The sequence below is a fragment of the Cetorhinus maximus genome, chromosome 12, assembly GCF_964194155.1.
Source record: "Cetorhinus maximus chromosome 12, sCetMax3.hap1.1, whole genome shotgun sequence".
Classification (NCBI taxonomy): domain Eukaryota; kingdom Metazoa; phylum Chordata; class Chondrichthyes; order Lamniformes; family Cetorhinidae; genus Cetorhinus; species Cetorhinus maximus.
The window spans coordinates 53,498,814-53,787,171 of NC_135890.1; the positions used below are offsets into that span (position 1 = coordinate 53,498,814).

Genomic DNA, 288,358 nt, shown 5'->3' on the forward strand with positions numbered 1-288,358 from the left:
CCTTACAGCCCATTCTGTGACTCGCTGATTCCTGATTCCAGTAAATGAGGGAGCTGACGCATTGTGCTGCAATCTTCGCTCATGAAGACGACTATTGTAGTTTAATAGTTGGAAAATGAAATTACCATAGTCATTATTACATCAACGATTTAATTGCGCGCAAAAAATGCTTACACTTTGCAAAAACAATGTAATTTAGGAATCATTGGTGATCTAAAAGTCACTCCTTTTCGATCTGTCCTTAATAAAGGTGCAAAATGCTGGATTCCCGAACAAGCAACTCCCGCGACTAGACCGGCACAATCAGGCTCACTTCTCTCCTCAGTCGCTGCAAGATGCGGAATATATTGACTAAACGGATTAAACAACCTCGCTTTAATTTTAATTTGCTCAAGCAATCCACGGACATCAAATCTCTGTCTGATCAGTAATTGGAATTATTTTGGTTTATGGATCAATGATGGATTTTGGACAGGATATCTGGGATAACTCACTGCTCTTCTTCAGATGGTGCCAGGGAATGTTTTAGATTGCCTGAGAGCAGACCTGGCCTTGGTTTAATGTCCCCTTTAAAAGATAACAGAATCGCAGGATTGTTACGGTGTAGAAGGAGGCCATTCGGCCCATCGTATCTCCAACGGCTCTGAGCATTTTAACTTAGTACCAATCTCCTGCCTTTTCCCCATAACCCTGCACGTTGTTTCTATCTAAATAATCACCCAATGCCCTCTTGAATGCCTCAATTGAACCTGCCTCCACCACACTTCCGGGCAGTGCATTAAAACCCTAACTACTCGCTCTGTGAAAAAGTTTTTTCTCACCGTGCATTTGCTTCTTTTGCAAAACACTTTAAAACTGTGCCATCTGGTTCTCGATCTGTTTAAAAGCCGGAACACTTTCTCCATATCTACGCTATCCAGACCCCTCATGATTTTGAAAACTTCTGTCAAGTCTCCTCTCAGCCTTCTCCTCTCCAAGGAAATCAGTCCCAACTTCTCCAATCTTTCCTCATAACTGAAATGTCTCATCCCTGGAACCATCCTCATAAACCTCTTCTGCACTGTCTCCAATGCGTTCACATCCTTCCTATAGTGTGGCACCCAAAACTGTACACAATACTCCAGCTGAGGTCCAACCAGTGTCTTATATAAGTTCATCATAACCTCCCTGCTCTTGTACTCTATACCCCCATTAATGAAGCCTAGAATACTGTACACTTTAGAAACAGCTCTCTCTATCCTGCCACCTTTAATGTATATATACACCCAGGTCTCTCTGCTCCTGCACTTCCTTTAGAATAGTATCCTTTATTTTATACTGTCCCTCCATGTTCTTTGTACCAATGTGCATCACCTCACACTTCTCTGCATTGAACTTCATCTGCCACCTATCTGCTCACTCCACCAATTTGTCACCTATCTGCTCACTCCACCAATTTGTCAATGTCCTTTTGAAGTTCTACACTGTCCTCCTCACAGTTTACAATTCTCCCAAGTTTTGTGTCATCTGCAAACTTTGAAATTGTCCCCTGCACACCAAGATCTAGATCATTTATATATATCAGGAAAAGCAAGGGTCCCAATGCTGACCCCTGGGGAACTCCACTACAAACCTTCTTCCAGCCCGAAAAACGCCAATTTTCCATTACTCTCTTTTCCTATCCCTTAGCCAATTTTGCATTGACGTTGCTACTGCCCCTTTTATTCCATGACATTTAACTTTCCTCACAAGTCTGTTGTGTGGCACTGTATCGAATGCATTTTGGAAGTCCATGTACAACACATCAACAGCCTTGCCCTCATCAACCATCTCTGTCACCTTATCAAGAACTCCAGCAAATTAGTTAGACACGATTTTCCTTTAACAAATCCATGCTGGCTCTTCCAAATTAATCCACATTTTTCCATGGGACTATTAATTCTATCCCAAATAATCGCTTCTAGAAGCTTCCCCACCACCGAAGTTAAACTGACTGGTCTGTAATTGCACGGCAGATCTTTACAACCATTTATGAACAAGGGCGTAATGTTTGCAATTCTCCAGTCGTCCAGCACCTCCCCCAAACCCATTGAAAGATTATTACCAGTGCCTCTGCAATTTCCACTCTCACTTCCTTCAAAATTCTTGGATCTCATCCGGTCCTGGTGCTTTATCAACTTTAAGTGCCTACAGCTTATCCAATACCTCCTCCTCATCAATTTTAAACCCTTCTAGTGACTGAGTTTCCTCCTCTGTCACCAAGGCCTGGGCAGCATCTACCTCAAAGGTAAAGACAGATGCAAAGTATTCATTTAACACCTCAGCAATGCCTCTTGCCTCTATGTGTAAATCCCCTTTTTGGTCCCTAATTGGCCCCACTCCTCCTTTTACCACCCTTTTACCATTGATGTGCTTATAGAATACTTTGGGATTTCCTTTTATATTAGCTGCAAGTCTTTTTTCATAATCCCTCTCTGGTTCTCGTAGTTGCTTCTTCACATCTCTTTTGAACCCTCTGTATTCAGCTTAGTTCTCAATTGTATTTGCTACCTGACACCTGTTGTAAGCACACCTTTACTTCTCTAACTTAATTTCTATCTCCTTTGTCATCCAGGGAGCTCTAGGTTTGTTTGTTCTACCCTTCCCTTTTGAGGGAACATACCTTGACCATGCCCAAACCATCTCATCTTTGAAGGAAGCCCATTGTTCAGCTACAGTTTTTCCCGCCAACCTTTGGTTCCAGTCTATACGGCCCACCTCCGTTCTTGCCCTATCGAAGTCCTCTCTCTGCCAGTTGATTATTCATACTCTGGATTAACCAGTATCTTTTTCCACTGTCATCCTAAACCTTATGATTTACTGTCCGCTAAATGTTCCCCCACAGTCACTTGATCTACTTGGCCCACCTCATTACCAAGAACCAGGTTTAGCAGTGCCTCCTTTCTTGTTGGACTGGACACACTGCTGTCGGAAATTCTTCTGAACACAATCTAGGAATACTTGCCCCTCACTGCCCCTTACACTACCACCATCCCAATCTATATGCAGGTAAATTGAAGTCCCCCATTATAACTACTCTATGATGTTTACACCTCTCTGTAATTTCCTTGCAGATTTATTCCTCTATATCCTTCCCACTAGCTGGTGGTCTATATATTATACTGAGCAATATAATTGCATACTTCTTATTCCTTAGCTCTAGCCAAATTAATTTTGTCCTTGAATCCTCTGACATATCCTTGTTCTCCAGTACTGCAATACTCTCCTTAGCCAAAATTGCCACCCCCTTCTTTTTTCCCTTTCCTATCTTTTCTGAACACTTTGTAACCAGGAATATTTAGCACCCAGATCTCCCCTTCCTTAAGCCAGGTCCCCATTATCGCCACAACATCATAATCCCACAAAGCAACCTGTGCCTGTAGCTCCCCAGTTTTATTACCTATACTCCGTGCATTCACATACATGCAGTGTAATCCTTACTTAGACTTAATTACTTGCTCCCTTACTCCTACTCCACCTATTAACTTACTAATCCCTTTTTTTAGATCTACCTGCCTTTCCCAGCATTCTGTGCATCCTGGTAACACTTTCTAATATTCTCTCCTGGTTTCCATACCCCTGCTGAGTTAGTTTAAACCCTCCCCAATAACACTGGCAAAACAACTCACAAGGAACTGAGCCTCGGCTCTGTTCAGATGCAACCCATCTGGCTTGTGCAGGTGCCATCCCCCCAGAGCCAAGTCCTACTGCCTGCACCATCTTTCCAGCCACACAGTCATCTGTCTTATCTTCCTATTTCTGTATTCACTTGCACGTGGCACTGGCAGTAATTCAGAGATTACTACCTTAGAGGTCCTGCTTGCTAATTTTCTACCTAGTTCCCTAAATTTCGATTGCAGGACCACATCCCCCTACCTACCTATGTCATTAGTACCAATGTGGACCACGACCTCTGGTCGTTCACATTTCCCCACAAGAATGCCCTGCAGCCTTTCTGTGAAATCCTTGACCCAAGCGCCAAGGAGGCAACAAACCATCTTGGAGTCATGTTGATGGCCGCAGAAACTCCTGTCTGCTCCCCTAACTAAAGAATCCCCTATCAGTACTGCCCTTCTGCTCTTCTTGCTCCACTCCTGTACAGTTGAGCCACCTGTGGTGCCACAGGCTTGGCTCGTGCTGCAATCCTCCAAGGATCCTTTGCCCTCACCGATACCCAGAATGGAAAACCGGTTAGTGAGCAGGGTCTCTGGGGACTCCTGCATTACCTGCCTGTTTCTCTTGGACTGCCCGGCGGCCATGCATTCCCTATCTGCCTATTTGCCCCTAACTTGCGGTCTGACCACCTCTCTGAACGTGCTATCCACATAGTTCTCTGCCTCATGAATGCACCTCAGTGTCTCCAGCTGCTGCTCAAGCTCTGAGATGCGGAGCTCAAACTTGTACAGCCGGTGACACTGCCTGCACATGGGCTCATCTGGGTCATGAGAAGTGGCCACGACTCCCCACATGCCGCAGGATGGGCATTCCGCTTGGCTGAGCTCTCCTGCCTTGCCTCAACCTTAAACTTTTAAATCACTTTTTTTGCTTAAACTTTAGTTACTTTAACTTACTTTAATCTTACTCATGTACTATTAACTATAAATTGGAGATTAGCAGAAAGTAGAAATTCTTCACCCTTACTGAAAAATCAGTTCCCTCTCCTGTGCCTATAAATTCTTACTTTCAGTGTGCTTGTTTAGAAATTTACGTTTCTGTATTTGCGCTGTTTTCAATTCTCAACTGTCTTGCCAATTGCTTGTTTTATCTCCCGAACTCACGCTTTTTTATCTCCTGAACTCTCGCTGTTTTACCTCCTGAACTCTGTTTTATCTCCTGAACTGCCGCTGTTTTACCTCCTAAACTCTCGCTGTTTTATCCCCTGAACTCTCGCTGGTTTTATCTCCTGAACTCTCACTGTTTTATCTCCTGAACTGCCGCTATTTTATCTCCTGAACTCACGCTGTTTTATCTCCTGAACTCTCACTGTTTTATCGCCTGAACTGCCGCTATTTTATCTCCTGAACTCACACTGTTTTATCTCCTGAACTCCCGCTGTTTTATCCCCTGAACTCTCGCTGTTTTATCCCCTGAACTCTCGCTGTTTTATCCCCTGAACTCTCGCAGTTTTATCCCCTGAACTCTCGCTGTTTTATCCCCTGAACTCTCACTGTTTTAGCTCCTGAACTCTCACTGTTTTATCTCCTGAACTGCCGCTATTTTATCTCCTGAACTCACGCTGTTTTATCTCCTGAACTCTCACTGTTTTATCGCCTGAACTGCCGCTATTTTATCTCCTGAACTCACGCTGTTTTATCTCCTGAACTCTCACTGTTTTATCACCTGAACTGCCGCTGTTTTATCTCCCGAACTCTCGCTGTTTTATCTCCTGAACTCACGCTGTTTTATCCCCTGAACTCTCACTGTTTTATCCCCTGAACTCTCGCTGTTTTATCCCCTGAACTCTCGCTATTTTATCCCCTGAACTCTCGCAGTTTTATCCCCTGAACTCTCGCTGTTTTATCCCCTGAACTCTCGCAGTTTTATCCCCTGAACTCTCGCAGTTTTATCCCCTGAACTCTCGCTGTTTTATTTCCTGACCTCTCACTGTTTCATCCCCTGAACTGTTGTATCCAAGTAGAAAATTATTTTAGTTGGCCCTACTTAATAAACCTTACCAAAAAGTACAGTTCCCACTTTATTCTAAACCTTATGAACAGAATAAACCTTAAACACTTGCTAGATACTCATCAAACAACTAGTTTCTTCTCCAACCAATCAAATTGCTTCTTTCTTGTGATGTCACAATGTGTTTTCTTTTCACATTCCTTTCGAACTCAGCGCGGGCCAGTTCCGAGCAGCTGACAGGTCCACCTCTCCGGCTGCTTTTCCCAGAGGTGAGTGATTTAGGTCATGCTACCCAGGCTGCATTTTTTCTCTCCCTGCTCCATGTATCTCCTGCAGTTCCACCTCTCCGACTGCTCTTCCCGAAGGTGAGTGATGACGAGCGAAGTGTGAACCAAGATTATGCGTGCAAGTGTCTGAAGAAAGGCTTGAACTCATGAACTTCTGGCTCAGAGCAATTGAGAAAAGGACCCTTTTGATCAGCAAATGGGCCTGCACTAACATAACTGAGGAACTGCCACCGCTTTTGACGGGGAATTTCTGCACAGTTGCTCCTGTTGTAACTCCACTGGTAGTGTGTGGGGGAACTGGGTAGGAACAGTTCTGAGGAAACTTCTGGCCAATGAAATGGATTCCATTGCAAATACAGCATTGTTGTGTAATAAAACTTCATTTCAAATTGGACATATTTATTGTCTTGCTTGAATACTTTTGCCCATGGGGGGAAATCATTCATGAGGTCATCAGCATGTAATTTTATGAAGAAACATCCAAAGCAAATCATGAGCCACTAAAAGCTAACATGCAAGTGCAGCAAGCAATTAAGAAGACAAATGGTATGTTGGCCTTCATCGTAAGAGGATTGGAGTACAGGACTAAAGATGTCTTGCGCCTTGGTGAGGCCATATCTGGAGCATAGTGTAGTTTTGGTCTCCTTATCTAAGGAAAGATATACTTACGAATGAGGGAGTGCCATGGAGGCTTACTACACTAATCCCTGGGATGGTGGGATTGTCTGACGAGGAGAGATTGAGGAAACTGGGCCTGTATTCACCTCTTAGAAGAACAAGAGGTGATCTCATTGAAAATTACAAAGTTCTTACAGGGTGTGACAGGGTAAATGTGGATAGGATGTTTCCCCTGGCTGGGGAGTCTAGAACCAGGGGATACAGTCTCAGAATAGGGGGCAGGCCATTTAAGACTGAGACAAGGAGGAATTTATTCACTCAGAGGGTGGCAAATCTCTGGAATTCTCTACCCCAGAGGGGTGTAGAAGCTCACTCACTGAGCGTGTTCAAGACAGAAATCGATAGATTTCTGGGTACTAATGATTTCAAGTGATATAGGGATAGTGCGGGAAAGTGGTGTTGAGGCAGATGATCAGACATGATCTAACTGAATGGCAGAGCAGGCTCAACAGGCCAAGTGGCCTACTCCTGCTCCTATGTTCCTATGTCCTTTAAATTACTGCAAGATTTCTAGGTTGCACAGCCTGGAGAATTTATCCAAAAGGAATGGTAAATGTGCAATGGAGCATAGAGCAAATCACAATCATGCTGGAAGTCACCAGATCTGTCCAGTCATCAGGATTGCTTGGGGGCTGTGGTTGATCCAGGGATTTGCTGAGTATGAATTTCTGAGAGGAGTCATGAGCAAAATGTGCAGGGGGTAGGTGTACCCGTTCAGTCAATCTCTCACTTTCTTTGCAGGCAAAGAGTGAGGTGATGAAGGCTGGATGCAATAGAAATGTGGCATGTTAACCACCAGGAAAGTGTAGACTTTAAAGATGCATGGCTAGTGCCAGTTGCACACAGTGGATTGGAATGTTGGTAGGCATTGGGGTGGTGTGAAGGAGCCCATTGGTGACAGTCAGTGAACCCTTTGACTTTGGGGGAGTTCTGTAACATGTGTGAAGCCCAAAACCTATATTACTGCTTCTAGCTGTGTATGGGTGAAGTGACGTGTTTTTGCTTCAGCAAGCAGAATATCAATCACCTGCTTAATGCAAGCATGAACTGTACATTGACTGATGTTATTCATATTCTCCATTGCAACCTGGAAGGAGCCAGGGGTAAAGGACTAAAGGACAGCAGTGATTTTGACTGCAACAGGAAAAATTCTGATAGCTGGGGCACTCATTACAGGTTTATTGTAGGAGGTGACACAACCTCTGTACCAGCCCCTACAAAGGAGCAAAGCCTTTGTGCAAAGTCTGTTATTCCTCTGTGGACTGCAGCCACATTGTTCTGGCCTTACGAACTTTTTTGGGAGGCTGAGGGTTCCTGTAAGCACTATCTAATACAAGCTACAACTTCACCCTAGAGCAGTTGAGGGATGCGAGGCAAATGGGCACCTCCTCACTTGTGCCACCCATGGTTTGTGGGCAGAAAGAGGAACTGGTGGCAGCAGCGGAGACATAAATGGTGTTGGGATTTGTAATGATCTCATTTTTCCCCTGATTACCACAGTTAACGAGGCTCCCACTTGTTCCTGATGGGAGTTCTGGCCACTTAAATTGAGGCCCAAAATCCAGAAGCTGGCAGTATGTTAACAGTTGTTTCACACACTACTTCGCTCTCACCATTACATTTTTTATTAATAGCAACATGAAAATAGCATCCCCCCTCCCCCACCCACCCCCACCGTTGAGCTATAATAATTGAGTGCAGATCTTTACTAGACTATAGGCCCTAGCACACTGAACTGACAGGCCAACTTAGTCAACTCTGCTTAAATGAGGGGCTCTTTCTCGCAGCCCAACACAACCTCACAGCACATGAGGACCAAGTGTGATTGTCAACCCAGCCAGAATCAGGACTCCTGCACATTTTATTCTATAATTATACACACAATAATTTGAAAAGTGTACAGTTCTTTGGCCAGGAGTACCTTTTGTCCAGCTATTAACCATTAAGTTGAACAGACCACACAGCAAAATTAAGCAAAGTTTGCATTTTATTGAGTAGAAAATGTAAAAGTGGCCGTGGCATACATTTTGGTGTTCTGTATTCAAAACTGATACAGAATCTTGAGATACATATTTACAGTAATGCAAAAGTGGCTAGTGTTGCTCCATATTAAAGCGGTCAATGCTACTTCATTATGACATTGTACATCAATGGATTGATAGAATGTGCATCATGCAGTCCTATTTGCAATTAATGGAAACAATATCAGTATTACTGGAATAACACATGCTCATTCTGTTATACTATTTCAACCAAGTTAAAAGTGATACAAAAACAAAAATAGCGGGAAAAACTCAGCAGGTCTGACAGCATCTGCAGAAAGGAATACAGTTAACATTTCGAGTCCGTATGACTCTTCATCTGATGAAGAGTCATACGGACTCGAAACGTTAACTTTATTCCTATCCGCAGATGCTATCGGACCTGCTGAGTTTTTCCAGTTATTTTTGTTTTTGTTTCAGATTTCCAGCATCCGCAGTATTTTGCTTTTAAAAGTGATACAATTCTTTCCGAGATAACTTCAACTAAATTGTACAATATCTTTCTTACCATATATGGATCACTCTGCATTTCAAAAACTCCTTTTAACCTTCATAGATTTGATTTTACTTTTAAGTATTTGCCATTTTTCAAAATAAAAACAATCGAAACATGAAATGTAAATTTATCAGCATTTCAAAATAACTTAAATGTAAAGAAAAGGCAAGTTAGCCAGTTTTATGTGACAGATTTATCAGGATTTAACATTGCATGTGATGGGTCTGAGGGTTCCTGCAAACTTACTCTACAGAATAATTAAAAATTTTAACAAAAAGTGATGCTGTCTTGCAGTAAATACTGATCTTGTGTAATTTCTTAATTGTTTGTAATGAAGGAAAGTGCTGTATGCGTGGTTAAATATTTAATTTAAATCAATTTTTTATACCTGGTCACATCTCATTTTAATAAACCTTGAAAAAGTATTTTCCAATTGTGTGCTAGGGCATCAAGTGAGAGGGGCTGTAATCCAAGCAAGAGAGAACTAGCATTTATATAACACCTGATCTGACACTCAAGAAGTCTCAAAGCATTTTTCTAATTGTTGGTAGCCTTTGGCAAAAAAGCCATCCTTGTTTTTTGCCAAATGCAGCAGCCAATTTGCACAGAGCGAGGTCACACATAAAAGGAATGGCTATATAAGTTCAGGTACTGAATTATTAAAATCCATTGGCATAGTTGGTTGGAATATTACAGTTGAACACAAATTATTGCTTAACTATGTTGCATGCAGCAAATTTGAATGCATCGGTGAGAATGTGCATATTTTGCCCCTACTATTCATTTTAAAGTAACAAACTTCTCACCTGCAAGGCTTATTTTAATGCTGTTGTCCTGTGACTTATTACTTTAGTTTAAGATCCATGCTGCAATACCATTGATTTTGTAACTTTCAACAGTGATTCAAAACTATTTTCCACAGTTTAGATAATAAATATTAGCAAACACTTTCAGAAATCCTGCCTTGAGATATCTTAGCTAACTTTTCAATTTTGTTCCTACAGAATTGATCCTGCACCTTGTCTTTTATAATTTCAGAACATGGGCTTGGTAAATGAGGTGTTCAATTGCTAGGGGTGCATATACCATCATTGCTTTGAAAGTGTGAGAACACTAGAGATACCAAGGATCTAAACAAAGTTTTCAAATTGTGAAGTGAGGGGTCTACTCAGTTGGGGCATGGTAGCGGGTGAGAAAAAAAAAAATGATATGGAGTGAGGCAGGGGAGCTGAAAGTGATGGGGCTCAAGGTGAATATCAAGCAGCCACTGCTAGTCAACAAAATGACAATGTTGATAGAATAAGATGTTGTAGCGGTGTTCTGACGGTAGGTCATCAACCTGAAACATTAGCGCCGGTTTTCCTTTCACGGATGCTGCCTAACCTGCTGAGTATTTCCAGAATTTTTTGCTTTTCAAATGTCCAACATACAGTGTTATGCTTTTGTAAGATGTTGCAGCTGTTGGACACTGTGCCAAAGCTACTCGTCTCCTCACTGTGTAAAAACGTTGGACATCCTGTGATGAGGGATGCATTACCATCTAAGTCATCATCAGGTGATTTGTCAGGTGATTCCTTTGTCCTCTTTCCTCTCTATGCATCCGTGTGCATGTGTGTGTATGCATGTATGTGTGTGTCTGTCTGTGTATGCATGCATGTGTGCGCGCCTGTGTGCGGATGTATGTGTGTACACGTATGTGTGTGTCTATGTGTATGTCTGTGTTTGTGTGTGCATGTGTGTGTGTCTGTGTGTGTGTGTCTGCGCGTGTGTGTGTGTCTGTGCATGTGTGTTTGTATGTGTTGGTCCAGTAAAGCAGCAGAGTTAGGCAGCTCCTAAAATTACTGGAAGTTAACTTGTTATTTGACATGCTTAAAAAAACATTGACAAGGAGCAATTTGTTCGTGGTGTGACCAGATTAGGTGAATTCTCCGGGGGCAGGCAGTGCCACAGGACCTTACCTGTGCAGCCCATGCGAGTTTCTTCAATGAAGCCACTGAGGAAATCCATGCGGGTTGTGTAGGTAGTGGCCCGGGGCACTGCTTGTCCTTGGAGGATCAACTTAATTCTCCATGGCACTGCTTGAAGCTGCACCACGTGAATGAATTTCTCCCCCAATATTCTTTCTAACAACGCATGGCTGCGCTTACTGTTTAACAGGACATCAGCACATGGTGGTGACAGTGTTAGTGATTGCTGAGAACGATTTTCAATATTTTGATGGACATTTGGGTAGCTGGCACAGTTTTTAAAAGTAGGGCAAAAGCTTAAGTGTGTACACAAGCTCTATCACCACCTCTGGCTCTCAAAATCCATGATGCAAATCCTGCTGCGGAAAAGTGGAAGAGATTCTCAAGAGCCTGGGAAAACCATGCGTTTGCAACAAAACTTGACCAGGAGTTGAAAGGCCTGCAAGTGCTCACATTTGGGAAAGAAACACAATGTCTATGGCATGTAGATCCACTGGGCTGCAGATGGAGACAGGAATAAGATAAAGCTGCTGCTGAGTCATTTCTCTCAGTGCTGCCAACCATGCAGGAATGTTCCTTTTGAAAGATATTTGTTCTACAGGAGAATGCAAGAAATTGGTAAAACATATGACCAGTTTTGTGCAGCACTGCAAAAACTCACCAAAGGATGAGAGTTCAAAGCTGTAAATTCAGAAGAGATACTCAGAGATCACCTTGTGCTGGGAATTGCAGATTCAAGGGTGAGAGAGGAATTGTATTGAAAAACTAATCTAACCTTGATGAAGATAGTTACATTAGTCGAGCAGCTGAAAGCCCGGTGGTGCAACTCAAATTCACCAGGGATCTGAGGGGTCAAACTTTGAGCACAGCATGTAAAGTCATGGAAGCGCAATGGTGTGACAGAGGCAAGCTTCAGTACAATGTGGGAGAATCCCCAAAGACTCGTGAGTGCTGGGACTGCAGGTCGAAACATGGGTTCCACAAGAGAGAGCTATGTCCAACTTTTGGAAAGATTTGCAACAATTGTAGAAAAGGCAAATATTTCACAGTGAAATGCCATGGAAAAGGATCAAGGGATAAGCTTCAGGAAACTCTGAATTTGTCCGGTCAGACAGGACAACATCGTTCCTGTAGTGACACCAACCTCGTGGATCATCGTGTCTGAGAACTGCACACTCCACATCTGCTTAGATCCAAAAGGCTTAAGCAGGGCTATAAAGCAATAGCATTATCCTCTGCTAACTATTGAAAATGTAAATACAAGCCTACATGGTGCTAAAGCCTTCACAATTGTCAGCACAGTTCCCCAAGTAAGCAACTATTACTACAGCATGAGTTTGGGTAGGACTTTGTCAAAGGTGGGGCTTGACCTTTGTGAGTTATGTGACCGTACATTGCTTATTGTGTGTACAGCAACTCTCTTGATGTAGTCAGCCTCACTTTTGTTAATATGCACAATGTTGTGAGAGAACTCCAAAAGATGTTTTTGAGATTTGGGATATGAGACATCCTAGTGACAGATAATGATCCACAATTTGCATCTGCGGAACTTACAGTGTTTGGCAAGGCATGAGAATTTGAAAGTGTGATGTAATCACAACAATCCAATAGCCAAACTGAGAATGCCATCAGGACTATGAGACAAATCCTCTCAAAATGCAACGAGTTTGGTTAATCAGAGTTTATAATTCTATTAGGTTGGTGCACAGCAGGTGTGAAGGTGCAGTTAGAAGCACAGAGATTTATGGGTCCTGGATGCAAAGCCCTACTTCCTGTAGCAGGAACACTCCTACACTCTCAACATTCAACTGAAGAAGATACGTGCTTGTCAGCATGGAGCAATGTTAGCAGTATTATCATGACAGGAGCGCTAAGCCACAATACAGCCTGCAGACAAAGTGCAGATGAGGCTACTCGGCCAGAGTACTTGGAGTGCTGGATCATGCTTGAGTGTGGTGCATCCTAAGTCTTAAGTTGTGCAAGTTGGAGATGCACCATACCACAGGAATTGGCATCAGCTGATTTATGCTGATGAGCTACCTGTGAGCAAACTCCGGAGATTGTGTGGACTTTTGTGAAACACAGTCCCCTGTGGTCTGAACAGTCTACAGTCTCCAAAGCAGGTAACAACACCAACCAAAACATCAGGTAGTCAAACACTGATATGAAAATATTGCAAATATGCAAAACAGCACCAGCCTCTATCGTGATTAAAGGACAATTTGTTTTTATAGTGGCTGCTTATGCATGGGGAGAATTTTCTCCCTGTCGGAGGGGTTGGGTGGGGGCGGGTGCGCAGCCGATCGGTGCCCCCCCATCGGCTGGGCGCCGTAATTTTACGTGGGCGGGCCAATTAAGGACCACCCAGTATGATGCGCGCCCGGAAACACTGAGTGCTCCCTGTGCGGGTGGCCGGGGGGGGGTGGGTTGCCCAAGTCGGGGAGTGTTGCTTTTTCACACATGCGGGTGAAAGGGCACAGAAATCTCCCTGAGGCACAGAGCTGCCTCAGGGAGATTCTTTGAAGTCCTGAAAATTTTAATAAAGAAGAAATAAAAATTTAAGACATGTCCCCTCATGTGAAAGTGTTACATGAGCTGGGACATGTCTATGAATGTTATTAAAAATTTTAATAAAATACTTTAAATACCTTCATGAAACCTCATCCTGCCTGTGGATGAGGCTCCATGATAAATGTGAAGGCCGCCTGGGCTATTCGCCTGCCCATCAACCTTAAGGTTGGGCGGGCAGCTCCAGCAGGTGTTTTAATTGATATTTAAATGGCCTTAATAGGCTTTTGACAGTTCAGCGGGTGCGCGCCCGCTGAACTGAAAATCTGAATGACGCGTGGCGACGTCGGGACGCACGCCTGACATCACCGCGCGTCATTTTACACGTCGGTGGGCGGGACGCCCACTCACCATCCCAAAAATTCAGGCCCATGTGTGTTTTGATTTAATAAAATTTCAGAGTTCCTCTATGTGTTTTTTTAACCCTTAGATACTCTATCTTTTTTTTCCTTTTTGAGGGAAACATGTGATTGGAGACTCATGTTGCTGTATGTGTGATGTCTGATTCATTGTATTATGATTCATCAGGTGATTCATTTGTTCTCTCTCTTTTGTGTGTGTGTCTGTGTGTGTGTTGGGGGGGGTTCTGATAAAGCAGCAGACTTGTGGAGTTGCTGCAGCTCCTGAAATACTGCAATTTAACTTATTATTTTATATGATTAATAAAACCCTGATACTCTTTCTAACAGTGCACAGCTATGCCAACTACTTAAAGAGATATTGATGCACAATCCCATTACATTAAAGTGGAATGGTCACTGTGGCTGTTTGAATGTGGTCGTTTCCAAATACTGAGAAGTGGATGATGAAGGGTTTGTATCTGGAGTAACATTTCTTCCTTTCCCACTCCTGATCGTCACCTTTTATATTTCTTAAAACAAGGATAGAATGTGGCTGCCTAAGGTTATTGTCGTGGACTTGTGTTTAATATATTTTTTTAACCAGGATTGAGTCTGGTTCCATGCTGCAGCTACTGTCCAGATTGAATCTGGTATTTTTGATTTCTAAACCTATTTAAACATAGAGAATTTCCCCTTCTAATATGTATCTGCAATGTGTAAGCCTTTCCAAAATTTCAGTAACTTTATATTTTTAACAGAATAAATGAGTGTTTGAAATAATGTGATCTGCAATAGTTATCGAGGCACAAATTCAAACTCACACCAACACCTCAGTTATGTTAAGATAAAAGCAAAATACTGCGGATGCTGGAAATCTAGAACAAAAATAAAAATACCTGGAAAAACTCAGCAGGTCTGACAGCATCTGCGGAGAGGGATACATTTAACGTTTCGAGTCCGTATGACCCTTCATCAGAACTAAAAAATATAGAAATGAGATGAAATATAAACTGGTAGAGAGGGGTGGGGGTCTCTTAGTCTCTTCTTGGCCTCCACCTATCACTGGCCCCCTATTGAGCTCTACCTGTCCCACCCCCCTCTACCAGTTTATATTTCATCTCATTTCTATATTTTTTAGTTCTGATGAAGGGTCATACGGACTCGAAACGTCAACTGTATCCCTCTCCGCAGATGCTGTCAGACCTGCTGAGTTTTTCCAGGTATTTTTGTTTCTGTCCTCTGCATTTCAAAACATATGCATTTCTGAAAAGTTTGAATAATTAGTTCAGGAACAGTGGTTATTTCCCTGCAATATTGCTTTGAATCCTGTTGTCCATTAAGAATGTGAAAGGTCACTTGTTTAAAGGTTAATGCTTGTGTGTGTAGGCTCAAGGGTTAAAGGACTCTTCCATCAGGCAAGGTGTGATATGTGATGGGAAATGTTATGACATGGGTCACTGAGCTTAAGCAAGACAGCAGCGACTTTGCTGTTCTTAGAGACAGTGTATAAAAACGTGTTCTGTTTTAAGGAAGACTGTTGTAAAGTTAATATAAAAAAAAAACTGTAGTTGCAGAGGGAGAGAAAAATATCAACTCACAAAGTGAGACCTCAGGAATGTTTACATATCAGCCTTAACAAAAGATGCAAAGATGCCACCCTCGTGAGCCAGGAGGCTTTCAGGTTTATCATATTCGAGAATGTTCCCCCGTTTCATCACGATAACCAGGTCTGCAGTTAGTATGGTGTGTACACGGTGCTGCAGGGAGATAAAGAAGACAAAGAGCAGTTTAGGATGTAGCCCAAGTCTAGTGAACTTGTCAAAATTCAACCATAATGGTCCAGACCTTACAGTCAGTGGCAAAGTGACCACACTCGCTGCTGACCTAGAAGAAAGCTGCCCGCAAAGATTTAGTAATCTCTGTGGTGTGGACTTCCACTTTCCCAACATCAGTTTGAATCTGATGCCAAGCAAAGGGGGTCTACAGTTGTCCAGCAGCAGTGATGTCATGAAGCATGGTAAGCAGCCAATCAGATTGAAGTATTCTTACAAACTGCAAAGAAGTAAAATACACTGAATTTTTCACTTTTAATTAAAATTTTATAAAGAGTGAAATAAATAAACAGGATATATTCATGGGATTAAGGAGGTTGTTGAAATATAAGCATGTTAAAAAATATTACTTTAAAAGTGAATTTTTTGAATCATTTTAGAGAAATTTTACATTCCACAAATATAAAATTAGTTTTTCAGGGCCAGTGAGGCTGTTCATCAATAACTACGAAGTTAGTACACTACTAAAAACTCAGTTACACCTCATCGAACAAGGTGTATCTTTTTCAAAGCATTTTTACAGCAAGGCTAATAGTATAAAGGGGCGAGTTTTCATCAGTTCAGTGATTTCTACTTCATTGCAGTCTGCGGGTACTTCAGCAGTGTGCCCAATAGTGAAGCATAGAATCACTGACAGCAACTTTTGGATTTCCATGTTTAATTGTGCATATGGAGACTTCAGAAGTTGCTGTCAGTTTCACAGTCATAATGACACTGAACACTGACAGTTTCGCCATCATTACTACCCCATATCGTAGACCATTATTTACAGTGCCCATTGTGGATCACCAGTTTTAAGTCTGTTACTCATTTTGAAAATGGAACATCTAGGAATAGGATTGGGTCATTCAGCCCATTAGGCCAGTTCTGCAATTCAAGTACATTATTGCTGATTTGTACTTCAACCCTACTTACCCAGGGCTTAAATGCATTGGAACACTTAAAACAAGATTGTGGCAAATGCCTGGATTGTTCAACCAAATTGTGGCTGTGAGCTAAAGGGAGAAAAAACAGCTCAGGTGTCGAGAGTTCACAACAATCACAGATTTTTAAAAAAAATTAAACTTAAAAAGTGCAGCAAGCCCACACTAGCACTTATAAATAGAGCAGCTGAATTTAATGTGCCTGAATTGCTTCCAAGTCACACAGAAAATCTACCTTATGGCAATGCGAGGGCCGACTTTCTCAATGTGCTCTTCTGGCGAAGAACCTTACTCAGTGGGAGCACACATTGGGGGAACCATGGGCATGTTCCCTGTGCGTTGAGTGTGGAAAATTTAAGGGAAGTACACCTGCAATTTGCTGATAAGCACTCCTGTGGGGTGAGGCTGGGAGCCAGGAGCAGCATTGGGAAAATTGACCTCTTGTGTAATCTTATGTTTGTTAGTTTCACACCAGGTTAGTGCTGTAATATCTTGGCCCATATACACAAACGTAAGAAGAAATGATAAAATGCTAAGTGACGACACTTTATCTTCCTTGTTTGAATGACCAGGTGGAGCCAGTTTGCCAGGAAATCGCAGGGACTCTGCCTCCATTTTCAGACCTTTAGTATTAAAGGAAGCCTCTGTGATTTCCAACATGTATGTTTAGCTGCGGGCCACACTTACCCTCAACTAGCAAACGGGGTCCTTTAGCCTTGATAACTCATATTTTCCTCTTTTGCCTAAAGAAAATTTAATTTGCCACAGGCCATGTTTAACGCCTGCCAACTGGAATGGTGAGTGCTCCTCATATTACTTTAGCCAGTTTTGTCCAAGGCAGCATTTATTGTGGACCCCTGGGGGTATTAAGAATCAGACACATAGCATGTGACTGGGACCATGTGTGGGTAGATCAGGTAGAGTCCTTTTCCCTTCCCTTAGTGAAGCAGTTGTGTTTTTAACGACCATCCAGCAGCCTTTGCATTTAGTTTCTGCTTCCAAACCACAAATGACCATATTTATTGGATTCAGTTTCACAGCTTGCTATGATGCAATTATTATCCTAGTCCCAAGTCTAGTTACCAAAACCACTAGGGTGACCGTTCCTAAAGTTTGTCTGTAATGCTGACATTTTACACTTTTCATGCATCTAAATTGGCACGGAACTGCATTAACCAGTCAATACTTCACCCAACAAGCCAGGCATGCAGACCTTAATTGAAATGGGCCAAGAAAGCAGTTACAAAGTCCATATTATATAATAAGTTGTAGAGATTGTTTCTGATAGTTTGTTTATTTTTTATTCATTCACAGGACGTGGGCTTCGCTGGCTGGGTCAGCATTTATTGCCCATCTCTAGTTGCCCTTGAGAAGGTGGTAGTGAGCTGCCTTTTTGAACCGCTGCAGTCCATGTGGTGTAGGTACGCTCAGTGCTATTAGGAAGGGAGTTCCAGGATTTTGACCCAGTGATAGTGAAGGAGCGGTGACAGATTTCCAGGTCAGGATGGTGAGTGACTTGGAAGGGAGCTTCCAGGTGGTGGTGTTCCCATCTATCTGCTGCCCTTGTCCTTTTGGGTGGTAGTGGTCGTGGGTTTGGAAGGTGCTGTCTAGGGAGCCTTGGTGCATTCCTGCAGTGCATCTTGTAGCTGGTACACACTGCTGCTACTGTGTGTCGGTGGTGGAGGGAGTGAATGTTTGTGGATGTGGTGCCAATCAAGCGGGCTGCTTTGTCCTGGACGGTGCCAAGCTTCTTGAGTGTTGTGGGCGCTGCAGTCATCCAGGCATGTGGGGAGTATTCCATCACACTCCTGACTTGTGCCTTGCAGATGGTGGACAGGCTTTGGGAAGTCAGGAGGTGAGTTACACGTCACATGATTCCTAGCCTCTGACCTGCTCTTGTAGCCACAGTGTTTATATGGCTAGTCCAGTTCAGTTTCTGGTCAATGGTAACCCTCAGGATGTTGATAGTGGGGATTCAGTGATGGTAATGCCATTGAACATCAAGGGGCGATGGTTGGGTTTTCTCTTGTTGGAGATGGTCATTGCCTGGCACTTGCATGGCGCAAATGTTACTTGCCACTTGTTAGCCCAAGCCTGGATATTGTCCAGGTCTTGCCGCATTTTGACATGGACTGCTTCAGTATCTGAGGAGTTGCAGATGGTGCTGAACATTGTGCAATCATCAGCAAACATCCCCACTTCTGACCTTATGATGGAAGGAAGGTCATTGATGAAGCAGCTGAAGATGGTTGGGCTGAGGACACTACCCTGAGAAACACCTGCAGTGATGCCCTGGAGTTGAGATGACTGACCTCCAACAACCACAACCATCTTCCTTTGTGCTAGGTATGACTCCAGCCAGTGGAGGTTTCCCCCTGATTCCCATTGACTCCAGTTTTGCTACGGCTCCTTGATGCCACACTCGATCAAATGCTGCCTTGATGTCGAGGGCAGTCACTCTCACCTCATCTCGGGAGTTCAGCTTTTTTGTCCATGTTTAAACCAAGGCTGTAATGAGGTCAGCAGTCACCCTGGTGGAACCCAAACTGGGCATCAGTGAGCAGGCTATTGCTAAGCAAGTGCCACTTGATAGCACTGTTGATGCCCCCTTCCAATAATTTACTGATGATTGAGAGTAGACTGATGGGGTGATAATTGGCCGGGTTGGGTTTGTCCTGCTTTTTGTGTACAGGACATACCTGGGCAATTTTCCACATAGCTGGATAGATGTCAGTGTTGTAGCTGTATGGAACAGCTTGGCTAGGGGTGTGGCAAATTCTGGAGCACTAGTCTTCAGTACTTTTGCCAGAATATTGTCAGGACCCACAGCCTTTGCAGTATCCAATGCCTTCAGCTGTGTCTTGATATCACATGGAGTGAATCGAATTGGCTGAAGACTGGCATCTGTGATGCTGGGGACCCTCAGAGAAGGCTGAGATGGATCATCCACTTGACACTCCTGGCTGGAAATTGTAGCAAATGCTTCAGCCTTGTCTTTTGCACTGCTGTGCTGGGCTCCTCCATCATTGAAGATGGGGATATTTTGGAGCCTCCTCCTGCAATGAGTTGTTTAATTGTCCAACACCATTCATGATGTGACAGGACTGTAGAGCTTAGATCTGATCCATTGGTTGTGGGTTCGTTTATCTCTGTCTATCATTTGCTGCTTATGCTGTTTGGCATGCAATTCGTCCTGTGTTGTAGCTTCACCAGGTTGACACCTCATTTTTAGATATGCATGGTTGGACCTTAATTGCCTGCTGTAAGTTCATTCATTGGTGTATGAGTTTTTAATTATTTTATTTATATAGCATTGAACAAAACTAGCAATCATAGCATCATTAGCCATGTAGGACCATCTTCTCCATTTTAAACATGGCTGATTTTCAGCTGCAAGTTCATTCGAGCATTTGGGATGTCAGTGAGAGGTGAGTCATATCAAGGCTGGGTATCGAAATTGGTTCTGATTGGGTTTGCTAACAGAAATCATATTAAATTAGAACTGCTAGCAGGAGTTGGTCTGCCTCAGGGCTACCTCAATCTGCAGAAGATGATTTTTGTAATTGTAAGGTCTTCTTGAAATAGTGAATCTTCATTCTAAATGGAGTTCAGAACTCAATTTTCATTTCCTCTACGTGGGAGTTACACAATGTTATTTAAAACTAAACTCTTGTAAAAATGTTCTCGGTCTTTGACAATACTTCCTAAGTTGATAGGGTAGCGTGAGAAACAACATTTTAGTTCATTTCCATTTATTACTTATTTTGTTTACTGACATCTATTTTCTCATTACACTTAGCACCCAGAGGAAAATACTCCCCTGTATGTTCCGGGGGATAAAACCTTTGTGAATGTGGGCTCTGCCATGTGAATACATCAAATTAGTGTGAAAGCAGTTTAATTAGTTAAATGGTTTTCGCTTACGTAAATTACATTTTACAATCAGTAAGCACAGATGGAAGATAACAATCAATTGAAGAGCTGTCAATCTTATGAAGTTAAGAGCAGGTTAACTGAGGAATCAAAAAAATTCCAATCAGCACAGTTTGTGCCTGTGACGAGCTACTATTTACCTTGCAACATGGATTTTTAATAAAAATGGAAGCTGATTTATTATGGTTAACAATATCTCAATTGTCAAATACCAAATGCAGACACTTCTTTTCAATGGCAGTAAATGACTGAAATAATATTTGAAGACTCTTCAAGTTTAGGGGTTAGCAGCTCGCTTCTTCATGATCAGGTTAGGTTTTGCTGAGCAAATGAAAGTCAAAGCACATTTTTTGTAAATAAGGTATTAACCAAGATCTTGAACTACAAAAAGCTGCTCAGACCTCAAAGTACAAAAGCTACACAACAGCAGCACGTCAACTTTGGTACTCAAGACGCAGTTAGCTTGCGTGTTTACATGAAGATTCCAGCAGAAAAACAATTAAAGAAGCTCAAAATTGCCATGGCCGATGCCAGTATCCAACCCAAGAGCCAAAAGAGTGCACTGGACTCCTCTACCTGCTGGACTTCACCAGAGAGACAAAGGTGCTCTCCTCCTGGGAGAGCAATTTTGAAGAAGCACCACACTCCACTAAAATACCCTCGCAAAAGACTAACACTAGGTCTGTATCCAGAACCGAAGTCTCACGATGCTGGAGGAAGAAACAGCAGAGAAAACAAAAAGTGAATGGTGGAGATAGTGAAGGAGAGGGAGGCGAACAATCATGTGAATAGAACTATAAAAGTAAGATTGTCAAAACATGGTAGATACTTAAAGCAGAAATAAACACAAATGAAAAATCAGTAACGAAAAATCACAGGAAACTATCTGCTTCAGGTGAGTACTCCTTCACAGCTATGACAATTGAGCTAATCCAACTTGCTACTTAATTGTGGCTACCACACAGAGAGTGCAGTTTTCTGATTCATTCCGGGCTTTAAAAGTCTGCCTCTATTCTGTTGATCCTATGATATTGGCTGACGATGTTTACTCAAGTCATTTATTTAATTACATTATTGAATTTTTTGTGTTTTTTTTCTCTGACTAGGGTAGATCTTGGCTTTGTGAGATAGCGTAAAATGGGTGATAGTGGATTGGCAGCCTGTTTTAAATCCCTCCTGAATTTTATTTCCTTTAAAGCCAACGGGAGACATGTAAAATGGGCTGCCGACTCACTGTCACCCATTTTATACTCTTGTACACAGTCAAAATCTACCCCATTGTGTTTTCTCTGACTCTGCCTTATTTTAACAGCCAGGGTTAGGGTACTTTTCATTTGCAGTGATGCTGATGCAGAGCTCCTTGTACTTGAAGTGCAGGCTGTGAATTCTTCAGTTTGAAAGGACAGGAATTCCTGATATGCCCTACCTGTGGGTGAAGCTAAAGATGAAAATTACACTTTTTAGCCTGATGTGCTGAGATGACACCTTTCTTGCTAAGTCTGATGTCACTGATGCTTCTTGTGGAACATTCCCCTTGATTTAATCTTTATTTGTGCAATTATTGTAAAAAAAAATACAGTAATACAATATGAGGCAGACATTTCACAGTTTATAGTCAGCATCATTTTTATACCCTGGTGGGTTAAGCGAGATTTTAAAAAAGTGCTGTGATAACCTGGGTCATTAATTGTTACTTAAAGGTGCTGTCTTCATTTCGATATAGATCATCTTTAAATAAAATAATTCAAAAAATGAAAAAGACAAACCAAAGTAATATAATGCTAAAAAATAAAACTGTAAGCTTCAAGCATCCATAACTATTCAAAACATAGCAACAGTCAATCCTTCATAAATGAGAAAAAACACAAATGAAGATTGAATATAGACTATAATAGCACAAATACTCAACATCTTCTCTTGTACTTACTGCGATTGTCACCACGGTACAGTTGGCAAAGGCGGTCATTACTACTTTCTGCAAAATGCTCTCCTAGAAAAGAAGAGCAGAAGCAAAAGTTTCAATGAATTAGTTTAGAACTGCCCCAGCTTAACGACAAAATTTCACAGCGGATTTTTTTTAAGAAACATTAATTTTCTGGGGACACTTCAGTAGGGTCTTGATCACCGTTAGGTTTTTCTTGCGATTGCAGTTCCAGAGAGTGCTCTGGAATAGGCCCATTGCAAAAAGAATGATAAGCATCTTCAAAACACATCGGAGCCAGTAGACCCCAGTAAACCTTGCTGTTGGCTGGCTTCCACAATGCAAGCTATCCAACCTTGGTATGGTTTCCTGGTACAGGGCAGTTCTTATACTGATTTGGAGCTGTGGTGCCCTTTGTTTGCAGGTTGCACAGGAATGTTCCCAATAGTTGATACATGCAATAAGACATTTAAAAGGAAAGACAAATCTAAGAAAAGTGGAGTACTCTAAACAATTGCACTCTCCTACATTTTTCTTCTCCTTTAAATATGTGGAAAGCAAAAGAAAATAATTTGTAGACGTTTGAGACTTCACGCAGAAGTTTTGTCTTGTGTTATGTGATAGTAAAATGCTGGCCTATCCTAACTTACAGTGGCCATGTCTATGGAAGCTGTAGCCTCATCCATGATCAGAATGCTGCTCTTCCGTACAAAGGCTCTGGCTAAACTGAAGAGTTGTCTCTGTCCCACGCTGAAGTTCTCTCCACCTTCGGTTACCATGGCATCTTCAAAAAGAACAAAGAGGCTGCATTTACATATTCAAACTATATCAACTGTTGGCCTCTCATTGGTTGTTAGTACTCCAATGATAGACAATGTCAGTAATTTACTGTGTTTTGAAGGGTTTCTTAGGGTAAGAAAGAGCTTGTGTTTACACAGCAGACTCTATGTCCTCCAGGTGTCCAAAATGAATTACTTTTGAAGTGTGCTCATTGGCATGTGGGCAAATGCATTGGGCAACCATAGAATGAGATAAATGCACAGTTGGATAAATGTTGGCCAGGACATGAGAGAATTCCATTGTTGTGGCAATGGGATCTTCTATGTTCACTTAAACAGGCAGATGGGACCTCATTTAATAAGTCATCTGGAAGGCACAACATCTGGCAGTGCAGCACTCACTCAGTACTTCACTGAAGTGTCCGCCTAGATTTTGTGCTCAAGTCTATGCAGTAGATAAAGTTGCTTGTTTTTGTATTCAGGGACAAGTCAATGCGTTATTGTCCTCACTGAATAATATAGAATCATAGATACAAAGAACGATACAGCACAGAAGTGGGCCAATCAGCCCATTGTGCCTATGTCAGCTCTTTGATAGAGCTACTCAATTGATCCCACTCCTCTGCTCTTACCCCATAGCCCCATTTATCCAATTCTCTTGCTAATGTCAGAATTGAATCTGCTTTCACTGTCCTTTCTTATTATTGCCAAATGGAATCTTATTTTCTCACATAAACTGGATCAACAAATATAACATTTATTTTTCATTTAATATTCATCCAGGAGTTTAAAATGTCAAAGTAAGGAATGGTGTAATGGGCCTACTTAATGATATGGAAAATCAGACATGGTGCAACAGATTGCTGGTTCTATGTGAGCACAATTTCACATAACTGGTAGAGGCCAATTTCACCCCAAAACTGTTTAAGATTCGCACATAAGAAAGGTCACTTAGGTGAGATACCAGAGTTTATAGCATGTAGTAACGTCTAACATAGCACATAGGATAGCAGAATGAGTTGCCATTTCTTGTTTTAAAAATAAGATGTTAATGTTGGAAAATAGAACATAATCCACATCAAGTGCTCAATGTCAGAATCAAGCACTTTCAGGTCAACTATAACACTGCAATATGCAGAGTAAAACTCCTAGCACGTAGGCCTAACAGCATTTCAGCCCCCAACACAGAACAATGCCCTCTACTGCACAATTGTAGTATTTTTTCCAATTTCTACCCAAGCCATATGAAGTCTGAGGGCTGACATTTTGAGCCCCTGCAAGGTCAGGAACAGAGGCTGGGAGGGGAGGAGGGTCTGAAAATACCATGGGGCGGATGAGCAGGAGGCACAGCTACCAATCAAATTGTGTGACCATCTGTCCAAAAGGAAGACTCTGGTTAGCCATGGGGGTCCGACTGTCAGCTTTTCAGCCCAGTGACGATGAGGGGCAACACCCTCTGCAGAAAGGGCAGAGCCCCACGCAGCAGACGGCATCAGAGAGGAAGGAGGGCCAGGAAGGCAATGGAGGCCAAACCCTCAACACAAGATCCAACACCAAAGATGGAGCTACCTGCAGATGGCTGAGGCCCAGTGCCAGAGGAGACTGTGACTCCCCAGGCAGATGGTTACAGATACCTGTGGCCTCATGGTTGAAGGCTGCAAGGTCTTTGCACCTCCACAGCACTGGTCGCTATGCCCTGCCAGTAGGTGTCAAAGTCACTGTGAGCTTGAACTCCTTCATTCTTAGCTCATTCCAAGGTCAGCTGTGGACCTTTGTGGCACCTTGCAAGTAGTTGCACAACACTGAATCTTGTTGGGTCACTGTTATCCTCTTTTCTATGGTTGGACAGTACATTCATTTCACAAATGACATGGCCTCATTTGGACAGAGGGCATTGGGTTTCACTGCCATTGCTGGACTCCCCCAGCTGCAGGGCATTATCGATTGCACTCAAGTGGTCATGAAGACACCGAGTGACAGGCCAGTGAGATCCATCAACAGGAAGGGCTTCCCACTTCCTCAACATCAAACTTGGGCTGCATCCACAACAAAGCTTTCTCCATGTGTGATCCCGCTTTCCTGGCAGTTGCTATGGCTCCTTCATCTTCCACCAGTCCAGGCTACCTCAGGACTTCACACTAATCCCCAGGCATGGATCCTAGGGGACAAGGGAAATCCCTTGAAGAGACGTTCTCAGCCCTCCATGAGAACCCCAGACAGGGACACAATGGCAATACAACCAATGCCATCTGCTCACCAGGACTACCGTTGGGCAGGCATTAGGCTTCTGAAGATGCAACTCCGGTGCCTGAATCAGGCAGATGGCGCCATCCAGAACCTTCCTGCAAGGATCTCGGTCACTGTGGTGCTCTGCTGTGCTCTGCATAACATGGTCCTCCAGAGAGGTGTGGATCTTGAGGAAATTGAGGCCCTTGAAGAAGACAGCGCATTGGGGGAGGAGCAAGCGGTGAGAGAGGGAGAGGAGGTGGAGGCAGAGGGAGATGGTGCTGAACAGAGAGGTACCAATGCTGCAAAACAAGGTGGCCAGGCATGGCTCGTTGCAAGAGGGAACATGAGGAGGCCGTGAATGTCAAGGATCTCCTGATCCAGGAATGTTTCAACTGAGCCCCTCTGACCCAGGTTTGAGGGACATGGCATGGAAGGGAATCTGAGATACCTGTGCTAAACATGTATGGAAGATGCAGCCTGGAACATCTTATTTACTAATGAAATGAAGGATGCACATCTGCCCAGAGGCTTTGCACTCACTGTAGAGGATCCTGTTACCTCTTTCACCACCTCATACCACATTTCCTGTCATGGCAGCTATAAAAGGAGTCCAAGACTTCTGGCTTAAAGTGTCATTACTTAAACAGTCCAAATTGAGGAAATAGTAGACAGACAGTAAGAAGGCACCCAGTGACCCATTTAGTGCCTTGCATGATGTAGTGGCCTCCTCCTGCCAGGAAGGGTACAGCCCTCCTCTTCCTCACAGCCTCCAAAATTAGATCTAGGTTGACATTGATGTTTGGGGGCAGGGGCAGCCCTGATCCAAGTGCCAGGCCTCCAGCTCTCCTGTAGCATCTCGTTTCCCTCTGGTGCTGGGGGTGGCTTTGACACAATCAGCTGATTTCTTCCTTAGGACTACTAGCAGCCTTAGCGATGGCTGCTGTGGGGAGTGTAAGTCACTCCTACACTTCATCCCCATGAAGATCTTAACTTTAATCTGTTTTCCCCCAGAGCTGTGCTCCTGACCCGAAAACAATCTCAACTCCCTTTTCCCGACTGTGTGGTGAAAATTCAGCCCTGTGAGTGTGACGCCAACAATTAGTGCCAAATTAAGAGCAGCTCTGTGTTGTTGGCCAATATTTATTAAGAACTTGAGGCTCAGATTTTTTTCTACTTTGCATGTGGAGTTTTATTAGCTTAATAAGGTCTGGAATTCTCTCCCCAAATCTCTGCTTCTCCACGTGCCTGTACCCTTAAAATGTTGTTTAAAACTTACCTCCTCAACTCTCCTAATGCTCCTTCTTTGGCTGGGCGACAATTTTCATCTGGCAGTGTTCCAGTGAAGCACCTTGGGATGTTTTACTACGCTAAAGGTGCTATATAAATGCAACTTGTTGTTGTTGTTGCAAATAGACCTTCACTTTTTATGTGTGAATGAAAATAATAATAATGTCAGTATAATAATAATTATTATATAATAAGTTTGTTATTCATTTTGACCTTTCACTATGGAGGAATGTGAGAGCGAATGGGAAAAAAAGAGAAGCACTCCTTGCTAAAATTCCTAAATATCATCCATATTATTTGTTGGTATCTTTGAACATTAAGCCTTTCCCTTGGCTCCATGATAAAAAAGGGTTAAAATGAAACACCAAAGTCAGTGAAGGAGCAATCTGTGGTCTCCGCAACCTATACTTACAACTGAAAGAATTTCTGTGCTATGAAAATAAAGGAAAAGTCAAGCAAAAACCTAATTCACCAGGATATTTTTGGGATCACATTTAGTTACACATGTACAGTTTGCTCTCCAATGGCAAGAGGAGTTAACGATCCCCTGAGCAGTAGGGTTTTTGCAGGCCAGTTTATGAGATACCCATTGAAACAAACTGAACAATGCCAGGGCTCTGTACTGTGAGAATCAGCATTTAAACATCAAACCTCATCCTTGACATTTTTAATTCCGGCATCTTACGAAGAGTTTTATGGAGTTGCACAAACATACTTAATCCTCCTGGCAGCGATTTGACCATATTCTTTAGTTGAGCGATTTCTAATGCCTCCCAGAGTCTGTCATCAGTGCACTTGCACTCTGGGTCCAAGTTAAAGCTGAAAAAAAAGAGGTTGCATAATGTCACTGTAATCATATTTTAACTTTTTATGTAGTTTTGTTGACTTTTTGTGTGGTAAAGGGGAGGTTCTCAGTATTGCAGCCCACTTTTGACACCGAGGGCAGAATATTACGCCCGACGTGCAGCCGCGTGCCCAACACACCCGAGCATAAAATGACGCGCGATATTTCATTCGGCGGGCATGTGCCGGAGTCAGCTTGCACTCGGTGACAATTGAAAGGCCCTATTAAGGCCATTAAGAAGCTAATTAAATTGGAATTTACGCTGCCTGACCAACCTAACGGTCGGCAGACAGGCGAAAAGGCCAAGCGGCCTTTACATTTTTTTAGGAAACCTCATCCACGGGCAGGGTGAGGTTTCCTAAAGCTAATAAACATCAAATAAAAATGTTATTTTTGAATTAAAAACATGTCCCAGCTCATGTGACAGAGTCACATGAGGGGGCATGTTTTTTGACAATTTTATTTCCTTTTTTTAAACAGCGTTTCATCACCCTGAGTCAGCTCCGTGCCTCAGGGTGATTGAAGCGCTCTTTCAGGTGTATGCGCGAAGATCCCGGTAGGCACCCTCACCCTCCTCCCCCCCCGCCCGCACAGGCAGTGCTGAGCACTTCCGCTCACATTCCACGCTGGGTGGGCCTTAATTGGCCCGCTCATGTAAAATTGCGGTGCGGAGCTGATCGTGGGCGGCAGTTGGCTTCCCGACCGCCCCCGTCCGCCCCCTCCAAGCACCCCCGCCAAGGGCAAAATCCTGCCCCAAGTATCAAAATCAAACAGGGCAGAGATTTAAAGCAAGTCTCTCCTCTTTGCATCCTCAAGATGATTTAACTCGAATTCCAGAGGGACACCATCAAATCTATGAGGGGTAATTTTCGTATGTTTTTGCACAAATGACCGTTGAGTGGGAATGTCAAGTTAGTATTATTTTGTCCCAGGTCCCTCATATTTACTTCAACTGGAGAATCCAAATATATGGTTAACAGTGAGGTTGAGTGTCTTGGGCTACAGGAAGATATAGATGGGATGGCCAAATGGACAGTTAAGTGGCAGATGGAATTTAACCCTGAAAAGTGTGAGGTGATACACTTTGGAAGAAGTAATTTGACAAGGAAGTATTCAATGAACGGCATGACACTAAGAAGTTCTGAGGAACAAAGGGACCTTGGCGTGTGTGTCCATAGATCTCTGAAGGTGGAGGGGCATGTTCGTGGGTGGTGAAAAAGGCATATGGGACACTTGCCTTTATCAATCGAGGCATAGATTACAAAAGTAGGGAGGTCATGTTGGAGTTGTATAGAACCTTGGTGAGGCCACAGCTGGAGTTCTGTGTGCAGTTCTGGTCACCACATTATAGGAAGGATGTGATTGCACTGGAGGGGGTGCAGAGGAGGTTCACCAGGATGTTGCCTGGGATGAAACATTTAAGTTGTGAAGAGAGGTTGGATGGACTTGGGTTGTTTTCGTTGGAGCAGAGAAGACTGAGGGGCGACCTGATCGATGTCTACAAGATTATGAGGGGCATGGACAGGGTGGACAGGGAGCAGCTGTTCCCCTTAGTTGAAGGGCCAGTCACAAGGGGACATAAGTTCAAGGTGAGGGGCAGGAGGTTTAGGGGGGATGTGAGGAAAAACCTTTTAACCCAGAGGGTGGTGACGGTCTGGAATGCACTGCCTGGGAGGGTGGTGGAGGCTGGTTGCCTCACATCCTTTAAAAAGTACCTGGATGAGCACTTGGCATGTCATAACATTCAAGGCTATGGGCCAAGTGCTGGAAAATGGGGTTAGGTAGGTAGGTCAGGTGTTTCTCACGTGTCGGTGCAGACTCGATGGGCCAAAGGGCCTCTTCTGCACTGTGTGATTCTGTGATATACAGTCCAGTGTTCCTTCTGGCTGATCATTCACAAATCCAGTTTGAGTTTACATATGTTGGATTTACAGTGGGTAAGAGCCAACTTTCATTGACCCCATCTTTAATGTAATACTTTGAATAAGTAAAAATTAAGAAGTCAGTCCAGCACCAGTGGAACATGTTTTCCCACGCTAAAGGCGCTATATAAATGCAACTTCTTGTTATTGTTGCTAATAGACCTGAACTTCTTGTGTGAATGAAATGCAATTTCCATTATAATTTTGTTATTCATTTTAACCTCTCGCTATGAAAGAGCATAAAAGTGAATGTTGAAAAGAGGGAAACATCCCTCATTAAAAACCCCCAAGAAAAAATATCCATATTATTTGTCAGTATTTTTGAACGTTAAGCCTTTACCTTGGCTCTGTGGTAGCAAAGGGTTAAAATGAAGCACTGAAGTCAGTGAAGGTGTAATCAAAATCCCAGCTGGATGTGTGCAAAATGAGCCTGATTGCAACTCTCAAGCAGCGTCAGAGACGAGAGACCCAGTGTTAACCTGGAGCAGCATTTTCCCCCCGTTGGGGGGGTTGTGCGTGAGCGGGTGGATTCCTGATCAGCGCCCCAACTGGGGGTGCACCGCCAGTTTACGTAGGCTGGCCAATTAAGGCCCGCCCTGTGTGACGTCCGCCCGAAAGTGTTGTGCGCTCCCTGTGCGGGTGGTGGGGGGGGGATTCCCTGAGCAGGTCTGTGCGCTCTTTCACGCATGCGCATAGAAGAGCGCACAGATCTCCCAGGCAAAGTGCTGCCTCAGGGAGATCGGTTGAAGTTTTAAAAATTTATTAAAGGTAAGAAGAATTTTTCCTGACATGTCCCTTCATAGGACATGTCCATTACTTTTATTTTAAAAGTTTCCGAACATTTTAAATCCCTCATGAAACCTCATCCCACCCGTGGATGAGGTTTCATGTTTTTTCTGAAGGCCGCCTGGGCTCTTCGTCTGCCCGGCAACTTTAAGGTGGGACGGGCAGGTCCGTTAATCATTTTAATTACTTTTACAATGGCCTTAATAGGCTGTTGACAGGTCGGTGGGTGCGCAGCTGAATCAGCTGCGTGCCCGCCGAACTGAACATCTAAATGACGCGGGGTGATGTCGGGATGCACGCCCAAAGTAACCCCGCGTCATTTTATGCGTCGGTGAGCTGAGGCGGGACCCACCCCCACTCACCAACCGGAAAATGCTGCCCCTGATTTCCGCCCACCACAAGACCATTCACAAGTCGGTCAAGGTCTTAAGTGATGTCTGCTTCTCAAATCGTTCCTTTAACTTGAACAAAGTTTTGTAATAGGGGTTAAAAAAACATTATAAACCTGCCTTTCAGTTGATTATCATCAAAAAGTGCTGGGCTTTAGCTTCATGAGGCACTTGTGCTTTAGAAATTCAAGGCTCAATGATCACATCTCAAGGTAGACAATCTTTAATAATATGGGCCGGGAAAATCTATGGGGGGGATGGTGGTGGGGCGGGCTGTGGGGGAAGTCGGAAGTCTCCCCACCTCCTGCCATAGCAAAACACAGCAGGTGCTTCCAAGGAAATGGCACAGACAGCTAAAATTAGGTGTTGAGGCTCACTCTATGGGGGGTGGGGGGCAGTGGGGGGTGGAGGGTCATGCAATCTCTTGCTGAAGCATTGGCAGGGGAGATGGGGAGAATACCAATAAAATTTCAGGGTCATACAGGAGACAGTGGGCAGCATTCAAAGGGTACGACAGGGGTATTTCCCACTGGCTGGAGAGCAGCGAGACCTCTGTGCCACCTCTTTTAGGGAAGTCGAGTGGCTTCAAGTGTCACTCATATACTTAACTGTACAGTGGTGGGCCTTCTCTGGCATCTGGGACCCTGGGGGCAGAAATCCCGCTGGCTGAGACCTGCTGGTTAATCAGAGGCTGGCGGCTCTGTTGAGTGGCAGTGACATGTGAGAGGTGGTGGCTGCTGCTGGTACGACACCCACAAGGCCTAAGATCATGGACAGATCCTAGCTGCAGGTGAGTGATGGTAGGTGGGATGTCACAGGGTGGGGGTGATGAAGGAGGGGATCGAGGTTAACATCAAGGGTAAGGGGGTAGTTCTCAGTGGGCCCCCACTTCCTGATGCCCAGCCCCCAGATCAGGCACAATATCTTTGAATGATGGATGCCCCCCACAGCTGGAGCTAACATGCAACCCCACATGGGTTTGCTTGTCATGATCCCTGCATGGCGGGTCTGCCTGCCTGCTGCTGGTGGGATGAGGCCCTTAAGTGGGTATTAAATGCCCACTTAAGGGCTTCAATTGGCAGTGGGGCAGGAAGGCCATGCACAGACCTTCCCACCATGGATTTAATTGGGGTAGAGGTGGGAAGGTGACGGGGTCCCCACCTGCCACCATCCCACCTGATTAAATGCCCTCCCCACCACTAAACTCCCCATGGAGTGAGGGCATTACATTCCACACAGTGGAACTGACCTTCGACAGAAGTGCAAAACAGGCAACAGCAAAGGAGCAGCTTGTTGGACCCCATCATTTTCTTTTATATTGAAGTCAACCAGATGGGTGTGAAATGGCTATTAGGTGTTATGCCCCACCATAAAAGGCCAAATTCACCCCAAGATCTCACAGTTACGACATTTAAAAAGGAAACATTAGGCAAATTTTTACTGTTTTGAGTGTTTACTTGTTGTTCGACAGTGATCATTTCTCCCTCAGGTATTTGTCTAGCTTCCTCTTAAATGCACCCATGCCAGTTGCCTCAATTAATCTTTGTGGCAACACATTCCACATTCCAGCCACTCTCTGGGTAATGAAATTTTTCTTGGATTAATTAGTGACTATCTTATAATTATGGCCCCTAGTTCTGGCCTCCCCTGTAAGTGGAAACAGTTTGTCTACGTCTACCCTATAAAATTCATTCATAATCCTAAAGATCAGCTCTATCAGGTCACCCATTGGTCCTCTTTGAGAGAAAGGAGCCCTAGACTGGAATGCGACTGGATGTTTGCAGAAAGAATGCAATTTTCTGCAGAACTCAAGTCAGTTTGAGACTATTGTACATCAGTTAGTGATAGCCCTTAATGGTGAGACATGCCATTTAAAACAGGGTAGTTGAGAAACTTTAGGTAAATTTCAGGACAGCCATTTACTATTATAGCAAAGAATGCCTCAGGACAACTAGGTAGCTCACTGGGATTGTGACGTATGAACACTTAATGGCTCCTCTGATAGTTTAGTTAGACATAGAGAAGATGTTTCCATTTCTAGCAGAGAATCCTAAGCTTGGGGCCATGAATATAACAGTCACTAATAAAACTAATATTGAATTCAATGGAAACCTCTTCACTCAAAGTGATTTGACTGTGGAGCTCACTACCACGGAGTGGTTAAGACGAATAGCATGGATGCATTTCAAAGGAAACTACAGAAATACATAAGGGAGAAAGGAATAGAAGGAAATGCTAATTGAGTTAGATAAGAGATGTGGAGGAGGCTTGTGTGGAACATAAAATGGTTGGCTTGAACGTGGCCTTTTCCTGTGCTGTAAATTCTATGGAACATTTTTTACGGGGGTTCTTAGCATTACTTAAATACTTAAGTGTCACAGATGATTATAATCTTTACTTACTAGGCAATTTCTTGTGGCACTGCACACAGTCAAAACCAAATGTAATTTTTGGATGAAGGATGGGTTAGAGAGCAGAGAATAATTAGATCAGGGTGCTCAGATGTAAATCAGTCCTCATCATAAAGTAATACATTCTGTCATAAAAGCAAAGTACTGGGGATACTGGAAATCAAATTAAAACAGAAAGTGCTGGAAAAACTCAGCAGGTCTGGCAGCATCTGTGGAGAGAGAAACAGAGTTAAAAGGCGGGGTTTTACACTCCTGCCCGCTGCCGGGAGTGTCCGGTCCCACCAAAAGTCGATGGACTCTTGGCTGGGCCACTCAATCTCCCATGGCGGGTCCCACCAAGACAGGGCTGGAAAATCCCGGCCAAAGTTTCAAATCCAATATGACTCTGCTTCAGGATCCCAGTTCAGAACTTCAGACCTGCTGAGTGTCTTCAGTATCTTCTGTTTTTATTATATAATACAATCTGTCTTTATCTTGTACGATTATTCAGTTTTCGATTACAGTTTATAATTAAATAACCGCATAAAAGCAGGTGACCTGGTCATTATAACATTGCAGTTTGTGGGACCTTGCTGTGGAAAAATGGGCTGGTACATTTCTTACGTTACAACAGTGACTACACTTCAAAGTACTTCAATTGGCTACAAAGCGCTTTGGTGCATCCCCTGGTCATGAATGGTGCTTTGTAAATGTAAGCGTTTCTTTCTTTTTGAGCTACTTATGTGATTCATCTTATTAAAGCCTCTGGCTGTAAAATTATTTTTTGGGATAAAACAGTTTGAATGTTTGCCTGAACTTCCTCTCTCCATTATTTTAGCTGCGGTGTCAACCCATTTATTACAGCTAGATTAACACCGCCGCTATAATAATGGAGTTATTTCAGAGAAAAACATTAAGCATCTGTACAGCATCATCTCATAACGTAATTTAAGGGCCTGTGAGTCTATTTCCTGTTTAAGGCATCTTTTCATTAGGCTAATTAGTTGCTTACTTATCAGCCCTAAATTTCCTCAGAGTTTCGGCCACCACGACCTACTCGTAAATCAACAGAAAGACTGCTTTACACATGTGAAAGGGCCTTATATCGCACTCACAACACTGTTAAGCTTGTGACAGAAAGTTTGCGGAAGTTCAGGCTGATTGTATTCAGAGTGATTGAGGTAATTACTGGTTAACTGCTTAATGTTGCTATCACAGGCTAGAAGGTAAGCCCATAGCAATTACCGGGTGATGAAAAGAACAAGGTCCATTCAGTTCACTTTCTTGATAATCGTATGGTACAAGTTATTACAAAGTTGTGTCACAAAAGTATAACAATTCTCATAATATTATTGTGATTTATTGTAAAAGTAGGTTTCTATGTGTGCGTGTGGAATTTAATTGAATTGGAGACAGCTGGTCTGGAGGCTTTGACTCTTGAATATAAGCTAGGTTTGAAATGCTAAATATGCAAACATGGGCTGAAGTTGCAGAATGTGAGGTGAGGAGAATTTGCATTTTTAGATAAATCAAGGTAGTTTGAATCTCAAAGAGATGGTAATATGTTACACCTAGCCAGAGAAGCTAGACCAAGCAATGTGTTTATTATTCCCAAAGGTTACTGATAATATTAGCACTATGAAATGATTTATATTATGAGAAAGGTAAAGTTCCAAAGACATATGGGAACAATGGAATTTGCATTAAAAGGGAGAAACATGTATAAAGGAGATTGAGGCTATGTGTAAGGAAAGGCATTGTAAGATCTACCAGAAGTGTGAAAAGCCTCCAAAAACTGAAGCTGGGAAAAGCCACTTTGAATTCTACTGCCCAGGGTATTGTGTTAACTGGCTTGAATCTATTTAAAATCTTTTTTTTTTGTTTACTGTTGCCTTAATGGGGGTGTAACCGGAAGCCAGATTAATTAGGGGTTTAGGAGTTATTATAGCAGTAATTTGTAGACCTATGTATGTGCTTGAAATCTTTTCTTTTGTTAATAAATGTTTAATTTAGTTTTCTAAAAAATCTCTGAAGTCGTGGTAGTCTTATTACTTCTTAATTCAGGGCATGCATTTCAAAATCAAATACAAATTACAAAACCGTTGTGACTGCGTGATCAAGTTTCCCTCATGGATTTGATCTGCCTGGCACACATCATCTGCTGCATCATAACAAATTGGGGGCTCTTTGTGAGATACTTGAAATTCCTTGATTGGGTTGGGTTGGTGAATCTTAAGGTTACAAGTACGAGAAGTACGTTGAATTCAGGAGTTGGTGTGAGGGATTTTTAAAGTGGTAAGACTGAAAAAATGGCTGTATCCAGAGCTATAGCTATTTTGGAAGTAGAGGATATAACTCTGATTGGGTTACACAAAAGTATCTAAGGGTAAGTTAACAGAATTGGCGGATAAGTTGCAGTTGAGGCTACCTGTAGGGGCAAAGAAAGCAGACATAGTTGAAGTGACAGCACAGCATTTGAAGTTGGAGGCGATACCTGACACTAGTGAGTCACAGCTGGAGGCAGTGAGACTTCAGTTAGAAATGAAGAAGCTTGAACTTGAACAAGCAAAGGAAATGAAAAAACAAACTGGAACTAGAGGCAGCAGAAAAAGAAAGGGGAAAAAGGGGTTTTTTCAAAAAGAAATGGAAATGCGAAAACTTGATCTCCAGAGGGAAAATTTAGCAATGGAGGAAAGAGAGAAGGAAAGGGACAGAGAGTACCGACTTAAAAAGCAGGACTTTAAAAAAGAGACATCAGATGCTGAGGAAAGTTCTGATGATGAAAAAGCTGTTAACTTAAAACCCAGTGGGGAGATATTTAAATTTGGGTAAGCTCTTCCGAAGTTTGAAGAAAGAGTTGTGGAGGTGTTCTTTATTTCATTTGAGAAGATAGCTAAACAGATGGTATGGCCACAAGAAAACTGGACATTGCTGTTACAATCCAGGTTGGTGGGTAGAGCTCATGAGGTTTATGCTTGACTGTCAGAAGAAATGTCAGCATGTTATGAAGAGGTAAAAAAGGCTATTTTGAGTTGGTTCCTGAGACATACAGGCAGAAATTTAGGAATAAAAGAAAACACGCTGGGAAAACTTATATTGAGTTTGAGAGAGTAAAACAAAGTAATTTTGGCCAGTGGATATGGGCATTACGGATAGAGACAACATATGCAGCTCTTAGAGAAGTAATTCTTTTGTAAGAATTTAAAGATTCAATTCCTTCGGTAGTGAGAACTCATGTGGAGGAACAGAGGGTTAAAATGGTAAGACAAGCAGCAGAGATAGCTGATGATTATGAGTTGGTTCATAGATCTAAACCTTTCTTTTGTCACCCTTTTAAATCAGAGATGGATAGAAAGTGGGAAGGTGAAAGGAAGGCAGGTAGTCAGGGATGAGAAGGAGTAGGTGGAAATTCCCAGGAAGTTTTTTCTCAGATTAAAATGGAAGATGCCGAGGGTAGAAGAGACACTCAAAAATTGAGGTGTTTCACCATAATAAAGTTGAGCACACAAAGTCAGTGTGTTGAAAATTACAGGGAAAATCTGTTGGAATTACTGGGATGCCGAAAATTTCTGGAAGTAAATGTACTGTGGGTTTAAGGTTCAGGCACAGAAAAAAACAGTGGTTTGTGTATAGGTAAACAAGAAGAATCAGTGATAGGTAAAGATATGAGAATGTGTTCACAATTTACCCAAGGGAGTTCTGAGGAGCAGGTTGCAGAAATGTTTAAAGGTTTTATATGTGAAGGGTGGAGTAGGTAAAGATATCAAAATTTTAAGAGACACAGGGGCTAGTCAATCCTTAATATTGTGCGATAGTGATATTTGTTGTTCAGAGGGAATATTGCAGAAACTGGTGATAATAAGTGGGGTTCATGGAGATGCTAAACCTATTCCATTGTGGAAGGTAAATTTAATGAGTAAATGGAAAACAAGTGAGGTAATTGTTGGGGTAGTCGAAAAATTGCCCATTGCAGGAGATCAATTTATTTTAGATAATGATTTAGCTGGGTCACAGATATGGGTGATGCCTATGGTAGTTGAGAAGCCTGTAGCAGTGTTTTTCAAAAGAAATGTTGCAGAAGGAGCATCCTGGATTGTTTCCAGATTGTGTGGTAACAAGATCACAAGCTCACAGGTTGAAACAGGGAGGAGAGGAAGTTAAAAGGTAGGAAGTAGGTGTTGAAACTCAATTAGCTGACACTATTTTTGATAAGATTGTTCAGGAAGAACGAATGGAGGATACTGCAGCTGAGGTATTTAGTTCAAGGCAGTTGGTAAAGTTACAGAAAAAGGATCCACAAATAAAACAGTTATATCAGACAACTTACTCAGAAACAGAGGCAGAATATATTCCAGAATGTTATGACCTTAAGGGTAATGTTTTAATGAGAAAGTGGCGGCCGTATCAAGTTTCATCAGCTGAAAACAGGAGAGAAATGTGCCAGATTGTTATACCATTGGATATAGAAATGAGATACTAAGAATAGAGTCATTAAGAATTAGAAAGACACACACGAAAGTACAAAAACATTTTTATTAGCCTGGATTGCATAGAGATGCGGCATAGTGGTATTGTCACTAGACTAGTAACCCTGAGACCCAGGATAATGCTCTGGGGACCTGGGTTCGAATCCACCATGGCAGCTGGTGAAATTTGAATTTATTAAAAATCTGGAATTAAAAGTTTGATGATGACCATGAAACCATCTGGTTTACTAATGTCCTTTAGGGAAGAAAATCTGCTGTCCTAACCTGGTCTAGCCTACATGTGACTCCAGATCCACAGCAATGCGGTTGACTCTTAACTGCTCTCTGAAAAGGGCAGTTAGGGATGAGCAATAAATGCTGGCAATAAATGTGATGCCCACGTCCATGAATGAAAAAAAAATAAATAAAAATGAGGTAAATTCTGTAGAACATGTCAGGTAGCAGGGAAACCACAGGCATTGATTAAGCCGGCACCTTCAATTCCAATTCAAGCATTTGAAGAACCTTTTACTAGGGTCATGATTGATTGTGTAGGGCCCTTCCCTCAGACTAAACGTGGAAATCAGTGCTTACTGACAATAATGGATGTGTCTACCAGGTTTCCTGAAGTAATACCTTTGAGGAAATATTACAACAAAGAGAACTGTGGAAGAGCTGATTGAATTTTTTTACAAGATATGGTTTACCAAAAGAAATACAATCAGATCAGGGTTCAAATTTCATGCCACAGCTGTTTAAGGAAGTAATGAACAATTTGGGGATAAAACAATTTAAGTCAACAGCTTTAAATCACAAGGGGCATTGTAAAGATGGCATGAAACATTAAAAACTATGATGAGGGTACATAGTTAGGACTATCCACAAGATTGGAATGGGGAATTCCATTCTTGTTATTTGCCATTAGGGTTGGTCCTAATGCATCGACAGGATATAGTTCTTTTGAATTAGTCTATGATCATGAGGTAAGGGGACCACTGAAATTGATTCGTGAGAAATTGGGGGGTCAAAATTCAGAAACTACTAGTTTTGTTGCTGGGGGAAAAGCATCAGTCCTGTTACCAGTATTGGGTGACTCATTAAAGGCAAGGTTTAGTGGACCTTACAGGATTGAAAAGAAACTGACTGAAGTAAATTATTAATAGATACTCCAGATGGAAGAAAGAAGCAGGTGTGTCATGTATATATGCTTTAAAAGTACCTTGACAGGGAAGAGGACCAAAAGGAGGTATTATGGTGGTAGATAAGGAGATTGAGGCTGTGTGTCAGAAAAGGCATTGCAAGATCCAGCAGAAGTGTGAAAAGCCTCCAGTAATTGTGTATTAAACTGCTGTCTACAGAAACCAAAGCTGGGAAAAGCCACTTTGAATTTTACTGTCCAGGGTATTGTGTTAACTGGCTGGAATCTATTTAAAATCTTTTTTTTTTGTTTACTGTTGCCTTAATGGGGGTGCAACTGGGAGCCAGATTAATTAGGGGGTTTAGGAGTTATTATAGCAGTAATTTGTAGACCTATGTATGTGCTTGAAATCTTTTCTTTTGTTAATAAATGTTTAATCTAGTTTTCTAAACATCTCTGAAGTTGTGTTAGACTTATTACTTCTTAATTCAGGGCATGCATCTCAAAATCAAATACAAATTACAAAACCGTTGTGACTGCGTGATCAAGTTTCCCTCACGGATTTGATCTGCCTGACACACATCATCTGCCGCGTCATAACAGTTGTTGATTAATTAGAGCACTCAATCTTTATCAATTAGATTCACCGATGAGGCAAGAAAAACACCTGCGGTGGAGAGCTTTGTAAACATAGCTCCAAATTCACCTGTTCCCCCTCCTCCAATAAGCATACTGCACTTTATACGTGTCATATTCTGCATCACATCATAGAGATTAAGCTCCACAATTTATCTGCTGCAAGAAGCGCATTCTTTAAAATGGGATAAAGGTGTAGAAATTTCACTGAGAATTACAGGAAATAGATGCATGGCCTGTTGGTCAAGTAGCTCAGCAGTCAATTGCTATAACTTAACACAGGCCCAGACTTTTCATTGCTTGGGCGGGCACGGTGGGAGCGGTTGCAGAGCCGACCACTGCCTGCGATCGGCTCCACACCGCGATTTGACACGGGCAGGCCAATTAAGACCTGCCCGGCGTGGAATGCGAGCAGTTAGCAGAGCCCTGCCTGTGCGGGCGGGGGGAGGACGGAGAGTCAGGTCCAGCGCTCTTTCCCACGCATGCACGGAGCTGCCTCAGGAAGATTGAAGCGAATGTTAAAAAAATAAATAAATGCAGTAAAAATTTAATAAAACATGTCCCATCTCACGTGACTGTGTCACATGAGATGGGACATGTTTTCATTTCTCAAAGAACGTTTTTATTTAAGTTATAATAGCTTCAGGGAACCTTATTCTGCTCGTGGATGAGGTTTTCTAAAAAACGTTAGGTTGGATGGGCAGCGTAAATTTGAAATTAATTAGTTAGTTAATGGCCTTAATAGGCCTTGCAATTATCGGCAGGCATGCAGCCGACTCCGGCGCACACCCGCCAAAAGAAATATCGCGATGAGGTCGGGACACACGCCCGACATTATCGCGCATCATTTTACATTCCGGCATGTCGAGCCCGCCCCCTCAGACGCCAAATGTAAAATTCTGCCCATAGATTTTTTTCATACTGTCATCCATACCTATTCTATTCAAAATGATTTGATAAGCTTTTGACCTAAGAAGAGAGCATTTTTTATCAACTATTAATACTTAAGGAAATTTCTAGAAGAGTAGTTCAAAGTTTTTTTTCTGCTGTGTCGTGCCACTGAGAGGATGACTTTATTTCCACTGGCAAATCCCCATCAATGTTTAGACTTGTACTTAATTAATGTTCTTAGCTGGAGAACATGGTCAGGGTGATAGAGATTTTAAGACCAATGATAGAAAGGCTCTGGAAAGATTACTTTGATTCGGTGGAGGATCCTAGCCTTGTGATACACTAGGAAACAGTTAAGGAATTAAAAGTGCACTCAGTTCTGCATCCAGCTTTCTTCTTTCTCCTCAACTCCTTAGGCATTTAACACTTCCAGACTCTCATCACAATGAGATTCTGTGCTTAATGTCAACTGCAGTGTTCAATTTGACATATAGCAGGCGAGCAGACATACCATTACTATATACGGCACAATCTGGGCTGCTGTTCAAGACCAAACAAAGAATGCTAATGGTTGTGGAGCCAGCATTGGCTCTAAGAAGTACTTGCTTACCGAATAGATCCACTAAAAAGTACAGGGTCTTGCAAAATAATGGAAAGTCTGGAGCGAAGAGTGTGAAGAGGAAGCTTGCAGATATCTATTCCATCAATGATGATTTTACCTATAATATAAATACAAAACATTCTAAGTAAAAGTACAATAGATTATTATGTTCTTCACAAAGAGCCTAGCCCTCTTCTAAAATTCACTGTTACTCAAGCCATTTAAAAAAAATTCCCAGTTAGATAAACCATGTTTACAGAGTAATTTGACAAGGATGTATTCAATGAACGGTATGGCACTAGGAAGTTCTGAGGAACAAAGGGACCTTGGCGTGTGTGTCCATAGATCTTTGAAGGCAGAGGGGCATGTTAGTGGGGTGATGAAAAAGGCATATGGGACATTTGCCTTTATCAATCGAGGCATAGATTACAAAAGTAGGGAGGTCATGTTGGAGTTGTATAGAACCTTGGTGAGGCCACAGCTGGAGTACTGTGTGCAGTTCTGGTCACCACATTATAGGAAGGATGTGATTGCACTGGAGGGGGTGCAGAGGAGATTCACCAGGATGTTGCCTGGGACGAAACATTTAAGTTATGAAGAGAGGTTGGATAGACTTGGGTTGTTTTCGTTGGAGCAGAGAAGACTGAGGGGCGACCTAATTGAGGTCTACAAGATTATGAGGGGCACGGACAGGGATAGGGAGCAGCTGTTCCCCTTAGTTGAAGGGTCAGTCACAAGGAGGGATAAGTTCAAGGTGAGGGGCAGGAGGTTTAGGAGGGATGTGAGGTAAAACATTTTTACCGAGAGGGTGGTGACGGTCTGGAATGCACTGCCTGGGAGGGTGGTGGAGGCGGGTTGCCTCACATCCTTTAAAAAGTACCTGGATGAGTACTTGGCACGTCATAACATTCAAGGCTATGGGCCAAGTGCTGGTAAGTGGGATTAGGTAGGTAGGTCAGGTGTTTCTCATGTGTCGGTGCAGACTTGATGGGCAGAAGGGCCTCTTCTGCACTGTGAGATTCTCTGTGATTCTGTGATTAATGAAATACTTACGTCCTTCAATTGGGAACTTAAACAGGTCAATCAGAGGCAAAAAGAAATTGTTTTACCATAAATTATAACAACCAAATGATTCCTGCCTGTGGAAAATAAGCTATAAATCAATGCCTGAGATGATTTCCTGCTTTCTTGCAGTAATGCAATAAGGTGTTTACCGTACATTTTACTGACAGACTGCGTGATCTATGGCAAGACTGACCTTCAAATATATCCACCATCCTGAAAAAAGCCAGAGACAGGGAAGATTTTCCACTGCCAGTGCGCCCACATATCCCAACCTGGAAAAAGAATACAACACACATGAAAACATTGATCATTTTTTGTTCATGTCAAAAAGGCTTTACTGCATGGACTATTAACCGGAAATAATATTTTACTCTCACACAGCTGGGATAAAACAAATATGTCACATGAGCTTGGATATGGCAATTTCTTTTATTTAGACATTTAATACAAATTTTAAAACCCTCATGAAACCTCATCCCGCCCGTGGATGAGGTTTCATGTTTTTTCTGAAGGCTGCCTGGGCTCTTTGCCTGCCCGCCAACCTTTAAGGTTGGACGGGCAGCTCAGTTGATTGTTTTAATTGCTTGTTAACTGGCTTTAATAGGCCTTTGACAGTTCAGCACTGCGCGCCCGCTGAACTGAAAATCTAAATGACGCGGGATGACATTGGGACGCCCGGCCGATGTCACCGTGCGTCATTTTACATGTCGGCGAGCAGGGGCAGGGCCTGCTCGCCGAAGGGAGAATTCTGCCCTATGTTTTGGACTGTATCTTTAAATTAAGGTTAAATGAAAGCGGTCATGTGACCTGTTCTGCAGTCTGTCTGACAGTAAGCCTGGATGGTTTAATCGTTAGAGACCAAAGGAAGGCTTAGATTGTTTTACTGAGAAGAAGGCACAAGGTATTTACACTTAAGAGATGAGTTTATGTTGAGTAGGTTCTGAGTCTCCCAAAGTCCCAGAAAGGTGTTGAATGTACCAGTTTGTAAACAGTTGTGCTGTAAATTGTTCATTTACTTCTAAGGTGAAAGAGAATTGGGTTCAAGTAGAGCTAATTAGCATTTCTAACTGAATGCAAGGCTAATTGTTTCATGTTACCATGGGGAAGAGGGCAGAGGAAGTCTTCTTTGAGATCAGGTTACAGTCTTCTCTACGAATCTTTGGATCTCAGATAGGTAGCAGTTCTTTGTAGTCAACAGAGAAGAGAGGCTCTTTTGGCTTTGAGAACTATCACAGCCGGATGCGCGAAGCAGGCAGCCCCTAGTAGAAAAGACGCACCCTAAAGCCATCTAATAATTCCAGGAGATTCATTCTGGCATGGCAATTGGGAAGAAGAATCATTGGAACAGGCTTTACTGCTTGTGGTGGACTTAAAAAACCCTTTAAAAACAGAGGAAGCATCTGGAGACGGTCATTCAAAGTTACTACTCAGTGATGTGGGGGTACAGGAACTCATTGGATGCTAGGAACAACTGTGGACTGTTTGCTATAAGGATTGTAATTCTGTGGAAAGTGCAATGTGTGATAAGTATAAAAGGGGAATATTCCTTTCTGTAATTGGAAAATAATGGATGCATTGTTTATAATCTTTGAAAATTCCCTAGATTCCAGAAAGGTCCCAATGGATTGGAAAAATTAAACACCACTATTCAAGAAAGGATGGAACAGAAAACAGGAAACTATAGGCCAATTAGTCTAACATCTGTCCTTGGGAAAATGCTAGAATACATTATTCAGGAAGTAGTAACAGGACATTTAGAAAATCATAATTCATAAAATCATGTTGACTCTATTTTATTGTCAGGGAAATCATGTTGACAAATTTATTAGAGTTCTTTGAGGGTGTAACAAGTAGCATGGATAAAGGGGAACCAGTAGATGTGGTGTATTTGGATTTTCAGAAGGCATTTGATGAGATGCCACATAAAAGATTATTGCATGCGATAAGAACTCATGGTTTTGGGGTTGGTGTATTGGCAAGGATAGAGGACTGGCTAACTAACAGGAAACAGAGTCAGGATAAATGGGTCATTTTCAAGTTGGCAAACTATAACTAGTGGAACACCGTAGGGATCAGTTGGGACCTCAATTATTTACAATTGGTGTTAATGACTTGGAGGAAGGAACTGACTGTATTGTAACCAAATTTGCTGATGATATAAAGTTAGGTAGGAAAGCAAGTTGTGAGGAGGATACAAAGAGTCCTGAATGGGATACAGATAAGGTAAGTGAGTGGGCAAAAAATTAGCAGATGGAGTGTAATGTGGAAGTATATGAGGTTGTCCACTTTGGCAGGAAGAATAGAAAAGCAGAATATTATTTAAATGGAGAGAGGTTACAGAATGCTGCAGTACAGAGGAATCTGTCCATTTATATGAATCACAAGAAGTTAGCATGAAGGTACAGCAAGTAATTAGGAAGACAAATGGAGTGTTGGCCTTTAATGTAAGGGAGATGGAGTATAAAAGTAGGGAAGTCTTGCCAAAACTGTACAGGACATTGATGAGACCGCACCTGGAATACTGTGTATGGTTCTGGTCTCCTTACTTATGAAGGGATACACTTGTATTGGAAGCAGTTCAGAGAAGGTTCACTAGGCTGATTCCTGGGATAAAGGGGTCATTTTTTGAGAAAAAATTCAACAGACTGGCCCTATACTCATTAGTGTTTAGAAGAGTGAAATGTAACCTTATTGAAACAAATGAGATTCTGAGGGGGCTAGGCAGGGGAGATGCTGAGAGGATGTTTCCTCTCGTAGGGGAATCTAGAACTAGGAGTTACTGTTTAAAAATAAGGGATCTTTAAGACTGAGATGAGGAGGAATTTGTTCTCTCAGAGGGTCGTGAGTCTTTGGAATTCTCTTCCACAGAGAACAACGGAGGCTAGGTCATTGAATATATTCAAGACCGAGTTAGATTTTTGATCAACAAGGGAATTAAGGGTTATGGGGGAGCAGGCCAGAAAGAGGAGTTAAGGCCAAAATTAGATCAACCATGATCATATTGAATGATGGGGCAGGCTTGATAGGCTGAATAGCTGATTCCTGCTCCTATTTCTTATAATCTTACGATTTTTTAATGGCCCAGAATTTGCAGGTCTTGCCCAGTTAGTTAAACCCTTTCCCACTTCCTCCATGTGTAACCGTTTTTGCGCTACAAATTACTGGACGTGTGAGTTGATAATGACTAGGTGAGGGCAATGGGGCATTTGGGACCTTGCAGAATGATGGGGTTAGCAGTGTATCTCTCATAGCCAATAAGCTAAAAGGATTGAGAAAGAAATAGAGGAACAATAGAGGAGGAAGTAATGTGAATTAGAGTCAAATTTGGTGCAGAGAGGGAAATAAAAAGAGGGGAAGAGAGAATTGATTAAGAGGGAGAGAGCGCGAGAGTCAGAAAGAAGAAATGAGAAAAAATATTAAATTTAAAATTTTATGTTTTAATGATCTCGAAGAACAATTGGCTATATGCAAGGGTGGGATGTCACAGTTTAATTTGTTTTCTTTTTTAGCCAGAGAAGTTGAGTTCCATTGCAGGACCATAAACTTCATCATTAAAAAGGTCCTGTTGAATACCGGTCCCACAGTATTCTGTGATGGGTTTAATTAGCATTAATATACAAATATAGCAATTTCTTAAAACTCACAGGGAGGTTGATGGCAGGCTGTCATTTTGGTAAGGCTAACAATGGGGTGGAGCAAATTGTCCAACAACTTCCAACAATTTGCAACTCACCAGGTATCTCTTCCTCATCACAAACTTCTGGATGATTTACACGTTAATAATAGCGAACTCATTAAACATGGTGTTATGTTGCTAGCAACTTCTGCCCAATGTTTATTTTTTTGTCTTGCTAATAACTTGTTAAGCACCAATTAAAGGTCATAATAACACATAAATGGTACATTACAGCATTGGATTTCAGAATAACTTCACTGGCTTTAAAGTGCTTTGCAATGTCCTGAGGCCATGAATGGCACTATATAAATCTCTTTTCTTTCTTTTCACTAAAGAAGTGGAGTCAATGGGGAGAGGGGGGGGTTGATTTTAACCCCCCACAAAGTTGGTTGGTTTGGGCCAGATGGGAAGTAAGAATGTAAAGGAAAGTCTCAAACCTGAACCCAACCCACCTTGAATCTGCCCATTTCCAGATTAATGGAGCAGGGCTCGACTAATCCATTCCCAGGTACTGGGTTGCTTATTTAAATATTTTAATGAAGCTGCACGCCATACATTTTTTTCTCTTTTCCAGTGTTAATGCTTGTCAGCCAGATTTCTAGAGTTCCAGAGTAACCCTGCATCTTATGGGAGGCGATGACTGTTACATGGAACAGGGAAGTGCTTTTCCAGCATTGCTTGTGGCGCAAGAAAGGAGCAGGAGAGTTTCCCTGCAACCACCACCCAGGCAAACTTGTTAATGCTCCCAGTGATCGGACCACGCCCATCCTCCATCACAATCTGATGGCCTCACAATGTCCTTCATGGCATGTGATCTCTTCCTGGCATCCCCCTCCTACTGCATGTACTCCAAAGGTCTCCCCTGCTGCTCCCTTCCTGCTTCACTATAAAAATTAGAACGCATGTAACAAAAACAGTCAACAGAGATCCGTTATAGAGCATAGCACATTTCCTCAAAAGGAACAACTCAGCTGTTTCATTTCTCATAGCAACATGGGTACTTTAGAAATCTCACTTTATTGTACTCGTTGGAGTAGGAGGAGGAGCACAGGGCTGAAGTTCAAAGCTGTAGAAACACCAATAGGATCCATTACTGGCCCAGATGTGTATTAGCAGCAACACAGCAATCTTTATTCATTGAGAAGAAATATATGATAAGGCTATGTCGGAACAAGGAAGGCATAGAAGGAAGAACCTGCATTTAGATGGCATTTATGTCAGATGCTCAGATATCCCAAAGCACTTTACAGCCAATGAACTACATATGAAATGCAGCCACTATAGTAATGGAAGGAATGCAAAAATGTGCACACAGCAAGGTCCCACATACTGTAATGTGATAATGATCAGATTACTTGGTTTTTTTTTTAAAGAGATGTTGGTTGAGATATAAATGTTGGCCAGGACACCAGGAATAAATCCTCTACAAATTCTTCAGGAATTGCATAATAGCACATTCTCTTTTCTATATCCTAATGGGTTAGTTCTCTACCATACTTATTACTTCCATTTGTGTGGTATTTCTTATAGGTTACTGCATAACTACACATTAAGAGAACACAGGTGCTCAGCAAAGCCTGTCTGTAATTTATTCAGATTGACATCATGACTGCCTTTAAGCTAGATTTATTAATGCCCATTGTCTTACCTTTGCGCTTTTTTAATTTTGAAAACTTTCTTTTGATAACTATCCTCTCAGGCTTTTTTGGAATATCAGCCAAATTGAGTTCTTGTTTGATGACCTTCCCTCCTGCTTCACCCTCTGGGTTTTCATAAGAATATATGAAATAGGAGCAGGAGTAGATAGTAACACTCCCTCGAGCTTGCCCCACCATTCAATACAATCAGGCTGATCATTGGCTTCAACTCCACTTTCCCACCTGCTCCCCATGTACTTTGATGCCCTGAGGGCCAAAAATCCGTCTATCACAGCCTTAAATGTATTCAATGATGGCGTGTCCACCACATTCTGCGGTGGAGAATTCCAAAAATTCATAACTCTTTGAGTGAAGAAATTTCTCCTGAGCTCAGTCCTACATATTATTGTTCCCTTATACTGAGACTGTGCCCCCATGTACTAGATTCTCCAGTCAGGGGAAACAACCTCTCAGTATCTACCCTGTCAAGCCCCTTCAGAATCTTGTAGGTTTCAATGAGATCATCTCTCATTCTTCTAAACTCGAGGGAATTATAGACCTAATTTACTCAGCCTCTCATCAGGATGACCCTTTCATCCCAGAAACCAATCTAGCGAATCTTCGCTGCACTGCCTCACACACAAGTATATATTTCATGGCTTGACATTTCACCCAGTAAACACCACTTCATTTTCCCAAATGCTAAAAACTATAACCTGCAGATCTTGATGCATTCGCAACTTCTACACTTTCTTTCATTATGCACACTGGACTGAATTGAACCACTGAAATATTTATTTTGGTTAAGTGGTTGTTTAACTCATCCAGCAGTCTTTTTGCAGGTACATTTTAACTTGACAATTTCTTTTGTAATTTTTCCTTTACCTTAACTGTACTTGAGCTTTAGCTAAATATCATGAAATATGGGTAACAATTTAAGCCGCTTTTTTATTTATTCTATCATGAAATGTCGGCATCATTGGCAAGGCTATTATTTGGTTCCCATCACTAATTGCCCTTGAACTGAGTGACTATTTCAGAGGGCAGTTAAGAGTCAAGCACATTGCTGTAGATCTGGAGACACATGTAGGCCAGACCGTGTAAGGACGGCAGATTTCCTTCCCTGAAGGACATTTGTGAACCAGCTGGGGTTTTACCACAACCTGTGATAGTTTGATGTCCACCATCAATGAGGTTAGCTTTTCAATTCCAGATTTTATCAACTGGATTTAAATTCCACCAGGTGTTGCGAACCTTGGATTACTTGTCCCGTGACATTACCACAACATTATGGTCTCCCCTAATTAATTCACTGTCTGCACAATGTGAGTAACTTTACTCCACAGCGCGTGGAGTGGGTGGGGGGATGGGTGGTGGAGGGGAAATTTTAAAATCAAAAATGTGATATTATGAATTGAATGCAACATTTGCACACATTGTTGCACACACAGTTGCTCCTAATAGGAAAACATTTACAAATATAATTAGTACAGATGTAACCTTGCTATTATCCTTATTATTATTTCTTTCAATCTTCTGAGCTAATTAAGAAGCATATCAAAGGTTTAATGAAGAAAGAGATAATGCTCTATTGGCCCTTCAAAATAGCCAGAAATTAGTTCTGTTTGACTGTGGCTCCAGTGTAGCACAATACACAAATCAATGAAAATGGCAGAACAAGTAAAATATTGTACTTGTAAGATTTGAGAATTAAAACATGCCCTGTAGCATAATAAACATTTGAGAACCAGTGAGATTTAAGCCAAATCTGAGTTTTGAATTTCATATTTCTTAAAATGGGTTTGTTAGCTGTGGGGTTACCTGGTTGATGTAATCAATTCTTTATCACTCTCATTTCTTCATGATAGGGCAACACCTGCCCCCTTGCCAAGATAAGTTTGCAAATTCTCTCCAAATTCTTCAGAGGACCGTTAAAGAACAAGCTTTGCAAAACTCTTTCTAATTACCTTTTGTCCGGGTGTGATGTAGGCTTTGACATGTTTAAGGACGGGTTTGAGAGTTGGGTCATATCGAACACAGAGATCCTGAATTTTTATCTCTCCTTGCTGTGGCCAGTCTTCGGGGACCTGGGATGGATCTGCATAGAATATGAAGATCTAGAATGGATGCATGATCTCAAACAGATATTGTTTATTCAGGCCTTTTTCAAGGTCTTCAGAATTTGCTTTCGTCGACCGCTCCTTATTCTAAATCAACCCACATATAAGCAGCTCAAAACAACGCATCTACTGACATTCTCTCACTTCCTATAGGGGAGTGGACACACACTGGATTCTGGAACTTGACATATGGGGAATCGCAGGTGATAACCAGCACCCACAGACTCAGTGGCATAATTCGTGGATGTTCCAACTCACAGCACTACTCTTAATTGCCTTTAGATCTGGAGAAATTCCAGCAAAAGCCTCTGGTACATCACTTCCCAGGGGAAACTCATGGATTTGGATCAAATGTAGGCTTTACACGCCACTTGATTTTACTCTCTATTGACCTCGTAACATGGGAACAGGAGAAGGCCATTCAGCCCTTCAAGCCTGTACTGCCATTCAATTAGATCATGGTGGTAGTTTTAAATTAACCACACCCTCCCCCCCATTATCATCTAGCATACATGGCAATAGAAAATTTAAATATATTTTAACTGGCACATTGATACACAATACATGTAGCTAAGGGCTAGAATTGGCACATGAGCATTTCTGGCACAGAGTGACAGGCAAAGGGAACAAAGATTGCAGAACACATAGAAATAGAAGTGTAGAGATCAGCACATCCAAATGCCTGATATCTGCACACACCACATAAAGCTCTGGACATGACACGCTCATTTATAAATCCATTTATAAAATTACCTAACAAAAATTTATCAACCTCCCCCCACTCCCCATCCCCTGCCTCAACAGCATTTTGGGGACAGGCTTTCAGATTTCCACTAACCTTGGCAACACCCTGAATGACCCATCTCTAATTTTAAGGTTACACTCCTTTGTTCTGGATTCCCGCAACAAACGGAATATTTTCTCTATATCTACCCTATAAATTCATAAATCATAGAACAATACAGCACAGCAGAAGGTCATTTGACCCATTGAGTCAGCAGTCCAGTAAATCCCACTCCCTGACTCTTTCCTCATATCCCTGCAATCTTTTCTGTTTCATGTATTTATTCAATTCCCGTTGGAAAGCTATTATTGAATCTATATCCACCCACGAGACAATCCTAACTGCTTGTTACATTAAAAAAGGTTTCCCTCATGTCACCTCTGATTCTGTTGCCAATTATCTTAAATCTGTGCTCTCTGGTCATTGACCCTCTAGCCATTGGAAACAGTTTCGCTTTATTTACTGTGTCTAAACTGTTCATGATTTTAATCACCTCTAGCAAATCTGCCCTTAGCCTTCTCTGCTAAAAGGAAAACAACCCCAGCTTCTCCAGTCTATCCACATAACTGTAATTCCTCATCTCTGGAAATATTCCAGTAAATCTCTTCTGCACACTCTCCAAAGCCTTCATGTCCTTCCTAAGGTGTGGTGCCAAGTATTTGGTATAATACTATAGCTGAGGGCAAACTAGTGTATTATATAGGTTTAGCGTAACCTTATGGCATTTGACCTCTATGTGCCAGATTTACCTTTAAAAATGATGGGCATGACCCAAATTCACAAGACCCAACCCTATTTCCAGCTAGAACTATTTTTGCCAGTAGGTGAAGGTGGGGGGGAGGGGAGTGTGCGGATGTGTGATCTGCACAGAAGTGAATCATGAATCTGGTGGTCCATTTAAAATTAGTTGAGAGTTGAAACATACACCATTTTGACTATTGCAAGAGCCTTAACCCACAGTGTGGGAGTCACGAATTAATGGAAGAGATGGAAATGCTCTAAAAGGGTGGATAAGGTCTGTATAACTGATATGACCTGAAGTATTTTAATTTGTCCACTCTTTAAACTTTAAAAAAGAAACAGGCTGCAGCTGTCACTAAGAGTAAAAAGAACACCCTCTGCTGGACTGTCTTGATTGACAGGTGTAGGTTAAGAAAAAAGTAGCATCTGGTTGTGCAGTTTCAATGGAGCACTTGGTTGACATTTACCCAAGGGCTAGCATTACATCATTATGAATGCTTGGCTGAGTTTTAAATGTTACAACTATCTTAGCAGGAGGGTCTGAGTTCAGTTTGATTGACAGCTCAATAGACTATTAAGGGATTAGTTGTTTTTTATGTAGTTACTGAAATAGATACTTGTTTTTTTTATAAGGGATTAACCATTTGAAAGATTTAAATGGCTTTCATGAATAGGAGATTTTTTCACTATAACGTGTGTAGGAGTGAGAATTATATTAGATTGTCCACCCATTCCACCAGCCGCTCTATGTCCTCTTGAAGACTATTTCTATCCTCCTTATGGGTTACTACATGCTCAAAGTTTAAGTCACTTGCAAATTTTGAAAGTCTGCCCTTACCTCCAAATCTAAGTAATGAATGTAATCAAAGACAGTGGTGATCCTAGCACTGAACCTTGAGGAACACCACTAGATGCCTCCCTGGAGTCCAGAACACAACTATTCACAACTCTGTTTTCTATCCTGAGCCAACTTTGTATCCATGCTGCTACTATCACTTTTATCTCACTGATTTCAATTTTGCTAATAAGCCTATCTTCCAGTATTTTATCAAATGCCTAGCGGAAAAGGTTCACTATAATTTTACTCTAAGCCCACTCACTCCCAAAAGAGCTCTGACGGAAGGCCATTGACCTTAAATGTTTACTCCGTTTCTCTCTCCACAGATGCTGCCAGACCTGCTGAGTGTTTTTATTTCATCAACACCTTTTGTAAATATCCATATATAAAATATCAACCGTATTGCCCTCGTCCACCCTTTCTATTACCTCATCAAAACACTCAAGTTCGTCAAACATAATTTGCCCCTAACGAATCCATGTTGGCTCAACTTTATTAGCTCATACTTGTCCAAGTTGCTGTTGATTTTTTCCAGTACTATTGTTCCTAAAAACTTCCCCACCATTGATGTTAAACAGACTGGCCCGTGTTTGCCAGCTTTATCCATTTCACCTTTTTTTGAACAAGGGTGTAATATTTGCAATCTTCCAGTCTTCTAGCACCACCCCTTTATTTTAGGAGAATCGGAAGATTGTGACCTTTAATCTTAAAATTAATCTTAATTGGATCACCTCACCCCTTAATGTTTTGTAGAGGAGTGAATACTAGTCTATCCAACCTGCATTCACAATTTAACCTTTTTAGCTCCACTATCATTCATGTCAATCTGTGGTATACTTGCTCCAAGGCCAATACATCTTTTCTGAGGTGTTATGTCCAGAACTGAATGCAATACTTCCAGATGGGGTCTAACCAGACATCCTTACAGCTATAGTATAAACTCCACCTCTTTACGTTTGTTCTGGATAGAGTTGCAATCCTGTAGCACTTTCTCTCACACTCCCTGGGAATGGGGTTCCTCTCTGGGCATGGGATTGTGGAATTTCCCCCTTATACAGGGGAGGGCTATGCAACATTTCTAATGACCTTACGTGAAAGAGAATAGCTATAAAAATTGTATTCAGACAATGCATCCATTGCTTTATTTGAGAAATGTGCGCATCAGTTGGGAACTGAGCCACACAGGCCAGAAAGGCACCCCATCTGATCCTTGATCTGTGCAGTGGTCAACTTGAACAGGCGTGGGGCAAGAAGAGGCAAGGAAACATCACTGAATTCCCACTGCTCGATACTATCCACAGACTGCCAGAAAGTGCAAGCAAATCAGAAATAGACAAGGGTAGAAATGTGATGCTCTCTTGGTTGAATGATCCCTGGACACTCAACGACTAAACTCACAAATTAAGAATTGCCAATTTAGCGAGGTACAGGAGGTTGACCACTCTAGATACACAAGCCTAAAAGAGGAGAGAAAATCAGAGTGCCAAGAGAATTGTTTTCAGTAGCACATGCATTAAGCACATCAGGTAAAATTGCGCAATGTTTATACACCTGAGAATGTCAACATACAATCAAAGATGGACTTCATAAAAAATAATGTAACAAATGTAGCATTACTGTATACTCTATCTGCTATCTCTTTTCACTTCTAGGCTTACGCTGGGGTATATTGTATTTGTAAATCATACCAATGGTTCCTTCATAATTTTCACTCTCAATGTTCAGGAAACTGTTCACCTTCTTCACAGCTCCCATCTGTACTTCCAAATCAGCGAGATTTCTCACTACCCAGTTAAGGTAATTACAAACCTATACGAAGAAAGAACTTGCATTTAAATAGCACCTTTCAGGACATCCCAAAGTACTTCACACCCAACAACAACAACTTATATTTATATAATACCTTTAACATAATGAAACGTCCCAATGTACTTGACAGGAGTGTTATAAAGCAACATTTAATGACACTGAGTCATGTAAAGAGTTCTTAGGTCAGATGGCCAAAAGCTTGGTCAAAGAGTTAGGTTGTAAGGGGTGTCTTAGGGAGGAAAATAAAGATAGAGGCTGGAATTTTCCATGCCTGGGGCATCGGGCGTGTTTGGCAACGTGAGTGGGCAATGTAGCAAAAAGGCGAAAAATAGGTTTCATGACGTTGTGAAACCAACTTGCAATCATCCGTTCTGCCCGTTAATGGCGAGCCGCATTTCCTGCCGTCATTGTAATACATCTGCACATCGTTATAAGCCCAGCCTGCTAGACACATCCGCCCACACTACATCATACGAGCAGGTTGGCGGGAAAACACACCGACGTGTTTCACAACAGCATACATAAGGTGTGCACTTGGAGGGTTGCACTTCATTCAGGACTTAAAGGTTTGTTTGCCTACCTTGTTTCGGGCAGCATTCACAGTGATCAGCGCCAGGCTTCGTGTACAGAACCACATCACTTTTAGTGGGGCTCATGGGCAGGTAATTACCTACCAGACCAGCCACAAGGTGAGGGGGGAGGGGGGAGCACTTTTCAACAGCTGCAGGGCTAGGGTTTGCTTGGGGAAGGGGGAGAAGTGGCCTCAGGCAAGGAAAGAGGCTGTAGGGCAAAGGCTGTACTGGGGAAGGAGGGTATCCCAGGGTGTGTGTGGTGTGCATGTTAATCTGTGCAAGTGGCCTCAAGATCGTGAGGACTGAGGAGGCAGTCTCCAGAGATGAGGCCAGATGGAGATGTGAGGGTGTGTGTGAGAGAATGAGTGGTGATGTCTCTTGAGCTGGCAGTGAGTGAGATGCCAGTGAATGTGTGATGGGCTTGAGCGTGTGAGTTTAGAGTGATGAGATTGTTGCCATAACCTGGCTGCACAGATGAGATCATTCATCCTCTATCTGCATTGGATGGCCAATCTCTTCTGTGCAGCATTGGCAATGATCACCACTGCCATCACCTACCAAGTCAGAGTGGTAATGCTGCTGCTCCTCCTGTGGCCAGAGCGGGGTAGAGGACATCACAACAGGCCTCACGGTGTCCAAAAGCTACTCGTGGGATGTGTCACTAAACTGGGGGGGTTGCAGTCTTCTTGCCTTTTGGGGCCATATCTCTTTGCAGTAGTCCTGGGCTGGAAGCACTAAGAGGTGTGCATGTGGCTGTACTTTAAATGTGGTGCCCAGCATGATGAAGCCTGACATTGAAATGCCATGTTTCTCGGGAATGCATATCTAATGGGACATACGGTGTGAGGAGTCGCCATTGCGGTAAATCGTAATTTTTCCCGCCCGCAACTACACTTAGTGCATATCTGGGATGATTGCATCCAGACAGGTGAAGTGTAGGAAGGGAATTCCAGAGCTTGGGACCTAGGCAGCTGGAAGTATGGCTACCAATGATGGTACATTTATCATTTGGAATGCACAAATAGCCAGGATTAGAGAATCACAGGTAATTTGGAGGCTTGTGGAAACAGAGGAGATTACAGACATAGGGAGGAGGAAGCCCATGGAGAGATTTAAAACAAGGATGAGAATTTTAAAGTCAAGATGTTGCCTGACCAGGAGCCAATGTAAGTGAGCGACCACAAGAGTGAAAGGAGAACAGGACTTGGTGTGAGTTAAAACACAGGCAGCTCAGTTAATGGAGGATAGGAGACCAGCCAGGAGTGCATGGGAATAGTCGAGTCTTGAGGTAACAAAGGCATGAATGAGAGTTACAGCAGCAGATAAGCTGAGACAGGGACAAAATTAGACATTGTTATGGAGGTGGAAGCAGGCAATCTTGATGACGGCATGAGTCTGAGGTCAGAAACTCATCTCGAGATCAATGAAGTTCAATTAATTTCTTTATTGAAGTGTGATCAATGTCATAATAGGCAAATGCAGATCATCTGCCCTAGTGATGTTGGTTGAAGGATAAATATTGGCTAGAACAATGGGGAGAACTCTCCTGCTCTTCTTTAAACAGCATCATATGATCTTCTACATCCCCCTGAGAGGACAGACAGGACCTCACAAGAACAAAGGAACACAGTAACTTAGGAACAGGAGTATGTGGGGCGGGGCAGGGCAGGGCGGGGTGGGGTGGGGTGGGGTGGGGTTGGGGTAGTGGTAATGTCACTGGACAAGTGATCCAGGCTAATGCTCTGGGGACATGGGTTCAAATCTCACATGGCAGCTGATGGAATTTAAATTCAATTAATAAATCTGGAATTAAAAGCTATTCTCAGTAATGGTGACCAGGAAACCATTGTCAATTGTTGTAAAAACCCATCTGGTTCACTAATGTCCTTTAGGGAAGGAAATCTGCTGTCCTCATCTGGTCTCTGGTCTGGCCTACATATGACTCCAGACCCACAGAAACGTGGTTGATTCTTAAGTAGCATAGTAAGTCACTCAGTTGTATCAAACTGCTACAATGAATGAAACCAGGCAGACCACAGACATCGACCCCTTCACCGTCGCTGGGTCTAAATCCTGGGACTCCCTTATTAACAGCACTGTGGGTGTACCTACAGCACATGGACTGCAGTGGTTCAAGAAAGCAGCTCACCACCTTCCCAAGGGCAATTAGGGGTGGGCAATAAATGCTAGCCCAGCCAGTGACGCCCACATCCCATGAATAAAAATAAAAAGTCATTTAGCCCCTTGAGCCTGTTTCACTATCCACTGAGATCATGGCTGATTTCTGACCAAACTCAATATGTCTGCATTTCCCAAATCCCTTAATAGCTTTGAATAGCAAAAATCTATCCATTTCAGGTTTAAAATTTACAACTGATTTAGCACTAATTACCATTTGTGAAAGAGAATTTTAAACTCCTATCACCCTTCATGGGTAGAAGAGCTTCCTAATTTCACTCATGAAATATCTGGTTCTAATTTTCAGACTATGCGCCCTAGTCCTAGACTTCCCTACCAGTGGAAATAGTTTCTCTCTATCAACCTTACTGGTTCCCCTTAATATTTTGAAAACTTTCATCAAATCACCACTTAACCTTCTAAATTTCAGGAATTTCAACTGTTGTTTGTGTAATCTCTCTTCGTGATTTAACCCTTTGAGTCCAGTTTAATGTTTCATGCAAAATCAGATCAAATAAAAGTCTAAATGTAATGAAGTCCCACATAACTCATGAAAGACCCCCACATGCAGTAAATGTATTTAATAACTTTCTAGCCGCCTCTTCTATATTGCACACTGTTTAGTGGTTTTTAATGAGGCTTCATTGACTTTTGTATTTGCTTTCAATTATGTATTGGACTCTTGAAAACCAAATGAAGACAAATGATAAAAACCTGAAGAATGCCATGTAATTGACAGATACAACCACTGATTTTGCATTTATCACAAACCTAGTTGACACACATAGGAAGTGTTCAGCTTGATCCTGAGTTCTAGCTGGGTCAGAGATGGGGTGCAACGTCAAACGTGATCCCAGTGAACTGAGGACACTGAGTACCAAGGATTTGGTGGATCATTATATTTGGCAAAGACAAACAGGCCTACTTACCGTTAATGCATGGGTAAGACCAAATCCCACAAAACCAGATGGAAGATCATTGGAATATGATATGGAGGCCAGAGCTGCAGTGAGGACAATGAAAGCACCAAGGTAGTCCTGTTTAAATCAATAGGAACAACGTGTCAGTTTACTGTAACGTGAGAAGCTGTCTACAGTTAACTTTCAGAAGATTAAGCTTGACTCTCCTCAGGGTGGTGTGGCACTAAGCCATTAAAATGAGGGGCCCTAGGTTTGCTTTGAGCGCAGTTAGCTGTCCCACTCAGCCCAGCAGTTGGGGATGATGCCACAGTTACATTTACATCCCTGGCTTAGTGGAGCAGTAAAACCAGCATAGACTCCTGTTTCGGACTGCAATACAATGACACTTAATACAATGAATCAATGAATTTAGACAAAATGGGGAGTTTCTGCTGCAAATTAAATATGAAAGATTTATTTCTCCTCTTCTGCTGGAAGAGATAGATGGAAGAAAGGCCTTCACAGTTGCTAAAGAATGTGGCAACATCCACAATGGCCTCCTACAGTCAGGCCTCCTATAGGTTGGCCAAAGGAAGTTATACTGTTTGACTCTGAGGGGCACCTGTCTCACAGCAGACTTCAAGGGAAGAGAAAGGCGATAGAACGAATCCAAAACTCTGAAGTGATGCAGATTAAAAAGGGCATGCATCAGCACTGGAAAATATGCTAAGGCATCAATGCCATCAGGCAGATTGGCAAAGTGTGCATAGCACAACCTGTTGCACCTTGACTATGGCCAAATGCAACATCTGCCAACTTGCTTGCCATAGTTTATATACATTCTCATACTGGAGCAGGTCACACTTTCTAATTATAAGTTAACGCTAGAGTTATTGTTGCATTAACCTCTGTAAGGCTAAGCTTCATAAGCTAGCTCACTTACTTATTCATTCACATGGCTACATTCCAACACACCACAATGATACCATTACCATGTATTTAAAAAAAGTGTCTTGCGCCAATCGTTCTAACATATGCTCCTTTTCTGCTTCAATAGTCTACATGAAGATTAGACCTGCCATGGAAATGCAGCAAGCTAACATCTCACACACCCGCCAATACTGCCCCAGGTTGCAAGCTCCAACATATAAACATCACTCCTCGAGAAAATAACCTGCTTGAGGTGTCTGTTAATCTGTTTGTGAAAATCAGGGAGCATGAGTGAGCAGGAGCATGCTCTTATGACAATGCAGGGCAGGACACACATTGTGCTCCTGACCAGCAGCAGAACCATTAGTGTTGGACCTCAGAGCCTATGTTAAAGTAAGGTGGCTGTTTTTCGCAGGGAAAGGGAGAATTTGCATTTTTATAGCTCCTTTCACAGCCTCACAACCTGTTAGAGCACTTTACAGTCAACTAAATGTATTGACTGCTGCAATGTAAGCAATGCAGCAGCCAATTTGCACACAGCAAGCTCCACAAACAGCAATGAAATAATAACCAGATCATCTGTTTTTGTGAAGTTGGTTGAGGGATACACATTGGCGCGGACACCAGGGGGAAGTCTCCTGCTCCTCTTTGAATAGCGCCGGGGACATTTTAGATCCAACTTCAGGGAGCAGATGCGGCCTCGATTTTACACCTCATCTGAAAGATGGCACCTCTGGCCATGCAGCACTCCTTCAGTACTGGGCTGGAATGTCAGCCCACGTTTTGTGTTCAAGTCTCTGAAGTGAAATAGTAATGCACAACTTTCTGACTCAGAGGCAACTATTCTATCACTGAGCCATGGCAGGCACCTTATTTATTTGAAAGTTTGCTGGATCTAACATTGGATCTGGAGGAAGCCAGTATGTGTATCTGTGCATGACTCAGCTACAGTTCACATGGTTTATGGGACAGCTCCAGGGAGATGTCCATTGACAGTGAAAGAGGCACAGCAGGAGTACCTCAATTGTGCACACTACTGGCATGGAAGCTTGAACTGCCAATTTCTATCTGGCTCTCTGGACTGGCTTCAACTTGCTGGGTATCAGATGGTGTCACCTATTATACATGGCTTCACAAACCTCCCTGATGTTCCCAGGTCTGCTCCCATGGAGATCACAGTACACACTCAGGTAGCGCTCAGCTTGAGCAGCATGCATGGAGTAGGCTCATGAGACCGCTGCATCTCTCACTAATACCATACTCAGTCTGACTATAAGGTACCAGGCACCTCTGCTCATAACCAGTGAGCAGTCAGGACCAGCCAGTCTCCTCAGCAGTGAAGTGGTTACATAATTATCCCAGGACACCACTGTGTATGCAGAAACATCTACGTTGCCGGGGCCAATCCTTCTGACTAGTCTGCCATTCTATTTCAATGGATGTGTCACCCAATGTTTAGGACTCACCATCTACTTAAATAAAAATCATATCAATGCCATTTCACTGCTTTAAGAAGTATTTCTCTCATATCTAATCTACTCATCATTAATTGCAGCTTAATTGCCCCCCAGGGTCACATGGATGTAGCAACCATTATAAATTAATACCTGTCGACCAAATAAAATTGTAGTAGGGAATTATTTGAAGTGCCACAAGTAAGAACTTCTGTTGGGAAGAAATTAATACATGGAGGAAGTGTTTGTGAAGCTGTCTTTATCTGAAATCTTGATAATTCAATAGTAAACTAAAGTAGACACACGTTGAAGCAGTTCATTGTAATCAAAACAGGAATAGCTACACTTGGCACAGCTGGAATATTTTGTTAAAATTCTCCCTCTGTGGCAATGTTGAGTAGCGATGGGCATTGTTGGCATCTGCATTTTCGAAGGTGCAGAATGCTCACACACATTCCACACAATCTCCTGGCAAATTTATACTTGAACTGAATGACATAAAGGAAAAGTACATGTCACAACAGGGTAGGCATTGGCATCGTTTACAGTGTTCTTAAGTGAAGTTGCAGTTTATATTTGCGATAAAAAGAGAAACAGATTTGACAATTTGTAAGTGAGAACAATTTGAACTGTTGCTGGGCAAATGTTCACTGACCTGAGCAGTGACTCGTACACAGACATAAAAGGATGGTTGTGCTAATTTAAGATGCTGCATCATTGACCCACATTTGCTTTCATTTCTTATGGCTTCTCACACCAATTATTTGTTTACTTTCAATTGTGAACACTTAAGAGTATAAATCTTTCCCCTCATACCGTTCTGACCTCCAACCATCTGTTGGCTGCTGACAGGAACAAGTAGGCAATGTTGTTGGCATCTGTGAGTTCAAGCATACGCTGTTTAAACCTGGCTTCATGTCTGCAACAGAACAGATTCCTTTCTTGAATTCACTCTGTGATTGATATGTCCCTAAGCTCCACATACAGACAACATCCACAGTTTCAATAGTTTTGCTTGCTGTGATAATAGAATTTTAAAAAAAGATAAGGTTTTTCTCCAGGCACATTATACTTTTCTCCTATTTTTGAATACAGAAGCTACGTTGTTCAAAAAGATCCTTGCTTTTGACAGAAAGATTAATAAAAAAACAATTTTCCTGGGCTGCCGTCTGTTTGGCACAGGCCCCAGAGGAGTCAATTCTGGCTGGACGTGTTCGTGTTTTGACCTGAAATGTTAATTCTGTTTCTCTCCACAAACGCTGCCTGACCTGCTGTGTTTCTCCAGCATTTCCTGTTTTTATTTCAGATTTCCAGCATCTGCAGTATTTTGTTTTTGTACTCCTGTCTCATCACATGATCTCCCACCTCCAGCCATCAACCCATTTAAAATGCTTTTCTTTTCCATCTCTGATATATTTTTTTAATAAATAAACAGAAGCATTCGAAGAAAATAAATAAAGCACACAATTGCTTTTAATGCCCCTGTGGTTTTTTCCCCCTGTGGGAGGCAGTGGCATAGTGGTAGCGTCGTTAGACTAGTATTCTAGAGACCCAGGGTAACACTCTGGGGACGCAGGTTCAAATCCCATCATGGAAGATGGCGAAATTCGAATTCAATGGAATTAAAAGTTCAATGATGACCTATCTGATTCACTAATGCTGTCCTTACCAGCTCTGGCCTATATGTCACTCTAAACTGACTCAGTTGTTACAATCCGCTAAAAGGAATGGAACTGGAAAGATCACCCAAGGCACCGGCAAACTCAGCCCTGTCGACCCTGCAAAGTCCTTCTTATTAACATAGTCAAACTCACGGAATCATACCTTATAGACACTGTCCTAATGATCGTCCCTGGGTGTGTCCTGTATGTCCAGCAGAGGTGGTGACACAGTGGTATACAGTCAGGTGAGAGTTACCCTGGGAGTCCTCAACATTGACTCCAGACCCCATGAAATCTCATGGCATCAGATCAAACGTGGGCAAGGAAACTTCCTGCTGATTACCACGTACCAGCACACCTCTTCAGCTGTTGAATCAGTGCACCACTTCGAGGAGGAACTGAGGGTGGCAAAGGTGCAGAATGTACTCTGGGTGGAGGACTTCAATGTCCATCAACAGGAGTGGCTCGGTAACACCACTACTGACCAAGCTGGCCGAGTCCTAAAGAACATGGCTGCTAGACTGGGTTTGTGGCAGGTGGTGAGGGAACCAACAAGAAGGAAAACATACTTGACCTCATCCTCACCAACCTGCCTGCCGCAGATTCCTCTGTCCATGACAGTATCGATAGGAATGGCCTTGTGGAGACAAAGTTCCATCTTCACATTGAGAACTACCACCATGCTAAATGGGATAGATTTCAAATAGATCTAGCAATTCAAGACTGGGCAACCATGAGGCACTGTGGGCCATCAGCAGCAGCAGAATTGTACTCGAACACAATCTGTAACCTCATGGCCTGCCATATCCCCCACTCTACCATTACCACCAAGCCAGGGGATTAACCCTGGTTCAATGAAGAATGCAGGAGAGCATGCCAGGAACAGAACCAAGCGCACTAAAAATGAGGTGTCAACCCAGTGAAGCGAAAACAGAGGACTACTTTCATGCCAAACAGCATAAGCAGCAAGTGATAGACAAAGCTGAGTGATCCCACAACCAACGGCTCAGATCTAAGCTCTGCAGGCAGTCCTGCCATGTCCAGTCATGAATGGTAGTGAACAACTAAACAGCTCCACAAAACTAAACAGCTCCACAAAAAACAGCCCCACAAATATCCCCATCCACAATGATGGGGGAGCCCAGCACATCAGTGTAAAAGATAAGGGTGAAGTATCTGCAGCAATCTTCAGCCAGAAGTGCCAAGTGGATGATCCATCTTGGCCTCCTCCAGAGGTCCTCAGCATCACAGATGACAGTCTTCAGCCAATCTGATTCATTCCACGTGATATCAAGAATGGCTGAAGGCACTGGATACTGCAAAGACTATGGGCCATGACGATATTCCATCAATAGTACTGAAGGCTTATGCTCCAGAACTTGCCGTGTCCCTAATCAAGCTGTTCCAGTACAGCTACAACACTGGCATCTACCCGGCCATGTGGAAAATTGCCCAGGTATGTCCTCTACACAAAAAGCAAGACAAATCCAACCTGGGTAATTATCCCCCTCCCCCTGCCCAATCAATCTACTCTCCCCCATCAGTAAGTTAATGGAAGGGGACATCAACAGTGCTGTCAAGTGGCACTTGCTTAGCGATAACCTGCTCACTGACGCTCAGTTTGGGTTCTGCCAGCGCAACTCAGTTCCTGACCTCATTGCAGCCTTGGTTCAAACATGGACAAAAGAGCTGAACTCCTGAGGTGAGGTGACAGTGAATGCCCTTTACACCAAGGCTGAATTTGACCAAGTGTGGCATCAAGGAGCCCTAGCAAAACTGGAGTTACTGGGAATCAAAGGGAAAACTCTCCGTTGGTTGGAGTCATACATGGCGCAAAGGAACATAGTTGTGGGAGGTCAGTCATCTCAGTTCCAGGACATCACTGCTGGAGTTCCTCCGGGTAGTGTCCTCGGCCCAACAGCCTTCAGCCGCTTCATCAATGGCCTTCCTTCCATCATAAGGTCAGAAGTGGGGATGTTCGCTGGTGATTGCACAATGTTCAGCAGCATTTGCAGCTCCTCAGATAATGAAGCAGTCCATGTCCAAATGCATCAAGACCAGGACATATTCCAGGCTTGGGCTGACAAGTGTCAAGTAACATTCACGCCACACAAGTGTCGGACAATGACCATCTCCAACAAGGGAGAATCTAACCATCGCCCCTTGACATTCAAGGGTATTACCATCACTGAATCCACCACTTTTAACATCCTCGGGGCTACCATTGACCAGAAACTGAACTGGACTAACCATATAAATACTGTGGTTACAAGAGCAGGTGAGAGGCTAGGAATCCTGCATCGAGTAACTCACCTCCTGACTCCCCAAAGCCTGACAACCATCTATAAGGCACAAGTCTGGTGTGTAATGGAATACTCTCCACTTGCTTGGATGAGTGCAGCTCCTACAACACTGAAGAAGCTGGACACCATCCAGGACAAAGCAGCCTGCTTGATTGGCACCAAATCCACAAACATTCATTCCCTCCACCACTGACGCATAGTGGCAGCAGTGTATACAATCTGCAAATTGCACTACAGGATCTTTAGACAAGCCTCTTTAGACAGAACCTTCCAAACCCACGACCACTACCATCTAGAAGGGTAAGGGCAGCAGGTAAATGGGAACATCACCACCTGGAATTTCCCTTCCGAGCTACTCACCATCCTGACTTAGAAATATATCGCCGTTCCTTCACTGTCGCTGGGTCAAAATCCTGGAACTCCCCTCCTAGCAGCACTGTGGGTGCACCTGCACCACATGGACTGCAGCAGTTCAAGACGGCAGCTCACCATCACCTTCTCAAGGACAACTAGGGATGGGCAATAAACGCTGGCCCAGCCAGCGAAGCCCACATACCATGAAAGGATAAATAAAAAGCAACTGTCTCTCTGCACTGGCAGATCGGGGACCTCTTGAATGCCGACAGAGACTAAAATGCAAACTATAGGATGGTTGGGGTTAATGGGTGGTGCAGAAAAGAAAATAGTACTGCATCTGCAGATCTTCAACCTGCGCCCCCCCCAGGCCTCATGAAGACCTTCTGACATAGGCCAGGTTCCTCTCCAAGAAAAGCCTTGGCCATCTCAGGTACAATGTTAATGGGTATCCCCCTGTTACTCCTGGCCCTTGCACAGTGAAATATTCAGTTCCTGAGTTCAAGAGAATTGCCCAGCACTCATTTTCCCTTATAAAACTAAAATACTGCAGATGTTGGAGATCGGAAGTAAGAACAAATTATGGGGGAAATACTTAGCAGGCTGGGCAGCATCTGTGGAGAGGGAAACAGAGTTAACCTTTCAGGTTGATGACCTTTTATGAGAACAGAAGGAAGACAATAATGTAAGGGTTTTTGAGCCAGTTGAAGGGGGTGGGGCAGGAAGAACAAAAGATATTCACTTTGGGAGTTTAAGCTGTTACCTTAGTTCCTTGACACTTCCCTAATGCTGAAGTAAGATGCTCCTCTGAGCTCCCCACATGCTCTTCAGTCGTCCTCTTTAAGAAACTGTAGCAAACCTATGATCTGTCACTGTCTTAACTGATATCCCGCCCCCCCCAAATAACAAGCGGGATTAGTACTGATGCTGCATCTACCCAATGCTAAAGAGCCCTATCCACCACCAGTCTGATCTGCATGACTCCAGAAAGTCAGCTCTTATGTTTACTGGTGTGAATGATAGCACATCTAGAGTGGCTGTCACTCAAAGACCCTTGCAGATTGTAACAAATATGGCACCCAACAACACAAAGTAGGAATACGCAGCACTCTCATCCGGAACTCGAAATGACCATCTTACCGGAATGCTCGGATTGTTGTAAGCCCCTCAGCAGTTTCGGAGAAGTGGCACAGTAGAGGTAACTGCGTACTGTCATCCAGTTCCTGAAGATCCCTTCACAAATACACATTGGAAGGAAAGGGTTAAGACAGGACAAGGCTTTTCACCTATAATTGCACATTTCAGACTAAGAAGGTTAGACAATCATGTAGCAAAGGCACAGTGGTTTTAATATGGATTACAGTTTTCACATGGATTGAGATAAGCAGACTAACACATGTCAAAAAGGGTTCTTGAGCATGTCGAGGGTAATTTTAGCAACAAAATATATAGAACTAACAAGGGGACATGTCAATGTCGCTTTTGTCATGGCTCAATTGCTAGCACTCTTGCCTCCAACTTAGGAGATAGTGCGTTCAAGGCCATTGGACAAAATGTGCTAGCCTCTCTTCTGTCAGATCAACTTCTGTTCTGCCCTGTTTAAATTAGCTGGTGTTCTGCACCAGGCTGGAGGCTGGGAGTACAGGGGGAGAAGAGGCAATGCAATGAGGAGCAAAGTGAGGATCCAGACCTCAGTGTTCATAGTTACAGGGATATATTTATTTTCATCCATCCACAAAGTGCTAGAATTAAACAGTGAGGCTGGCATAAAGGGAATGCCAGTTAGACAGCCAATTTTATAAAGAAAGAATGCTTCCTCTGCAATCCTAGAAGTAAAAAATAGTAAAAACTGGGAAATAAGAATACTGGTCTGAACTGGTCTTCTATACCTTAAAGTGGAACATCAGTAAAAACTGGGAAATAAGAATACTGGTCCGAACTGGTCTTTCCTTCTGGGATGCAAATGACCCCCATCCCTGTAATTTGGGGTATGCTTCCTGTCTGTTGACCAGGGGACCTGGGGATCTGCTGCCCTAATGGGGAGCCAGGAACATTCAGGCTATTTGATCTAAAATCTTTCTTTGCAATGGATGAATGCCCATTGAAAGCCATCAAAAGGGACATGCTCAATGCAAAAACTGGTTGCATCTCATCTGTGAGAGTCCAACTTAATTATCTCATTACATTATATGAGTTTTAATAAGGAAGGGTTTAGACCTGCTACAGAAAATGCTTCAAGTTCTCATATACTTGATCGTTACTTACTTTGAGGCAACCCGGAAGTACTTCTGTATAAAGTAAAAGGCAACAACAAAGGGCAATAAAGCCATAAAGAAGATTGGCGTGACATACAAGATCACACCTATTGCTGACAGGCAGAGGAAGGTTGATCTGGTTAAGGACTCCAGAGTTGGCGGGATATGCTAAAAGAAAGAAAGACACACTTGCATTTATATAGTTCTGTTCATGACCACCAGGCATCTCAAAGCACTTTCTAGCCACTTAAGTACTTTTGAAATGTAGTCTCTGTTGTAATGTAAGAAATGCAGCAGCCAATTTGTGTACAGCAAGCTCCCACAAACAACAATGTAATAATGACCAGATAATCTGTTCTTTCAATGTTTATTAAGAGCCATGGGAGTAAATTGGAGCCCCTGAGATCTTTTAAGCTCACCTGAGAGAGCAGGGCCTCACTTTAATGTCTTATCCAAATCACAGCACCTCTAACAGTGCAGCACTCCCTCAGTACTGCACTGGAGGGTCAGTCTGGATTTGGTGCTTAGGTCCTGGAGTGAGATGACCCTACAGCCATCTGCCTCAGAGGCCATGTGCAAATCGGCCTCTGCATTTCTTACACTACAACAGCGACTACACATCTCTCTATCTATCCTATCAAATCCTTCATCTCAAATGCCTCAATTTTTTATTATTTGTTCGTGGGATGTGGGTGTCGCTGGTTAGGCCAGCACTTTTATTGTCCTTGTTCAGAGGGTATTTAAAAGTGAACCACATTGCTGTGGGCCAGACCAGGTAAGGACAGCGGATTTTCTTCCCTAGAGGACATTAGTGAACCAGGTGTTTTTTTTTATGACAATCAGCAATGGTTTCATGGTCGCCAGATTTTTATTAAATTTAGATTTCACCATCTTCCATGGTGGGATTCAAAACCGGGTCCCCAGAGCATTACCCTGAGTCTCTGGAATACTAGTCTGTGCCAATAGCACTATGCCACCACCTGATTATAACACTACTCTTTGCAATCTGTCACAATACCAGTGGATAAGATATTTGACATTCATGCCTGATCTATTACATTAACCTCATTTCACAAGTTAACATTTCTAATCATATTTCAAACTATGTCATCTATGATTGACTAGTGGGATCCATCAAATCCCTTACAGCTCTCCTAAAATCACCAGACTTCTTAAGGGATAGAGGGCTGCAGGGTGAATAAATGCCAAATGGTGACTCCAACAATGAATGAGTTAATGGTTGGCTCAATTAAATCCGCTGAATTCTGCTTATATAGGGGAAGCTGCAGTGACAGCAATGTAATTATTTACAATGATCATCACAGATGTCAAAATCTCATGTGGTCTAGAACAGCTGTTTCTGCTCAGACCCGCCAAGAGTTTAGTTTATCAATATTTCTTTTGTTCTTCCTGGCTGCATATCACATATCTTCATATCACATCTCTGGCTACTTCATTTCATGTTCTTCTTACAGTCAGCTGAAGTCTATCAATTGCTATGTGATCTCGCGTGTGGGGGGGAATTTTCCCAGAACTGCACGAAGTGCGGTAGCGGGCGGGTAAAATGGAGTCCTACCCGCCGATGAAAATGGCAGGTTTTCATGCCGTATCTTCCCGAGCCCACCTCATTATTTATGCATTCCCAGGAAACACCCTTTCCATGGCAGGCAGGCTCTCATTCGCCCACTCGCCATCACCCCACTGTTGCACCACGCCGGCTGTCATCTTTAAAAGGCAGCCGCCAGCAAAGTGTTCATCGCCGCCAGCTCACCACCACAAGCAAAGGAAAAAAGACTGCAGACCCTGTTTCATTGACGGGTCCCTCGAGCGACTGCTGGATGCCGTAGAGGCCTGCTGGGATGGGCTCTACCCCCGCTTTGGCCGCAGGGTGGGTAGCAACGTCACCAACCCCGGCTTGGGAGGTGGTGGCAGCGGTGGAGGGCAAGCTGGCTCACAAAAGGCGGGAAAGGTCGCAGGCAGGTGGAGGGATGCCAAATATCAAAGTTCTGACAGAATTCGAAAACAGAGCCATCCAGCTGGCTGGCGAGCATCTGGACCGTTCCTGTGCTGAGGGTGAGGTCGGCGCTGCTCTACCAAGTGAGGATCCAGCAGTGCAACTTCCATCAGGCAACCATGCTGTGAGTGATGTGTCCTCTTTCACAAGCCACTGCCATGCACTAATTGTCTCTCCTTGCTTTCGTAGGTACATCTTCCAAACAGCCGACATAGTCCATGCCCCAGGGCCTCCAGTCAAGCCCCGAAGAAACCTCTGAAGTGGAATCTGAAGGTACCCTCTGATAAAAGCAAAAAACTGCAGATGCTGGAAATCCAAAACAAAAATAAAAATACCTGGAAATACTCAGCAGGTCTGGCAGCATCTGCGGAGAGGAACACAGTTAACGTTTCGAGTCCATATGACTCTTCAACAGAACTAAGTAAAAATAGAAAAGAGGTGAAATCTAAGCTGGTTTAAGGGGGTAGAGTTGGATAGAGGACCAGTGATAGGTGGAGATGGCCAAAAGATGTCATAGACAAAAGGACAAAGAGGTGTTGAAGGTGGTGATATTATCTAAGGAATGTGCTAATTAAGGGTAGAAAGCAGGACAAGCAAGGTACAGATAGCCCTAGTGGGGATGAGGTGGGGTGAAAGGAAGGGATCGAAATAGGCTAAAAGGCAGAGATAAAACAATGGATGGAAATACATTTAAAAATAATGGAAGTAGGTGGGAAAAGAAAAATCTATATAAATTGTTGGAAAAAAAAGGGGGGGATCGGAAAGGGGGTGGGGATGGAGGAGAGAGTTCATGATCTAAAATTGTTGAACTCAATATTCAGTCCGGAAGACTGTAAAGTGCCTAGTTGGAAGATGAGGTACTGTTCCTCCAGTTTGCGTTGAGATTCACTGGAACAATGCAGCAGGCCAAGGACAGACATGTGGGCATGAGAGCAGGGTGGAGTGTTGAAATGGCAAGCGTCAGGGAGGTGTGGGTCATGCTTGTGGACAGACCGAAGGTGTTCTGCAAAGTGATCACCCAGTCTGCGTTTGGTCTCTCCAATGTAGAGGAAACCGCATTGGGAGCAACAAATGCAGTAGACTAAATTGAGGTAAGTGCAAGTGAAATGCTGCTTCACTTGAAAGGAGTGTTTGGGCCCTTGGACAGTGAGGAGAGGGGAAGTAAAGGGGCAGGAGTTGCACCTTCTGCGGTTGCATGGAAAGGTGCCGTGGGAGGGGGTTGAGGTGTAGGGGGTGATGGAGGAGTGGACCAGGGTGTCCCGGAGGGAACGATCCCTGCGGAATGCTGCCAGGGGGGGTGAAGGGAAGATGTGTTTGGTGGTGGCATCATGCTGGAGTTGGCGGAAATGGCGGAGGATGATCCTTTGAATGCGGAGGCTGATGGGGTGTTAAGTGAGGACAAGGGGGACCCTATCATGGTTCTGGGAGGGAGAGGAAGGTGTGAGGGCGGATGCGTGGGAGATGGGCCGGACACGGTTGAGGGCCCTGTCAACCACCGTGGGTGGAAAACCTCGGTTAAGGAAGGAGGAGGACATGTCAGAGGAACTGTTTTTGAAAGTGGCATCATCAGAACAGATGCGACGGAGGCGAAGGAACTGAGAGAATGGGATGGAGTCCTTACAGGAAGCGGGGTGTGAGGAGCTGTAGTCGAGGTAGCTGTGGGAGTCGGTAGCCTTGTAGTGGATATTGGTGGACAGTCTTTCACCAGAAATTGAGACAGAGAGGTCAAGGAAGGGAAGGGAAGTGTCAGAGATGGACCATGTGAAAATGATGGAGGGGTGGAAATTGGAATCAAAATTAATAAATTTTTCCAGGTCCAGACGAGAGCATGAAGCAGCACCGAAGCAATCATCAATGTACCGGAGAAAGAGTTATGGAGGGGGCCGGAGTAGGACTGGAACAAGGAATGTTCCACGTAACCAATAAAGAGATAGGCATAATTGGGGCCCATGTGGGTACCCATAGCCACACCTTATTTGGAGGAAGTGAGAGGAGTTTAAGGAGAAATTGTTCAGTGTGAGAACAAGTTCAGCCAGACGGAGGAGAGTAATGGTGGATAAGGATTGTTCGGGCTTCTGTTCGAGGAAGAAGCGGAGAGCCATCAGACCATCCTGGTGGGGGATGGAGGTGTAGAGGGATTGGACGTCCATGGTGAAGAGGAGGCGGTTGGGGCCAGGGAACTGGAAATTGTTGGTATGATGTAGGGTGTCAGAGAAATCATGGATGTAGGTGGGAAGGGACTGGACAAGGGGAGAGAGAATGGAGTCAAGATAGCAAGAAATGAGTTCCGTGGGGCAGGAACAGGCTGACATGATCGGTCTGCCGGGACAGTCCTGTTTGTGGATTTTGGGTAGGAGGTAGAAGCGGGTCGTCCAAGGTTGGGAGACTATCAAGTTGGAAGCTGTGGAAGGAAGATCTCCAGAGGAGATGAGGTCAGTAACAGTCCTGGAAACAATGGCTTGATGTTCAGTGGTGGGGTCATGGTCCAGGGGGAGGTAGGAGGAAGTGTCTGCGAGTTGACGCTCAGCCTCTGCGAGGTAGAGGTCAGTGCGGCAGACAACAACAGTACCACCCTTGTCAGCGGGTTTGATGACAATGTCAGGGTTGGACCTGAGAGAACAGAGTGCAGCAAGTTCAGAGAGAGACAGGTTAGAGTGGGTGAAAGGAGCAGAGAAATTGAGACGACTAATGTCACGCCGACAGTTCTCAATGAAAAGATCAAGAGAAGGTAAGGATCAAGAGAAGATAAGAATCCAGAGGGAGGGGTCCAGGTGGAGGGAGAATATTGGAGGCGGGTAAAAGGATCCGTTGAACGGGGAGAGGACTCCTGCCCAAAGAAGTGAGCACGGAGACGAAGGCGGCGGAAGAAGAGTTCAGCATCATGCCGAGCCCGAAATTCATTGTGATGAGGCTTAAGGTATGAAACTAAATCCTTTGCTGAGCACTGAACGTTCAGCATCGGAGAGGGGAAGGTCAGGGGGTATGGTGAATACACGGCCGGGGCTGGGATTGGAAGACGGGATGGGGACAGAGGGACAGGCAGGGGTGGAGGGTCCTGGAGGGGTGTTGGTGTCGATGAGTTGTTGGAGCTTGCGTTCCTTTGCACCTAAAAGAAAGAGACAAAGTTTCTTGTTGAGGCGTCGGATGAGACGAAGAATAAAATGAAACTGGGGGCACGCGCAGCTTAGAAATAGGGTGCGGCGGTATTTCTGAAGGTACCCTCCCTGAAGTCCTGTCATAGCACTCACCCACACCCTCCACCAGCACAGAGACACACACCTTGGTGAGACCTAGCTTTAGAGTAGGGATCTCAATCTAGTGAGCACATCACATTTTCTGATCCACAGCAGACGGAGGCAGGGACTTCCCAGGTCCCCGGCACTCGGAGGACTGCTGGTGGCCAGGACATTGCTGAGTCCAAGTCAGACGGTGGGCCTCTGGACTCGGTCATGTCACAGATGCTAGAGCTGCAAAGGCAAGCTTGGGAACATCAGGAAGGGATGTCTGCTGCACTCCTCAGATTGCAAGGCATGATGGAGGAGTTTGTCCATCTTCAGACTGAGGTGATAGCATTGGCATTGCAAAGCACCGAGGTCAACACTGGCAGGATGTTGCCAGTGCTGCACGGGCTTAATTCCATCGCTGATGCCATAGCTGGCCTCCAAAAGTGTGTACGTGAGAGGGGTGTTGGACAGATACCCCTTCCGCTCACGGAGTCAGCCAGGGGCCCTCAGGCACCCTTAGGGAGGAGGATCAGCAGATGCACACCCCGGGGCCATCCACCCAGGTTACTCTGGGAGTGACCAGCCCCTCTGACCCCCCTCTTCCTCTGAACTCCGCAGATCCAGCTCCACACGCCGAGGAGGGTGCCACTGCCACACAGCAGGACCCAGAAAGCAGGCCGGTGCCCTTGAAGTCTACAGAGGACGCCCGCCAAAGTCATCACAGACAGGGTGTAGCAGTCAGCAGGCTGCCTCCACCTCCGCTGTAGATGTCTGGGGAGCACCAAGACGTAGCGACAGGGTTAGGAAAGTTAGGTAAAAGTAGTTGCACAGCCTGGGCACGGATGTTGATCACTTGTATATACTGTTCACTATTGTCAATAAACTCCCAAGAATGTCTCCCTGCCTGTGGCTCCTTGTTCTGATGAGCAGAGTTCTTCAGATGTGAAACCTTTCTGCACAAGGTAAAGGCAGGTGTCTCAGTCCAGGGCCTCTTCCCTGTGCTCTGTGCAGCCTTCAGAACACAGTGATGGTTCAGCCTCACACTCCCTGGAAACATTACTGCTACCTGCATCTCGACGGTGCTGGTCATTGCTGCCAGAATGTAGTGGGCAGGCACCACAGAGTTCCCTCATACTCTCTGTGTGCTCTTAGCATCTTTAAGGTAAGGCTGGCCACCATCACACCAGCAACTGCGACCAGTGATGCTGTGCACCAGCTCCTGAAGGGCTGAGGTGCTGAAGGCGGACATAGCATCAGATGAGTCTAAAGTTTCATGGCTGCGTCCATGAAATGGCCCTGATCATGGAGCGCAAGTGAGCTGCCCTCGGCCAGACAGGAGTCAGACATTCTCAGTGGTCGTGTAAAGTTCTATGGAGTGTCCTCACTGCATGCTATCATCCTCCTCCTGTAATCAAGTGACTATTAGGGCCTCCATTGCATCTCCATGACAGGAGCATCATCACAGTCAAACGTTCACAACTACAATGTGAGGATCTACGGGAGCACCTCACCGCATGTCGTCATCATCCTCCACAAATCTGGCAGCTATGAGGGCCTCCCGAGTGCACCTGCCTCGTCTACCCAGTGCGAGAGCCTCATCTTTATCGTCGTCACCACCAAGGACCCCCTCACCCTCATCCCCGTCGGCATCCTCATTGGAGGAGACATCTAGCTCCTCCATCTCCTCCTCAGCCAAATCCTCTCCCTGTTGCAGCGCCAGGTTGTAAAGGGCACAGCAGACGATGACGATGTGTGACACCCTCTGCGGACTGTATTGCAGGGCTCCACCAGACCGGTCCAGGCACCGGAACCGCATCTTCAGCATCCCAATGGTTTGCTCCACCAAGTTGTGAGCTGCTGCATGAGCCTCATTATAGCGTCGCTCTGCTGCAGTCTGAGGCCGCCGCACAGGTGTCATCAGGCACAGCCTTTGCGGGTAGCCCTGGTACCTGAGGAGCCAACCCTGCAGCTTGTGTGGACCCTGGAAGACTGCAAGAATCTGTGACCGACTGAGGATGTGGACGTCGTGCACACTCCATGGAAACCATGCATACACCTGCAGGATGTGTTTCTGGTGGTTGCATACCAGCTGCACATTCAGTGAGTGGAAGCCCTTGCGGTTGATGAAGTCCACTTTGTGTCACCACGGAGACCTGAGCACCACATGAGTGCAGTCAATCGCACCCTGCACCTGTGGGAATCCCAAGATCAGGGAGAATCCAATAGCCCTTGCATCCTGGCTGTCCCGGTCCCGGGCAAAATGCACGAAGTTGTGTGCCATGGAGAAGATGGCATCCGTGACCTCATGGATGCGTTTGTGGGTGACGGATTGTGAAATCCCACAGAGGTCACCTGTGGAGCCCTGAAAGGAGCCACTGGCATAGAAATTGTCACTTTCACAGCCACTGGCGGTGGATGCCCTCCATGTCCCCTTGGTGCCAAGTCCTGCAGTAAATGGCAGATTTGAGCCACCAGTTACCTAGACATGCGCAGTTGTTGGCGACACTGGTTCTCAGTCATCTGCAGGAATGGCAGGTGGTGTCTATAGACCCTGGGTGTTGCTAGGCGCCAACCAGCCACAGCTCGCTGTTGCTCTTGGGCAGCATGTGCAGGAGCCCCTGCTGCCCCTTTTTTCATGTGGTTGCTGGTCCTGCCTTTGCGTGGCCAGGAGCTTCAGTCGCTCTCGCCTCCTTCTTCTCTGCTCTCTGTGGGCCATCAGGCATACATCTAGGTCACCAGTATCCATGATCCTGATGTGATCCTCCTCACCATGAAAGAGAGAGAGACGTGGTTATCATGGCTGTTCTTAGCACCTTTCCTGCCCCTGTGTGACCACCCTTAACGCTTCCCGGAGAGGGCTGGTCACCCCTCGGATGGCCAGAGATGAGTGCACTGCATGGCTGCCCTGTCAGCCTGCGACATGGGGGACACGGATTCAAACCGGGATGCTGAGATTGCAAGGGGCTGTGAGCACCTCCAGCAGTGACTGCTACATGGCCAGTGTTGGCGAGGAGATTGTACAACATGTGCAGTCCAACTGCTCCGTGGTTCAATAAAGTGGTGGCGGACTCAAAGTCTGTGCTGAGGTGGGGGGGGGGGGGGGGTGTTGGGGGGGCTGGTGGTGGGGGGGGGGGGGTAAGGTGTGGAGCACTTGGTGCTCCTTTGGTGCCTCCATGTTGCTTGCATATGGGCGGGCAGGCTAGGAGCCCAACCCCAATCATATCACCATGGCTGCGCCTGATCTGTCTTAGTTGCTAAGGCATGGTCAGTTTATACAGGTGTCCCTAATGTGTGGCCATTCCCCTCGCTTACCCTGCCCCCCATCGCGATTGCCTGTGCAAGGGATGCAGCGCCACGGCAGCACTTGACACCCCCTCAGCAGTCGCCTCCAGGCCCAGGCATCAGTTTCCCCTCACACCCCCCAACCCAATGCCCGAGGCCTGTAAACAACAGGTGAGCTGTGGAGAACGCTACTGCTCACTCACCTCAGTTCCCCCAAAGTGAAGGCCGCCAAATCCACGTCACATGCGTGCTGTTGTGAAACACATCAGTGTGCTTTCATGCATGTCGTCATGCATACGCACATCTTAAAGGAATTGCAGCTTGTGCACAGATTGCTTGTCCCAAGTAAATTGCGATTTGCTGCACAGCTGACACACTTGCACATCTTAGAGGGAACATTGGTCCCAAGGCAACAGTGGCCCAGATTCTTTTAATGGGCCTGGGAGGGACAGAAGTGCTATTTCCAGACTTACCTTGTCTGGCACTCTTGGCTCCATTGCCTGCAGAGCTGGTTGCAATGTGTCCAGTGCAGGCTGCGATCAGTACCAGACTAAAATTAGGACCTGGAAGCACCTTTGCTTATTAATGCCCATTCTGTGAAACAGACAGCTATCTCAGGGCCATCAACACTACTTTGAGGCTTTTACCAGCTCATTAATATCAAAAGATGTGTGAAAATTGACTCCACTATGTATTCCTTCATCTTCTTTATCGGACTACCTCTATCGAAGGCGGTGATTCACATTACAAAATAACTGGACACTCAAAAACAACAAGCGAAATTTTGACATGTGCAATTTGATTACTGGATTAAGGCCATATTTCTATATGACTCAACCCATTTTTTGTGCTAAACCTTTAACATTGACATTTAAGATCATTTTCATTTAACCTCCAATCTTCACACAGGCAGGTATTAGAAGGCATTAAGTGATCTACTGAAAGATTTCAATCAAGAAATGCTAAATGGTGACATATTTACTCTTTCTCATCTTCACTTCTCAGTACAAATGACAAAACTAGGAGCTGGATAATGTCAAGCAATTACAGGAAATGATTAACAACATGTGGTCAGTTTGTGGTGATCTAAGTTTTCAGTTTGCAAAGTGACATAGAGGAAAATGTAAGTATTTGAGATTGTAATAATATTCTAGATTTATAGTACTAGTGTTTTCATACCAACGGTTTTTATTGCAGCTTGGTTTGGAGATACATTTTCATCTTTTCTTCAAACACTGATTGCAATTTGTTCATCATTAAAATGGATCCTTTAACTGTGATTTAATTTGAAGATGAAAGGACAGGGAGGTGATCTCCTATAAATTGCTATTTCTGGGAGCAGTTCTATTTACTTTAAAGTTCAAAGTAAAGTCCAAATGCTAGTTTCAGACAGCAACCATGCTCATGTTCCACAGTTTCAAGTCTTGAACATTGTGACCCAATAATATCATATGTTTAGATAGCTTGAATATTATTAATGAACAGGCAACATTCAAGGCACAAAATAATTTTAACATATTAATAGTGATTACTGAAGATTTCAGCTGATTTCAACTTTCATCATTCCTATAAGGCTTTATTGAACTGGCCATGGTTCAAATGCATGCTTTATTAAGGGCTTCCCAAATACCACTATAGTCACATTGGAACAGGAGTAGACCACTCAGCCCCTCAAGCCTGTGGTATCATTCAATTAGATCATGTTTGAACTATATCACAACTGTATTTACCCCCCTTGGCCAAGCACCCTTGTTCTGGGCTCCCCCATCAGAGGAAATCTATTTACCCTATCAAATCGTTAATCATCTCAAATACCTTAATTAGATCACCCTTCCATACCCAGTTGACTACAGCTCCCTCCTGTGCAACCTATAACAATACTCACCAGCGGGGAAGATATTTGACATTCATACCTGATCTATTATGTTTGTGTCAGCAGAGAAACGATTGAGAATTTGACCCAGAGGCGTTGAGTCAAAGAACCTGAAGAGTTGGAAAACAAAGGAAAGGCTACATAAGTTACAATATGAAGCTCAAAGTATCAATGAAATGCAGATTCAGATACAGCCTCAAAATGCATGGAATCCTGTCATGGCAACAATAGTTACCCAGTGAAAAATGCAGCATGTTAACACTGAAACTGCCCTGAATGTTAGCTCTGCGACACCAGTTCCTGAAATGTTCGATTAAGGTTTTGGAATCACTCTTACTGCAATGAGACACTCAAATATCATTAAACCGAAATACCAAACTAGATAATTAAGTGATTTATGTACACCTTGGGCGGAATCGTAAGCCCCATTCCCACCCCCCCCACCCCCCCACCCACCAGCGGGTGTTGTGGTGGGTGGGGCAGACAACCCTGTGGGAACATAAAAATCAGTTTCCTGACAGTGGGATTTGACGATGGGAACTTGCGGTCCCGGCCGTAATTGCGGGATAATGACGCTTCACCATTATCGCCACCGGCCGTTGGGAAGACCTTTTGCATCCCCTTGATGGGATTCAAATAAACACCCGACTGGACTTACACACCCCACCCCCGTCCACTCATCCTGCCACCCAGTGTGATATCGTGGAAGTCCGGGACACATTCGGACCGATATGGCGTGGGCTTGTCAGGACTTAGCTGGATGGAGGCCTGGGACAGCTGTCGGATGCTGGAAAAGATGGAGGACTCTGAAACTGGTGGTTTCCTGAGCGCCATGTGGTCCATCGATTAGGTAGGCCATCGCTCGGGCGGACTTTCCAGCAGCATTCGCATTGATCGGGTGGACTCTACGAGAAGCTGCCGCATCGCTCGGGTGAACTCTCCAGCAGCCGAGCCGCAGCATGAGGCCGTGTGGCGCGGCGATGGTCTTCACGCTGTGGGGGCAAGAAGATGGGGTGCAGAGGGAAGAAGAGGTGGGGCAGGTGTGGAGGCCCAGAGGGGGGTGGGGATGTCGAGCAAGTTGGGGAAAGAATGAAAAGCTGTGGGAGTCTGGGATGGGTGAGGTGGGTAATGGAGTGGAAGGCCTGTTGTGGAGTACAGGCAGTGGGGGTGGGGTGGGTGGTTGTGTGCAGCTGTGAATGGGCAGTGGGGGGGGAGGGGTGTGTGGGCAGGTGTGAATGGGCAGTGGGGGGGGGAGGGGTGTGTGTGCAGGTGTGAATGGGCAGTTGGGGGGAGGAGTGTGTGTGCAGGTGTGAATGGGCAGTGGGCGGTGGGGTGTGTGTGCAGCTGTGAAGGGGCAGTGGGGAGGAGGGGTGTGTGGGCAGGTGTGAATGGGCAGTGGGCGGTGGGGTGTGTGTGCAGCTGTGAATGGGCAGTGGAGGGGGAGGGGTGTGTGTGCAGGTGTGAATGGGCAGTGGGCGGTGAGGTGTGTGTGCAGCTGTGAATGGGCAGTGGGGGGGGAGGGGTGTGTGGGCAGTGGGGGGGTGGGGTGTGTGTGCAGGTGTGAATGGGCAGTGGGGAGAGGGGTGTGTGTGCAGGTGTGAATGGGCAGTGGGCGGTGAGGTGTGTGTGCAGCTGTGAATGGGCAGTGGGGGGGGAGGGGTGTGTGGGCAGTGGGGGGGTGGGGTGTGTGTGCAGGTGTGAATGGGCAGTGGGGAGAGGGGTGTGTGTGCAGGTGTGAATGGGCAGTGGGGGGGGGGAGGAGTGTGTGCAGCTATGAATGGGCAGTGGGGGGGGATGGGTGTGTGTGCAGGTGTGAATGGGCAGTGGGGGGAGGGGTGTGTGTGCAGGTGTGAATGGGCAGTGGGGGGAGGGGTGTGTGTGCAGGTGTGAATGGGCAGTGGGGGGAGGGGTGTGTGTGCAGGTGTGAATGGGCAGTGGGGGGAGGGGTGTGTGTGCAGGTGTGAATGGGCAGTGGGGGGGAGGGGTGTGTGTGCAGGTGTGAATGGGCAGTGGGGGGGGAGGGGTGTGTGTGCAGGTGTGAATGGGCAGTGGGGGGAGGGGTGTGTGCAGGTGTGAATGGGCAGTGGGGGGGAGGGGTGTGTGCAGGTATGAATGGGCAGTGGGGGGGAGGGGTGTGTGTGCAGGTGTGAATGGGCAGTGGGAGGGGAGGGGTGTGTGCAGGTGTGAATGGGCAGTGGGGGGAGGGGTGTGTGCAGGTGTGAATGGGCAGTTGGGGGGAGAGGTGTGTGCAGGTGTGAATGGGCAGTGGGGGGAGGGGTGTGTGCAGGTGTGAATGGGCAGTGGTGGGGGGGAGGAGTGTGTGCAGGTGTGAATGGGCAGTCGGGGGGGAGGGGTGTGTGCAGGTGTGAATGGGCAGTGGGGGGGGGAGGGGTGTGTGCAGGTGTGAATGGGCAGTGGGGGGTGAGGGGTGTGTGCAGGTGTGAATGGGCAGTGGGGGGTGAGGGGTGTGTGCAGGTGTGAATGGGCAGTTGGGGGGAGGGGTGTGTGCAGGTGTGAATGGGCAGTTGGGGGGAGAGGTGTGTGCAGGTGTGAATGGGCAGTGGGGGGGCGGTGAAGGGAATCAGAGGGAAGGGTTTGTGTTGTCCACTGCTGAGTCCTGGGGGGCTGAGTGAATTGGTGATGTGAAGGGATGGTGAGGGTTAAAGGGGACAGTAGGATCCTGTAGGATGGGGAGGGTCAGAGTCTTTCGATGACAGGCAAAGGGGCTCTGAGGGTTATTGGAGGGCAGATGGAAATAAATGTGGATTTTGGGGGTTGGCATGACGAGGGGGGCATTTCTACAGTTACTAGAGTGCGCTCCTTGGGAAGGAAGAGGACGTTAATGTTAACCTGCACTGGCCAAGGGGTGATGGGGGTGGGGGGTGGGTTCTAGGGTGATTGTGGAGAAGTGATAGGTAACACTAGGAGGGTCAATGGTTATGGTCGGGGGGAAGGTGTGGGTAATGGGGGAGGGTGAAAGGTGTTGGACTGCACCTAGAAAGTCAGTCGCACCATGGCCGCTCACAACTATCCAGTGCCTCGTGGTGGAGATGTTGAGATGTTGGATGGGTGTTGGGTCATCAAGTGGGTGGAGCTACTGGTCAGCTCAACTGGACAACTGCAGGGGAACCCCAGCATGTAGTTTTGCCAAAGTAAAGGCTTGGGAATTGAGGAGGATGTGAATGGCAAAGCAACAGCATTGGCGGGAGGCTTCTCGGACATGGCTGGAAGGGCCCTGACAAAGATTGATGCCTCCCTACACACATATGATTCCGGAGGACGTAGATCCAGCCTGGGTTGACCCCTTGAATACAGGGAGTGTGCACAGGCTTAACGACTAGGAAGCGCAATGAAAACACATCAGCCATTCTAAAAGTGCAAGCGACCATATATTTGCAAAAGTGTGTCAACATTGAAGAATGATAGTGCACCCATGCAACCACATGTGACATCAGAACATCTTAATTTTTCTTTGCCTGCCACTGTGTCTAGGTGCTACCCCAACATCCACAGCAGGGGCGGAGACTGCTGACCACTGTGCCCTGTTGTCCTTGGTCACTTTCGCGGATGTCCTGTGTCCTCGAGGCCTGGAGGGCCCTGATTACATTGGATCTCCTGCTGTGGGGCAGCTGCACCCTCTGTAGTCACAGAGGACGAAGCTGACGGGGTCAGAGAAAAGGGGAATCTGAAGGACCGTACACCTGTCCCTCAGAGTCCTGAGTGGAGGTCCCAGGGGCGTCCGCCTGCCACTCATCTTCCCTTTGGGTGCCCGAGGGCTCCTTTCTGACTCCTTGAGAAGAAGGGGCACCTGGATGGAGGTCTTGGTGCCCAGTCCCCCTCTTACATGGCCACTGTGAAACTTTGCCTCTGGATATTGCAATGGAGTGCAGGTCTGCGTGCATCTCCATCAGAAACTGGGTGTTCTGCTGGACCGGGTTCTCTATGGTGTCCACCAGTCTCCTCATGGAGATCTTGATGCACGCACATGTCTGCACCACTTCACCAGAGAGCAGGTGGATGGACTCCTCTGTACCTGGTGCTCCTCTGCCTCTTGCTGCATCTCAAGCATCATGTCTAGGACCACTACCAGAGGCTTGTCATTTGACTCGGGGCTTTGCAAGGGCCTCTTCCCCAGCAGTCCTCTGGGTGCCTGTGGGCTTGGCTGTCCCTGCCTCCTCCTGCTGCGGAAACATGTCCATGCGGTGGCCACCAGAATATGAGACCCTGCCTGAACTAGTTCTCGTACACACCATGGTGTGTGTCTCTGGGCTGGTGGAGGATGCGGATGACTGCTGTGATGGCTCTACAGGTGCAATCTCATCGTCGCCCACATCATCCTTGTTCGTCTGTGGGCGGGAACTGGTGCTGGAATCAGGTTCGGGGTCTGGCCTCACCCTCTTCTCACTGCCACCCTCAATTGTGAGAGGAGAGTGAGAGTGACTGCATGGGCTGCCTCCAACATGGCACCACTCATGACCTTTAGGTTTCTAGGTAGAGACCTTACTGTTCCTTACTGGATGGAGGCCGGAAACCCAACTCGTCATCTCCACATGCCTGGTCCCGATCCTCCACTGCCAGCTCAGCAGCCATCTCTGCGTTAAGCCATGCCCCATCCCGTCCTCTCCCCCTCATGCTTATTGTGCACCAACATGTCCTGCACAAGGAGACAAGATGGTTTGAGAGCACTTGGGATGCAGGTGGCATACACAATTTGCCAGTCAACAGCAGCAACCCACTGATGACTGTATGCCATGCGTAAGATGTACTGCAGCTAGTCCACTAGGGTTCTTTCACAGCACCCTCCAGAGCGGTGAGCTCGTGCAGATAGAAGGATAAGGCACGAGGAGGCATGGCACCAACTGTGCTGGTAGGTGGCCTCTACGCCAGGCCCACCCCCTCCTCACAATGTGAGCCCACTGTGTGGCAGGATCAAGGACCTGCAGTTGCCTCTCTACCTGCAGACTACGTGGGCTGCAGTATGGCTATAAGGCATCAACACATCATGTTCAGAAGCCCTTTATGCATGGGCATCACAGATGGTGGCTTGGCCACTGAAGCCCAAGTTCCAGTTCTCACTCTTTGAGGTAAATTGGAGCAGTAGAGGGTTCACTTACCCTGATGGCGTGGGTGAGGTCATTCATCCTTTTCCTGCACTGCAGGCCTGTTCTCTGGTATGTGCTGTTGGGACTCACCACCCTGGCGACTGCCTCCCATGCAGGGTTGGTGAGTTGGGTGGGCCTTCTGCTTCCATCCCTGGGGTACAGGGTGTCTTTTCCTGTCCTCCACTGCATTCAGCAGCACTTCCAAGGGTGCATCGCTGAATCTTGGTGCCGTTGCTGCCTGGGGTCTCCGAGCTATTTCCTGGATCGTGGATTGGAGTGGGATATAGCTGCAGCTGTCCGGACACCTTTTAAATATGGCGCTCGGATATGATGGCGGGGTGCGAGACTTCCTGCCCGCCCCGCCGCTAACAGTTGTTCGGGAAACCCCTGGCTGCGTAATTAACGAGCCCAGCATCGCGTGATGCAGCGCAATTTCCCACTGGGCTCCGCAGAGGGAAATACTCCTGCTTCCCACCCCGGCAGGGGACTTAGGCCCGGAGTGGAAAATCCTGGCCCTCAAAGCCAGGGAACCATTTTTACCATGGGCGGGAAACTGGTGCAGTGGAAGTCAATGGAAAGGAGAGTTGGTTTGTTTTATAATGGGTTCTGTCCAGGCAGGTGATCCACTGCCTGTTTATCCACGGGGAGGTAGATCTTGATTTTGTGTGATCGTGTAAAATGGGCGATAGCAAGCTGGCAGCCAGTTTTATGTCTCTCCTTGCTTTTATTTCCATTGAAGACTGTGGGAGAGCTGGAAATGAGGCTGCTGACCCACAATCACCCATGTAACGCTATCTAACTTGTGATGAAGATTAAAATTCTCGTCCCCCTGGCCCCCTCCTTGTTTTTGACTTTCGTATCTCTTATTTAAAACGTAACTGAGCTCTGCTAAATCTGGGAACACATTCATGGAGGAACAAATTGGGAAGCATTGTGCCCTTTCTTTGGGTGTAAATTGGGAGCAACGCTGGCCAATGTAACATGGGGAAAGTTAATAGCATGGGCATTAGGCCCTTGCATATAATGAATGAAGGGCAAAGGCCCATTTCAGGGCCTCTCTGGCAAATTTGCTGGGCCTACCCAGCTCAGGATTTTTCAATGGCCACCAAAAAAAAGGTAAATTTTAATTTTTAAGAATGTCTTTTAAAGCATTCACGCTGAGCCAGAAAGAGCAGGGGTTTTCTCCCGACTCCAAAGACCTCCTCGCCCCAATATTGCGAGCTGTAATCTCAAAGGACTAAGCTTCAGGCCACTGTCCGCAAGGCCATTGGCCAAACACTCATCCTTTCCAAACTGTCTGTGGAAACACGATAGGCTTGGGCAGATTGGCCAAATAATGCTAATGAGGATTATGGACTAATTTCGATTCCGCCTTAGGCCTTCAAGTTGCGTGCTAACAACAGGCCGTAACTAATTTCCCTCACCAGCATCCTAGTACCACAATATTTTGCTACTGTTATTTCAGTAATAAAACCTGCAGTGAAGATTAACAAAAACAAATGAATGAGCAATAACAACAAATACTTACATTTGTGTTGCGACTTAAATGTGTAATGTCCTGAGTGCTAGACAGGAACATAATCAGGCAAAAATTTTACACTGAGTCAAAGAAGGACAGGTGGTCAAAAGCTAAGCTTGCCAACCTTAATTGGATGTATTCCTCGATGGGCTGAATGGCCTACTCCTGTACCTATATTCCAAAGCTATAAGGATTTCAAATTTGATAACAGCTTTGCCTTGTGCCAGAAATTAAAGGGACCTTTAATTGAGTTGTCTCTTGAGTATTGCTGAAAAAGAGACATGTTGAAGCTTTTCATCGCACACTCAACAGGGCACTTCGCAAGAATGCCAATATAAGGGGAAAACAATCATTTATAATGTTATGAGGAGAAAATGCTGACTGGGCACTATTAATGCACAGGGCCCTGTTCTTTGTTGAGAGAAAGAGCATGTAAACATCTGTTTCAGCTAAACAAAATAAATGACAGCCATTCACTGATTCACTCTTCAGGGCAATGTCTTGATCAATCAGGGTCAAGCTGCCTGGATTAAATTTCAAACAATGCTTGGCAGTGAACTGTCAGTCACCATCACTGGAGAATTCTCCATGGCAATGCCTCTACCAATCAGAGTCTACTTGCCAACCAATCAGCACTCTTTTTTCATACAGTATAAATTATTGTTTTTCCTTTATATTGGTATTCTTGCCAAGTGTCCTGATGAGTGCAAGACGAAAAGCTTCAACATGTCTCTTTTTTCAGCAATACTCAAGTTCTGTATTACCAAATGACTACTCGAGTTGTCTCTGTTAATTAAGCAGCAATTTAATAGAGATTGTGACTTACAGATTTTGAGGCTGAGGGTGGGTGGTGGACACGTCAATAGAATGTAAATTTAGTTGCAAAGTGGATGGAGAAAAGTTTCCACTGGAGAGATTTTTTTTCTCTCTTTTCATTCATGGGATGTGGGCATTGCTGGCAAAGGCAGCATTTGCTGTCCATCCTTAATTGTCCTTGAACTGAATATCTTTCTAGGCCATTTCAGAGGGCAGTTAAGAGTCAACCACATTTCTGTGGGTCTGGAGTCACATGCAGGCCAGACCAGGAAAGGATGGCAGATTTCCTTCCCTAGAGGGCATTGGTGAATCAGATGAGTTTTTAAGACAATCAATTATAGTTTCATGTCACTATTACTGAGACTAGAGCTATAAAGTTATAAGACTAGCTTTATATTCCGGATTTTTATTAATTGAATTAAAATTCCACCAGGATTTGAACCCCTGTCCCAAAGATTAACAGTCCAGAGACATTACCACTACATCACCATCTTGATGTAAATTCTATTTTCAAATGTTGCATGAAGCACAACAGTTTGTAAAAGTGATGGATTCTTGGATGTCAGTTTAAGTCTCTTAAACTTTGGCCTGGATCCACAGCAGTGAAGGGTTCTTGGATAATTATTCCGTATGTTCTGCCAGACCTGTTCCTGAGTGAAGCAAGAGGTTCCATCGGAAACTTGTCCCTGCTTCTGCGTACAAATTGAACTCACTCTGAATATTCCAATTCACTGGGGCAAATCTTTGCCAGAAGAAAACTGGCAGTCAAGGATCGGCAATCTGCTATATCCCTAGACTTGAATGGATATGAAAATTGGGCAGGGGGTATAAGGGGCAACGGACCTGCTATCACCAGCGTTCTGCCCTAGCAAATCTGAACATTAACCCCTATTATGCTTAAACATGATTGGGGCTGATCTTCCTGACCTTTATGGCCAGTGGATACGCTCACTTCCCTGGGTGCAAAGATAAGGCAAAATAGGAGAAGACCTATTTGACCATCAATGTCCCAAAACAGAGAACAGCAGCAGTCTTGGTCCAAGATGTTTTGAGTTCTCTACTCTTGGTCTGGGGCATTATGGATGAACTGCTCCTGAGTATAGAGCTCTTTATGGAAACTGACCCTGGGGCCAGGATATTTTATATGCACTGCTCCACATCTGGGACAATTGGGGTGCATTGTTCCTGAGCATTGTACAGGTATCATGCTTGAGATGAGATGTTGAGGCTGTGTCTGTCTGATGAATATTGTTGCTGCTGCTTCTAGCTACTCCTGCCAGGAGATCTGCTGTCCTGGTATGCCACACTTGTCTGTCTTGTGCCATTCTCACACATCCACTGTAGCTCATCTGCAGCCAGTCTGTGATGTCCACATTCCATTTACACCTAGGTTGGCCCCTCTTTGTGCTGCCCTCCACTTTGCCCTCTAGAAGAGATCTCTGTATCTTTTCAGCTCTGATCAAATGGCCAAAAGACTGGCATTTTCTTTTCTGGATGTCACTTTTTAGAGTTCGTTCTGCTCTTGCAATTTCAAGCACCTCATCATTTGTCTTATAGTCTGTTTATGGAACATTAAGCATACATCTTAGTATCCACATTTCAAAGGTGAATGTTAAAGATCCCATAAAAGTATCTGAAGAGGAGCAGGGAGTTCTTCAAAAGTAATTCCTCAAATTTCCTAGCTAACATTCCTCACAAAAAATAGAATTACCCGATTATTTTTTACTTTGTTTTTTTGTCTCAAAGGAGTTCCTGCATGTGAAGCAGCTTGAGACATTTCTCAGAGTTGTGATAAGGCATTATGCATTTAGGAGCAAAAGAACTGTTAGATGTGAAAAGTCTAATGTTCATCTAGTTTGCCTTCTGCCTTCCCGGAGTTGGAAGTGCAAATTTTTTTAATTTCAGCCCTTGACGTCATAATGCCCCTATCATTTCCCCACCTGTACAAGTTTCCAAAATTAGCTGCATGGTCATAACATTACAGGACAGATTTGACAGAGTTATTCAAAATCATGAGGGGTCTGGACAGAATAGATGGGGAGAAACTGTTCCCACTCATGAAAGGATCAAGAACAAAAAGGCACGGATTTAAAGTAAAAGCAAAATACTGCGGATGTTGGAGATCTGAAACAAAAACAGAAAATGCTGGAAAAACTCAGCAGGTCTAACAGCATCTGTGGAGGGAAAAACAGAGTTAACGTTTCGAGTCCTTATGACTCTGAAGAAGAGTCATACAGATTTAAAGTAATTGGTAAAAGAAGCAAAAGCGATATGAGAAAGAACTTTTTCACGCAGCGAGTGGTTAAGGTCTGGAATGCACTATCTGAGGGTGTCATGGAGGCAGGTTCAACTGAAGCATTCAAAAGGGGATTAGATTGTTATCTGAAAAGGAATAATGTTCAGGGGTCCTGGAGAAGGTAAGAGAATAGCACTAAGCGAATTGCTCATTTGGAGAGCCAGTGCCAATTCTGTGATTCTGAGGACAGAGGCAAAACCAATCCCCACAGGGAGGAGAGGACAACAGGCCACACCGTAGTGACCACTTTATAACTCTGTCCGATGAAGCATGGTAGAGACAGCCTGAAAAGCTGGAGAAAGCAAAAACGACAAGCAAGTGCGAGTAAAATCAGAGTCCTCAGACTTTTCATAATCAGAAGAACCCAAGGTTGGAAGTAGACAAATTATAACAATGGCACCCAGTCACTCTTCCTTGTTAAAAATTGATGTGGGATGCCAGCAGGGCATAGCAGGAGAAGTCACGCGTTGGGAACTGTTGTAGTATGTGCTTGCATGCCATTGTAAATAAAGGTGCTTGGCAGAGCAAGGGTTAAAGTGGGACTGGAGAATAGCACCGCCCACGGTATGATGTATAAGGTCACATGGTAATAGACTCAGAGAACAGTCTAGAGAGAACACTCTGGAAGCAGACTACCTGCTTGGCAATAGTACCATGCATGACAGTAATCTGGGATCTGTAAATAGTTAAAGGTTAACCCAATAAAGGGTTCATGGTTAAAAATACAAGTCTCAAGATCTCATCATTGAGACATCTAAAGAACCCATATTACAACAGGAACCATGTCTGGAATGATGTTATTGACTTTGATGTTCAGGTGTAGATGAGTGAAAAGATCCTGCTTCATCTAGCAGATAGCTGTTGCTGTAACTTCCTCCAAATTTTATACCCTCCCGGGCTCTCTGCATTCTATAATTCTGACGTCTTGAGTATCCTCAATTTCCTTTCCAGCACCACTTGTGGTCATGTTTTCAACTGGCTAGGCCCTAAACCCTGAAATATCCTTCTTAATCCTCCCTGACTCCCTTTTACTCTCGCTTTTAAGATTGTCCTTAAAATCTTCCTCTTTCACCAAACTTTTAGTCATCTACCCTTATGTCACCCCATGTGACTGTGACTTTTTTTTTGATATCACTCAGGAAGCACTTTAGGATGTATTTTAAAGGTACCATATAAATGTCAGTTATTGTTGTTATAGCTCCATTAGTGAAGATATATGGATGAAAATAAAGATTAGGTTTCAGTTTACCTCACTGGTGCTAAGATGATCTTATTTAGAAGATTACGGTGGAGATTTTTGGCTGCTGTTAGGCCCATCCATTCCACAGTTAGAGATGTGATGAGGCACAGTATAATCCCAACACTGCACAGGATGCTGTACCACATTTTGTAGTAATTTTGATGAACCTAAGGAGCACAGATAGAAAACGTTTGTGGGTTACAGAGTCGGTAAAGGAAGTACCAGCAGAATTGTTTGGACCTTTCAGCAATTTAACCTGATCAATGAGTAAGACAATCTGATCATCCTGTGGGTGAATTAAGTTCTGAAGTTTCAGATCACATCATCAGAATCTAAAACCTCTTGTTTACCAAACAGATTTTAAAGAGTAGGAATGATTGTCAGTGGTGTTATATCAAATATCTGAATGCTCCCTTTTCAAACTCCTTCCTGGGCTATTGATCAAAGTAATATTTCTGCTAAAATACAAAATGCAATTTGTTATAAGTGTAGTACATGTTCATACTGTTGGCACTTTCTGTCCATGGGAATTTAAAAGTGACTTTCTCCGTCACCGAATATTAATCATTTTTTTCTGTTCCTTTATTCTCTCTACAGCTGTTAATCTTCCATTATTAAAGGAAGGAATTTATATACATAGAATAATGGCACAGAAAGTGGCCATCCAGCCTAACTGTTCCATGCTCTGTACAAACTTCCTCCCACCTTTCTTCATCCAATCCTATCTCCATATCCATCTATTCCTTCCTCTCCTCTGCTTAAAAACATCTAGGCTATTCCCCTCAATTACTCCACATGATAGCGAGATCCACATTCTAAGCAGTCTCTGGGTAAAGAACTGTCTCCTCAGTTCCCTCTCCCTCTCTTTTCATGTACCATGCTCTAAGGAGGGCAGTGGTGACCATGGACCTCCATGTTAATCTTACTCTGGAGGCATGGATCAGCTTTGTTGGTGGTACATTCATCCAGTTTGCAAAGCTCTTTCAAAAGATCGTTCTCTGTCTACCTCAATCTCTTTTACCGTTGTTCTTTACCATCAGCATCAGACTTTCTAAATCATGATTTCTTATTACTTGCACAAGATATTCCAACTGTCTCTTCCTGATCTTGGTCAGCAGAGCTCTTTCCATCTCAGATTTTACTAGCATCTCTTCATTGGTAGTGTGACTTGTCCACGATATCTTCATTATTCACTTCAAAAACCACAATTCTGCAGCCTGAACTCTTCTCTGCATTGCTTCACTGATCAACCAACACTCAAAATTGTCAAAATTGGTGTGATGCAGAATTTCAGGATTCTCGGCTTTGTTCAATTCCTCAATTCCTTATTTGATCTATCAGTGACTCTCTCAAATTTATGGCGCCTAATTTTGGATTCTGCCACAAATATACCTCATATAGTAACACAAACATCTGCAAATCATCTGAACATTGCTGTCTAATTATTCTGGATATATAGAAAGGGCCTGGTAAAAGCCCAGTTGCTCCAACTATCCTGTCCATTTGGATTTTGATGCGATCTCCACATTCATCATCAGGCCCCACCGTCCCCAATGCCATAATCCTTTGGGAGAGGCAAGTAGCCAAACAGGAAATCTCATGCAAATCAGGAAAAAAAAAACTGAAAAATTCCCTCCTGATCTGAAGGCCATCAAGCAAGCTCCAAGAGACGGCAGTCACTGAGAAACACCAGTCCCAGTCAATCCATTTACCTTCTACATTACTGTAGTGCTGGTTTACAAGGCTGGCTTTGTGCCACACTGCCAAGCATACAGGTCGCACCTGAGACAACTAATTGGCATATTGCTCACAATTTTCCCGTCAATTCATTTTACCTTTCCGATGCAAATATTGCTGAGCCTTAAAGGGTCAGAATGGATGCATAGGTCACTTAGAGTGACGTGTGCTGTTTGTACTCAATTTTCAGAGGCCAACACACTAGGGCAGAAGTTCTTCTTGGGAAGGCAGCACAACTCGGGCAGTCTTACATTGGCCATTTGCCGTACGCCATGCCCAATATCCAGTTCAGTGGAACTAAATATCAGTCAGGACATATAACAGGCAGCCTGTGTGATATCACCCATGTGCCATGACCTCCCCAAGATGAATTTCTACCCTATTATCATTGTTATGCATCAATTCAGTTGCAGATTTGGATATGTACAGAGAGGACACTGGCGGTGGTGTGGAAATTTGCAGAGGGAATTGCAATTTAAAGAGCTGAGAGCCACTAAAGGCATCAGCATAGAAGGAGGGGTATCTTTCTGGACATAATTCAGAAATGACTTGGAAGGCATTTCGAGGCATTTGCTTGTTTTTTGATTGGCTCTGCCTTTGTGCTGGAGTTGACATGGCCCGAGGTGAGTATGGAGCAGGTGGCACTGTTTGCCATACCAAGAGACCATTCCCAGAGGTCAGCATTGCAGCATGCCAGAAAGGAGATTGAGGTAGGGAGCAGCAGACTGGTACAGTTGCTGGCCATGCCAGCTCTATGGTACATTTGAGCTGCAAATGTCCTTGTAGTATATGGTCATATAGCACAAGGTCTTCCTTGGCATCTCTGTTAACTCTGGGAAGACAGTTCCTCATGGCGGTTGTGTAAGTGTGTCACTACTTTGTTTATATAGCGCCCTTCATGACCTCAGAATGATCCAAAGTGCTTCACAGCTAATGCAGAACTTCTGAAGTGTAACCATTGTTGTAACGTAGGAAGTGGAGTAGCCATTTTGTACACAGCAAGCTCCCAGAAGCAGAAGTATGGTAATGATCAGGTAATCTGTTTTTTGTGATGTTGATTGGGGGATTTTTAAAAATTCTTTCACAGGATGTGGTCCCATTGCCCGTCCCTAATTGCCCTTGAGAAGGTGGTGGTGAACTGCCGCCTTGAATTGCTGCAGTCCATGAGGCATAGGTACACCCACAGTGCTGTTAGGGAGGGAGTTCCAGGATTTTGTGCCAGCGACAGTAAAGGAACGGTGATATATTTCCAAGTCAGGATGGTGAGTGGCTTGGAGAGGAACTTGCAGGTGGTGGTGTTCCCATGCACCTGCTGCCCTTGTCCTTCCAGGTGGTAGAGTCCACGGATTTGGAAGGTTCTGTTGAAGGAGCCTTGGTGAGTTGCTGCAGTGCATCTTGTAAATGGTACACACCGTTGCTACTGTGTGCTGGTGGTGGAGGGATTAAATGTTGAAGGTGGTAGATGGGGTGCTGAATAGTGCTGGAAAATAGACAACATTCATATATAAAATTAACAATAAGTCTGGACCTTTTTCCCAAAGCTCTGAAACTCACTACCTCTACACTCTTTAAGAAGGAGTTCTTGACCAAACCATATATCAACCCTTCCTAATTGCTCCTTGTCCAGCTCAGTGCCCATCTGCTTTTTGCCTGTGGTAAATCCATTGAGCTGTTTTTCAATATGAAAGGCACTGGGGCCGATTTTGACATTTTCGCTGAGGTGTAAAACTGGCGTTGCACATTGCTCAACCATGAAGAAACTACCTGGTTTTCATTTTGTGTGCAGTCTGCAACAACCTGCTCTGCCGGTATTAGGCCCAGTCGGCAAGCTGGAAAATTACCCCAGTGAATAAATATAAGTCGCTGGTGATAGTATTTTTATTTCATTTGAGAAATGTTTCAATTGAATCAGCCTTAACAGCTTTTTGGGTACTGAGTTCCAGATATCCCAGATATTCAGTCAGATTCCTACCTTGTTAGTCATTGTGCTGCTTTCATTTGTTTGTTTTGAGCTTGTCCACTCTGCGAGCCAATAATCAATGGCCACCATGACAGAATGTTTTAACAACTTGGAGATAATCAGCAAAAATAGCAGAAGGAACCCTCCAGAGGTCAGATATCTCCAGAAAGCTCGCCAAGGCATTTTTGTCCGAAGCCGCATTACTGTTGACATGTTATCTTCATCATCATCTTCTTCATCCTCCTCTGCACACCAGGACATGAAATAAAGAAGAAAATCATTTATTTTGGCTGAAATTACATCAATATCTTCGCCGTGAGTACAAATGATCTACTTCTCACTGTACATTACTTTGAAGTTATAACTATATAGCAATAAATGAGCACTCTGGAAATGTTAAGCAATGCAAACAGCTAGAGATCATTTGATAACAGTTCACATGTGTTATGTTCCCTATATGGCAGTGGAGAAAGAGAAGGAGAATTTTATAAAGGTTTGATCAACATACATACAATCACACACAATAATCTCTTCAAAAACTAATGATCTTATGTGCTGTCACATCTTCTACATAAAAACCTGGGAATAGGAGGTTGTTCAGTCACTTGAGCAAAAGCAAAATAATATAAATGCTGGAAATCTGCAATAAAAACAGAGAATGCTGGAAATACTCAGTAGGTCAGGCAGCATCTGTGGGGAAAGAAACAGGGTTAACGTTGAGGTTGGTGAACTTTTTTCAGAATTGGAAGAAGTTAGAGCTGTTACAAGTTTTAAGCAAGCATAGAGGCAGGGAAAGGATTAAATAATTGTGCAAGGCAAAAGCAGTTGGAATGGGACAAGCAAAGAAACAAATGATGGGTCCAGAGGAGATGTAAAAGGGGATAGTAGGATATTAACAATAGCTGCTGTGCAAAAGAAAAAATTGGGGAAGAGGTTACATTCAGAAATTGTTGAACTCAATGTTGAGTCCAGCAGGCTGTAGAATACCTAATTGTGAGGTGAGATGCTGTTACTCAAGCTTACATTGAGTTTCACTGGAACAATATAGGAGACTGAGAACAGATATGCCAGACTGGGAATGGGGTAGACAATTAAAATGACAGATCACAGGAAGCTCACGATCATGCTTGCAGACCGAACAGAGATGTTCTGCAAAGTGGTGACCTAGTCTGCACTTGGTCCCAATGTAGAATAGCCCGCACTGTGAACAGTGAATATAAAGAAGTACAAAAGTAAATTACTGTTTTGCCTGCAAGAAGCGTTTGGGGCCCCACATGGCAGGAGGGAGGAGGTAAAGGGGCAGGTGCCGCATCTCCTATCCTTGCATGAAAAGGTGCTGTAGGAAAGAGCAGGGGTGCTCGGGGTGATTGTAGAGTGGCCTAGGGTGTGACATCCCTTCGGAATGCTGAAAAGGAGGGAAAGATATGTTTCAGGTTGGCCTCATGCTGGAGCTGATGAAAATGGTGGAGGGTGATCCGTTGAATACATAGGTTGGTGGGGTGGAAGGTGAGGACAAGGGGAGCTCTATCATGGATCTGGAAAGGAGGGGAAGGGGTCAGAAATGGGATGGACACGGTGCTAGTGCCCTGGTGAAGGGGAATCCTCGGTGGAGGGATAAGAAAGACGTATCAGAAGTGCTGGTATGGAAGGTTGCATCATTTGAATAGATGCAGCAGAGATAGAGAAACTGGAAGAAAAGAATAGACTCCTTACAGGAAGTGGGGTGGGAGGAAATGTAATCAAGTTAGCTATGACTGTAAGTGAACTTATAGTGAATATTGGTCAATAGCCTATCCCCAGAAATGGGGACAGAGAAGTAGAGGAAGGGAAAGGAAGAGTCAAAGATGGACTGTCTGTAGGTAAGGGAGTGATGGAAATTGGAAGAGAAGTTGATCAAATTTTCCAATTCAGGGCAATAGCAGGGAATGACACTGATACAGTCATCAATGCATTGGAAAAAGAGGTGATAGAAAGGGCCAGAGTAGGACTGCAACAACAGATGTTCCACATATCTCACTAAAAGGCAGGCAACGCTAGTATCCACATGGGTTCCCAAAGCCTCTCACTTGGAAGAAGTGTATGGAGATAAAGGAGACATTTTTCAACATTAGAACAAGTTCAGCCAGGTTGAGGAGGGAGGTGATGGATGGGAACTGGATGAAGCAGCGAATTCTCATCCTGGTGAGGGATGGAGGTATGGAGGGATTGAACAACCATGGTGGAGACAAGACAGTTAGGAACAGGAAATTGAAAACTGTTAAAATGGCAGAGGTCGTCAGAAGAAGCATGGGAAGAGACTGGACAAGGGGAGAAAAACTAGATTTGAGATACAAAGAACTCAGTTCCTCGGTGCAAGAACAGGCTGAAATGTTAGGTCGACTGAGACAGTCCTGTTTTTGGATCTTGGGAAGGAGGTAAAGCCAGTCTATGTGGGGTTTGGGGAACTATAATGTTGGAGGCTATGGAAGAACAATCTCCAGAGAGATGAGGTTAGTGAAAGTCTAGGAAATAGTCTAGGTTTGAGGTTCTGTGTTGGTAGGTGATCTACCCTTGGCCTGGACAAGATATCCACCCATTACACAGGGGAGTGGACATGTTGGAGGGTTTCCTTATGGTCGACTCCTGGGCCTAGCTAAAATTTCTATGTATAGGCCTAGGATGCATAGAGTCTACTTAGGGGAATGTGTCTGTTTTGAGACCTTGTACACACCGAAATTGTCCAGGAAAGAGGTCATGCAGCACCCTCCGGTGTTCTTGAGACCTTCTCTAACCAGTGGTCGTTACAGGATGTAAACTGCATCATAGATGAGAAGGACAGGATTGTTATTCTTTTCTAAGCTTCTCTTAGATTGCGAAGGTGTTTTTGTGAACATGTTTTATTAGTTGTGTCCTGGCCTTGAAAAGGTTAAGGGTACTCAGTGATGTTGTTGGTCAAATGGCACTAGAGCTACAGCCATCCTCCTCTTTCAAATAGACCTGGATCAAAAGGGAGTGGCACTATGCAGCAATGAGTAACTAAGTGAGGCCAAAACTCCAACCTTCATCCTCATCATCCATTTGGGCTTTGGCTTCTCGAGAATACATTGCTCTTCGTAAGGTTTTTCTTTCCAGAATTGTCTGGCTTTCACCTTCAGTCTCCTGGAAAAACATAGAGAAACACTTTGATTGAGTTTAGCTGAATTAGTTAACATTAATTGTTTTAAGAAGTGTCATGAAAATATAATAATTTTCATAATATTATTGTAATTTATTGTAAAGATAGGTTAATTGTGGGGTTTGGATTAGTTTCTCTGTGTGTAGGTATGTGTGCGTGAGGGTTTTAATGAATTACAGACAGCCGGTCTGGGTGCTTTGATGTATCAGAAGGGAAACTAGGTTTGAAATGCTGAAAACATAAACATGGCTGAAGTTTTAGAATGTGAGGTGTGAAGAACATTTGCATTTTTGGATAAACCAGAGTCATGAGTTTCAAAGAGACGGTAAGGTGTTACACCTAACCAACAGAGGCTAAGCCAAACAGTGTGTTTATGTTTCCCAAAGATTACTGATAATATGAGTACTATGAAAGATTTATATTATGAAAAAAGTAAAGTTGCAAAGGCATATTGGAACAACGGGATTTACATTAAAAAGGGAGAAACCTGTATAAAGGAGATGAGGTTATGTGTTAGAAAAAGGAATTCTAAGATCTAACAAGTGTGAAAAGCCTCCAGCCTCTATGTACCAAGCTGCTGTCTCCAGGAACCAAAGCTAAGAGAATTTACTTTGAATATCACTGTCCAGGGTATTATGTGTTTTGCCTGGGTCTGTTGAAATCTATGTTGTTTTACTGTTGCCTCAATAGAAGAGTAACTGGGAGCTAGATTAATTAGGGGACTTGGGAGTTATCATAGTAGTAATTTATAGATCTTTGCATGTGCTTAAAATCGTTTCTTTTATTAATAAACATTTAATTTAGTTTTGTAAAAAAAAACTAAGACTCGGTGGACTTATTATCACTGAATTCAAGGCACACATCTCAAAATAAAAATATAAATTGCAGAACAGTTGTGGCAGTTTCAAGTTTCCCTCTGGGATTTGAGCAGCTCAGCATTTACCATCCGCTGTGCCATAACAGAAGGCAGGTTTCACACTAAGTCAACACTGCCATAATTTAAAGAGCACTGGTATTTTATGGTTGTAAATTCCTGTGCTCTCACATTTTAATTACTCCACAACATTTTCCCAGCTGCTTTCTTGCGAGTTGCCCACTAGGCTGGCGAGCAGCTCCTGTAGGTTCATAGGTTCACATCTTACTTTTTCAAATTCCTGATCCTGTCGGTTCATAAGAGTTTTCCATTGTTCATACAATTCTACATCATGGTTCTGAAAGTCCTTCAGTGTGCCTTCCCGTATGATGGTGCCATCTTTCATAGCAATTATCTGAAAAGTTGAAGGATAGCCAGTTTCTTAGCCATGCCGAGTCTCAGAAAATCCTTACTTGTTCTTTAACAGTCCTAACAGTTCTGTAACATAACATAATGGGCCAAATTGCCTCTTTCTGCGTTGTACCGTTCTACAATTTTATTATTCTAACAAGAGATATTTGTATTGTGTGGCATAAACATATGCCATGAGGGGGATAACATGCAATGGGACAATCAATTACCCCTTCACTATGGCATACTGTGCTTTGGGCTTCATGTGCTCCTAACTATCCAAAGACAGTAAATACCATATTTATCATGTTCAGGCTAAAACTAGTCATCAGATTTATTTGTAAGTAACATGCAACATAGAAGCAAAGAGATACTTCAAGCAACAAATAGTACAATGCTTGACTTACACAATAAAGAAACTGTTTTGAAACAAGAACAGTCTTTTCAGAGAAGGTTCACTAGACTGATTCCTGGGATGGAACTGTTGTCTCATGAGGAGAGGTTGACGAGGTTGGGACTATACTTATTGGAGTTTAGAAGGAGAGGTGAACTTATTGAAACATATAAGATTCTGAGGGGACTTGACAGAGTTGAATCTAGAACTGGGGACAGAGTTTAAAAATAATGGGTCTCCAATTTAAGATGGAGATGAAGAAGGATTCCTTCTCTCAGAGGGTCATTTGCCTTTGGAATTCTGTTGCCCAGACAGCAGCGAAGGCTGGGTCACTGAATATATTCAATGCTGAGTTAGACAGATCTTTGATCTAAAAGGGAGCCATGGGTTATGGGGGGCCAGGCAGGAAATTGGAGTTAAGCGCACAATCAGATCAGCCATGATCTTATTGAATGGCGGAGCAGGCTCAATGGGCTGAATGGCCTACTCCTGCTCCCATTCTTTATAAACTTATGATCTATCAAGAGGTCTTGACTAAGTCTCTGATGTAATATTACATTTGATTCGATTTCTTGAGCCCTAACTATCTCTTGTAGAAAGCAGGGAACCTGGTACCTCAAGCCTGCTAATTAAGTGTATATCTGTGTTCACTTTGTTTTAACACTATGTTTATTTCAAGTTGAAATTAATTCTTCTCAATATCAGGCAAATATTACAAGAAAGATCACTAAAACAAGTAGGTAAGGTTTGAACTGTCATCATTTGACCATTTAATGGTCTTTTTGCTTTTGACCTCTAGCAGAAATTGAATTCATTTCTTCACTTCTCACATTCTTGCCGATGCTTTTAAACAACGTACAACCTGACTTTCATTGGAACTAAACTCTATTGACCACTAAAGATAAAGGATTAGATTTTGACATTGTGCAATAGTATAAATCAGGTGATTTCAAGTTGGCAGCCCTGGTACATCTCTCCTAATTTGTATTTGCATTAATGTCCAATTCAGTTACAGAGATAGATTGGAGAAGCTGGGATTGTTCGCCTGAGAGGAGAGGAAGTTGAGAGGCGATTTGATAGAGGTGTTCAAAACCATGAGGTGTCAAGACAGAGCAGATAGTAGATTGGCAGAAGGATCGACAATAGAGGATAAAGGTTTAAGGTGACTGGCAAAAGAACCAAAGGCAACATGGGGAAAAAACCTTTTTATGCAGCAAGTGCTTAGGATGTTGAATGCACTACCTGAGAGTGTGATGGGGGCAGATTCAATTCATGGCTTTCAAAAGGGAATTAGATATGTATATGAAAAGAATGATTTTGGGGGAGATGGCGGTGTCACTGGACTAGTAATCCAGAGGCTCAGGATAATGCTCTGGAGACATGGGTTCAAATCCCACCACAGTACCTGGTGGAATTTAATTTTAATTAATAAAATCTGGAATATAAAGCAATGGTGATCATGAAACTATCAACGATAGTCATAAAAACCCACCTGGTTCACTAATGTACTTTAGGGAGGGAAATCTGCCATCTGATCTGGCCTACATGTGACTCCAGCAGTGGTTGACTCTTCACTGCCCCCTGAAATGGCCTAGCAAGCCACTCAGTTCAAGTGCAATTAGGGATGGGAAACAAATCACTGGCCTTGTCAGTGATACTCACACCCCATGAAAAAAAAAGAGAAAAGAATTGAAGTGCTAGGGGAAATGGTTTGGGAGTGAGACAAGCTAGATTGCTTTTACAGAAAGTCAATGTGGGTCTGATGAGCCCATGTGGCCTCCTTTTGTACTGTAACCATTGTATGATTCTGTAAAATGAGCTGTCAACTCGTTATCACTCATTGCAGCATTTTACGCTGCTGTGCAAAGTCAAGATGTATTCTGAAACCTCAGCTGCAAGATGCTCTGGCCTGATTTGGTCATTCTTACTTACCCAATCAGCATGTGTCAGATACTGCAGCTTATGTGTCACCAGAGCTATGGTTCGCTTGTCTTCACGAAGAAATTTGAGGATTCCTTCCTGCATTAGGTGATCACTCAGGTGAATATCTAGTGCAGAGAATGGATCATCCTGGTGTGGGAGTGGGAGGTGGAGAAAACAGTGGAAATTTTTGCTTTTATATAAATAAACAAACGCTTTCATCATGGAGTATATATTTCCCTGCATTTGCTAAAGTTAATCAAAAGGTTGATATCATTATAAAATAGGAACCTATTTACTGGGCTGCACTTATATCCAAGGTTGCCAATGCCAATTGGATGTATTCCAAGAGGTTTCATCACAGGACTCTAATTGCCCCAAACCACACTCTTGCCATTGGTCACCTAACATGTCTATCTCATGGCAGCCATCCTATACCAATTACCTAATAGAGTGACTATCAGTCAAAGAGCCTCTTTAATCTATCTCCAATTATTCCTCTGATTTTTCTCCCATGTTTCTCACTGTACTGTCTGGGAGAGTAATCCTTATTTTCTCCAGGCTACTGGAGAAAATGGGAGGGTTGATGACCCCAATTATATCTTTAGTTTCAGAGATAAGAACTGCAGTCTGGAACAAAACATGCTATGGCCCCATCTGGAACACAGGAACAGGAAGAAGTCAGTCAGCCCCCCCGCCCCCCTCCGAGCTCTGTACCTGAAGTCCATTTGAACCTTTGGTCCATTTCCCTTGATAACTTTACCTAAGAAAATTCTATTGATTTCAGTCTGGAAAGCTTGAATTGTCCTCTCATCAACAGACTTTTGATGGCGAGAGTTCCAGATCTCCACTAATCTTTGGGTGAAAAGGTCCTTCCTGATTTCACTCCTTAATAGCCTCTTAAGATTGTGCCTCCTTGTTCTGGATTCTCCCACCAGAACCAATAGCTTCTCCGCATCAACCCTAAGGGCAGAATTTTGCGCTTGTTGGGCAGGCTCAGCAGAGGTGAGTGGGAGCTGTCGGAAAGCTGATCGCCGCTCGCAATTGGGGCCGGATCGCAATTTCACACTGGCGGAAGTTCCGCCAAGCGTGAAACACAAGCAACAGCGCTGAGGAGTAGGTGGGATGGGGGTTGAGCGTGAACTTCGTGCATGCACGTGAGTGCGCAGTTTTGGTCCTTTTACTTGAGGAAGGATGTAGTTGCATTGGAGGCATTCAGAGGAGGTTCACTCGATTGATTCCAGAGATGCTGGGCTTGTCTTATGAGGAGAGATTGAGCAGTTTAGGCCTGTACTCACTAGAGTTTAGAAGGATGAGAGGAGATCTAATTAAGGTATATAAGATGCTAAAGGGGATAGACAAAGTAGACGTGGAGCAGATGTTTCCCCTTCTGGGGCATTCTAGAATGAGAGGCCATAGTTTTAAGCTAAGAGGTGGTAGATTTAAATCAGGGATGAGGAGGAATTACTTTTCTCAAAGGGTTGTGAATCTGTGGAATTCACTGCCTCAGAGTGCAGTGGATGCCGGGACGCTGAATAAATTTGAGGAGATAGATGGATTTTTAATTAGTAATGGGTTGAAAGGTTATGGGGAGAGGGCGGGAAATTGGAGTTGAGGGCGGGAAATTGGAGTTGAGGCCAAAATGAGATCAGCCATGATCGTAATGAATGGCAGGGCAGGCTCGAGGGGCTGAATTGCCTACTCCTGCTCCTAGTTCTTTTGTTCTTATTTAAGAATCTCCCTGAGGCACTGAAATGAAGAATTTTCAAAAAAAAATAAAGGTATGAAAAAACGTAATAAAACATTTTTATTTGTTTTAGGAAACTTCACCCTGCCCGTGGATGAGGTTTCCTAAAAAGTGCAAAGGCCGCTTGGCCTTATCACCTGGATGGGCGGCGCAAAATGTCAGTCAATTGAGACTTTAATGGCCTTAACCGGCCTTTTAATTGTTGGCGGGCGCGCTGCTGATTACTGCACGGACCCGCCAACCGAAGTATCGCACGACTGCGCGTTGGTGTCTGGACACTCGCCTGACGTCAATGCACATCATTTTACGCTCAAGCGTGCATCTGCCCGCCAAGGTGAAAACTTTGCCCTAAGGGTGGGATTTTCCGGTCTTTCCCACCGGCGGGATCTTCTGGTCCCGCCAAAGTAAATGGATGGCTCGACACATCCGCCACATTGGGACCAACGTTTAGCGGGGGAATGGGTGGTGGGTTGGAGGGGAGGTGGCGGGGGCTGGGGAGGCTGGAATTTTCCAGCCTCCAGGAACTTTTTATCAATTTAAACACCTCAACTAGATCACCTCTCAATCATCTAAGCACAAGGGAATACAAACCAAATATGTGCAACCTATGCTCAGAACTTAACCCTTTTAGCTTCAGCACTTTTTTTTGGTCTATCTTTATCTATTGCCGAAGTCCTGTTCCTTAGTTAATTCAGGACCTCCAGGGCTTTGTGTTGCTTTTAAGCATGTTGTTGTGTGCTGTCCAAAGATAAACACAGCATTGAAACATTGCAATTTTGGCGCTTCTTTGCTAACTAAGGATCAAATAGCATTTTCAAAAGCTGGTTATGCAGTTATTATACATAGCTAGTTTCTGTAACAAGATACCACATTAAACAGTGAAGGACTGTCACAAAAAAATATTATAAGTTCATTAGCCTCTCTAGCATTTCCAAAACCAATTGTGAAACATTCAGGGCAATCTTCCATTTGTCAGCAAAGCCCGCAATTATAATATTCCCAGACTTTCCAAAGACAATGATAAGTTGGCCACCGCACTTAAGTTTTTGTTGAGCCAGAGAGAGGTGGGAACAGTTAAATGCGTGATAGCGACTGCTAGAAAAAGCAATTAGAAACATATTTTGTTCCCAATATTGTTGAGAGTTATATTGAGAAGAATGACAGCTGAAGTCCAAACAACAGGTGAAATATCCCATTAACCACGGAGGAACAGGGCCCAGTCTAAAAGGAGGACTTAACTTCACTGGCAGGATCCTAATGCCTTACCCATTAGAAACAACACTGCTGGCAAACTATCTGACAGCCTATTGTGGAATTTTGGGAAAAAGACAACACTAACCAATCTGTTTAATTTTCACCAGATCAACAAAGAAGCTGAAAAAGACTCAAAGCAGATAAACATCCAATATAAGGCATAATTGCTTACCAGGAACACAGTACTTGTGTTTTGATACAAGGCTCGGGCTACACAGATTCTCTGTTTCTGACCTCCACTCAGGTTAATCCCCTATATAAGCAAAAAGATCACATTATTAATAGAAGCATTTTTTTGATGTAGAATCTTTAAAAAAATCTCCATGTATTGCATTACAAAATGCTTTTTCTCCATACTCGTAGAATTGTTGAAATTAGACTAATTGTCTTGATTCAATAAGCATAATTGATGGACTATACCAAATGGAAAACTAAAAAGGATTGAGGTGATTTGGTAATTAGAGGGAAATTCTAAAACAGGAATGGGATCGTGTATTTTAAGATTATACTTAGGAACAGCACCAGGTGTCCATTCTCCAGTAAAACTGCAACATGTAAAAGCCAGAAGCTCTATCTCAATGGTCAGATCACAGTGATAGTGATATGACCAAAAGCCTTACAGAGGAGATACAACAAACAAAACAATAGCAGAAGCTACCACATAATCACAATGTCTGTAATCCAAGCAGTCAGTTACCAGCAACCTTGTTCCTGCCCACCCTTACACAGTCTTGCCATTACAGGCTAATTACTTGTCGTTGTAATTATAAAAAAAGTGGAACTCTAACCACATCAATCTAGAAACTGTAGTGGATAAATCCATCCCACTTATACAGAATAGGATGACCCTGTCTGATCATTCCTATCCGTTTTTTTCAGTCCACTACCCTTTATTGAAATTTCAGATTTACAAATCTGATGTATCCAGTAGGATTGTGTGACGAACTTTTCAAATGCTTTCCCCTGATCTCTTCAAAAACTGCATAAGGTTCCACACTTGGATTATTTTCTAGAATGAATTACTCATTCAATACAATGTCCAAGTATCGTAATTCATTTAAAGGCAGCTCTGCCTCCATGAGAATAAAATGCACCTTTGGTGGTAGCGCAGAACAGGGCAGTCATGAACTGGCAGCCAGTTTTACGCCCCGCTTAATATGCGTCAATGAATGCTACTGAAAATGAGTTTCACTTCAATGCTGTCTTGATATAAATTCAGGATTACAAGTACAAAAGCATTTGCTTTTTGCTTTACTCCTTTCACAACCTGAAGCAAATTTGTGAATGGAATGATGTGGCAAAGGTAATACATTTCCCAGTGTTTACCCTCTCTCCAATCTCGGTTTGGTCTCCAAATGGTAACAGATCAATATCAGGCTGAAGGGAGCAGGCATCAATGACAGCTTTGTACCTGAGAGGGTGAAAAATGAAGATGTGAGTACAACAGAATGCTACAGTCTAAATTAAAGTAATTCTCCAACAGTGCTTACAATAGTTGAAGGAGTGTATGGCATAAATTTTGGGGGCTTTACAAACATCAGTTTTGGGTAGCTAAAATGAGCATTACAAACTAGGTAAGAGCAAAACAGAAAGGCAAGATGTTAATAAAGAGGGATTCATGAATTTTGTTTCAATTTAGCTAGAAGATGTTATGTTAAAGACTTTTAATTGACATGTTGGACAGAAATATCTTGGAAATGTTCAATGTTTTAGATGGGACAAGCTTCAAATCCAATCAAACCGCTGAGAAACCTACAAGCTGTTCCGAGATCAGTAAGTTATGAGGTACATTTTGCAGGTAAGTGTTACTGCACAAAGCTTCGCAAACCAGGAGCATATTATCAGGAATCGAGTAGGAGGGTCAGTGCACTTCACATGATGCCCCATCCATAAAGCTTTATGACAGCAGGCATCCATCTCTTAACTTTGTTCCAAAGTGTAATGAAGAATCAATGTATACATGTGCACACAAATCCACACAAGGCAACCTGGACACATGGGATACAGTTGTAAATCAGAAGGCATTTTTCAATCAAAGGGGAATGAAAATTTGGAGCTCCCACCCCCTGTGGATGTTGGGGCCAATTAAAATTTTCAAGCCTGAGATTGATAGGTCTTTGTTAGTCAAGGGCATCAAAGGATATGGAACAAAGGCAAAGCAAGCACAAGGTTTTATTTCTAGAGGGATAGAACTGAAAATTGTGGAAGTTATGCGAAGCCTGTATCAAACCTTGGTTGGACTACATCTATAGCGCTGCATGCAGTTGTGGTCACCATATTACAAAAAGGGTATAGAGGCACTGGAGGGAGTGCAGAGAATATTTACAAGGATGATACCAGAAATGCATGGGCATATTTATGAGGAAAGGATTGACAGGCTGGGTCTCTTCTTTTAAAGAAAGAAGGCTGAGGGGTGACCTAATAGAGATCTTTAAAATTACGAAAGGTTTTGATAGAGTGAATACAGAGAGAATGTTTTCACTTGTGAGGAAGAGCATAACTAGAGGCCATCGATATAAGATAGTCACCAAGAAATCCAACAGGAAATTCAGAAGAAACTTCTTTACCCAAGGAGTGACGAGAATGTGGAACTCGCTGCCACAGGGAGTGGTTGAAGTGAATAGTATAGATACATTTAAGGGGAAGCGAGACAAACAAATGATGGAGAAGGGAATAGATGGTTATGATGGCAGATTTAGATGGGGAAAGATGTGAGGAGGCTCGGGTGGAGCATAAGCACCAGCATAGACTGGTTGGGCCAAATGGCCTGATTCTGTGCACATATCTGATGTAATTCTGCTAAACAAGGGGAGATGGTGGCATTGTGGTAATGCCACTGGACTAGTAATCCAGAGGCCCAGGCTAATGCTCTGGGGACATGGGTTCAAACCCCACCATGGCAGCTGGTAGAATTTAAATGTAATTAATTAAGCTGGAATATAAATGCTCAATGACAACTATCACTGATTATCATAAAAGCCCATCTGATTCACTAATCCCCTACAGGGAAAGAAATCTGCCATTTTTGCCCAGACTGGCCCTGATGTGACTCATAAAGGCCCTCTCGAATGGCCTAGCAAATCTCTCAGTTCAAGGGCAACAAATGCCCACACCGTGTAGCTGGCTTAGGAGGAACAAAAATGTGATTTTGGACTTCAGGGTTAGAAATTTGTCTTGGATGGAGGCACAAAGCAGCAGTATCTGATTTGTCGCTTGTTATATGCAGTCAGAGATACTCAGTCAAGGGAAGCAAATATCAGGCGCTGCTTATGAAAGGCATCCCATCCAATATCGCCTGTTTTGCGCCACTGACAAATATGATTTTCTACCCATAGCTCCCAAAGCTCTCCACCACTAGGGTTTTCATTATACAGTATCATATGTTGTAGACTAAGCGATAGAAATTGATAACTAAACATTGACAACAACTCCATTAACATTGTGATTGGTAATATAGTGGGAAGTGAACCAGATGAAACTCATTTATTTTTCATCTAGAAACTCTTATGTTCTTGTAAAAGGAGTTCCACTGTTCCTGATCAAGAGGCAGCTGGTACTGTACTTCATGGGCCAAGAATGCTTGTATATTTGACATACCTAACTTGTCATTCTCTCATTGCCTTCTAAGGGCCAACACAACAAACCCCAAACAATGGGGTACAATGAGGTTAAAATGTCCCCTGTATTTTTAACTTTTATTTCTTACAATTCTTTTCCATTTAATCCCTCTCTTTATTTTTCTTCCTGTTCCTATAGCTTGATTATAATTCACCCTATTCCCTTTTTTGTCATTCACTCTGTTTCTTTCCCTATCCTCTTTCATTGTTTAAGGAGCTAAACCATTGGACATAACCTTCATGAGGTCTCAGATGCTACGTTGACACTACAGTACATTTCCAGTACTTTGAGGTACAAAAATAGAGTGTGGTGTGAATGGTGAAGGTAAAATTCCAATTCACATCACTTGCCATGAGATACATCATTTTCTGCCCATCTTTTCACACCGCCCAGACATGAAGCAGCCATTTTTACCTTTGCTTTATGAAGGGACTCCCAAACGTGATATTTTCCTCCACGGTTGTATTTAGGAGCCAAGGCTTCTGAGCAGAATAAGCAACAGAGTTTCGGTTTCTGCTCAAAATGAAGGAGAAATATTGTTTAAATGGAAAACAGCAACTTAATCACATTTTAAATAAAAAGCGTAAAGCAATTAAGATACCATGACCCTGATTCAAAACAGTCATATACTCCCCCACATAATATTTTATTTACATTTTGCAACATATTGCATTAAGCAACAGACAAAATAGAGTTAGGCATAACATTTATAGACAGTGTTATTTTTCCACTAGTTCCTTTTTCTGTTGTTATTCCCCCCCGGCTTTTAAGTTCTCCGTTCTAACTCTGCAAAACAATCTATCTTGTGCATTTTTGCTTCAATTCTCAATATGATCGACCATTCTTTATGGCAGTCATGAGGGCTGGGTTTTCAATCTGGGGTCAAGAACCCAATGCCCAGATCATTTCCAGGACCCGATCCCACATTGCATCAGCATCTGTGAAACAATGCGATTTTTCAAATGTAAAGGGCCTAATTGGCCTGGGGGCAAGTTCAGCACCCAATCAGCAGTGCCAGGAGGGGCCTGGAGGTAGGACATAGTTACCAAGCGGTATTGTTACCAAGGGCACTTTGAAAAGACAAGCGGCAGACATGATTAGCTTGCCGTTCAGTGATGTGATGGAGCAACAGGAATGTCAAGGGCCAGCAATGGCAAGGGCAGACATCCATGGGCACTACAAGGCTCTCAGGTGCCTCCCTTGAGGCTTTAACAGCTGCAGTGGCAGACAGAAGAGAGATCTTGTTCCCAGTGTCTGGTAGAAGAAATGGGTCTAGAGACACAAAGGGGGCAAGAATGGAGGAGGCAATCGCGGGTGCAGCCAGGGAGTGACCAGAAGGACTTGGGCCCAGTGCAAAAAGCAATTCACTGTCCCTACAGGCACCACCAAGGCAAGGACAGAAACCACAGACATCACAGAAATAATAGAGCAGGCTGTCTCCACCTCCTCAACCACAGGGCGTGCACCTTATAGAAGGAGAAAAGGACACATGGTGCCACATCTTTAGATGCACTTTCGGGTCACCTGGATGATGTTTTCTCAGTTGTTTACTCATTAACTTTTCTCTTAGTTATTGCTCATGCCTTCGATCAGGTTTGTGTGTTATTATTTCTCGATGTCTGAAGAGTCATGGAGTAAAAGGGCTGGTGGGGATTTGGGGGACTGGGTTTACTGCGTTGCCATGGTCTCTGTTTGGGAGAATGTTGGTGATGGAGATCCCATTTTCAATGTTTTAGGGGGGCAATGGGTTTCCTCAGATGTGTGTGTTCCCTGGATGATTTCTCTCTCTGATGGTAGGTGAGTTGCAGCGACATCTATCTTCAGGCTGAGAGGCACTTAAGTGAAACATGAATCGATGGGGCCTTTGCAGCCATGCCAGCCTGCCGATTGCCATGAAGCCTGGGACAACCTTGACAGTCTTCCTCCAATGCCTGGGTACTGCATTTCTCTACAGCTCCCCCTTCATCCTCCTCTTCTACCTCCTCCCTGCCCCACTCTGAGGAAGAGTAAGACTCCAGGTCCTCCTCTTCATCCAGCTCCAGGCCTCTTTGTAGTGTCACGTTCTACAGCGTGCAGCAGAAACCACAATACAAGACACCCTGGCTGGTTCGTGCAGGAGGGTACCACGCGATTACTCAAGGCAATGGTAGCGCATCTTCAAGATGCCAACGGTCAGTTCAATGCAGGTTCATGGTAGTTGATGGTTTTTGTTGTAGCGTCTCTGCCTTTGTGTCTGGATGCCAGACGGGCATCAGGAGCCACCCTCCTCGCAGGATAACATTTTGGCCCAGCAGCAACCCACAGGGTCTGGATGTTGGCCAGTCTGGTACTCTTGCGGGACGAAGAAACTATGACAGCAGCCCTGGAACCGAGCACAGGCCTGCAAGATGTGCCTCCTGTGGTCAGAGACCAGCTGGACATTCAGTGAGTCGGAAACCTTTTTGGTTCAGGAATCTGGCTGACTGGTATGTCGGTGCCTTGATGGTTAGGTGGGTACAATCTGACCTCCTGGACCTGAGAGAATCCATCAATGGCAGCAAACCCCATTGCCCTCTGCGTCTGAGCTGGCCTATCTGTTACAGAATGATGTATTCCCCACTGTATGATGAGCTTCAGGCTGCGGGATGCCACTCAGGTCCACAGCTGATCCCTGGAATGACCTGGATGCATAAAAATTCAGGGCGATGGTGTCCTTGATGGCTCTAAGAAAGATACTGCCATGGGGTTGGAAAAGCCTCAGATCATTGTGGACCAGGGCGCAAATGTCCGAGGCTAACTGCCTTGATACCAGAGCTGAGAGGTTAGAACCATAAAGTAAGACTGAACAGGTTAGGGCACTTTTCTCCAGAAAAAGGCTAAGGAATGACCAAATGGAGGACTTTAAAATTATGAAGGAGTTTGTTAGCGTAGACATATAAAGAAGTTAGTTCCTCTTGAGGGCATTCCAAAATCAGTGGTCAAAAATAAAAGCTGATCACTAATAAATCCAATACCAAATTCAGAAGAAACTTCTTTACCCAGAGAGTGGTTAAACTGTGGAACTTGCTACCACAGGGAGAAGTTGAGGCAAATAGCATAAATGCATTCAAGAGGAAAATGTATAAGCACATGAGATAGAAAGGAATAAAAGGATGTGCTAGTAGGGTTAGATAAATCAGGGAGGGAGGAAGCTCGTGTGGAGCATAAAACCAGCATAGGCCTAGTGGGCTGAATGGCCTGTTTCAGTGCTGTAAATTACATGTGCTTCCTTGCGTCATAGCTGTGTCTGCTGTAGACTCATTGACAGGAACTGATTGTCACAATTACTCAACAGCTCCATTGTAACTGTATCCTGCATCTGCCAGGATGCTAGAAGGTGAAGTAGATGGGTTTAAGTCTTATCTCTGTAGTGATGCCTGTGTTCCTATGTTTTAGGTGCTACAGAAATGTCCCTTGTTTCCTCCCTATTAGTTTCATTTGCTTCCATTCATCCTTCTATCTCTTCCTTCAACAACCCACCCCCTCTCAGCCAGGTGCCCAATCCAATTCATATGCCTTTTTCTGATAACACCAATCAGATTGCTGATTTGGCAGTCACTGCTAGGGAAGATTGGACACGAGAGATCCTGACCCAAAGTTTGTTGCAGCAGCCTTAATTTTTTACCCAAAAGCCATAGTTGAATTTCTCCTCATTATTCTAATGGCATCCTTCGACAGCATCTTCCCAGCCTGTGACCTCTACCACCTGGAAGGATAGAGGCAACAGATGCATGGGGAACACCATCTGGAAGTTCCCCTTCAAGCCACACACCATCCTGACTTGGAAATATATCAACGTTCCTTCACTGTCGCTGGGTCAAAATCCTGGAACTTCCTCCCTAACAGCACTGTGGGTGTACCTACACCACATAGACTGCAGCGGTTAAAGAAGGCAGCTCACCACCACCTTCTCAAGGCAATTAGGGATGGGCAATAAATGTTGGCCTAGCCAGCGATGCCTACATCTCGTGAAAGAATAAAAAACTTTGTGACCTAACAGAATGGATAGGTTTAGCACAACTTCTTTGTTTTCTACCCCTATATAGAAACATTAGAGTTTTTAAAAATGGTCTTAACAATTTGTCCTACCACTTCAAAAGTAGAGCGGGCCTATAGCTTGGTGGTAATATTCCTGCCTCTGAGTTAGTAAACCTGGGATTCAAATCCTACTCCAGACACTCCCAGCAAGTGGAAATGAGAGCTCCAGCGCTGAATCTTAAGCTGACATCCAGGAGGATACACATGTTCAGTGAATGTTTCTGACTGCCTCTCCTTTTATGGGCTGTGGGAGTCCAGACAAGCCTCCTGTCATATTGGACTCGTCAGCTGGTGTGAAGATGGAAGGAGTGTTTACATTGCTGCCTGTCAGACTGCTAACCAGTCAGCATTTGAATCCATAGACCTTATTGTCCATGGGAAGAGTGTAAAGTTAGGAAAACAAACATGACCACTTCTAACAATTTGTTTGCTTGAATCCCCAAGTCTCTCTGATCCTTTATTCCTTTTACCGTTTTGCCATTGAGCGTATTTCCTGCCCTTATTAGTCATTCCAAAACAATCACTTTATATTTCTCTAGTTTAAATTTCATCTGACCAATCTACTAATATCCTCCTGATGTTGAATGTTCAGCTGTTTGATGTTGTTATCACTGTTTAGGTGCTTAACTGTGTGCTTTTTGTAATAAGAATGGTGAACTTGATAACTGCAAAGAAAAGATGAATTAGCATTAAAAAAGCACCTTTCACAACTTCAGGATGTTCCAAAACACTTCACAGCTGATTAAGTAATTTTGAAGTGTAGGCACTATTGTAATGTTGGAAACATGGCAGCCAATTAGTGCACAGCAAGCTCCCACAAACAGCAATATGACAATGACCAGATAATCTGTTCTTATCATGTTGGTTGAGGGATAATTGTTGACCAGGACACTGGGGAGAACAAACCTGCCCTTCTTTAACAAAGTGTCACGCCACCAGTTACATCCACCTGAGGGGGCAAATGGGGCCTCAGTTTAACAGCTCACCTGAAAAAGAGCACCTTTGATAGTGCAGCATTCCCTCAGCAGTGCAGTGGAATTGTCAGCCTGGACCACGTACTCATGTGCTCAAGCCTTTGGAGTGAGATTCCCTTAGAGTCAGAAAAGGTCCTCCTGGCTCCACAGGAAAGCTTTGTTTTAATAAAATACGCAAATTTTAAACTTATCGTTGACGGCCGCTGAAGAATCCTTCACTGGGTAGCAGCAAGGAATCCTTCAACAGGTATTAGGTTGCTAATTTACATATTTAATGGGAATAACTGCCTGTGTTAAGTGTCTACTGGGGCATGGGTGAAAAAACCCCACAACTTCAATGGTGGGACTGAGGCTTGTGAGGTTGGACACAGATTGCTCCATTGCTAAATTGCTCCAGTTGGCACCCATTTTGTGCCTGAAAAAGAGATGCACTACATATGAATTTCTAGATCAAGATATTTGGGTCTAATATTTGGAGGGATATAATGTTTTGTGCGATGGAACACAGCAAACTACCAAATTAAAATTTGATTACAAACTTTTCATCTTGCCAAATAGTTAGGAATTGTTCCAATCATGTAGGCTTAATGAGGAACATAATAGTATATATGACTCAACTATCCAAATCGACATAATGGTAACAAATAATCTCTCATTAGATAGGCTGTTGATGCCGAGGCTATTTGAAAGGGGTTTGATAAGTATTTGAAAAGGAAGGAAGCAAAGAAACAGGGCAGGGAAATGAGGTCAGGGTTGTCAGATCCTGTCAAAGAGCTAGCACTGGGTGTGATGGGCCAACTGACCTCCTTTTGTGCCATACTTGCATGTAAAATTGGGCTGGTAGTGAGATCAAAATTGTATATGGAACAGAATTGCTAACTCACAGCAGAGCTGGTTCCTCACTTTCAATACAGCTACAAAAACATAGCATCTACCCGACAATGTGGAAAATTGCCCAGCTATGTGCAGTCAAATCAATCTGACCAATTGGTCTATTGTTAGTCATCGGCAAAGTGATGGAAGTTGTCATTGACAGTGCTATAAAGCAACACTTAAGCAGCAATAACTTGCTCACTAGTGTTCAGTTTGGGTTCCATCAGGGCCATTCAGCTCCAAACTCAATTACAGCTTTGGTCCAAACATGGAGTAAAGAGCTGAATTCCAGAGGTGAGGTGAGAGTGACTGCCCTTGACATCAAAACAGCATTTAACTGAGTGTGGCATCAAGGAGCCCCAGCAAAATTGAAGTCAATGGGAATTAAGGTACCAACTCCCATTGGTTGGAGTCATATCTAGCACAAAGGAAGATGATTGTGGTTGTTGGAGACCAATCATCTCAGCCCCAGGACATCACTGCAGGAGTTCATGAGGGTAGTTACCAGGCTCAACCATCTTCAGCTGCTTCATCAATGGCATTCCTTACATCATGAGGTCAGATGGGAATGTTTACTGATTATTACGCAATGTTCAGCACCATTTGCAACCCCTCAGGCACTGAAGCAGTCTGTGCCTGCATGCAGCAAGACCTGAACAACATCCAAGCTTGGGCTGATAAATAGGAAGCAACATTTGTGCCACACAAGTGCCAGACAATGACCATCTCTAATAATGTAACCATCTCCCCAGGATATTCAATGGAATTACCATTGCTGAATCCCTCCTTATCAACATCCTGGGGGTTACTATTGACCAGAAACTGAACTGGACCAGCCATATAAATACTGTGGCTACAAGAGCAGGTCAGAGACTGGGTATGCTGCGGTGAGTAACTCACCTCCTGACTCCCCAAATCCTGTCCACCATCTACAAGGCACAAGTCAGGAGTGCGATAGAACAGGCTCTACTTGTCTGGTTGAGTGCAGCTCCAACAACGCTCAAAAAGCTTGACACCATCAAAGAAAAAGCTGCCTGCTTAATTGGCACCCTATTTACCACCTAAAACACTCACCCCCTCCATCAGCGTCACACAGTGGCATCTTGTATATCATCTACAAGACATTCTACAGCAGCTCACCAAGCCTCCTTCGACAGCACCTTCAAAACCCTCTCTATCTCCTAGAAGGATGAGGGCAGCAAACGCATGGGAACTCCACCACCCTCCTAGGCACACATCATCCTGACTTGCAACTACATCACCATTCCTTCATTGTCACTGGGTCAAAATCCTAGAATTCTCTCCCTAACAGAACTGTGGACCACATGGGCACCAGATGGACAGCAGTGGTTGAAGAAGGTGGCTCAGCACGACCTTCTCAAGGGCAATTAGGGATGGGAACAAGCTGGCCTTGACAGCAATGCTCATGTCTCAAGAACGAATAAAAAGAAAAATTTTCGGCACATGTCAACTTTGGCAGTTAGAGTTCTTACTTGAAACATGTGAGGATCTCATACGTATGTTAATTGGAGTTAGATGGCAAAGATAAAATTGTCTCTGCCCAGCTACTTCCTACTCCCTCCCCACCAGCCACGGGTGTGACAAGTAGAGTTGTGGCCACCGTCATTTTAAATTAAAGGGACCCTCACCCGCCTTTGAGGGAAGCTGGGGGAGAACTAGAACTCATTTCTGTGGCACTTGGTGGATTTTAAGCCTTAAAGCTGCCCAACTTCAATGTACTGCTGCATCTTCTATAAAAGAGCTGCCTGCCTTTCTGGAATACAATTTGTTTTCCCTCTGGATCTTCCCCCCACCTCCCCCTTTAAGGTGCTGCTACAGCTTCTTCACCTTGGGCCATCCCATCTGATTGCTCATCCTGTGATGGGCAGGCTGCCTGTCGATGGGAATGTTTCTCACTGGCCATATTTTAATGAGGACCCTGAGTCAAAATGGAGCAGGCTCTACACTGACCTTGGTGGCAAAGGGGTGCAGGGTGAGGTGGGTTGATTTGTTTGTGGGGGGTGGTGGGGGGAGATCTACATCTTGGTCAAAGCTCGCCACCCATCACATTCCAGGTTACGAGCTCAGTTTTGACAGAAACTCAAATTTTCTCGAGTCTGTCATTCTCACTGTGAACCACCTTCTGCCCCAGTGTCCTTTGTACATCTACGTGACTTTAAGGATTGCTGAAACTGCCAAAGGTGGAAGCTGAGCATTGTGTCTGCCATGCTGATTAACTTTAGGTTGGGCTAAACATGAGCAAACTTGGAAAGTGTTGCATGCCAAGACACACTGTGAAAACAGAAGCAGCCTTTCACTGGAGGTCAGTTGTGGTTTTTGACAGAACCAGGGCCATCGTAGCCAAGCAACATGGCGACACTGCTCTCAAAAACAGGAACAGAGGAAAATGGCAGAAAATGCAATGATTAGTTACAAGTGTAAAAAGCATTACCACTGGTGTGATGGTTATCAGGATGAAGTGTCACTAGAAATTAAAACAATACATCACACAATTAGTAAACTGGCAAAGAGTAAGAAAAAGTACCTCCCAGTCACCTCGAACACAGGGTCAATCTCATGTGCACTGCAATTTATGGTAAAACCAAGTTAGCAAAAAAAAATGATTGAGGCAGTAGATGACTTACTTAACAAGTTTATTTTTTCACAGTCCAAAGCTTTTTGGTTTTGTTTAATCTTGCAAGACAGAAAATTTCCTTTCACAGACATGGGCTTGGTGCTTTTTATAGGTAATCAGAGAATAAGAGAAAGGAGACAAGACATAATGTATACAAAATATCCTCTGGAAATGATCTGGAATGTTGCTGTTAGTCTCAGGAAATTATTATCCAAGAATGTACCAGCTCTTCTCTCCCACATTGTCACCACACCCAGCTTTTTTAAAATATAGAGCATCATGAAGTCAACAGCCTTGAATTGTTGAACAAACTTGATAGGGTGAGCAAAGGAAAACTATTTTCTCTGCTGGGGGAATTCAGAGCAAAGGGACATAGCCTTCAAATTGGAGCTAGGTTATTCAGGGATGATATCAGGAAGTTCTTCTTCGCACAAGGGGGAGTGGAAATCTGAATTCTCTCCGCCAAAGGGCTGTTGAGATTCAGCCAGAACAATCTTTAACATTGAGATTGATAGATTTTTGTTAGGCAAATTTAAGGAATACAGGACAATGGAGTTAAGATACTGACCAGAAATTATTTAACTGAATGAAGGGACAGGCACAAGGTGGGGGGTGGATGGCCTCCTTCTGGCCCTTATGTCCCTATGTTTCCTGTGGTGGGAGCATCAAGAACAAGGGTACGTAATTTTAAAAATTCAGAGGAAAACCACACAATTGGTCATGGAAATCCAGAACTCCAAAAGGCTGTGGATGCTGGGGTACAATTGGAGCTTTCAATTTTTACTGGGTAAGAATATACAGCAAAAGCTCATGCAGGAAAAATGAGCACTAAGTACCAGAAAGGGACACGCACTTATAGAATTGTATCTCAAAAGGAGGCGACAGAAGAAACCTGGAGGCAAAAATTAACTCCAAATTCAGAAACCGTGCTCAGGTATATAAAGTTAAGCCGAAAACTCCAAAAGTAAGGTGGCTCAAACAAAGTGAATCAACTAGCATTCAGAACACTTTAACATCAGAGGATTCAGTTCACTGATGCAAATTATATAAAGTTGTAACGTAGCTCAAAATACCTTAATGTTGTATCCTGGTTCATCTCATTTACAGGCTCTCTATAATTTGTACCAAAAACAAAAACATAACCATCTTCAAGATTAGTGAACATTGCAAGATACAATGACCACAAGGTCGGTCACTGCTGGTCTTGATACTTAACATTAGAAGATTGCTCATTAACTAATTTAGGTCATAAATTCTGCAGCAATTTCCTGTACTTCAAATAAATTACCAGGGTTAAAGATGCATTTATCCTCTGTAGACTGTTAAGGACACAAATTATATAACTATACCAGAAATAAGCAAACATCCAGATTCCAAAAGCTTGCGGTACAGCATGCAGTAAATGACAGATGTGGCAACACAGTCCAGTAGAACTTTCACCCCATTGTGTCTTTGTTAACCGTATGTGACAATTCAACAATCCCCCTAACCTCAGTAATAATGCTACTCACTCAACCTAATGACAAACTATTTTTTGGGGTAGTCTCTGCTGGCAAACCAAATGCATTACTTAGGAAAGATGCTTGTGTCAGCAGTAGCGTACGGTCACAATTACCTACTCCTTATAAGACATTTGCACATGTCATTTATTTCAAATGTGACAGCTGGTGAAATCAATTCTCTCAGAGGGTCGTGAGTCCTTGGTACTCTCTTCATCAAAACATGGCAGGGGCGTAAAATCCCACCGTGGGAAATTTGGCAGCCCAGCCAAAGGTTCATTGACTTTCAATGGAACCAGGTGGTCAATGGGGCCATAAGATTCTGCCCAGAGTCTTTGAATAGTTTTAAGGCAGAGGTAGATAGATTCTTGATAAGCAAGGGGGTGAAAGGTTATAGGGGGTAGGTGGGAATGTGGGATTGAGGTGACAATCAGATCGGCCATGATCTTATTAAGTGGCAAATCAGGCTTGATGGGCCTAGTGGCCTACTCCTCTCAATTCGTACGTTTGTAGCTAAAGTGATGTGTTCAGAAAGCTTGTTAGACCTGGTCAAAGGAAAACAACTTGCATTTTATAGCACCTCTAACGTGGAAAAAAATATTATAAAGCACTTCAAAAAGCTCGAAGGAGAAACTGGACATGGAACTTAAGAAGGTGATATTAGGAGGAGTGGCCAAAAATTTAAAAGGAGGAAAGGGAGGTAGAGAGGCAGAGGATTAAGAGGCGGAATTCCAGGGCATGGAAACTAACTGGCTTAAGACACAGCTGCCAATGAGTAATTGTGGCATGAAGGAGCCCTAGCAAAATTGAAGTCATTGGCAATTAAGGGGAAAACTTTCCATTGGCTGAAGTCATTTGAGAACAAAGGTTGTGGTTGCTGGGGGTAAATCATCTCAGTCCCATGATATTGCTGAAGGGGCTTCTTAGGGTAGTGTCCTAGGCACAACCACCTTCAGTTATTTCATCAATGACCTTCCCTCCAACATAATGTCAGAGTAGGGATGTTCACTGATGATTTGCACAGTGCTCAGTACCATTTGCAACTCCTCAGGTCCGTGCAGCAAGACCTGGACAACATTCAGGCTTGGGCTGATAAGTGGGAAGTAACAATTGTGTCATACAAGTGCCAGGCAATGACCATCTCCAGCAAGAGAGAATTTAACCATCATCCCTTGACATCCAATGGCATTACCATAGCTGAATCCCCCACTAACAATATCCCTGGGGTTACCATGGACCAGAAAATTAAGTGGATAAGCCATTTAAATACTGTGGCTACCAGAGCAGTTCAGAGGCTGGGAATTCTGCAGTGAGTAATTCCTTGTGATTCCCCAAAGCCTGTCCACAATCTTCAAGACACAAGTCAGGAGTGTGATGGAATCGTCTCCAATTGCCTAGAAGCTCGACACAATCCAAGGCAAAGTAGCCCACTTGATCGGCACCTCATGACCACCTTATATGTTCACTCTCTCCGCCACCTGTGTATAGTGGCAGCTGTGTGTACCATCCACAAGACGCACTGCAGCAACTCGCCAAGGCTCCTTCAGTAGCACCTTCCAAATAGGGAACCTCTTTTTAAAAATTCTTTCATGGGGTGTGGGAGTCACTGGCTAGGCCAACATTTATTGCCCATCCCTAATTTCCCTTGAAAAGGTGGTGGTGGTGAGCTGCCTTCTTGAACTGCTGCAGTCCATGTGGTGTAGATACACCTACGTGCTGTTAGGGAAGGAGTTCCAGGATTTTGACCCAGTGAAAGTGAAGGAACAGCGACATATTTCCAAGTCAGGATGGTGAGTGGCTTGGAGGGGAACTTCCAGGTGGTGGTGTTCCCATCTATCTGCTGCCCTTGTCCTTCTAGATGGTAGTGGTCATGGGTTTGCAAGATGCTGTCTAAGGAGCTTTGGTGAGTTCCTGCAGTGCATCTTGTAGATTGTACACACTGCTGCCTCTATACATCAGTGGTGGAGGGAGTGAACTTTTGTGGATGGGGTGCCAATTAAGCGGACTGCTTTGTCCTGGATGGTGTCAAGCTTCTTCAGTGTTGTTGGAGCTGCACTCATCCAGGCAAGTGGAGAGTATTCCAACACACTCCTGACATACCTTGTAGATAGTGGACAAGATTTGGGGAGTCAGGAGGTGGGATTCCTAGCCTCTGACCTGCTCTTGTAGCCACAGTATTTATATGGCTAGTCCGGTTCAGTTTCTGGTAAATGGTAACCCCCAGGACGTTGATGGTGGAGGAATCAGCAATGGTAATACCATAGAATGTCACGGAGCAATGTTTGGATTCTCTCTTGTTGGAGATGGTCATTGCCTGACACTTGTATGGTGCGAATGTTACTTGCCACTTGTCAGCCCAAACCTGGATATTGTCTAGTTCTTGCTGCTTTTGGACATGGGCTGCTTCAGTATCTGAGGAGTCATAAATGGTGCAGAACATTATGCAATCATCAGCAAACATCTCCATTTCCGACCTTGTGATAGAAGGAAGGTCATTGATGAAGCAGCTGAAGATGTTTGGGCCTAGGACACTACCCTGAGGAGCTCCTGCAGTGATGTCCTACCTAGAAGGACAAGGTTAGCAGGTGCATGGGAACATCACTACTTGCAAGTTCCCCTCTAAGCCACACATCATTCTGACTTAGAACTGCTTTGCCATTCTTTCACAGTCGCTGGGCCAAGCTCCTGGAGCTCCCTTTGTAACAGCACTCTGCGTGTCCTACACAACACAGACAGCAACAGTTCAAGAGGAAGCTCATCAACGCCTTCTCAAGTGCAATTAGGGATGGGCGCTAAATGCTGGCTTTGTCAATGATGCCCACATCCCAAGAAAAATAAAATAAAATGATGACGCAAATGAAATGAGGATGCACAAGAAGCCAGAATCAGAGAAATTGAGAGTTTGGCACATGTTGAGGGCTGTTTGTTTCAACACAGTTATTTTACTTACTTGCTCCAGTAAACCTTTCCAGAAACTTTCAGCATCTCCCCAAGGGTAGCAAGGAGAAGTGAAGATTTTCCACATCCCACCTGCCCTACAATCATTGTCAGCTGACCTGAAAATAAATAATAATCAAAGAATCTTTCATCAGTTCCACATTAAATAACTTGTTAAGAAACATCTTCAGAAATTCTATTTCGGCAACATGAGCAGCGATACAGAAATGTTCCAAATGGTTTGCTTCAGTTAAGGCTGAAACAAGCCAATCTAAGAGATTGTGAAAAAAAATTGGTCTGGCTTTTGCCACTTGGAGTTATAAACAAGGCTTAATGCTGTTCATTTTCCCTCTCTTCCACCTGATCATTTCCCTTCTACACGCAAGTTCATTTATGCACAATTAAGGAGACTACTAAAATATTACAATTTCACTTACTCTTTAACCACTAATATAAGAGGCACATAAAATGGAGAACAAATAACAAAAGATTAAGAACTCCACTCTCTAATTTAGCATTTGAGAAGATGTGGTTTTCTTATCTAAATAAGCTTTTCGTCATTTTGGGTCTAAGTCATGACAACGCGTAATTGGAGACATTAAACACCCACTTTTGAGCATTTCTCAATTCTCAGAGGACTAATTGCAAATTTCTTGTTCATCCAAATCTGGAGAGGTCAAACCTTCTAGGTCAATCACAGCAACAGCTTATAAAGTGCCTTTTGCGTGGTAAAACAATCGCTTGGCGCTTGACAGGGGCATTGTGAAACAATATTTCACACCAAGGAAATATGAGAATACATGAGCTTGGAAAGAGAGATAGATTTTAAGGAACATCTTAAAGGAGAAAAGAGCAGTAAAGAGTATCTTCTCTGATTTTGCCAAATGCAAGATGAATTCTGTGTACAAGTGGAAGGTTGGACGAGGAGAATAGAGGAAGCAGGAAATAGTAAAAATTGAATGCTGCTGTCACTGGCTCCCATGGAAATAAGGTTGAGGCACTGAGTGCCTGAATTTTATTAACCACTTTATAATGATGAGATAAACACATTACATCCTATCCACTTGAAAATCAGGGGCAGGATTTTTCATATGGCGGGCGGGCTTGACGGGAGCAGGCGGGGGCGGGCGAAGAGCCGTTCGCCGTCCATGATCGGCTCCGCGCCACCATTTTACGCAGGCGGGCCAATTATACCCTGCCCAGCGCAGTACGCGGCCGGTAGCACTCAGCGCTCCCTGTGCAGGCAGAGGGAGGAGGAGAGTCGGGGCCAGCGCTCTTTCGCGAAAGAGCACTTCAATCTCCCTGAGGCACAGAGCTGCCTCAGGGAGATTGAATCGATAATAAAATTATTAAACAAAAGGTGTAAAAATTTATTTAACATGTCCCCTCATGTGACTGGAAAATAAAAGTAAAATAAAATGTATTTATTTATTTAATAAACACTTTAGGAAACCTCATCCCGCTCATGGATGAGGTTTCCTTAAAAAACGCGAAGGCTACTTGGCCTTTTCGCCTGCCTGCCAACCTTAAAGTTGGACGGGCAGTGTTTAGGATAACTTTAATTAGATCCTTAATGGCCTTAATAGGCTAGTTACATATCGGTGGGCATGTAGGCGACTCTGGTGCACGCTCGCTGAACGAAACATTGCTACTGAGCGCGATGACTTCGGGACGCAAGCCCGACGTCATCGTGCATCATCGTACGTGTCAGCGTGTCGAGCCCGCTCCTGCACACCGACTGGAAAATTCTGCTCCAGGGAACCATATTAATGCTCATCGCCATGCCATTACCACTGATGATACTATTTTAATAAAGCGTTTGCATATTTTGAGGAACAACACATTACACCTAACAAAATGTTTCAGCAAAAGGTTGCTTGCTGCACAAATCACATGGCAGGATTCTTCCTAATCAAAAGAAGTCGGAATATTTTACCTGTTGGAACTCTGATGCTGATGTTAGAAAGAGTTACCATGCCACTTCCCCAAGAAAAGGATCCATTAGTAACCTGCAATTTGAACATGTTTTAAGGTGAGAAAGTCTTTCATACATATTGAAAGCAGCAAGTTATTTTTAAGTTTTTTTTCCATTTATGTTCTATTTGAAATTATAGTGCATATACTCATTCTTCTAACCAAAATGTATCACTTCACATTTCTGTGTTAAATTTCATCTGCCATTTGTCTTTATTCTCTTGAAGTCAGTTACTACCCTCATTTTTTACTGCATTTCTGACTTTAGTGTCAACTTTGAAATTTTGCCATGTATACTGAGTACAGATCATTAATATATATCAAATATAGCAGTGCTCCTATTACAGACTCCTTTGGAACACGACTGCATTCCTTCAGTCTGAAAAACAACTATTCACCACTACACTTTGCTTTCTGTCACTTAGCTAGTTTTATAATTGTGCTGCCACTTGTCCCTTTAATCCCATGGGGCAGGATATTGAGTTTGGCGAGCGGCAGGTGGGCCCCGCTCGCTGACATGTAAAATGATGCGGGATGACGTTGAGTGGAACTCCTGATGTCACCCTGCGTCATTTCAATTTGCAGGTCGGCGGGGGTGCAGCCGAATCAGCTGTGCGCCCGCCGACCGGTCAACGGCCTATTGAGGCCATTGAAAAAGTAATTGAAGTACTTAAAGGGCCTGCCCAACCAACCTTAAGGTTGGCGGGTAGGCCAGGAGCCCTGGTGGGCTTCAGAAAAAGCATGAAACTTATCCATGGGATGAGGTTTCATGTAGGTTTTTAAAAATTTAATAAAAGTTTAATTAAAAGTGATGGACATGTCCCAACTCATGTGACAGTGTCACACGAGGGAACATGTCAGGGAAATTTAGTTTTTCTATATTTCACATTTTTGAATTTGGCGCCGATCTCCCTGTGGCAGCACTTAGCCTCAGGGAGATGAGTGTGCTCCTTCATGTGCATGCGCAAAAGAGCACACTCTCAGCTTAGGGAATCCCCCCCCCCCCGCCTGCACAGGGAGCGCGTAGTGCTTCCTGGCGGATGTCACAATGGGCGGGCCTTAATTGGCCCACCCATGTTAAATGTCGGCGTGCCCCCGATTGGGGGTGCCGATCGGAGGTGTTCCCGCTCCTGAACTCCTCCTCCCCCCCCACCCCCCCAACGGGGGGAAAATTCTTCCCATGGTCTTTAATTTTGCTAATAAGTCTATCACATAATACTTTGTCAAATAGCTGTTGAAATGCTATATACACAGCATCAACCACACAACCCTCTTCATTACTTCAAAGAACATGATCAAGTTCGTCAAACATGATTTTCCCTTAGCAAATCTGTGCTGACTTTCATTTATAAGCCTATACTTTTCTGAGTGGCAATTAATTTTGATCCGGATTATTGTCTCTAAGAGTTTCCCCACCTTCATGTTAAGCGGATTGCCCTGTAGCTACTAGGCTTACCCTTCTCTTTTTTTCTGAACACTGGTATAGTATTTATGATCCTCTATTTCATTGGTATCACCCTCATAAATTCGAGTTGGAAGATTATGGCCATAGCCTCTGTAATTTCAACCCTTACTTCCCTCACTAACCTAGGATGCATTCTATCTGGACTGGGTGACTTTTCCATTTTGAGTACTGCAAACCTTTTAAGTACCTTCTTTTTATCTATGTTTATTCAATCCAATTTCGCTACTACCTCCTCTTTGCTGCTACATTGGTAGCATCCTCTTCTCTAGTGAAGACAGATGCAGTGTTCAATTTAATGCGTCAGCCATGCCCCCTGCCTCTATAAGAAGACTTCCTTTATGATCTCTGGTCAGCCCGACTCTTCTTTTGACTACTTTTTTACTACTTATGTACTTATAAAAGATATTTGAATTTCCTGTTACGTTAGCTGTTGATTTTTCTCAAACTCCTTTTTGTGCCTCTTATTCCTTTCTTTAGATCTGTGCTTTCCATCTTCCTTAAACGTACTCATTGTTTTTGTGCTAGTTTAGCACCATAGGGATCAGCAATGAATTTTTTGAGGCCCAATGTCCCCAAGGCTGGTTCACAGAAATAATTTACATATTGGAATATTTTTTTTTTTAAACAGACAAGACCAAGAAAGTCCCAGGTTTAACTCTGGGCCTTAGTGCTAAGTTAGGAGAGCTCAGTCAGAGTGACACTGAAGTTTTACAATTAGTCTCAGTGCCTGGCATCTTGGAGAAAAGTTGGTGGTGATCCCATTCCAAGATATGATCGAGTAACTTTTATATGTGTGTGTGTGTGTGTGTGTGTGTGTATATACGTATACATACATTTCTTTGTGTTTGTGCATTTAAATTAAGACAAAATAAATGGCATGCTTCACTCAATTTAAGCACCATCTTTGTAATTGGTGCCTACAGTGATGGCAAATAGCTTGCCCGATACAGACAGCAGTCCAGGATAAGGATGGATGGTGTAAGTATATGGGACTACAAATGGAAAGTCAGGGCTTCCTCATTGTCATTTGATCTGGGGAAGATTGCCTTCATCTTGATACAGAAGCCTTTTAAAATATTTGCCAGTTAACATCCAATGAAATGTTTTTCTTTGTTTGAATTATAATTTTATTGAAGTGATTAAAAGCAGGAAATGAATACTCTTACACAATCTGACTTCTGCACTGACTGTGGGAAAGGCCAGTTCCACCTCATTTATGCTTCCCAAGTCATGTGTAGTGAGTGCTCTTTCCCTTTTGTTCCCATGTGCAGAGAAAGACAGAGATTAGTCGCATGAGAACCACAGCTGTACAGTAGGAAACAATTACAAGTTATTGACCTTGACTGTCACATCTTCTGTCTCCCTGGACCGAATGAATCTCCTCAGTGGCTGTTCAAAACCTTCCAGCTGGTCCTTCAGGGGCTGCCTCCTGTTGAAGGCCTTAGTGTGCTGTATTGTAAATTTAAAAAAATACATTTTATTACAATTATGCCGAATCAAAGCTAATTTAATTCATGTCTTGATTGGACTTCATCCTGGAGTTCTGACTGTAACACTGAGTTCTTGCTTATTATCTCCTTCCTGTTCTCCATTTACAACCAGGACACATCTATCCTAACCTTTGCCATGCCTATGTAACCTGAGTTTCCCTGTGTCCATTTGTATGAATATTTTGCTTCCATTTCAAGCCTATTATTTCTATCTCTGCTATTAACCCTTCTGGAGTTTTTCTCTTCAGTCCCCTCCACTTCCTGTAACCCAGTCATGTGGACTTCTCCCCTCTCAGGTACAGAACCCTGCATCATCCCCTCCCCCTGCCCCTGCAAGGTCTATTCCTGTACCTTCCAACACCCCTGGTTCAGTAGGCTTGACTCCCCCTTGGATAAGCCCATAACTTTCCTCTGTGCCTCTCTCATCAAAGGCGTCCATATCCGTAAAACCCCAACAGTCCCTTCCCAATCTCTTGCCACCCTCCCCACCCAGCATACCCATTTCAGGCTAATCTCGGTAACCTCCTTCCCCTCCTACCACTGAATGCATGGGCTCTGGCAGCTGATCAATCATCACCCCCATGTCTGCATCTCCCTCCAAAATTCTTGTGAAGAAGCCTTGCCTTCCATGACTCGATGGTGGATGATTGCATTGAAATCATGGCATTGATGGAAACTTGATTCAAGGATGACAACGCCTCAGCCCTTATTGAAACTTCTTGCATCATATACCTTCTACCACCCTGATCAAACCACTATGGCTGCTATCACTAAATTTCATATTCATCTGTCCCCTTATTACTTTGGCATCTTCTTTTCCTTTGAAAACCTCAACTTGTTCCACCCCTTCCTTCTTGCCTTTAACATCCTTGTTCTCTACCACTCACTGAAGTGCAGGGTTCCTCACTAAGACGTCCTCACTCTTCCCTCAGTTCTGCACCAAGATACTGTTCATCTTTGGTGATTTCAACTCATCTAGTCCGCTCTCTTCTGAGTTAGTACAGAAGAAATAAAAGCAGCAGTAGGTTTTCTGGCCTGTCGAGCCTGCTGCACCATTCAATAAGATTATAGAGTCATAAAGCCTTTACAGCACAAAAGGAGGCCACTTGGCCCACCAAACCCATGCTAGTTCTCCGTGGAGAAATCCAGTCAATCTCATTCCCCCACTCTATCCCTATAACTCTGCAAGCTTATCTCCCTCAAGTGCCCATTCAATTTCCTCAGGAAATCATTGATTGTCTCCCCTTCCACTGCCTTCATGGGCAGCGAATTCCAAGACATTACCACTTGCTGCATAAAAAGGTTCTTCCTCACATCCACTTGCATCTCTTGACCAACACCTTAAATCTGTGTCCCCTAATCCTTACACTAGCTACTTTGTATAAACCTGTCATAATCTGATACACCTCTATCAAATCTACGCTCCTCTCCTTTACTCCAAGGAGAACAATTCCAGCTCCTCCAAACTCCCTGGTAGGTAAAATCCCTCATCCCTGGAATCATTTTGGTAAATCTCCTCTACACTCTCTCAAGGACCCTCACTCACTCCACTTTCCCGCCAATTTCCATATTCGTTGATTCCCTTAAATTGCAAAAATTTATCAAACTCAGTCTTGAATATACTCAGCGACTGAACATTTACAGTCCTCAGGATTACAGAATTGCAAAGGTTTACAACCTTCTGAATGAAAATTACTTCTTCTCTTAGTCCTATTTGGTTGATCCCTTATCTTGAGACTATGACCCTTAGTTCTAGACTGTTCAGCCAGGGGGAAAACAACCTCACAGCATCTACACTGTCAAGTCTTCCAAGAATTTTATATGCTTCAGTGAGATCACCTTTCATTCTTCAAGGCTCCAGAGAATATAGGTATATGCTACTCAATCTCTCCTATGACAGCTCTCTCTTTTTAGGAACCAATCTGGTGAACCTTTGATGTATCCCTTCTGAAGCGAATGTATCTTTCCTTAGATAAAGAGACTAAAACTGCACACAATATTCCAGGTATGATCTCTCCAAAGCGCCATATAATTTCAGCAAGACTTCCTTACTTTTGTACTCCAACCCCCTTGTCCTAAAGGCTTACATACCATTTGCCTTTCTAATTGCTTGCTGTGCCTGTATACTAACCTTTTGTGATTTATGTACAAGGACACCCAAATCCCTCTGCCATCAACATTTACCTTCTAAAAATATTTCACTTTTCCATTCTATGAAAGTGGATAATTTCACATTTCCCCACATTATACTCCATCTGTTGCATTTTGGCCTCCTTACCGAATGAAGGATACACTGGTCATAGAGGGAGTGCAACAAAGGTTCACCAGACTGATCTTTGCGATGGTGGGATTATTCTATGAGGAGACGTTGAGGAGACTGGGCCTGTATTCTTAGAGTTTAGAAGAATGAGAAGTGATCTCATTGAGGTGTGCAAAATTCTTACAGGGTTCGACAGGGTGGATGCAGGAAGGGTGTTTCCTCAGGCTGAATGGTAGGAGGCGGTGTGCAGTCTAGATCCAGGGTACACAGTCTCAGAAAAAGAGGAAGGCCATTTAGAACTGAGATGAGGAGGATTTCTTCACTTGGAGATTGGTGAATCTTTGGAATTCTCTGCCCCAGAACTGTGGTGGCTCAGTCGTTGGGTATATTCAAGACAGAGATCAATAGATTTCTAGATATTAAAGATTTAAGGGATAGGGGCATAGTGCAGATAAATGGCGTTGAGCTAGAAGATCAGCCATGATCTAATTAAATGAAGGACCAGGCTTGAGGGGCCAAATGACTTAAGCCTGCTCTTATTTCTTATGTTCTTAACCTGTCTATACCCCTCTGCAACCTCTTTGGATCCTAATCAAAGCTTAGTTTTCCATCTAGCTTTGTATCATCAGCAAGCTTGGATATATTACACTTGTTCCCCTGATGAAAGTCGTTGACATAGATTGTAAATAGCTGAGGCCCAAGCACTGATCCTTGTGGAACTCTGCTAGTTATAGAATCACAGAATTGTTACAACACAGAGGGAAGCCATTCAGCCCATCGTGTCCGCACCAGCTCTCCAAATGAACATTTCACCTAGTGCCATTCTCCTGCTTTCTCCCAGTAACCCTGCAGATTGTTTCCTTTAAAATAATCATCTAATTCCCTCTTGAATGACTCAATTGAATCTGTCTCCAGCACACTCTCAGACGTGCATTCCAAACCCTAACCACTCGCTGTGTGAAAATTTTTTTCTCATATTCGCTTTTGCTTCTTTTACCAATTATCTTAAATCTGTGCCCTCTGGTTATTGATCTTTCCATCAATGGGAACAGTTTCTCCCTATCTACCCTGTTCAGGCCCCTCAAGATTTTGAATACTTCTATGAAATCTCCTCTCAGCCTTCTTTTCTCCAAGAAAAAGAATCCCAACTCCTCCAATCTATCTTCGTAACTGAAGTTTCTCATTCCTGGAATCATTCTCATAAACCTCTTCTGCAATGCTTTCACATCCTTCCTAAAATGCGGTGCTCAGAACTGTACACAGTGCCCCAGCTGAGGTCTAACTAATGGCTTAAAGAAGTTCAACATTACCTCCTTGCTCTTGTACTCTGTGCCCCTATTGATAAAGCCTAGGATACAGTATGCTTCATTAACCACTTTCTCAACCTGTCCTGCCCCCTTTAATGACTTATGCATTTCTACACCCAGGTCCCTCTGCTCCCTCACCCCTTTTAGAGTTGTACTCTTTATTTTATACTGTCCATTCACGTTTTTCCAACCAAAATGTATCGCCTCATTACATTATGCCATCCCAAAAATGACTTATTTATCCCTACCCTCCTTGTTTCCTGTCCATTAACCAATCTTCAAACCACCTTCCCTGAACCTCTCCCTCCATCTCAATTCATCTATCCATTTTCATGACTACACCCTAAACCCTACCATCTCCCATGGATTCTTTATTCCCAGGCCCAACCATCTTCAGTTGCTTCATCAATGACCTTCCCTCTATCCTAAGGTCAGAAGTGGGGATGTTCGCTGAGGATTGCACAATTTTCAGCACCATCCACGACTCCTCAGATACTGACGGAGTCCATGTCCAAATACTGCAAGTTTGAACAACATTCAGGCTTGGGCTAAAAAGTGGCAATTAACATGTGCACCACTCAAGTGCCAGGCAATGACCATCTCTAGCGAGAGAATCCAACCATCGCCCCTTGACATTCAACGGCATTACCATTGCTGAATACCCCACTATCAACTTCCTGGGAGTTACTATTGACCATAAACTGAACTGGACTAGCCATATAAATACTGTGGCCACAAGGGCAGGTCAGAAACTGGGAATTCTGCAGTGAGTAACTTGTCTCCCGACTCCAGAAAGCCTGTCCACCATCAACAAGGCACAAGTCAAGACTGTGGTGAAATATGCTGCACTTGCCTGGATGAGTGCAGCTCCAACAACACTCAAGAAGCTTGACACCATCCAGAATAAAGCAACCTAATTGATTGGCACCCCATCCACCACTTTCAACATTCACTCCCTCCACCACTGGCATACGGGGGCAGCCGTCTGTACCATCAACAAGGCAACAAGGTGCACAGCAGCAACTCAGCAAGGCTCCTACCTTCCAGCCCTGAAAATTCTACCACCAAGAAGGACAAGGCAGCAGATGCATGGGAACACCACCAGCTGCAAGTTTCCCTTCAAGCCACAACTGCTCCATCCTGACTTGGAACTACACTGTCGTTCCTTCACTGTTGCTGGGTCAAAATCATGGAACTCTCTTCCTAACAGTACTGTGGGTGCACCTACATCATATGGGCTGCAGCGGTTCAAGAAGGTGGCTCACCACCACCTTCTCAAGGGCAATCAGGGATGGGCAATAAATGCTGGCCTAGACAGTGGCACTCGCATCCCATGAACAAATAAATAAATAACAACCCATTGTCTCAGTCACAAACAAGGCCAACTCTGATCACTTCCTTGTATCTTTTGCTGCTCCTATCTTTCCTTCCCCTTTGAGTCCCTCTTCCTTCTGCCACTAGTAAAAACTCTCTCCCAAGTCACTTACAATGGAACTTTCACCTTGCAACCATCTGGCCTTTGATCTCTTTGTGAATTGCCTCCATTCAGTTTGCAAGTATGGCCAGGAGCTTCTAGTCACCGTTCATTTTAATTCTCCACTCCACTTCCACTTTGGCCTCTCTGTCCTCGGCCCCCTACACGCTTCCAATGAAACTTAATGGAAGCTCATCTTGCAATTAGGCATTTTACAACATTCTAGGTTCAACAATGAGGTCAACAAATTTAGATTGTAACCATTGTTTCCATTTTTTCCGGACAGCCGTGGCTGATAATGGTTATACTATTGCCATTGACACCTCCTCCAGACCTTTCTTCTGTTTCTTTACTTGTCCCATTACCATGCTCTTTTGCATTGCACCATCATCCCTTTTAACCTTTAATTACAACTGTTTTCCAACCTCCCACAGACTTGCCTTTAGTTATTTCGTCTTTGTAACACTTCTGACAACTAGTTACAATGTTTTAGGATTCCATCTTCCTTTGCCTCTCTCCGGGCTGTTTAATTTAGACTAAAATATTAACAAGATATTGCTGAAAAAAAAGACATGCTGTTAAAATTTTTCATCAAGCAGCCGTCAAGACGGATGCAGAAGTGCCAAATTTCAAAGGGAGCAATAATTTTACTGCGCAAGAAAACAATGCTGTATGGTTGGCAAATCAACTCTGATTGGTTGAGGTGTTGCCATGGCGAATTCACCAGGCAACTATTGACCCTCATGCCTTTGTTTGATTCAAAAAAGGGTGCAATGCCTGGCCATGTTCCTTTTGCTTGCAGAGGACATGTCCCTCTGCATGAATATATGTAGCTTCTAGCATGTGTAAGTGAGCCACACTGCAGTTCCAACTTTTTTGAATTAAACAGAAGTGTCGGGGACAATAGTTCCCTGGTATATTCTCCATGGCAACACCTTGACCAATCAGAGTTGCCTTGCAAACCAATCAACACCCTTTTCTCATGCAATATAAGTTGTTGACCCCTTAGAAGGTTGGCTTTCTTGCGTCTGTCCTGCTGAGTACAAGATAAAAAGAACTTTGACACCACGTCTCTTTTCTCAGCAATACTCACGTTCTGTATGACCAACCGACCATCAACAAAGATATGATGTAATTATTTTGTACGGTTTTGAATTTCACAGCTTGCAAGCCTTCACTCCTTGTTTTCGTACTGTCTTTTGCCACGATGTTAACTTTGCCCACCCACCGTAATTTTATTGCACATGTTTTGGTGGCAGATAAAGAGCAAATAGGTCCCCATTTTAACTAAAAATTGCCAATGTCCTGCAAGTACCAAATGCAACCTGGTGACAACTAGACCAAAGCCATTGAAGGTCCAGAAATTAAATATTTTAAATAGGATGTAGAATTTATGACAGCAGCTTCTGGATTTCCATGTCATTCTGTGCAGTGCGGACTTCAGAAATTTTCATCTGTTTCAGCAGAATAAAGACAGCAAATTTTGACAGTTTCATCATCATTACCATCACAACATCCTTCTAATACCCTTCTTGTGGCCGGATCTGAATGCAGTACTCCAGATGGCATCTAACCCGAGTTCTGTACTGCTGTAACATGAATCCCCCTCCCCATTCAATTCCAGACACCCCGGAGATGAAGGCTAACATTTAATTAGCTTCTTTTCTTAACTTATTTTTGCACCTGTCAATTTTCTGTACATAAGCCCTTAAATCTCTCTGTTCCTTCACATTTCCTAGTTTCTCACCATTTGGAAAATGCTCTGGACTTTCTTATGTCCAAAGTGGATGACCTCCCACTTGCCAGATTGAAGTCCATCTGCCACTGTTTTTCCCACTCACTTAACCTATCAGTGTCCCTTTACAACTTCCTGCTCCCACCTATATGACCTATTTTACCACCTAACATAGTGACAGAAAATTTGGATATAAAATTCTCTATTCCTAAGTCATTTATAAATATAGTGAAAATCTGAGGCTCCAGTACAGATCCCTAGGGGACTCTATTAGTCAAATCCCATCAATATAAGTACCTACCCATTAACTGTACTCTCAGTGTCCTACCAGCTAACTAATTCCCTACCCTTATCAAAAGGTTGCTACCAATTCCATGGGCTTCTATTTTTCTGAACAATGTATTGGAAATTAAGTTTATAATAAAATCATACACCAGTTGGTTGCTACCTAACAACGAAATACAACATCCAAAGATGATTGTCAAACAGCATGCCAGATTGTTGATAAGTCACATAAACAGCATTTGGATGACCTTACTGTTTCAAGTTTAATGAAAAATGAATTTATAGCTTCATGGTTTGTCATTTTTCAACATTAGGTCAATATTTCATGCACTATAAGGCCACCTAACGCTGTAGCAGGGCTCAACAGGGACTAGAAGGCCTTCTGATAATTAATCAGTGGGATAAGATTTATGGTTAACTTTGAGAACCTGTATTTGAAACTGTGTTACAACTTTGAAGTTTATAAGGTTACGATGTTTTGGGACTGCAGCTTTAAATTTTGGGTAATTGAAGGGGTGTCATGTGGCCTGTTTTGAAGTCTGCTTGACACTAAGCCTGGGTGGTTTGATTTTTAGAGATCAAAGGAAGGTTTAGATTGTTTCACTGAGGAAATCCAAGGTATTTACACTTGCAGATGATGGCAGCAGTCTCTGAGTTAACAATAAGTAGACTCTGGGTCCCCCAAAGTCCCAGAAAGGTGTTGAAGGTACTGGGGTTGTAAACAGTTGTGTTGTAAACTGTCCATTTATTTCTAAGATGAAAAGAAGTTGGGGTCAAGAATAGCTTATTAGCCATTCTCTCTGGATTCAAGGTTAATGTGTTTCCCATTGCCATGTGGAAGAAGGCAGAAGTCGTCATTTTGAGATCAGGTTACAGGTTTCTCTACAAATCAATGAACATCGCAGACAGTTTCTGTGAGATCAGAGAGAAAAGATTGCTTGGCTTTGAGAGCTACCATAGCCAGATGCAGGAGGGAAATGGTCTCTAGACAAAGAGACACATCCTGCTGCCATCTAAGGATTTGGCAGATATGACCTGGTAGGGCCAGGGGGGAGAAGAATCATCACAACAGACTTTGCTGTTGGTGGCGGATTTAAGAAACTCTCTGTAAACAGAGGAAAGAGTCTGGAGACGGTCACTCGGCAAAACAGAGATACAGGCACCTATTGGAAGCTGGGAGCAACTGTGGACCGTTTGCTATAATGTAATTCCATGGGGAGTGTGATGTGTGATTAGTAAAATGGAGGTGATTTCCCCTCGGTAGTTTAAAGTATAAGTTGCCTGCAGAAAGAAAATAATGTTTAGTCAATGGCGTTTTTTTGTTGTTTGTTACAGTAAAAGTTCAATTTTTTAAAAAAATTTATTGGTTGCTAAGGATATTGTAACAACTGCACCTAATAAGTCTATTTTACTGTAGTTTTAGAGCCATGCCCATGACTTTTAAACAATACAAAGGGAACTTTAATGTTAAGCAATTTATGCAATGTTATCTTGGCTTTATTTGGCGCTGGATAATTTGCAATTTTTCTTTTAAAATGATGCAGTTTAGTTAACATTGGTCACATCAGTATTGTATATCTGTATCTGTTGACATTTGCTTCTGGGAAAATATTTATCTATTCTTTGGCACAGTGCAACCATGGTTTTATTACTTACAACTCCTGAATGTTTTTTGCATGTCTCTAAATTCAATGACGTCTCACCACCCCGAAATCCATCATCTGAAATCTCATCGCTTGTCAGGAACTCTTTCAACTTTTGCTGGCTGGTGGAAGATTTGACAAAAATAATAGTTTCAGCATTACCCAGGAAGGCCAACAGATCATTCCCACAGATTCTGACATCAGTTTAAAATGAACAAAGCAGCTTCAGACTAACCTACTCTATCTATAGTGCATGCACAAAGTCAGTAGAAGGCTTTGCACCAACACAGAGCTTGTGAGGTCTAGAAAACCCATAGGCCAGTAATCCCAGCACAAACTCCAGACCATATTCTTCAGGGATCCCCACCACCAACCCCTGCAAAATTTCTGGGGTCAGGAGGAGGTTATCTGATCTGCCTACATGTTGGTACATCAATGACACCCACTGTACAAAACAAAATCAGAAAGTTCTGTCTAAGTCCTCAAGTAAGGGTGAAGTGTTACATCTGTGTTGCAAACAAGCATTGGTAACAGTCACAGTTTGGGTTTCCAAGTAGTCTCCACACCCACTACGGGGTCTGATTAGGACAATGAGGAGCAATTATATAAACTGGCTGTGTTCTCACTGGATAGAGAGATAATTGAGAGGTGATATGATTGCTGTTCTTAGGAGTACAAAGGGACTAGATAATGGTGACCATGACAAGCTTTTCACGAGGTGCTTGAGGCAAAAGGCAGCAGACAGCAAACAGCAAAATCTCAGCAGTAACTCCTGGCTCCTTCCAGCTTCAACAGCACCCAGCACACAACCACAGCAGCAGCAACAAGCCACACCTGTGTCCAATCAGGAATAGGTAACTATTTTGAGTCAAAACCAATAAACTAAATGAACAAAATCAGGGACAAATTAAAAAGCAGCCGCTTAAAGGGAAACTGCAAAAACAAAGACAAACTTTAAAGGAAACTTATGAACATCAAACCAAAATGTGATTAAGAGGGTCAATAAAACACACCAGCGCCCATGGTGCTCACCGAGCACAGAAGGCCTCAAAGGTCCCAGCGGACACTGCATGCTCTCTCTCCAGGGACATCCGGCCATGAATGTAACAGTGGAAGAGGGGCAGACAGTCAGGCCGGACAACCCCCTTGATCACCCGCTGCCTGGACCTGTTAATTGCCAACTTGGCCAGGCCCAGGAGCAGGTTCACGAGGTGGCCCTCCTCCCTCCCGGCCCCCCTCTACACCATAGATCAGGAGCGTGGGGCTGAAGTGCAAACAAAACAACAGTAAAAGGTTTTTTGAATAACTGAAAAGGGGGTGCAGCCTAAGACACCCTATATAAACATGGTTCACGGACACCACACGGCTGCAAAAGATGCAGGCATCTTGGGAGTCCATGAACCGACACACTCTACAATTGTATGGGACTGCTGCGTGCAACATCCTCCACCCCAGGTCCCCGATGGAAAGTGGGAGGACACCCTCCGTAGAGGGCCCCCCACTGGAGACCTCAGCCGCTGGATGGCAACAAGGCACGCCAAAGCATATCTGGACAAGGGCAAGGACATGAAGGGTGTGCAGCAGCAGCCCATTGAGGAAACCCCTCTGCTAAAGGGCACGGAGGGCATTTCTGCGAGGCGACTCAGGTTGCGGGGCATCAGCTCCAAAGGGAGGGTATGGGGCTTGGGACCAATGCGGAATTCCATCCGAACAGGGGTGCACTTGGATGGAGGACCATGCACACCTGCGCACCTGTTCCACCTCGAGTCCCAGTATGATGTCGGGGCTGAGCACGACCATCCTAAGGTCTTGCATGGCATTGGCCACGAGCCAGATATCCGCCGACACATGTTGCGCCAACTCCTGGGGAATCACCCAGCCTGTCCCGGCTTTATTTGCCAGTTTTGCTGCTGCCCAGGGAACACTAGAAGCATGCAAGATTTTACTGCTGGTGTTTCTGCCAGGGCTGCAGGGGCCTGCAGCCTTGGAGGAGTGAGAGAGAGAGAGAGAAAAAGTGACAAGCTTTTCACCTGAACCTGAACAGTAGAACCTGAAGGTAAATTGAAAACTGACCCACTTAAGGCACTGTGTGGGCCAAATAATCTTGGAAAGTTAAGCTAATGGCACACTAAATTAATGTGTAATTGGCCAGCAAGCGCAGGGGAAGAAGAGATGTGCTGTGAGATGCAAATTTCCAGAACTTGCCACTCCATTTACACACTCCAACATTTGCCTCACACAAATAGCACCTCAACTTTGGCCTCCCGCTATTTTTAAGAACGTGCTGGATTTACACATCAATTGTACATTAAACTCACCATGGAAAGTTAGGGGTCATATTTAACAGTGTAAGTATTCTTTTAACAATGTGATAATTGTTAATGCAATGCCAATCAACCTCTCTAGTCCTGAAAGGGAAGAATTTAAACTATTGTGGCAAATTCTTCTTTGACGTTTTAAAAAGCTAAAATTTCACATTCTATATTTTTTTCCTACTTTTCCTTTCTGTGTCTTTTGTGGGGAGGGGGGAGGAGGAGGAGGGGGGGAGGAGGAGGAGGCGGGGGGAGAAGGGGAGGGGTGGAGGAGGAGGAGGAGGGGGGAGGAGGAGGAGGAGGAGGAGGGGGAGGGGGGAGGGAGTAGGGGGAGGGAGTGGGGGGAGAGGGGGGAGGGGGGAGGGTGTGGGGAGGGACTGGGGGGGAGAGGGAGGGAGAGGGGTGGAGTGGGGGGAGGGGGGAGTGGGGGGAGGGGGGGAAGAGGGAAGAGGGGAGAGGAGAGGGAGGGGATGGAGAGGGAGGGGAGGGGATGGGGAGGGGGGAGGAGATGGGGAGGGGGGGAGGGGATGGGGAGGGGAGGAGGGGATGGGGAGGGGGGGAGGGGATGGGGAGGGGGGAGGGGATGGGGAGGGGGGAGGGGATGGGGATGGGGGGAGGGGATGGGGAGGGGGGAGGGGATGGGGAGGGGGAGGGGACGGGGAGGGGGAGGGGAAGGGGGAGGGGGAAGGGGGAGGGGAGAAGGGAAGGGGGAGGGGAAGGGGGGAGGGGGAGGGGACGGGGAGGGGGAGGGGAAGGGGGAGGGGGAAGGGGAAGGGGAGGGGGGAAGTGGGAGGGGGAGGGGGGAAGTGGGAGGGGGAGGGGGGAAGTGGGAGGGGGAGGGGGGAAGGGAAGGGGAAGGGGAGGGGGGAGGGGGAAGGGGGGGGAGCGGAAGGGGGGAAGGGGAAGGTGGGGGGGGAAGGGGAAGGTGGGGGGGGAAGGGGAAGGTGGGGGGGGGAGGGGAAGGTGGGGGGGGGGAAGGGGAAGGTGGGGGGGGGAAGGGGAAGGTCGGGGGGGAAGGGGAAGGTGGAGGTGAGAGGTGGAAGGGCAAGGGGAGGGAGGCTGGTGGTAAGGCAGCCCAGCGGCTGCTGCACCTTAAGGGTTGGAGGTGGGGCCTGCAGTCAGAAGGGGGCTTCTGATGCAGGCACCTCCTCCCGCCCCCCCCGCCCCCGCCCCCGCCCAAGACCGAAGCCCTTTCTTTTTGGGGCTTCCCCCACACCAGGTAAATCCCCTTGCCAGTTTAAAAATTAAGGCTGGGCAGGAAACTGCCGTGAAGTGGCCAATAATTGGTCACTTAAGGGCCTCAACTGGGACAAGGGCAGGTGTCCAGTCTGAGGCCTTGCCCACTCCAACGTCAAATGGGTGCGAGGTTGGGTTGGACAGGAGCCCAGAGGGAATCCCGTTGCTTCGATCTTACGCTCTCTCCATGCCTAAAAACCCACCGGTGGGGGAAGCGTGAAATTCACGCCTCTATGTTTTTCTATATCTGATTTGACTCTAATCCATCTTTCCACTCTGCCTTTCCTGTTCCTTTCCCAGTCCTTCCATCTCATCGGTTGATGAGAGAAACTGTTGGTTCTACTGTTCACGGAGGTCCCAGACGCCCTATTGTCCTTGCTGCACTGTCAGAAAGTTATGGAACAAACTATGTTTGAGCTGAAGAGTGCAGTAAATATCCTAATGGCTCCTGCTCTAAAGTGCTCCACTCTAGCAGGACGTGGCTCCTTATATGAATGCGGGAAAGCCTCTGCAGATCCCCCAGTCATGCCCAAATAAAAATCCCTGTTGGGACCCAACAACATCATTCCAAACCTGATAACAGCAAAAAGCTGAAATTCCATTGTTTTCTCAGGTAGCTGAGTTGGCATCTAGATGTTACCAAAGTGGTGGGAAGCAGAATCTACAATTGCTGTTAAGCCAGAAATGAATAACAGAAAATTAAAAGGCCATGGAAGAAGATCAGTGGAACTAAGTGCATAGCTCTTTCAAAGAGCCATTGCAGTAATGGGCCATTTTCTGTTCATTGATTAAGTTCTATGACCTACTTCAGAAAACTATACCTCAAGTATATCCATTGAAAGGTGTTCTTTCATCTTTCTTCATTCTAACTTTCCTTTCTTATTGTCCATTTCTAACAGTAATAATTCCTGCTCTTGATCATAGCCTATCCTACACAGGGCTGAGACGGCAGCTTATCTTTCTACCAAGTTGCCCACATGCACTTTGTCTATCCCTCCTAAGGGTTAAAAAACTGCAGCTCAGAATTGTGGAGCAAGTTACCAGACAAGGATGTTAAAGGAGGCACAATAAATAGTTTCAAGGGACGTTTTGGGAGGGAGAAGCGATTGATGGATACAGTGAGAAGATGGTTACACAAGGTTGATTTATTTTTTAAAAAGACCAAGTTTTTGTTGGGTATAACGACCTCATCCTTTCATTAAATATTCATATGTTCCTATGTTTTAGAAAAGTTGCCTAGGTAACTAACGTTGGCCTTAGAGCAGAGGATTGCAATTAGACAACGCACAAATTTATAAGTTTTTATTGCTGCTCATTAGGCTAAAAACTTGGAAGGGACATGGATTCAAATTCTTTGGCATTCTCACAATTCTAGCTTTCAGTCAAAAAGATTTTAAGTAAGCTCTTCAGTTTGAGTGTAAAATAAAACTAGAATGGGTACATTTTCCCAGCCAGAAATGACTCAGGCAATTCAATGTTTTAAATGAGTATTTAGAAATTTTAGAAATTATTATGTCTGGGAAAAGGGCATGGGATGGATGAGTGAAGGCAAGAAATCATGCAGACTGCAAAGAAGAACAGGGAAAAGGGCGAGATACATTTGCATGGTTGGGACAGGTTTTTTTCCCTAGGTTTTTCCAGTCTTCTTTATCCCTGAAGAGTGAAGACTCAAGTCCTGGCTAATACTGAACTCACTACAGTACTACCCAGGATATATGCCATCTTGTGTAGATCCCTTCAACACGCTGAAGATGATGATCATATAACAAATGGGGAAACTTGAGGATTTGAGGTTGCTATTTTCAGCAGAACCTGATCCTGCCCTCACCTGATACCTATACACTTTCTAGAAGAGTCACTCCACAGCATTCAGGAACAAGAACTCGGTAGATTGATTTTTCCCATTCTATCCCAGTAACATTAAGGCCAGTTACTCCATCTTTGTTGTTGTTTCAAGTGTAATCAGGTAATTCAATATAGATAAGGGATCAAAGGTAACATTTTCTTCATTTGTGTGGTTCAATAAAAACCATTCAGTTTATTCACCTACTAAGTCACGGAGGAGCTCCATATTTTGAGATAACATTCTGACATGTTACTAACTGTGGCTGAGTGGGTATCAATCTCATTTCTAAGTTAGAAAGCTGTGGTTTCAAGTCCCGCCAAAGGGACACACAAAATGTAGGCTCACATTCCATTGCTGGTCTGCACTGTCAGAGGTGTTGTGTTTCAGATAAGCTATTTAATCAACAGCTTCTCAGGGGAACCTAAAAGATCCTGTGGCACCATTTCGAAGAAGAGTTGGGGAGTTCTCTTGGTGTCCAGGCCAATTTTATTCCTCAACCAATATCACTAAAACAGATTGAGCCAAATCTTCCAATCTCCGGATCATCGGAGACTGGACCTATGACTGAAGACAGGTGGCGGGACCCTGTGGAAGTCCTGATGCATGGACCTACGTGGGAATTGCCCAGGAAGTTTAAACTTCTGATGAGTAATTCGCCTGCTTCCCGGGACTATCCGCTAATGTCTCTGACTTTGAGTTAGAGTCAGAGGCTTCAGACAGTTCTGTGGTATTTACCACCCGGGAAAAGTTAGATAGATTAAAACTTAGCCGAAAATTTAGGTAACTTCACAGCTGACCTGCCCAATCAGCACCCCCACTGAACCCCTGACTACGCCCTTGACCCGCCCCACTACGCCCCCAACCCAGCCACACCCCAACTACCCCATGACCCGACCACTCAACTCCCCCCAGACCACCTGACTACCCCCCAACCCGACTATCCCTCCTATAAGAACCCAACTAACCCCCAGACAATCCGAATACCCCCGACCCAACCATCCCCTCTACAGTACCCAATTACCTCCCAACTAGACTACCCCCAACTTGAATACTCATTCACCTACCTACCACCTCACCCACCTACTCGTCCCACCTACCTACCCACCTCACTCCCTCACCCACCTTCCCACTTACCTACCTCACCAACCTCACCCACCTACCCATTCAATCACTTACCCACTCACCCATTCACAGACTGGGCCTTTAAATTTATCATACGCAGCTAGTCCTGTAAAAAGGGGGCCTGTCCTATCATCCCCTAACTCTGCCCTGCTCCAATGGAGTTCTCCAAGGGATGCTGCGCTGTGCACTTCTTTGACAGCTGGGATCAGAAGATCTCAAAAGAAATGCACAGCAGTGTTGGGTCGGGAGAATCTTCGGGTGCAGTGGCAATCCTTGGTACTAGGAAGATTCAGGCCTTTATCTCATTGTTCTTTATGGGATCTTGCTGTGTGCAAATTGGCTGCTGACATTTCCCACAACAGTGCCCACACCTCAAAGTATTTGTCCTGCTGTTAAGCATTTTGGGATGTCCTGAGATTGTGAAAGGGGTTACAGAAATGCAAGACATTTTATTTAACCATTTGTTGCTGGATTTTAGAGGTGACCTTGTCAAATTGTGTCAATTGATCTTGTTGATTTTGTGTTTAAATAGTTTGTTTAAAGAAAAAAATCACATGACCCAACTACAGGACTGAACTCCTGAAACCATCGTGTAAATAGCTTCTTGTCCAGACAAGACTGTCAGAATACATTAAAGATCGACCCTGCAAGAATCTGTGGTCAATTCAAAGCAATTGAATGGACAGCGACTAGGGAAAATTCAAAGACACAAGTTTTTTTTAATTAAAGAAAAGCATATGGGCAAAAATACAGCTAACCAACTTTACTTACTTGAGAAAATCCAAGGAATACAGTTGATTATTGAAATAACTTCAGTGTTTGAAACACTCTATGACAAATTCATGTTTTGTTCTTTAGCATAGTACTGAAAGCGATCTATATAAAATGTTACTAACAGTGTTTCAGCTTAAAGCTCTTTGCTTGCTCATCCTGCCGTCACCTGGCTCAATATTGTTCAGGCTGACATTTAATTTGGAGGCCTCTGGGAAAAACTACTCTGCTGTGCATTAAATCAGAAAGTAGAACATCTAAACTGAAGGAGACTCGAATTATAACATGGATTTTTTTGTTCTTGAACTTTTTATGAGCATCAAAGTGTTCTTTCACCCACACGTGTTGTCAGCTAAATTCAGAAATGGAATAATGCAGCCCCCTAACCCCACCCTGTGCAGTCTTTTTCCCTCACCAAATTTCTCAATCTGTTTGCCATATCCCTGTCAAAGTCAAACCCTCTATTTAAATAAAATTTCAACCTCTTGCCAACAAACTGCTTCAAAACATGTCAAATAAAAATCTGCTGTACAGGAGTATACCACAGCTTTTTTTAAAAATTCATTTATGGGATGTGGGTGTCCCTGGCTAGGCCAGCATTTATTCCCCATCCCTAATTGCCCTTGAAAAGGTGATAGTGAGCTGCCTTCTTGAACCGCTGCAGTCAATTTAGCCAAGCATGTAAATGTTCTCTGTCCCAATTATCTTCTTCAAAACAGGGAAATATTGAGAAACTTCTGGCTGCTCAAGCATGTACAGGCACTGTGTGATATATATTTAATGATCAAAGCAAGAAACTTAAAGAGCTTATGAGGAATCATGTGGCTTGAGAAGAATTTGAACAGTTTCTGTGCACTTGTTGGGATGTCAGAGCTCTAAGAATCCATTTGCAAACTTCGCCTTTTCAGTATCAGTTCTACAAAGTGCACGACACGGTACACAATGGCCCAAATCTTCCGAGCGGTGGCAATGATCGCTGGATTGCCCTGCACTCAAATTCCCCTGACTCGTTGCTGCTGCACATTTCTACCAGGGCCTTCTGAGGCTGGCTTCCACAGGAATGTGCAGTGCAGTGTCCCTTGGGGAACTCCATCGGAGTGGAGCAGATTGGGGGAAGGTAGGATACGCCGCCTTTTTATGACACTAGCTGATGTATGATAAGTTTAAATGTCCAGTTTGAATGTTAGTTGAATGCATGAAGGAGTGAATGAGTGAATGGGTGAGTGAATGTGTGATTGAATGAGTGAGTGAATGGATGAGTGTCAAGAAAACAAGAAATTGTAATATTTTTCATCTGCTAATATCCCTGTCATTTTTCTTATGTACTGGAAGACAGGTGGCTGGGGTAATTGGAGTAAGATCCAGAGTTATTGCATGAGTCTAAAACCAACAGTAAGGAGTGGTTTTGATATGTTAATGAACCAAGAGGAACTTCAATCAGTTTTACATAAAGCAATAACAGCAGTGTTTTTGAATTGAGTTGTTTTAGTTCAAAGAGGGTATATGCAGTTTGTAAAAGGTGTAGGTAAGGTAAAGATAGGGTAAGTTTGTTTTTTAAAACATCTAAGTGCTAGGGTAACGAAATGAGTTTAATCAATTCTAGGAAGAAAGCATTTCTGAAAAGATTGGTTGAGACAATAGAGAGATCAGCATTTAAGGAAATACTGATGCCTTGGTGAGGGTAGCTGGTCAAATCTCCCAGGAGACAGCAGGGTAGCTGGGCAGAACTCCCAGAAGACAATGTGAACAAGGCGAGACCTGAAGACCCAGTTGCTGTCAGCCTCAGAGGACACCCCAAGAAATGAAGGCACTGTTTGGTAAAAATTACTGGAATTCTATAGATGTTAAAATCTATCAGGATAGTTGCTGAACAGAAAAGGGGAAGATTAGCTCTGAGGATAGTTAAGTTAAGGTCTTGTGAAACTGTTTTAAAGTACTGTTTACCATGTGAAGCCATTCTTGTGTTTAAGTATTTTTTTTGTTTTATTCTTTTAATAAAAGTTTATTATAAAATTATCACAAGTAGTCAGGGACGTCATTTCCTGATTTCAGAGCTTCTCCTCATATTATACAAATCACAAAAACCATTTTGGCAGATGTTTCAAATTTCCCTCTGGGATTTGGGCAGCTCAACATCTACCATGAGCTGTGCCATAACAACATTTGGGGCTCTTTGCAGGATATTAAAAGAATAATTCCTTGATTGGCTTGGAATTGGTGAATTCAAAGATAACGAGTGTGAGGAATATACTGAACCAGGAGTGGTATTGTGAGATTTTAAAGTGGGAGACTGCAGTATGGCTTTGGTGGTTACTAAGACTTGTCTGGGAGTTGAAGCTATAACCTTGGTTGGTTTATAAAAGATAACTAAAGCTAAGTTAATGGAATTGGCAGAAAGGTTACAATTAGGATTGCCTGCAGGGGTAAGAAAATCAGACATAATTGAAAGTATAGCACAGCATTTGAAATTGGAAGGAATACACGAGAGACTGAGTTCTCCAAGGAGTGGGTCATTGCAATGGGCTCAAATTCAGTAGCAAATGAAAAAGATTGAATTGGAGGAAAAGGAAAGGGAAGGAGCATTTCAAAGGGAACAGGCAGAAAGGCAGGAGAGAGAAAGAAAACAAGAAAGGGAATTAAAACTGAAGAAATTAGCAATGGAGGAAATAGAAAAGAGAGGGACAGAGAATTCCAGCTTAAAAAGTTGGCAGTTAAAAAAGAGACACCAGAAAGTGAGAAAGGACTTATTTCCAGATCAGAACCCAGTGGGGCAATGTTTAAATTCACACAAGCTCTTCCAAAGTTTGAAGAAAGAGATGCCAAAGCATTCTTTATCTCATTTGAGAAGATAGCTGAACAGATGAAATGGCCAAAAGAAACTTGGACATTGCTATTACAGTCTAGGTTGGTGGGTAGAGCTAATGAGGTATGTGCATCGCTGTCAGAAGAAATATCTGGGGAAGATGATGCTGTGAAGAAGACTATTCTGAGTGCCTATGTGTTGGTTCCAGAGGCATACAGACAGAAATTTTGAAATGTGAGGAAACAACAAGGACAGACTTATATTGAGGGTGAAAGAGTCAAAGTAATTTTGACAGGTGGATAAAGGCAGTAAAAATAGAGGGAACCAATGATGCCCTTAGAGAAGTAATTATTTTGGAAGAATTTAAAGATTTACATCCTTCAGCAGTAAGAACCCATGTGGGGGAACAAAGGATTAAAACTGCTAGGCAGACAGCAGAGATAGCAGGTGATTATGAGTTGGTCCATAAATCAAAACCTTTTTTTCGAACACACTTTTAAGTCAGAGAAGTATTGAAAATGGAAAGGTGAGAGGAAGGCAGATAGTCAAGGAAGAGAAGGAACAGCTGAAGATTCTATGGAGATTTCACCTCAGGCTAGGAAGGAAGGTGCTAAGAGTGGAAGGGATGTAAGGAAGCTTAAATGTTTTCATTGTAATAAAATTGGCCATATGAAGTCAATGTGCTGGGGGTTAGTCAGGTGGTTGGGATGTAGTTGGGTGGTCGGTGTGTAATCAGAGGGTTTGGGAGTGTCGGGTCAGGGGGTAGTCGGTAGGTTACGGGGGTAGTTGGGGGGTCGGGAGATGATTTGGGGGTCAGTTGTGTAGTTACCCAGATGTTAGACTAGGGGTGGGATTTTCTCCTCAGTGCAGTAAGTGTAGTGGGAATCATGAAAAACAGCGTTTTACCCGCTGCCCACAATCACAGGTTTTTGTGAGGTCTCGTCCGCTTCCCACCACATTAATTATGTACACATGGGAAACACGCCAGATCACAGGCAGGCAGCCTCTGATTTGCCTGCCCTTCCATGAGCTCACCGCTTCCTCACTCCGTGCGCCATATTTAAACGGCACCTGTGCACAGTTTTTTTATTGCCTGCAGCCCAGGACTGCTCCACAGGAGACGTGGCTCCCAAAGGGAAGGAATGTGCTGCTCCAAAATTCAGGCACGCCTCACTGGCTAGATGCATTCGAGGCCAGCCACGATGTCCTTTACCCCCCTGTTGGCCAGAGTAGGTCGACCAGCCTCACCACTCCAGTTTGGCAGGTGGTGGCAGCGGTGGTCAGTGCCAACGTAGCACAGAAGAGGCCAGGCCTCCTGTCCAGAAAGAGGGTGATGATCTCATCAGTGCTGCTATAGTAAATCAACCATCTCATCCCTCTCAACTCACACACTCACCAGCCCATCACACATTCACTGGCATTTCACACACTGCCAGCTCAAGGGACATCACCATTCACTCTCTCACACACACCCTCACATCTCTGTCTAGGCTCAATGTCCTCTGAAGCTTGCATCTACATCCCCTCCATGGCTCCACTCACCATCTGCACATGCCAGGCATCCTTACCATCTGCCCTGGCATGTGTCCTGCTCACACTCTCCATCTGTCTTTATGCAGGAAAACCTCGCACACAATCGCAGGGAGAGCTCCCAGACTGGGGGTGGAATGCTGGAACTCAAGGCCCTCACTGGCTTCAAGAACAGAGCCATCGAGCTAACCAGAGAGGACGTAGGCCATGTCTGCTGTGATGGTGAGATCAGCAGCACACACCCACATCAGGATCTTGCACCAGCTCATTCCTCAAACAATCATACTATGAGTGCATTGTCCTATTGTCCTGTTTTAGAGTTGCCTGCCATGCACTAATTATCTCAGCTTTCTTTCATAAGCATCTCTGCCAAGCGCCCGAGGCCCCCAACCAGTCAAGCCCTTAGCTCGAGTCCCAACAACACCTCAGATGAGGAAGCTGAGGACAGCACCATTGAAGTCCCATCGCAGCGCTCACCCACACCCTCCAGCAGCTCAGAGACACACACCTCGGTGGGACCTAGTTCTAGACCAGCCTCGAGGTTGCAACTTGGTGAGCACAGCAAGCAATCTGATCCACAGCAGGCAGAGGCTAAGACATCCGAGGTCGCTGGCACTCGGAGGACGGTTGGAGGCCATGATTCTGCTGAGTCCAAGTCTGATGACAAGCCTCCAGACTCAGTCCTAAATCAGTTGATGGAGCTGCAGCGACAGTGACAGAAACATCAAGAAGAGATGTCCACTGCATTCCTCAGATTGCAATGGATGATGGAGGAATCTGCCCGTCTTCAGTCTGAGGTGATAGAGCCAGCATGCCGACGCACTGAGGTCAACACTGGCAGGATGGCGGTGCCATGGAGACCTTGGTCCAGGACTTCAGTCCTGCACTGCTGCAGGAGCAGTACTTCTTCACTGTAGCCATTGGTGGCATCCATCAGTCGCTATGTGAGAGTGGGGGGGGAGGTGGGGCATCTTGATCTCACTCCAGTTACCCCTTTTTCTCAAGGAGTCAGCCAGGGGCCTTTGGGCACCAAAGGGAGGAGGACCAGCAGCTTGACACCCTGGGGCCATTCTCCCAGGAAACTATGGGACTGTCCAGCTGATCCCAATCCCCTCTTCCTGTGACCACGTCACCTCCAACTCCACAGGCCGAGGAGGGTGTACCTGCCCCACATTAGGATACCCAATGCAGGCAGGGGCCCCCACCAGGTCTCACCCTCCAGAGGATGCCTGCTAAGGTAATCAACAGGGCATAGTAGTTAGCAGGCTGCATTCACCTGCATCAGGCTGTGAATATCGGGGATGCACCCAGATGTAGTGGTGACGTTAGGAAAGTTAAAAAGATTTAGGAACACAACGATGGCATGGGTGTTCACAGCATGTATATAATGTTCACAACTGTAAATAGAATCTCACCCATTTCACATCCCTTCTTGTGTATGCCTCCTTTCTATGATGATCTGCATTGCTGTCAATCAGGTGTGATATCATGGTCCCTCCCCGCACTTATTGCAGATGTCGCTATCATGGGCCTCTCATCTATGTAGTGCACTTCCAACTCACCACAACTCTTGGCTGTGTAAGATTGAGGCAGAGGCGTTCTCCAATCTCGTCTGCATTCTTGAAAGGTGAAGGTGTGATGTACAAGGAGAGATGTGTTCACGCATGGAGAGGGGTCATATACTGTGCAACTCCATGTGCTCTCTGTCTCTCGGCAGGGTTTTCATGCTATGAGCCCATACTCAGAGCTCGTGTGTGCTCCTGTCTGCCAACCACGTTTCCAACTTTGAGTGTACATCTGCTAAGCTTGCCAATAAGTAGGTGCACCTTGCCACCTAAAGGTGCCGAAACTCTGCTGCTCTCAGCAGCTGCTGGCGCTCAATCCTACAACCTTGATCATTTCTCAGCCTGTAATTGTCTGGATTGTGGCCACAAGGCTCTGGTCACAATATTTGGGATACAGCGCTGTGCGCCCCATCACCTAAACACTCGCTGAGACGAGTGATGCGAATTGCAAATGGTGATACTTGGCAGTCAACAGAGCCTTTGAGCAGGTCCTGGATGCGCACATCGTAGCTTTAGACAATGTTGAGGGGAGCAATGGGTTAGGAGCGAGGATGTACTGAAGCCTGCTCTTTATTAGCAATGACTCCTGACCTTGTTGGCTTCATGGTGTCTGAGCATTTTGGAGTTCACAAGGGCCAGGGCTGGCCATGTGGGAAGAATACGTGTCTTAAAGAGGAGGCATTTTAATGTCTGGCACGCAAGTGGTTGAATGTTGTTGTCCTCAGGTGGTCCACAGGCATAGTAAGGTGAGGATAAAAGCAGGTCAGCATCCCTAAGTGAGAGTGCTGGATGTTAATGTGATAGAGAGGAAGAGGAAGGTTGATGACATGGAGTTGCACATTATATGACCCCTCTCCATGCGTGAACACATCTCTCCTTGTACACCACACCTTCACCTTTCAAGAATGCAGACGAGATTGGAGAACGCCTCTGCCTCAATCTTACACAGCCAAGAGTTGTGGTGAGTTGGAAGCGCACTACATAGATGAGATGACACAGAAGATTGATTCATCTCCGATTAAGTGCACACCTGCGTTATGTCCTTGGATGCCTTGGCCCAAGTGTCAGCCAGAAGGAGAAAACAGTAAAAACTGGGAAATAAAAATACTGGTCCAAACTGGTCTTGTATACCCTAAAATGGAACACCAGTAAAAACTATAAAATAAGAATACTGGTCCGAACTGTTTTTTCCTTCTGGGTAGTTTCACCGTCATGGTTACACAGAATGCTTTGTCTCGCTGCTGCAGATGGATCTCCTTGAGGAGCTTTGTCAGATTGAAGGCAGACAACTACGAGCCCACTGAGGATAGTGGAAAAGCTCCTGGCCCCCGTAGGCTGCCATTGCGAATTGGATGCTGGACAGACACTTGAAGAGGCAGCACCTTCTGACGTCTGATGCTGGGACTCCCTCCTCCAGTTAGCACCTCATCTCAGCAAAGACTCATGCTGCCGAGGGTTCATCATCCTTCAGAGGATCAGGATAATGTGAGCCTGATGTGTAACTATTCACTCTCATGTTGAAATGAGAGGAATAGCAACACTGATGTTCATGTTGGCCCATGATGGAGGGCACTTGTACAAGAGGGTATTCCCTGCAACCCGTCATCCTCCTCGTGGAATCTGGTGGCTATGAGGGCCTCACTCACATGCCTGCCTTGTCTGGCCCGTGCTATGGCCTCTTCCCTTGCGTCCCCATCTTCCTCAAACTCAATGCCCTCATTCCCTTCAATGTCTTCCTCATCGGAGGGGATGTGCAGCTCCTCTATGTCGGCATCTGGCAAGTCCGCCACCCTTTGCAGGGTCAGGTTGTGCAGCACGCAGCAAGCCACAGTGATCGGTGAGACCCCCTGGGGAGTGTACTGGAGTGCCTCGCCAGATCTGTCCAGGCATCGGAATCACATCTTTAAGATGTCTATGGTGTGCTCCACCAGTGTTCAGGTAGCGGCATGAGCTTTGTTGTACCTCCCCTCGGCAGAAATTGATGGCTGCTGCACAGTTGTCATCAGCCATGTCCTTTGCAGATATTCTTTATCACGGAGGAGTCAGCCCTGGGTCCTGTGTGGTCCCTGGAAGATGTCTGGGATCTGCGATGTACTCAAGATGTATGAGTCATGGATGCTTCCTGCGAATCTGGTGCAAACCTGCAAGATAAGTTTTTTATGGTCACAGACCAGCTATACATTGAGCGAGTGGAATTCTTTCCTGTTTACGTGTTGGAGTGCCTGTTGCCAGGGAGATTTTTATAGCCACATGAGTGCTGTTGATGGCACCCTGCACCTGTGGGAAACTGGAAATCTCAGCAAAGCCCAGTGCTCTGGCATCCTGGCTTGCTTGATCTCTGTTGAAGTTGACCTAATTGTGGGCCTTGGCAAAAAGGGCGTCTGTGATCTCATGTATGCATGTGCGTGTGGGCATTTGAGAGAACCCGCAGAGGTCCCTATTGGAGCCCTGGATGGAGTCACTGGTGTAGAAGTTCAGTATGGTCGTTACTTTCAGAGCCATTGGCAATGGATACCCTCCCAGTCCCCATGGCACCAATTCCTGGAGAATGTGGCAAATACGATTCACCAGGTCCCTGGACATGCGGAGGCATCAGCAACACTCGCGTTCATCTGCAGATAAGACATGCGAGTTCTGTACACCCTCGGCCTAATCACAATGTTTCTGTGAGCCTCATCCTCCCTGTCTGGAGGGGGCCCAGCTGCCCTTTGATTGTGAGGGTTTTGTTCCTCCCTTCAGCAAGCCAGGCACCTCCTTTGCAATTTTCTCCTTCTTCTCTCCTGCATGTATGTGATTATGCAGGCAGCAATAAATCCAGTCTCAATCTTCCTGATGGTCTCCTCTCTGCAGCATCAATGAGAAACAGACAAGAGTCAGCATTAGCCTCCATAGGTCCTCTTTCTGTCAATGACTCATTAGTGAATGTGGGTTCAAGGCCTTTGTCCAGTGTCAGAAACTAATCGCCCCAAAAATCCAGGCCAGAGCAGGATGCACTTCAGGGTGCTCCTAACTCCCAGCCCCCTTTACATGACTGACTGCTATGAGATTGCTTTGGCCAGACGTTTGGATGTGTTGCTTCCAGCCAAGGCGCTGGGATCCTCATTCACTGCACTCTAATATCACACTCTTTGGGATAAACATGAGGGAAAATGTTTAGTCAGGAACTGAAATTATTTGAGGGGGGCCTGAGGCTTCTCTTCTGTGAAGCTGCCAATGCCGCAATTCTAACGTGCATCTGAAACTTGTCCAGTCGCTCAATTGCTCAGGAGTTTGTTATCTCTCTAGGGAATCTCCATGCTCTGAACAATGGGTTAAATCAAGGAGACCGATTAGTGTCACTTTGCAGGATTAGTCTCGCTTGAATGCGCATCATTGCTTCACTTTCCTAATTCCCTGCATTGTCATTGAAAGGTTCCTAACATGTCTCAGCTGTGCCCCTCTCCTCATTTGGGGATGCACAGTTCAGTTGGGTACCTCTTTAATCAGCCCCCACTACCACCCCCCCTGCCCCTCCAAGTGCATGCATCAGCCCTTCAATCAGCCTTCAGAGCCCTCACCAGAAGAGTATCTCCTCATTTTAATTTTGTAGTGTGCCATCTGCAGGTTGGAAGTTGGTGGTGCTGAGCTCTCTGCCAGACAGTTGGACTCTCCCTGTGTGAATGTGGAAACTCTTCCCATCGTCACGGAGGAGTTCAATGTTCAGGTTTCGCTCCCTCAAACACCTCTCAATCCTCCCCCTGTATTCTTTGATCCCATCATAATTGTGGTGGATATCCATTTGTAAGCCCCTGAACATTTTGAGGTGGATGTGCCTTTGCCCCATGAAGACCTCACCCCTCTCCATCTTGAGGCCACTTGTATAGATAAACATATATCCTCTGCCCCACACCTCCCCTGACTAAGTGTGCCATCTGCAGCCCAATATGATGCCAGAAATCCCACGGACTGAGGTGCGTGAGGTTACGACAATGTCCTGCGCACAACATGCTGGGCACGGCGGAGACTGGGCTGACATGTCCTCTCTCTGTCTAGGCTGGGACTAGGGCAGTCTTTGCAAGCTCAATGTAAACTGGGGTGCTTCTTCATTCAGCCATCCTCCCATTGTGGCCCCAAATGGCTTATGCCATTCTGTAACATACTCTCTCCTCATCCTGGTGCTGAGGATAATATTCGCAGCCCCCCCCTTCAACACCCCCTCCCCCCCCCCCAATGTGTCTGAGTGAAATCCTCACGGTTTTAGCCCCAACCCCGCAGCCCATTAAAAGCCACCCTTGCTTTACCGCTCGTATGGTAGGTAGCGTTATGCCCAGAAGACATGTAGGGAAAAATATATATATATGTCTATATCATCCTGATTACTTTATAAAATTATCATTTTTTAAATAATAAAAAATAAATTTGAATAATAAAAGACTTTACACTGACTGAAGCCTGACTAGCTACGACTCACACAAAAGGAATTTCTAGCCTTCAGAAAACAGCAAGGATCTAGTTATCTCTAAAGAGGTGCTAAAGCCCCATGTAACTTGCAGAAATCAAATTCCGAAGAAATGCACAAAGACCCTTTACATTTCTAAGGCAGAGCTCTGGCCAATGGAGATGATACATCTGCGAGGACAAAGGGGCCCTGAAACTGCTGAAACTTATTAACGGATGCAACATTAACCACCTCAAGAATCCAGACCAGGAATATACATCCTTTGTCCAAACCAAGGGGAAGAAATGGGAGGGGAGCTATGTCACATGCACCACCGCCACCCCACCACCCAAAGCTGCTAGAACCTGTAATATTGCCTTATGGAGCTGAATCCAGTCTGCCATCTTAGCAACAGAAATGGAGCTCTGTCCAGGTTTAAATTGCCTGGCCCTCATCTACACTGTTTTCTACTGAACTTCAGTGCCAGTGCCTACTGCAAGACTGATTCATCTCTATGTGTTTCTCCCATCATGGAAGTCAGCGCTACTGAAAAAGTGGATCACCGCACATCAGTTTCAGCCCACTAAGCTCTCTGAAGGAATACACCATTGGACTTTCGATTCTGAACTCTGGACTCACGTTAAATGATAATCCTTATTTTGTCTGTGGCTTTTGCCCTGTAACTTTTTCTTTCCCTTAGCCCTCTTTTATTGTGTGAATGTACCAGGGTTACGTAGCGACACCCAACCCCTCCCCGTGTTTTGAGTGTGTGTAAAATAAATTAACCCTTTGATTTCACCCTATCTCGAGTTTGCTGTGGGGTTATTAATAGAAGATTGGATCACCCCAAAACTGAAGGGCTGGGGAAAATACGCTAGCACTTGTGTATAAAGGGGGAAATCAAAAATACCTTTCTGCTTAAGGATAGGTGATGAAAGTAGAGATCAGGGCTGTTTTAAATTAAACACCCTCCTGTCCATAAGTAGGATTGCCTATGACAACCTCCTAAAAGAGATGTGGTGCTTCCTGTGAAGCCTGGCACTGATTTCCACGAGAGCTGTGTGATGCAAGGTAGGCCAACGAATCTCGGAGTCACGAGCAAAGTGCAGGTTGCCAGATCCACGTCACTTATATACTGTTATGAAACACGTAATTTTAAGTGCACGCCAATGTGCCCCGATGATCCAGACTGGGGGATGATTCCAGCCAGCAGTCCTTATAATGAGATGCAAATTTATTGAAATAATGTTCCTGACATGCTGCAGCGGGAAATGTGTCAGCCATTGAAAGCTGCAGCGCACAATCGCAAACTGGCTTCACGATGAGGTGAAACCAATTTCTGGTCTTCTCACAATATTTTTCATTGGGGGACGGGTGGTGTAGTGGTATTGTCACTGGACTAGTAATCCAGAGACCCAGGGCAATGCTCTGGGAACCTGGGTTCAAATCCCATCACAGCAGATAGTGGAATTTGAATTCAATAAAAAAATCTGGAATTAAAAGTCTGATGATGACTGTGAAACCATTGTTATTTGTCATAAAAACCCATCTTGTTCACTAATAACTGCCCTTTAGGGAAGGAAATCTACTGTCCTTACCTGGTCTGGCCTACATGTGACTCCAGACCCGCAGCAGCAGGAAGCATGATGAACTACAGAACTTAATTTGGAGGGAGGCAAAAAAATCAGTTTCCAGCCAGCGGGAAAAAAGTTTGGAATTTTGTTCTCCCAAATTTCACAGCCAGTCTAGTTTCCCAATGAGCAATGTCGGGAGGCCCTTTTGCATGCATCAGCATCTCATGCATGCTTATTAAGAGGCCACTTCCCTGGAATTGATTTCCCTTCCAAATTAAGTTCTCCACCAGCGATATTTTAAGATGTTCAGTTTTACTACAGTACATAACTGGTGTGCACCTGGCGAGCATCACTTCTTCCATGACTTTGAGGTCAGTAGACGCTGCTTTTACCTTCTTGGGGACCGCTCAAGAGCCTCAGTCATATCAGGTGCTAGTAGCAGAAGCTATGTCAAGGCTGAGCATGGGAGACAGGCTAAGCGGGGAAGTTGGGAGGGAAAGACTGTCTGGGGAAGAGGGTGAAGTGTGTCTGGGAAAGGGGGGCGGCGGGGTGGGGGGGAGTGCGGTAGGAGAGTGTGTCCAGGGAAAGGTTGGGGGTGGATTGTCCAGGGAAGGAAGGCAGAATGATGCTCCTCACCTGCAGTGAGCAAATCGCTGTCTGGGTGCTCATTAAAAGGCGCCCAGTTCTTCAACCCTATGAAGAATGGTAGGGCGGGCCACTTCCTGCCTGCTCCACCATGAGGTTTACCACGCTCCTCTTGGATGCATAGTTTATGAGCTGAACAGCGCAAGATTTCGTGTCCTGCAACGGAAGTCAGTCTGACTTCCAGTCCCACCACTGGATTAGGGTGGAACTTTCCGTGCCCACTGGCGTAGGATGTGTTCAGTGACGTGAGTGGACAGTAAAGCCAAAAATTGGTTTCACAACGTTGTTAAATCATTTTGCAATTGTCTGATCGGCCCGTCATACTGTCCACTCACGTTGCCGCATTTCCCACCGTCAGACGTCAGGAACCTCATTGTAATACATCAGCTTATCATTATAAGGCCAGTCCGTCAGAATCATCCCCCTATGCTGGATCACACGCTGACATGTTTCACAACTGTACATAAGTGACGTGCACCTGGTGAGCTGCACTTCACTCAAGACTCCGAGGTTTGTTTGCCTACCTTGCCTCAGGCAGCACTCGCTATCACCAGTGCCAGGCTTCGCAGGCAGCACCACAACACTTTTAGGGGGCCTCATAGGCAGGTCTCTGCCCACCAGACCAGCCATGGGTTGGGGGTGGCTTTTCAACAGCTGCAGGGCTAGGGTTTGCTTGGGGAAGGGGAAGAAGTGGCCTCAGGCAAGGGAAGAGGCTGCAGGGTGAGGACTGTACTGGGGAAGGGGGTTATCCTAGGGTGTGTGTGGGGGGCACATGTTGATCTGTGCAAGTGGCCTCAAGATGGTGAGGGCTGAGGAGGCAGTCTCCAGAGGAGATGAGGCCAAATGGAGATGCGAGAGTGTGTGTGAGAATAGGTGGTGATGTTCCTTGATCTGGCAGTGAGTGAGAGGCCAGTGAATGTGTGATGGGCTTGAGTGTGTGAGTTTAGAGTGATGAGATGGTTGCCTTACCCCGGCAGCACGGATGAGATCATTCAACTTCTATCTGCACTGAACGGCCAACCTCTTCTGTGCAGCATTAGCACTGATCACCACTGCCATCACCTCCCAAGCTGGAGTGATGAGATTGCTGGACCTCCTGCAGCCAGAGTGGGGGTAGCGGATATCACAGTTGTCCAAAAGGCGCTCAAAGGACGCATCACTAAACCAGGGGGCTGAAGTCTTCTTGCCTTTTGGGCCAATGTCTTCTGTGCAGCAGTCCTGGGCTGGAAGCACTGAGAGGAGTGCACACGGCTGCACTTATAACGTGGTGCATGGCGTGAGGAAGCGGTGAGGTGACATTGTGGCGGGCGAATCGGAGCCCACCCGCCATGGAAACGGTGTGTTTCCCGGGAATGCATGATTAATGAGGCGGGATTGGGACGATATGGCATGTGAAGCTGCCATTGTGGGCAGCAGGTAAAACATCCTTTTTCCTGCCTGCTACTGCACTTTCTGCCCCTAGTCTCCAGAACAGAAGATTCCGCCCAACATCGTTTCCCGCTTCTCATCAAATATAGAGAAACATCTTTTTCCAATTCTTCAGTGTCCTGACTGGAAAAATGGGCACATAGGTATTTCCTGATTAGCAGATCGGGGGATTCTTAAGTAACTTGTGCTGAGCAATCTGTCTCAAATCTTGTTCGCAGGTTGAACAGTTTACCTTAAATTCTCCTATCTACAGAGGCATTGTGTTGTGTGGATAGACAAGGTGTCTAATGGGAACATGATGAAATGGTGAAAAGGAATTGTACTCTGCATTGGAAGGCAAAGTATGAAGAAATGAAGTAAGTGAAACGTCTTAAATAGAGAGAACAAAACTCAACAGGAACTTATATTTATATGGCACCTTTAATGTGATAAAACATCCCAAGGCAATTCACAGAAGCATGAGCAAACAAAATTTGACTGAGCCACAGAAGGAGATATTAGGGGAGGTGATCCAAAAGCGTGGTCAAAGAAGTGGGTATAAGATAAAGGAGAAAAGAGAGGTGCAGAGGAGAAGTGGTTCATGTGGGAAATTCCAGAGTTTAGGTCCTAGGCAGTTGAAGGCATGGTCATCAATGGTGATCAACTTACTGTAGTAACAAGGGTTAGCTGGTATTTATAGCATTGGCTTTTCTCTGTAACATTCTCCGCATCATTAAAAATTGTAATGCAGTTAGTATTTTCAGATATTTAAACACAATATGGCTACAAATAAATAAGTTTCATTATTCTTGTATCACCTGAGCAATTCTGGAAGAAGGACTTCCAAGGTTAGATGAGATTGGATTATCATCAGTGAAGAGATTTGTTGTAACTTCCAAGCTGAAAACAAACACTGGATTGAAAAGTATAAATGATTACTGCACCTGACCAGGGCTTTGACTGTGAATCTGATCACAGTGGAGAGCAGAAATAGTGGAGTCACCAGGATGTTGAACAGAGACAGTGAAGTGAAGGCCACAGCTGCGGACAGTTCCTTCTCGTTGTTGTGGGTATAAACCATAAAGGTCTGTCGGGCAGCAGAAAAATCCTGATTACTCATCATGTCAAATGTAATATTCCGCACTACCTCACATTAAATCAGCACACAATAATCTCATTCTCCAAACAAAAAAAAGAGGAAACACTTTTGGCTGATTGCAGTCACTTAAATTGCCACTGTCTGGATGGCACCTATTTTTGGGGATTTTTCTTGCTTCTAGCCCAGTCCAGCTTTTCTCTTTGCTGGCTGCTTTTTTGCCACATAATTATGAAACTACAAAAAAAATCATACTGTAGATTTCAGAAAAATTTCTTGGAATCTCCCTTCAGCTCAACTTATTACTGAAAGCAGTAACATTACAACAGTGCTGACTGGTAGACCTCAGTGAGCAGCGTGTTCCATCAATAAGTTCTCTTAGCTCCTGTACATTGACAGTGCAACACAAGCCACTGGTTTACCAGTGTTGATCCATAATCAGTTGTGCTTGGAGTTAACATTTGACAAGTTTTGTAAGTTTCTTTTCCAAGTTGCGATCTTCCATTTTTGTGTAGCGCTCCACCCAGTAAAGTAACATGGGAGAAGACAAAGGGTGAAAGGAAAATTAAAATGTCTAGCAGTCCTGGAGTCCATTACTTGAATTGAAATTCAGAGCTGTTTGAAAATTATTTCATTTATTTATTTAGTGAATGCAAATCCCCGAAGCCAAGCAATAGCCTCCTCATTTGTTCAGTTTAAGGCGATGAGTCCACCATTTAGCTTGTAGAGGGGACACCCTGTGGTAATGTGCAGCATTGTGTCTTTAATATTTTGGGATACAATATATGAGTAATTTGGTCCATGACATGTGGTGAGTGCAGCATGCTTGGGGTGAAGAAGGTGACTGTGGTCTCATGGTTCCCAAAGCTCTTCACCACTGGCTTTTTCTGTATGCCATCTGTGGACTTTTTGGGGTAGATCTCGGACTTTGTACTTAAGTGTAAAATGGATGATAGCAACAGAAATAAAAATCAGGGGCAATATAAAAGAGGCTATTGATTTGTTATCATCATTTTTTACATTATCACACAAAGTCAAGATTTACCTCATTGTCAGAGATTATAAGTCAACAATTCTATTATCATTGTAGGCTCTGAAGAAGATAGGGACAGCCAAAGAAGACCTGGCAAAGTACATTTATGGATGACCTTCAAGAGCAGGACACCACCTGGGCTGGAGCGAAAGCAATTGCGCTGGAACGGGGCCTGTGGAGGAGTCTTTCTGCCCATGGGACTGGAGGAACTAAGTCTAAGTCTAAGTGTACACTCTGACTAGCATGATGGTGGATGGATCTTGCTCTTTTTTCATCTAACAATTCTTATGCCATGGAGAACCATGGGTTTTGACAAACATATCTATGAGAAAGACTGACTTGATGAACAATTGCTGGTATTATATTTTTATTAAAAGTGGCTTGACTGTAGTGATGGAGAGAAGAAGAAACAACGTGGTATAAATTCAGCTTGGGGTATTAATTTTATGTGGGCAATAGCTTTGTTTTAAACTAGCCTCAATTTTTTGCCATTGCAGTTAACAGAAATTAAAATTGGTCGGAATGCAAATCGGGTGGTCAATTTGCAATCGCTACCATCCAAGTAGACTTTATACCCCAATAATAACACACCAGAGCTTGGCTACACATAAAATCTTACTGGTGCTGGTAAATAGAATAGGTTATCACAAAGTTAAATATCTCCACTTGTAAGTCTTTGTCATTCATGAGTTATAATTTGGCCACTTGTTCCCCTGTTCGTTAAGTCACAACTGGAGCTACTGGTGGTGGGGTAGAATTCATAATTGTTGAGCCTGTTTTTCGAGCTGAAAACCAATCTTGCAACAACCAATTTTGGGCCACTGTTTCCCATGCTCCACCTTCACTGTAAACAGGCCTGTGGCCAATTTGGAAAGCTGGTGAATTCTAATTGGGCAAGGCGCCCATCTTGTTCCGCAAAACCACTGTAGGCCACCGCCATCCAAGACCAGCCCCCACTCAACTTCACATCCAACACCCACCCCGACCCCATCCCCAATAAGTGTAGGTCAGTTCAGTGTCGGAGCAGGCTTGAATTTGGCAGGGCCTAGTCAAACTGCATCAACGCAGTCGTATGCCAACTGTGGCTCGCTCAACTAGTCCAACTGAAGCCCGAGGTTCAATTTCAATCAGGCCTTAGTCCAACAGGGGTCAGCATCATTTAAATGAGACCCATAGCCAAAATTTGGCTTATTCTGCCCACTTTGCTGAATTTCTCCCTCATGCCAGTAAAAATAGTTCCTTTTGCATCCCTAGTAGTATTTCACGATGAAGAAACATTGCATAGATAATCAGCATAGAAATAAAGCTAACTGCAAAGTATTTGCATAGTGTATGCTGTGAATAAGCCATTTTATAGCCTGACAATTCTAAGCTCGTGTTTGCCACCAGGAGTTACATTTATACTTCAACTGCCGATCAAGCAACAGTTGAGCATTTTGATCTTAAATTGTTACAACAGCCATTCTAAAGTGTAAACTTCCGGCCGATCAGTGTTCAGAAGGTTACATGAAAAAACTCTTATGACAAGTCTTAATCTAGTTCAGTAAAGGAGAAGAGGGAGCTGCCAAGTTTTGATGAAATGTGTTCTTACCGCCAATACTGCTGCTATTGGTATCGCTGCATTCATAAATACTGGAAAAATAAAGAGAGCAAAGCAGAGTGAAAAGCTAACCAAGTAGCAATCAGAATCATCACTGTAACTTATACACTACGGAGCAAAAATTTCTCTCCTGGTTGGGAAGAGGAGTCATTCCAACAGAGTTGCCTGGAAAAATGACTGGCCAGATTATAGGTTTGTCCACATATGGGTGGGCATATTATTAACAAAAGGACTTGCATTTATATGGCGCCTTTCAGGACCTCAGAATCTCCATTACACTTTAATGAAGCACTCTTTGCACTGCTGTAGTATAGGAGCAAGTTCCCACAAACTGCAATGAGCTAAATGGTGAAATAATCTGCTTTCATTATTGGTTGAAGAATAATTGCTGGCCAGGAGCCTAGGGAGATCTCCTCTGTTCTCCTTTAAAATAGTGCCACAGGATATTTATGTCTGCCTGAGAGAGCAGACAGGGCCATGGTTGAATGTCTCATCCAAATGATGGCACCTTCCTCAGAAATAGCCTGGGTTTTGCACTCTCTCTGGATTGGGCTTGAATGCACAACTATCTGATTCAGAGGCATGAGTGCAACTACTGAGCCACATCTAACATCTACTTTAAATTAAATGCAAATTACAGGAGCACATCATATTTTAATTAAATTGCAGCCTATTGGTGCAAAGAATGCCATTGTCTTTCCAACTGCAATGTGGCTTGGGGTGTAGGACACTAAATTTTAAAGAGATCAATTTGCCAGGTCCAATTGTTGACATCAAGTTCACCCTCCTCTCCATACAAGACAGGTAACAAAAACAACTTGCAGTAATGTAACACCTTTAATGTTGTGACGTTAACATAGTAAAGGTAACCGCCAATGATGTCATAGGATCCAATGCTGGTCTGAATTACAGATCCTGAGAAATGATAAGGTCAGTGATAATCCCAACCTGCAGAAGATCCATCATCATTGTAGGAAAGAGGAAACTCCGCACCTACCTACTTTGTTTTCCAAAAATATAGGAATTATTTTAATTATCACTCAGAAAACATGTTAATTCTGGTCAATACATACTGGATAAGGATGTGTAAAGTGCAAAACTCTTGAGACTGGTTAACTCCTGCATTCTAGTCTTATCCACGTTGTCACAGAAAATGTGCTCCCAGGCGTAAAGTTTCAAAAGTTTGATCCCCTTTAAGATTTCATTGGTATTCTTCAGTCTTTCTGTAGAGTAGTCCTATGAAAGGGTTAGAAACACGGTGCTAAAAAAGTAGTCAGTTCTGAGCTGTGAAACTCTATGATAACTACCAGTAAGCATATTCACCAGAAAATGTAATAATGTATGAAAAGTAGCAGTTAATTTTAAATGAGAAGGCTCTGTTTACCCTAATATGCAATAAAGAGTAGATTTTCTTTGAAAGATTTCCAACAGTACAGCAAAGCTAAAGTGGATTCCTCTGTGAAGGGAACACCCATTTCCCCATTGTTTTCCACCCTCTAGGCCACTAGCATGGCCTCGGAGAACTCTAGGTTCAAGTCTGGCCCCTGGCTGCACAGGTCTTGTTACTAACAATCAGTCAGGAGTGTTGAGTGCATCCGAGCTAGAGCTGTAAATGTAGCAGGAACGAGTGCATCAAGGCAGGTGCTGAGAGTGTGGCAGGGCAGGAAATGAGAGTGTGCAGGCCTTTCAGCTACACCCTGGCCTCTGAGATCAGGTTCGCATTTGAGGTTGGGGATAAGGCGAATATTGGAGCAGAGTATATGTGGCGAGGTTGGATTAACACACAGGCCTATGCAACTCGTGTTTCTAGCCAAATATGGATCGCCCACCAAAGTAATAAACTGTGACGTAATTTGGTCTATTATTAATGCAGTGTGGAAACATTTTGTGGGCCCATTTCTTCATGCCTTTTCCTACACATTTGTGTTTTAATGGTTGAAGAGGAGTTCTGTGGTGCCGAGTGTGGAAAGGACCAATGGCTTTAAGAATTCTTAATTTGGTGTTTACTTAGCAATACTGTTCTATCCCTGACCTGAGAGTGTTTTAAACTGAAAACTGGGTGCCTGAATTGGAAAGTATATAGCTCTGCTTGCTTTGAGCACAAACCAACCTGTAAATCAAAACCCACAGATTGACTTTGATTTAACTAGTGTATTGTATCTTATATGAAGTTGGGGTTGATTTCTTGTTTGAAACACTCAGTACTTACCAGAGTACTTTTCTGTGCATCTGTGAATTTAGTCGCTATGAAATACTGCAGAGGGGCAAGCAGGGCTATGACAGACGCACCAATCAGAGCACTGGTTCCCAGCATATGATATAACAAGATCACGCCCATGATAATCTGTGATTAAGAACAAAGAACTCACATTGTAGGACAGTAATCAAGGGAACAATATTGACTGAAACATTTAGGGTTAGGAGAGTCAGGGCTAAACTTTCATTCCCAAGTCAGGAGTGCAGGGTCAGGAAAATTCCCTACTCCACAAACTCGACATGGGAGAAAGTGCCCCAAATATTCAGATTTTTGTTCCAGGGCATGGGTGCTAACTGGAGCCCAGTGCGAACTGGAGTCTGGCCCGCCATCCCTGGGAGGAGTTGGAGGCAACCACAGGGGCTGCCGGGTACTAAGGCAGGCCTTTTAAAAGGGCCGCCTTGGTTCTCGAGGTCTTTATTCCAGTTACAAGTAAAACAAGAAAACAAACAAACAGTTCTCTAGCCTTCACCCCTCAAACCCTTTCACCCCCATACACTCTCCTTGCCCTATCTATGCCAACTCATGCCACCTCATGACCTCAATAGCCCATCATACCCCCTTTGCTAGCCTATTCCCCTCTTCCCACCCCTATGGTCCCTCATACCTTCCATGCCAACATACGCCCCTCTAGCCACTTCCATGGCCTCTCATACCCTCTATTCCAAACCAGTCCCCTCTACCCACCCCTATGGTCCCTTATAACCCCTGTGCCAACTTAGTGACAACTCATGTCAACACATGACTCACCACACTTTTCCCTTACACCATGGAATTAGAATAGATAGCTGCTTGATGGCCAGTACAGACACAATGGGCTGAAGGGCCTGTTTCTGTGCTGTATAACTCTATTGCTCTACAACCCTCCATGCTAACTCATCCAGTATCCACCACGGGCAGACCTCAGCAACCATAGTAAGATGAAATAAAATAAGGTTCTAAGTGTCTACTGCGGACTTCAATTTTTAAAAAAAAACTCTCATTCATAAATATCCATTTGATACATTTAAATTCTTTCAAGTACTTAATCCCTTATAAAACAGAAATTTGTATTCATAGTCCCACATCAAAGGCTTTATAACCACTTGGAACTGTCAATCAAACCTAAAGGACACCCTAACTTTCCCAAAGGATACCTTACCTTTCCCAAAGAGCACCCTAGCTCACCCAAAGAGGTACCTGGACCTCTCCAAAAGGGCACCCCACCTCTCCAAATAACTCTGGCAGATTCAGACCTTTTCTTCAAATTAGTCATATTTTGGACATCTTTGTTATGAAATTGCATCTGTTTGAAGGCAGCTGCACATGTCCATGAACATGGGTGTGCAAATTACAACGCATCCCCATTCTCCTCCAGCAAAAATGTTGGGTACTGGGTTCGAGGATGGGTCTTTTGGAATTGAGGCTTCGGTGCCAATTTGGCTAAGGCGGGGGCCATTCTGGCTTTGCAAAACTTCAAGCCTCAGTCTAAGCTCAGTGGTAGCATTTCTGCCTCTGTTTCGGAACAGCTGCCTGGTAAGTGGAGACATGAGTCACTATCTCTGATTGCTCTGTTGACATCCAAGGGGCTATGCCCATCTGCTATGAATGAACTGTAGTTATTAGCAAGGTGAAAAACCCACTGGTCACTGTTCCTCTCCATAAGCTACCCCTTCCTGCAACACACTTTGGATAATGAACAATCCTATTGAAAACTAAGGAAAGAATAGTGGGAATACTTTCAAACTGCATGATAAACTGGCAGGATGCAGATCCACTGTTGGTAATAGAAACAACTTGATTTTCCTGTAGGAATGATACCCCCCCACCCCATCCCTCCACACTGGCCCTGCTTAATGTTATGCAGTACCCAACTCTTGTACAAGGTGAACTATCTAGACAGAAACCAGTCCAATGCTCAGTTGAAGGAATTCAGCAGGTCATTGTTCAGCTCACTCTGTTCCACAGGTGACTATTCAGTGGGCAAAAGCCACCTCCTGACTTTATTTTATCTCAGCATGGCTCTTGAGATTTGCCCATGGGACATACTGGGTGAGTTGGCATGGAGGTTGTAAGAGCAAAGGGTGGTGGGTCGGAGGAATGAGTTGGCACTAAGTTGGTATAGGGGCTATAAGGAGCAATGAAATGAGTGGGGGGTGTAGATTGGGATGAGGTGGCATTTAGTTGGCATAGAGGCTATATAGGGACATGGGGATGGGGGGGGCATGGGTTGGCATGAGTTAGCATTTATGGACATGGGTGGGGGCAGTAAAAACAGCAGGAACAAAGGCCCAGAGAACCAAAGTGGGACTTTTAAGCAGCCTACCTCAGCACTCGGTAGTCCCTATGGCCGCCTCTGGCTCTGTGCATCTGCCTTGGAAGTGAAAATCCAGTCCATGGTATATTGGATTATTAGCCCAGTAACATTACCACCGCACTACATTTCAGTAGCTGAATCCATGTATTTTGAAGTGAAATTGGGTTCAGCTCTAAAACTAGGTAAAGCCAAACGCAGACTGAGGGTGACTACTTTGCGGAGCGCCTTTGGTCTGTCTGCAAGCATGACCTAGACCTTCCTGTTGCTTGCCATTTCAACACACCACCCTGCTCTCATGCCCACATGTCCGTCCTTGGCCTGCTGCATTGTTCCAGTGAAGCCCAACGCAAACTGGAGGAACAGCACCTCATCTTCCGACTAGGCACTTTACAGCCTTCCGGACTGAATATTGAGTTCAACAACTTCAGACCATGAACTTTCTCCTCTATCTTCACCCCTTTTTTAATCCATTTTTTAAATTTTGTTTTTATTTTTTATTTACTAATTTTTATTTTTATTAATTTATTCATTGTTTTATCCCCATTTTTATTGCCTTTTTATCCCTTTTCCCCAGCCACTGCCCCCTCCCCCACCCCACCCTCAAAAGGGCCATCTGTTACTTGTTCCATGTTGTTCTTTCACAGAATGCTTACCTTTGTTCTGCTATTGTCACATTCTGCTTTCAGCACCTACTTTAGCCTGTACCGCTACCATAACATTCCCTTTATCCTTTCGTTCGTGACATCTTTGTCAATCTCTGCTTTGCCGCCACCTATTGCTGGCCTTCTATCCAGCTTCACCTGTTCCACCTCCTTAAACAGTATAAATTTCATCATGTTTCTACTTCTCTTTAGCTCTGAAGAAGTGACATATGGGCTCAAAACGTTAACTCTGTTTCTCTCTCCACAGATGCTGTCAGGCCTGATGAGTTTTTCCAGCATTTTCTGTTTTTATTTTAAAGCTTTGCTGTACTTTACTGTGATGACTACACCGGGTGGATATTCCCTCAACCAAATGGGGGTGTCAAGTCAGCGCTTACCGGGAACCAGACTGGTGGAGCTATTTTCCTGTAGGCGACATCCTAATTGGGCGCCTCCACACTTACCATTAGATTAAAGACAGTGGGTGGGCTCTTGATGCTGCAGGCCCAACCAGAGGGCTGGCATCTCTGGAGCCACGGCACCCCCACCAGGAGAAGTTGGTAGAGGCAGGCCTGAGAACATGAGGATGGCTCAAACTGGAGGCCAACTCAGAGGGATAAAAATAGTTCAATATTTTATTGGGGGGCGGGGGGGAAGGCAGCAAGCCCCACAAAATGGAGGGAAAAGAACACGGGGAGGGGGGACTCATTGGAGAGTGAGGCAGTGGCATAGTAGTATTGTCACTGGATGAGTATTCCAGAAACACAGAGTAATGCTCTGGGGACCCAGGTTCAAAGCCCACCATGGCAGATGATGAAATTTGAATTCAATAAAAACCTGGAATTAAAAGTCTGCTGGTGACCATGAAATCATTGTCGATTGTCATTAAAAGAAACCCATCTGGTTCACTAATGTCCTTTAGGGAAGGAAATCTGCCATCCTTACCTGGTCTGGCCTACATATGACTCCAGTCCCACAGCAATGTGGTTGACTCTTAAAAATGCTGTCTGAAACAGGGCAATTATGGATGGGCAATAAATGCAGGGGTGAACAAGCACAAGTGAAAAAAAAACAGCAGGGGCAGTCTTTCCTCTTTGTGGCTCTGTCAATGGATCGTGGAGCCTTTGGCTCTGATAACCCCTCCTCCTGCTGCCTCCATTGAGCAGTCAGCCTCCCCACACCAGGGGTGGGGGAGTGGGGGGGTGGGGTGCTGTTCTGCTGCCTATAAATTGCAGGTAAGCTTAAAAAATTCACCCCTAATTAGAGCCTTAATTATTTAAATTGGCTGCCTGCCTCAGTGGAAGCCTGAGACAAAGACAGGTTGGGAACATGCTGCTGAAAACATGGTCACTGCACCTTGAGTGTAAAATAAAAGGAGTCAGCATTATATACTTTCAAATGGCAACCTCCATACATTGAAGCAATCCCTACCATAAACAAAAGTCTAGGCATCAACTCCTACATAACCCAAGAGGGCAGGGGCAGGGTGAGACTATCTCTGAGGCAATGCAAAGATTATTTCACAACACTGTTGTAAATGAATATTGAGGAGCTAATGGGGGAAATGTTAATGTGCAAAGCTGGGTCTGGAAAAGTCTGGATGACTCCCAGAGACTGCTGTTCATTTTCCTGTGTGTAAAGGTCCATGACGCTTGCATTGTATCATAAAGGAGAGGTGGATAGAGTTTGAATGCCGTGCCCAATGCCTACTAAAGGACACTGTTTTGAATCCCCAGGGTTTCCACATGTCCCACGTCCTGCCAGTTATAATTTAGGTGGTAAATAGTGGAGATATGGGAAAGGCTTCTGAAGATCTGCCTGACCAAGAGTTACACAGAATCATCCCTCAGGGGATTAGACACAGCAGAGTCTAGGGCCTGATGAAGGAACTGGCTTGACAGCCCAAAAGGATGTTTTTCAGTCTTTGTTTTCCTTCATTCTTCAGGACTAAGCATAAAATTTAACCCCAAATAAAGATTCAATGTTGTTCTGTGAGATTAATCGTCTTGCATCACAGAAAGCGAGAGTTGCAGACATAAGTCATGTGTCAATGCAAAAACATAACTGGGAACTGAATTAATGTGGATTTAATTGACTGCTCAAAGTACGGCCTTCAGTCGTCCAATAAATTTCCAAAAAAAATAATATGCAATATGTTTGTGCCAACACAGAGAACATAGTTCAGTCCAGGACATTCTCTTAAGCAAGCTAAATGACTCAGTATACAAGTTTATTATGTTAGTTTCGTAAAGCAACCTGCTTTCTACTGAACAAGGTGCAGTCAGACTCTATCTAACTTTCAAAAGTAGCCTTTCCATTTGTAGTACAGATTACCTGTTTGACATTTCGGGGCTCTTAGTAAGATTTGACTTGAGAGCTTTACCTGGACTGGCATGGCCCACAGATTAGGACAGAGGAATAGGAACCACATCAACTGGTTTGTTTCTATGGCGACAAGGTTATTAATTTGGCCCAAGGTCACCTCTCCCATTGACATATTGGAGGCGGACAGACGGAGAATCTTGTTGTAGATCATAGCCTAAAGAAGACAGAGCGTAACAAAAGATTACTTTCAGTGAGCGAGAACAGGCAGATTTCATAAATGGTGAGGAGAAATGATCAATTCAGGTGGAACCAAGGGGAAAAAAATTTAAATTTAATAAAAATGACTGGGATTTTCCAGTCCTACCAGCGTCGGCCATTGTTGCAAGCTGGACAGGAAAATTTGGAAGAGTGGCCAAAAGTCAATAGTTTCCCCATCCCACCCGTGACAATGCCTGCTGCTGTTGGTGGGACCGGAAAATCCCACCCAATATAACAAATTGTCCCAGTGGCCTCCTAAACCAGGTATTGTCAGTTTAAGTCCCATCTGAGAAGAGGCAAATTTTCTGACAAAGATACGATGGGCCGAATGGTTTCCTGCGTTGTATATTTTCTATGATTCAATGTTGAAAGTGGCCGTTCTGAATATGACAATGATCCATTTTAATTTAGAGGCCAGGAATTCCCTCAAATAGTTTGATTGGCAAGTTACACCAAAACTTATGCCAACCTTGTCCGATAGTGCTTGCATCAACATTTCCTGTCAATATCATGAGCATACTTCGTAAGGTCAAAACCGAGACAAACAAGCACAATCAGCATAAGCAATCTGTGTCCAAAGAAAATGCAGAATTTACGCTGTATTCCTTACGTCATTCTTTATACATGCGAATTAAACATCATTTGAAAATGAGGTAAGGTTTTCAGTTTTAGAAGCAGCTTTATCTGAAACCCTATAAATGTATTCAAAGATACAGAAGAAAAAGTGCAGATCTCAGTGAGGAGAGATTTAAAAACAAATCACCAGGAATGTAAAATATTGGGCATATATTTACAGCTTGTTCAGGACTGGTGTAAATGCAGCTCGAGCAAATTTGTCTTTCGCATGAAGGGTGCAGAAGTGTTAATGAGCGTCAGAGGGTTGCAGTGAAGGTTCACTGAATCGGTGCAAAAGATCAAGGAAACTCAGACGTAGGGCAAAACTGATGAAATTTCCTCATATTTTGTGCTGAAAATCAGCGTTAACACATATTTTTGCCAATGTCGCACTGAAAAACATAGCAAAATCGGAGGCTAAAATGTTTTGGACCCATTAAATCAAGTGGAAGAAAGTCTGCTTGTTCATAAGTACAAGCCTGCAGGCAACTGTGATGTTTTGACAATTAGCCAGGCATTAAAGAATAACAATAACATTGCATTTACACCATGCCTTCTACATAGGAAAATGTCCCAAGGCCTTTCACAGGAGTATAATCACTCAAAGTTGGATGCCAAGCCAAAGAATGAAGAAGGATGACTAAAATCTTGGTCAACGAGGTAGATTTTAATGAGCTCCTGGCCTATGTTTATCCCTCAACCAACATCATTAAAACAGATGCTTTGGTCATTATCACAATGTTGCTTGTGGGACCTTGCTGTGCACAATTTAGCTGTTTGCTTACAACATTACAGCAGTGACTATTCTTCAAAAGTACTTGATTGGTTCTCGAGGACTTTGATTGTGGAAAAAACTATAGGGCTGCAAGTTCATTCATTAAAGAAGGAAAATCGGGTGGAGAAGACGGGAGGTTTAGTGAAGGGATTCCGGAATTAGGACCTAGATATCTGAAGGCCCAGCCACCAATGGCAGGGTGAAGGGACTGGGGAATGCATTAGAGCTACAGATACATAGGCCTATAGGCTTGTAGGAAATATATGGTTAATCATATAAGGAGATGAACTAAAATGTTATTTGGAAGAAAAATATTTGTTAAAAGAAAGTTTGTTAGGGAGGGTATTATTGTAAATTTATCTAAAAACAATGAAATACACAGTGGGACTTTGTGCTCTGTCAGAAAATGTTTTGCAAATATTTGCAATAAAAATATGTTTGTTAGCAAAGCAGAAAGGTATTTAAAATTTTAACATTGTTTGTGGCATTTGAGGTTTAAGTATTGGAAATGAAGCAAGAAGCAGAGGGGGAACAGGAAAGATTCAGCATTTATTTTGAAGTGGAGTTTTATGAGACGCGGGCAGAGGTCAGTGGATAGATTATTCAACGAAATCATCACAGAGAGGCATCTGAAGAATCCCAAGGTAGCAGAGTGTGCCCCCCTCCCCCCCACCCCCTCACTTCACTAAATGAAGCACAATATCATTGATTATATCATCAGCACTATTGAGCGAGGGCTATGGTTACCCTAAACTATATTGAATACTTTTTATGCCCCGACTACCACCACCTGCTCCCCTCTCCCCCGGCCATCCTCACACCCCCCTGTACCACCTCCAAATGCGCTCACCACTGAGTGGACTAAAATAGAGATTTACACACAGGGAAGTAATTTTTCTTCATAAACTTGCTCCTTTCCTCAAGCTTGACTGATGCTGATCTATGGATCCACTAGAATCAAGGCGCCTTGCACCTGAGCAAAGTGACAATTCTTAAGGCAGCCTACACAACAACAACTTGTATTTATATAACACCATTAAAGTCGTAAAACTTCCCAAAGTGTTTCATAGGAATGTTAACAGACCAATGTTTAGGAAGAGTAACTAAAATTTTGGTTAGAAAGGTAAGTGTTAAGATGCATCTAAAAGGATAAAAGTGAGGCTTAGGGTGGGAATTCCAGAACTTAGGGCCTGGACAGCTGGAGGCCATCAGCAATAAGACAAAGGAAATTGGTTTGCACAAGAGGTCAAAATTGGAGGAATGCAGAGTTTTCAGCATACACTGAGCCTCAGTTAGCAATTCCAATGGATACCAGAGCTACACTCAACCTTAAACACATGCACATTCAGACATGTTCCAGCAAGAGCCAATGGTAAAGCATCAGGTTGGGAACTTTGCTGATTTTTCCCCATCCCCAATAAGGGAGCACTGATTCAGCTGAATCACTCCTACTGCCTGGAGCTTGTTAGCTCAACACAGCCTGGGAATCAAACCCGACAGGAATACTTCGAGTGATTCTGTGATCCACTTAGGGGACAGTGCCGGCAGGGAAAGCATTTGGGGAAATTGTGGGTGTCCATCCCTACATCTTCCAAAATGCAACTCTCTACATGTATCACTGGGGAAGCTGGTTCCTTCATTCAGCAACTGAGTGATCAGGAAAGCTGGCCATTACATTATTGTGGCACTGCTATTAAAAAAAAATCTATTGAATGGGTATTGCTGGCAAGGTTGGCATTTGTTGCCAATCCCTGCTTTGATACAACCGTTAGGTCACTTCAGGTAAAGCCAGGTCAGGGTAAGGACATCAGGCTCTATTAAAACAGATTATCAAGTCATTATCACATTTCTGACTGTGGCACCATGCTGGGTTTCTTATATTGCAACAGTGACTACACTTGAAATGGACTTTATTGTCAACTATGGCTCAGTAGTGACACTTATGCCTTCAGTCAGAAGGTTCATTCCCACTCTGGTGGACTTGAGCACATGTCTAGGCTGGTACTCAAGTGAGGGAGTGCTGCATTGAATGAGGTGTCACCTTTTAGATAAGATATTACACTGAGGCCCTGTCTGTCCTTTCATCTAGCATATGATGGAACTGTTTCAAAGAAAAGCAGGGCAGTTTGCCCCGATATCCTGGCCAATATTTATCCCTCAACTAACACCTAAAACAAAATGATCTTGTCATTCTCCCATCGCTGCTTGTTGGATCTTACTGTGTGCACGTTGGCTACTGTGTTTCCAATACTGCAACAGTGAGTACACTTTGCAAGTATCCGACTGGTTATTAAGCACATTGTGATGTTCTAAGCTCACGAAAGGCACTATATAAATGCAAATCCTTTTGTAAGACAAGCAAATATCCACTGCTAAAAGATCTTAGTCAATCCCTTTAAGATTTTGCTCCAACATTATTTGGAACAGTTTCCATAGAGTCTTCGAAGACGAGCTGCAGATGCTGAAGCATTTGTTGAAGTGAACAGTCTTATGACAAAACAAAAGCATTACTTGAATGAGCAGTATAAACATGGTACAATGCGGCATAATTTAATATCTTACACACCAGTAAGGCTCCACGTAAATTGATGCCTGTTTCAATGGCCACATAGTAGGAGGCTTGTAAAAATGTTCTCTGTAGTATAAGAGCGAGGAAGAGCAACACTGCCAGAACATGAACGTTATCCAAAAACTCCTTCGATGACACAAAATAAACGTTCATAAATTTGACCTAAAAAAGGAAAAATTTCAGTTGACGGTAGAAAAGAGAGCCATTAACTTACAGCCTGACATCTGCCAGACATGTGCAAAGTAGTACAAGGATTCTCTGCCACAGAATTGATTTATTTTAAAAAGGTTAACATTTCAAACAGGAAACATTAACTGTATTTGTCGTATTTACTTTCCAAATTTTGTTTCATCACATATTTCTGGATGAACGATGAAACGATGATTAGTCTAACCCCAAATGCATTTTCCACACTTTATCCACACTTGCTGCGCTACCCTGTAATGTCTACAAGTCAGATCGCGAAACAAAACAATTGAGCTGTCAGCTGGATTAGTTCCTTTTTCCATGCAGTAATGGCATGCAAGTAAGGATAACAACCCATTTTACTGCAGTGCTTCATGTAAAGGCAGCCACTTAAGCCTTGGTTTTAGGGGTGTAATTATGCAGTACTTTAAACACTTGCCAGTTAAGAACATCATTACATCATTGGAGTCAGGCAAAGGGCTACATTTTTCCTGTATGCACTTTTTGTTGCTCAAGGCTTTAGGCTTTATTCCCTGACTAGACCCATAGATCTATGATTCATAGATAAAGGAATTGAGCAAAGGTGACCAGGCAATGGTTAAGGGTGAGGAGCAAAATTCTAATTATATTACAATTGGATGTGGTGGAGCAGGTTCGGGTGTGTGAGTAGAATGGAACCTTCTTGTTTCTCACTGCTCATGCCATTTATTTATTTATAGAAGTCAATTGTGATTACTTCTTGACTTCAGTGAGCTCCCCTTGGGCCTTGCTCAGCCCATTCAGCATCTTTCATCTGTGAGTTATTGCCTTTGGCAGAGGTTGATTCCCTGAAAGTGTAAGCCTCCAATGGACACTTGAAATCATGGAATTGCTAGCTGGATCACAACATGCAAGTGGAAGGGAATGGCCAAGGAGAAATATGGATTGAACTTTGTTAAGACTCAGAGGCTATGGTGGGGTAATTTGGTTATGACTCAGAGGCTATGGTGCTCTGAATGCTGAGAAGCAAGGGGACCAACATTTGAATGCATAGTTATAAATTGACTTGGCTTCATTCACCTGTGATGATTCTTTTATGGGTAGTGACAGAGTGACATCTGTGGGAGCAGTTCAGCACTGGTAGCACTTAATAAATACCTGCCTTTGTTAACATTTGATTGCATTACTGTACAGGAATCCATTTTAATTTTTGTTTCTTATTCATTCTTGGGATGTGACATAGCTGGGAATCCAGCATTTATTAGTCATCCCTAGTTACTTTGAGAAGGTTGTCTCCTTGAACCACCAGTAGCAGTTTTATAAAAGAGAGTGGTAGGTTGGGTCAGTTTAAAGAGTGGTTAAGAGTTAATTACACTGGTGTGGGACTGGAGTCACATAGGCCAGACCAGAAAAGGATGGCAGGTTTCCTTCCCTACAGGACGTTACCAACCCAGTTGAGCTTTTACAACAATCCAACAGCTTCAGAGTCACTTTTTACAGACGCCATCTTTTTATGTTGAGATTTTTTTCAAAAATTGAATTCAAATTTGCAAACTGTTGTGGTTGGATTTGAATTTGTCTTCTCTGGATCATTTGTCCCGGCCTTTCTAGATTGCTAGTTGACTAACATATAACCTAAACTATACCCATATACCTTCACAGAATATATGTATCAACTCTGCTGGTCTTGTAACTGCTAATGGATTGGATCTTGCCCATTTATTAAGTTCCATGTGTACATCTTTTAAATCGTAGGATACATTGTTATGAAAGGGAAAAAGGACCAATTTTACTTACTTTATCTGTCTGATATGTGTTTTCCATCATGGTATTGGTTTCATTAACCTGAGGAAAGTCAGACTTTTAATGAACAACTATCACAAGCAAAGTTTTGTTCTTTAAAAGCACCGTAATTGCTGGTGCCAATCGTTCAAGCGCCAGGAACAGTTTATTGTGCATTTGCTGGCAGGCGCAGTGTGAGACGAGTGCACATGTATGGGTTTCTCACACTATTTCATGCTTGATCGAGTTTCTATACCTCTGCCCTTTAGCATTGAAGAATTTAAGTATTAATAGTTTGGGAGTCTTTCATGCCAGCTAAAACAAGGTGGCACAAGGGCAGTAGAAAAGGCCTATCACCGGGACTATTGTTGAATGTACCAGCAAATTCTGCTGGGAAAGGTGGCAGCATCTGTATGATTTTTAATGGCATTTTTAAATTGAGTTTGCACCTTCAATGCATAATAAAGACTGACTCTGAGAGCAGGGGGCTTTTACAATCTAGCCATGACCTTGGCATTACCCTCTGCCACATGACATCCTGGCCTACACTGCCAATTGTCAGAAGCCACAAGTTAAGTATTTGCACCAAGGTTTGATTCATATTCCACTGTGAATGTAGCTGCAACAAAAATTCAACACCATATTATTTTTTATGCTAACTCGAAGTCACAAGAGCTGCCATTAATATTGTGGCATCTAAAGACGGCGGTGGGGGGGGGGTGAGAAACTGGCTCTGATAATAGCTGCAAGGTTGGATGGAGCAAGGGGAAGGGTTTGTAGTTGGGGAGCAAGCTTCCCATGCCACTATGTTGGGCCTTCTTCGCGTCAGGCAGTTGCGAATTGGCTGCAACATGCTTTATTCCGCGGGATGAAACAGCGGGGCCGGGTTTGCCCGCCCACTTACCAGTCCATCTCCTCACCCCGGCACGTAGTGTGAAATCAAGTCCTTTGTTTTAAGCTGTTGGATAGAATGACCAGCTTTTCTACATTTGGGAGCGCTCAGCTGATTGTTAGAAAGTAGAAATGACCACTAAGGTACATCTGATTTGTGCATTAAAGGTCAGTGATGTCCAGTGTACTATATAAAGCATAGGTAATTCTTAGTTTACATGGGTAAAATATCAGAGGGTTTAATTAACTGCAATGCATTCAATTGTACTCTGCTAATGTAGTTCCTTCCTAACAAATATTTAAGCAATATTGATATAATGCAGAGCACTCACACATGGAACAATGGTTTGCGTTTTGTTTGTGCTGGGCTTAATCATGGTGACAGCAGTGCATTATGGAAGGAAACTGCATTGTCAGGCTTTTTCTAATGAAAAGGGTTCATATATGATTTATCAGTCCAACTCTTTGCCTGCTGACACAGCAGCCCAAAATTTACATTGTTTCTGGCAGCCAACTGTCAGCGTTTGTCGCCATTACCCCATTGAATCTGACCACAACTTTGGATTAACACGGAAATCCTGGGCCAGGGTTTTTAGGATGGTGGGGTTTCCCCTCCTGCCATCCGAAGAGTTGGCGGAGAACACATCCCCACTGTTACAGCTTGCCCCGCAGCCACTCCACGCTCCAACAAGCATTAATTGACTGGAGACAGGACTTCCGGGCCTCACTCAGGAGGAAGACCCACCTCAGAGAGCTGCTGGCCAGTCAGGTTGGTCAGCAGCTTTCTAGCCCCTGCAGTGCCAGAAGCTTGCAGTGGACAGGACTGGGCCTAGTCCCTGGAGCCTAAGTCCTGGGAGTCCAGGACCAGGTAAGTGTGGAGGTCTCAGGATGGGGAAGGGAGGGGGAGGTGAGGCCCAGGGGAGTGTGCAGAGGGATGTGGGGGTCCTCCTGCCAGCCTGAGAATTGAGGCTAGGTGGAATATGGTTCTTAAGTGGTCAATAATTAGCCTCAACTGAGGCAAGGACGGGTGGGCCAGACTAGGCCTCGCCTGCTCAAGCGTAAAATTGCGGAGAGGTCAGGGTGGGTGGGAGCCCAGTGGGAAGGCCGTCCGAGAAATTTTAAGGTCACTCACACCTACAAACCTGCTGGCGGGGGAATGTAAAATCCTGCCCCTGAAGTTGCAGCTTCTTATTCACTGCTCCGCCACAGGCTGCGCTTTAGACAACCTTCCTTCTACATCTCCTCACCCACTCGCGCCTTCCCCCACCCCCACTATGCCCCCAACCCCCCACCCATCCCCAGATCAGAGCCTTGATAACTTGTGGAGTCAATTGATCTGGCAAGAACTCAAATTTTTATACTCTCACATTGCTGTTAGATACCCCATAAACAGTTAGGCCTTGTTCAATGAGGTGCATCTGAGTTTTTAACAACTGATCTGAGTAATAACTACTGCTGAATGACTGATCTGACCATGAAAAATAATTTTATATTTGTGGAATATTGTTAATTGTCCCCATTATAATTAACCAGTGGATTTTTTTTTAAACTAGCTTTTTAAATTTTATTTTTAAGTTTGTTCATGAAAGTTCACCTTCCACTTTAGCCCCATGTGTATGTCCCAATCTTTATCGTGCTCCCTGCAAAAAGTTAAATGCGATTTGATCATTAATGCTTTGCACTTACTGGTTGGCTGTCTGTGAGAATTCTTTAATCTGATTGGCTGCTTGGACAACTTGATGATCTCACTGCAGCTTGATGCTGAGAATTGCCATTAAAGAACAGTATTGGTTGCACACTGAGAGCGTTAGGGTTCTCACCAGAGATTGCTAGATCTCTCAGCTGGGCTTTCTTCAAGGCCCTTGCTTCCCCACTGACTGCAAAATCTGGGACGTTTTCCCAGTTTAGAGTACATGAAAACAAAATCTCAGTTCCTTTGAAAATAATACATATAGGATCGACAGCCCAGAAACAGACCATTTAGCCCAACTGTTCTATGCTAGGGTTTAGGCTCCACATGGGCCTTATGGGTCATAGAAAGGCCCAAACACAACAGTTCGGCCCAGACGAGAACAGAAAGCTGAATTGCAGTTTGGCGTTTTGCTAAACACAAGGACATATCAGTAAGAGCTGAGCCTACCTAAAAATGGACCAGTGTATTAAATCACAAAACTCACAGAGCTACTTGATTTGTTTGTCCTGTTAAGGTGGTCGACAATTTTAAAGATGCAGAGGGGGCCAGCAAAGCCCAAAAGGTCGGCCAAGTAGCGGAACGTGCTGCTAAGAAAGATGGGTCGACCGTAAGCCCTGTACATAGAACGCCATATCGATGGAGGCCGATCACCTGGGAAACGTGCATTTTTCTGCAGAGGGGAATAAACACAAGGGGATAAATGAAACTCGAGTAACTGGATATGAGAAAAGAAACAAAAAGTTCAAAAGCTGGTTGAGGCAAAAGTAAGCAGCCTGTTAACAGATTGAAAGTATGTCACAACACATGAAATTGCAATCATTTTGCTCACTAGTGAAATGGTCATGAGGGTCAGTAACTACAACACAAGATGAAGCAAGTAATGGAAAATACCTTAAAAATGTATATGGTGCACTGCAGTCCCCAAAGCAAATTAGCAGATTGTATTATTAGTTTATTCATTAGATTGGAAATCATTTATGGGTGAGGAAGACCATTCTTCCTCTTAATCCATCCACCTGAAGAGATCCTCAGGTCCTCCCATTTTAATATCTACTGCACAGAGTTTTGAGTTTGGTGGGCGGGCGTGGTCGGCGGGGAGGGATCGGCCGGGATACAGGCCGCCGACCGTGATTGACCCCCGACTGCGATTTCATGGTGGCGGGCCAATTAAGGCCCACCCAGCGTGAAACATGGCTCCCCGCTGGTCAGAAAGGGCCGAGAGGGGGCGTGGGCCTATCGGCCACCAGGTCCAGTGGTGACTCGGCGGACTGTTTAAAAATGGCCCAGACATCCCCGGAAGGCTGCCATGGAAGAATGTCTGTTCTGTGTTAGCAAACTGAAGTGATGGAGTCGAGCGCAGCTGGTCAGGCGGGAGGGCAGGTTGGGTGGGCACTCGGTTCCCCGCTTTTCGGATGAGTGCCTCGCAGACCTCCTGAAGGAGGTGGCTGCCAGGAGGGACAGAGATGGGAGGAGGAGGCCACTACACCTCACAAAGTGGATATGGGAGGAGGTGGCAGTGCTGGTGAGCAGCTATAGCATGGTGCGGCGTACATGGGTGCAGTACCGGAAGAGTTCAATGACCTGCTGTGCTCAGGGAGGGTGACTACCATGTTGGCATGGGTCAGTGTGCAGAAGTGTTAAGGCGTGGCCATCTCTTTGTGGACCTCAGGGGTGCTAGAGTCTGAGTGCCAACTGTCAATGATGCCGGAGCTGGCCAAGGGGGTGAGCCCTGGCTGCTTGGACCGAGTGCCCTGCAGCTCGAGAGCCACAACTCGGATGCGCCCTGTGAGATGTTCCTTAGCTGGGGCTGGCCAGGCTGCAATGGCGCTGCGGGTAGAGTGTGGACTAATCAATGTTTCTCTGTCCTTTCAGGAGAAGACGAGCCATAGCCAATCAGAGAGGTCACGTACAAGTGGAGGCCCACCCAACCTCCTGCTGCTCACCAGGTTCGAGCAGGACACCCTTGAGCTGGAGAGCCGGCACACTCCCCACGCAACTGGGCGAGGAGAGGCGGGTGTGCCTATGAAGGTAAGAGTGCAGTGCACAGAGGTGAGAGTTTCAGATTGTGCAACCATTCTAGTGTAGTGTCTTCATTGACAGGAGCCTTAAACCTGGAATCCCCATTGATCATTGGAAGATGATGGCACCATGATGCAGATCTCCACTGTCTCCCCAGGGTGCCTGGCGTGCACAGTGACAGTGTGATGACTGTAACTAATGACATGTTCTTGTTCTCCCTTAGATTCGCCAGCACACACTCAGTTGCAGGACCTCAAAGGGCCACCTTGATGCCAGAGGACCACCAGGCTTCATTTGTACCTGTGTCACACCCGCTCTCTAAACCAGGCGCCAGTGCAGATACCAGCACCTCAGTGGGCATTAGGTTGGTGCCAAGAATTTCAGTGCACATTGGTGAGGGCACTTCACATTCACTTGAGATGCAGGTAGAGGCAGCGTACCCGGGCGCCAGCAGTCGGGGGACTGCTGGGGACCAGGACGATGCTCAGTCAAAGGCAGATGATGAGCCTCTGGAGTCATCCGTTAGGCGGCAGATGCTGGATGACCAGCGGGATGTGCGGGAGGATCTGGCGGAGATCCATGAGGGTCTGTGTGCCATGGTCTCTGTTGTGGAGGAGACCGTGCGGAGCATGAGCACTGCGTTGATCCTCATGGCCGAGTGCACTGACTCCTCCATTGAGAGAGTGGCAACTCTCATGGAGAGGCAGCTCCAGGGACAGAATGAGGGGTTCCTGGGGTTGTGCTCGGACCTGCAAGCCCTCACACAAGCAATTACCTCAGGTGGTCAGTGCCAGTGTGGGAGATGGATGAGGCATCCAATATACCAGCTAGGTGCCCATCCATCAATGGTGAGCAGGGAGGTCCAGAGCGACCTCACATTGGCGCATGAGCTGCTTGTTGTCTCTGCGGGCTCCTCTCAGGATGCTCTGGATGACATTGGCAGCTCCTCTGCCCCTCCATCAGTGACCGCGGTATCTGATAAGGCTGCGACGACTGGGGAGATACCAGCTGTGGCACTGACCGTTCCCTCCCAGCGGGGCCAGCACAGGCTCCACTGGACAGAGGATGACCTCCGAGGTCATCAAGGCCAACAGGACAGCCGAGTCAGCATGCTGCCTCCAATGCCAGTGCCACCCAGGGGTGGGCACCAAGATGTAGTACTCAGAAATGTAAGTTAAAGGCACCATGAGCACAAGGTGGACAGGTCACGGATGATTTTCTGTTCATTTATGCTTGGTTTGTTTGTCTGCTGGTGTGGACATCAACACCAGTAATGGTAATGTCATTATGCTTTCAATGTGGCAATAACATTAACTCTGCTTTGGTTCTGATGGCGTGAGTATGCTTCACCTTTTTCCTTTCTGATGCAGGGTACGCCAGTATGTAATGCTGTACGTGAGTGGCTGGATGCTTTATTGTACAGGCATTGAATGGACTTTGGGTGCAAATGAAAGGGTCTTTTCAGACATCCGGGATGGAGGAGGCAGCCCTGGCAAATCTTTGGCAGCCTAGCTGAAGGAGTGTTGGATCAAGATGTCCCTGCCTTATTGGAGGTTACCGAAGTCTGCCTCCATGCCCTCAGCGTTCTCTACAACATGCTCCTCTTCTGACTCACCACTGGACTTATCCTGTGCAGCTGCGTCCAGATCCTTTTCCTCCAATGGGTCCCCCCTTGCCAGTGCCAGATTGTGGAGAGCGCAGCATGCAACCACATTCAGTGACACCTGCTCTGGGAGGTATTGCAGTGCTCCCCCTGAACGGTCCAGGCATCGGAAGTGCATCTTGAGAAGACCTATGGTGCTCTCTATCACCACCCTTGTGGAGGCATGACTCCTATTGCAATGCTGCTCTGCCTCTGTTCTTGGGCGGCGGAGAAACATCATAAGCCACTTTTTCAACGGATAGCCCTTGTCACCCAGCAGCCATCCATCCAGTCGGGCTGGAGCACTGAAGAGCCTCGGCACCTGGGGGTGTCTAAGGATATAACCATCATGGGAGCTGCCAGGGTACCTTGCACAGACTTGCAGAGTCTGCATCCTATGGTCACAAACTATCGGCACGTTCATGGAGTGGAAGCCCTTCCTGTTGATGAAGGCACCGGGCTCACCTGCTGGTGCCTTGATGGCCACATGTGTACAGTCTATTGTACCCTGGACACGGGGGAAGCCAGCAATCACTGCAAAGCCTCTGGCTCACTCAACCTGGCTGGCCTCGTTCATATGGTAAAGAATAAAGGTCAGTACACGCCTGAACAGAGCTTCTGTCACCAGCTTCACGCAACTGTGGAGCTGATTGGGAGACTCCACAAAGATCCCCCAATGAGCCCTGGAAAGAGCCAGAGGCATAGAAGCTGAGGGCCACTGTGACCTTCAGAGCCACTGGCATGGGATATCCACCCACACAGTCAGAGCTGATCTCAGGCCCAATCATCAGACAAATAGAGGTCTTGATCTCCCTTAAGAAGTGGAGCACCCTTTGACATTGTACCTTGGACATATTGAGGTAGCTGCATTGCCGCCTGTAAACGCTGGCAGCAGGATAGTGGCGTCTTCTGTGGCCCCTTCTGCCTTGGACTTACTGCTGGCCCTGTGCACCTTGTGCCTGCACCTCTCCTTCCACAGGTCCCTCCCATGGAAGCTGCACAGGGCCATGTGACCTCCTCTCCCTTCTGCCCCTCTCTTCCTCCTTAGAGGAGGTGCCATCAGCGGGGACCACAATCCCCATTACCAGGGTAAGGGAAGACTGTCTGATACCTGGAAAGGTCCACACGGTCTGAATCCTCCAGCGGCCTTGGAGACACCAATGAGTTCTGAAATGAAGCCTGGAAATGCTAAGAATGAAGCCCCAAACAGAGATGAAGCTGCCAAGTACCAATAAGCAACCAGCAGCAACCTATCTCCTAAACTCCTCACTACTCCCACTGGCAATGCTGCTGCTGATCCTTTTTATCCTGCCCTTGGATGAGGTTTAGCAAATCGTTGGCTACCCGTCTGCCAGTTTTGCCTGTGTGACAAGCACAAAATTGCATGGGCAACATAAAATCCAGCTTAACTGCCTTTTTAATAGCCTTAACTGGCCTCGTAATTGATGACAGGCACGGCTCCAACTCCCACACCCGCCCGCCGACCGAAATACCGTGCCAGTGTGCGATGACGCCGGGACACTCGCCCAATGTCATCACACGCTATTTCACGCTCGAACAGCTCGGGTGTACGCCCGCCCAGCGAAAAATTCTGACCATTGTTTCTTAAGAAGGTCCGGGTTTTTATTTCTATAGCTGTTGCTGGAGGTCTATTCCATGCCCGATCACTCTGTTTGAAAATGATTTCCAAAAGTGGCATTTTACTAGTTTGAACCTGTGCCCCCTGGTATTGCTATCAATTTGTATAAAAATATTTGACAGCCTGAAGAATCTTCCTATATAATGGTTGATATCCCAGAGTATAGATTGTTGGCAGCCTGCAGCATGGGACTTTTGGTGCCCTAGGATCTGGGACTGCTAGTTCTCTACAGTGTGAGGTTACTGACTGCCCACGGTCTTGGATGCCAAATGCCTATAGTGAGTGTCAATGCACTATAGTAAGAGTGAAGATATTCTGTGCTTTGGTATCATACTTACTGTTGCACAGAACCAAAGGATTTGTTGAAAACAATAATATTGTGAAAGATTTTTAGATTTAAGGTGAAATCTTCCAAAACTTGCTTCAAAAATTGACTTAAAAGTTATCTTCATAAGGGCGAAATATTTCTAAATCCTAAGCAGAATAATTTGGCCAGAAATCATTTGTAATATTTCATGTTCATGATTCTGATGTGTTATTGTGTATTAATTCCAAGGGGCTGAACTATTTTCCTGATTTGAAATTGCATGGCTTCCAGGTGCTAAATAAACCTTAAATGGTGCCAAATAAATGGAGAAATCATTAAGACAATTCATTATCACTAGTTCAGACAAACACTGGGGTTTTCTGGTCCGGCCAGTGGCGAGTATCATCGTGGGTAGGACAGGAAAATTTGGACTTTTGGCTGCTCTCCAAAATTTCCCGCAATGATGCCCGCCACTGGTGGGACCAGAAAATCCAGCCCAAAAAGTAATGGAACATATGCTTTGGTGTCACTGCCATGAGGGTGAGACACACTTACATTCGATTAGGAGTCATACCTTCTGCTCTTCATAAGCTTCTTTCAGACGCATGTAATTGGTGAGAGCCCTTGTAGCTATGGGTAGCTTGCCGATGGTTTTTAGGTCTATTGGTCTCCTGTGTGCTGAAATGATGAGCGTGTTCATCCACCAGTATGTTGCTTTTGATAGTAAATTCACAAATGGCTGCAGGAACCTCACACCCAGGTCTTGCAAGTCTTCAGGCGGCTTCACTTTTTTGGGATTGGCAAAGAAGACATATTTCTAGCAGGAGTGAAAATGAAGCTGTTTAAACGGACGTTGCTTGAACAACTTGGGTTCATTTTAGATTGAATAGAATTATACAGAATGCACAGCACAGAAACAGGTCTTCTGGCCCAATGGGGCTATGCTGATGTTTATGTTCCGCAGAGGTTTCCTCCCATTCCTCTTTCTCCAGCCTTATCAGAACATCTTCCTTCCTGTCTCCCTCATGTGCTTATCTAACTTTGCCTTAAATGCATCTATGCTATTTGCCTCAACTACTCATTGTAGTAACAAATTTCACATTCTCATCATTCTCTGGGTAAAGAAGTTTCTCCTGAATTCCCTTTGGATTGATCAGTGACATTCCTATATTTATGGCCCCTAGTTTTGGTCTTCCCCATAAGTGAAAACATTTTCTCCATGTCAACCCTCGCAAGACCCTTTCATCATTTTAAAACCTCAATCAGGTCACACCTCAGTCTTTTCTTTTCTAGAGTAAAGAGCCCCAGCATGTTCAATCTTTCCTGATGGGTATGCATCAGTTTTTTAAAAATCTAACTAGTTGACATATATAGACCAGAAAGGTTCTAGGTTTGATACTTGACCTTGTTCAGGCTTTTTTCAGTAGCTGTGTACAATCTAACATTTCGAGCATTTTGCTTCAAACAAATTTCTGTTCCCGATGTCAATGGAGGCAGGAAATTCAGTTCAGAGAGTGCACATGGAAAGAAGTCTGGCTAAATCTGTAAAAATATCACTGGTTGCAGCTCAGCTGAAATATTGTTTCAAATTCTGGGCACCACAGTTTAGGAAGGTGCAGAGAAGGTTTACTAGTATGGTAACAGGGAGAAAGTACTCCAGTCACGGAGAGACAGGAGAAACTATGGTTGTTCCCCTTAGTGCAAAAAAGGTTAGAGAAGATTTTAGAAGGGGCATTCAAAATTAAGAGGGGTTGTCACAGAATCACAAAATTGTTTCAGTGCAGAAGGAGGCCATTTGGCCCATCCTGTCTGCACCAGCTCTCCAAGCGGACAATTCCCTTAATGCCATTCTCCTACTTTCTCCCGGTAACCCTGCACATTCTTCCTTCAGATAACAATCTCATTCGCTTTTACTTCTTTTGCTAATTACTTTAAATCTGTGCCTTCTCATTCTTGATCCTTTCACGAGTGGGAACAGTTTCTCCCTATCAACTCTGTCCAGACCCCTTATGATTTTGAATAACTCTATCAAATCTTGTGAACGTATTTCCATTATAAATGTGGATGTAGGAATTTCAGATGGAAAAATTAGATTGTCAACTTGTCACAAGGTAATTAGACATGCCTGTTGCTGTCGGTGCTGCAGTGCTGCCACTGGCCGGAGGGTTTAATTGCAATGTTACACGTTTAAATAGGCAGTTTCCATTGTAATGCAGACTTTTGACAGCGTAGATAGGGAGAAGCTGTTTCCACTGGCAGCAGGCTCGATTACCAGAGAACACAGTTTTAAGATAGTTGGCAAATGATGTCAGGGGGTGATCAGTCTTGCATTGAGCTGAAATTATGAACCAAATTCAAGCAATTAAGATGACAAATGGTATGTTGGCCTTTATTACAAGAGGATTTGAGTGCAAGAGTGAAGATGCCTTACTGCAATTATATAGAAACTTGGTGAGACCACAGCTGGAGTATTGTGTGCAGTTTTGGTCTCCTTACCTAAGGAAAGATATAATTGCCATAGAGGGAGCGCAACAAAAGTTCACTAAATTAATTCCTGGGATGGAGAGATTGTCCTATGAGGAAAGATTAAATATTCAGGACCTTTATTCTCTAGAACTTAGGAGAATGAGAGGTGATCTCATTCAAACATACAAAATTCTTACAGGGCTCGACAGGTTAGATGCAGGAAAGATGTTTCTCTTAGTTGGGGAGTCTGGAACCAGGGAACACAATCTCAGGATAAGGGGCAGGCCATTTAGGACTGAGATGAGGAGGAATTTCTTCACTCAGAGGGTGGTGAATCTTTGGAATTCTCTACCCCAGAGGCCTCTGGAGGCTCAGTCGTTGAGTATGTTCAAGACTGAGATCGATAGATTTCTACATATGAAAAACATCAATAGAAAAAGGGCTAGTGCAGGAAAATGGCGTTAAAATAGGAGATCAGCCATGATCTCATTGAATGGCAGAGTGGGTGTGAAGGGCTGAATGGCCTACTCCTGCTCCTATTTCTTATGTTCTTATAAATTGTACTGGATCAAGCTTGAGATCACGATTGGCGAGATAATATGAAATGTTTTGCATAGTTTTACATATTAAACTTATTCAGTCACACTGTGCAACCACATAAATACCATGGCTACTAAAGCAGGTTTGAGGTTTCGAATTCTGGCACAAGTGCCTCATGTCATTATTCCCCAAATTATCTCTACCCCTACAAGACTCAAGTCAGGAGTGTGCTGGAATACCTTCCACTAGCCTGGACGGTGCAGCTGCAAAAATATTCAAGGAGTTTGACGCCATCCAGGACAAAGCGACCCACTTGATCAGTAGCCTATCCGCCACCTTAAGCATCTACCCCTTTTACCTTGTGTGTGTCACTGCGCTTTTTGTTTCAATAAGCCCGGTACGGATGCTGCAAACTTCAAACTGACACAGTTTATAATGGATAGCAACATGCTCTGGGTTTGCTGGGCCAAGTTTTCCTCCTTATTTCTTGTGAAATTAGCATTGAAAACTCCACTTGTTTACATAAGGGGATTGCAACTACTTACCCTGAATATGATCACATTTATCTCAATAGCCATCAATGATCCATAAAGAAAAACCAACATGAGCGTTATACAGAATCGTAGCTGGGACATGCCCACTCCGTGATCACAGTACTTCACCAGTTTAATGGTCTTAGTGATAAAAGCCAGGACCCAGTAGATAAAAAGGGCTGTGAAAACAAACATATTTAATCACAACAAGATTTTGGATTTGTACAGCGACTTTAATGCTGTAAAACCAATCAAGGTGCTTCACAGGAATGTTTTCAAACAGAATTTGACACTGAGCTACATAAGGAGATATCAGGGCAGCTCAATCAAAGAATCAAATTTTAAGAAGCATCTTAAAAGGAAGAGAGAGAGAGTTGGAGAGGCAACAAAGTTTAAGGAGGGGCATTCCATAATTTTCCGACGCCATTGCCGCCAATGGTGCAGCGAAGGAAATTAGGGGGTGCACAAACTGATCTTAACACAAAACTTCTTTATGCACAGATTTAAGCATAAAATTTAACCTTTTGATTCAAGCTTTACTTTGCTTTTGCAGGACAGTTTCTTTTGGAATGCAGACTGATCTGGTCTCCCAAGAATTGCTGAGGTCCTTCCTGTCTCTTACACCATCCGTAGCCATTTGTGTTTTTGTAAATATCAGAGCCACGAGAATCACCTTCACCAATTGATCTCACACATCCAAGTGCGTGGGGCCCAGGGGGCAGAGAAAGAGGATGCCACCAGCGACATAGCTGTCTCACATTGCCAGTAAGGTTGGCACCTGATTATCAGCATAAAGTGAGTGCCCTGGCCCCACCCCACCGCCGCCAGAGCCTACATTCTAACCACTCTTTGAACTCCAGTAGTAAGGCCAATACAATTGTACTTTTAATTGTCCCCAACCTTAAGGATTTCTTCCCCAAAATCTTACCCAGCCCAGTGAGGTCAACTTCTGCCCACCTAGAAGCTGGAACATCTAATGCCACATGATAAACCAGCCTCCCGGTGTTACATCAGGAACCTAATGGGCCAGGGAAGTGGAAAATTCCTGCTGTAGGGATTTTCCACCTTTGATTGCTGCCGCCTTAGAAATGGTTCACCTTGTAAGGGTATAGGCAGAGTCGTTGGCCTTTATAAAGGCAACCAGGAAACTTCCAGCTAAAGCTCTCAGCATGTCCAGGTCTTGGTTTTATTCTGAGAGATTCCACAAGGCTCCCATTGGAGGAAATTCAGGACCGCTGGGTCTGTTAATTATCAAGTGTTAAATTACTTTTGCTTTTCCCAACACCGAAACACTTTGCTCGGTGATAATATATCAGGAGAATTGTAAATCAGCAATGGTTTTGCCCACCTGAAATTCGAAATGTACTCTCACCTAGTAGTAACTTTGGAAAATTGGAAGTTTCAATATTATGATAGTACACGATAGATGTAATTGCGGCTATGAATCCCATGATAGCAGGCATAAATAGATGAAGGTGACGAGTGTCCATTTTTCTGTTGCAGTAAAAGAACAGGAAACAAAATGAGCATTTGATTGAAACGTAGGATTATTATTTTTGGGATATGCATAAGGTACCATATTAAACAATTAAGCAATATGCAAATCATAGAAACAGACGGCACAGAAGGAGGCCATTTGGCCCAGCATGTCTGTGCTGACTCTTTGAAAGAACTATCTAATTAATCCCACTCTCCTGCTCGTTCCTCAAAGCCCTTCAAATTTATTTTCTTCACAAATAATTTTTGTTCTGAAAAGGTTTCCAGCAGCCTTTCAGGAAGTTCACTCCAGGTCATAGCAACTTGCTGCATTAAAAAAAAAGTCTCCTCATTTCCCCCTGGGATTTTTTGTCAATTATATTAAATCAGTGTCTTCTAGTTACTGATCCACCTGCCAGTTGAACCAATTTTTCCCTATTGAAAAGTTTTAAAATTGAGAAACGTTCAAGAGAGGAAAGCTGCTACAGGGACAGTTGATTGCCAAAGTGGTTAGGTAGAAGGCCCGTCTCAGTTCTCTGGGACTTTGTCCCAGTTGTGTTAGATAATTTTAGGCCCTCTGGTCCTCACCCACCACCCACCGCCCATTGCCCCTACACATTCCATACTAACTCATACCAACTCATGCCCCCCAAAGACCCCCATGGCCCATTATTCTGTTCATGCAAACTCATGCCCATTTGCTCAGTATGCATTATGTACATAACCAATGACTCATATAATAACAGTAGTAAGTGTAGAACTGCTAAGTTAGAAAAGAAAACCCATTCACAAATCTTTTGAAAAAAACCTCCTGTTTCTACAACCCTATAAAAGTGTCAATCAGATAGACCATTAAAGTATCAATAACAAAGGCTTCAAACACTTCACATCTCTTAATCTTGTCCAAATAAACATTGAGACATTAGCAAAAGACATCACAGAAAGAACAATTTATTATAGCCACTTGAGAATGTCAATCAAACAAAGCCACCAATTCACTTCAATTGTTGATATAGAACCCCATGCTGAGCTAACGCTTTTATTTTATGGTGTAGAGGATAACATATTGGCATGGATAAAGGATGGTTAGCTAACAGGGAACAGAGATTAGGGATAGATGGGTCTTCTTCAGGTTGACAAGCTGTAACTATTGGAGTGCTACAAAGATCAGTGCTGAGAGATCAACTATTTACAATCTATTACAATGGCTTGGATGTAGAGGCTGAATGTATTATAGCTAAATTTGCCGATGACACCAAGATAGGTCAGAAAGTAAGTTGTCAAGAGTTTACAAAGGGATATAAATAGGTTAACTGACTGGGCAGAAATTTGGTAGAAGGTGTATAATGTGGGAAACTGTGACCATGCCCATTTTGGTGGGAAGAATAAAAAAGCAGCATACTATTTAAATGGGGAAAGGTTGCACAACGCAGTGGTACAGAGGGATCTGGGTGCCCTGGTACATGAATCACAAAAAGTTAGTACGCAAGTACAGCAAGCGATTAGGAAGGCAAATGGAATGTTAGTGTTTATTGCAGGGGGAATGGAATATAAAAGTAGGGAAGTTTTACTGTAGCTGCTCAGGGCTGTGGTGCAAGCACATCTGGAGTGTTGTGTATAGTTTTGGCCTCCTTATTTGATAAAGGATATAATTGTGTTAGAAGCAGTTCAGAGGAGGCCCACGCAACTCAATCCTGGGATGAGGGGTTAATTTATGAAGAAAGGTCAAACAGGTTGAGCCTGTATCCATTGGAATTTAGAAGAATGAGAGGCGACCTTATTGAAACATATAAGATCCTGAGAGGAGTTGATAGGGTGGATACTGGGAGGATGTTTCCATGTGTGGGGAAGACTAGAACTAGTGACACAGTTTAAGAATAAGAGGTCTCCCTTTTAAGACAGAGATGAAGAAAAGTTTTCTCTCTTAGGGAGTTGCAAGCCTGTGGAATTCTCTTCCCCAGAGAGCAGTGGAGGCTGGGTCGATCGACAAGGGAGTAAAGGGTTTTGGGGGCAGACAGAAAAATGGATTTGAGATCACAAGCAGATCAGCCATGACTTTATCGAGTGGCTGGGCAGGCCCGATGGGCCGAATGACCTAATCCTGCTGCAAAGTCCTATGTTCCTATTGGTCTGAGCTCTCGCCAAGCCTCGATATGCATGCTTGGCTGGGATTGTGGATTGTGGATTGCAGACTGTAATCAGTATCATTCTCCCCTCAGCCCAATCTGGTGCCGCTGCTCTGGGACACTGTGCACACTGTGGTGGGAATTCCTGATCCTGTGAAATCTCCTCAACATCAGGAATTCTCTTCCCCTCACATGCAGAAGAATTTTAATTCTGCCAGAGCACCAATACAGGGCAGGGTGTGGGAAGACACAGAGAAGGCCAGTGCCAGTGCGAAATAGAGGGGCAAGGTCGGGGAACCAGAGATCAATGCCAGAGTAAACTAAGGGAAGAATCAAAGAATTGTGTTAGAATAAGCCTGAGCTGGGGAATTAGAGAAGATAGTAAACTAGTTGGGATGGGGGAAGAGGAGTGTCAATATAAACTGAGGGGAAGGAGAGAAGAAGAATGCTGGCATGAACTGTCAGTGGGTGGGGGGGAGAGAGACAAGTCCCATTTGAAGCTGAGGAGAGGAGCAAAACACTGACTTCATGTCACCCCCATAAAGAATTTGTCAACCACATTTAGAAGGACAGTATCGATACAGATCAACAATATTTCAGTTGCTCCACCAGACATGAGGGAAAATCCCTATCACTTTTGATACTACCTTCCACTACACATTCAATGAGATGTTGAGAACAAATCCATGTTCCACTGCACTCTCAGTGTAACTACATGTCACATGCCTTAATTCAAACCTGTCCGAGTAGCTAGCTATTCGAGGCTTGTGTCAGCTGGTTTCCTAGCTTGATTTAAATGTTCTAGTCCTACATTAATGTGTAAGGTTCCTTTAAATAGTTACTTAGCGACCTTGGGAAATTCCCCGGGGGAAAAATTTTAATTTAGGCCAATATCAGGGGCGTGGTTTGCAATGTGCAGTAACCAGGGGCCCATTAAGGGAAGCAGCAAGCAAACTTTATACCACCTGTTCACCAACATGATTATAGCATGCAGCCCATCATGGAACATGCTGATGACTGGTTTCATGACCAGTAGGGGGTCCAGCAGCCTACATCACTAGCACAACACACAGTTGGATTAGACTTCTTAAAGACAGCCTGCCTTTCTTAAAGGCTTACTCAATTCTCAGCTGCTGGAATAGTGACAGAAAGGGTTCAGTGGAAGGAATTGGGCTAAAATAGAGCAGCAGAGCAGAGAAAACTCCTAGGTTCTTGGATGTGGTGCTGGAGTCCTTAGTAATGGAAGGGCAAAGTAGGAGAGAGACAACATTTCCATGGGAGACCAGGAGGCCTTTAAGGCACATGCTGTGAAGAGAATGGGAATAGGTAGCCATGGATGTCAATGGTCGGAGTCTAGCCTGGTTGCAGTGCCACAAAAAGTTCAAAGATCTCACACGGGTAATCAAGATCAGTGAATCTTCACAAAGCATCACTTACACAATGTGCCACAATCCTCTCAATCCACCAAAGCCTCATCACTCAACCATCAGCAATCAGAACTCTTGCCAAACATTCAGATGGTCCACCTAACCCTCATACATTTACCAATGCTGCCAGCCCCACAACCACCTCTCTAGTGGAAGGTCAAGCTAAAGTCATGAGACTTATGCTTGTTGCCATGCAAGTCCAGATTGGTACCAGGTAGGCTCAGATTGCTGCCAACATGGCTGCGGATGACACTACTCAAAAGGGGCTCATCGGCTCAAACAGCAGTCCAACAAACCATGCACCAGCAAAATACTAGGGTTGCCGCCCAAAGGAGTGGCAGTGGCTCTGTGGAACTCGAGCTTGCTGTCCTCTCTCAGGATGGCAACATTCATCCTCTCACCATTGGCAACAGCATGGGCATTGGAATGCCAATCAGCCAGCCAGCCCACACTTCGGCCGCCCAGGCCAAGGTGACGCAGTCAGAAGAACGGCCTTAAGGCCCAGACTGTTTGAGAGCATCCTCCAAGGCCATCTGCAATCTCCCCCATTGAAAGTCAGCAGCCCTCCACCAGTCATGGTGCAGCCACTGGGGAAACACCATGTAGGAGCATTAGGCCAGGCAAAGGACAGGCCAAAGGGAAAACACAAGGGTGAAAAGTATGTATTATTGGAAGCGTTGTTGGATAAAATTGCTATGGAATGGTTTTTTTTGGTGGTTTTATTTTGGGATATTGGCCAAGAGGATGCTGTAATGCTACGTAGCGAAGGGATGGAAAGATGGGAGATTATAGGGCAACGGTGATGTGTGGATGAGATCATGGGAAACCAAAGTCTGAGTACCTGCTCAACACCAGTCCATCTGGAGAGAAGGTCCCAGATGCCATCCCCTCTTCCTTCTCTGGAGTTGTCCCAAAATAATGCCTTAGTGGCAGGGGCTGCACCCTTATCAGCAGATCACCAAAAACTTGCAGGTACACTCCGGCGAGTGTTGGCACAACCAAACCCCCCCTCCCCCACCGCCCTTAACCCCAAGTAGTTGAGGCAGCGGACCGATTGTTCCAGGACACCAATGGTTTGCTCTATGCCATTTTTGGTTGCTGGATGTCTCTCAGTGTAGGTGTGTCATCCACGAGATCAGGTGGTACAGTGTAGTCATGAGCCAGTTGTTGAGTGGGTATCCCTAGTCACCCAGCATCTGATTCTTCTCCTGTTGTATAAATTGTTGTGAATGTTTGAAATTTGGCATTCTTGTGTTTGTCCTCATGAGTGCAAGAAGAAAAGCTTCAGCAACTTGTCTCTCTTTTCAGTAACGATACTGTAATTCAATCTGGTTTGAAAAAAGAGTCCTACAAAATGTTCACAGTTACTCTCCTTCAGATATTTAACGGTATAATGAAATGGATGAGCATTTGGTTAATCTTGAATGATGAAAAGCAAATGTTGTAAATCCATTTTACAACAAGCTTGTATCTTAATGTTTTAATGAGTCCAATTTCCAAGCAATTTCTGCCGGCCCTTTAACTTCTTTGCGATTGGATATCTTTGAACCATTAATATGATGGGATTACTAGGTCAGGAGGGAAGACACTGCAGAGCTGAACATCTTGTACCAGGACAGATAGCATCACCCATGTGGACTGACGAATTGATGTGAGAAAGAGGGAGGGATTGAGTTTCCGTCATAATTTATTTTAATTATTAGATTTTTTTTGCAATTTTACATCTTCTAGTGTAGAACATGTATCTAGGTTAATTTTTACCAAAGATTCTCTGCTTATTCTCCAGAATCTTTCTGAGCTTACAGCAAACTAAAAGGATAGAATAGCATTTTTGGGACTGAGGGCTCAATGGATATCAAGCCACATGCCAGAAAAGTAATAAAACAAAGGCGACAGATTAGACGTTCCTCTAGTATGTGTCATTTGCACCAGTCTCTTTCTCGTTCTCTGTTAGCATCCGGGCAAAAATACCTTTGGGGATACCTCAGATGTAAATGTCAAGATATGGGAAATCCAGAGCATTTTTCTTATGCAATTGTTCACACCTTCTATTCCAACATTTATAGAAAATGTTCTTGTTCATTCAAGGGGCGAAATCCTGTGCCATTCTTATGACGAGTTTGTGGGCAGGAGGGCATTTAGTTGGGCAGGAGTGTGGTGGGTAAGGATCCCGCCATTTCCTGCCTCCACCCCAATTATGTCTGTGGTGGGAAGGTCCGTGGACGGCCTTCCCATCCCATTGTCAATTAAGGCCTTTAAGTGGATAATTAATGCCCACCTAAGGGCATCATCCTGCCGCAGCTGGTATTAACCCAATGACAGATGGGGTCTTGGCATGCAGGGGGCACAACAAGCAAACCCCAGTGTGTTAGCTTGCGGGCTCCCAGGAGTGGGTGGGTGGTAGTGCCCGATCGAGGGGCCCAGCATCTGTAAGGGGGGGCCCACTGAAAGCCTCCCGCCTGCTGACTTCCCTCCCCACACACAGCACTGCAACTCCCACCCTGCCATTACTCACCTGTGCCTGATCCCTCCTCAATCTTAAGCCTCTTGGGGTGTAGTGCCGGCAACAGCCACCACCTCCCCAGTGGTGAAGCTGAGTACAGAGGAGCTGTTGGCCTCTAATTGGTCAGCATCTCTGGGTGGGCAGGATTTCCACCTTTGGGATCCTGGAGGAAGGAGCAGCACAAGATGTGGCGGGCCTTCCTGAAAATGGGCAACGTGGGGTCTCGCCAGCTCTCCAGCTGGTAGCTGAGACCCCTGTTGCCCCCACAAAATCCTGCCCAAGGTCTTTGCTGCATCACACTTTCCCTCATGGAGTCAGATGGTGTAGTGGTATTGTTGCTGGACTAGTAATCCAGAGACCCAGGGTAATGTTCTGGGGACCAGGGTTCAAATCCTGCCATGGCAGATGGAATTTGAATCCAATAATAAAAACCTGGAACTAAAAGTCCAGTAATGACTATGAATGACATTATTGATTATCATTAAAAGCCCATCACTAATGCCCCTTTTAGGGAATGAAATCTGCTGGCCTACACGTGACTCCAGGCCCACAGCAATGTCGTTGCCTCTGAAATGGCCTAGCAAGCCAAGCCACTCAGTTGTATCAAACCGCAACAAAGCCTCAAAAAGCAATGAAATTGACCTAGGCACTGGAAATGACAGTGGCAAAATCAGCCCTGTCGACCCTGCAAAGTTCTCCTTACTAACATCTGGGAGCTAGTGCCAAAATTGGGATAGTGGTCTCACAAATGAGTCAAGCAACAGCCTGACATAGTCATCCCCACGGAATCATATCTTACAGATAATGTCCCAGACACCACCATCACCCTCCCTGGACCACTGGCAGGACAGACCCAGCAGAGGTGGCAACACACTCCATAAAGTCTCATGGCATCAGGTCAAACATGGGCCTCCTGCTGATTACCATGTACCACCCTCCCTCAGCAGATGAATCAGTGCTCCTCCATGTTAAACAATACTTGGAGGAAGCACTCAGGGTGGCAAGAACACAGAATGTACTCTGGGTGGGGGGCTTCAATGTCCATCACCAAGAGTGGCTCGGTAGCACCAGAGCTGACCGAATCCTAAAGGACATAGCTCAGACTGGGTCTGCGGCAGGTGGTGAGGGAAAAAACATACCTGACCTCATCCTCACCATACCTGCCTGCCGTAGATGCATAAGTCCACGACATTATCAGTAGGAGTGACCACCGCACAGTCGTTGTGGAGACCAAGTCCTGCCTCCACATTGAGGATGTCCTCCATTGTGTTGTGTGGCACTACCACCATGCTAAATGGGGTAGATTTTGAACAAATTTAGTAACTCAAGACTGGGCATCCATGAGGTCCTGTGGGCCATCAGCAGCAGAATTGTATTCAAACACAATCTGTAACCTTATGGCCCATCATATCCTCCACTCTACCATTACAATCAAGCCAGGGTATTAGCCCTGGTTCAATGGAGAATGCAGGAGGGCATGCCAGGAGCAGCACCAGGCATACCTAAAAATGAGGTGTCAACCTGGTGAAACTATAACACAGGACTACATGCATGCCAAACAGCATAAGCAGCAAGTGATAGACAGATAGATAAATAAGCGATCCCACAACCATCAGATCAGATCTAAGCTCTGCAGTCCTGCCACATCCAATCATGAATGGTGATGGACAATTAAACAACCCACTGGGGGAGGAGGCTCCACAACTATCTCCATCCTCAATGATGGGGGAGCACAGCACATCAGTGCAAAAGATAAGAACGAAGCATTACAATCTTCAGCCAGAAGTGCCAAGTGGATGATCCATCTAGGCCTCCTCCAGAGGTCCCCAGCTTCACAGATGCCAGTCTCCAGCCAATTCGATTCATTCCACGCAATATCAAGAAAGGCACTGGATACTGCAAAGGCTATGAGCCCTAACAATATTCTGACAATAGTATTGAGGATTTGTGCTCCAGAACTTGCCATGCCCGTAGCCAAGCTGTTCCAGTACAGCTACAACACTGGCATCTACCCGGCTATGTGGAAAATTGTCCAGATCCTGCACACAAAAAGCAGGACAAATCCAACCCAGCTAATTACCGCCTCATCAATCTATTCTCGATCATCAGAAAAGTAATAGATGGGGTCATTAACAGTGCTCTCAAGCAGCACTCGTTTGGCACTAACCTGCTCACTGATGCCCAGTTTGGGTTCAGCCAGGGTCACTCAACTTCTGACCTCAGTACAGCCTTGGCTCAAACATGGACAAAATAGCTGAATTCCAGAAGTGAGGTGAGAGTGACTGCCTTGACATCAAGGCAGCATTTGACTGGGTGTAGCAACAAGGAGCCCAAGCAAAACTGGACTTAATGGGAATCAGGGGGAAAGCTCTCCACTGGTTGGAGTCACACCTAGCACAAAGGAAGATAGTTGTGGTTGTTGGAGGTCAGTCATCTCAGCTCCAGGGATTCACTGCAGGAGTTCCTCAGGGTAGTGTCCTAGGCCCAACCATCTTCAGCTGCTTCATCAATGCCTTCCTTCCATCAAGGTCAGAAGTGAGGATGTTCGCTGATGATTGCACAATGTTCAGCACCATTTGCGACTCCTCAGATACTGAAGCAGTCCATGTCCGAATGCAGCAAGACCTGGACAATATCCAGGCTTGGGCTGACAAGTGGCAAGTAACATTCACGCCACACAAGTGCCAGACAATGGCCATCGCCAACAAGAGAGAATCTAACGATCGCCCTTGATATTCAATGGCATTACCATCACTGAATCCCCCACTATTAACATCCTGGGAGTTACCATTGACCAGAAACTGAATTGGACTAGCTATATAAACATTGTGGTTACAAAAGCAGGTCAGGGGTAGGAATCGTGCGAGGAGTAACTCACCTCCTGACTCCCCAAAGCCTGTCCACCATCTACGAGGAACAAGTCAGGAGTGTGATGGAATACTCCCCACTTGCCTGGATGAGTGTGGCTCCCACAACACCCAGGAAGCTTGACACCGTCCAGGACAGAGCAGCCCGCTTGATTGGCACCACATCCACAAACATTCACTCCCTCCACTGAGCACAGTGGCAGCAGTGTGTACCATCTACAAGATGCACTACAGGAATCCACCACGGCTCCTTAGACAGCACCCTGCGAACCCACAACCACTACCATCTAGAAGGAGAAGGGCAGCAGATAGATGGGAACACCACCACCTGCAAGTTCCCCTCCAAGCCACACACCATCCTGACTTGGAAATATATCGCTGTTCCTTCACTGTTGTTGGGTCAAAATCCTGGAGCTCCCTTCCTAACAGCACCATGGGTGCACCTACACCACAGGGACTGCAGCGGTTCAAGAAGACAGCTCACCACCCCCTTCTCAAGGGCAACCAGGGGTGGGCAATAAATGCTGGCCCAGCCAGCGAAGCCCACATCCCGTGAATGAATAAAAAAAAACTCACAGCCTTCCCTGGTTGTCTAGAGGTTTCAAGTTCAATATGGATTCACTGCCACAGCCTGGGATTGATTTCCATTCAGTGAGCTGAGTTTCTCCCACTGACATGGGTAGGGAATTGGTTCAGAGGTAGGAAACAGAGAGGAGGCATGAATATCTACTTCAACTGTGAGGGTGTGACTAACGCTGACCCCCGGGGACCTGTACTGGAACTTCAGCTTCTCGTTATATTTTTTAATAATTGAATTTGATGAAAGACGAGAGCCTCATATTCAAGTTTTCCAACAGCACTAAATTAGGTGACATATTTGTGACAATCCCAGACCAGGCCCCCAAATATGGTTACAGTTCTGGACCAGTAATTTTTTATTTAAAGTCGACAATAAAAAAATAGATTTCCTCACAGATTAAGTAATATAGTTAGGGGCAGAAAGTTGCAAAAGGACATTGTTAATGTAATTGGACAAAACTGTGGCAAATAAAATGCAGTGTGGGGAAGTACGAGGTCATTCACTGAGATCTAAAATATATTGGAGCGTTGTCTCAATGGTGAAAAGCTAGGAACTGTGGACAAGCAGAGAGATTTAGGAATCAATGTAGAGAAATCACTAAAAACTAGGGGACAGCTATAAAACCATCATTTTAAAAGGCTAATGGAATGTTAGCCTTTAACTCAAGAGGACTGGTATACAAAGGGATGGATATTATGCTACAGTTAAAGCTCTGGTTCGACTCCATTTAGAGCATTGGGTTCATTTCCTGGCACTGCATCTCAGGAAAGATATATTAACTTTGGAAGGAGTGCAGTGTTGATTCACCAGAATTATACCAGGGCTGAAAGAGTTAAATTATGAAGATGGGTTGCTTAGACCAGACTTGTTTTCCCCCTAGTATAGAAAAATAAGGGGTGATCTAGTTGAGGTGAGGTGATTAAAGGTTCTGATAGGGTACATAGAGGGAAACTATTTTCTCTGGTGGTGGAATCCAGAACAAGGAGACATACTCTTAAACATTTTTTTATTCATTCATGGGGTGTGGGCATCACTAGCTAAGCCAGCATTTATTACCCAACCCTAATTGCCCTTGAGAAGTAGCTCTTGAGGCCATTTCAGAGGCCATTGCTGTGGGTCTGGGGAGTCATGTGTAGGCCAGACCAGGTAAAGATGGCAGATTTATTTCCCTAAAGGGCATTAGTGAAGCAGATGGGTTTTTACAACAATTGACAATGGTTTCATGGCCATCATTAGATTTTTAATTCCAGATTTTTATTGAATTCAAATTCCACCATCTGCCGTGGTGGGATTCAAACTCAGGTCCCCAGAATATTACCCTGGGGGAAGAATTTTCTCCCCATTGTGGGGGGGGGACGCTGAGTCGGAGCAGGCATGCGTGGGCGCGCAGCTGAGCGTGACGCGCACTCAGAAGCGCTGAGTGCTCCCTGTGCGGGCAGGGAGAGGAGGCTGAGTGCTCTTTCACGCATGCACAGCGCTGCTTCAGGAGGAGTAGTTTGATTATCAAAAATTTAAATAAAGAAAAAAAAACATTTTTAAGACATGTCCCCTCATGTGACAGTAAACATTTCATGAAACCTCATCCCGCCCGTGGATGAGATTTCATGATAAATGCAAAGGCCACCTGGGCTCTTCACCTGCCCGCCAACCTTGAGGTTGGACGGGCAGCTCCGTTAATTATTCTAATTAGTTTTTAAATGGCCTTATTAGGCCTTTGGCAGTTAGGCGGGCGCGCAGCCGACTCAGGTGCACGCCCACCGAACTGAAAATTGGAATGGTGTGCAGTGACGTCAGAACACATGCCTGACATCACCACGCATCGTTTTATGCGTCAGTGAGCGGGACCCACCCCCATACGCTGACCCGAAGATTCTGGCTTGGGTCTCTGGATTACCAGTCTAGTGACAATGCCACTACGCCACCACTAAGAGCTAGGCTATTCAGGGCAAGGATGTAGTGCTGCCAGAGCACCACTCTGGCACCTCTGACCAGGGCCCAGGAGAGAGAGGTGCAGATGGTTCCAAACACCAGACTCAGTGTTTTAAACGGAATTCTCGTCACCCACGCCAGAGCTTAGGACCTGATCCCAGCTTAAAAAATCGGAACTTAGAGTTGCTGCGCTGCTACTGGGAAAGTTTGGAGAGGGGGGAGGGGTGGGGTGTTTGGGGAGTGGGAGGAGGTTGGAAAGGGTTGGGGTGGAGGGGGAGTAGGAATCGTTATTTGGTTCCAATAAATGTCAACTTTACAATGAACCAAATCACAGATAAACTAAATGTTTTCTGTAATTTTCTCAAAATTACTGACAGAATTCTTTTAAAAGACGGAATTGCTTCTTTTGTTCTGGAAGAGTGCACAGTGAAGACTTGAACTGGAACGCTTTTAGAATCAGGTCGTCCTTTTAAACACATACTAAACTACAGATGAGCAATTCCCAGTAGTTAATTATTTTTCAGACTACTGAGCCATTTACTTACTAATGAGCCACTGAGTCATTCTGTTGAATTTGCTCAGGCTATTAAACCAAGAAGTAGGAATCTGCAAAAATTGGCAGCACCGTCCGCTTTTCACAATTTCAACTTGCAATCAGGCGGTACTAGAGAAGTTACAAAGGATCCCAAACCGGATAAACCACATGAACAAAAATAGCAGTTTTGAATTCATTGTCATTATTAATACAAAATTTATTAACATAAATCAAGCATCAGCATTGAAAACTAATCCTGCGCCCACTGCCATGTCTTCTCTCACAGTGTGTTATGCTTTGAGAAATCCCTTTGCACTTGTTCTGATGTCTTGACATATTTCTGTGCAGCAGTAATGTGTTAGTTGAACAATATCCAAATGGGAGGAAAGCTACAACAATTAGAATGCATAACAATCCAAAATGAGCATCAAGAGTACAAGTGTCTGCGATTGGGGACCTGAATGCAATTTACATTTTAAAACAATTAGGGAAATGTTAATTACCAAAAATACATATAGACTATGGTGCCAGGTATAAAACAATTTGTATATGCCCTGAAAGTGATGCAGCTACTTAACCTCATGTTGAAACCAGTCTCCTTATATTTTTTGCGCGCTCTTTTCCCTGCCAATTCTACACTCTGGTCTGAAAGTGACATGTGCTCTGGGATTGGCCAGAAAATTTTTTTTTTTGCGAACGCCCTGATTGGTGAAGAAGTTTCACAGGGGCGGGATCGGTCAAGCAGAGCAAAGAAAATGAACCTCACCCCCCAATTTTCAGCGTTTCACATTCAGGAAGTTCCCGGGCAACTTTAATCTAAAGCCATTTGTTCTTTTATTTAAAAAATAACTTACTGGACTGTTTAATGACAGAAAGAACAGTAACAGTTCAGTCGAACTGTTTCACTTTCCCTCCCAATACTACCATCAAAGCAATGAGTGGATAAAAGGAAAAGCTTGTTCAGGTAAAGCTTTGCAACAAGAACAAGGACTTACCATTTTGTTTCATGGGTTGAGTCCTGTATTAAGGCGGGTAAGCTGCCTTCACTGTCTATGGGAGAGTGGGGATCATCTTCCATTACTATGGGGAGAGTTTTCTCCCCGTCGGTGGTGGGGGGAGGGGGGGTTGGGAGGGAGCGGGCATGGGCGGGCACGCAGCCCGCAATTGGCTATGCGCTGCCATTTTATGTGGCCAAGTAAGGCCCGCCCAGCGTGACGCGCACCCGGAAGCGTTGAGTGTTCCCTGTGCGGGTGGGGGGAGTAGCCTGAGTCGGGGCCTGCGCTCTATCGCGCATACTCGCGAAAGAGCACAGAAATTTCCCTGAGGCACAGAGCTGCCTCAGGGAGATCAATTTGATTTTTAAAAAAAGGAAAAAAAAATTTTAAGACATGTCCCCTCATGTGACAGTGTCACATGAGCTGGGACATGTCTATGAATTTTTGAAAAAATTTTTATTAAAATTTAAAAACCTTTATGAAACCTCATCCCGCCTGTGGATGAGGTTTCATGATAAATGCGAAAGGCCGCCTGGGCTCTTTGCCTGCCCGCCAACCTTAAGGTTGGATGGGCAGCCCAGTTAATTATTTTAATTGCTGTTTAAATGACCTTAATAGGCCTTTGACAGTTCAGCGGGTGTGCAGCTGACTCCTGTGCGCGTCCGCCAAACTCAAGGTGTGAATGACGCACACCCGATGTCACTGCGCATCATTTTACACATCAGCACGTGGGGCCTGCCCCAGCTCGCTGACCCAAAGATTCTGGTCTAAGTCTGTTCATGAAGTGTGAACTCCCCCCTCCCCCTTCCCCCCCCCCACCCACTAATGGGATATAGAGGCACTGGTTAATAATAGATAACTGCAACTTGCATTGGTTAATGAGACTAAATGGATTCATTTGAATAATATCTTGCCACACTTGCACAAAATCAACTGATTAACTTATAACCCATTCTAAGGCAATGTTCAATATGTTTGGAATCCAGATATGGCTAATTGCATTTTTGATTAATAAATGTTAAATGAATAGTAGACACAGTCATTGGGCCTGTGGTCTTAATATTCATATGCACATGAATTTTAATCCTTTTGTGCACTTGTTGGCAAAATAGTAAGACAGAAATGAGAGTATGCAAGGGTCTTTTGTTCATTGTGAGCACTTTACAATACTTCCTTGGTAACTGAATGGTGGAAATATTTGTTAAGTAAATATGCACATGTGAAACACATTTACCTGTATTATTTGAATGCATGTAAGGGGTTTTCTACTAAGATTAGCACATGTGGCTAGTCATACCCTGTGCACCCCTATGACTAGTCAATAATTTCCATTAGACAACACCATCCTAAGGCAAACTATTTACAAGCTTAAAACTTATGTCTTATGGAATAGAGTGCATCTCTGTGAACAGAATTGTAGCATTTCTTGAACAATTTAGGAATCTTGGCAGATATACACATTAGCACTGCATAAGAAGGTTATTTATGGAGTCATGGTTCTAGGATTAAGTGTGATATCAAATTTATGTAGCACTATAGAGATAGCCAAGGGCAATTGGGAAATAGTCTTATGAAGTACTTATACTTTACTGTCAATTTGGAACACAGATCCAAGTATGTTTGCAGGGCATTTTTGTAAGGGTTTTCAAGTTATAGCCATGACAAAGGGTAAAATTCTTTAATCATCTCACCGTATCAGCCAGATATTCAATCTTTTCCATTCAGCAGGGTTTATTTCAATGGAAATGGCTCTTGTCTCTCTAAATCATAGTGCTTTCACTTTGCTTTCCTTTGTGGGTCCATAGAAAGCCTGCTTCCTATGCTGCAGTTCTTTTCTCACTAAACACTTGGAACATTTACAGCATTCCAGTAGACTTGGTCAACTACAACCTGCATGATTTTGGGGTGTCATCAAGATGAGGGATATTAGAAAGAAAGAACTTGCATTCAGATGGTCTTTTTGTGAGCGCTGGATGTCCCAAAGCATCTTGACTAACTTTTGTACAACAGGGTCCCACAAATAGGAATGAAAAAAAAAAGACCAGATAATGGGCCAGATCTTCCGGCCTCCGGAACGCCAGAGTCCAGATATACGACCCAAGATGCATGTTGAGACTCCATGGAAGTCCTGATGCGCTGACCTCTGAGGGGATTACCAGGAAGTATGAACATCCAATGGGCAACGCCCCTTCTCCCCAAGACCCTCCACAAATGTCTCCCACTCTGAATTAGAATTGGAGGCTTCAGACAGTTCCGTGATATTTACTTTACCCAGGAAATGTTAGACTGAAAAATGCTAGTCACTGTATTTTAGTGATGTTGGTTGAGGGTGAAATATTGACCAGCTCACTTCTCCTATTCTTCTTGAAATAGTAAATAGATCTTTTACACCCTCCTGAGGGGGCAGACAGGACTTCAGTCTAATGTCTCATCCAAAAGATGCAGCTTTGACAGTGCAGCACTCCCTCAGTACTGCACTGGAATGTTAGCCTGGGTTGTTTTACTCAAGCTTCTGAAATTGGGCTTGAGCCAGTGTTTGGGAATGGGACATCTCCTATTCTCTTTTTCAGTACAAGCATACCACAACCAGATGAAGAGTACAGCACCCTGTAATCTATCTCCAAAAATGTGCTACAGCCCCAATTTCAGAAGAATGACTGCATTAGCCTTTCCATGCTCTATTTGCAAGATTGGAAATTAGTGCTGGTTTTGTGCTGTAAAGGCACATGCCTATAAGTGATTGGATCGAGATCGCCCAAACGCATTGCACGTAGCATCCTTGCAGCCAACAGACAGAAAAGATTTTCATCAATTCGATATTGGATTTGAATCCAAATCCTAGAAGTGAAAGGACAGGTTCAAATCTACTGAACAATTTGACATTGCCCCTGAATCAATCGTGTAGTGCCAAATTTTGAGGTGCCAGAGCACTAAGAAAATGTGTTGGCCACATCATTTCTAAATCTACTGTTACGTTGTCTTTCTATGTATTAATCATTTGAGTCCCTAAACATCAGTAAAACTTTGCTTTTTAAGTGAAAAACATTAGTGCCAGTAGGCATTTTATTTTGAACAATGTGGTATTTTGAATCATTAGTCTTTAGCGTACCTGGAATTTCATTATGCAGCAGTTTAATTATCTAGTTCAAGCCTATTAAAAAGATGAATGACAGAAAAAGTTACTTACTTTTGACTGGGGGATGGTATATAGAGGGGCCACTGCTTCTCTTGATTTACATTTATAACATAGACCTGGTGTACAGGGCACTATTTCAAAATTTGAAGATGTTGCTAGACTTGGAAGTTTGGGAACTGGACAAGGTATTGGAGGTGTTGGCAGACTTATAAGTGAACAAATATCCAGGTCCGGATGATTTGTGTCCCAGACTGCTGAGGGAGGCAAGGGAGGAGATCGCAGGGGCTCTGACCCAAATTTTTAATTCCTCTCTGGCCAAGGGGGAGGTTCCAGAGGACTGGAGAACAGCTAATGTGGTTACGCTATTTAAGAAGGGTTGTAGAGATAAGCCAGGGAACTACAGGCCAGTGAGTCTCACGTCAGTGGTAGGGAAACTATTGGAGAAAATTCTGAAGGAGAGAATCTATGTCCACTTGGCGAGGCAAGGTTTGATCAAGGATAGTCAGCATGGCTTTGTCAGAGGGAGGTCATGCCTAACAAGTTCGATTGAATTTTTTGAGGAGGTGGCCAGGTGTGTAGATGAGAGTAGTGCAGTTGATATAGTTTATATGGATTTCAGCAAAGCCTTTGGCAAGGTCCCACATGGGAGACTTATAAAGAAGGCAAAGGCACATGGGATACAGGGTAATTTGATAAGGTGGATTCAAAATTGTCTTAATTGTAGGAGACAGAGGGTGATAACAGAAGGATGCTTTAGTGACTGGAAGCCAGTGTCCAGTGGCATACCACAGGGATCTGTGCTGGGTCCCCTATTATTTGTCATTTATATAAACAACATAGATGACTATGTAGGGGGTAGGATTAGTAAGTTTGCGGATGACACAAAGATTGGCCAGGTGGTTAATAGTGAGGCTAAGTGTCTTGGGCTACAGGAAGACATAGACGAGATGGTCAAATGGGCAGATAAGTGGCAGATGGAATTCAACCCTGAAAAGTGTGAGGTGATACACTTTGGAAGGAATAATTTGACAAGGAAGTATTCAATGAATGGCATGACACTAGGAACTTCTGAGGGACAAAGGGACCTTGGTGTGTGTGTCCATAGATCTCTGAAGGCGGAGGGGCATGTTAGTGGGGTGGTGAAAAAGGGATATGGGACACTTGTCTTTATCAATCGAGGCACAGATTACAAAAGTAGGGAGGTCATGTTGGACTTGTATAGAACCTTGGTGAGGCCACAGCTGGAGTACTGCATGCAGTTCTGGTCGCCACATTATAGGAAGGATGTGATTGCACTGGAGAGGGTGCAGAGGAGATTCACCAGGATGTTGCCTGGGATGAAACATTTAAGTTATGAAGAGTGGTTGGATAGATTTGGGTTTTTTTCGTTGGAGCAGAGAAGACTGAGGGGCGACATGATCGAGGTCTACAAGATTATGAGGGGCATGGACAGGGTGGATAGGGAGCAGCTGTTCCCCTTAGTTGAAGGGTCAGTCACGAGGGGACACAAGTTCAAGGTGAGGGGCAGGAGGTTTAGGGGCAATGTGAGGAAAAACTTTTTTACCCAGAGGGTGGTGACGGTCTGGAATGTGCTGCCTGGGAGGGTGGTGGAGGCGGGTTACCTCACATCCTTTAAAAAGTGTCTGGATGAGCACTTGGCACCTCATAACATTCAAAGCTATGGGCCAAGTGCTGGTAAATGGGATTAGGTAGGTAGGTCAAGTGTTTTTCATGTGTCGGTGCAAACTCGATGGGCCGAAGGGCCTCTTCTGCACTGTGAGATTCTGTGACTTTGTAAGGAGGATAATGTTGGACTTCAAGAGGATATAGACAGGCCGATGGAATGGGCAGACACATGGCAGATGAAATTAAATGTAGGGGGAGGATGAGATAGGGGATTGATGAGGGGAGGAGAGAGGAGGGGGGAGAAGAGGGCATGGAAGGGGGAAGAGAAAGAATGTGGGATGGGAGAGGAATGAGACAGGAGGAGGAATGGGGTAGGGGAAGGATTTGGAGGGAGGTGAAGTAGTATGGAGGATTTGGGAGGTGAGGAGACGGAATGGAGATGGGAGGAAGGGTGGGAGTGGGAGGAGAAATGGTCGGGGGTGAGAAAAGAAGTGGGTGGATTCTGACTCGCTTACCCAGGTTACTGGGTTAGGGGGTGTGGAGCAGCCTTTGGGAGGGTGAATTTAAACACAGGGTCCGAATCCTTCAGTCAGGTGCTAGGGCTAAGGAACTGTCACCACCACTGGTGAATCCTCAGATAATAAGCTTCATCATTTACTGAATGAACAAAAGTGCAGGCAGATCAGTGCAAAGTATTGTCCCCCTTAGGGCTAACATTCCCCTTTCATAACAGCAGAACCAACACCAAAAGAAAACACACAAATGCAAAATTGATGTTGCAATTCTGCATATTTTTAGAAAACAGAAAATGGTGCAAATATTCAGCAGGTTTGGAAGCATCTGAGCAGAGAGAAACAGAATGGCTTCAGGTCCATGACCTTATCTAAGCACAGTAATGGAAAATATTTAAGAAATGCAACAGTTAACAGCATATCAGAGTGGGGCTAAGTTAAGCTTTTACAAATGTGCTTGATGGAAACATCTCAGTATTAAACTGACTGAAAGACGTCCCAGGAATGAACTTAGATGCCTGAATAGGTCTCCAGAGCTGCCTGATCTTGGCCATGTAGTCAGTCAGTCACGTCACTCAGTGATCAGACAAATGCAGCATATGGAACTCAAAGATTACCTTAAATGCAAAGAGAGCCTTAGGCTGGGATTTTCCGGCCCCATCATGGCGGGTCCCACCACGGGACCGGATGATCCCGGCAGTGGGCGGGACTGGAAAACGTCGCCCATAGTTACAGAGATCATAGGAGGTAGGGCGGGAAGAAGCCATTGAAAGATTTAAAGGTAAGGATGAAGGTTTTAATTGTGATTCATGAATTGCAGATGGATGGACTGTCTCTGCAGGTTGTCATGGAAAAAAAGGTTATGAGCCACAGTTTCCATGATGGACCTTTGCCTGCTCATGCACTGCTCCTCGTCATGCCCAGGCAGCAGACTCTTGTGGAAGATCAGGGCAAAACCAGCTGGACTCATGTCCTCTGTGCTCCTCCATCTCCCCTTCCCTTCCTGTTCCACTATTATGTACCTCCCAATGGGTACATCAACCAAGCTTGCCGACATATAAAACCTCCCATATACTACAGTGACCCCTTTGAGATTTTCCAGTTCATTATCCTCATTCAAGGCAGATTCGACCGATATAGGTTGATTAGTTTTTTAGCACTTTCGACCAACATTTACCACTTTTATTCTCATGCCAACTCTGTCGCTAAAATTAGCAAAAGCAGGAATTTTTGCGTTTAAAGTTCCGTTTCACCAACTGTGAGCTCTCAATGCAATCAAAACAATGGCGCTATATTTTTTAGTCTTATGGTCACATTTTCAATATTCCATTTGCAATACCACAATGTTTGAAGGTGTTAAATTTTAATAAATCCAAACCATACCGATCTGAAACCATTCCCTCTGCAATTTCGCAGACGAGGACAAAGAGGAGGATAAATGTGAGAATCCAGCGGAAGCTGTGTCCAGGGAAGTGCAGCCATGTGTTATGGTGGATCTGAACCTTCGAACTTTGACTTCCCCAACCTGAAATTCAAAAATTCAATTTATTTTTAGAAAATAGATAATAATATATTGTAAGATTGAAGAGTAAAATGTAACATATAAATATGGAATACGCTTAAAAAAAATTGGATTTTTTTTATTCTTTCATGGAATGTGGGCATTGCTCGCAAGGCCAGCATTTGTTGCCCATCCCTAAATGAACTGATTGGCTTGTAAGACCACTTCAAAGGTCAGTTAAGTGTCAGCCTAAAAGGCATTGGCAAACCAGATGGGCTTTTACAACAATTGATATAGATTCATGGTCACTATTACTAGCTTTCAATTCCAGATTTTATTAAACTAATTTAAGTTTTACCAGTGGGATTTGAATCCACACCCCAAGAGCATTAGCCTGGCCTGCTGGATTACTAGTCCAGTACCATTACCACTACACCACCATCTCCCCCAAACTTGACTTTGGACAAAAGTGTACAGAAAGCATTATTGGATCAGCTACCCATTATACATCCCTTCCTGATTGTCATTCACATTGACTTCAATACAAGTAAAAGTTGGGAGAGTTGATTAATGGGCAGCTGATCCAAAATATCTCACTTTACTCTAGTGCCCAAAGTCAAAATTATCCCAATTAAATATAAACTGCAAACTAAATCTTCAGCATGATTCAGCAGAACACCACCGCCTGCAAGATCCGCTCCAGCCACTCATCATCCTGACTTGGAAATATATCGCCGTTCCTTCACTGTCGATGGGTCAAAATCCTGAAACACCCTCCCTAATGGAACTGTGGGTGTACCTACACCACATGGACTGGAGTGGTTCAAGAAGGTGGCTCACCACCACCTTCTCAACGGCAATTGGCAATTAGGAATTGGTAATAAATGCTAGCCTAGCCAGTCATGCCCACATCCCATAAATGAATTTTAAAAAACATGTATGAGCTAATAGCTCTTTTCTTTTGGTCCATAATTATTCCTAAGTGCATAGAAAGTTAAGGAAAATAAAGATCCATTCAGCCCATCAAGGTTATAGTTCATGTGGTGTGGGACTGCTGCATCACGGAGATCTCACACTCATTCATTTAGAGTCACATTAGCTCTGGAATGTATGATTACTATTGGTTTACTGCAAATCAAAAAAAGCTTACGGTCTATTAGCTTATTAAATTATTTTGCTACAAAACGTAGACACAAAAATGGCAGTTTAATGAACCTTTAATCTCCCTCTGCCAGATCAGTTGCATTCATTGTGCATGTGAGATGCACATTTTTCTGACCAACGTACACTGCATTAATGTGTTACATTTAGTTTATCACTTGTCTAACCATTCTATAAGTAAGCTCATTCTTTCTGCAAGTCTTCTATTGCATTCCTCTGGGATACAATAACTTCAGAGGATGATTGGCAAAACCGTGTAAACTACATTTTGGGCAGAAGCTTCTAGACCTGCCAGCAGCAGGAAGCTTGGTGAGTGGGGGAGCTTAATTTGGTGTGAAAACAAATATCAGTTTCCCGACGGCGGGATGAACTTTAGGAATGACGTTCTCGGGACTTTAAAGGTGGGTTAAAGGCGGGACGAGCTTCCCCATGAACAACACCGGGAAGCCCTTCTGCACGCATTTGCATGTCATGCATGCTCATTAAAAGACCACCTCGCCGGAATTAAGTTCCCCTTCCAAATTAAGTTCCCCGCCAGTGAGAAATTAGAACGTTCACTTTTACGACTGCATATAAGTGGCATGTACCTGGCGAGGTTGACTTCATCCATGATTAACGGTGAGTTGCCACTGCATTGTTCTCTTTGGGGAGTGTCTGTAAATGCCAGCCTATGCTTGAGACCAAGTGGTGACAGTGCAAGTTGCGTGGAGGATGACCAAGGAATGGAGGGTTAGCGGGGAAGGGTAGAGCAGTGGTCCGGCAAAGGTGGAATGGATAGTGCAGGCTGTCTGGGTGCCTTTTAGATATGATGCCCAGACCTTTGACCCCACAAGGTAAAGGCAGGGACAGCGACTTCCTGCCTGCCCCCACCGCGGGAAATGGAGAGTTCCTCACGGATGCATGTGTAATGAGCTGAACAATGCAAGTTCGCAGGTGGTCAGCCATCTCGCACCCACCCCCCCACCCCCCCCGCCGGCAAGCAGAACTCATTCTCATTTCCACACCCATCAACGAACTTAAACTCTAGATCAGAAGATTCCGACGTTTAATTCCTGACCCTTAATGACTCTGCTCAATATCTTCCCCAGGCTCCAGCATTATGAGTACTTTACTAACGGTTTTCAAACCAGCTTTTTACCCAATCTTTGAGTTTCATTAGATGTCTTTCCTGTGGAACCTAATCAAAATTTTTCAGAAAATCTAAGCAAGCTCTTTCAGGAGTGAGATTCACAATTTAATTTGTCTACTTGACCTTAAAGAAAATCAACGATGTTTGTCTTGCTAGATCTTTCCCTTCTAAATCTAGACTAGTTATTTCTTATTAAGGTTCATTCTTAAGGAATAGCAACACAGCTTTCCATCATTTAGCTGATACTTTTAGTTTTCCACTTCTCCCTAAGATCATGAGGAGATTCTGGAGCTATTTCTTCTTGAATAGAGAAAACCACGTGGAGATTAAAAATACGAAAGGTTTTGATAGATACAATAGAAGAAGACTCGGTGGTAAATGTTCATCACCACCACATGAACTATAATCTGGTGGGTTGCACAGGCATATGGACACCATCCAATTTATATTCCAATGATTTTAATGGAATGGAAGGCACATGGAGTCTTAAATGGATAGATGATTCACTCTGTCATCAGACATATTTGCAGAAGTCAGAGATTAACCAATTTGAAGTTGCTACTAAGAGAGGAAGGTGAGAGGTTAGGAAAAATACCTTGAGTATTGCTGAAAAAAAAGAGACATACCTAAGCTTTCCATCTTGCACTCATCAGGACACTCGCAGAAGCGGTTTGGCAATGCAATTAACGATGCCACTAAACACAATCTCTGATCATGTACTCTCAGAAAGCGAGGAGTTTGTTCTTGAGCATGGTTTCAATTTTGGTGTGCCTTCATCCCAAATCAGGCGGGAAGAGGTATTTGTTGAGTTTGAACACCTCTACTACCAACTATCCCTCCACAAGCCAGTATCCACTGAAGACGCTGAATCCTTGAAAGCGCGCCTAGCTGATCTAGCGCACGCATATTTTGGGATTCCAAATGACCTGTCCGACTTTCATATGCAACATGAATGTCTTAGTGTTGTGAGGCTTAAGACCAACCCAGATATACACATCGGTAAACCTGACAAAGGGACGGGAATAGTCATCCTTAACAAATGTGGCTATATCAACAAAATACACACCATCCTTAATGACAGGTCCAAATTTGTATCCCTTGGAACTGTGCTCAGCATGACCGGACAGCCTTGCTCGAAAGTAAGCTAAAAAACTCTTGCTGGATTTGCGTAAGAGCGATGAGCTACCACGTGATATATATGACAGGGTTCACCCTCATGGTTTGTTACGTCCACGTATGTTTGGGCTGCCCAAGACATACAAAAGTGATGTCCCTTTGCGCTCTATCTTATCTATGACCAATTCTGTACAACATGAATTGGCCAAATAGTTGGGTGAATTGTTACAACCAGTTTTGAGCAAATTTCCCACATACACGGTGAAGGATTCCTTCGCATTTGTGAAGACCTTACAGGACCTGTGTAATAATAGGAACTCTGTGTCCATTGGCTGAATTTTCTAGTTGGCGGAGCGGGAGGGGGTGTGGGCAGGCGCAGACCCGATCGCCACCCGCGATCAGGTCCGTGCCGCCATTTTACGCGAGCGGGCCAATTAAGGCCCGCCCAGCGTGAATCGCAGCTCCCAAGGACAGCGAGAGTGGTCGGGCAGCGGTGGGACTGCAATGGCTGCCAGGTCCAATGGGGACCCAGCGGCCTGTTTTAAAAAGTTGCTGCAACCTTTCCAAGGCTGTGAATCATGGCCAGTGGAAGGGCTTCCCAGAGCGCTGCTGCTGAGCAGGCCAGGCAGGACGGTAGGGCAGGGGGGCACTGTGCCCCTCATTTTTCCGATGATTGCCTTGCTGCCCTCCTTGAGGAGGTGGCAGCACGGTGGGAGGCCCTCGTACCCCAGGACAGGAGGAGGAGGCTCCCCCACATGAACAAACGTGCCTGGGAGGAGGTGGTGGAGGTGTTGAGCTCCCGCGACATGGTGAGGCACACCTGGATCGTGCCGCGAGCGTTTCAATGACCTGTTGCGCTCAGGGAGGGCGAGTACCATGTTGGCATTGGTCACTTAAACCAGCAGGTAGGCTTTCCCCCCTGGTGACTGCACTGAATCATTGACGGCATGTGTCCTTTGCTGGGTGGGCCAGCAGATATTGCCCATGCCGAGGTCACCCTGAGAGGGTGAAGAGATGGGTTCTGCCCCCACAGCAAGTGGTACACTGAGACCCATATTACTGTTTTGAGGGTAACCTGGAGGAGCTGCACCTAGGCGCAGTGCTGGAACTTCAGGACATGTCAAAATCAGGGTGATGACATGCTGGGAGGGGAGCTTCAAGGTGGCATGGCACCGATCGATCTGCTGGCCTCTGCGCTCCACGTGCTTGCGCCTCCTTGCTATGGAAGGTTAGACCGTGTGGGTGGAGGGGTGGGGACAGGCCTAGCATCTTTGTTTGAATGTTCGACAGCAGCGGGGTGGGAAGACACTGGAGCCCTGCAATGTCCCACTCTGGTTGGGCTGGGCCGTCCGTGAAGAGTCCAGGTATAATTAGCACTAATCAATGCTCTTCTCTCCTTTTCAGGAGAAGAATGCAAATTATGCCACCGAGCAGGTGAGGACTGGCGGTGGGCTGGCCCAGTTGACGATTCTCAGTTGCTTCGAGCAGGAGGCCCTAGATCTGGAGAGGCGCCATGCGCCCAGGTCCACCAGTGTCGGTGAGGCTGGGGTGCTGCGGGCAGGTATGTTTGCCCAGCAGTGAGGTCACCATTGTTCTCCCAGCAGCCATAGCACTGCTGAATGTTCAGTGGTTGAAGTTTGCAATATGGCTTGACCATTGGTTATGGAAGGATGAGTGCATTATGATCCGGGGGACAGGGATACACATTGACACTGTCTCCACGTCAACTGATCCAAAGTCCTTGTTCTTCGGCAGGGCCGGGGGGAGGAGCAGCAGAGACCCCCTCTCACACCTGAGGAGCCTGAGGTCTCACCTGCGTCACACCATCTCCGCCAGGCAGACACCAGAGCAGATACTAGCACATCGGTGGGAATTAGAACATCGGCTAGTGTCCTGGGCCACAGCGGTGAGGGCATTTCACAGTCGCTGGAGGAGCTGGCAGAGACAGAGAGTGCCCATGGCACCAGCAGTCGGAGGGCTGCAGGGGACCAGGCACATGCTGAGTCGGTGGCTGATGATGTGCCTCTGGAGTCGTCCGCGACACAGCAAGCGCAGGAAATGCGGCCGGGTGTGCGGGAACATCTGGGGGAGATACATGAGGCTATGCTTGGCTTGGTGTCCGTGGTGGAGGAGTCTACCCGGACTATCGCTGAAGCAGTGAGCCTCATGTCCGAGTGGCATGCGTCCTCCATGGAGAGAGTGGCGACTCTCGTGGAGAGGCTCCTCCAGGAGACCCAGCAGGGCTTCCTGGGGATGCGCTCGGACCAGCAAGCCCTCACATCGGCATTGACCTCAGCTGGTCAGTGCCAGTGTGGCAGATGGTCTGGGCACCAAGTTTCCCATCTCGGTGCCCATCCATCCACGGTGAGCAGGGAGGTTCAAAGTGACCTCACGTAGGCGCAGCAGCTGCCTGTCATCTCAGCGGGCTCCTCTCAGGATGTTCCGGATGAGGGCAGCAGCTCCTCCGCCCCTCTGCCAATGACCGTTGCATCTGTTGAGGCTGCAACGACTGGGGAGATGCCAGCTGTGGAACTGGCAACTCCCTCCCAGGCAGGGCCAGCACAGGCTCCATGGGCCAGAGGATGCCAAGGTCATCGAGGCCAACAGGACAGTAGAATCAGCAGACTGTCTCAGATGCCACTCCCAGCGAGGGATCAGCACCAAGACGTAGCACCCAAAAACGTAAACATAAAGCACCTTAGGCACACCACGGGTTTATCACTGGTGCTTTTGTGTTGGCCCACAATGAGGTCTTTATGAGTTGGTGTGATTTTTAACACCTTTGTCATTTTGTTTCATTAAGTTTCTTTGGTTGCAATATTAAATTCAGACATGTCACCAAGGCTGAGGGTGCCTCTTTTGTTCTGCAGGTGGATGGTTTCCAATAATGTTATGAGTGCTTTGTGGGACATTTAGCTTTATTAACAAGGACCTTAGTTAATGTTCCTTACCAGGCAGATTTTGCATTTAGGTCTCGAATATGGAGCATACAGCCCAGGTTTGTCCTGGAGGTCCACCTGTGTTGTGCTAGCTGAAGGTTCATTAGATTAAAGCCTTCCGGGTGTCCTTGCCTCCCTGGAGTATTCCCGGGTCAGCGTCTACCCCCTCAGCATTTCCCTGTGCGTGCTCATCCTCGGACTCACTGCTGGACTCATCGTGTGCAGCCGCAGCCAATGCGTCTACGTCTTCATCACCCACAGTGTCCCCCCTTTCCAGTGCAAGATTGTGGAGAGCGCAGCATGCAACCACTATCACCTACACACGATCTGGGGGGTACTGGAGTGCACTCCCTGAGTGGTCCAGGCATCGGAAGCGCATCTTGAGAAGACCGATGGCTCTCTCCACCACAGCCATTGTGGAGCCGTGGAGCCTGTGCTGCTGCTCAGGTTCTGATCTTGGATGTAGAGAGGCGTCATGAGCTACCTTCTGAGGGGATAGCCCTTGTCACCCAGCAGCCATCCATCCAGCCGAGCTGGAGCACTGAAGAGCCCCAGCACCTGGGAGTGTCTGAGGATATAGGTGCCGTGGGAGCTGCCTGGGTACCTTGCACAGACTTGTAAAATCTGCATCCTGTGATCACACACTATCTGCACGTTCATGGAGTGGAAGCCCTTCCTGTTGACGAAGGCACTGGGATCACCTGCTGGCGCCTTGATGGCCACATGTGTACAGTCTATTGTACCCTGGACGTGGGGAAGCCAGCAATGGCCGCGAAGCTTCTGGTTCGCTGTGTCTGGCTTGCCTGGATGAAGGTCAATGCGCGCCTGAACAGAGTGTCTGTGACCTACTTGACAGAAGTGTGGGCAGCTGATTGGGAGACACCACAAGGATCACCCACTGAGCCTGGAAGGAGCCAGAGGCATAGAAGTTGAGGGCAGCTGTGACCTTTAGAGCCACTGTCATGGGGTGTCTGCCCATACAATTAGCGGAGATCTCAGGCCCAATCATCTGACAGATATAGTTGACTGTCTCCCTTGAGAGACAGAGCCTCCTTCGGCACTGCACCTCAGTCATATTGAGGTAGCTGCTTCGCTGCCTGTATACCCTAGCAGCAGGATGGTGGCATCTTCTGCGGTCCTTTCCACCTTGGACTACCTGTTGGCCTTGCACCCCTTATGCTTGCACCTGACCTCCCAAAGGTGGCTCCCCTGGAGGCTGCATGTGGACTCCTGGCCCCTTCCCCCTTCTAGCCCTCCCTTCCTCCTCAGAGGAGGTGCATCCAGTGGAGAGTTCAGCTCCCATTCCCAGGCTAAGGGAGGGCTTCCTGAAACATGCAGGTCCAAAAAGATTCTTCACTGCAGAGTGCTGACCTGAAGGTTGTGAGTCCAGTCCATGCAGCTGGTATGCGTTCTGAAGTGTTGCAGATCACACAGACAAGTATCAGAATCTTTGAAACATCAATATTTGACAGAGCACACTCACGACCCCACTGACGCCTCTTATCCTGCCCATGGATGAGGTTTATACAGATGTGTCCTACCCGCCTGCCCGTTGTGCCTGTGCTCCAACCCAAAGGTTGCACGGGCACCTAAAAGCCATGGTCGATTGGCAAATCAAGGGCCTTAAATCGCCCGTTAATTAATGGTGGGTGCGCATCGGACAGCATCGTGCAGCCGCCCAACGAAATATTGCAATGGCACGAGGTGACATCGGGAAACTCGCCCGACGTCACTGCATGTCAGTTTACGCGCTTGGGAAAACTCTGCCCCATGTGTTCATTTGACGTTGCTAGCCTAATCACCAATGTTCCACTTAATTAAGCCATAAATATTTGTGCTGCAGCACTGTATAATGGTGATCTAGACTCGCCACCACTGCATGAATCAGTATTCATTGAACTTACGAATGACACCATATATGCCCAAATAGATGGTGTTGCCATGGGATCCCTTCTAGGCCCAACTCTCGCAAACATCTTTGTTGTTTCCATGAGAAACATGCCTTTGATGGAATGACACCCAATCTCCTATCCCTTGCATATTTCCCATATGTGGATGATATGTTTGCTATATTTAAATCCTCAGCTGCATATAATAATTTTCTTACATGTCTTAATGGGCTCCATTCTGCGCTCAAATTCACCTTTGAAATGGAGCAGTCAAGTGAACTCCCCTTCCTTGACGTACTAGTTGAGAAATCTGCCAGGGGATTCTCTACCACGGTCTACCACAAACCTCCCTTCACTGGTCAATATATGCTTTGGGATTCTTACAGTTCCACAGGCTATAAGATTGGTCTTATCAGCAACCTTATAAACAGGGCCCTAACCATTTGCTTACCATGCAAGCTTGATGCTGAAATAGGGCACATCAAAGGCATCCTGCAGGAAAATGGCCAACCTGATCAGATCATTGCGCGCTGGATATCACACAAACTCATGAACGTGCCTAAGGCCATCACGTTCGGCCCTGAGAAGTGCCCAGTCTACTTTTGATTACCCTGGAAGGGTAAGGTACCTCAAAAATTTGAGCAACAGGTGAAGCTAGTAGTTTCACGCTGTTACTAATGGTATTCACCACTAACAGGATGCCACCATCAAGTCAAAAAGACATTCTGCTTATCACACAAATGAGCAATGTGGTATACGAATGTCAGTGTCAATGTGATGCTAGGTATATAGGCCGTACATCCCAAAGACTAGCAGATCATTTCAAACAGCGTGTACCAGCCGCTGTTCACAATGGGCAAGGTACAGACTGTACCCAACCAGCCAATGCTTGGAAAACTCAAAACACAGTGTCCAACATTAGATGTGATTCCGCAATTGGACAACATTTGCTAAATAATTCTCAGTGCGCCAAGAATTACACTGACAACCAATTTAAGATTGTCAGTCAGGGTCGCAGTGTGGTGCATTTGCGTGTACTGGAAGCTACATATATTAATACACAGGGCCCTGTTCTTTGCAGACAGAAAGAACATGTACATACATTGCGCCTGTTTCAGTTAAACAAAATAAGTGACAGCCATTCACTGACTCACTCCTCAGGGCAATGCCTTGACCAATCAAGGTCAAACTGCCTGTTTAAATTTCAAACAATGCTTGGCATGCATTCTCCATGACAATGCCACTTGCCAACCAATCAATGCTCTCTTCACATGCAGTATAAATTGCTGTTTTCCCCTTATATTGGTATCCTTGCGAGTATCCTGAGTGCAAGACGAAAAGCTTAGACATGTCCCTTTCTTCAGCAACACTTAAGTTCCGTACTACCAAACAATTATTTAGAAATACCTTTATGAGGAAGGTTGTTGGAACATGGAATGTTTTGTGCAGAGTTTATTGAGGCAGAGTGTACTTCACCTTTCAGGGGGTAATCAGATTTTGAAGCAGAGGAAGATACACACCAATGGGGAGTGACGGGGCTGTGAGATTAGTCTTAGTTTGGCCTGGCAAAGTGTGAACTCAGGCACAATGGGCCAAATGGCCACTTTCAGTGCTGTAAACTTCTACAACCTTATGATTCATACAAGGTACTGAACAGTGTAGATAAAGTAAATATGGAAAATTACTTTAAAGTAATTTGTGCAAGTAGGACAAGGGGACACAGTTTAAAACTAGTAAAAGGCAAATTTACACCTGTCACCAGGATGTTCTTCTTCACAATGAGGTGGAACCCCAGCCTAAGTTGTAGAATAATTACCATTATTTTACTAAATATTGTCATTATACTAATGGGCCTACAGGTACCTGGAGCCTGTAAAACCTTCACAAAGCCCAGTAATTACATTGTGGCTACTGCTGTGGCATGTCACCTTCAAAGGCTGAGGGTACAGTCCAGCCCTCATTCCTTTGATATTTGTCTTTTAAAAACCAAATATTTTTCTCATCCTTTACTGGTATTGGTACTGGTATACATCAACTATGGCTCAGTTGGTAACACTCACCCCTCTGACTCAGAAGATTGTGGATTCAAGTCTCACTCCAGAATTTGAATGTAAAAATTTAGGTTACACTGTTTGAGGTGGGGCATTTTGGATGAGATGTCAAAGTGTGACCCCCATATATACAGAGATAAGCATGAAAGATCCCATGACAATCTTTTGAAGGATAGTTAACCCCGGTGTCCTGGACAATATTCATCCCTGAACCAACATCACAAAAACAGATTATCATCACAGTGTTGTTTGTGGGATCATGCTGTGTATAAATTGTGTTTCCTATGCTTTATAAAAGCTACTGTGAAGTGTTTTGGGATGCTCTGTGGTCATGAAATGTAAATCTGTCTTTTACACTGATTGCCATCTATCTCCATTGGAATGCTTAACACGATGGAATTAAGTTGATTACAATAGAATGCAACATATTTTTATAACATCAATTTAGACTAACCTCATGGTCACTTCATTTATTGCCCTTCAATTGAGTGGCTTGCTAGGCCATTTCAGATGGCAGTTAAGAGTCAACCACATGGCTGTGGGTCTGAAGTTTGTAAGCCGAACCAGGTAAAGGTGGCAGATTTCCTTCCATAAGGAGTATTAGTACAACAGTTGATAAGTGTTGATATGGTCACCATTACTGTGACTAGCTTTATATTCCAGGTTTTTTAATTAAATTTAAATTCTACCAGCTGCCATTTGGATCCATGCCCCCAGAGCATTTGCCCAGGTCTCTGGATTATTAGTCCAGTGATATTACCACCACACCACCATCTCTCCAATCTGTTAGGTGTGGAATTGCTTAGCATGCTCCTTCCACTGTTCAGTACAACGATTTCCTGTGTTGTAGCTTCATTAGTTTGGCACTTCATTCCCAGGTACATCTGATGCTGCTCCTAGCATGCTCTTCACTCTTTATTGAGCCAGGGTGACCCCCAGGCTTGACGGTCATGGCAGAGTGAGGGGTGCAAAGTCTTAGATTGTGGTGGAATACAATTGTGCTGCTGCTGAAGGCCCACATGGATGCCCAATTTTGAGCTACTACATCTGTTGTTAATCCATCCCATTTTGCACACTAGTTGTGCCATGCAACGTGATGGAGGACATCTGCACTGTGAAGCTGGGACTTTGTTCCCCACAAGGATTGTGGAATGGTCACTCATACCAATACTGCCATGGACAGACCTACCTGGTACAGGTAGCTTGGTGAGGATGAGGTCAATTCAGTATTTGCCTTGTGTTGGTTCTCTCACCAATTGCTACAAGTCCAGCCTGGCAGCTAATAAAATACAAAAGCTGGATCTCCACCTACTATAGACAGTAAATAATACAGTCTAAGGGGAAGCAACATCAAAGCTTGATTTATTAACATATTAGTCACTGATCATTTCAGTGTCCTAAAAAAATACTGCTGTTGATATATTTAACACATTTTCCAAATCTGTTCTATGGTAAAATAATTCATAGCAACATCAAATATGATAGTTATTCATTTATTAAACAGCCACATCCTTAACATTAATATTAATAACACCTCCTCATACTACATGGCAAAATAACAGTTGGGCTTTCTTTTACAGTGCAATGGTGATGTATTTTAAATGAACATGCTCAGGCTGTAAAATAATGATTCATTGTATGGATGTATTAAAGCTGTCAGCAAATATAATTTTTGGAGCAGGTGTAATCTTTTTGAGATCTCCATAATATTTCTGTTCAAGATCTAGGGACAATTATTAATACAGCAATTCAAAAGAACCTAACCAAGAAAAGACATAAAGTCTTCTCTGGGGAAACATTAAGGGCTAGAGGATCTAACTGCTTGTTTTAGAGGTTTACATAGTTTTCTTGTACCTATCTGCCTCCCGTTGACAATCTCAAGCCTCTTTTATTCTTAAACAATATTATTTTTTCCAGTCTTTCATCTTTAGTTATTAGTATCAAGAACTCACAGGCTGCTATGTGTCTTATATCTTGAATTTGATAGAGTAACATTCAGGATTTTCATCATGAGCCTCTTTAGTGTGATTGTGTGATAGTTCTTTATATCTCAGATATAACTTCAGACCTGGATAGGTCAGGTGATGAAGAACTTCTTATCCCCTCATGCTTTTAAAGGGGTTAAACGTTTACAGTTCTAATACATTTAGGGAAATCTACCATATTCTTAGTGGATTAAGCTGCGAATAGCTCAAAACTCATTATCATCATCAAGAACCATGTGGTTAAACTTTACCAAAGTTTCTATTTGGAACATAACTGAAGTTGAAAGCAAGAAAAAAAAGTGTCCTGTGTCCCAACAAATCAACTATTTCTAAACATTTCTAAACTGTGCAATTGCCTTAATGTGGGCTCTACGTAACTAACTTAATCTCCTAAAGGGGAGTTCTGCTTAATTCCACACCTTCTTCCCAACTATTGGAGCTGTTTTGAAATAACACAAGCTCTTCCAACCTTTCAATTATTTTTCAGTATGCTTACTTCTAAACTATTTGCATCTTTCAGCATTTCTAAATTTCTGGATTTTGTCCCCTTTTAACCCTCTTTCGCCAACCAAACAGGTTCAAATTGCTGAACAGAGAAGCATGCTGCTGAAGCTTGTCATGGTGCACTCATCAGGACAAATGTAAGAATGCCAAATTTCAAATGATTACAACAATTTATGCTACAGGTGCTGATAGTTGGCAAGTCGACACTAATTGAAGAAATCAACAGGGAACTATAGGCTCCCTAAGCTCCCAGGTAATTCAGAAAAGGTGCAAGGCTTGATCATATTCCTTTTGTTTACAGAGAGACAGTGAGCATAACTGATAGGCTAATTATCTTAAATTGGTTGTTAGTGTAGCTATTAGTGCATTCAGGATTTTTTAAAAATTCATTCATGGACGTGGGCGTCACTGGCTAGGCCAGCATTTATTGCCCATCCCTACCCCTTACTGCCCTTGTTCAGGGGGCATTTATGAGTCAACCACATTGCTGTGGGTCTGGAGTCACGTGTAGGCCAAACCAGGTAAGGACAGCAGATTTCCTTCCTAAAGGGCATTAGTGAATCAGATGGGTTTTTACAACAACTGACAATGGTTTCATGGTCATCATTAGACCTTTTTTTAAATTCCAGGTTTTTATTGAATTCAAATTCCACCATCTGCCATGTTCGAACCTGTTGATTCGAACCCGTGTCCCCAGAGCGTTACCCTGGGACTCTGGATTATTAGTCTAGCAACAATACCACTATGCCATTGCCTCCCCAGCAAGTGCTGCCTAATTGCAGAATCACATCCAACAGTAAATGTTTTGTTTCGGGTTTTCTCTATTCTGCCTATTATGAACAATAGAAGGAATGTGCTGTTTGATTTGATCAGCCAATTGCTGGTATGTATGGTCTATGTATCTGTCATTGCACCAGCGCTGAAATTCATACAGAACGTTGTTCAGGTGTATGGTAGGCAGAGCATCTTTTTGGACTGATGGCAGTATCCTATTAGTGGAAAATACCACTCACATAGTCACTGCACAGGAGCAGCAGAAATAAAAGAATCCAAGGTGCTTCACAGGAGGGTCTAAATTTGACACTGAGCCACATAGGGAGATATTAGGGTAGATGATCAAAGAGGTAAATTTTAAGGAGCACCGTAAGAGGAGGAGAGAGAGAGCTGGAGAGGTTTAGGAAGGGCATTATAGAGCTTAGGGCCTTAGCAACTAAAGACAAAGCCTTCTGTTAGGTGCTAGAGGTCACGGGTTTGGAAGGTGCTGTCAAAAGAGCCTCAAGTGAGTTGCTGCTGTGCATCTTACATATGATACACACTACTAGCACTGTGGGGGAGTGAACGTTTAAGAAGGTCGAGGTGTAATATATTGCAAGATCTAAGCGTTTTGTGTCCTCTCTGATGCCCTCTCTGTTGGGGAGGTATAAATAAAGTTAGTTCAATAATAGCTGCCTGCACCTGAGCATGTGCTAGTCTTACTAGTGCAAGACACAACAGAATGATGGTGATAAAGATAGGGTAGAATTCTTTTTACAGTTCCTTTGAGAACTTAAGGACTGAAGAACATTGTGACACACTTTTTGAAACTCCTAAAGTTGATTTTGAGGAAGCTTAAGTGACTTGAAAGATTGCTCCATGTGTACACAGTGAGTTAACATGGTACATAATTGAAAATATGGCACTGTAGGCAGACTTGGGGACAATGGGAGAATTCAACTCTAACAAAAAGGATTGCTTGAATCAACAAAGGTTTCACATTTGGCTAAAAGTGAATAAAATAGGAGATGAGGATAAAGTAAATGTTTTCCTAACCATTATGGGGTGAGATGCTTTTGAGGTGGTGCCTAACCAATGTTGCCTGTGAGACCCCCGTGGACTATTCTGACATTAATGAGATTCTGTACTCATAATGTCACGACTAAAAATAAGATTGCACTGAGAGTTATATTCCGTCAAAGGAAGCAGCATACAAGTGAGACTGTTGCAGATTACATACTCGAAGTAAAGAAACTCTCCTGTCACCGTGGCTATGGCGCTAACGTAAAGATGGATCTTAGAGACAGGTTCGTAGGAGGCCTAAAGAACAATAAAATCAAGGCCAAACTTTTCAGCAAAGGCAATAAGCCGATATAGAAAGAGGCCTGTGATGAGGCCACTTCCATTGAAATTACAGAAAGAGATGGTTGCAAATTACAAGGGACTTCTTTTCCCGAGCCAGCACGGAGGTCCATCGGGTTTCAGTGAGATTCAGGCCACGGCAGCCAGTCTCAGAGTTGCCATGCTAGCCAGCAACAACTTGAATGCCCACGTTCCTAGTCAAAGTGCTATGCCTGTGGGAAAGTCAGTCATATCTAGACAACATGCAAGTGTAGAGGAAACAGTAATGCTCCAGGTCATAGTAAAACTCCAGGTCACAGTCATGCATCAGGTCAAGATTGCGGTAGATCTAAAGTTGATTCAGGAATCTGGAAATCCTCGAATGCACATATGATAAATGTGGAAACAGAAGATGATGTTACTGAGCAGGAAGATCAAGAGTTGTATTCAGCCAGAGAACAAGAAAAACAGCACATGGAAGATGAGGGTAATAGAGCTGAAGATATAATTCCAGCGCCTGCAGAATAAATGGAAGTCGAAGTTTCACAACTTACTTTCATCGTTGATGCTGCTGCAACAGTGTCTGTTATCTCAGAAGAGTACAAGAAGTTCCTAAGTCACATTCCCTCATGCAAAACTGATGTAAAACTAAGTAGTTATTCCAAGAACAGTATTCCAGTGTTAGGTGAAGTTAGTGTTAGAGTGGAATATGATAACGCGCGAGAGGAGCCGGGAGCTGAAAGAGAGCACGAGAGGAGCCGGGAGCTGAAAGAGAGCGCGAGAGGAGCCGGGAGCTGAAAGAGAGCGCGAGAGGTGCCGGGAGCTGAAAGAGAGCGCGAGAGGAGCCGGGAGCTGAAAGAGAGCGCGAGAGGAGCCGGGAGCTGAAAGAGAGCGCGAGAGGAGCGGGGAGCTGAAAGAGAGCGCGAGAGGAGCCGGGAGCTGAAAGAGAGCGCGAGAGGAGCCGGGAGCTGAAAGAGAGCGCGAGAGGAGCCGGGAGCTGAAAGAGAGCGCGAGAGGAGCCGGGAGCTGAAAGAGAGCGCGAGAGGAGCCGGGAGCTGAAAGAGAGCGCGAGAGGAGCCGGGAGCTGAAAGAGAGCGCGAGAGGAGCCGGGAGCTGAAAGAGAGCGCGAGAGGAGCCGGGAGCTGAAAGAGAGCGCGAGAGGAGCCGGGAGCTGAAAAAGAGCGCGAGTGGAGCCGGGAGTTTAAGAAAAGCACACAGAGAGCAGGCCTGCATGAGAAGGACAGTGGTGGCGGGAGATAAAAACCAGTGGCAGAGAGCCCCTTCAACCTGATTCCATCTGTCAGAGCCAAAGTGTAACGTCACAGGAAAACAGGCAGGTGATTGGTGGGTACCTCTTTCGTGTCCCTTTTGATTGGCCAAGTGGTTTAAATCAGGAGACATTTTTACAGCTGAAGAGTACAGTTAAGAGATTCACTTTTCAAATATTTAACATCCAAATTAATTAATTAAATAGAATAGAGATGGCTGGGCAGACAATGTGTTGCAGCTGTAGAATATGGGTGCTGGTGGACACCGGTGCGATCCACAGTGACCACATCTGCAGCAAGTGTTGGCTGCTCAAGGAACTTCGGCTCAGAGTTCATGAGCTGGAGTCCGAGCTGCGGACCCTGTGACACATCCGGGAGGGGGAGAGTTACCTGGGCACTGTGTTTCAGGAGGTAGTCACACCCCTTAGATTAATTACATCAAATTTGGTCCGTGGTCAGGGACAGGAGGGTGTTACTGCGAGTGAAGCAGGTATGGGGATCCAGAATTTAGCTTTGGAGGAGCCTCAGCCAGTGTCCTTGTTCAATAGGTATGAGGTTCTTGCTCCTGGTGTGGATGTGGCTGCAGGGAGGATAAGCAAACTGTCCACAGCACCGTGGTACAGAGTGCCATTCAAGTGGGGAGGATAAAAGGGAAAAGTAGTAGTAATAGGGGATAGCATAGTTAGGGGAATAGATACTGTTCTCTGCAGCAAAGACAGAGAGTCCCGAAGGCTGTGTTGCCTACCTGGTGCCAAGGTTAAGGACATCTCTTCTGGGCTGGAGAGGAACTTGGAGTGGGAGGGGAAGAATCCAGTTGGCGTGGTCCATGTAGGCACCAACGACATAGGTAGAACTAGGAAAGAGGTTCTGCTGAGGGACTACGAGCAGCTCGGGGCTAAATTAAAAAGCAGAACCACAAAGGTAATAATCTCCAGATTACTACCCGAGCCGCCTGAAAATTGGCGTAAGGTAAATAAGGTTAGAGAGGTGCGTGCATGGCTCAGAGATTGGTGTGGGAGAAATGGGTTCTGATTCATGGGGCACTGGCACCAGCGCTGGTGAAGGAGAGAGCTGTTCCATTGGGATGGGCTTCATTTGAACCATGCTGGGACCAGTGTCCTGGTGAATCGTATACCTAGGGTTGTAGATAGGACTTTAAAATAACTAGTGGGGTGGGGAGTGTGGGGAGCGGGGTTCAATTGAAGGGAAGTTTAAAAAATCAAAAAGAAACGAGAGAGCAGAGGTGCAGGGTAGTGAAGAGGTGAACAATAATCAAAGTGTGACAGGAAGGGGCAGAAAATATAAGCAGAAGAGTGCAGCAGAAATTAGAAACAGAATGAGTAATAATGGTAAAAAGTCAAAGCTTAAGGCTCTTTATCTGAATGCACGCAGCATTTGTAACAAGATAGATGAATTGAGGGCAGAAATAAAAATAAATGACTATGACTTGTTAGCTATTACAGAGATGTGGTTGCAGGGTTACCAAACTGGGAATAGGCAAGGGTATTCGACGTTCTGGAAAAAAAATTGGCAAAAATGAAAAGGAGGTGGGGTAGCTTTGTTAATAAAGGACGGTATCAGCGCAGTGGTAAGGAGTGATATAGGTGCAATAGATCACGATGTGGAATCAGTTTGGGTGGAAATAAGGAATAGCAAGGGGAAGAAGTCACGGGTGGGAGTTGTCTATAGGCCCCTGAAGAGTTGCCTCACTGTAGGACAAAGTATGAATCGGGAAATAATGGACGCATGTAAGGAGGGCGTTACAATTGTCATGGGTGATTTTATGATTTTAATCTGCATAATGACTGGACAAATCAGGTTGGCAGGGGTAACATGGAAGACAAATTTGTTTACTGTATCAGGGATTGTTTCTTAGAGCAATACATTGCAGAACCTACCCAGGAACAGGCTATTTTAGATCTAGAAATGTGTAATCGTGTAGGATTAATAAGAGATATCATAGTTAAGGATCCTCAAGGGGTAGCGATCACAACAAGAATTTCAAATTCAGTTTGAGGGCGAGCAACGCGGGTTTCAGACCAATATCCCCAACTTAAATAAGGGCAGTTACAGAGATAAAAAGAAAGAATTGTCTAAAGCGGTCTAGGAAAATAGACAAAGGGATGAGCAGTGGCAGACATTTAAGCAGATATTTCATAACGTTCAGCAAAAATTTATCCCGGTCAAAAAGACCGATGAGAAGGATGAACCTCCCGTGATTAACAAAGGTGGTTAAGGAGAGTATCCAATCAAAAACTAAGGCAAACAAAGCGGCGAAAACTAGTGGTAGGCCAGAGGATTGGGAATTTTTTTAGGCACCAGCAGCGGATGACTAAAAAGTTAATAAAGAGGGAGAAAATTGATTATGAAAGTAAATTGGCAAGAAATATAAAAACAAACAGTTAGAGCTTCTATGGGTATATAAAATGAGAATGGCTAAAGTGAGCATGGGACCCTTGGATAAGCGACTGGAGAATTGATAATGGAGAACAGGGAAATGGCAGATAATTTAAACCAATATTTTGCATCGGTCTTCACGGTGGAGGACACTATAAACATCCCAAAGATATCAGATAAGCAAGGAGCTAAAGGGAGGAAAGATCTTGTAACAGTCTCTATCACGAGGAACAAAGTATTTGACAAACTAATGGGACTAAAGGCAGACAAGTCGCCAGGATCTGATGGCCTGCATCCAAGGGAAAGGAAGTGGCTGCAGAGATAGTGGAGGCATTGGTCAAAATATTCCAAAACTCTCTGGATTCCAGGAAGGTCCCAGAGGACTGGAAAACCACTAATGTGATGCCCCTGTTTAAGAAGGGAGGGAGACAAAAAGCAGGAAACTATAGGCCAGTCAGCCTAACATCTGTCATTGGGAAAATACTAGAGTCCATTATTAAGGAAGAAATAGCAGGACATTCAGAAAAGCTTAACGCAATCAAACAGAGTCAACATGGTTTTATGAAAGGGAAATCATGTTTGGCAAATTTGCTAGAGTCCATTGAGGATATAACAAGCAGAGGTGATAAAGGAAAACCTGTGGATGTAGTGTATTTGGATTTCCAGAAGGCATTCGATAAGGTGCCACATAAAAGCTTATTGCACAGGATAGGAGCTCATGGTATTGGAGGTAATGTATTAGCATGGATTGAGGATTGGTTAACACACAGAAGACAGAGAGTCAGGATTAATGGGTCTTTTTCAGGTTGGAAAGACGTAACTAGTGGGCTGCCACAAGGATCATTCCAAGGGGCTCAATTATTTACTAACTATATTAATGACTTGGAGGAGGGGGCAGAGTGTAATGTATCCAAATTTGCTGACGATACAAAAATAGGTGGGAGGGCATGTTGTGATGAGGACCTTAGGAATCTAAGGGGATATAGACAGGTTGAGTGAGTGGGCGAAAACTTGGCAGATGGAGTTTAAGGTAGGAAAGTGTGAGGTCATGCACTTTGGTAGGAAGAATCAAAAGGCATTATTATTTAAATGGAGAGAGACTCCAAAAAAGTGCAGCACAGAGGGATCTGGGCATTCTTCCGCATGAAACACAAGTTAGCATGCAGGTGCAGCAAGTAATTAAGAAGGCAAATGGAATTTCGGCCAGTATTGCTAGGGGGTTGGAGTTTAAAAATAGGGAAGTGTTGTTACAACTGTACATAGTATTGGTGAGGCTGCACCTGCAGCACTGTGTACAGTTTTGGTTCCTGTATTTAAGAAAGGATATACTGGCAGTGGAGGCAGTTCAAAAGAGATTCACTAGGCTGATTCCTGGGATGAAGGGGTTGACTTATCAAGAATGGCTAAACAGGTTAGGCCTTTATTCATTAGAGTTTAGAAGAATGAGGGGTGATCTTATTGAAACGTACAAGATTCTGAGGGGGCTTGACAGGATAGATGTTGAGAAAATGTTTCCACTAGTGGGGAAATCTTGAACTAGGGGACATAGTTACAGAATAAGGGGACACTCATTTAAAACTGAGATGTGAGGGAATTTCTTCTCTCAGAGGGTAGTGAATGTCTGGAATTCTCTACTCCAGAGAGTTGTGGAGGCTAGATCACTGAAATTATTTAAAGAGGAGATAGATAGCTTTTTGAAATATCAGGAAGTTGAGGGCTATGAGGAGCTGGCACAAAAGAGGATTTGAGGCCTGGGGCAGATCAGCCATGATTTTATTGAATGGTGGGCCAGGCTTGAGGGGCCGAATGGCCTACTCCTGCTCCTATTTCTTATGTTCTTATGTTCTATTGGTAATGGTGGGAGGGAACAAAGTCTCCCTGATTGGAAGAAATTGGCTTAAGAAGATACAGTTAAACTGGGCTGAGTTATTTACAATAGGAATCAACAAGAATATGTCTGACATTAAGGAAGTACTAAGAGAGCAAAGAAGACTAAATTGTAAAATCAGCCACTGCTACAGTATTAAATATTGTAAATTAGCAGATCAGGCAAATGCAGATGTTCTTTCAAGATTCCCTGTGAAGACTGACTCATTTTTATCCACAAGTTACCTGTGAATTACTTTACATACACAAATGAAATGCCAGAATCTGCCAGAGAAATTAATGAATAAACTTGCAAAGATGTGCTGCTCAGTAAAGTGCTCAATGAATGGCTGGTCTAAACAATGTGATGATGAGAAATTACAGGAGTATTTCACACACTGATTATCTGAGTGTGGATCAAGGCTGTCTCCTGTGGGGTTTAAGATTCATTATTCCACCAAGGTTTAGAGAGAGATTGCTGGTGGAACTTCATCAAGAACACACAGGGATAGTCTGAATGAAAACAGTTGCAAGAAGTTATTTTTGGTACCCAAAGGTAAATAGAGATATTGAAGAGTTGATGAAAAGTTGTGAACTGTGTCTCAGAATGAGACATGATCCACCCAAGGTTCCTTTCATTTCATGGTCAAACACAAGAAAACCATGGGAATGAGTACAGGATGATTTCTACGTTGAAGGGAAAGAGTATTTTGTTTTATTTGATAGCTATAGCAAGTGGATAAATATTGACTCTATGCCCGATACCACAAGTGCCAAAACTATTGAGATTTCAAGAAATTGTTTTGAAATTTATGGTTTGCCAGAAGTGTTGGTGTCAGGCAATGGTCCACAGTTTATGTCAGAAGAGTTTGAAATATTTCTGAGTAAGAATGGAGTCAAACATACTCTAATACCACCATATCACCCAGCATTTAGATGGTGCTGAAGAAAGAAGTGGAGGGGTACAGATTGTGAAGAGGTCTTTTGCAGAAGTATTTGCTCGGTGACTAGTCTGTAGTTACTAGGTTTATCCTTGCAACTTTTTTTAAACAAGGGAGTAACATTTGCAGTTCTCCAGTCTTCTGGCCCCACCTCTGTATCTGAGGAGGATTGGAAGGTTATGACCACTGCCTCCTCAATTTCCGCCCTTATTTCCCTCAGTATCCTCGGATGCATCTGATCCAGTCCTGATGACCTTTAAAGTACAGCCTTTCGGTAACTCCTCTATTGATTTTTACCCCCTCCAGTGTTTCAACTACCTCCTCCTTTGCTATGACTTTGGCAGCATCCTCTTCCTTGGTAAAGAGAGTTTCGAAGTAATCATTTAGTACCTTAGCCATGCTCTCAGGTTCTATGCATAAATCTCCATTTTGGTCCCTAATTGGCACCACTCCTCCTTTTACTAATTATATGCCTATGTGAGACTCTTGGATTCCATTTTCTGTTTGCTGCCAGTCTCTTCTCATACTCTCTCTCTCTTTGCTGCTTTTATTCAATTTCTCACTTCCGCTCTAAACTTTCTACATTCAGCATGATTCTCACTTGTATTATCGATCAGACAGCTGTCATATGCATCTTTTTTCTGCTCCATCTTACTCTCCATCTCTAGTGTCATCCAGGGGGTTCTGGCTTTGTCTGTTAGCTTTCCCCCTTGTGAGAATGTACCTGATGAACTTCTGCTCTTTAAAGGCAGCCTATTGTTCCCAGCCCTTGATCTGCTCTTATAGCCACAGTATTATGTACTGGTCCATTTAATCAATGACCTTCCCTCCATCATAAGGTCAGAAGTGGGGATGTTCACTGATGATTGTTCAGTCCTATTCGTTACTCCTCAGATTACCACCAATGAATCACCCATTTGGGGGTTACTTCATTGAATGTCAAGAGGACATAGTTAAATTGTCTCTGGTTGGAGATGGTCATTGTCTGGCACTTGTATGGTACAGATATTACTTGCCACTTATCAGCCCAAGCCTGAATGTCGTCCAGGTCTTGCTGCATGCAGGCGCAAACTGCTTCAGTATCTGAGGAGTAACGAATAGGACTGAACAATCATCAGCGAACATCCCCACTTCTGACCTTATGATGGAGGGAAGGTCATTGATGAAGCAGCTGAAGATGTTTGGATGTAGGATTCTGCCCTGTGGAATTCCCGCCGCCATATCCTAGGATATGATTGGCCTCCAACAAACACAACCATCTTCCTTTGTGCTAAGTATGATTTCAGCCAGTGGAGCTTTTTCAGCCGATTCCAATTGACTTCAATTTTGCTAGGGCTCCTTGACGCCACACTTGGTCAAATACAGCCTTGATGTTACAGCGGTCATTCTCACCTCACCTCTGACAAGCAGATATTTTGTTCATGTTTGGGCTAAGGCTGTACTGAGGTCAGGAGCCAAGTGGTCCTAGTAGAACTCAAACTTACCATCAGTAAGTGCTGCTTGATAGCACTGGTATGGATAGGGTAAATAGTGAGAAACTGTTCCCACTCCAGAGAACGCCAAGGACTAGAGGACACAGATTCATAACAATTGGCAAAAGAAGTAAATGTGATGTGAGGAAAAATTTTTTTCACCCAGAGGATGGTTGGAGTCTGGAACAAACTTTCTGAGAGGGTGGTGGAGGCCTCGATCGAGGTATTCAAAAGGGAATTGGATTGCTACCTGAAAAGAGAGAATGTGCAAAGTTACGGGAATAAGGCAGGGAAGAGGGAATGCTCTTTCAGAGAGCCAGCGCAGACTCCATAGGCCGAATGGCTTCCTTCTGCGCTTAAATATACTGTGATACAAATCTTCAGTGCTATTGCTGGAATGTTGTCAGCGCCCATAGCCTTTGCTGTATCCAATGCTTTCAGCCGTTTCTTGGAGTGAATCGAGTTGGTTGAAGAATGGCAGCTGTGATGCTGGGCACCTCAGGAGGTGGCGAAGATGGATCATCCATTGGGCACTTCTGGCTGAAGATGGTTGCAAACATTTCAACCTTGTTTTCACACTGAAGTATTGGGCTCCCTCATCATTTAGGATGGGATGGTCGTGCAGCCTCCTGTTCTTGTTAGTTTTTTTATTGTCCACCATTATTCATGGCTGGATATGGCAGGACTGTGGACTTTTGATCTGATCCATTGGTTATGGGATCGCTGATCTCTGTCTGTATCATGATGCTTCCACTGTTTAGCATGTTTTAATTCTTGTGTTGTAGCTTCACCAAGTTGGTATCTCATTTTTAGGAATGGCTGGTCCTGCTCCTGACATGCTCTCCTGCACTCCTCATTGAACCAAAGTTGGTCCCTTGGCTTGCTGGTAATGGTAGAGTGAAGAATATACTCAGCTACGATTACAGATTGTGTTCGAATCGCTGCACCATATGGAGTGCAGAGAAGGTGGCTCACTACCACCTCCTCAAGGAAAAATTGGGGATGGGCAATACTGGCCTTGCTAAGAGCACCCAAGTTCCATGAACAAATAAAGAATTTGCTGCTGCTGTTTGCCCAAAGGACCTCATAGGTTTTCCAGCTTTGAGCTGTTAGAAATAATCTGAATCTATCCCATTTGACACATTCGTAGTACCACACAGCGTGATGGAGGGTATCCTCAGTGGGACTTCAGCTCCACAAGGACTGCGTATTGATCACTCCTACTAATACTGTCATGAACAGTGCATCTGCAACAGTTAGACTGGTGAGGACAAGGTCAAGTAGGTTTTTCCTTGGTGTTGCTTTTCCACCTGCTGCAAGCCAAGTCTGGCAGGTATGTCCTCCAGGACTGGGCCAGCTCAGTCAGTTGTGGTGCTACCAAGTCACTCTGGGACATTGAAGTCCCCCAACCAGATTACATTCTGTATCCTTGCCACCATCAGTGGCTCTTCCAAGTTGTGTTCAATGTGGAAGAGTACTGATTACAGAGCTAGGGAGGCACGAGGCCATGGAAAGATTCAAAGCCAGGTCCCCAGGGCATTACTCCATAATCTCTAGAATACTAGTCCTGTGACAATACCACTATGTCACCACCTCCCCAGCACTCCTCTCCTACACTCAATGACCAAAAGGTTCAACAGCCATGGACTCCACAAGAGAGAGAACCTTAGCTTCAGTATTTAAACCTTTCTTCTCTTTGTTTTACATGTGAAGATCACACAGCTTAAGGTTCCCTCTTAGAGAAACTCAATAATGAACAGAAGACATTAAATGTAATTCACATATTCCAACATTTGGAGTTCACAAGATTTCACCACCTGTAACTCTTCTCTGGTCACAATCCAGACAACCATTTCTCCATTAGCTGCTATGTGACTATTTGGTATAGATGCCAAGGCACGTGTCTTACAATGCAATCTCAAAGTTTACTCGATGATTTTTTTCCCCCTTTTCTGTTAATCCAGCTTGCTCTATCCAAATTCCACGAGAATATTATTTGTCAAACTTTGGGGGGGGGACTTCAAATCTAACACACCCAAGGGGAATAAGTTGGGGAGGGGAGACGGGTCTTTAAAATAGAGCATTCAGCCTTACCACATTTTTCCTGCTGGAATTCCACTAGCCACCATTGTAACTGCTCACTAAAGTACAATGGTTGAGGCATCAACCAGAAGCAGGCGGAAATTAATACTAATCTGAGCCCTGGTTATGTCAGTGGGACGGCAATTGAATTTAAACTCGCATTTCAATTCACCATAACTTTCTGGCCAGGCGGAATCAAGTCAGCAGCTGGAGGTGGGCATAAGGCAAGTCATAATTCTCCAGATCCCACAGGAATAGTTACAGCCACCAATATCAAGGACTCTTTGTCCTTTTCTCCCACAAACCCCTTCTGAAACCCCCTATCCACAACTTGCCTGCTCGCTGACAGACCTTCCATTGCTGCTGGGCAGGAGACTACCTGTTGGCCAGCTGCTGACATTCCATCTGCTTCAAGCAGGTACCTGACCAGTGGCATGCACTGACGTGCAGGAACTGAAATACCCCAGGCCTGAAATCTGAGTCGCCGAGCGTGTTTTGCACTCATCCTCTTCTCTTGCCTGCCCAAATCCTCTGGGAGTTAAAGTAGACGCCTTTATTTTCAATTACTCATGGCAAATTGTTAATCAGAAAATTTTGTTAATTCAAATGCTACTGTTGGCCCTGAATGTATATGAAACTGATGGAGACTCCTCTCTCAGTATCATCATTTTTGAAGGAAATGAAGAACCTTATCTGTTCCACAAATAAATTAATCTGTGATCTGTTTAACAATCCTGGCTTGAAGACAGTGACCCAGTATAATCCTATCAATTGTACACTGCTTTCTTGGTCTGCTTCCAGCCACATGATATCTTTGGGATCTCCAGACTGCTGCTATAGAATCGTGTATGTTTTCCTTTACTCGAGTGTTGTTTGTAGCCTGTACAGGTTTCCTTTGGAAGGGTGACTAACTGGGAATGAAGGGACCATCTCGTACTCTGAGACTTGATACCCAAACTAGCCTCGAAACCATCTTCATGAACATGGACATCATCATTTTCATGTTTTTACCTTTGAGGTTTCCAATCTTTGAAGACATGCCCAAGTTAGGAGACTTAATTCATCTTCATCTTTATTTGCTATCCTACCTTGTTATAAGGGATGTTTTTTGATTGGTCTGAGTTTTAGCTTAAAAAGCCTCAAATTAAATGCTACAGCGAATTCCTGTATTATCTATGAATATGTTATACCATCACTTCCAGTCTTCACTTCCATCTTATATTTTCTACATTACAACAGTACAACACTTCAAAATACTTGATTACCTATAAAGTGGTTTGGAACATCCGGAGGTTGTGAAAGGCACTATATAAATGCGATTCTTTCTTATTGAGCAGCCATATCTAATTTGTACAAATTACAGACATGATTTTCCATTGGATTTTTGCCAACTGTTTGGCCTAACTCCAGGAGGCTAGGCAAGAAGCCACTCCTGGCATTGCTGTGCTGCTCTGCACTTTCATTGATTCCAAGAATTTCAGTCAAACATGGCAGTTTTTTTAAGGTATATCTGCTCAGTCAGGCTGGTCACATTCTAACTGGGCACAAATGATAGGCATACACCATTAGACTTCTTTCCCATAATTTGCACCTGATCAATTCTGGTGTATTCCTTGGCATCCAGGATTGCGAAGGCAGCAAAGAGAGTCTTTTAAAATTTAAAATTCTGCCACAGCCTGTGCGAATGATCACAAAGCAAATCCTTGTCTTGGTTTAGTTAAGATTGACTTTCTTTTTCTTATCTGACCAGGTCCTGAGGCTGCCCAGATGAAATGGATGCTAATGCATGAGGCCCGCTCCAGCCATCTTCCATCTGTGCTGCAAGGGCCCGCCTAAAATATCCCTAACTTGACCCATAAAATTCCCTGGCTTAGCAGTGATGAAGCACAGATGCCAAAGGTTCTGCCAGCATTCTATGAAAGCCAAGATACCTGCCTGATGTATCCAAATCAGACCATTGCTAACAACCTGTCAAAATAGATGGTGGCATTATTTCATTTTATGCATGGCAAGTTTTAATTCACTGGATAATACTGATCATTAAAATAGAGTTCATGTACAATCAAACATTACACTTAGAGAAATCAGTCCATTTACTCCTAAATTCTTGAGAAATCCTATTAATGGGCCAGGGTCAGCTGATCAAATAATTTTATGCATGTCTTAAGTTCATGAAGTTGAAAAATTTTGAATAGTTTGAATAATTATTTTATTAGCTGCTTAAGTGAATTATGCTCTACAAAATGCTTCTGTTTTTCTCTTAATGGGATGTTAAATCAGAAAGACAGCTATTTTGACTTCTAAACAAAAATGATGTGGTTGTCAGGTCACATATTATGCATATTTACCCTAGTTGTAGTTAAATGTTTTGGTCGAAATGTTTTAACATTCTGTAGGGAATCAAACCTGGTGGCCCCACTTGAAAAGTTCTAACTTGTAACAAGGAGGAAGAATAAAACAGAGAAACAAAATTACCCAGAAGGGTAAAAAAAATTTAATTGCTTGTGGTGATATAATGCGTAATCACTTCCTTATACACCATCATGCCAATGAACCATGTTTAAGATTTACTGTGAGGGCCTTGGAAAAAAAACATTCTGCATTTACAAAGCCTCTTTCATGACCTCACTGCTTTACAGCCAATGATGTGTAGCCACTGCTGTAATATAGGAAAGGTGGCTGCCAATTTGCACACTGGAAGCTCCCACAAACAGCAATGTGATAATGGCCAGACAATATGTTTTTTCTAGTAGTGTCACTTCAGGGATAAATATTGGCCAGGACACCAGGGAGAACTCCCCCACTCTTCTTCAAAATTTTGCCCTGTGGACCTTTTGCAGTCACCTGAGACGCAGACAGGGCCACGGTTTAACGTCTCATCAGGAAAAAAAAACAGTGCAGCACTCCTTCAGCACTGCACTGGAGCATCATTTAGATCTGTTAACAAGTCTCTGAATTGAGACTTGATGCCTTAACCTCCTAAGGCTCAGAAGGGAGTGAGCCACAGCTAAAGGCCTAAAAAGGAATAAAACCAAGCAAAGGCCACTTATCCCATCAAGCCTAATTTTTCTGCAAGTCATACATAATAGCTCCTGCATTGATCACATAATCCTTTTTAAATTATTCTTCTGGTTGAGGTGGACGACATTCTATAGATTGCACATCCTGATGTTGCGAGAAGATGCTGGTGAGCCACCTTTTATTGCCATTGCCAGTAGAATTGAGTGGCTTGCTAGGCCACTTGACGGGGAATTAATAGCCGACCACATAGATCAGTTTCAGTCACGTACTGACTTGGCAAGGACATTGGTGGCAGGGACCCCTTCCCTGAAGAGCATTAGTGAGCCAGTTGGGCTAACTTGATGATGTTCCAGGAAGAAGCTCTCCAGACTTCCTACCTGTTCCTAAACAGATTAGGATATTGTGTCTTTAAGGGATCACACAGAGAAAGCCTGGCTACGATGCACCCAATGCACCCAAAAGCAAAGTGACACAAGACCGCAGTCAATCTGTCAAATCAAAGGTTCAATGCTATGGGTGGATTCTCGATGATCTCAGCTCTGTTATCATTTTCGATCACTACGCTCTTAATATCGTTTCATTTACTCACCGATAAATAATATGGGGAAAGTGATGAAGAGCAGGAAGACATGAGGGACGAGGTTGAGAGCATCCACGAAGCAGCCGTTGTTTAAAACGCCCCTGTCGACGTTGTAAGCTTCAGCCGTGTCATTCCCACAGAAAGACGGGGCCATGTCTATCAGCAGCTCCCTGCTATAACTCAAAGGGGAAACGGTCCTCCAATCAGCCCGCGATCTTCAAACCATTCATTCCCGGTTAGTGCAGAAATTATAAGGCAGCAGAGCCTTACTATATATATATAGCGAGAGTCCAGATGACGTTGGGGGGTAAATCAACCAACAAGAGTGTCCCGCCCCCTCCTGGAGTGAGCACACATACACATACTGGCCCTGTGCAAAATAAAATCCATTGCAAACACACAAAATATTCGATAGCAATTAGCTACGTGTAAGTCTGGTCGGTCTCTGATTACTTATTGCTTTGCAATTAATCCTAGAAAGCATTGTAACTCTCTCCTATTTGTAGGATCCATTCGGAAGCCTCATACAGAACTTCTCCCTCTCTTAATTAATTTAAATAGCTCAGCGATATGAAACTTCATTTAGCTCGTAGTGATAAATCAAGGGTCGTTTTGCCGCCCAGCGTCTGTCGAAGAGGATGCAGAATGATATTTGCATTACCCATCACCAAGGCTGAAGGTCCAGGTTAAGGAATTGTTCTGCGTTTCAATCGTTTTCTCGGGGGGCGGGTGAGGGGGGTGGTGTGAGGCAGTTATTTTAAGTCTTCATAATTTAGCATTTTGAACAACCCAGCTGCTATAAATTAATCATCGAATCATAAAATGGTTACAGTGCAGAGGACCATTCAGCCCATCGTGTCTGTGCTAGCCCTCTAAAGGAGCAATTCACCTCGTGCCACTCCTCCATCTTCTCACCATATTCATGGGTATTCCCCCTTTTCAGATAATGATCCAAATCCCTGTTAAATGCCTCAGTTGAACCTGCCTCCACCACATGCTCAGGCAGTGCATTCCAGATCAGAACCACTCACTGCATGAAGGCTTTTCCTCATGTCTCCATTGCTTCTTTCGCCAATTACCTTAAATCTGTGCCCTCTGCTTCTCGATCCTTCTACCAATGGCATCAGTTTCTCCCTATCCACTCTTTTCAAAACACTCATGATTTTGAACACCTCATCAAATCTCCCCTCAACCTCCTTTTCTCCAAGGAGAACAGTCCCAACTTCTCCAATCTTTCTACGTAACTGAAGTCCCTCATCCCTGGAACCATTCCTGTGAATCTGTTCTGCACTTTCTCTAATGCTTTCACATCCATCCTAAAGTGTGGTGTCCAGAATTGGATGCAAAACTCCAGTTGAGGCTGAATCAGCGTTTTGTACATAACTTCCTTGCTCTTGTACTCGATGCCCCATTAATAAAACCCAGAATGCCGTATGCTTTAGTAACCACTCTCTCAACCTGTCCTTTCGCCTTCAAGGATCTATGCACATATACACCAGGTCCCTCTGCTCCTGCACCCACTTTAGAATTGTACCCTTAATTTTATATTGTCTCTCCACATTCTTCCCACCAAAATGAATCACTTTGCACTTCTCTGCAAGAAATTTTGTCTGCCGCTTGTCCACCCATTCCGCCAACTTGTCTATGTCCGTTTGACGTTCTACACTCTCCTCCTCACAGTTCACAATACTTCCAATACTTTTGTATCATCCACAAATTTTGAAGTTGTACTCTATACACCAAGGTCTAGGTCATTAAAATGCTTCAGGAAGAGCAGGGGTTCTAACTCTGACCACTGGGGAATTCCAGTATAACGCTCCTTCAGCCTGAAAAACAATCGTTAACCACTATTCTCTGTTTTCTCACCCAGCCAATTTTATATCCATGTTGCTACGGTGTCTTTTATTCCATGAGCTCTAACCTTGCTCACAGGTCTGTTGTGCTGTATTTTATCAAATGCCTTTTGGAAGTTCATGTACACCACATCAACATTATCCTCACCAGCTCTCTGTGCCATCTCATCAAAAGCTCAAACAAGTCAATTAAACACAATTTGCCCTTAACAAATCTATGCAGGCTTTCCTTAATTAACCCACAGTTTTCCAAGTGACTATTAATTTTGACCAAAATTATCATTTCTAGAAGCTTCCCACCACCAAGTCACTGGCCTATAGTTGCTGGGCTTAACTTTACACCGTTTTTTGAACAAGGGTGGCCCATGTCTCCACAATTTCCACTCTTACTTTCTGCAGTATCCTTAGATGCATCTCATCCGGTCCTGGTGTTTTATTAACTTTAAGTACAGACAGCCTATTCAATAGCTTCATTAACAATTTGAAACACTTTAAGCATCTGAACTACCTCTTCTTTCATCATAACTTGTGTAGCATCTTCTTCCTTGGTAAAGGCAGATGCAAAGTATTCATTTAATATCTCAGCTACTCCCCCGGCCTCCATCTGTAAATCCCCTTTTTGGTCCCTAATCGGTTCATTCCTCCATTTGCCATCCTTTACCTATTTATCTGCCAATTGAAGACTTTTGGAACCCCCTTTGTGTTAGCTGCCAATCTCATCTCACACTCTCTGTTGGCTTCTCTTATTTGCTTTTTCAATTCCTCTCTGAACTTTCTATATCCAGCCTGGCCTCAGTTTATTGTCTATTGACATCTGTTATAAGCACACTTTTTCTTCTTTATCTTAACCTCTATCTCTTTTGTCATCCAGGCAGCCCTGGATTTGTGTGCCCTATTTTCCCCCTTTGTGGGAACATACCTTGACTGTGCCCGAACTCTCTCTTTTAGGTAGCCCATTGTTCAGTTGCCATCTTGACTGCCAACCTTTGATTCCAGATCCATTCTTACCCCATTGAAGTTAATTATTCTTAGTCAGATTGATCCTTGTTCTTTTCCATAGCCAACCTAAACCTTATGATACAATGAGCACTGTCTCCAAAATGTCCCCCCATGACACTTGATTCACTTGGACTACCTCATTCCCAAGAACCAGGTCCAGCAACGTCTCCTTTCTCACTGAACAGGAAACATACTCAGAAAATTCTCCTGAACACACTCTAGGAACTTTTGCCCCTGTCTGCCCTTTACAATGCGACTATCCCAGTCTATATTCGGATAATTTAAAAGTCCCTGTTATAAATGCTCTATAAGTCTTAGTTAGCTGTCTTAGTAAGCAGCTGTCTGTAATTGCCTTGCAAATTTGTTCCTTTACTTCTTTATAGACCCCCTTGATAGGCAAGGGGGTAAAAGGTAATCAGGGGATAGGTGGGAATGTGGAGAGAGATTACAATCAGATCAGCCAAGACCTTATTAAATGGCGGAGCAGGCTCGAAGGGCCTAGTGGCCTACTCCTGCTCCTAATTCATATGTTCAAATGTAGACTACACTGAGCAATATAATTCCACCTCCTTTATTCCTTAGTTCTACTCTTGTAAAATTGCCAATATCTTTAGGTGAAGTCCTTTCTTTCATCATTACTTGCTGTGTCCCAATGATAACAGTATCTATCTGCTGCAACTGACAGGTTATTGAATTTTCACCATTCAAATAATCATATTATTATGAAGGCTTTCAATAGAGTAAATAGGGAGAAACTGTTTCCATTGGCAGGAGCGTCAGTAACCAAAGGACACAGATTTAAGATAATTGGCAAAGAACCTGGAAGGAGATGAGCAGAATTTTTGCATCACTTGTTATGATCTTGAATGCATTACCTGGAAGGGCAATAGAAGCAGTTTCAACAGTAACTTACAAAAGGGAATTGAATGAATACAGAAATATAAAAAAAACATTGCAATGTAATGGGGAATGAGCTGAGCATGGGATTAACTGGAGAGCCCTTTCAAAGAGACACCAAAGGCACAAAAGCAAAGTACTTTAGATGCTGGAAATCTGAAATAAAGCAGAAAATGCTGGAAATACTCAGCAGATCAGGCAGCACCCCTTTTTGTTCTGATGAAAGGTCGTCACACTGAAACATAGTACAAACCTGGGCAAATTGCGCCCAAAGTGTGGTAGCAGGCAGGAAAAAGGATGTTTTACCCACCGGCCACAATGGCGGGTTTTCACGCCGTATCGCCCCATTCCCGCCTCATTTATTATGCATTCCCAGGAAACATGCTGGGTCACTGGCAGGGCAGCCTCCCATTCACTTTCCCCGCCATCACCTTAGGCTGCCCCTGCACAGAGCGAGCACTCTTCAAGGGGTAGGAAGCTGCTGGGAACTGATGGCCGCCAAAGGGAGGAAACATGTGGCCCCCAGATTTAGCGATGCCTCTGTCAAGCACCTGCTGGTGCAGTGAGGCCTGCTGCGGTGTCCTCTACCCCCTTTCTAGGCAAAGACCAGCAAGGTCACCAATCCAGCATGGGAGACGTTGGCAGCAGTGATCAGTGCCAATGCCCTGCAAAAGAGGACAGTGACCCAGTGCCGAAAGAGGATGAATGGTCTCATCTGTTCTGCCAGGGTAACTCACTCTTCTCATCATCCTCAACTCAATGACACATCCACAGGGATCTCACACCTCAAGGGACAACACCACTAACTCCCACACAAACCCTCACCTCTCCATCAGGGTCATATTTTCTGGAGCTCACATCCTCATCCCGTCCATGGCTCCTCTCACCACATAGATAATCCACGCAGTGCCATGTGTCCTGCACACACTCTCCCCATCTGTTTTCATGCAGCAGAATCTAGCTGACAACAGCAGGGAGAGGTCCCAAATCGGGGGTGGAGTGGCCCACATTAGACCCCTCACTCACTTTGAAGAGCGTGCCATTGCGCTGACTATCGGGGTGAGGATGTGGACCGTGCCTGCGGTGACAGTGAGGTTAGCAGTGAACACCCTCGTGAGGATCCTGCACCACATCATCCCTCTCTCAATGCAACTGTGAGTGCTCTCTCTCCTGGTTTTGACTCTGCTGCCATGCACTAATTATCTCTAATTTGGTTCACTGGGAGCTCTGCCAAGTGACTGACATCCTCAGCAGCCAGTCCCTCAGCTCCATCCAGGTCCTCATCTTCAGCCAAGAGGACACCCCCTCCATTGAAAAGCTGGAAATAAGCAGCCTGGAAGACCCATCACAGCCTTTACCCACACCCTCCAACAGCACAGAGACACACACCTCAGTCGGACTAGATCTAGAGCAAGTTCAGGTTCACAATCTGGTGGTCACCGCTCAGACACATGTCCGCAGCAGCAGGAAGAGGCAGGTCCAGCCGAGCTCCCCGGCACTCGGAGGACTGCTGAGGAAGAGGCATCTGTGAGGTCTGAGTCAGATGACGAGCCTCTGGATTCAGCCTTCCAACTCATCATGAAGAGTCAGCAGAAGGCGTGGGAACATCACCTAAACCCCAACAGAGTGGCACGCAAGTCAGAGGAGTGTGTCCGCCTGCTCTCTGATGAAGTGGTGCCCACATATGCACATATGGAGGTCTCCATGGGAAGGATGGCGGACACCACGGAAACCCTGGTCTAGCAGAACGTGGAGATGTGCGCAGACCTGCACTCCATCGCGGTATCCATGGGCGAGTCCCTGCAGTGGCAACCCGAGAAGGAAACAGGGCACCTCAAAATCCCTCCAGGTGCTCCTTCCCCTCAAGGAGTAAGGCTGGGGCCTTTGGGCACCCAAAGGGAGGAGGAGTGGCAGCTGGACACCCCTGGGTCATCCACTCAGGACTCTCAGAGGCTGTCCTCTCCCTCCAAATCCCCTTTGCCTGTAAGCCCCTCAACCTCATCCTCTGTCACCTCAGAGGGAGCAGCTGGCGCACAGGAGGACAGCCAAAGCAAGCCGGGGCCCTCAAGGCCTCGGCTTTCCAGAGGACCCATGCCAAAGTCATCAGAGGCAACAGGGTCAACTATTGCACAGCCTGTCCCCACCCCTGCTGCAGATGTCAGAGCAGCATCTAGAAGAAGTGGTTAGCCTAGAAAAGTTAAGAAATTCTGATCACAAGTGGTTGCATGGGTGAACACATTTTCTAATTTTATAATCTGAAAATATATTCACTGTCATTGAATAATGTGTAACATTGTCTTTCAGCTTCATTTAGAGGCTTTGTGAGTCTTCCTCCAGCATTTCCCACTTCCCCCAGCAGCCCCACCCCCCACCCCCATCGCCACCCCCCCCAACTCCCCCCACTAGCAGTTCAGCTGCGCACAGCCAGCCCACGAGTGATTCTGGAGGGAGAAGCGTGTGTGTGGGGCAGGGCCTTTTGGAGCCTTGTGCAAGCTCTCTCACACACACGCGGAGCCTTCCTCCATCACACTCATCTTACTCTCCCGAGCATTTTCAGTGCTGCCTGCTGGGGTTCTCTTTCAGTTGTCCATCTGAGCCGACCTGTATCTCCGCCCACCCACTGATCACACTCCCACGCAGCACCTGTGCCCGGCTTACACGAGGCTCCTTTCACTTTTGATTTCAGAAGCATGGTGCTTGTTAAGTATGTTTTCAGCTCCTCCATCCTTTCCCCTCCCCCCGGTCACCCATGTCCTTTCCCCAATCGCTGTTGATCACCCTTGCATCACCTACCAACCAGAAGCCTTTTGTTTCCAGGATGTCCAGATGAACATCCACGTTCCCTGTCTTCCCGAGAATCCCACCCCCATCCACATTGACCTCCCCAACCTCCTCCTTCCCACCCCCAGGGTCCGTGCCTGCCTCTGAGCCCCAACCACCCACCCTCGCCATCCCTTCTACCACTACCATTGCACCCTCACCATCCCACCCCACCGGCTCAATCTGCCCCCTCTTATTCTCACCATTCCCTCCTACCATCCCCACCCTCATTTCACTCCCCAGGAGGCAGTCATTGACTCCACAGACCCCTCCCTTGTACATTCATCTGGACATCCCCCCACCCTTAGCCCTTCTTCCACCCTTACTCCTTCCTCCACCCTTACCCCTTCATCCCCCCACCGGACTCCATCCTCCCCCCAGTCTCCCTCGCCCCCCCCGGACTCCTTCCCCCCAATGAACTCCTTCCTCCTCCTGGACTCCTGCCCCCCTCTGAGCTTCTTCCTCCCTCTAAAGTCCTTCCCCCACCGAACTCCTTCCCTCACAGCTTCCTCCCCCCTTACAACTACTTCTTCCGTTGCTGCATTCTCCCCCGTTACACGTTCCTCACCCCCTCACAACCTCACCTCCCCCCACTGACACCTTTGTTCACACCCCTCCCCGCCAACTACCTCACCCTCCCATCCCCATCCCGGTACAACTTCCTCTCCCACTCAAACCTAGACCTTCTTCACCACCCCCTCGACAATCTTCTGTTGCAGACCATGGCCAAGACACTGATGTCCCAAAGCAGACCCTCAACTGTGACCTTCCACCTTCTGTGAGCTGCTTAGCAGCGGAGGCATGTCATTATAAATCCACCCAGCATGCGATGCACATGTTCTTCCAGGGTCCAGTAGCTGTAGGGCTCCAGCATCTTCTGTTCCTCGGATGTCCGCGATCTGACCAAGGCCCTAACGGTAAGTCCCGACTTCTCCACATCACACTTGTCAAGATATGTTCTGGGCCGGCGCGTTTTCCTGCCAACATGGGCGGTAAATTTGACATGAGCGGCTGATTCTGGCAAACAGGGATTATGATTATATGCAGATGTATTAAAATGACGTTCCAGAATTGGGGCGGAGGGAAATGCGCCCCGCCATTGACAGACAGAGTGGACAATCGCAAACTGATTTCATGATGCCGTGAAACCGATTTTTGGCCTTCCCGCCATATTGTCTGCTCACACTGTCATGATGCCCGATGCCACAGGGGACAGGAAATTCCGGCCATTAACTGTTTCTCCCTCCACAGGCACTGTCACCACAGGTATGATGGGCCCAATGGCCTTCTTTGTGTTATAGGACTCTGTGATTTTATATTTGTGTAGATAAAAATTTGCAAAACGTAATCATCAACATTTTTAAAACTTTCAAATTAAATATCTATCATAATGTATTACAATTTTTTCCATTTGTGCATATATATAATACAATGTCACACATCTGCATCTGCTTTGTCTTAATTTTTTCAACAAAAACTCCTTTATCAACATTTATCATAGAAGCTGCTTTTATAAGCTGTAACTATCCCTTCATGTCACTGGTGGCATTACAGCCTCCCTGCAGGCAGGATGCTTTAATTACACTCTGGCAAGTTTACATAGGCGGTTCCCCATTATAAATGCAGATAGTGTAATTTGTAATGAAAATATTTTTTAAGAAAGTAAAGAATGTATGACTTTAAACTAGGGACTGAAGTATAGCTGTGTAACCTGATCCAATCGCACCTGTCCTGTAAGCCCACTTTGGAGTTTGCACATATTCTCGAATCCCCTGTCACCAAGATCAACTAGTAATACATTAAAATCTTACCTCTCTGCATATTTTTTGTCTGTCCAACTTTATTTTTGTTATCATGTCACACGCTTTGTTGCAACTCATTCCTATAATAAGTTCTTATGCGCATACTAATGTAGGTTAGGGGTTTTACTCTGCAAATCCATCACCCTGCCATACCACAATCTGACCACCTACTTCCTACAAATTGTTCAAAACACTTGATTTCTTTTACAAATGTGCCATTTTCTTTCTCAGCAACTATAATTTCCAGGTCCAAAGTAAAGGTTTAATTATAATTTATAAATGGCACAAAATACATAAGCTGACAATTACAGGGCTATGGGGGAGGAGCAGGGTAATGGAACTAATTAATCAGCTCTTTCAAAGAGCTAGCACAAGGGCGATGGGCTGAATGACCTCCTTATGTGCTGTAAGATTCTATGAACATGATTAAATGCATCCCTTAAATTGTTATTTGTGCCTTTTAAAGTATTGATTAAAGATTTTACCCGAAGGCCTCTGTCTCTGGAAAGCCAAGACTTGGACTTGATATATGTAGCCAGAACTATGGTGACCTTAGCCAATTTCGTACCATGAAGTTTGAGCATATTCAGTGTTAATTTCCCTGAATGCATAAATACCTTTCAGTAGTTGAACTCTAGATTCTTTTTTCTCTAAGAAAATGCAAAATTGCAGCAACGTGTATTGAATTTATATTCTGTCTTTAAGGTATAAAAGCATCCTCAGGCACTTCACAGACAAAAATGGACACTGAGCCAATTTTTTTTACATTAATTTTGGCATTGTCTCTGGCTCATGCCCTGTCCCAACTCTGTTAATTTATACTTCTTCTTCCTCCAGGACCAGGCATTGGGAGGCTACCTTTGCTAGTGGAATGAAATGGGTCTTCTTCCACCAGTTGTGGCTAGCTTTAAATTCAGAAGCTCATTATAATGCTCCCTGAAGCAGTTGCCTGAGTGCCCCAAGCAAGTCCCACTCCAACAATTCAAATGTTTCATTTCATTGAACGCTAATAATTATGCTGTTCTCAATTACTTGCCATTAACTCCTGATTGAAATTTGGGACTATGGTGGCTTCCCAGGGATTTGAACAGATGACATTGGTCTGTTTCTAATATTCTACTTTAAACTTCACGATAACGAACAAAGAGACTCTTACAAACCAGAGTATTTTTCTTTCTTTGAATACAGGCAATGCTAAGTTTATTCCCCACTCCTAGATGACATGAGGGCATTAAGAGTTAAGCATTTAGTGTGGTTCCACAGTCCCTTATAGGTCAGACTGCACAGGGGTGACAGGTTCCTTTCCCAGAAGGACATTATTGAACCAAATAGATTTTTCCAATTATCCAGAATCTTTTGCGATACCTTTTCTTGGCGCCAACTGAAAAAATGGATTGTGTAGGAAAACATGACAGATGCTGAAGAACTGAAGCAAAAGCAGACAATGCTGGAAATCACTCAGGTCAGGCAGCATGAACAGACAAGTTCAATGTTCAGGTTTGGACTCCCTTCCTCGGAATTAGACAATATTACAGATGTACAGGATTTAAAATGGAATCAAACAAGAAGAGGGTGGGGAATATGGATGAACAGTGTTCATAGTGTCCAGCCAAGCAACCTGACCTATAAAATATGTCAAGAGGATAGGCTCACTGCCTACGCTGTTGATTTCTTTCTTTGCAGCATTTAGTAGAGTTCCTGGTGGCTCGGTGGTAGCATTCTCATCTCTGAGTCAGAAGGCTGAGAGTTTGAGTCCCATTCTAGAGATTTGAGCAAAACCCAGGGTGAAACTAATATACAATACTGAGGAAGTGCTGCACTATCTGAAGTGTGTTCTTTTTTTAGATGAGGCAAAGAAAGACAAGCCCTGTCTCTCCTCTCAGCTGCATAGTAAACATCTCATGGTACTTACTGAAGAGGGATAGGGGAATTCTGCCAATGTCCCAACCAACATTTATTCCTCAGCCAACATCATTAAAGTAAATTATCTGGGATCAGTACTGTATTGCCATTTGTGGGACCTTGTGGGCAAATTGACTGCTTTGTTTCCCACAACCCTAACTATATTTCAAAATGTGCTTAATTGGATGTAAAGCACTTTGTGACATCCTAAGATTGAGAAAGGTACTATAAATGCAAGTCTTTCTTTATTGCCCACGTTTTCACTGTGTGCTTTAACTGCTAACTCAGTCCATTCCTTTGACGTAACCCCTAAGGGAATCTATGTAATTTTAACTACTTGTAAATTCTTGAAGTAATTTGGGAGTCAGTAAATTTCAGGTTCCTGATCAGAAAAATCTCGGTTAATTAGGTTATACTGTTGCAAAGGGAATAGAAGTTGAGAGAGACATGCACAATTCCAATCAAAGAATTTGAAAAGATGCTCTTTGCAAAAATGATGAAGAAAGTCGATTTTTTTCAAATCAGATATACCTACAGAGAACCAAACACTAACTGGGTCTAAAAGAACAACTCGGGTGGATTGCCAGACAGAGGCTAGAATTTGGAGTGGAACCTGGGTTTTTGGGAATTTCATTCTATTTCATGTGCCAGTTTAAATTTCAGTGGGGGAGAGGACGGAAGATCACAAGCAAAACTTTTGCTCTCCCCCAACTCCAAGGGAACAGTTGGAGGAGGAGAGCCATTAACTTAAAATTCATAACTAAAGTACTGCTTCCAGGTTGAAGAGTTCTTCAACTTTTTAAAGTGTACAGCCCGAGAAAGAGAATAGCAGAAAATCAAGACTTTCAGTTCTGTACTGGGCTGTACCAAGGGAGTGCTGCATTGTCAGAGGTGCCATATGTCCACTCAAGAGGACATAAAAGATGCCATGGCACTATTTCAAAAAAAAGCGGGGGAGTTAACCCTAGTGTCCTGGTCAATATTCATCTCTCAGCCAACATCACAGAAAACAGATTATTGGGCCATGATCACATTGCTGTTCATGGGATTCTGCTCTGTGCAAAATTGGCTGCCATGTTTTCTCCAACAGTGATGACACTTCAAAAGTACCTCATTGGCTGTAAAGCACTTTGAGACATCTGGTGATCATAAAAAGCACTATATAAATGCAACTCTTTCGTTTTTCTTCTTAGCAAAGCAGCTTTGGACCCCTCTGCTCTCTGCTAGTGGGTTGAGCGAGATCTGCTGTTGGCCTCTTGCAGTCATTGGCTGCCTGCCCCACCTAGACAGATGACCCCCTTCCTCACAATTTAAGATGGGGTCTATGTCAGTGAACATTAACAAATGTAACTTCCTCTTTGCTATACGTCCATTCGCAGAGCAAGCCCATTGGAATTTCTGTCTCCCTACACTGAGGTAAATAATTATCATTTAATAAGGGGGAGCAGCTCTTTACTGTTCATCTTCTCGAATTATAGCTTTCTATTGCAAAGCTTAAGAAATATGCAAAACAAGTTTTTTTACTTTTAGCATCTTTTCTTTAGGAAATATCCCTTTAATGGTATTACTGTTATTTAAGCTGAACCTGTTGGCATATGCATGGCTTTTATTCAAAATTCTCACCAGGTTGCTTGTTCCTTGCTCCTACACCCAATAATCCTATTTTCAGTTTTCAGTGTAAACCATTAACAAGAAGACAGCTGCTGCGACCAATTCAAACCCATTCCACTTTGAAACTTGGCACAGGAGTAACACGCTGTAAGCAGCCATTTAAATGTAGCAGCCCAAATTGTGTTTTTCTCAGGAAAATTCCGCGAGAAGAAATAAAGGCCCAGATTTCCAGATGGTCGGAGACTGGACGTATGCTGGAAGATGCGCTACAGGACCCCTTGGAAGTCCCAAATTAAGGACTCCATGAGAATTGTCCTGGAAGTTTCATCTTCCAATGGGTAATTCGCCTGCTCCTGGGACCCTCCAAAAAAGTCTCCAAATCTGAATTTTAGAGTTGGAGACTTCAGAGGGTCCTACTCACTTATATGGATAGTTACGCAGGAAATATTAGAAAGAAAAAACCATGTCTAACTCCTGGGTAACTATACAACCGACCCCTCTGACTCCTCACTGACACTCCCACCGACTGCATCCCCTGACCTTCTGACACCCCCTCTGACCCTCTGACTCCCCTTGACCATCCGGTCCCCCCCAACCCTCTGACTCCCACCCCTGACCCTCTGACTCCCCTCCTAACCCTCTTACCCCTCCCACCTTCAGATTCCCCTGGACCCTCCAACTCCCCCAGACTCTCCAAGTCCCTCGACCTTCCAAACATCCCGACCCTCCGACACTCTCTTGACCATCCAACTAACCCCCGACCCTCTGACTCCCCCCTACCCGACCTGACCTGACCTACCACCCTGGGATCCTGCCATCCTACCCACCCTGTCACCTACCACACTGCCACTTACCACCCTTGCTGCCCTACCACCCTGCTACCCTACCCACTTAACTCACTCACTCCAATTCACTAACACAGCGAAAGGCTATTTAAGTGTCCCCAAGTTTTTCAGTGTATTAGTGAATGAAGGTTTACCAAAATATGGCAACTACTGCCATTAAAAAAGGGCTTGTGCCTTGGCTTCCCCTGGCAATCCGAGAACAGGTATGCTCTGCATTTCTGAAGAGGCCCTGTTCTGAAGTCCTAGCCAGAAATGTGGAACTCCATCCTAGTGTAAAATAATAGGAGTGGAGTGGCACTCGGGTGGTGATTGCCACTCCTCTGAAAATTCAAGCCATTGGTTGCAAAGGAGAAGGCTGTCCTGGACATTCTGTAAATCATGCTTAACCATTTTATTTTCAACTCTCCATCAGAGAATAAAGTTCACATCTAAGGTTTATTTGATACCCAAAGCCTGCCTTGTTTGCATTGTTTTATATTTACCTGTCCAAGTATCTTAGTAGTTACACAAAACTAGCCAAATGTAGCTTGAAATCTGTGCACAACCAAGTAACTTAATTAAATTAATCTTAACTTTCAGGCTGCAGGAAGTTATATAATGGGCTTTCACAGGGATCACTGCTTTTCTTGATCTATATTAATGATCGGGACTTGAGTGTGCAAGGTGCAAATTCAAAATTTGCAGATAACACAAAACTGCGAAGTATTGTGGGTGGTGAGGTTGGTAGCGATAGACTTCAAGAGGATACAGACAGACTGGTGGAATTTGTGGACACATGGCAGATGAAAATTAATGCAGATAGGTATGAAGTGATGTATTTTAATAGTAAGAATGAGGGGAGTCAATATAAAATACAGGGTACAATTCTAAAGGGAGTGCAGGAGGAGAGGGATGGGAAGTGTATATACAAAATCAATGAAGGGTTAGTTCACATAGGATTATACAGGATAAAATGTCCAGAATCAGGTCATTCAGCCCAATGAGCCGGTGTTTACGCTCCACTTGAGGCTCCTCCCATCTTTCCTCATCTAAATCTATAATCGTAACTCTCGATTCTCTTCTCCCTCATGTGCTTGTCTAGCTTCATCTTAAATGCATCTATACTGCTCATTTCAACTACTCCCTGTGGTTGTGAGTTCCATATTCTCACCATCTCTGGGTGAAGAAGTTTATTCTGAATTCCCTATTGGATTTCTTGGTCACTATCTTATATATCTTGCGTTATGCTCTTCCCCACAAGAGGAAACATTTACTCTGGCCTAAATTTTCCGTTAGGCAGGTGGACGGAGCTGAAGCTATTGCTGGCCGCGCCGCCATTTTGCGCGGGCGGGCCAATTAAGGCCCGCCCAGCGCATTCCCCACTCCTGTGGAGAGCGGGAGTCTTAAATTTGCGGCGGGCGTGTACAGACCGCTGGGTCCAGTGGCGACCCGGCAGTCTGTATAAAGAAAGGCCCGGCAGCCTCCTTTAGGTTGTTCGCCATGGCCAGCTACAGGTGGCATCTCAGCGGGGTCTGCACAGCAGGCCAATGTAGAGGGAAGGCCAGAGGAGGAGGGCAGGCTGCAGGATAGGCCAGCGGGGGGGCCAATGTGCCCCTCGCTTCTCTGATGACTGCCTTGCTGCCCTTGTCGAGGAGGTGGCAGCATGGCAGGAGGTGCTGTTTCCCCAGGATGGGAGGAGGAGGCCTCCCACATGACAAAGCGTGCCTGGGAGGAGGTGGCGGAGGTGGTGATCACATGGTGCACCAAACCTGGATCCAGTGTCATAAGCGGTTCAACAATTTGTTGCGCTCTGGAAGGGTGAGTGCCATGTTGGCCTTGGGCATTTAACCTCCCAGGTAGCCTTAGCCTTTGAGGGCCCCCGCCCACGTCTTAGTGTCGTGACTGCATTGACTCATGCTGGGCATTTGGCGCACGCTGGGTGGTCAAGCAGATAGTGCCCATGCTTACATCAGGCTTAGTGGTTGATGAGAAGATGGGTTCTCCCTGCAACATATGTTGGTGTTTGTCGCACTTGAGTAGTCTGGGGGCAACCTGCAGGAGAGGCAGTTAGACACATACTCAGAACTCCAACACATGTCTTATTGATGGTGATGAGATGGTGGAAGGGGAGGCTCAAGGTGTTGTGGCCAAGAGCCATCTGGTGGCCTTGGCGCCGCACCTAGTTGCGCCTCCTTGCCATGGACGCTAAGACCCGTGTGTTATTCAAAGTGATGGACGGCGAATGTGTCCAAGGTGCCCGTTTGTATGACCGATCAGCAGCAGCGTGGACAGGAGGTGCTGGAGGCCTCAGGTGGCCCACTGTGGTTGGGGTGCGGCATGCACGTGCAGAGTACATGAGCAATCAGCCCCAATAAATGGCCTTCTCTGTTCTGCAGGAGAAAAATGCGCACAATGCGCATGAACATTTGCACACTGGAGACGGCCGAGCCCAGCTCGTCATCTTGAGCCATTTCGAGCAGGAGGCCCTGGAGCTAGAAACCCGCCATGTGCCCAGGTCCACAGGTGTTGGTGAGGCTGGGGTGCAGCGGCCATCTTATTTGAGGCCCACAGTCCCATCCACTCTGTCTCCCCACCATCCAAAGCACTGATGATTGTTGGAATCATTAATGCAGCAACTCTGCTCATTCACAGACTGAAACAGTCAGACGTGTGGGTCATAGACAAAGGTCCCTCAGCCCTTTGAAGATGCGTGTGTCCAGCACCTTCCAAAGTCGCCTTATCCCATTTCTGACCATATCCCCTTATATGCCATGGCATCGCCACTACACATCCAAATACTTATTACATCTTAGGGAGGTTTGTGCCTCCACCACCCTTTCAGCCAGTGCATCCCACATTACTCTGTCCAAAAGTTCCTCATCACCTCACCTGTCATCCTCATGCCCCTTACCTTAACTAAATGCCACCACGTTAGTCATCCCTCCGCCAAGGGGAAATGTTGCCTTCTGTCCACCCATTCTATGCCCCTCATAATGGTATGAAGGTCAACAATGTCACCCATCAACCTCCTGTGCTCCATGGCAAATTTCACCAGTGTATGCTATGTTTCCTCATAACTCCAGCTTTCCAGGCCAGTATGCATCCTGGTCAGGAACGTCTGCATTCTCCCCACTCCAGTCACATCCCTCCCATGAAGCACTGATCACAACTGAACGCAGAAGTGTAGCTATGGCCTCGACTGCGTTTTCTGCACTTGCAACATGACCTCCCTGTTCCTACATTCTATTCTTCGGCTAATAAAGGCAAGTATGGCTTTTACCTAGTGAAACGCCTTATGTTCCCGTCCTGCTACCTTAACGGGCCTGTCGACATGCCGAGCAAGGTCCCTCTAATTGTTCTTACTTTCCACGGTCCTACCAATTCTCGTGTATTCCCGTACCTTGTTTGTCCTGCCCAAGTGCATCACCTCACACTTATCCACATAACATTCCATGTGGCATTTCTTAGGCCATCGGACCAGCCTGTCTATATCCACCTGTAATGTTTGGGCCTCCTCCTGACTATTTGCCACCCCTTCAATGTTCTTGAAGGTTAAGCGCATTATGAGCCTGGGGGGAAAGGGTTGAAATGTGTCACTGTGTGCACGCTAACTGATCCACTGTCCTTGTTGATAATTTCAGCATCATCAGAGCATGGCCGCCAGGAGAAATTGCACATGCCTCCTCTCACACCCGAGGGGCCTGAACTGTCACCTGTGTCACACCATTTCTGCGAGGCAGGCACCAGTGCAGAGACTACCACATCGGTGGGAATTGTTACATTGGCTAGTGTGCTGGGGCACAGTGGAGAGGGCACTTCACAATCGCTGGAGGAGATGGCACGGACAGAGAGTGCCGATGGCGCCAGTAGCCGGAGGATTGCAGGGGACCAGGCACATGCTGAGTCAGGCCGGGGTGATGTGCCTCTGGAGTCGTCCGCCACGTAGCAGCTGCAGGACAAGCGGCAGGGTGCGCGGGAGCATCTGGCAGGGCTGCATGAAAGTGTGCTTCACTTGGTCTCCGTGGTGGAGGAATCCATGCGGAGCGTCAGTGATGCCATGAACCTCATGTCAGGGTGTCAGGCTTCCTCCATGGAGAGATTGGCGACTCTCATGGAGAGGGGCTTCCAGCAGAATAACCAGCTTCTCCTGGGGATGCATTCGGACCTGTAAGTCCTCACAGCGATAGTGGCCACAGCTGGTCATTGGCAATGTGGGAGATGGTCTGGGCACCAATTGTCCCAGCTCGGTGCCCATCCATCTGCGGTGAGCAGGGAGGTCCGAAGCGACCTCACGCCGGCGCAGCAGCTGCCTGTCGTCGCTGCGAGCTCCCCTCAGGGCGCTCCGGATGAGGGCAGCAGCTCCTCCGCCCCTCTGCCAGTGACCATTGCATCCATTGAGGCTGCGACGACTGGGGAGGTGCCAGCTGTGGAATTGGCCACTTAATCCCAGGCGGGGCCAGCACAGGCTCCACTGGCCAGAGGATGACCGCCAAGGTCATCAAGGCCACCAGGACAGCAGAGTCAGCAGGCTGCCTCAGAAGCCACTCTGAGCGATGGGCCAGCACCCAGACATAGCACCCGCAAACGTAAACATAAAGCACCTTCGGCACACCACGGGTTTCTCACTGGTGCTTTTGTGTTGGCCCTAGATTAGGGAATTTATATTTTTTAACGTTGTAACAATGTTTGGAATTAATTTTGTTGCGCCATACAATGGATGAAAATAAAATCTATATGTGTTACCACGGCTGAGGGTGGTTCCTTTGTGCTGCATTTTTATGTTTCACAGACATATCATGAGTGTTTGAGTGGACATTGAGGTTTATGTACTAAGCCCTTGGTTGTAGCTTATGAAGTGGAAAATGTAGCACCTAAGTGCCCCGTATGGATGCGCCAGGCAAGGCTGGTCCTGCTGATCCATTTGTGTGGAACTAGCTGAAGGTTCGTTGGATTAACATGTCCTGGGTGTCCCTGCTTCCTTGGTGTAGTAGCGGGTCGGCGTGCTGACCCTCATCATCGCCCCGTGCTTCCTCATCCTCTGAGCCATTGCTGGATTCATCCTGTGCATCCGCATCTACAGCGTCAAGGTCTTCATCGTCCACTACGTCCCCCATTTCCAGCACAAGATTGTGGAGAGCACAGCATGCTACCACTATCAGAGAGACATGACCTGGGGGGTACTGGAGTGCGCCCCCTGAGCGGTCCAGGCATCGGAAGCGCATCTTGAGAAGACCGACGGCTCTCTCCACGACAGCCCTTGTGGTGCCGTGGCTCCTATTGTAGCACTGCTCAGCTTCTGTTCTTGGATGGCGGAGAGGCGTCATGAGCCAGCTTCTGAGGGGTTAGCCCTTGTCACCCAGCAGCCATCCAACCAGCCGAGCCGGAGCACTGAAGAGCCCCGGCACCTGGGAGTGTCTGAGGATGTAGGCATCGTGGGAGCTTCCTGGGTACCTTGCACAGACTTGCAGAATCTGCATCCTGTGGTCACACACTATCTGCACGTTCATGGAGTGGAAGCCCTTCCTGTTGACAAAGGCACCGGGCTCACCTGCTAGCGCCTTGATGGCCACATGTGTACAGTCTATTGCACCCTGGACGCGGAGGAAGCCAGCAATGGCCGCGAAGCCTCTGGCTCGCTGTGTCTGGCTTGCCTAATCCCAGCAGAAGTGGATGAAGATCAATGCACGCCTGAACAGAGCGTCTGTGACCTGCTTGACACGTGTATGGACAGCTGAGTGGGAGACACTACAAAGATCACCCACCGAGCCCTGGAAGGAGCCAGAGACATCGAAGTTGAGGGCAACTGTGACCTTCAGAGCCACTGGCATGGGGTGTCCGCCCACACAGTTAGGAGAGATCTCAGGGCCAATCATCTGACAGATGTAGTTGACTGCCTCCCTTGACAGTCAGAGCCTCCTTCGGCACTGCACCTCAGTCATATTGAGGTAGCTGCTTCTCTGCCTGTATACACTGGCAGCAGGATAGTGGCATCTTCTGCAGCACCTTCTACCTTGGACTCCCTCTTAGCCTTGCACCCCTTGTGCCTGCACCTGTACTCCCAAAGGTGGCTTCCCTGGAGGCTGATTGTCCACTCCTGGCCTCCTCCTTATTCTAGCCCTCCCTTCCTCCTTAGAGGATCTGCCTCTAGTGGGGATGTCAGAACCCATACCCAGGCTAAAGGGAGGCCTCTGGAAAGCTGCAGGCCCGATAAAAATTCCTGACTGCAGAGTGCTGAGCTGAAGGTTTTAAGTACACTGAAAGCTGCTGGAATTTGTTCTGAACTGCTACAGATCACACAGGCAAGTTTAAAACACTTTCTGCAATAAATATTTCACAGACCAGATTGACAACCCCACTGAGCCCTCTTATCCCGCCCATGGATGAGTTTTGTTAAAAAGTCTCTTACCCGCCTGCCCGTTGTGCCTGTGCGCCGAGCAGAAGATCGCACGGGCACCTGAAAATCGGCATCGATTGCCGAGTTAAGGGCCTTAACTAGCCCTTTAATTAATGGCGGGCGCGCGTTGCACTTCATCGCGCACCCACCCAACTAAATATCGTGATGGCGCATGCTAACATCAGGACGCTCGCCCAACGTCACCGTGTGCCATTTTAGGCGCTGACATGCGGGCTCACACCCCCCAGCATGTCACCCTGAAAATTCTGCCCCCTGATTCCACTCTATCAAAACCATCCATAATTTTAAAGATCTCTATTAAGTCACCCCTCAGCCTTCCATTTTCAAGAGAGAAGAGACCCAGCCTGTCAATCCTTTCCTGATATGTAAACCCATACATTTCTGGTATCATCCTTGTAAATCTTCACTGCACACTCTCCAGTGCCTCTATATCCTTTTTATAATATGTTGATCAGAACTGCATGCAGTGTGGTCTAACCAAGGTTCAATACAGGTTAAGCACAATTTTTCTACTTTTCAATTCTAATCCTCTAAAAATAAAACTTACTGCTTGATTTGCTTTTTTGATGACCTTGCTAATCTGTAGCACAACTTGATGTATTTGTACACCAAGTTTCCTTTGTTCCCCTACTCCACCTAGACTTACACTTTTGAAGGTGGGAAGGCAGGTTGAGAAAGTGGTTGGTAAGACACGTGGGACCCTGTGCTTTATAAATAAAGGCCTCATTATCAGACAATCAGTGCCTGATCAAGGGACCCAATATCGGAAAAGTGGGGAGGCCACTGAAAGCCAAACCTCTGCCCTTGCCTCTAACTCGCTGGACTAGTAACCCAGAGATCTAGTCTAATGCTCTGGGGACAAGGGGTCAAATCCCATCATGGCAGCTGGTGGAATTGGAATTCAGTTAATAAATCTGGAATATAAAACTAGTCTCAGTAATGGTGACCATGAAACTATCATCGATTGTTGTAAAAACCCATCTCGTTCACTAATGTCCTTTAGGGAAGGAAATCTGCTGTCCTTACCTGGTCTGGCCTACATGTGATTCCAGACCAACAGCAATGTGGTTGACTCTTAACTCCCTGCTGAAGTGACCTAGCAAGGTCAGTTCAAGGGCAATTAGGGATGGGAAACAAATGCCAGCCTTGCCAGCGATGCTCGCATCCCATGAAAGAATAAAAAAAAAATAAACTCCCTTCCCTCCCTTCTGCAACCCCCACCACACAATTCCCATCTCGCCTTCACTCGCCTTTGATCCCACGGTGATCTTGGGCCTCTGTTGGGTGCATTGCTGCCTGCAAGCACAGTCACGCTGGGGTTGGTGGCAACGATGACCTGCCACTCTTTGATTGGGCTGGCAGGTCTCGGTGGGCGGGACTTCCATAGCAGGAGACCTAAATCACGGGGAAGGCCTGATGGTGGCCATTTAAGTGCTCGAAGGACACTTGATCAAATCAGGCCTCTACCATGGAACTGACAGGAGTTCACTGCAGGTTCTCTGACCGGTGGCAAGAACCCTGGTCAGCCCAACAGAATTCTGGCCACTGGTTCAGCCTTGGCTGGACGATTATGTTCAATTCTGGTGAACCACAATTTAGGAAGGATTTGAAGCCAGTAGAGAGGATCTAGAAAAGGTTTACTAGAATGGTTCCAGGGACGAGGGACTACGTGGATAGATTGGTAAAGCTGGGCTGTTCTCCATAAGAGAAGAGGAGGTTAAGACGAGATTTGACAGAGGTGCTAAAATCATGACGAGGTTGGACAGAGTAGATAGGGAGAAACTGTTCCCACTGGTGGAAGGGTTGAGAACCAGAGGACACAGATTTAAGATGATTGGCAAAAGAACCAAAGGTGACACAGGGAAAAACTTTTTCAGGCAGCAGATGATGAGGATCTTTAATGCACACTGTGTTGTGATATTGTATGCATGTCAATGCAAACAATGACACGTATGACTTGTATCTTTAAGAAGCTGCATAGTGAAATCACTATGATATCACCATGTGAAAGGCTGGAAGTAAAAGGTACCACGATGCTCACCATTGCCTGTGATCTCTACTGCGGATGTTCACCAATGTCTCTGTATCCATGAGACTTTATGCATACCTTATGAGTCAGGCATATAATCAAGTAATCAACCTATGTAACTGTTAGGACCCAGGCTAGATCAAGGCCTTTGCAGAGCTGTTTGTATTTGTTGCTAGTAATAAACTTCAATTAATTGTGTTCGACCAGAACCCTCATCATAGCATAGAGACAGAGGTCTGCACCGAGAGCCTCAATATATTTGGTGGCAGCAGGCTGTAAGAGACCACAACAGTCCGAGAGTGTGGTGGAGGCAGGTTCAATCATGAATTTCAACAGGGAATTGGATAACTATCAGAAGTGAAAAAAATTGCAAGGTCATGGGGGGAAAGGCAGTGGGGGTGAGGTGGGTTGGGGTGGTGTTGGTGTGTAGTTGAATTATCTGAGTTGCTCTTGCAGAGATCTGGCACAGAAACCAAGGACACAATTGCCTCCTTCTGTGCTGTTGCCATTCGATGATTCTAACTTCTTCTTAACCAGAGATATCAAAATGAAGTCAGTCACAGGTTAACATGGACCACCATCACTTTATTAACATATCTATGATAGGGTGAGTAAGTATTAAGCAGTGTATGAAATAGTTGAATAAATAAAGTTCAATGATTGCACAAATAACTTAAATGCACGAGCAATTGTGATCTACTTAATGGAGCTATAATTACTGTACAAGATCACCACAGTTAAAAGGTTATAATTTACTTGGCTGACTAGCTAACACCCTTGAATATCTAGCTTTTCCTATTTATTCTGAGGACATCTGGAAGTTTCATCTCTGACCAGAGCCATGGTATTCTTTCCCCTTGATAGACCAAACCTGGTACAATACATGTACATGGGTAATGGTGCTAACTTTCATCCAACTGTCCTCATAAGACATGAACTATTGCATACAAGTGATATAGACTGAAGCATATGCCAATACTCGTTCTTAAACTTTTTGAATTTCCATTCAGAACACTTCAGGATCTGGCCAAGGTAGACTGGGAACAGCTACTTGTGGGGAAATCTACAGAAGAGCAGTGGGGGGGGCATTCAAAAAGGAAATGGGGAGGGTACAGTCTCAACATGTTCCCTCTAGCATGATAGGAAGGAGTAACAAGCCCAGAGAACCATGGATGACCAGAGATATTCAGGATACGATGAGAAGGAAAAGAGAGGCTTTTAGTAGGTACAAGGGGAGCAAATCAGCGGAGACATTAGTGGAGTACAGAAAGTGCAGGGTGGAGCTTAAGAAAGCAATTCGGAGAGCAAAGAGGGAATATGACAAAGCTCTGGCTGGTAAAAGTAGGGAAAATCCCAAGATATTCTATAAGTATATCAATGGGAAGAGGATAACCAGGGAAAGAGTAGGGCCCATTAGGGGCCACGGGGGAAATCTATGGGTAGAGACAGAGGACATCGGTAGAGTTTTGAATGAATACTTCAGATCCGCCTTCACCCATGAGAATGAGGATGAAGGTATGGAACTCGGGGAGAGAAACTGTGAGGTTCTTGAGCAAATTGATATAGGGAGCGACAAGGTATTAGAGGTGTTGGCAGGCTTAAAAGTGGACAAATCTCCAGGTCCGGATGATTTGTGTCCCAGACTGCTGAGGGAGGCAAGGGAGGAGATCGCAGGGGCTCTGACCCAAATTTTTAATTCCTCTCTGGCCACGGGGGAGGTGCCAGAGGACTGGAGAACAGCTAATGTGGTTCCGCTATTTAAGAAGGGTTGTAGAGATAAGCCAGGGAACTACAGACCAGTGAGTCTCATGTCAGTGGTAGGGAAACTATCGGAGAAAATTCTGAAGGAGAGAAACTATGTCCACTTGGAGAGGCAAGGTTTGATCAAGGATAGTCAGCATGGCTTTGTCAGAGGGAGGTCATGCCTAATAAATTTGATTGAATGTTTTGAGGAGGTGACCAGGTGTGTAGATGAGGGTAGTGCAGTTGATGTAGTTTATATGGATTTCAGTAAAGCCTTTGACAAGGTCCCACATGGGAGACTTATAAAGAAGGCAAATGCACATCGGATACAGGGTAATTTGATAAGATGGATTCAAAATTGGCTTAGTTGTAGGAGACAGAGGGTGATGACAGAAGGATGCTTTAGTGACTGGAAGCCCGTGTCCAGTGGCGTACCATAGGGATCTGTGCTGGGTCCCCTATTATTCGTCGTTTATATAAACGACATAGATGACTATGTGGGAGGTAGGATTAGTAAGTTTGCAGTGACACAAAGATTGGCCGGCTGGTTAACAGTGAGGTTGAGTGTCTTGGGCTACAGGAAGATATAGACGGGGTGGTCAAATGGGCAGATAAGTGGCAGATGGAATTTAACCTTGAAAACCCTGTGAGGTGATACACTTTGGAAGGAGTAATTTGACAAGGAAGTATTCAATGAATGGCATGACACTAGGAGGTTCTGAGGAACAAAGGGACCTTGGCAGGTGTGTCCATAGATCTCTGAAGGCGGAGGGATATGTTAGTGGGGTGGTGAAAAAGGCATATGGGACACTTGCCTTTATCAATCGAGGCACAGATTACAAAAGTAGGGAGGTCATGTTGGAGTTGTATAGAACCTTGGTGAGGCCACAGCTGGAGTACTGTGTGCAGTTCTGGTCGCCACATTATAGGAAGGATGTGATTGCACTGGGGGGGGTGCAGAGGAGATTCACCAGGATGTTGCCTGGGATGAAACATTTAAGTTATGAAGAGAGGTTGGATAGACTTGGGTTGTTTTCGTTGGAGCAGAGAAGACTGAGGGGTGACTTGATCAAGGTGTACAAGATTATGAAGGGCATGGACAGGGTGGATAGGGAGCAGCTGTTCCCCTTAGTTGAAGGGTCAGTCACGAGGGGACACAAGTTCAAGGTGAGGGGCAGGAGGTTTAGGGGGGACGTGAGAAAAAACTTTTTTACCCAGAGGGTGGTGACGGTCTGGAATGCGCTGCCTGGGAGGGTGGCAGAGGCGGGTTTCCTCACATCCTTTAAAAAGTACCTGGATGAGCACTTGGCACATCATAACATTCAAGGCTATGGGCCAAGTGCTGGTAAATGGGATTAGGTAAGTAGGTCAGGTGTTTCTCACGTGTCGGTGCAGACTCGATGGGCCTAAGGGCCTCTTCTACACTGTGTGATTCTGTGATTCTTGGCGTGAAGCTACAACACAGGACTACCTGTGTGCCAAACAGCATAAGCGGCAAGCGATAGACAGAGCTAAGCGATCCCACAACCAACAGATCAGATCGAAGCTCTGCAGTCCTGCCACATCCAGTCGTGAATGATGGTGGGCAATTAAACAACTCACTGGAGGAGGAGGCTCCACAAATATCCCCATCCTCAATGATGGAAGAGCCCAGTCCATCATTGCAAAAGATAAGGCAGAAGCATTCACAACAATCTCCAGCCAGAAGTGCAGAGTGGATAATCCATCTTGGCCTCCCCCGGAGGTCCCCAGCATCACAGATGCCAGTCTTCAGCCAATCCAGTTCGTTCCAAGAAATGACTAAAGGCACTGGATACTGCAAAGGCTATGAGCCCTGACAATATTCCAGCAATAGTACTGAAGACTTGTGCTCCAGAATTTGCCGTGCCCCTAGCCAAGCTGTTCCAGTACAGCTACAACACTGGCACCTACCTGGCAATGTGTAAAATTGCCCAGCTGTGTCCTGTACCCAAAAGGCAGGACAAATCGAACCCGGTCAATTACTGCCCCATCAGTCTACTCTCAATCATCAGTAAAGTGATGGAAGGGGTCATTAACAGTGCTATCAAGCAGCACTTGCTAAGCAATAACCTGCTCACTGGCACTCAGTTTGGGTTCTGCCAGGGTCACTCAACCTCTGACCTCCTTACACCTCATTCTCACTCATTTTATTCGGACCTCAAACATGGAAAAAAGAGCTCAACTCCAGAGGCGAGGTGAGAGCAACTGCCCTTGACATCAAGGCAGCATTTGACCGAGTGTGGCATCAAGGAGCCCTAGCAAAACTGGAGTCAATGGGAATCAGGGGGAAATCTCTCTGCTGGTTGGATTCATACCTCGCACAAAGGAAGATGGTTGTGGCTGAGGTCAATCATCTCAGTTCCAGGAAATCACTGCAGGAGTCGCTCAGGGTAGTGTCCTCGGCCCAACCATCTTCAGTTGCTTCATCAATTACCTTCCTTACCTCATAATGTCAGAAGTGGGGATGTTCGCTGATGATTGTCCAATGTTCAGCCCCATTCGCGACTCCTCAGATACTGAAGCAGTCCATGTCCAAATGCAGCAAGACCTGGACAATATCCAGGCTTGGGCTGACAAGTGGCAAGTAACATTCGCACCACACAAGTGCCAGGCAATGACCATCTCCAACAAGAGAGAATCTAACCATCACCCCTTGACATTCTATGGCAATACCATTGCTGAATCCCCCACTATCAACATCCTGGGGATTGCCATTGACCAGAAACTGAACTGGACTAGCCATATAAATATTGTGGCTATAAGGGCACGTCAGAGGCTAGGAATCCTATGACAAGTAACTCACCTTCTGACCCCCCTATAGCCTGTCCACCATATACAAGGGTCAAGTCAGGAGTGTGATGGAATACTCTCCACTTGCCTGGATGAGTGCAGTTCCAACAACACTCAAGAGGCCTGACACCATCCAGGGCAAAGCAGCCCACTTGATTGGCACCCGATCCACAAACATTCACTCCCTCCACCACCAACAAACAGTGGCAGCAGTGTGTACTGTTATGATAAGGCAGGTGGTAATTGTCAGGCTGACGAAATCCGAAAAGGAAACTTGATCAAGCTATCACAACGATTTGCAATTTGTATTTATTATGAGAAACTATGGGAAGAATTTTCTGGTTGGCGAGCGGGGGCAGGGCCCGTTTGCCGATGCATAAAATGACGCACGGTGATGTCGGGCGTGTGTCCTGATGTCACCACGTGCCATTTAGATTTTCAGTTCGGTGGGTGCACAGCTGAGTTGGCACAGGGAGCGCACAGCGCTTCCAGGCATGCGTCACGCTGGGCGGGACTTAATTGGCCCGCCCATGTAAAATGGCAGCGCGGACCCGATCGGGTTCACGCCCACTCCGGCCCGCCCCCGCACAACCCTGCCGATGGGGAGAAAATTCTGCCCTCTGTGTATTGAAGTCTGTAGTAAAGATTCCACTACCACTTTTGGAGATTTTAAGTATTAAATTAAAACATTTATTAACAAAAGAAAAGAAAATTTAAACATACAAGATTGCAGTTACATAGTTGAATTTAGTCTTACAACATTTCCCAAAAGATTTCTACTTAGCTAGACTCACAAATAAACACTCATTTCCAGGCAACAGTCCCTAAGGATTCTTAATCTATAAAACATCCAGTAATATTACTGCACGGCACCCACAGTTGCTTTAGGGAAAATATCTCACAGGGCTTCTTTCTGACTCTCATTCGACAATGGAAATCCAAAGCTTGTAACAAAGCCCTGCTTTCTGGAACAACCAGAAACTTCTCAGAGGTGGCTAAAGGCTGTTTCCTTCATAGGTCTGTCTTCACACAGCATACCCTTCAAGATCTCACATGCATACACACACACACACACACTCACACACCAATCTTTCCTCAAATATATTTCTTCCCTTTCATCTTTACCCATTGTTCTTAACTTTCTTTTGAAACTTACCTTTCCCAAAATCTAAAAATCTTTCATTTTGTCTTTATGGCCACCACTTCTGGGAAGAATAAACTTAATAACATTGCTTTATTTATTTATGATCTTTTCCAGTTGTAAACTTCCTTCTTTCTTTCTTTGAAATTCAATAGCTAAAAACTCACTCCTCATTTATCTCCTAATGCAAATTCCTATTCATGCTGTATCTACTGGTATCACATCTTAGCTCGTTCATCTCCACTTCAAAAATGCCTGCTTTACACCTAACCCTTTTATGATTCAAATCTTGCAGCCTGACTGTCTTCAGTTTAATTAAATTAGTCACATACACACACTCACTCACACAACATACACACAGCCCCCAAAAGCCTGCTTCATAGTATCCCACAGTAATATTGGAAGAAATTATATTTTCTTTACAGTACCATCTACAAGATTCACTGCAGAAACTCACCAAGGCTCCTTAAGCAGCACCTTCCAAACTCATGACCATTACAAACTCACAAACTCATTACCATCTAGAAGGAAAAAGGCAGCAGATACATGGGAATACCACCACCTGGAAGATCCCTTCCAAGCGACCCACGATCCTGACTTGGAATTATATTGTCATTCCTTCACTGTCGCTGAGTCAAAATCCAGGAACTCCCTCCCTAACAGCACTGTGGGTGTACCTACACCACAGGGGCTGCAACAGTTCAAGATGGTAGTTCACCACCGCCTTCCCAGGGGGAATTGGGGATGGGCAATAAATGCTGACCTAGCCAGCGATGCCCCAAATCCCGTAAATGAATTTTAAAAAAGACTTGTTTCATGTGCTGTTCTGAACCCTTCCTAGACATCTCCAAACTTCTCCAGATTTCAGGTTCCATTAATGTCATAAGCAATTAACCTTATAGAGGAAGGCACCTTTATTTAGATGTATAACCATTCAAGAGGATTCATTTTATTACAATGATTCATCTTAACTTTACCAGTCACCATACAAAGCACTTGCCTAGGATTTAAAACAAGCAAATTTAAATTATAGGACAGAAACTAGACCTACTCATTAGCTGTGAACACTTTTCATCTTCCGAGCCTTAGCTCAGACCGGCAGGCAAGACTGGGGCATAAATACAAGATAGTTTCTAAGAAATCCACAAGGGAATTCAGAAGAAACTCTTTACCCAGAGAGTGGGTAGAATGTGGAACTTGCTACCACAGGGAGTAGTTGAGGTGAATATTCAGGGAGACGCTAGATAAGCACATAAGGGAGAAAGGAATAAATATGGAGAAGAAATCAGTTAACGTTTCGAGCCTTCACGACCCTTCGGTTCAGTTCTGCCGAAGGGTCGTGGAGGCTCGAAACGTTAACTGATTTCTTCTCCACCGATGCTGCCAGACCTGCTGAGTTTTTCCAGGTAATTCTGTTTTTGTTTTGGATTTCCAGCATCCGCAGTAGCTTTTAGCTTTTTGTTTTTATAAAGGAATAAATATGTTGATGGGGTGAGATGAAGGGGGCTGGGAGGGGCTCATGTGGAGCAGAAATGTCAGCATTGGCCCATTGGGCTGAATGGCCTATTCTTGTGCTGTTAATATTCTGAAATGCTTTGCAATAATTTGTAACAACATCGAATAAAGGAGATGTTTCTTTCAATGATTCCCGGTTTTATTTATCTCATCTAGGCAACGTAAGCTATATTTCATATGAAGCATATGAGATGAAGTGCATAGGTTTACCAGCATCATTAATTGGGGCCAGCTGGTTGTTGTAAAAGTGATTTGTTTTAAGACTACAGTCTGAATGTCCCTGAAGGTTAACCCTTCTTAGAGTTCAGCATCGCTTAAAATAAAAATGTTAAGATGGCATTTAAAACATCAACTGTAAAATTCATCAAGTGCTGTCCAATTGTGGAATCACATTTAATGTTAGACATTATGTTCTGAGTTCTGTGAGCACTGACTAGTTGAGTACATTAGATGTGATTCTGGAACTGGAAAGCACTTGCTGAATAATCCCAAATGTGCTAAGAATGACATTAACAACCAGTTTAAGACTATCAGTCAGCCTCGCAATGGGGCTCACTTACATATGAACATATGAATTAGGAGTATGAGTACGCCACTCAGCCCCTTCAGCCTGCTCTGCCATTCAATAAGATCATGGCTAATCTAAATGTAACCTCATGTAACCCACATTTCTGCCTACCCCAATAACCTTTCACCCCCTTGTTAATCAAGAATCTATCTAGGTCTTTTGAGGAAGAGAATTTAAAAGACTCACAACCATCTGAGAGAAAATATTTCTCCTCATCTCTGTCTTAAATGAGCTACCCCTTATTTTTAAACAGTGACCCCTAGATCTAGATTCTCCCACAAGGGGAAACATACTCTCCACATCCACCCTGTCATGACCCCTCAGGAGCTTAAAGGTTTCAATTAAGTTGCTTTATACTCTTCTAAATTCCAGTGGATACAAGCCTAACCTGTCCAGCCTTTCCTCATAAGACAACCCACCCATTCCTCATATTAGTCTAGTAAATGGTTGCTAGAACCTACATATATTCATATACAGGGAGCTGTGCTCTGCAGACAAAAGGAAATGTCCAGCATCTTTTTCTGAATTAAACAAAAGCTTGTTGGGGGTGAGGGGCGGGCGGGGGTGGGGAGGAGGACAATAGTTCCTTCGTGTATTCTCCATGGTAACACCTTTGACCAGAGTCGACTTGCCAACCAATCAGCACCCTTTCCACGTACAGTATAAATTGTTGTTCCCTTCGAAATTTGGCATTCTTGTGCCTGTCTTGGTGAGTGCAAGATGAAAAGCTTCAACAGCATGTCTCTTTTTCAGCAATATCACTGAGCTGTGTGGCTGTTAGGAGTGACTTCTGTTCTACCCAGTTAACATAGTATTGGGGTTTCAATGAAACCGTTGGAGTCAATTTGAAAATATTCATCAGGCACCTGCTGGTTTTTGCCCAGTGCATTTCCAACTTCACTCAGTTGCACGGTTAAAATTGTGATGGGGGAGCTTCCGTGGGGAATGGGGTGGTGAGTGTCTTCTTGCAGTGTTACCTGCTGACTTGTCCGCTTTTCCACTGAGCGGCTGGAATGAGAATGGAGGTCCTGGGATAACCTGCAACTGCAGTTCTTAAAGATCAGGCAATGTCGGCGTTAGCTCAAAACTGTCAGCAGTCCAAAGGAAACATGATTAGTTTCAATAGGTGAAACTCATGCTGAATCGCACAACTGCTCCCACCAGGGAAGGTTCAAAGCCCTGACACAGAGCCTCAATATTTCTTCGAAGCATCACTGCCTCTTTCTTCCTTCTGTTCTCTGAGATACGTGCAGACTGAAGCAGCCACAGGCCAGTCATTGACGGAGACCAGCTGTCTCCAGGCAGTGACCTTAGCAATGATGTAAAACATCTATCGCTGTGCAAGACACTTGCTCCACGCAGGGCGCAAGAGCAAAGAGAACTTTCCATAAGCAGGACACATGGCCAATCCTATTCAGGGCAGATAGCTCAAATGTTAAAAGATTTCCCAGCTGAGACTTTATGGCAACAGCCAGAGAGTGATGATGTACGATTTGAACTCTCCGTGGCCCGCTGTGATTCCCATTCCTGACAGCATTGCTGCTGTCAGGTTGACGATACAGTACGTGGTTTGTCAAGCAGTTGTTCTGAAGGCTCAGGCATAGAATCAGGCCACAGATCCCAGTCCAGGATGTAACTCTCGCAATTGCTGCTCCGTGTGCTTATACGTCAACTTGGGACAATTTTGGACAATTCTCAAATGGTTTTTATTTGCTCACTGCAGCTTCTATCTTATTTGAAATATCATTTAAAAGAATACTTAGTTTAAAAAATTGAAGTGCAAACTGATTTGCCAAAATGTTAGAATGACACGATCGTGATTCATTTCTAAGTATTCGTTCTTTAAAAAAAATCATTATTAAAACTTAATAAAACATGCACTTGATGCCATTTTCCCCAGCATTGGTTTTTATTATTAAATTGGGATATATTTAATAAGTCAGAGGCCGATTAGCTCAGTTGGCTAAATGGCCAGAATAATGCCGACAAGCTAGCCATTCTGGTTAAGGCAGACTTGGGACTTGCCACTTTGCTCTGTCTCATATTAAGTGGAAGGCAATAACAAACCACCACTGACAAAAATCAGCCAAGAAAATAGTTCTGGATGAAGCATAAGCACACAATGAGCCAAGGACCTGCCTTCAGGCACAGGCTAGAGCACACACTCTCACTTATTTATTTATTTATTTTTTATAAAGCACACTAATTTGATCAGGTGTAAATTGGAAATTGCACATTGATTACAAAATTTACTATGAGACATTGAATCCACTTAGCTCTGTCTAGTAGAAATAGTAATGGAGATTTGCATCAATCTAGGAGTGCAATGATAGCATGAGTTTGGTGGAAGAAATTGGAAAACGGTTTCTGATGGGTTTCTACATCATTTAGAGAAAATGTTCATTGCCATATGGGCGGAGGGGCTTCTTCCACCTGACTCAAATGATTTTCAGCAATATATCTTGGACTGTTCCCAAGTAATCCCAGGAATTCCACCCCAGACTAGGCCCCAGCAGTACCTATCTCTGTTGAGAGTAGGCATTGGTGACATTCCAAACTTCAAATGTTTTTCAGCTTACTTGTAGTCTTCTCACATTAATGGGGACCTGAGCATTTAGAATTGTCACCATCTTCAAGGATACCATTCTTCCTGCTGCTGGATTGCCTGTAGTCTTCAGCCAGAGCAGGCTTGTCAGTAGCAAGGTTCTGATTTTCATAATTGGCAGGTGGCCCTGTTGTGCCCCTAAAGGCACATGCAACATCCCCATTACTTAAATGACCTGGTCCTTGGTACTGAGGCAATTCGCAGAAGCAGATACAAATCACGCCCAACACACTTCTCGCAATGCAACTGTATCACACCCTTCAGTCCCTGAATGTATTTGTACATATCTATCACTGAGGCCTAATCATTCTAATGATGCAACTGTCATTATTCCAATCATTTTCCACTTTCATAACTCTTATTTAACTCTATCCTTGCAACAGTCTGCCATTACACTCTCATTCACAATTTCCCTTCATGCTTCAAATCTTGTAAGATTCACATTTCTTGTAAGATTCTGCATTACATCAAGCTGCAAGGACTGAAGAAATGTCTTTGACCTGAAGGGGTCAGCTGACTGGCTTGTCTTTCTCTACAGATGTTGCTTGGCCTGATGCGTATTTGGAGTAGTTCTTTCTCTGTTTCTGTTTAAACTTTCTGGCTGCACATTCACAAGCAGCTGTCCAAGAAATAGATGTCCCTTTATTATAGATAACTGTAGTGGAACTAATGTCCATGTAGAGGATTAAGTAATGCAAGTAGGCCTTCTTATTTATCCATTGAGATGTTTTTAATTGTCCGAAATGCAAAGAAATTTTCACCAGATGCGATTGAGGTATATCTTGATAAATTGCTGCAAGGTACAGAGTTCACTCCAAAGCTATGCTGCTGGTCCAGGTCCTTGCAAAATTATTATTTGTGTGTCCATCAAATTTATTGGTGTATGTTTTAATGGATTGGTGAAACAAATGGTTCTGCTAAATGTTAACCAAAGCCATCAAAGGACACAATGCCCCTCCTGACACAAAACAGGGTTATTGAGAAAAGGTACTCAATAGATAGATAGATGCCCAAATAATTAGTCAAAGATCTAGGTCCTAAGGAGCATCTTAAAGGAGGGGAAGGAGATAGAGAGACAGAGAAGTTTAGAAGGAATTCCAGAGCTCTGGGCATTGACAGCTGAAACGTGGCCACCAATGGTGGATCAATTAAAATCAGGGATGCAGAAAATTCTGGAATTAGAGGAGTACAGATATCGCATAGGCTTATGGGGCTGGGGGAAGTGATAGAGGTGGTGGCGGGGGATGGTAGCGGTGGATAGTGAAGTAACTGTTGAGGCCACTGAGGGATTTGAAAACAAGATGAGAATTTTAACAATCACTGCCCAACCATGAGTCAAGTGAGCACAGAGGCAACAAGTGAACTGGACTTGAACGAGTTAGGATATAGAAAACAGAGTTGTGAATGAGCACGAGCACAGGTTTATATACCGTGGAAGATGGGATGCTGCCAAAGAGCAGTGGAATGGTCAAATCTAGAGGCAGTAAAGGCTGCAGATGAACTGAGGCAGGGTTGTGGGTGGGGGACAGGGGGGAATTGGGTGGGTGGGGTGATCAAGTGGTTGGAAATTCATCATGGGTCAAATACGACAGCAAAACTGTGAGCAGTCTGGTTTAGCCTCAGACAATTGCCAGAGAGAGGGATGGAGTTATAGCTAGGAAATGGAGTTTCTGGCAAAGATGCTATTTTGGTCCTGTCATTGTTTAGTTGAAAGAAGTTTCTGCTCATCCAACACTGGACATCAGACAAGCAACACAAAAATTTGGAGACATTGAAGGGGTCACAAGAGGTAGTGATGAATCGGAACTGAATGCCGACAAGCACACATATGAAACCTGATGTTTTGTTTTCAGATGATATCACTGAAGGGTAGAATGAAGATAAATAACAGGAGGGGGCCAAATACAGACCCTTGCAGGCTCCAGAGGTAATGGCGCTAGAGTAAGGAAAAAAAGGGAATTGCAGGTGATTCTCTGACCTTGATTGAATAGATAAGAATGGAATGAGGTGAGTATTATCCACCCAGCTGGACGACAGAGGAGAATAGTATAATCAACTGTGTCAGAAGCTGCAGATCAATTGAAAAGGTCAAAGAGGGATAGTTGACCATAATCAGTGCAAGGGTGGAAAGTTGATCGGAGGGAATCAAACATGGATTTGCGGGAAAGATGGGCACGGATTGGGGAGGCGACATCATGTTCAAGGACGTTGGAGTGAAAAGAGAGGTTGGAGATGGGGGGGAAAGGACAGAGGGGTCAAGGATGGGTTTTATAAGGAGAGGGGTGATGATCAATGTCCTTATCACTTTTTGAGTCCGTGGGCAATTTTCTTTTTAAGTGTGTGGCCCCTTTCAATTTTTTTTGTGCTGGCACACCCATTCAAAGGGGTTGATCTGCCCATGGCCTGCTCAGGGACTTTTGAGTTGCTGTGTGGCTGCGCAGCTCAGAGGGGACAATGGTGATTTTCGCAGATTCAATGGAGATGGGGACAGCACCCGCGGAGAGGGAACTGTTAACAACCCTAGGAGTCACTGTTACTTGATCAAAAGCCAGAGCAACAAAAGGGCTATTCCAGCTGCCATTGATCCAACTGTCAGTAACTGCTACCCTTGGGTGATTTAGCAGTGAGGCAGTCTGAATCTGTGCGGCACATCCCTCAGTGGCAAACACACCTGCCTGACTGTAAAAAAAAAAGCTGAACCTGTTAGTTAAGAAAAAATGAAAGAAAATGTTCAAAACATAAACATACTTATGGAGTCCTAAAAACAATGCACAGAGCGAACATTCAAAGCCTAAAATAGGCTAATTTACCCTCAGTGCATTATTAGAATACTTACCCAATTCTTAAACGGCTTTGTCAACAATGACTAATCTGCTCTTTTGTTGCATGTATAATATCTGTACTGAATCTTCCCAACAGAGCCTTTGTTTGCATAAAATTGTTTTGAGTATAATCACGCACAAATACACCTCACATATTTGCTAATTATTGCCTCTAAAATAAATGCTATGTTCATTACGTTAAGGAGATTAGTGTTGAGAAAGAGAATTGTTTTGAATTTTACCACTCACTATCAGCACTGAGCACCAAATTAAGTATAGTAAGGAATATACGTAAAATTCCGACTATTCTGTCTCAACTGTTTTTAATCCAAATGGTCTCTCTAAATGTTCCAACATGATTTTCCACTGCAACTGCAAATATTACTTCCTTGTATAAAATATCCAATTTAGTGCAAATTTGTGCCAAGTTACGGGTAGCTTTGTGCTGGGGGCTGGGTTGAGACTACCTACACTAATTTTACATTGGATTCTTTTGATATTCATCCCACCACTCTTTGAGAAGCGAAAGGACAGTCTGTTAACCTACTGTGCTCCCTGTTTAATGTAATATTTCTATCCATATCTATACCTATTCTAGATCTATCTCATCTGGGGTTACCTTTATTATTCTAGATTTAGGGGAGAATTTTTTGTATGCCGGGTTCAGCGCTACCTGTGTGGGCAGGGGGAGGAGGGAGAGTTGGGGCCTGCGCTTTTTCGCGCATGCGCACAAAAGAGCGCAGCAATCTTCCTGAGGCACGGAGCTGCCTTAGAGGGATTAAGTAGATAATAAAACTGCTTTAAAAATAAGTTTAAAATTATTTAAGCATGTTCCCTCCTGTGACAGTGGCACATGAGCTGCGACATGTTTGTGAAGTTAGCAAAAATTATTTAATTATTTTATAAAACCTTCAGGAAACCTTATGCTGCCCATGGATGAGGTTTCCTGAAAAACGCAAAGGCCACTTGGGCTCTTCGCCTGCCCTCCAACCTCAAGGTTGGATGGGCAGCATTGTTAATAAGTTAAATTATTTATTTAATGGCCTTAATAGGCCGTTGACAGTTCGGTGGGTGTGCAGCCACCTCCGGTGCGTGCTCGCCGAACGAAGTATCGAAATGACACACGATGACATCAGGATACACACCTGACGTTATTGCGCGTCATTTTACACGTCGGTGAGTCGGGCCCGCCCCCGCACGCCTACAGCAATATTCTGGCCTTGGTCTTCCACTATTTCAGTGTAGACTAGTTGCAGAGGGCTCCCCCCACCCAACATCAATCTGCTCTCAACGGGCTAAAACATGGCCTAACTCTTACCTTGCTTCCCTTCCTCTTTGCCTGATCCTCTTCATCTTATGATTCTCCACGTCTGCTTCTCTTTCTCTCTGATTTCCTAATTTGTCTATCATGAAACTAGATTTGGTGTTAAGTATAATTCAGTTCAGTGAACATCAGATAGCTATTATTTTCTGGATTTCACCGCACATTGGACAATTTTAAACTTAAACTCCTTTTCTTCACTTTTTTGAAGAAAAAGTGAATTAGAAGTATAAATTTCAAAGAAAAGGTGCTGTTGAAGTTGTGATCAACATTTCTCACCACATGTAGAAGTATCTCTGTCAACTTTTACTACTGGCATGACGGTAGTAATTAATTAGTGGGGAGATGGTGATGTAGTGATAATGTTGCTGGACTAGTAATCCAGGGGCCAAGGCTAATGCTCTGGGGACAAATCCCACCATGGCAGCTGGTGGAATTTAAATTCAATTAACAAATCTGGAATATAAAGCTAGTTTCTGTAATGGTGACTATGAAACTATCCTTGATTGTCATAAAAATCCCTCTAGCTTACTAATGTCCTTTAGGGGAGGAAATCAGCTGTCATTACCCGGTCTGGCCCCTACGTGACTCCAAACGCAGAGCAATGTGGTTGACCTGGAAATGGCTGAGCAAGCCACTCAAGGCCAATTAGGAATGGGTAAGAAATGCTGGCCTTACCAGCAACGTCCACTTCCCATCAAGGAATAAATTAAATTAGTTAGCCTAGTTCGTAGCCTAGCAGTGAACCAAGGCGATAGCAGAATTTAAAAGCATAGTCTCACAGCTAGTTTCTCATGAAAGCTGGCAATCCCATTCTCATCAAAGTAAAAACTATTGCAATTTAAAATTTGAGTTGTAGCCAAGTGTGTGTATCTGTTTAAGGTCACATACATCATTGGCTCATATCGTGAGAAAGTTGTATTGGTCATACTGTCCTGGAGAAAGGAGCTGTCCTGAGCCACAGCTGTGTATGTTTAAATTTCCCAATGGATTATCAGCACAACCTCAAATTGTTCCTCTAGTCTTATCCCATAACTGAAACCAGACCATTGACTCTTTCCTGAAAGCCACAGCATAAAGCTCAATTTAAAAAAATATATATATAGCGTCGAAAATGGAATGAAGGAGAAAAGTTTATGGGAAAATCTGAGGCAACTTCAGCCTGACCTGTGACCTCCAATTCATTGATGGCTCTGCTCCCACATTTAGACATCTGAAATCAACAAAAAAATCAATTGAAACATAATGCACTGGGAATACATATTAAAAATTGTATTTATATGCTTTGGGTAGCCATGTAAGATTCAAGTATTTGTAACTCATTTTAAGGAATACGATAACTAAAAACATTTCAGAATCTATTGCTATTCTTAACTCACACCAAGTTCCTTTCACTTGCCACCCCTATGCTCAATGGCCTGCATTGGCTCCCAATTCAGCAATTCCTCAATTTTTAAAATTCTTATCCTTGTTCAAATGCACCTGTAATCTCCTACAACTCTCCAATTCTGGCCTCTTGACCCTCTCTGATTTTAATCACTGCACGTTTGGTAGCTGTGCTCTCAGCCCGACTGGAATTCCCTCCCTAAACCGCTCTCCCTTTCTGACCACCTGTAAGATGCTCATTAAAGCCTACCTCCATGACAAAGCCTTTGGTCATCTGCCAAGTATCTCCTTCTGTGGCTTGGTGTCAAATTTTGTTTAACAACGCTCCTGTGAAACACTTTGGGACATTTTACTACATTCAGGCACTATATAATTACAAGTTGTTGTCATTATAATTTCCTTTTCTCATGTAAAATAAATATTTGTTCAAATCTTTTTTGAATTGTGACAGGGACAATGTGTCAAATAAAATGTAACATCACCTACTTTGTGGGATCCTAGTCATTCTTTGAATTATAGCACTCCAGGAATTTGTCCAATCATGACAGATCCAAGAATTGTATTTTTGTTTGGGATCAAGACATGCAGCCACCTGCACTCGCTCGATTAGGGCTCAGGACCTGTGCCAAAGATCAGTCATTTTTAAGTTATACAACATTAAACAGAACTTCCTTGAAAACTCCTTGACTATCAAACAATAATGGTCCTAGCAGGGCTTGAGGGGCTAGTTGACTGGGATCATAGTGCTTGGAGTGGTGCTATCATTTGAATGATGAAGATTCTTCAAGGTAGACAATCTTTCTTTCATCATCATTCAGGTATCCTTCACATCCTGTAAGAATCACAACAAATTGCATAACATTAGAAGGGGAGAGGCCCAGCTCCTGTTGCAGAAACAGATGTGCCTAGTACAATCTCCTGGAAGTTACCCAAATTTAAACAATAATATCTGGTAAATGTGTACGCAACTTGGCTGCCTTACAGACATTGCTATTGGAAATATAAGAGAAGTCCAAGAAGGCCTATTCATTGAGTAGAAAGATGCATGCCCCAGTTGTCTAGTGTGTTAATTGCTTTAATGATGCAATGGAAAATATACTCCATTACCCACTTGGCCATTAATATTTTTCCATTGAGTTACCTAAGTTCTTATTTCCGGAAGACTCAAGTAACTGCTGGGATTTCCTAAAATCTTGAGTTTAATGACCCAAAAACAAAGTACTTTTCTGCAGAGTGACCTAATTGAAGAATAGGCAGGGATAAAAAAGCATAACAAATAGGGACCCACCTATAACTAAAGCCTGAAGCTCACTAATCTTACATGCTGAAACTAGTGATAAATAATACTCAACACAAAAACAGAATTACCTGGAAAAATTCAGCAGGTCTGGCAGCATCGGCGGAGAAGAAGAGTTGACGTTTCGAGTCCTCATGACCCTTCAACAGAACTAATTCAGTTCTGTTGAAGGGTCATGAGGACTCGAAACTTCAACTCTTTTCTTCTCCGCCGATGCTGCCAGACCGGCTGAGTTTTTCCAGCTAATTCTGTTTTTGTTTTGGATTTCCAGCATCCCCAGTTTTTTGTTTTTATCTCTGTGATAAATAATACTCTCCTGAATTAAGTTAAATAACATTTTTATTAGCAGGGACTGTGGTCTAGATTTGCCAACCATTGACTAGGAATGGTTGTAGACTCTTGCCCTGTGAGACCCATTAGTGAGACCGCATCTCAAATACTATGTGCAGTTTTGGTCTCCTTATTTAAAGAAGGATGTAAATACATTGGAGACGGTTCAGAGGAGGTTTACTAAATTGATACCTGGAAAGAGCAATTGTCTTATGAGGAAAGGTTAGACACACTGGGCTTGTTTCCACTGGAGTTTAGAAGAGTGAAGGGTGAAGTACATAAGATCCTGAAAAGAGGGTGTTTCCTCTTGTGGGTGAGTCCAGGACTAGGGGGCACTGTTTTAAAATTAGAAGTCACCCTTTTAGGATAGAGATGAGGAGAAATTTTTTCTCTCAGAGGGTTGTGTGACTTTGGAATTCTTTGCCTCAGAAGGTGGTGGAGGTGGGGTCTTTGAATATTTTTAAGGCAGGGGTAGATTGATTCCCTTGCCTAAGAAGAATCGAAGGTTACCAGGGGTAGATGGGAATGTGGAATTAGAAACACACACAGATCAGCCATGATCTTATTGAATGGCAGAGCAGGCTCGAGGGGCTGAATTGTCTATTCCTGTTCCTATTTCTTATGTTTCTTATGTAATGCTTTCTTTTTTCAACATCAAATTATAGCATTTGTTTATTCTTTGGTCATTGATCCTAGTGGATCAACTCTGTTTGACATAACCTGATAGAAGTTTAAATTTCCTCAAGTTTGAACAAGCTGTTAACAGACATGAATGACCTTTGGTCATTTTAAGTACATTTTCTTGGATTTAAAAAACGTGAAAGACACATGAAAACATGAGCAAACTTCCAACTTAAGTGTAAATGAAAATTGACTAAAAACAAACACTGAAAATAATTAAAATTCAATGCTAGAAATGTTAACTATACAAAACAACTATTTAGGATGTACAACTTTAATTAATTACAAACTGGTTACATGTGTACTTTTAGACCCATCCCAGCGGTTTCAGTATATAACCTAGGCTGACACTCCAAAGCAGTGCTGAGGGAGGGCTGCATTGTTGGAGTTACCATCTTTCTGATGAAAGATTAAACCAAGGTCCCGTTTGCCATCTCAAGTGGAAGTAAAAGATTCTGTGGCAATATTTCTAAGAAGAGCAAGGGACTTCTCCTCCACAGTGTTGTGGCCAATATTAATCCCTTAACCAACATTGCTGAAACAGATTAGCTGGTCTAGCTGGTCATTGGCATTTGCAGGACTTCACTGTGTGAAAATTGGCTGCAATGATTCTTATATCACAACGATAAATACGCTTCAAAATTACTTAATTGGCTTAAGTGCTTTGGGAGGTTCTGAGGTCATTAAGAAGCAATGTATAAATGCAAGTCTTTCTTTCAAAGGTGATATAAAAAATCATAAACATTTAAATTGACACCCATTCTCTCTGCTAAAGCTATGTGAGAATTTGCAAGTATAATTATTGTATAAAGTAGCCCAGACTGCAATTCTCGAATAGTGGCACGTCAACATTAAAGGGTCAGCCAATTGGACTTTCACTCCTTTTCCTTTTTGTAACAAGGCTAATGAAAACAGATTGAGAATTTTAAACAAATGCTCAGTCAGAGAACCGCTTAATGAGTCCACCCAACTTGCTCAGGATTTGCCTTTTGTTTTACACTCATGTCTTCCTCTGGCCTTCAAGGTCAACATGCACATCTAGTGTGGTGGCGAGCCAGATTTTACATAATCTAAGTTTTCTTCTGGAATCCTTGCCAATTTCACTCATCTGCCTCGGGAGCGACGTGATGCAGAACATTCAAGTTAATGTATGAGGCCAGTCGATACATACGTCACATTCAATGGGAAGTGAAACACTTCCACACAGTTGTATCATGTTCCTATCACTATTTAGTTCAAAGGTCAGATCAAAAAGAGCCAGAAATTTCCATTACCAGGAGCTCACATGAGTTTTCATTTAATCAGTTAGCCGCGTATTATACAAAGGGAAGTGCCAATAATAAGGGGCAATGTATACACAACTTGTATTTACATAGTGCCTTTTACATAGTTAAACATCCCAAGGCACTTCAGAGCAGTGTTATCAAACCAAATTTGACACACAATCACATAAACAGATATTAGGATAGATGACTAAAAGCTTTGCCAAAGAGATAGTTCCCAAGGAGTGTCTTAAAGGAGGAAAGAGAGGGCGGAGAGATATCGAGAGCCTAAAGGGGAACAGCATGTAAAAAGGCTCAATATTCACAATGGAAAATTGAGTTAGGATGAATTTCCACATGAGCAGTACAAAAAAATGCAGTTTTTTATTTATAAAAAAGAATCTAACTGTGGTGACATTATGCAGATGGAGGCCATTCAGCCCTTTGGGCCTGTGCCATCTTACTGAAAGAGCTATCCAACTTGTTGCACTTGCCTCTTTTTAAAGTATATATCCCTTTCGAAAGGTACTATTAAATCTCCTTCCACCTTTTCAGGCCGTGCATTCAAGATCATAACAATCGGCTGGGTCAAAAAGAAAATCCTTATCTCCCATAACATATTTGTTGCAGTTAAACATCTAAAAAGAGTTTACTGGGACAAAAATTGCTGGTGGTGTTCTTAATAGGTTAATACTGATTTAAAGGAGTCATTAACTCTTTTATTATGAACGTGTTCTTTAAAACAGGTTAACCTTCATTAAAACAGTCGACATATGAAGGTCGTAATATTGAACATTCACCAAATAATATCACTGACTGTAACTTGTGGCTGCATTATTTAACTGCTTGAGGCAGCTACAACTGTTCCAGAATTAAGAGCACTTTAGTACTGTGGTGACACCATGTGGTGGATGGTGTTGCATTCTGTTAGCCAGTATTAAATCTCTTAGAGATTTAATACTTTGAATGTGAAAGGTTAAGTCCACAACTGGTTCTTTTTAAAAGGGTAAATTCCTTGATTGGACACATGTAATAATTACATTCCAAATGGTCTATTGAATAACAAACAGGGACAGTTGCAAATAATGGAACAAGTGAAATAGAAAAGCAGAAAATAGTGGATACATACAGCAGGGCGAGTTAGCAAATTGGAAAGCAGTAGGTGATTAGTGACCTTCCTGTGCTGTCTTCAGAACTAAACTGTTTGGTGGGTGAGCAAGACAAAGGAAAAGTACAGCAACAACTTGCATTTATATACCACCTTTAATGTCCCAAAGCATTTCACTGCAGTATTATCACTAAACGTGACACTGAGCCACATTAGGAGATATTAGAACAGGTGGTCACAGCCTAGGATGTAAATGACTTTTCAAAGGAGGAAATACAAACATATAAATTAGGAGCAGAAGTAGGCCATTTAGTTCCTCAAGCCTGCTCATCATTCAATAAGATCATAAATGATCTGTTTGTGCTTCAAGTTCTAGGTTCCCATCTGCCCCCAACAACCTTTAATTCCCTTGCCTAGTAAAAATCTATCCACCTCTGTCTTGAAAATATTCAATGACCCCACCTCTATCGTCTTCTGAGGCAGGGAGTTCCAAAGTCGCACAATCCTCAGAAAAAAATTCTCCTCATCCCTGTCCTAAAAGTGTGACTCCTAATTTTAAAACAGTGCCCCCTAGTCCTGGACTCGCCCACAAGAGGGAACATCCTTTCCACGTTCACCTTGTCAAGGCTTTTCAGGATCTTATATACTTCAATCAAATCACCCTTTACTCTTCTAAACTCCAGTGGAAACAAGCCCAGTCTGTCCAACCTTTCCTCATAAGACAACTGCTCATTCCAGGTATCAATCTAGTAAACCTCCCCTGAACCGCCTCCAATGCATTTACATCCTTCCTTAAATAAGGAGACCAAAACTGCACACAGCATTTGAGGTATGGTCTCACTAATGCTCTGTATAACTGAAGCATAACATCCTTCCTTTTATGTTCAATTCTTCGCAATAAAGGATAGCATTCCATTAGCCTTCTTAATTCCTTGCTGTACCTGCATACTAACTTTTTGTGACTCGTGCATTAGAACACCTAGATCTCTCTGAGCCTCAGAATTCTGTAGTCGTTCTCCATTTAAAAGTAATACTTTGCTTTTTTTATTCTTCCTGCCAAAGTGAACAACTTCACATTTTCCCACATTATAAGCCATCTGCCAGATTTGTGTCCACTCACCCAACCTATATATATATATCTATCTGCAACCTCCTATGTCTTCTTCACAACTTGCTTTCCTACCTATCTTTGTGTCATCTGCAAACTTAGCTACCATGCCTTTGCTGTCCTCATCTAAGTCATAGATATAAATTGTAAAAAGTTGAGGCCCCAGCACAGACCCCTGCGGGACTCCACTCATCACATCCTGCCAATCAGAAAAATACCCATTTATGCATACTCTCCGTTTTCTGCCAGCCAGTCAGCCAGCCAATCTTCTATCCTCCTACACCATGAGCTTTTATTTTCTGCAATAACTTTTGACGTGGCACCTTATCAAATGCCTTCTGAAAATCCAAGTGCAGTATGTTTACAGGCTCCCCTTTATCCACAGTACATGCTACTCCTTCAAAGGACCCCAGTAACTTGGTTAAACATGATTTCCCTTTCACAAAACCATGCTGACTCTTCCCGATTAATCGAGCTTTTCTAAGTGCCCAGTTATAACCTCCTTAATGATCGATTCTAACAACTCCCTCATGACAGATGTCAAGCTAACTGGCCTATAGTTCCTTGTGTTCTGCATCCCTCCCTTCTTGAATAGAGGGGTTATATTTGCTACTTTGCAGCCTAATGGAACCTTTCCAGAATCTAGCGAATTTTGGAAAATTAACACCAACGCATCTACTACCTCATTAGACAACTCTTTTAAGACTCTAGGATGAAGTCCATCAGGACCCAAAGACTAGTCAGCCTGCAATTCCATCAATTTGCTCAGTACCGCTTCCCAAATGATTGTAATTTCACCAAGTTTCTCTCTCTCTTCCACCTACTGATTTAATGATATTACTGGAATGTTTTATGTATCCTCAATAGTGAAGACAGAAGCAAAATATTGTTCATTTTATCTGCCATTTCCTTATTATCTACTATTAACTCCCCATTCTCACTTTCTAGAGGACCAACACTCACTTTACTTACTCTTTTCCTGTTTAATGTCTGCAGGAACTCTTGCTATCCGTTTTTGCATTTCTCACTAGCTTCCTCTCACACTCTAATTTTTTCTCCTGATTAACGTTTTAATTATTCTCTGCCGTTATTTATATTCTGATCAATCATCTGTCCTGCCTCTCATCTTTGCGCAGTTATATGCTTTTTTCTTAAGTTTGATGCTTTCCTTAACTTCTTTAGTTAACCATAGATGGTGGGTCCTCCCCTTAGAATTTTTCTTTATCGTAGAAATATACTTATTCTGAGCATTCTGAAATGTCCCCTTAAATGTCTGCCACTGCTTCTCTATTGATCTATCCTCTAATGTAGTATCCCAGTTCACTTCAGCTAGTTCAGCTTTCATGCCAACATAGTTTCCCTTATTTAGGTTTAAGATACTAGTCTTAGGCCCACTCTTCTCCCTTTCAAACTGGATGTAAAATTCAATCATATTGTGGTCATTGCTACCTAGAGGTACCTTCACTCTGAGGTCATTAATTAATCCTGTCACGTTACACCATACCAAGTCTAATATAACCTGCTCTCTGGATAGTTCCAGAACATGTGCTCTAAGAAACTATCTCAAAAGCATTCTATAAACTCCTCATCCAGGCTACTACAGCCAATCTGCTTTTTCCAGTTTATATGTAGATTAAAATCACCCATGATTATTGCCATCCCTTTATCACTGGCACCCAATATTTCTTCTTGTATACTTTGTCCTACATTGTGGTTGCTGTTAGGGGGCCTGTAGACCACTCCCACTAGTGACTTCTTCCCCCTACTATTCCTCATCTCCACCTAAATTGATTCTACACCCTGATGTCCTGATCCAAAGGGATCCCTAACTATTGCACCAATGCCATCCTTGACTAACACTGTTATCCTCCACCTTTACCTCATATACCCCTCAATATTCAGGACCCAATCCTTGTCATCCTGCAGCCACGTCCCCGAAATGGCTAACAATTAATTTACTTTGTTATGAATGCTGTGCGCATTCAGATACAGAGACCTTAGTTTTGTCCTTTTGTTATCTCCGTAATATCTAGCCTTGACTATTGGTGAATTATCATTATCCCTCCGTTGGATCGTCCGCCCACGTCGGTGGGATTGCACGCCGACGTGTTTCACAACAGCATGTACAAGGTGTGCACTTGGTGGGCTGCACTTTGAGGGGAACTTGGAGGTGAGGGTTGCCTGTTGGACTTCAAGGTTGAGGCAACTTGGGAGGGGGCCAAGGGCTGTCCTGCATTTGAAGGTTGTGCACAAGCACAGGCAAGGTGGAGGGGAAGGGAAGCAGCCACATAGAGGGGAAACCTTGTAAAAACCATTCATCTGCAGCTGAGACTGTTCAGGCACAGCCACATTGACATGTGTGGAGTCGGGTGTCTACCTTATTATGACACAGTTGATTGTAAAGGCTGAATTGTTCAAATCACAGAGGGAAACTTGAAACTGTCAGAACCCGTTTTTGCAATTTGTATGTTTCGAGAGCAGGCTTTGAATTCAGTAGTAATAAGACCACCGAGTCTCAAGAGATTTTTTTTAAAACTAAATTAAACATTTATTAATACAAGATAGATTGTAAACACATTACATATGTCTATAAAATTACTACTATAATAACTACAAAAATCCCCTAATTAATCTGACTGTCAGTTACTGCCCCCCACCCACCACCACCCCCCCACCCCCCCCCCCCCCACCACCACCCCCCCCCCCCCCCACCACCACCCCCCCCCACCCCCCCCCACCCCCCCCCCACCCCCCCACCCCCCCCCCCCACCCCCCCCCCCCCCCCTCCCCCCCCCTCCCCCCCCCCCACCCCCACACCACCCCCCCCCTCCCCCCACCAACCGCCCTTTCCAGGATGTGTTCAGAGGACTTCAGACTTAACCAAGAGAGGTTCTTAAAACCTCTAACCCATGGATCTCTCTCTTTCATTCTGTAGGAGGTGTACATCAGGTTCATGGAGCCTGGTGAACTAGCTGTATGCCTTGTAGCACACAGAGAGCAAAGTCAAAGGACAAGAGAGCGACTGAGGCTCCTGGGTGCGTAGAGGGAGGAGCCTCTGGAAGAAGAGTCAGCTGGGGCTCCCACATATGTTGCTGAAGAGCCACTGAGCCGTCACTGGTCTGTGCCTAGCTAGACCCAGGATCTATAGACTCCACCTTTCATTCCTGCAGATGACCAAGAACCATTGTCGCCTAAGACTGCGTATGTCTAGGGCACTGGTTGACCACACCTGCCAGCTGCTGTAAAATTTGGCGCCACAGGGACATGGAGGGCATCCACTGCCAGTGGCCATTAAAGTGATAGCGGCACTCAATGTCTACACCAGTGGCTCCTTTCAGGGCTCCACAGGTGACCTCTGTGGGATATCACAAGCCTCCACCACAAATACATCCATGAGGTCACAGATGCCATCTTCGCGAGGGCACACAACTTGGTGCATTTCGCCCAGGACCAGGAGAGCCCGGATGCAAGAGCGACTGGATTTTGCTCAGATCTCGGGATTCCCACAGGTGCAGGGTGCCATCGACTGCACTCATGTGGCACTCAGCATCGCAACAAGCAGTCAACTATGTCAACTGCAAGGGCTTCCATTCGCTGAATGTGCAGCTGGTGGCCACCACAAACGCATCCTGCAGGTCTGCGCACAGTTTCCAGGGAGTGTGCATTCTCAGTCAGTCACAGATCCTTGATACCTTCCAGGGTTCACAGAGGCTGCAGGTTACCTCCTCCAGGACAAAGAGGACATGGCTGATGACACCCATGCAGCGGCCTCAGGCTGCAGCAGAGTGACGGTATAATGAGGCTCATGCTGCAGCTCGCACCTTGGTGGAGCAGACCATCGGGATGTTGAAAGTGCGGTTCCGGTGCCTGGGCCAGTCTGGTGGAACCCTGCAATACAGTCCGCAGAGGGCGTCACACAATATCGTCATCTGCTGCGTCCTTTACAACCTGGCGCTGCAACGGGGTGAGAGCTGGCTGAGGAGGAAATGGAGGTTCCCTCCGATGAGGAGGATGTCACAAGGGTGAGGACAAAGAGGTCCTCGAAGGCGACAATGACATCGATGAGGCCCTCACACTGGCCAGACGAGACAGGTGTGCTCAGGAGGTCCTCATAGCTGCTAGATTTGTGGAGGATGATGACGACATGCAGTGAGGAGACACCATAGATCCTCACATTGCATCTTGAGCGTTTGACGCCAGTCTGGCTTATGGCAGCGCACGTACCCTCTGTGAGAATGCTCCTGTCATGGAGATGCAGTGGAGGCCCTAATAGTCGCTCAATTGCAGGAGGATGCAGTCAGGATACTCCATAGATCTTCACATAGCCTCTACTAATGTCTGACTCATGCAGATCGCTTGCGCTCTGTGATCAGGGTCCTATCATAGAGACACAGCCACGAAACTTTAAAAGCACCTGAGCCTTTGTCAGTCTTCAGCATCTGCCCCCTTCAGGAGCACACTGTCACTGTTCGCAGATGCTGAAGAGATGGGGGCCAGCCCCACCTTAAAAGGTGCTGAGAGCACACAGAGAGAATGAGAGAACTCTACGGCACCTGCCCACTACATTCTGGCAGCAATGACCAGCACCGCCAAGGTGCAGGCATCAGTAATGTTTCCTGTCAGTGTGAAGCCAGACCATCACTTTGGTCTGAAGGCTGCACAAAGCACAGGGAAGAGGCCCTGGACTGAGACACCTGTCTTTACCTTGTGCAGGAACCATGGAACACAAACACTGCTCATCAGAACAAGGAGCCATAGGCAGGGAGACATTCTGGGGAGTTTATTTACAATAATGAACATTATGTATAAGTGATTAACACCCGTGCCCAGGCTTAACTTTCCTAACCCTGCCGCTATGTCTTGGTTCTCCCTGGACATCCACAGCAGAGGTGGAGGCAGCCTGCTGACTGCGACGCCCTGTCTGTGATGACCTTGGCGGGCATGCTCTGGAGGGCTGAGACCTGGAGGACCTCGGCCTGCTTTCGGGGTCCTGCTGTGTGGCGGTGGCACCCTCCTCGGCCTGTGGAGCTGGAGCTGTTGAAGTCACAGGGAGATGGGAGTGGGATGGGCCAGACAGTCCCGGAGTCACCTGGATGGATGGGCCCGGAGTGTGCTGATCCTCTTCCCTATGGGTGCTTGAGGGCTCCAGGCTGACTCCTTGAGGAGCAGGGTAGCTGGAGTGAGGTCGAGCTGCCCCGCACACCTCTCACCTACTGGAGGCCAACTATGGCATTAGAAATGAAGTTCAACCCACTCAGCAGTGCAGGAGCAAAGTCCAGGCCCAAGGTCTCCATGGTGGCTGCCATCCTATCAGCGTTGACCTCAGTGCATTGGCACGCCAGCGCTATCACCTCAGCCTGAAGGCAGACAGACTCTTCCATCGTTCCTTGCAATCTGAGGAGTGCAGCGGACATCCCTTCCTGATGTTCCCGAGGTTGCCTTTGCAGCTCCAGCAACTGTGACATGACCGAATCCAGAGGCTCGTCATCTGACTCAGGCTCAGCAAATTTCTGGCCTCCAGCAGTCCTCCGAGTGCCGGGCACCAGGGAAGTCCCTGCCGCCACTTGCTGTGGATCAGACAATGCGATGTGCTCCCCAGATTGTGATCCCGAGGCTACTCTAAACCTAGGTCCCACTGAGATGTGTGTCTCTGCGATGGTGGAGGGTGTGGATAAGCACTGTATGTCTTCAATGAGGGTTTCAGCAGATTCCTCTTCAGAGGTTTCTTCAGGGCTTGATTGGAGGCCCTGTGTCATGGACTCCGTCGGCTGTTTCCCAGATGTGCCTGTGAAAGCAAGGAGAGATAATTAGTGCATGGCAGTGGCCTGTGAAACAGGACACATCACTTATAGCATGGTTGCCTGGTAGATGTTGCACTGCTGGATCCTCTCTTGGTAGAGCACAGCAGACTTCGCAGGCCAGCTGGATGGCTCTGTTTTCAAATTCTGTGAGGACCTTGATGCTAGACATTCCTCCACTGGTCTGCGACCTCCCAATCTTGTTCTGTGCCAGCTTGTCCTGCATGAATAGAGATGGAGAGTGTGTAAGCGGAACACCTGCCACGCAAGATGATAGGTATGCTTGGTATGTGTGGGTGGTGAGTATCCCATGAATGGGATGAGGACAATGAAGGTGTGTGTGAGAGAGTGAATGGTGATGTCCCTTGAACTGGCAATGAGTGAGGGCCCTGTGGAGGTTTGATGGGTTTGTGAGTGTGTGAGTCGAGAGTGATGAGAAGAGTGACTTACCCTGGCGGAATGGAGGAGAACATTCATCCTCTTGCGGCACTGGGTGGCTGCCCTCTTTTGCAGGGCATTGGCGCTGATCACTGCTGCTGCTGCCTCCCAAGGCGGATACCGCTGCCCATCCTGCGGCCAGAGCAGGAGTAAAGGACATCACAGCGGCCTCCATTGAGTCCAAAAGGCACTCGAGGGGCGCGTCACTAAACTGGGGAGCTGCAGTCATTTTTGCCTTTCAGGGCCATCCTGTCTTCTGTGCAGCAGCCCTGGGCTGGAAGCACTGAGAGGTGTGCGCACGGCTGCACTTTAAATGTGGCTCCCGGCGTGACGAAGCAGCGAGGTGATGGCGTGGCGGGCAAATGAAAGCCCACCCGCCATTGAACCGGCATGTTTCCCAGGAATGTATAATTAATGCGGCGGGATTGGGACGATACGGCACGAGAAGCTGCCATTGTGGCCGGTGGGTGAAACGTTGTTTCCCCTGCCCGCTACCGCATAGTGCGATTCTGGGCCGATTCCACCCCAAGGCTTGCGCCATTTCTTTCCCAGCTGTTACAGCACTTTAATTTCCACATAAGAAAAGGTGATGGAGAAATACAGAAATAACAAAGCAACTTCTAATTAATTACTGATTATTAATTACTTATCTTTCAATTGTAACTTAATTGAGGTACACTATTTGGTAAATCATCTGTTGCTAGTCAGTGGCTGCTTCGTAATAAAGTTTTAGGTTAGTTTGTTGTAAAAGGTTAACAACATCAAAATGACTTTTTATCTCACCCAATAGGAAAAAAACAGTTCTGACCTGTGCTCTTATTTCCCAGTTTTCACTGCGTTGTAGGGTGGCCGAGTTGTATTATTAGTGATATTACTCTGCAGACACTACTTGGGTGGAAACATTAACTTTATTTACAATATGCTCAGCAGCAACTACACGTATGCTTTCAACTCCAACTCTAACTCTACACTGACTGCAGGAGGTAGCCCACGCTACTCTCTTATTGGTTACTACAGATCATGTGATCTTCCCTAATAAGCATTATTCTTAAAGGTACATTACACACTAAATAAAACCATAATTACTACTTACTGGTATTCCATTTTAAGATATACAAGACCAGTTGGGACCAGTCTCCTTATTTCTCAGTTTTTACTGTTTTTTCGTTCTGGGCAATGTTAACATAAAATGACATTTGACCTTGTTAGCTTATTACAATGAATTTAACTTAAATTAACCTGAAAATGGTTGGGTTACACTAAAATCTAGTACCCGCACTTACAACTGTCCCAATGGTACAGCCCCTACTTTCCCCAGTACTGATGCCAATGCCCAATGAACTTGAACCCACTTCTCTCACATCAGTCTTTGGGCCATACATTCATTTCCCTAATCTTATTTGCCCTATGCCAATTTGCATCCAGCTCAAGTGTTGACCCAGAGATTGTTACCTTTGGGGTTCTGCTTCTTAATTTGGTGCCAGCAGTTCATACTGACCACGAAGAGCCTTTTTCCTTGTCCTGCCTATGTCATTAGAACTTACATGGACCATGACAACTGGATCCTTCACCTCCCACTGCAAGTTCCACTGTAGCCCTGGGCAAATGTCCTGAACAACAAGAGAGGGAGCTAGTGAGGTGGAGAGATTTAGGAAGGGAATTCTGGAGTTTAAGGCTGAGATAGTGGAAAGCATGACCACCAATGGTAGACTGATGAAAATTGGGTATGAAGAGAGCTCAGGGGACTGTAGGACTAGAGGAGATTACAGGGATAGCAAGGGGCGAGGCTGTGGTGAGATTTGAACATAAGGATGAGAATCTTAAATTAGAGTTATTGCTGGGCTCTCGTAAGTAAGTACGGGTACTAGATGCTGGCTGGAGGTCAGCAAGAACAGCCAATAGTGAAGGCTCCCGAGCCAGTTAAAGATTTTGTGTTCCAACCAAAGTGTGGAAAGTCACTTCCTGTTCCCCACTATATCATCCCAACCCCTCTTTGAAAAGTAACTTTGTGGAGCCTAATAGGGTGGAATTTGAAAGTGAGGCTATTTCCTCAACAGCTGTGGAAATCCATTTAGCTTTTGCTTTCTCTCCGGCCCTATGGTTGTTACAAAACACTAATTGAACATTACGGTTTGAAGTGTGAGATATGCCGAGGCACCAAGTCCACCAATGGGCAAAGATGGTAACAAAGCAGCCACCTACCTAAGACACACAGTATAATGGGGCAGTCACATCAATGTGATTCAAATTACTTTGCTCAATGGCATAGATTCTTCTGAAATGCACTCATAAGTAAGCTGTCGAGATGGGTGAATCTCCCCCATAGCCTGTGGTCTATAGTTTCTTTTCCTCTGTCTTGACACATTGCTTTTTTAAAAAAAATTTAACTGTGCTCAATGCTTATTTCATAATTGGCAGAAGGGGTTTGTTAGAAGGTGCCGGGAGGATTGAAATGTACTGGAGATCATGAAGCTCTGCTGCAGTGGCAGTGAGCTGTGTTAGCTCAGATGGAATATATTCTTAGCGTTGCAGCTTTGAAGATGGAGACAAGGGCAGAGAAATTTGTTCAGGTTATGCTGCTTCTAGTGGCATTAAACAAAATTACATTGATTTCCCAGGGCAGGCAGTGCTGTGGGTCAGTAACTCTTTTCGAGTCAAAACAATAAACTAAATTAACAATGCTGTGGGTTAGTAACTCTTTTGAGTCAAAACAATAAACTAAATTAACAATGCTGTGGGTCAGTATGTGCACAGCCTGTGTGGTGATCTTCATTGATGTAACCCAATAACACATGGAAAACGCACACAAGATCAATGGGTCAGTCAGTGGCTTTTTAACTCAGCCACCTCATTATCATTTCACCTCCAGGTCCGCCATCTAATTAGCAACACTGCACCTGAAACAGATCCACAATCTCAACTTCACTACTTAAAGGGACAATCCAAGCATTCAGGTTTAAGGAATAAAAACAGAAAATGCAGGAAATACTCAGCAGGTCTGGCAGCATCTATGGAGAGTTAACGTTCTAGGTCAAGGGCTTTTCTTCAGATTGTTCAGGTCGTCACTTGGTAGTACAGAGCTTGAGTACTGTTGAAAAGAGAGACATGTTGCTGAAACTTGTCATCTTGCACTCATCAGGACAAATGCAAGAATGCCAAATTTCAAATCATCACAACAATTGATACTACAGGAGAAAGGATGATGATTGGTTGGCAAGTTGACGCTAATTGGCTGAGGCGTTGCCGTAGAGAAAGCAACAGGGAACTAACTATAGGCTCCCCAACTTTCAGGTAATTCAAACAAGGCACAAAGCTTGAACATATTCCTTTTGTTTGCAGAGACGGGTCCCTGAGTATGAATGCGTGTTGCTTCTAGCAACTGTAATTGAACCAACTCAGCAGCTATACTGATTATCTTAAATTGGTTGCTAGTGTAGCTCTTAGCACACTCAAGATTGTTCAGCAAGCACTGCTCTATCACGGAATCACATCTAACAGTGGATGTTTTGTTTTGTGTATGTTGGTATGTATTCGGTGCAGGAAGCGTGATAATAGCCCAGGCAGGTGAGGAAAGGGGAGTACAGTTGCATCTTCACCTACATCCTGCTATGCACATCACCCCAAAACTCTGTCTTCAATTGCCTACACCATCACATGACTCCTCACAATCATTCCCCTTAAATTTAACCCCATCCTTCCCTTTCTATGGACCTTCTCACATCCACAGCTATCCATCCATCACTTCCACTCAACATCATCCTGTTGAAATTTCATGCATTGCCCTCATCACCCTCCTCCTCCAAATCTTCCATAGAGGAATCTGATCTCTTCATCTTGTTTCTCTTGCAGCTCCAGACCTCTAGAGCTTGACCAACCAGAACCGTCCTGGAGTCCCTGACCAGGGTCTACTTCAAAAGGTTCCAGGTCTGTTTAAGCAGCTGAAGTGCATTTTCAACATGCTGATGGCCTGTTCAGTCACTCATCCTGCGGTGAGATGGCATTCACTGTAGCACTGTTGGGCTTCAATGAAGGGATTTCTGACAGGTGTTATGAGTCAAGGGTGTCCCTTGTTGCCTAGCAGCCACCCCTTAGTATACTTCCAGGCCTTAAGAGATCAGGGAGCTTGGACTGCCGCACGATGTAAGCATCTTGGCAGCTGCCCCAGAATACCTCTCAGCTCTTCTCTTAACCTTCTCTGTTCTAGTGGAAAGAGTTGCTGTTTCAATAGAGTCTTCACATAAATAAAACCTCTCAACCTTATATCGTCTGAGTGAATCTAGTCTGCACCCTCTCCAACACCTTGGCATCCTTCCGAAAGTAATACTGCAAAAACTGGACACAAGGGTGAGGGTTTTTCTGCCAGCAGCACTCACCGTTTACCTCACTGGGCTGCTACTCAAAGATTTATTCAGCTCCTCGGCAAAGGTTTGCTCTAGGTTTTTGCTTTTATTTTTGCTCTAATCGGCATCTGATGCAGTATAGCTCCCTCTGCAGGGGATTGGCATAATAACTTTTTTTATATTCATTCATGGGATATGGGTGTCACTCACTCGGCCAGCATTTATTGCCCATCCCTAATTGCCCTTGAGAAGGTGGTGGTGAGCCACCATCTTGAACCGCTGCAGTCCATGTGGAGTAGGTGCACCCACAGTGCTGTTAGGGAGTTCCAGGATTTTGACCCAGTGACAATGAAGGAACAGTGATATATTTCCAAGTCAGGATGGTGAGTGACTTGGAGGGGGGCTTCCAGGTGGTGGTGTTCCCATATATCTGCTGCGCTTGTCCTTCTAGATGGTAGCAGTCATGGGATTGGAAGGTGCTGCCCGAGGAGTCCGGGTGATTCTTGCAGTTGTCTTGCAGATGGTACACACTGCTGCTGCTCTACGTCGATGGTGGAGGGAGTGAATATTTGTGGATCGGGTGCCAATCAAGTGGGCTGCTTTGTCCTAGATGGTGTCAAGCTTCTTGAGTGTTGTGGGAGCTGCACTCATCCAGGCAAGTGGAGTATTCTCCATCATACTCCTGATTTGCACCTTGTAGATGGTGGACAGGCTATGGGGAATCAATAGAATAACATGAGAAGCAGGAGGAGTAGGTAATCTAGTCCCTCGAGCCTGCTTCATCATTCAATATGATCATAGCTGAACTGATCTTTGCTTGAACTCCACTTTCCTGCCTGGTCCCCATACCCTTGAGTCCCCTAGAGCTCAAAAATCTGTCTATCTCAGTCTTAAATACACTCCATGACTCAGCCCTCCGATTGGGCTTGTAGCCTCGAACTTCCCACTGTCCTTAATTGACTCCTCCGAGCAGAACTCCCAGGCAGGTGCGGTGACAGTGCAGGGTCAGAACCCGAATAGTTCTGCCCTTAGGTAGGGGATTCCAAAGATCATAACCCTCTAAGAGAGAGAATTCCTCCTCACTTCCATCTTAAATTAACGATCCCTTATTCTAAATTTCTTATTCTGTGGCATCTGTGTACAAATTGACAACAGTGTTTCTTAACACAACAGCAGTGATTCCATTTCAAAAGTACTTCATTGGCTGGAAGGTGCTTAGGGACATCCTGAGGCTGTGAATGGTGCTATATAAATACAAGTCATATTTTCTTTAATTTAAAACAACCTCCTTCACCCAGATACTCTGCACTACTCTCCTGTGGGGAGGGTACCTGCAAGTGTTAGCTAGGATAATTCCCTTTCCTCCACCCCATCGCTTCTGAAGCAGCATCTCCACAGCTGCCTTGTGAATCTGTGTTCTGCCCTGGCACAGCTCAATGAGATGACAGCTGAGGATTTTTATAAGACATCACCACCCTGCCCTTTAAAAGCTGCTGCAGCCATTTAAATGGTTGAAGCAGTCCTGAAACTCCCATCCATCCTTATCAACTCCTTACTTACTGCCACACACAAGCTCCCAGTAACTGAAGGGTTCAACACTGGGAGCTCATGTGGAACGGGTGCAGGTGACCCTTGGTCCCCTGCCTTCCAACGCACAAGGGATGATTTTTGATGTCTCCTTTGAGTGCTAAAGAGCTGCCAAGGTGGCCAAGATAGGATCCTAAGCTGAAATACTAGATTAGCCCATATTTATTAAAAGACCCCATCTTAAGCTTATACTTGGAACGACCTCCCAGAGGATCATTAGGGGACTGATTTCCACTTATATTGCCTGCTAGCACTCATTAAAGAGGCTGCGCAGCATATTGGTGGATTGCAGTTGACCAAACAGCCTCTCCTAACCATGTACAGCTGGTTGGGAGTAAACAAGTGGTTGCTGAGGATTTCAGTACCTTGTAAAACTACATCAGCTTTTGCTGTTCAATTGTTGCTGGAGGCTTGAAAACGACTTTTGAGACATGTTAGACAAGGTTCTGGGATATTTTGTTAGGACTTCAAGACTCTATCACCATCCATTCTGGAAGTTCTCTGAGGATCTCAGTGCTGTGCTGCTCCATCTTATAGGACTCACAAGAGTGAGGAAGAAGACCACAGGCATCAATGCCTTGGTTGGAGTCCCCCTTGGTCTGCAGGAAGAATGTGAGGCGGACATGAGGTCAGGCGGAACAGCAGTCAGGAGAGAGAGGCAGGAGAGTGAGGCGGACTCCTTCCCCTTTGCAGATACAGGATATCCCTACTCCTCAGTATTTCCCCTATCATGACCTCCTGTGCTGCGATGGAGAACCCTTGCAATCTCTCACTCAGTCCATGAGTCATCCCAAACTGTGTCACTGCAGGCAGAATCCTGTCCCCTTTAAAAATAAATCTCAGGGCAGAACTATAAGGGTTCTGACCCTGCACTGTCACCGCACCTGCCTGGGAGTTCTACTCGGAGGAGCCAATTAAGGACAGTGGGTGGTTCGAGGCTACAAGCCCAATCGGAGGGCAGGCCCACCAGAGAGGATACTGCAGGATGGGGAGCACGAGGGCACCTCAATCTCTGAAGAGGCATTTACTTTTATAAAATAAATGGTAACCACAGCTGCCAGGCCACCCCTATGAAGGGGAAACCAGGAAGATCCCATCAGCATCACCATTCAGCTCACAGTTGGGCAGCTAAATATGAAAAGTGGCTACCTGCCACTGCCAGGCAGATAGTCATAGCGTCTCTCACCTGCCTCGGGTAAGATTAGCTGGAGCCAGGAACCAATTGGCCAACTGACCTGCTGGTCTCCTTTCAAATTTTGCCCCTGATCTCACCTTCAAGCCTCCCCAAATAGAACCAGGAAGATTCCAGCCTGTGCATTAGCCAGCACACTCCATACCATCAGAGGAATATATACTGCTCCACCAAAATTGTGTCTAGTCAGCATGAGTGCTAAATCTGCAGGTGTCTAATTTAGCACCTCCAGATAGATTCAAATTATGGTAATCAGCAATTAGAACCAAAATTGTGTGCTAAATCCACACTTATAAATAGGTGGGTCTTATTAGCACAGCACCTATTTAGTGCCTGTTTTCATCCTTTCAGCAAAGTAACTCTTGTAGACTTGTCAGTAGATTTCAGTGTTGAAGAGAGGAGCAGACAGCTCATACTGGGAAGTATGATTTCCTCTGAAATTCACAACTCGAACTCTGCCATTCAAAGTGAAGATAAAGAACATCAGGACATCGCAAAGTGCACAGCCAATGAAATACTCTTACAAAAGCAAATACTGCTGATGCTGGACATCTGATGAAAGGTCATCTTGACCTGAAACATTGGCTGGAATTGTATGGCTCTGTCATAGCAGGGACGTAAAATATGACGAGCCAATCTAAACTCCACTGACTTTGGTGGGAACGTAAAATCCCGCTGGCGTAAAATTCCACCCATTAACTCTGTTTTTCCATGGGTGCTGCCTGATCTGCTGAGTATTTCCAGCATTTTTTTGTTTCTATGTCAATGAAATACCCTTCTTGTTTAATCATT

General features: G+C 44.5%; 1 protein-coding gene across 4 annotated transcripts; it reads right to left on the bottom strand.

Annotated features, from left to right (window-relative positions):
• Positions 1–15,624: 15,624 nt before the first annotated feature.
• LOC144687452 (ATP-binding cassette sub-family C member 9-like) lies at positions 15,625–231,653 on the bottom strand. 4 transcript variants are annotated; one of them, XM_078553610.1, is made up of 41 exons: positions 231,371–231,653; positions 202,749–202,890; positions 183,026–183,147; positions 181,666–181,832; positions 178,689–178,931; positions 172,992–173,177; positions 169,939–169,986; positions 167,974–168,138; positions 163,818–163,973; positions 158,453–158,587; positions 157,317–157,479; positions 156,235–156,275; positions 153,459–153,601; positions 131,300–131,408; positions 122,431–122,541; positions 119,590–119,662; positions 117,667–117,772; positions 114,291–114,329; positions 113,128–113,166; positions 105,094–105,192; positions 102,388–102,472; positions 101,234–101,314; positions 98,073–98,210; positions 95,625–95,750; positions 94,367–94,466; positions 91,341–91,573; positions 87,641–87,798; positions 76,699–76,768; positions 66,276–66,433; positions 65,151–65,243; positions 60,509–60,611; positions 57,339–57,446; positions 53,539–53,659; positions 49,335–49,465; positions 42,248–42,326; positions 40,999–41,107; positions 27,642–27,745; positions 23,282–23,415; positions 22,638–22,700; positions 21,301–21,420; positions 15,625–15,779 (listed from the first exon to the last, which is right to left on the bottom strand). In XM_078553610.1, exons 1-41 carry the CDS (start codon positions 231,513–231,515, stop codon positions 15,642–15,644), a joined length of 4,884 nt encoding a protein of 1,627 aa, XP_078409736.1. In that variant the 5' UTR covers positions 231,516–231,653; the 3' UTR covers positions 15,625–15,641. The 4 variants fall into 4 exon arrangements, with proteins under 4 accessions (XP_078409736.1, XP_078409733.1, XP_078409735.1 ...); XM_078553607.1 differs by lacking the exon at positions 21,301–21,420; XM_078553608.1 differs by lacking the exon at positions 15,625–15,779 and having other exon boundaries at positions 20,537–21,420.
• Between the last annotated feature and the right edge of the window lie 56,705 nt (positions 231,654–288,358).

Bases quoted from the DNA above. Each gene is read 5' to 3' on its own strand.
- LOC144687452 (XM_078553610.1), bottom strand. From the start codon at position 231,515: ATGGCCCCGTCTTTCTGTGGGAATGACACGGCTGAAGCTTACAACGTC. The intron at 119,663-122,430 runs GTCAATAACTTG...TTCAAATTGCAG, and splicing joins CAGAAGATGTGACAGTCAAG to GTTACTAATGGATCCTTTTC. The intron at 94,467-95,624 runs GTAAGATGTGAA...ATGTTTTTCCAG, and splicing joins AGGATCAGGAATTTGAAAAA to GAGACTGAAGGTGAAAGCCA.